Genomic DNA, 243793 nt, shown 5'->3' on the forward strand with positions numbered 1-243793 from the left:
CAATATTCAGGAATGATTGTTCAACTTCGCCCTTGTATTTGTCGATTCCAGTTAATATGTCCTGCTGAACGTTTGCCAGTCGTTCACTGAATTCATTGGACATGCCCGCCATAGACTTGGCAATGTTTTCGTTTACCTCCTTTTTCATAGTAGCGAAATCATTTTTGACTATTACGAGCTCGCTCTGCATTGAGGCTAGCTTGCCGTTAAAAAGTTTAATGTCCGAACATATTTTTCCTAAACCTTCTTCAGTTTGGTTTTTAATGTCCGTCAACTTTTCTTCAATAGCTTCCCCGAGAGATTTTTCGAGGTTTATTTGTGCGTCACTGAGATCACTAAGTCCTTTTTCTAAGTTTTTCTCTAAGTTAGTTTGACTATTATTGAGTTCAAAGAGTCCTTTCTCTAAGTTCACCTGATTTTCACTAAGTTTTTCCTCTAAGCTTTTCTGATTTCCGCTAAGTCTTTCCTCTAAATGAGCCTGATTTTCACTAAGTTTTTGTTCCAAATTAGCTTGACTAATGTTCAAGTTGGCATTAATCCTCTCCTCCATAGCCAACAACATCTGCCTTAAGTCCTCCATAGTTACAATTATTCATTAAATGGCTATTCTGGTATTGGAAGGATTCTAACCGGACTACTGAAATATTGGGAATCGAACTCCATCAAATTTGTGAAGGCACCGATTTGTCGATATCATGAAAGTTCCAAATTTTCACCAATATCGGTCGCAATTATGAGTCTAACTTTAATTAATTATCATCGCAGCAAATTCAAATTTCTAATTACCAGCAAGAATTTGTTTTTAACAATATTCATACAAGTTACATTTAACATGTGCTTATGTTAGCCACAAGAATTTGGGCGAATAAATGTGTCAGAGTCAGCCTAATTTAATTGGTCATCTGATCTTGTCAATGTCATAAACACTGGACAGCACAAGATCATTTTCGAGCTTGGATAAGCCAATCTCGAGCCCCACGCTTGGATTAAGCCATCTTAAATGCCCCCATTTTTCCCGAGCTAAGCCCAGCCATCGAGCGATGAGTCCCAAGGTGGACCGTTCGATCGTTGGCTATCACTTTCTAGAGGCATTTAAGGGTTGTAAGGATTGATGACCAAGCAGGATAAAAAGAAATATTAAAACAACACTCTGACATTTATTCACATAAGCAATTAAACAACAAAATATTCTTGCTAATATTTCCTTTTACATAACAGAGCTTTCATAATATCGGGTTTCTTCCTCGATTTAGAGTGACTCGTGTTCATATCTCCAGCTCTACTGTGCTGTAAATGAAACCAAAGAAGTAATTAGGCCACTTGCCCTTTTAAACCAAACATTTAACTGAAAGAACTAAATAAACATGTGTTCAAAGTTTCACCAATTTAAAGTTGCCTCAACACGTGGTCTTTACAATGTACACAACTGAATTAGTCATTTACAATATTTAATAATGGTTAATGACACTAACATGAACTTCAGTAGCAAAGAAAAACTGTTTCCAAAATTCTTAAATTTAATTAATTATTATCTCGATTATTATTATTATTATTATCATCATTATTTTGTCATACAGTTAACCTGTTTTATTGTAACACGATCGTGTTCTTACTACTTCTCCACCGCATCATTTATCTAATGTTCATCATGAATATTTCAGAGTAATGATTTTTGATTAATTATTAATGACTTATTTTTACAATGTTTTAAAGCAATCATGCGGCTGACAAATTTCTACCTTTGATCTTTGCATTTCATTTCTATTCAAATTAATCTTAAAGTATTTCAGATTTTTAGAAATTTACATTACCAACGTGTGAGCTAGTTAAATAAATTTTGTTACAAATCGAGTGCCTTTACAAAGTAACGAGATGATCTTTCCTTTTAAATCTCGCAAAAAAAAAATTAAATTCCTTCCTAGTCTTCCTTGACTTAATTTAATTAAACTTTCCCTTAAGGGCATGAAATTATTTCTTAAGGCAACACACAACGATGAATGTGATCCGCGTCACGGCGAGTGCGCGACCAGATCAGAATTAAATGAAATAAACATGGCACAAGAGAAATATACACACTTACACACACACATTCATACTAGGGAAACACGTTTTATGTACACTATTTACAGCGAATCCTGACTTGGCAATTTTAGTTATGATTTTTATCGATGGTCGGGACGCATAATGTCTCGCAAAAATAATCCGTGCACAGAAATTCTCTTACAGTAATGGTGGCTAGTGATCGAAGTCATTGGTATCACTTGATAGAAATACATTTCACATATCAGCGCAAGTTCATCTAATTCATGAGATTATAATGGAAGATTCTAGTAAAATCCATAAGCACTACCATCATGTGGGCTACAGGTTGAATTTACCGCAAGCGTGAGCCTTACTCGCATTATTTTTACTTCCTACCTGTGAAATACACTCACAAACACGTGCTCCACTAATTATAATCTATCTTGCGCTCCAAATACACAAGAATAAATCAATATCACCACTAATTCATCATTTACTCAATTATGCAACAAATATCCCTCAGGATAGGCCATATTCCAGACCCTTCATGAACAGAGCACATTCCATCTCACATTTAGGAACTCTACAGTAGTTTTATGGCTCACGAGCGTTTACTTCTGTTTTACCCGATCTTTAATCAATATTATTATTATTTAAGTGATTATTACATCTACTGATTCTCCTGGAATGTCGTAAAATTAGATGACTTCATCATAAAAAACAACAAGTGATTTTAAAAGACACTAGGTTCGACCCTATTCACTCAAAATGTACACGCAAATTTTCCGTCCGGTAACTTTCAATATTACAAATAAAGTGGATTTATCGTGTGGTCAGTGATTATTAAACTTAAGCTCCTTAAGCATGGGAAGTCAGTCAAAGACAACCTACATGTCTACTCTAATAGATTCCAAAATCTCATTCACACGTACCTAGTCTACCATGACACCTTAAGAAGTAGGAAAATGAAATATTTCTAACTACAGCAAACTGATAGATCTACGACTTAAGAAGAAAGATCTCTAGTTGTACAAAAGATAGGACAGATAAATTAAATTAAAAAGGTACTCAAGTTTTTGTAGAGTTCGATTCCCGTCGACAGTCAGTTATTTCAGCATACTCCGGCCAGTCTTCTTCCAATTACCAGAGACGCCTTACATTTTTACAGCTCCATGGAGGCTCTGCGATGGATGTCCCTCGATGAAATGATGTTGGTAGTTGCGGAATTCTTCATCTTGAGATCTTCAATTCCAAGACGTCTTCGTTGATTGCTGGTCACAAGCTGTAACTGAGATGACAAAATTAAGTATTTTGAACAAGCACACGCAGAATATAAACAGCTCGTCTACACTGTCACACTTAACTTGGCTCCTAGGTGTTCTTATTCCACAGAATTCACTAATTATCAGACTAAATTCTGGTAGAACGGGCGTCGACTTGTCTTGAAATTTCTCCTTCCACGTGGTCCGGTGATGTGATGTCTCACGCAGCGAACAAGCATCAAGAAGAGCGTAAAGAGAAGAGCATTAAGCATTAAGAGAGCGATTCACTCGAAGCAAGGCCTTATATATCTAATTAGCCCAGGGAGGCGTGTTCTTCAGCGAGTACGGTAATTGGCTGATGATCACCTTTAATTTGCGCAGACTATTCCAGAAACAGGCTGGGTCGCGCGTGCGAAGGTAGTCACGTGGTTAGCTATAACCTTGACACAGTCCTGCCGGTGACGTATCGCACCCCTCTGAACGACAAAAAAAACTCGTTCTCACCTCGCCACAAGTTCCCAAGTGATGTGTTGCGGCTTCAAGCAGACAATAAAATTTTTGCTTTCCACTTGTTAAAATATTCATAAGATCGCCAATTTTCACGGGGACAGTACCATTTCCACTTCGCACTTTGTACTACAAACTCACATTTTTCGTGACTCCTTGGTTAGGTCTTCGTCCCACGGGAGAGGTTATGTCCAGAAAACATGCTATCAAGTTTTTTGCGACAGATCATCTTTATTTTTCCACAATTATGCATGAAACTTCAGCATTTCAGCTTCAGTCAATTAAAAACACCACAAAAGTTATTCTAATGGTGACAGTCTAGTTTAGGTTTTTCACTAGCTTTCGCCTCAGATTTTTTCTGCTTGCTGATAGAATTCTTTCACGCCTGCTTACGAATCTTCCACTTTCTAGGCCTTTCCGTCTCCTGTGGTTCATCACAAAATTCTTCAGATATATCTGATTCCATTTTTCTAATAGTGTAAATTATTTACAAACTCACTCCTCAAAAACAGTATAAAAATCAAAACAGTGCGACGAATGATGTAAAAGTCGCCAAGCGGTTTATGTTGTCATGTGACATAAAATAGCAGCTCTGATTGGATAACTGGATTCGGTACGTCTTGGCATCAAAAGCATGGGGGATTCGGTATATTTTGCCGTAAAACGGAACATTTGTTCACTGTTTAACGTGGGAGATGGTATCCTTTGGCATAACATTTGTCACGCCACATGCAGAACTAGGTTCAAGGAAGTGCTGCCATCTGTTATCTCAATTTTGATATTTTTGGAGTTGGTACCTTTTGGAAATAAGATCCACATATCACTCGTTAGAGGATAAATTTTAAGCTAAAAATCATTTTCCTGCAACGACCGTTTCAGGAAATATTGAATTTCCAATTCAAGGGCTGTTTTCACCCCAACCTCATTTTTATGTTAAAAGTAATTTAAAGTAGGTATCCTTCGAAGATTTTTTAACTTTCGAAGTCATTTTTACCCTAAAACTCTGAAAAGAAACAGTTTGGGGTGAGATGATATATATCACCGGTTAGAGGATAATTTATGATCAACTTTCAGCTAAAAGTTTTCTGTAACGAAAGGTTGAAGAGATAATGAATTTTTAAATTATGGGTTGTTTTCACTCCCAACGTATTTTTTGCTCTAAACATCACAGGACCTATATATCTTCCGAAACTTTTTTAACGTTCGAAGTGATTTTTACTCCAAAACTTTGAAAAGAAACACTTTGGGGTGAGTTGATATATTATCTCCGATTAGAAGATAATTTTTGATAAATTTTAAGATAAATATCAGTTTCCTGCAACGAACGGTTGAAGAGATTTTTAAGTTAAGGGTTGTTTTCAACCCAACCCAATTTTTATTTTAATTCATGAAAGGTATCCCCCGAAGCTTTTTTAACGTTGAATGTCATCTTTTCCCTAAAACTTTGAAAAGAAACACACAAACATACAAACACACACTCTGTAGGTTTGAACATAAGTTAGGATTTTTTAATAAAGAAGAAGAAGAAGAAGAAGAAATAGCAGCATGCTACCAACTTGAATTAATCTTAGAGCCTTGGCTACCAATAGACTGCTGCTTTCGCACAGTTGTCAGTGATGTTATTTAAGCTGCCTGCACATTAGTTTCAATGTTTTATACTATACACACATGGTAAGTTTGAAACTGTAAACTTGGGAATCTAGAAACCAACACCCTACTGCCGATCCCTAAACGAATAATAATCGTATGGCTTGAACAACTATGTTCAAGCATTTCAATTTGATGCTATTTTGGCTGCCTGCACATCAGTTTCGATGTCCTATTTTATTGCACACCAGAGCCACACTCTCACACACTTTCAGTAGGTTTGAACCTTTCAGGCATTTCAACTTGATGCCACTTAGGTTACCTGCACATCAGTTTCGATGTTTTATGTTACTGCACGCTTGATTTGATCTAGCAAACTTAGGAATCTAGTTGCAAACGTAAGTTGACACAAAGCTATAATTTTGCATTTACTAGATGGTGGATTCTAATCTTACTAATGGCAAACGTGAAGATATTTTCCTATGCTCGGGTTTCTACTATCCTAATTGTTTGACTTCGCATCTTTACGTACCGAGTGATTTGCTGTGCGGTTGAAGCCTCAACGGGAAGCACGCAATTTTCTTCATGTTAAGTCGTTTCGTGATTGTGTACCACACTCTTTGATGACTGAGACCAACTTCTACGGATAATTTACGGACAGTCCATCGATGGTCTACGGAAACGAGACCACTCCCGATGTTAATCTGATCTTGAGGAATGGACGGCCGACCTGTGCGGTGCAAATCCGCTGTCTCATTCCAACCCACATGAAACGCCTTGACCCATCGAGCAACCATCCTACAGGGTAATGCATTCTCGCCACAGGCTTCACGTAATCCTCGATAACATTGTGATGCATTTTTGTCACGGGCAACCTCGATTTTAATCCACGAACGCTGATCACCTTTTGAAAACTTGCTGGAGAGTTGTGAAATCGACACTCTTCACTTCAACGCCACACAACAACAACACTCCCAACTAGATGCACACTACATATCGACAACAGCGCCACCTGAGCGCTCCCATATCTTATTTTCGCGCGCCCAATCTCCTGCGAGTGTCTGGACTACGTTGCCTCTACTTTATTTACATCCCTCGTATTTTTGTCTTACAGAGATAAAGCGAATACATAGCAAATCAAAGCATACAGTGAAATACCCTAACTTACGATCTGCTATGAGGCCAGTACCTCACAGCGCGGATTTACCGATACCAGATCTTCTTTTTTTTAAAGTTGCTTTACGTCGCACCGACACAGATATATCTTATGGCGACGATGGGGCAGGAAAGGGCTAGGAGTGGAAGGAAGCAGTCGTGGTCTTAATTAAGGTATAGTCCCAGCATTTGCCTGGTGTGAAAATGGGAAAACACGGAAAACCATCTTCAGGGCTGCCGACGGTGGGGCTCGAACCCACTATCTCCTGAATACTGGATACTGGCCGCACTTAAGCGACTGCAGCTATCGAGCTCGGTACCAGATCTTCCCATGAATACAATTGAAAATGAATCCGTAAATGAAGAAAACACAGAATTTTAAAAATGAAGAGGCAGTAGACCCTACATTTGATGATAGGCCCAGTGAACCTCATCTTATAACCTAAGGAGAATTAAACGATCTAGGTCTGGATTTAAAACTTTCGAAACTGAACTTCTAGGTTCTAGATTAAAACGTTGGAATCTTCTTCAAAAGGAAACTAATTCTTTCGTTACCGCCTGGAATTATTTCTTAAGTGCCTTTCTGAATTGTATTGTATTGTAATGATGTTAATGCTGTAATGGATAATCTTGGTCATGAACATAAACCACCTGAGTGGGGACTGTTCATTGATTCCTCAAAAACTAGTTTAAAGGCTGTGATTTTCCACGTTGGTAACAATCTTCCTTCTGTGCCATTAGCTTATGCAACTGATATGGAGGAAACATATAAAAATACTAGTCGTTACCCGTGGCTACGCTTGCGATAATTTCGTAATTTGATAAAATTAACCGTTCCTCCGTGCTGCACTAAGACATCGTCTGAAAATCGGTAAGGTACGTATGAAAACTCACCGAAAAATTGCGTCTCATTTGTCCCAGAATCCCTCTCTAAACTACGTTTGTGGTTTTGGCTTTTAGGCCTTTGATGACCAGGCTGCTGGCAGAGTTAACTCTCGAACATACCAGGTGTACGCATGAGTATTTTTCGGTTTTATGGTAAAGAAAACACGTAATTTTCAAGGGAAATTCATGTTTTGTTTATTCGAAATATTGGCCATCGGCTTCTACACACTTCGCTCATCTTTCAGGTAAGTTATGAATGCCAGAAAAACTGTTTGTCCTTTACGGCAAACCATTCGTCGAGCCATTTCCAACTTCCTCAAAATTGCTCAATTGCTGCTCTGCGACCGCGTGCCCCATTGATTAGAAGAGGTGATAATCAGACGGCGCCAGATCGGGGTAGTACGGCGGGGGTGGAAGGATGTCCCATCCAAGCGATTTCAAGGTGTCTTTCACTGGTTTTGCTGTGTGAGATGGCGCATTGTCGTGTAACAAAATCACTCTGCCATGTCTTCTTCTGGCCCATTCCGGTCGTCTTTCGATAAATGCGTGATTTAAATTAATCATTTGATGGCGATAGCGTTGTGCATTAAAGGTTTCGCCGGGCTTCAAGAGTTCATAATACACAATACAGCTCTGGTACCACCAGACACAAAGCATGGTCTTCTTTCCGAAGCGATTTGTTGAAACCATGTCTCACATGTTCTAATCAATGGAGCGTGTTCACCATATGTTTTTACCGTCCGACTCGTTGGCCGAATGGTCAGTGCACTGGCCTTCGATTCAGAGGGTCCCGGGTTCGATTCCCGGCCGGGTCGGAGATTTTAACCTTCATTGGTTGATTCCAATGGCCCTGGGGCTGGGTGTTTGTGCTGTCCCCAACATCCCTGCAACTCACACACCACACATAACACTATCCTCCACCACAATAACACGCAGTTCCCTACACATGGCAGATGCCGCCCACCCTCATCGGAGAGTCTGCCTTACAAGGGCTGCACTCGGCTAGAAATAGCCACACGAAATTAATTAATATGTTTCTTACCAGCAAACGATGACTTTCTACAACATTTTCCTTCTGATTAAATAAGAAAACTGACAAGGGCGCCCATACCCGGGGGCAAGGTAGGGCCGCGGCCCCCCTCTAGCTCTCAGGGAAAGGCAAAAATCTAGTGTAGTCAGGTGTTTTCCTTTCAAGAAAATTATTAAAAGTCAGTATTACCTAAAAGGCCGGCCCCGTGGTGTAGGGGTAGCGTGCCTGCCTCTTATCCGGCGGCCCCGGGGAGGATTCGCCGTGCTGACCACACGTCACCTCGTAATCTGCAGGCCTTCGGGCTGAGCAGCGGTCGGTTGGTAGGCCAAGGGGTGCCATGGGGTTTGGTTTGGTTATTACGTAAAAGCGGTAGTACCGTCCACCATCAACAGACAGCGGATACCGTGTGTTATTCTACCGCAGAATACAAATCGCCATTTATCTTCCAAAATATTAAAATTACTACGTACCCCCAGGTCTGGGCCCCCCTCTAGAAACTGTCATATGGGCGCCCATGAACACAGACGCTAGTGTTTGGCGGACTCAACTTGTGTGTGTTGACGTATATGTCAAATTCATACACTGCGTACTGTTCGCTGGCGTCATCCCTTAGTGAAACCGGAAAATATTTATGCATACACCTGGTAGGCCTACGATATGAAACTCTATAAGTGAAAATCAGTCCCCTCCCAAGTAAAAAAAAAAAAGTTTCGTTATATTCAAAGGAGATTCCAAATGCCAATGTTCACGTCTGTAACTTCTTCAGGTTTTGAGATATAAGTATCCTCATAAAAGTAATTCAACTTCTTCTTCACTTCTTTCCACCCCCACCTCACAAGTGGACTTTCCGGAAAAAAAAAATGTAAAAATTAATTGAATTAATTGTATGAGGATACTTACATCTAATGGAAACTAAAGCTGTTACAGACATAAAAATTGATATTTGGATCTCCTTTAAAAACAACGAAAAAAGCTTTTTTGGGCGAAATCATTTGGGGGGGGGGGGTGAAAAGGAGTTGAATTCTCTTTATGTGGACACACATCTCGAAAACTGAAGATGTTAGAGTCGTGATAATTGGAATTCGGAAGATCCTTTACTATTAAAGAGACAAGTATTTTTAACGGGAAATTCACTTAAGGGCGGGGAGTGTGAAAGGAAGTGTAAAAAAGTGAATTCTTTTTATGTAGATACTTATATCCCAGAACTGAAGGTAACAGACGTGAACATTGGTATTTGGAATCTCCTTAACATAAGGAAACACGCTTTCTTTTTTTTGGGGGGGGGGGTGTAAATCAACTTAAGGGCAGTGGGGTGAAAAAGGAGTTGAGACCAATTGATTTTACTGTTCATAATGTACTTATTCTGATCATAAATTGATCATTTTTAATCTTTCCTGGGTTCGTTTTCAAGAACCATCTTTTCCTTTGGAGTACATAAATTTAGATTACAGTAGATTCTCCTGGCATATAAATACAAATTTAAACACATTTAAATAAATGATATGAATGATATTGACCGTGCAATTGTTCACCTCTATAATAAGGTCAATAATTCACGGAAGTACATCATTCGTGTGGCCAGAAATCTCGCGCAATTGCCTACGCGCGACGATGGTGCTGGTCACATTGTCAGCAATGACAATGGCAGAGGATGTAACTTACGGCCAAGTAGCGGTCTTGCATCTTGCTGTGGGTTCCATATCATCAATAATAATAATAATAATAATAATAATAATAATAATAATAATAATAATAATAATAATAATAATGTTCTGGACCGTCGTCAAAATGTGCGGACCGCGCTGGAAACTGGTCCTGGCCGGGTAATGACTACGATTGCAGTCTGGCCGCGGGTTCAGTACCGCCAAGGCACCCAAGACGACACCACGCCGGATCTCCTCAAGGATTTGATCCATATTAAAATGCTTATAGGAAAAAATGGAAAAGATTTAGGGACCCAACTGGCGGGTGGAACACCTGGACCTAGCCCGGGAAGAAAGATTAAAAAATGGGAGGAACTTTGCCGTAATCTCTCAGAAAACGAGTCAGATCACGAATTTTGGCGGATTCTCTCAGAAAACGAATTAGTTCGCGAATTTCGGCGGATTATATATAAACGTTAAGCATTCAATTATAAATTTAATTGTAATACCGTAGCGAAGCACGGGTATCTTGCTAGTTCCCTCATATAAGTGATGCTACAGTAAAATCAAGGAAGGAATTTTTGGAGATCACCAAATTCGAGCTTTGATTCGCGACGAACTTTTCGAAGAACAGCTAAGCCAAGCTGAAAAAGCCACATGGAAGTCATTTTAAAATATTGTTCAAAATATTTTAGGAAACCACGAAACCACAAGTCCTTTAATTGCCGTGGAATTGTAAGTGAACTGATACAAGCATGTCCCTCAAAGTGCATTTTTAGACTCCGACGTAGATTACTTTCCTGTCAATGTCGATGCGGTCGATGATAAACAAGGGGAGCGTTTTCATCGCGATATATCCGCCATGGAAAAGAGGTACCGGGGCAAATGAAATGGGCGGATGCTTACTGATTACTGCTGGACGCTGAAAACGGGCATTCCCGAAGCCAGGTACAGAATAAAATCAAGAACTTTTAAATTTTAGGTAAGTCGAGGCCCGCCTCTTTGGTGTACTGGTTAGTGTGATTAGCTGCCATCCCCGGAGACCCGGGTTCGATTCCCGGCTCTGCCACGAAATTAGGAAAGTGTTACGAGAGCTGGAACGGGGTCCACTCAGCCTCGGGAGGTCAACTGAGTGGAGGTGGGCTCGGTTCCCACCTCAGCCATCCTAGGAGTGGTTTTCCGTGGTTTCCCAATTCTCCTCCTGTCAAATGCCGAGGTGGTACCTAACTTAAGGCCACTGCCGCTTCCTTCCCCCTTTCTTGTCTATCCCCTCCAATCTTCCCATCCCCCCACAAGGCCCCCGTTCAGCATAGCAGGGGAGGCAGCCTGGGAGAGGTACTGGTTCTCCTCCCCAGTTGGACACTCCGACTCAATGTCTCACGCTCCAGGAAACTGCCCTTGAGGCGGTAGAGGTGGGGTCCCTCGCTGAGTCCGAGGGAAAAACCAACCCTGGAGGGTAAACGGATTAAGAAAGAAAGAAAGGTAAATCAAGTATCATGAAGTATATTTTAAATGAAAGAAAAACTGAACGCCATGGAGAAAAACTGATTACATATTTGAAATCAGGAGAGAAAATACGATTAGTATCAGATACGTTCCTTCATGTTATTAGGTGCCGAGTGATAATTATCTTGTTCATATACACTTAAGAAAATGGAAATTGCAACACCATGAAGGCATTGGTCGTTTGTGTTGATTTTCAAGATATGGAACGATGCCATGTAGATATGTAAACGATCAAAGATTCAGACCCATTGGATTGTTGCTACAGGTCTCCCCACGTGATTGGTAGCGGAGGAATCAACTCCAGTATACGGACTCTGGTGTAGCGTAGTTGACTTGCAGTCTGTGCAGTGAAGTGTTCCCCGTCAAACATGCCTCGACGACAGAGAAGAGCACGCTATCAACAACTGTCGCTGTTTGAGAGGGCTCGGATAACTGGGCTGTGTGAGGCTGGATTATCGCTAAGGACTGTCGCTGCACGTGTTGGCCGACAGGCATCTACGGTACAACGTGTATGGCAGCAGTGGTCAAATGAAGGTACCCACACTCGTAGACCTGGCACAGGCCCAGCGCGACTGACAACTGTGAGAGAGGATCGCCGCATCATTCGGATGGCCCGGATGGAACCCCATGCAACAGCAGCGCTAATTCGAGCAGCTGTGGCATCCCACGGTACACAGCAAACAGTTGGTAATCACCTGCGTGCAACTGGCTTACGAGCCCGTGTCCCTGCAGAAGGTGTTCCATTGACCCCACAACAGCGACATGTAAGGCTAGCCTGGTGTCGAGAAAGATCGACGTGGGTCGACGAATGGCATAGGGTCGTCTTTAGTGATGAATCGCGTTTCTGTGTTGCCCGCAGTGATCGCCGGAATCGTGTGCGCCGATGTACCGGGGAGAGGGGCCGCCCAGATCTTATTTGTCGAGAGGCACATAGGGCCAACACCAAGCATTATGGTCTGGGGAGCTATTGGCTTTAATGTGAAATCACAATTAGTGCTTGTTGAGGGCACTATGACTGCTCGACAGTACGTTGATAGGGTACTCAATCCAGTGGTTATCCCTATGACGGCGAACATTGCTAATGGGATATTTCAGCAGGACAATGCCCGGGTTCACACTGCACGCATCTCCAGAGAAGCTCTCCACGACATCACAACCTTAGAATGGCCCGCCAGATCCCCGGACCTCAGTCCTATTGAGCATGTGTGGGACATGATGGGTCGACAACTGGCTAACCGTCCTTAGCCACCCACAACTCTGGAACAACTGACCCGTGCAGTGCAGCAAGCATGGGCCACAATTCCTCAGGAAGCGATCGGCCTTATTGACTCCATGCCTCGACGAATTCATCTATGTATTGCAGCTCGTGGTGGGCAAATCCTGTATTGATTGTTGTCCAAACTTGCGGTCAGAGGGACCTGAAATTGTAATCATCGAATCACAACCGAACACTCGTCCTGCATGTTCAATTGCAGTAATGTAGCATCACTCCTTCTGGGCGTTGCAATTTCCATTTTCTTCAGTGTATATTGTAACAATTGCACATTCTTCTGAACAAATAAAGATTCTTTAGCTTATCCTAGTTTCTCTTCTGGGGTTACTGAAGCCACCCAGGCTCATGTTGATTTTGGCTGGTAATATAAGCCCGAACGCCCTTCCTGAGGCCATGTGATCTTTAAAATAAAAATCTCAACCCAGAATCGAGCGTATCGAACCTCAGCCTTCCGAATAGGAAGCCAGCAGCTAAACCGTTAAACTAATCACGCTCCCACATTCATTATCAAACAGGCTAATATAAATATGTATTTGAGTAGTAACAAAAATACAAACAAAATCTTATAAGAACTGTCTTAGAAACTGTGTAATTGCCAAATTTAAAGATGTACACTAACACTTTTTCAAACAAATACTAAAGGCTCCGTCTTGCATTCTAACATATGATTTAGGGTGTTCTTCCCAGGGGCCACCATATGCCGTAGTTTCTTATTCAGAAAGAATCCAACAAATATCTACCAGAATATAATCCATAAGTCTCGTAAGTTAATGTGTAGAACCAAAGTCGCTAAGTTTCAAACCGCTAATTAGAAATAGGATTTCTTGTTGTGTTGTTTCCTATTTGGGTACCAGTTCTCAGTTCAGTGTACTTGCTGTACATGTGAGCTCTGTGTGATAAATCGTGAACGCATACTTTTGTTATTTGCACTGGTGGGTGAAATTGTAGTTTGTTAGGGACAGGATTGGGCTGATAATCATGTTGTTTTGCCCCTAAAAACAGCAATCACCACCAACAGTCCTGTTGCTGTGATTTGAAAGGAAAACAGCCCGAACATTGAAAGTGATGCCATGGCAGCATTTTCTTGAAGTTTCTCTTGCAAGTATGGTAACGGTGGGATTCGAATTCACTCATCGTTAAAAAAATAATTTTAAAAATCTGGTGCGCTAACTATTGGCGCGTCAACCCGGACTGTGATGATTATACGGGTCTTGCAGAGTGTGTATATATTGTTTCTGTCCCTGTGGTTGGCCAGTGGGTGCCAAGCCTAGAATTTGTCGTTGCAAAAGTAAAACCAGAAATCTGTGTAAACTGTGATGTCTACCTGTACCTTACCAAGGAACACAACTGTTTTAAAATGTTCCACACACGTGTGTAATGTTCAGAAATGACCTACTAGAAATACATTAAATGGAACATCTGAAAAAATAATTTCCATATAAATTACTCCAGTTATATCAAACATTGTCATTAGTATAATTTGCTGTCATTAATTGGTATTCTGTTCACAAAACATTATTTACGAGCCATTCACAATATTATACCTTTATCTTCTTCTGTGTCAAAAAAGGGAAAACTTGATCAATAAACACCTAATATACAGTGTGAAGAGGCAAGGTGCAAGGCAAAAAAAATCTTGGGGTTCCTATATAGGAATTTAAGAGGTTTCAGTCCACGAGCCTTGAGGCATTTTGAAGGAGAGGGTGAAATCAGTGGTTGAGAGTAAGTTCAATGAAAACCGGTGTGGATTCAGACCAAAGAGGGGCTGTCAAGATCAGATTTTCAGTATGGCCATGTTATAGAAAACGCTACGAGAGGAATAGACAGTTACGTTTATGTTTCATAGATCTAGAGAAGGTATATGACAGAGTACCGAGGATAAGGATGTTCGCCGTACTGGGGGACTATAGGTTTAAGGGTAGATTATCAAAATCAATCAAAGGCATTTATGTGGGCAATTGGGCTGCAGTGGGGATTGATGGCAGAATGCGCTCCTTGGTTCAAATTATTTACAGGTGTTAGACAAGACTGTAATTTTTCACCTCTGTTGTTCACAGTTTACATTGATCATCTACTGAAAGGTATTCTGTTAGGTGGAAATGCGTAATAAGCAGTTTGGCCTATGCTGATGACTTGGTCTTCGTGGCAGATTGTGCCGAAAGCTTGCAGTCTAATATCTTGGAACTTGGAAGTAGGTGCAATGAGTATGGTATGAAAATTAGCCTTTCCAATACTAAATTGACGTCAGTAGGTAAGAAATCCAAGAAAACGGAATGTCAGATTGAGTAAAAAAAAAGCTGGAACAGGTAGATAATTCAAAGTATTTTGGATGTGTGTTCTCCCAGGATGATAGCATAATAAGTGTCCGACTCGTTGGCTGAACGGTCAGCGTACTGGCCTTCGGTTCAGAGGGTCCCGGGTTCGATTCCCGGCCGGGTCGGGGATTTTAACCTTAATTGGTTAATTCCAATGGCACGGGGGCTGGGTGTATGTGTTGTCTTCATCATCATTTCATCGTCATCACGACGCGCAGGTGGCGAGTCGAACCCGTCCTGGGATATCCCGGCACTAAAAGCCATACGCCATTTCATTTCATAGCATAATAAGTGAGATTGAATCAAGGTGCAGTAAAGCTAATGCAGTTGCGATCAACAATATTCTGTAAGAAACAAGTCAGCTCCCCAGCGAAACTATCTCTACATTGGTCTGTTTCTAGACCAACTTTGCTTATTCATAAGTTAGAAGTAACAGACATGAAAGTAGCGAGAATGATTGCTGGTACAAACAGGTGGGAACGATGGCAGGAGGGTACTAGGAATGAGGAGATAAAGGATAATTTATGAGTGAACTCGATTGATGAAGCTGTACGCCTACACCGGCTTTGGTGATGGAGATTGTAAGGCGAATGGAGGAGGATAGGTTACTTAGGAGAACAATGGACTCTGTTATGGAGGTTAAGATAAATAGAGGGAAGCAAAGGCGACGATGATTTGACTCACTTCCTAACGATTTAAAGATAAGAGGTTTAGAACTAAACGAGGCCACAGCACTAGTTAAAATAGAGAATTGTGACGGTAGTTAGTAAACTCATAGAGGCTTGCAGACTGAACGCTGAAAGGCGTAACAGTCTACAATGAAGGTATATGTATGTTCAATGTGTAATCAAGTCAAGATTGTGAATTATTGGTTATTTACTTAGCAAGATATTTCTAATTGGAGGAATTCCTTTTCTAGAGCAGTTGTCCCCTTAGGGGGCTGAGAAGAGTTATGACGGGGGGGTTGGGGGGGCGCGGGGCGGAGGTGTCTAAGGTCGGAATTTAATATGACGATACAAACTTCATCATTGTTTTACAAGTGGCTTTACGTCGCACCGACACAGATAGGTCTTATGGCGACGATGGAATAGAAAATGGTTAGAAGTGAGAAGGAAAATGAAATGGCGTATGGCTTTTAGTGCTGGAAGTGTCCGAGGACAAGTTCGGCTCGCCAGATTCAGGTCTTTTGATTTGACTCCCGTAGGCGACCTGCGCGTCGTGATGAGGATGAAATGATGATGAAGACGACACTTACACCCAGCCCCGTGCCAGCGAAATTAACCAATTATGGTTAAAATTCCCGACTTTACCGGGAATCGAAACCGGGACCTCTCTGACCAAAGGCCAGCATGCTAACCATTTAGCCATGGAGGCGGACAGTGGGAAGGAAGATGCCGTGGACTTAATTAAGGTACAGCCCCAGCATTTGCCTGGTGTGAAAATGGTAAACCACGGAAAACCAGCTTCAGGGCTGCCAACAGTGGGATTCGAACCCGCTATCTCCCGAATTCAAGCACACAGCTGCACGCTCCTAACCGCTCGGCCAACTCGCTCGGTCATCTTATTTGTGAACACTTAGTTCTATCCTCAGATTCTCATACAGTAAGCCAGGCAAGAAGCCCTTTCACTCTTGCACTACTACTCAAAACGAATACATTTTCACGGAAACACACTACCTTATTTAGAATTTCACAGGTCCTGACCAAAAAGGCTGGCAATTAGACCCCGCCAAAACGATTTCGGAGATGACGTACTGTCACACTTCTTTGACCACAGCAATTACCATAGCACCCTTTCAGATCCGAACCTACCACCGTGGAGTCAACATCCACCCATTGTAGCTTAAAAGAAGCCACTTGACAATGTTACCGCCAGTACATCGCTACGCTACGAAAATACGAAAGATAATTCTTTTTCAGCCTGAAACTCGTCGTCAGTCAGTCAGTGCAAAGATTGTGAGTCTGCCTATGTACATTGTGCTGTACAGGTGGATTCCTGCGTGTTCTGAGTAAGGTCATTATAACCTTTGACAGTGGTGAATTTATCGACATAATCATAAACAAGTTGCTGATATACAGTGCAGTGGCGGTTTCTGGTATAGCGCAATGGAGCAATGAACCTCCAGTTTATATGAAATTGTACTCAACTACGTAATTTTCACAACTCCCTTGTCAATCTCGAAGCTCTTGCTAAATCCCTCTATCCGTAATATACTCGTACTGGCTTTCAATTCATGTGAACTGCGCAAGGTCTGTGGCTGGATACTTGTCTGGAATGAACCCCCTTGCAAAGGCGATCTCTCCGTCCGTACATAGGCGAAGGGAGCGGCGAGGTGCGAGGGGACGAAAGCCAGCACTAAGGCAAGACCAGGATATCGCAGAAACGGATCTCTGTTCTTTACGCATGCGCAATAGGCCACTGTCTCAAGATTAGCTAGTCGTGTTGTTGGGGTTGGGATATGTGCCTGCCATCTGTTGGCCTTCTTACGGGAATTTGACTAGGCAACAGAGAATAGTGCACGTAACTAGCCCTAGTGTTGAAAAGCATCGTTACTACCAAAAGTCACATTAAACTGTCAAATCCCAATTAATATCTTGTCCCAAATATATCATTACTTACTAAACACCTATTAATTTGCCTTCTTTGGAATAATTACCTTTTGGAGAGAAACTTAACTCAAAAATCATTGAGGCAAAGAATAGCGGCAAGGCAATACCAATCAAAACTTTTAAATATAGTTGTTACTATTTCCATGACATCGGAAGCAGAAAGGTGTTTCTCTACCCTGAAGAGAATAAAGACTTTCTAGCGCAGCACAATGACCGAGGATAGACTTATTGCTCTTGCTATGTCAATTGAAAGGAACTTTGTTCGAGACTCTGCGGACTTCAGTGAAGCAGTTATTTCTTATTTTGCATGTGGTAAAACTCGGCATGTAGGCCTACCGTATTTTCTGCTCCTCTCGTATTTGATCACATTTCTAGAACGTATGTCATCTTAGTTTAGGAGGTTACGGCCCACGACGGAAGAGAAGCTGGCGGAGATGGGGAGAGGAGAGGTTGGGGGGGGGAGGCAATTTTTTCTTCTTTTGAACCCCCAGTGATGAAAGTCACGCGCCGCCACTGATACAGTGGTAAAAAGCAATCGCGTGAAAGTGTTTCCTCGAGTGCCCTGTTCTCCCAGGAAACTACCTAGCAAAGAATAGGATGCGAATTTATTTGCATATTCACCTTCCATATCTGCTTCAGTACTCATTGTTAAGGTTAATTATTCGACAAAAACAAGTGCGTGCAAATATTAGGACGATTATCTAAAATTAAGTTTCACTAACATTCTTCTCGCCGAGCGAGACGGCCGTGTGGTAGAGGAGCGCAGCTGTGAGTTTGAATCCGGGAAATAGTGGCTTCGAACCCATTGTCTGCAACCCTGAAGATGGTTTTCCGTGGTTTCTCATTTTCATACCAGGAAATACTGGGGCAATACCTTAATTAAGGCCACGGCCACTTCCTTCCCACTCTTAATTCTTTCCTATCCCATGGTCGCCATGAAACCTACCTTTGTCGGTGCGATGTAAAACAAATTGTAACTTTCTTCTAAATGAGCAGGAACGGCCCCAGTGTGTTCATAGCTTGGATATTTTAGCCAACAATAATTTGAAACCTGTGAAACTTACAAGACACTTCCAGACAAAACATCCAGAGCATGTCAAGTACCTATCGATTTGTTTAAGCGTCACTAATAACAACTCGAAGTAAATGTCAAATTGCTACAAAAGTATGCTAGTGTTGTTGAGAAAAGGCAAAGAGCATTCTTAGTGGCTTTAACTAGCGTCGTTTGCTGTCATAGACCATTCATTTTATTATTATTATTATTATTATTATTATTATTATTATTATTATTATTATTATTATTATCATTATTATTATCATTAATATCCGACTCCTCGGCTGAATGGTCAGCGTTGAGGCCTTCAGTTCAGACGCTCCCGGGTTCGGCTCCCGGCCGAGTGGAAGATTTTAATCGCTTCTGAATGATTCAACAGGCTTGGGGACTGGGTGTTTGTGTTTGATGTTTTTGCATTGTAAAGACCTGGAAAGGGTGGTGCAGAGGCTTATTCGAAGTTAAATCAATAAATCAATCAATAATCAGCTATGTGGAAAACAATATGGAAAGGGACGTGATTGTAGCGGGTGATCTCAATTTACCGAATGTCAATTGGGAAGGTAATGAGAACGGCAGGAAGAATGACCAATAAATGGCTAATGAAGTAATCCGGGAAGAACAACTGAATCAGAAAGTGATGAACCAACTAGAGGGAAGAATATTCTGGAAGTGGTGCTGGTAAAACCAAATGAGCTCTATAGAAAAACTGAAGTAATAGATGGTATTCATGATCACGAAGCTATTTTTCTCGTAGTTAAAAATAAATGTGACAGAAAGGATGGTCGTAAAAATAAGACTATTAGACTGTCTGATAAGACAGGTACGAGGAGGTTTAAAAAAAAAAGGAATTACGGTATGACCGGTGAGAAACAATAACTAAAAATTTAAACAGACTGCGGGATGGGTTTGAAACAATTGTTGAGGAATATGAAAACTGGTATGTAACCTTAAAGGTGGTAACGAATGCTAAAGACCCACTATATTATAACAGACGAGTAAAGAGCCTAAGGAGGTGCAGGTTAGAAAGAAATAGAATCAGAAATGGTTGTGGAAGTAAGGATAACTTGAAGGAAATTACTAAGAAATCGAATTTAGCGAACATGTCAGCTAAGGAGAACATGATGGCAAACATAAATGGCAGTCATACAAATTTTAGCGAAAAATTGAAGGGTATGTACCGGTATACGTACTTTCAGATAGAAACCGGTTTCAAGAATGGCATTCCAGGAATCATTAATGAACAAGGGGAGTGTATATGCGAGAATCAACACAAGGCAGAAGTATTCAGTCAACAGTTTGTAAATATTGTTGGTTACAAGGATAATGTCCATAAAGAGGAGGTGACTACTACTAAAAAAGAACTGAAATTCACGTACGATAACGAAGTCAATAAGACGCAAAAGTTAAAAACTAGAAAAGCAGCTGGTATTTATAAGATTTATGGAGATATACTAAAGACAATTGGTTGGGATATAGTACCATATCAGTAGTACTTATTTGATTATTGTTTGAATGAAGGAGCTGTACCAATTGAATGGAGAGTTGTTATAGTACCCCTGTATATGAAGGAAAGGGTGATAGACACACAGCCGAAAATTACAGGCCAGTCAGTTCGACATGTGTTGCATGTATGCTTTGGAAAAGCATTCTTTCTGATTTTATTATTCATTTTCGCGAAAATAATAACTGGTTCGATAGAAGGCAGTTCGGGTTTAGGAAAGATTATTCCACTGAAGATCAGCTTGTAGGATTCCAGCAAGATATAGCAGATATTTTAGATTTAGGAGGTCAAATGGACTGTATCTCGATTTACCTATCTAAGGCATTTGATAGGGTAGATTATGGGAGACTACTGGCAAAAATGAGTGCAATTGGACTTGACAAAAGAGTGACTGAATGCGTGGCTATGTTTCTACAAAACAGAACTCAGAGAATTAGAGTAGGCGAAAGCTTTATCTGATCCTGTAATCATTAAGCGTGAAATTCCTCAAGGCAGTATTATTGGACCTTTATATTTTCTCATATATATGATTAAAGGAGTGGAATAAGAGATAAGGCTTTTTTCGGATGATGTTACTCGGTATAGAGTAATAAGTAAGTTACAAGATTGTGAGTAACTGCAAAATGACCTCGACAATGTTTTAAGATCGACAACACGCAACGGTATGATGTTGTACGAGGTTACAAGGTCAAGTTGTGAATTTCACTAATAGGAAAAGTCTTCTCATTTTTGATTACTGCGTTGATGGGGTAAAACTTTCTCATGTAAGTACCTTGGTGTCAATATAAGGAAAGATCTTCACTGGGGTAATCACATAAATGGGATTGTGAATAAGTGGCACAGGTCTCTGCACATGATAATGAGGGTATTTAGGGGTTGTAGAAAGGGTGTAAAAGAGAGCATATAAGTCTCTGGTAATACCACAATGAGAGTATGGTTCCAGTGTATGGGACCGTCACCAGAATTACTTGATTCGAGAACTAGAAAAAGTCCGAAGAAAAGTGGCTCCATTTTTGTTCTGGGTGATTTCCGACAAAATAGTATCATTACGAAAATGTTGCCAGGTTTGAACTGGGAATACTTAGTAGAAAGGGGACGAGCTACTTGACTAAGCGATATGTTCCCTGCTGTCAGTGGAGAGATGGCGTAGAATGACATTAGTAAACGAATATATTTGAGTGGTGAAAAGTAGGAATGATCAGAATAGGACAAATTATATCAAATAATCGTTTATAGGAAGGGGCGCTAGGGATTGTAATAATTTACCAAGAGAAATGTTCAATAAATTTGCAATTAAAATACTAGTTAAACAACGGACGACGCATTTTTTCTAATGGGACTAGGGGGTGGTGTAAGAACTAACACATATACATTGCTTATATAGGATTATCTCTGGAGGGCAACCTCATGGACACGGAGCTGAGCAGGAATTCTGAACAAGATGGTGCATTTTTATCGGATTAGGGAGGTGGTGTAAGAAGTAATATGTGCACATTACTTACGTAGGACTATTTCCAAAGAGCTACCTCAGGGGGTGGAGCTGAACTACGACTGTCGATTTAATCTACAGGTATGTTCAGCGCAAACGACAAGAGAGCGAGGCTGAGCGTGTGTCATACTAAGCTCAGACAAGCAGTGATTACGTGGGCATGGTTATGCATGTTGAGATTTGTTCGCTGACAGGCTCTCTCTCTCTCTCTCTCTCTCTCTCTCTCTCTCTCTCTCTCTCTCTCTCTCTCTCTCTTCTCTCTTAAACTCTAGTTTTAATATGTGCTATGAGTAGGCGTATTTCACTTAGTCGATAAGATACTGTACTAGAGAGGTGCGTGACTTTTATTTCATCGTGACAAAAACATTGATAATTGATGTGCAAAGTTATAAAGGGAATGGAAACAAATTTGTGTTTAAAGAGCTAGCTGTGTTGGATTGCGCTGTGTAGTGGGCACCAAAAGTCGGGAGTTTAGTATTTAATCCAATTTTTCCTTACCGTTTGCAAACAGATGAAGATAAAAGGCAGACGCAGTGGACTAAAAGTAATTTAGGACTGCAGTGGGAAGACGAATTTACAGTACTCCTTATCGATTTCTAGCTAAGATAATGAACGATTATTTTTCAGGAGAATATCGAGTGTTTGTGAAGGGTTGTAGAACGAAGGAATGGTCGCATGAGTATTTACCATCAACATGTGAAGTTATCGATTTGCGTGACTTGGGATGTCCAGCTCTTCTCCACGAGCATAGTGCGGAAACGATGAAACAATATTTACGCCATGTGTGAGTGCTCCTTGATTGGTTGTGTCGCAATGCATGATGGGAGGTGAGTGACCTATGTATGTTGCCGTCTTCAAACCTCGTCAGTGAGAAAGAAACATTCGTAGAGTTCAGACATCATGTCAGACCTGTCTGATACTAAATGTAACGCTGTTGGAAAGGCAATATTAAGGTTTTGTGTTTGCAATAAGAAATGAAACACTTTTACTGAAGAAGACTTGAGGGCATTACCAAAGGCATTTCTAGTGAATGTTGCAGAGAATGCTGTAAAGAAGATTTGGGAGAATGTGCCTCGTTGCTGGTGCAATGAAAGGAAAACCTTTGCTGGGTAGAGGCATTAGAAGACGAATAAAGCAGAGAAAATCTAAGGACTAATCAGATTTACTTGATGAAAAAGTGTACACATGCTAAAATAAATATGATTGCGACGCATAATGCAGACGTTGCTTGATATTTTCACTTGTAACGTGTAGTCTACATCATCAACTAGTAAGTTTATCTAAAATACCCTCAGTGAGAAAGTGTCGTACGTGCCAAATGATTAAACTGCATCACAGACCTAAAACTAACGAGATGACCTACACTTACCATGGCTGCGAAGAGAGCGGACAATCAGACGCAGAAAAAAGATTAAGAGATGTTCAGGGAGAGAGGTGAGGAAGCATGCTGGGAATGGGCTTATCAATAAAGCAATTAATCTTCTTCCCTTTGAGCTTAATCATCGTATGTACCAATACTGTGATCCTGGCATTCGAATCTATGTTCGCTTTGCGGGTGGTGATCCTGTTATTAATATGTTAGGTGCTGCTTGCAAAGAGCATGATCTGGTTTACCGTGCTGGTAAACATGAAAACAAACCTGAACTGAGACGTGTAGCTGATGAAAATCTGCTTCGTAATACTATGCAGCGTGTAACGTCACCTAATGCTACAGTGGTTGAAAAGATAGCAGCGCTTCTCGTTTCTGGTGCAATGAAAGGAAAACCGTTGCTGGGTGGAGGCATTAGAAGACGAATAAAGCAGAGAAAATCTAAGGACTAATCAGATTTACTTGATGAAAAAGTGTACACATGCTAAAATAAATATGATTGCGACGCATAATGCAGATGTTGCTTGATATTTTCACTTGTAACTTTAATCCCACTCTACTCCAAGTCCTAGTTTAACTAGTAGAAATGATGTTGACTAACAAGTTTAATTGTGTTTTAAGCAAAAGTAGAGAGGGGAGGTACAGGTTCAAGAATAAAATGCATCCAACGTTTGAAAGTACATCACATTTATGAATCCATGAATTGAAGTTGTTATTAAAACCAAGCCAATTTGACATACAGTTTATTATCACGACGACGAATAACACGTTCGATTAAATAGCGATCAGGATATTTTGTTTTCTGCAGCTCTTCGATGCAGATTCTCTTTCGATAGGCTGTCGTGAAAGATCGTAAAACAAATAAGTAATTGGATTAGAAAGGTTAACACTGCTGATTTGAAAATTTTCTGTGCTCTATAGGGTTTTATCCTTTTGCGAAGACAGAATGTTTTGCTGATGCGAACAAAATCACCGTTCTAAGCTTCTTAGAAGTTGCAAGCGTTCTGCGAGTAGGTTGGGAATATTCCAGTACCTTGCGTGTACATAGGGTGTAGATAGGCTTGTAGATAACATTGAGACCACGCGCAGACAGTTTATGGGAAGGAAACAGCTTAGAAATAAATTCTCGATACTTGAGAATTCTATTTGCATTTACATCTTTTGCCCTCTTGTAATTATATATTATATAAGTATATATACTTCTTACGATCATCTGGCGTAATTACAATATTGTCGGGAATCCGAGAGAAGAGGAGTTCTAAGAGACCTTTAGTTGGTTTATAATTGACGCCTATCACGACGAGACTTTCACTGTTAATCTTAACATCAGCATCACCTATACGAAAACAGTAATCTTCTTAACGAATACCATAGGTTGTGACGGTGTGTCCTGTGAAGAGTTTTTCTATGTAAGGAGCAAAGAGTGAACCGTACGTGTTTTGAATAAATGTCTTTAACGGATTACGATGCTCTGGTGTGAGCATAACCACAGACAAGGAAGGTAGATCTTATTTTGATGTAGTAGGATTTTTGGAAATAAGATCTGTAGTTAAAAACTCAACTTGCTTAAAAATCTTCTTCCTCTTCTTCTTACTTCCCCTCATCCTGTTTCTCCTTGTCTTGAGGTGTAACAGAACGTGTAATAGATTCAGACGATGTAGTAGAATTACAAATCTCTGTTAGAGCTGTATCGAGATTCGTTTTCAAAAAGAAATCAGTATCTGCGTGAATACGTTTAAGCTCTTTAAATTTACGTCGAATATTGTATCGAGCACGAATTTTACCTTACGTAGTCACTTTGCTTTTTGCTGACATGATGTCGGCTTCGGATCAAATGCTGTCTGTAACCGCTATGTTGATGCTTACAAAATGAGCAAAGCCGATGCGTTACGGTCCATAATGAGCATCGTTTTCTTTATCAGTAACTAAGAAGCCGTAACGTTGTGATGACCAACATATAGCACACAGATGTTTGAAGCCATTGAATATCATATCAGTGTTAAATGATCGGCATACACGTGTCATATCTTGCTCTCATCTTGTCGAGAAAGCATAATGATATAGGCGTTGTAGCGTATCAACTGCTTGGACACATGATAATAGGTTTGACATGAATAAAACAAATCTACACATTTATGACGTCCCATAATATAGTATGCACGAATAACATCTTGCTATTCTGTAGCAACATCGTCAAAGACCATGAGAGAATTGGGAAACACATCATCCGGGGACATTACATGCACACGCATAAAATTGAAAATATTTCAAATCAGCTTTAGCCTGATCCTGCACGATAAGTTCCAGAATCATAAACAGCAGTTGATAGAGTGACTCTGCGAAAATCGAAACATTCTGGAAGCGTATACCATTGAAAGGAATAATGAGTGTGAACAAAAGTGATTTGTCTTTTCTCATCCCGATGACCCGGTAACGATACATCGAATGGCAGAGGGGAAACAATGTTCCATGACGACTTTGCGTAGTTGTAACGGAACTATGTAGGAGAGTTGATGCATTGTCACAAGAAGGTAGTGTGTCTTGCTGCTTCATAATCTTCATGCTAAGAGAATTAAGAAGTGATACATGACAAGTATATATAGCGAATGAGACAAGAGGAAAATATCAGTTCGAAAATCGCTGTTAACAAGGGAAGTCTAGTACAGAATGGTGAAACAACGGTATCCCAACGTAATGAAGAAGAAGAAGATTGTAGGATGGAATGCGGTTATTAATGGCAGCACGAAAAGCTATTCAAGGAGAATACAGTCCACGAGTAGCTATCACTAAGGTTCTACGCGCAGCAAGAGCGAGAATTTACCTAAGTGCAAAGCAATATTTTGCAAACGTGCTCGAATTATTCCTGTACCGAAACGAGGTGGATTCCTTCCAGCATTGTTTGCTGGACTAGAAGCTTTAGGATCTCTGCTGGGTTGTGCTAGTGCTGTAGCAAGAAGTGTCAAGGCTGTAGAAGAGGCAAAGCTACAGTTGAAAGTACGTATGCGAACGTCATAATAAGATGATGGAGGCAATTGCATTGTGAGGTAAAGATGTACACATGAAGCTAGCGTCGTACAAGAAAGGTCCTGGTATCTGCATGTCGCCAAAAGAAAGTCCACTGATTGCTCTAACCCACGAAAAAGTTGTTACGTTTACTAAACAACTAGGAATTCACTGTTTTCACTGTGTGTATATCCGCGACCGGCTAACAGTGAACGTGAGATTATTGTAATCAATTTAGATGACAGCCGTGGACCTGAAACCCATTACGTTGCCTATGTAAATCTGTAGTAAGGTATTTCGACAGTTATGGAGACTTACCACCTCCTTTGAACTCATACGCTCTTTCGGAAGCAGTGCTGTCATTGCTTACAATAAAAATCTCGCAAAGAATAAAATACATGCATGAGTGTTCGATTATGTCTAATGTTCCTACATGAAACTCAGACTGTAGAAAAAGAACATCAGTCTGCACGTAATCTCCAACGTTGCAAGAAGGTTCACCGTACGCGGTGAAGGGCCTGACACAACTCTCTACTTAATCCACAGATCGCGCTCAATCATCGGTCCTATAGTCCTGGACTAGTATTATTTGAAAGGTACAATAAAATCTACAACGTGCGAGATGGATAAAACAAGTTCTATTAGGATGAGTATGTGCTGATGCTACCTCCAGACACTTATTTAGTAAACGATATTCATGACTACATCCAAACTGCGTTAATTGAAGAGTTTTATTATGAGAGTTTTTGTAAAAATAATTATAAGTTCTCTCTAACTGTGAGGAACTGTGATACTACATATATAACACCCTCGCACTATATTTAGAAGTGAGAAATATTATTGTCATTGTTGCTATTATTATTATTATTATTATTTCATTTGTATATTTATTCGTAATATTGTAAGCTGGAAGGTCTCCATATGTGGTGTGAGTAATTTGTTTTGTACAACGGCTATCTTAACTTGGAAACTTCGCATGAGTCATTTGGAATTAACCAGAGTCCGTTGACGCTGTAGTCGGAAATCTCCGATGAGTCATGTGAAACACTCCAGAGTCTGCTGATGCTGTCATTGTCATGTGATCCGGAAGAGGTTCAGGGCGTGGTCTTGACAAGAGGATCTACTCATGATGGGCTGGCCAGGATAAATCTCGAAGTATCATGTGAGAGCTGAGGTCTATGTATGCATCTGATCAAACGGCGAGAAAGGACACGGGAATGAACTTCGAAACACACTGGACTGGACTGGACTGGACTGGACTGGACTTCAAACGTTTGTGGAACGTAGTATTATTATTGTGGAACGTGACTGACCTACAGACTGCGCACTGGCTATTGTATCACTTGTGGCGGCTTGGTATTATACCCATGTTTGTGAAAGCTATCTCGGACTTTCCACAATTTATGTTCAGGAACGACAAGCATGTGTTACTCAAGGAATGTATCTTTAAAACAAGTATTGGATTCAGTGAACACAGTATTATTATGAGGTACAGTATCTGTGTGATATAATAAGTGCGAATTAAGAGAATGTACAAGTCATGTTGATGCACAGAGACAGTGAGGGGTGCTTATCTACATATATGCGCATTGTTCCAAGGACCAACTGCAAATGGTGGCTTGGTCCTCGCTTTCGTTTTACCACTGTTTTCATTGTTTTTGATGTAAATATGGAGTCTTCCAGGAATATTTTCTATGTGTATTATATGTATATTTTGGTGTGTTGATGAGGTGCTCATGCATGGATATTGTTCAGAATATACTAAATTACTTAAGAATCAGTGAAGGTATTGATGAACTTAGGCGCAGTTCCTACCTTCTTAGTCGTTTTCAGAAGGTTAGGTAAGGCCTGTAGCAGATGTACCAGTACGCAGCTTTTATGTACACGCCCTGGGAGAGAGAGATTTATCAACTCGGTCAAAATTTGAGGGATCCATTCTGACGAACTCTGGCGCCCATACTACGGAGATTTTGATTAATGATTTTATAAATTTGTTTTAATTATTTTATAAATTTATTCAAATAAATTTCAATTTACGCCCAAGCGTGAGACAATTAAGTATTTTATTTTATTCATATTTGATTATTTTAGGCATATTACGATGGTTATGAATTATTATTTTATTAATTGGTATTTATGAGATTACAAATGGCTGCCCAACGTGGAGCTGAATGATTTTTACATCTGTTAGGCTTATAAGCGTATATGCACTTGTCAGGTGTGCTTGGAATTCTACAAACTGGGTCAGTGAAGTGTTGCATATGTATTTAGGAGTATGAAGAAATGTTTTAGCGAGTCGCATATTATAAAATTCAGAAATAAAGAGGTTGTTAAAGTTGTTGGTACTATGAATCAGAATAAGAGAGGCCAAAAGAATTCCACCATATCAAGTCTATGTAATTTAAGTGAGAGTAGCGAAAAGGCTAACGGCAGTGCAGATTAGTCGGCAAAGATAGGTAAGGAATCGAGTAATCCGACTCACACTCAGAATGTAGGGGATCTAGAGGAGGCTTCCATTCGTAGTATGCTTCAGTTGCTTCCTATTCAAAATAAAGAGTTGAAGGGTGAATGGTCCAGTAGGATCGATAGTAAGAGTGAAGAGTTGAAGGGTGAATTAAATGCTGTTAACAGTAAAATCGATAATAATAGTGTTGAATTGTCCAGTAAAATAGATAGTCAAAGTAAACATTTGAAGAGTGAATTGAGTTTTTAAGTAATGAAATATACAGTACTAATAGTGAATTAAATTCAGTTAGTACGGATCTGTCCAGTAAGATCGATAGTCAGAGTAAGGAGTTAAATTCAGTGAGGGTTGAATTGTCTAGTAAAATTGATCATTTAAACAGTCCTGTGAATGGTAGAATAGATGAATTAAACCAGAAATTCGACCATCAAAGCAGGGGAATTCAGGAATTCAGCAATAAGGTAGAAGCTCAATGCTTGGAACTGAGAAAATTGAATACCGATTTAATGTAAATTGGAAAGAATTTGTGGAAAACAGCGAGGAATGTGATCAGAGAATAAAAGTAGTGGAAGATGAGGTTGAGGAACTAGATAGAATTAAAACCAATCAGAATGTTTTAGCGAAGCGAATAGATGAGAAGAATGAGAAATTGGAGAAAGACCTTAAATCGGTGGAAGAAGACCTCAAGTTAGTAGAAGGAAATGCCAGAATGGTACTGGAAGGAGGAATGAAAGCATGTCATGTTAAGTTGAGGCAGAAGATCAGTCAGTTCTAAGTAGGTAGCAGTGTATGTAGTAGGTACGCATCTTATACGAAGGACTCTGAATTACCCAAGTTTAATGGTCGGCAGTTTAATCCGATGGAATTATCGAAAACGGTGGAGAAACGGTTTTCCACGAATCTTGAAAATGATTTGATTGAGTGGAGTATGGTTGATGAAATGTTGGATGTTGCATTTGTTGGAGAAGCGAGATCTTGGTTTGAAGTTTATAGACAGGGTATTTCGAGTTTGGAGGAATTTAGGGAGAAATATAGTTCTAAATTTTGGAGTGAAGCTATTCAGGAAAGGGGAAGAGATCGCGTGCTATTTGGTAAATATAGACCTCAGGAAGGTGTGTCTATGACGGAATATTTCTTGGCGCATGTTCTGATCAGCCAGAATGTACAACCAGAGAGATACAGTTCACCAGATGTTGAGGCATTTTCCTGAGAAGGTCGGATTAGCTGCATGTATGCAGAATATCGTTACGTTTAAGGAATTAGAGCTGCTTTTAGAGAGGTTTGATGCTTTGGAAGGGCAGGGGAGGACTAGGCAAAGTGAATGTAGGAATTACGGGGATAAAGGGAGACAACGTAAATCAGCTAGGGGAAGATAGGAATAATCAGAATTTCACTCATTCGAGGCAAGTGAATCAGGGTGGTAATTCCGGAAGGAGAAACAGACACTCTAATCAGGGAGTTAATCACCAGGAATATTATTTCAGAAGACCGAATTCCGGGGAATCGGAAAGTAGGGGCGTACGGATCAAAGAACTCCAGATCAAGTGCAGAGACATGATAATAGTGAACAGGCCACGTCAAGAAATTTAAAACGGAATCGGACTTCTTAGTTGGGTCAGATAGGCAGTCCGATGCCGAAATTCCGATTCGCGCGATGAAACAATTAATGTACGATTTAGACGTGAAGGAGAAATTATTGAATGATTTAGTGTTTTGTGATCAGGAGGAATCCGAAGCCATTGTGATCACACCTGTGATTGAAGTTGATATTTGAGAGAACAAGGTCAAGGCTTTATTAGATTTAGGTATTGAGAAGTCGTGTATTCATCTTAAGTTTTATGATGATGCTAAGAGGAAAGGACATATCATAGAGGAAATTGCTGTTGGTATCACGTTCATCTTGTATGCGATAGGCATCAAATCACACAGAATTTTTGAGTTAAGTGTTCAGTAGTAAGAAGGGATTGTGCTCAAGGATGTACGACACACTCAGAATTGTTTGTACATAGTCATATTATTGTTTGGAAAATTGTATTTCGCGTGTGTGAATACAATGCAGTAGACGCAATGTATATATCTTTATCACAATAATTTAAGTGTTCAGTTACGTCATTTTAGGATTATTTAAGAAGTTCTGTTTTGTGGTGAATTATAATATGTGATATGATCGATTCACCAAGGGGGAGTTATGTGATAGTACATATATCACACCCTCGTACTATATTTAGAAGTGAGAAGTATTATTGTCTTTAATCCTATTATTATTATTATTTCATTTTTACATTTATTCGTAATATTGTAAGCTGGAAGGTCTCCATATGTGGTATGAGCAATTTGTTTTGTACAACGGCTGGGAAAACATTGCTATCTTAAATTGGAAACTTTGGATGAGTCATTTGGAACTAACCAGACTTCGTTGATGTTGAAGTCGGGAATCTCCGATGAGTCATGTGAAACGCCCCAGAGTCTGTTGATGCTGTTATTGTGATGTGATCCGGAAGAGGTTCAGGGCGTGGGCTTGACAAGAGGATCTACTCATGATTGGCTGGCCAGGATAAATCTCGACGTGTCATGTGAGAGCTGAGGCCTATATATATGCATCTGATCAAACGGCGAGAAAGGACACGGGAATGAACTTCGAAACACACTGGACTGGACTGGACTTCAAACGTTTGTGAAACGTGGCTGACCTACAAACTGTGGAATGCTTAGGCACTGGATATTGTAACACTTGTGGCGGCTTGGTATTATATGTAAGTGAAAGCTATCTCAGACTTTAAATCATTTATGTTCAGGAACGACAAGCGTGTGTTGCTCAAGTGAATGTATCTTTAAAACAAGTGTTAGATTCAGTGAACACAGTATTATGAGGCACATTATCTGTGTAATATAAATGCCAATTATGAGAATCTACAAGTCGTATTGATGCACAGAGACAGTGAAGGGCACTTATCTACATATATGTGCATTGTTCAACGGACCAACTGCAAATGGTGGTATGGTCCTCGCTTTTGTTTTCTCACTGTTTTTATTGTTGTTGATGTAAATATGTAAATATGGAGTCTTCCAACAATATTTTGTGCGTGTATTATATGTATATTTTGGTGTTCTGACGAGGTGCTCATGCATGGATATTGTTCAGAATATAGTTAATTATTTTAGAATCAGTGGAGTTACTGATGGACATACGTACAGTTCCTACCTATTTAGTCGTTTTCAGAAGGTTAGGTAAGACCTGTAGCAGATGTACCAGTACTCAGCTTTTATGTACGCGCCCTATGAGAGAAAGATTTATCAAGTCTATCAAAATTCGAGGGATCCATTCTGGTGAACTCTGGCGCCCATACAACGGAGATTTAGATTAATGATCTTTATTATCTTTATTATTTTATTATTTTTATTTTATTTTAATTATTGTATAAATTTATTCAGATAAATTCCAATTTACGCCCAAGCGTGAGGCAATGGTAATGGTTATGCATTATGAAATGAAATGAAATGTCGTATGGCTTTTAGTGCCGGGATATCCCAAGATGGGTTCGGCTCGCCAGGTGCAGGTCTTTCTATTTGACACCCGTAGGCGACCTGCGTGTCGTGATGAGGATGAAATGATGATGAAGACAACACATACACCCAGCCCCCGTGCCATTGGAATTAACCAATTAAGGTTAAAATCCCCGACCCGGCCGGGAATCGAACCCGGAACCCTCTGAACCGAAGGCCAGTACGCTGACCGTTCAGCCAACGAGTCGGACGTTATGCATTATTATTTCATTAATTGGTATTTATGATACTACATATCATCGCGCATAAATGCATCAATGAGCTTTCTTTCAAGATTGGCTTTAAATCACAACCTGATTCGATTGGACCATCGCTAGTATTTTCATCAAGAGAACTCATATCGAATATTTGTCATTAATCTGGTCAACCTATAATTCTCTTCCATGAGCATCATATACGCCTTACAAATAATATTATTACAGACTTGTATAGTAATTAACAACCTTCTCATATCCTGCTGGACTTTATCTTTACAGAAGAAATTGGTTATAGCATTCGTGAGATACCGCCAGTTACGCTTTATCATCCTGTAACTGTAGCGCACATTAGTGACATCACTCTTAGGATTGTCAATAAACATAATCAGCTCATTTATTTAGATAGTTATACAAATGTTTACAAACTTCATATCAAGCCAGTATGAAACAAATCCTTTACACAGTTTGCATCGAGGAGACAGCCCACATGTTTCCTAAGTGTCATGGTGTTAACAGATGTACATAGGCAAATTCTCCAAGATTTGGGTTGTACTCTACTACAGCAATTTGGAAGAGATGTTGGACATTATGAGCACTATAGAAGCTTTTACGTTTGGACTCAATAACAATGATGAAATTCGCAAAATTATCAATAAGAAAGATGTTTACACACTACCTCATGAAATTTGCCTCTATACCGAAGGACGAAGAGTTACGGCAGATGAGATTGGCCGGAACACATCACAACTAAACAACCATGGTCTAGATTTTTTCAATTTCTGAGGCGCGTTATGACGTAAATTGTGTTGAAATAGATAAATCGAAGAATGTTGGTGTTAAATTTGCAATTAAATTCTAACCTTCCTTTAGTGCTGAAGAAAGTAATATCTTTCGGATGGCAGGATGGTGTCCAAAAGATACTAACAATTGGATGATTAATGACGATACCTTTACAAGTATCCTATTATTAAAACATATTCTCGGCTTCGCTGTAGAATATAGACGTACTATAACCAATACAAACCAAGAGATAATTGTGATCCGTGATCGAAGTGATTACAATGTTCTTAAAGGAACCGAAATACCAGTAGACTCGAAAATTACACTTCAGCATATATTGTGGAGGCTTCCACACGTAACATCATCTGAAAGAAAAACGCCGATTGCTTAAAATTGTATGAAACGTTATATCATTATCTATACGTTTTCGAAGTTGGAAGCTACATGAGTATCCTTTGTTACCGCATACAAACGAGCATAATCAGGCTGTAAAAACATCACGATTTACCGAAAAGCCTCTGTAAATTATTTGCGGATTTCAAACTCACGGAAATTCAACCATGAGAGAGATAGCTCTCAGTTTGATCACTGCAAATTACGAAATATTAGACTATACCTCAATGGACTTACGTATCCCTACGAAAACACTGACATTGATTTTGATAAAAATAAATTTAGCCAGAAAAAAGATCGCCCGATTTTTCTCGTGAAGAATTTAAAAATAGAGCACAGATTGTAGTTATAGACTGCTTTTATTATGAGTAATCTATAGAAGAATCTCCTGTGGATATTCGTTTGGAATTTGAAACATTTGAAAATATTCCTGCTAACACTACAGTCTATTGTCTTATTATCCGCATGACTGATGACTTACAATCCGCTATCAAATATCATTAAAAGACGATAAATAAGGATGTGTCTACATGATTATCATCAGTGTTTGCCGAAGATTATGGAGTGGAAAGAAGAAAGAGACTGCACCATTATCAACAATCGTCTTGATAACAAACAGCAGCGAGACTGATACGCTACATCTTATTTACCTCTCTCAAGTACGTGAGGCTATTAAGATGTTCTACAAATATCGAAACTTACATCGAATGCCAAAGTATCTGATTCAGTGTTTATCACCAGGCTTTTGTCTACGAAATCTGCTCCCTTCGTAAATGCATTTGGGGCATGCTATCCCTCCATACTAAAATGAAAAGCGATGTAGTTGCATGCAGATGCTGTCGGCGATATTACAAGCACCGAGATGAAAATGGTACCAATTGGGATGTACCTTATCCGAAGATTCTGAATTGGGGATAGTGTATGCGTGAACTTGCACCCTTATTTGCTGTAGTTGATGATGACTCTGAATGTTACAAGACACATGGATCTCACCATAAGTAGGACGCAAGATAAGAACAAGAAATGTTTCTTTACAAAGCACAGTGTAAGATATTTTCAAAACTTTATTTCAATAAATTGGTTAAAATTCATAGGTTTCATAATTTTTGGCCATGTTGCCCCTTCGCAGTAAGATGTCAAGCGACGTGAGTGCGTGGCAACAACATTAAAATGACTGTAGTAAAACCGGTGTAATTTTGTAGATAATTAAACGGTAAATATTTCTTTCAATTTAACATGTTTTCTTATTTCATTCCCCTCTCAGTCTATTACATATTTTCCTAGACTTCGGTCTTTTATTTCTAAGATGTAGGCTAAAGAACTTCTAGTCCTCTCCCCATCACTTATCCGTTTTTCGATTCCTTGGCTCAAGTGGCAGTAATTAGTTGCATCATTCACGTTGCATAAGATTCGAATCCCAAACCCAGGAGGCGAATATTTTATTAAACCTTGCAAAGATAGTCCAGAAAGCTGACGGAGAGAGCCTGTGAGCAAACAAGTATACATGTCCTCGTGACTAGTGCATAACTGAAGATAGTATGACACCTGATCTGCCCCGCCATCTTGTCCGACGCGTTAAACATAGCTGTAGACAAAGTTTCGAATGTGATCTCCACCTCCGCACCCACCTCCACCTCAGCATCTTAATAGAATTAGCTAAAGCATACAAGAATCAACCTAGAGCTAGAGTTAGTCCTATAAGAGCATGAACAGTATAACCTATAAACTAAAAATAACTGAAAATGCGGTTATTTTCTAAGCACCCCTCCCCCATGAATTTGCAAATATACAGATAAAGAGTAGAAACGTTATGTGATGATGTAAGATTGAAGATGTTTCGACACGATGATCTCTTAATTCCCATTTGCACAGATAAACGGCATTGAGATTTCATCTGACTTAATTCCAGGCTTTCCTTCACTCGAGCAATGTTTTCTGGTATTCGAACTCTTTTCGAACTACGTTTTACATTCCAGACTTTGCTGGAGGTTTTGCCAAAACACTTCCAGTCTTAAAATTTTGCGCAAACAGTTACGCACAAACTTTCCACGAAACGTGCTTCGCATCTCACTCAGCAATGAACACACGCAGTGTTATCGTAAGCTCCATTTTGTGTTGCATTCAACTGATCACTAAACACGTCTGCTCTTCTCACTTACTCACACGTAATGACACTGCGACGTACTCAGGACAGAGCATGAGGAAGATGCTCAAGCGAAGACATGTGGCAACAACCGACTGACGCATCGAAATTACGGTTTCCAGGTTTTCCTGTGATGGGCAGTTCTCCTGTTCATTAACAAGGGTCAGTTTCACGTCAGTCTTATAAAGATGTTCTAGGCCAGTTTTCGTTTTCCCACCCTGTATATACACACCATCAGTTTCCCTGATGTCATATCTCTGAATCCCTTACAACGAAACGTTTTGCATATTAACATCCCTAAATTACCATTGCAGAAAGCCTTCAGAAATTGACATTACTCCACTTCCGCTAGATGGCAATACCATCAGCCTTCCACTTTTGTTACTGTGTCAGGGCGACTCTGGTACCCTCGAGCACCTATGCGTGCCATTTTGCAATGCTGGGTAGTGCTTCATTTTTTCCAACTGCTATGAGAAATGAATTAATCAATTGCTGTGGTGATTACAGCTCACGTCTGAGTTTCCCGCCTAAGTGTTTGTGTCATTGTTTTACTGCCAATACCATAGAAGTCTGATTGATGAGACATTGAACTCAACAGTGTATTTTTTCGTCACCATGAATCACGGACGGGAGTAAGTACAGTGTTATATAAATGTTACTTTTCTTTATTTATACATGTTGTAGAATATGTTAGTATCTCATAATAGCAGCGATTGGAAATAAGAAGTGCGGGAGCAGAACATATACAGACAGCAGACAGTACCCTGGTTTTGGGCTATAGCGAGGGGGGTTAGTATATACATCAAATCTGAAAAGAGTAAAGCTACAAAAGTGTAAGTTATTTTATGTTCTCTGAGCGAATTTCGACAGCGAGGTAAAGGCTGACAGTTTACAAACTTAAGTGTGGTAATAATGTTTTTGAGATTTTTATTCAATACTATAGAATATAACTTTCACCAAAGGAACAATATTACACATTTATTAAAATTAAAATGAAGTACGGTGCGATTATACAATTAAAATCATTTAGTATTTGACTACATACTAAGAAACTAATAGACACTGAAGAGACTGCCAAACTGATAAATGCGCGTGGCAAGCGGGTGTCCACGACCTAAGCAAAAAAAGAATACCCCCGCTACCCTTCTTCACAGCACATGCAAAGTCTCCACAACTTGTTGTGGTGCTATACAAATTGGTTATCCGGGAGGAACGATATTTTTCGCGTATTTCCGCTAATAATTTTGTTAATAATTTACAAAAATAAAGGAAAGAACTAACTGATAAGAGAGCACGGCTTGTACAAACTGCTTATTTTAAATAATTCCTAGTTTAAGCCAAAATGAAATAAAAATGTAATGTTTTCCCTAGAAAGTGGAGGGGGTTGACTGCCCCCCCCCCCCCTCGCACCCACGAATCGCCGCTACTGGTGTCTCCTAGCGTCAGCCTGTAAAATATACATTACCATTATTTGTACATGTGGTACTTTCAATGAATCTATAACGAAATATTTGTCTGGTGCCATTTGCACCACTAGGCATTTGTCATAGCAACGAGCCATTAGTGTTATTTACTGTACAATTGCCTGTTATCTGATAGGAATAAGAATGATTTTGTTATATACAACATCCTTAATTGTCTTCAAACTGTAGAACAATACCGGTACTCTTATTAATATCCAACAATACGTACACAATAAAACACGTTATTTTGGCCTGTTACAGACATTTCCTTCCTGTTTTCGGAGTGCTTTTAAGGCCGTCATTCACTATCGCTACGAATGGAGCATTTCCATTCTGATGACATCTAAACGGATAATGTCCAACTGTGGGGGCCACTCATTGCCATGCCACAACTTGCCAATCGCTTCCTCAGCAACAAGAGATATAGACCTCATCGTTGCTGTGCGTTTGGCTGTTATATTATCAACTATTATGCTTGGCGTAATGGGATGGATAAAGGACTTACGATAGTTGCTGTCCATTGCCTTTAAATGAAGACGAAGAAAAAGAAGAAAAGGGTGTGGGCAAATCAATGTTTGCTGAGTCGCTTCAATAACTCTTATGTGAAATTGATCCATCAGTTGTCATTGGAGCCAGAGGATTGGTGAAATTATATGAGAATGGAAGAGCTAACACACTTTCACTTGCTTGAGTTAGTAACTCCGTTTATTTAAAAGAAAAATAAGATGCGTCTCATTTCAGACAGGCAATAAACCCCAATGAGAGGCATTAATCGACTCTCGGATGTTTGGCATCCGGATGTACATACGAGGAGGGTCTGTTCAAAAGGTGCTACTTCCACCTTAAGAAAGTTGCAGGAAAAGCACAAGAAACGTAAAATAAAAGGCACATGGAACGTACCCATGCTCGGGTTTCGTACAACTTTTAAGGAATTACATCTTTCTGGTCTGGATTGCTCATTGCAATCGATGATATTAAACTACTGTAATGCATGCAGACGAAATACGAATTTATTTTTCGGAAGTGAAAATAGCACCTTTTGAACAAACACTCCTCATGCAAAGAACTGAAATACCCAACTTCGTCGTCACTCCAAAGGTTGGGAGTAATAATACCCGAGACATGCAGAGCTATTCTGTTCTTCTTATGAAGTTAAGTTGAACTATTAAAATGTTATTTTGATTTAGAACAACTAGTTCATTCTACCACTAACATACTGTACCCGTAAAAAGTGTTCATATCTTTAAGGCGCTTGATACTAAATTAACGAGCATGGATCTTATCCTAGGGAGTGGCTTTATCATTGGAGTTGGTACAGAGAGGGGTATAGTTATCAATCTTAGAGATTCTTTTGATAAATTGAGTTTATTGATCATCAAAAGCAAGTTCATATCACCTTGGTACAGCATCATGGAAGTGTCGTAGCTGGTTGGTACTTCCGAGTCCTGGGATGGCGCTGGACATCGCCTGGGCAGGGACCACGCCTGCCCGGATGAGGAGTTCTGGAATGTCTCGAGGTTCTGGAATGTGTCGACGTTCTGGAATGTCTTGAAGATTTGCACACGTTCCAGGGTTCGATTTGAGACGTAATTCACACTTGAGTTTTCTGCACGGCACTCCACACATTCATGGCACTGTCTGAACAGATATAACCTTTTAATGATTTTTACTGCACTCTGGATATTAGATTAAAAACTTTCTGGAATAATCACTCGAAGGACAAGATGATTTTGACTTTGTACCGGTAGAAATGCAAGTTCGTAACGCAAGCTTACTGTAAATTGGAATGTTCTAGAGGATTATAGTAACCACAGTTCTCAATGCATAGTTTCTGAAGATGTAAAACTCATTGGCAATGAACTGAATAAATAGCACTCGGAAACTGTCTTGTTCCGTCAATAGGCGAAGTGAATAGCCATTAAAGAAAATGATATTTGAAAGAAAAAGTCTGAATTCATAAATTATGGATTCACTCAAACTACTGGAAAGTTCTAGGCTTTCTGGGAACGCGACATGCGTATTCTGAATTGTCACAGTCTTTAATGAGGATAAGAATCAAAACACAAGTCCCAGTGCAGCACTTGGAAAGTATTGCATATTTCACAATTAAACGTAATGTTGAACGTCCCCTAAGTTTCACAGTCTTTACAAGACGTAAATTCAATGAGTCACTTGGGAAAATAAGTCATATCGTTCACACGAAAGTTCATGTTGGTAGGGCACAAGTTCATCCTACACGCTCGGAAAATTTCAATGTTCCAGAAATTGATTCACAAAATACAAGTTCGAATAAGTTCGAAACGTAAGTTCATTGTGGTACACAACACTCGTGAAAATTCAAAGTCCTTTCAATCGTCGTCGAATAACTAAGTCCCTATGTGGCACTTCAAAAAAATAACAAAGGTCCAATGTGTAGATATAACAAAGTTCCGATGTGTCAAAATATGAAAGTCCCAACACGACACTCGAAGAAAATAAAGTTCCGATGACAATGTTCCAGTGTGTCACCTTAAAAAAGTAATAAAGTCTTACCGCGACACTTGGCGAAAATAACTAAGTTCCAATGAGACGCTTCGGAAAAATAACGAAGTTCCTATATGGCACTTTAAGAAAATACTGAAGTCCAATCACGACACACGAAAAATAACAATGTTCCAATGTGTCAATATGACAAAGTTCCAACATGATGCTCGCAGAAAATAACAAAGTCCCAATCAGGCACTTCAAGAATATGATAAAGTCCCGACACAACACTTAGAGAAAATACCGAAGTTCCAATACTTGGATTTCGAAGACTGTCAACTAGAAGTTCGACACACACAATACTCCTCCTGTCACCCGTGTCACAGAGACGGCGGAGTGACAGATACTGAATTCGTAGGTCGGGTGGTCCTCCTTTTATACACGTTCGCATGGAAGTGTCTAGAACTCGGGTATTATCTACCCTTATAACTCCTATAATACTTGGTGGATTTTCTTGAAATCTTGACAGATTAGGTCCATTGTAATGGTTTTTAAGGTGGCAGTGTCGAAATAGCGATAAAGTAGCGCAAAATGTACTTTTGAGGGTAAGCTGGAACATTACCATATATGGCACGTATAGCTGGCTTACAGCGGCCACGTCACTCGCTGGGTACGTCACTGCGTTCGGCGGGCTGCCTACCTTCCACCTCGCGCGAAGTTCAACAAACATACTTCGGACTTCTCTCGTAGCGGCGTTCCCGGTACAATACAAAGAACAAAAATACAGAAACAATAATTAATGTAATGTTTAGTTGTTTGTGGCACCCAAAAGGGCTGTCATGATGGTGTTAGAGACTTCATTGGTGGCGTAGGTTACCACCCTTGAAGTTGCATTCAGGGTGCAAATTGCCGCAAGGGAAAGCACGACACCAATTAATTTCTCCCATATAGCAACCACCATACATTAACTGACTGCAACTTCTCCGCTTCAAGTTCAAGCGTCAAGAGGCAACTTCAACATTTCCAGAGAACCTTTTGTGGGAGCATTCGTCCTTTTGGCTATTTTCTCCAAACCTGGGTTCGTTTTTAACTTCGGACACCCTTGTGGGTGGAGGGTGGAATTAACATCCGCGGTATGCCCTACCCGTTGTAACAGATGACTAACGGTGTCCCCATGGGTTCTTAACTTGGGAGCATGGGTTGGTGACCACGGGGCCATTAGCTGAATCCTAGCATTGCTCCCACTTACCCGTGCCAGGTTCTATCCGAGCGGGGAAAGTCAGAGGGTGTGTCTGCATTGGTGGTTTTAGACAGTTGAGTTACCTATCTGAAAAGATTTTGGAATGACTGTAGGAGGAGAGGGAGTTACACGGGATGAAGGGGGAGGGCGGACGTAAACCGGCCCTTAGTGGCGATCCGTAAGGCCTGTGAGTATCAAATCAGCTGGGATTGTTAAGGTATCTACAGGGACTTTTATGCAGGCATGCATTTCTTATGATAGCCTCATACGCTACTGGATTCCGTAGAGAGGATGGGAGGTGTTTGCCTCTAGATCGGTACCCTGTAAGAGGGGCTCAGCCCCAAGTTTGCCGGTTATCCGCGACCACCTTCATTTTTCGAAGTGTCGGACCACTTCAATTTTTTCTGTATGATTAGTATTAATAGAGGATGGTTGCCTGGTTGTACTTCCTCTTAACCCCTTAACGCTCACATTTCTTCATGCTCTTTTTTCATTTGACCATCTTTCGCTTTCTGAATATGGATGAATAGTAGTTAAATATTTAGCTACCCAATACCTGGAACAACTGTGATAATAAGCAGTCAAAACACTGGTCTGATCAAAATTACACCTCTACAAACTTCACTAACACAATATATTGCACATCAGGGAGAAAAATTAAGTTGAGCATACAGACAAAAAAGCGGTGGCTACATATTTAGCCACTGACCTGTAAGGGATAAAACAATAATCACCACCACTACCTTTTAACTTCAGCCGCTCAACACATTCACTGCTGGTGATGCTTACAAGTACCATAGTATGCTGTAAACCCATGCTATTGACGCTTATAACCATTCTTACATGTGGAAATCTTTACACAATAATGATTTTTTTAACACCGAGTCCTTGTTCCCTTCAAACTTTTTGTCCTAGAAGATGGTAACTAATTTCTATAAAGCGGCTTTTATTTATTTTTGATGTGATTGTCACTACTCGTAACTTGCCATAGGCATGGTAACTGTTTATATTACCAGTCACTTCCAAAATTAGGTCGCGCTCTGACATACTTCGAAGCACGTAGTGTATCCGACGGTATCTTCCAACTGACTGACGCTACTTGAACGACGATATCCCCATTGACTAGCAGATTTGGGCGGTGGCTTGGAGCCGTTCCACGTACGATTTCCTCATTTATTGTGCGACGGCGCGATGGCGTGTTGGAGCGTTCTGTTGCATTTTGAACGTGACATTTATCCGGCAGACTCATCGCACCACGCCAAAGAGACGGCGGTTCTCCCATTCACTACGAGAGTTCAGAGTGACACCACTCCATTCGGACGTATGGAGCAAGAGTGAATGGTGGCCTTTACTGTACGAGAAGCTCGTCAACTGCTCGAAGATTACGATTTTAAGGCGATAACTTGTTTGGGAAGCAATTGCGGGCACATGTTGAAGTTGTGTTGTCTGGGGGTCGGTGAATGGGTGGAGATGAAGCCGGGGATGCCATGGTTGATGAGAGCGAAGGACCTAAGCTAAATCTCGAATAGCGAACCGCCAAGCAGCCTGATGATCTGGACAAAGAGATTTCCATTTTCCCTCAAGCTGATTACTCGATCGATAGTCAGTCAATCTATCAATCAATCAATCAATCAGTCAGTCAATCAATCAATCAATCAATCAATCAATCAATCAATCAATCAATCAATCAATCAATCAATCAATCAATCAATCAATCCGTCATCACTGATCTGGATTTAGGGCTGCCGCCCAGGGGGCAAATCCCTATCAATTGATTACCTAGTACTTTCTAAAATGATTTCATAGAACCTGGTAATATTTCGAATGCCTAGATGACCTCGTGCGTAATTTACAGTCAAGGCAGAAATGTGCATATGAAGAATGCAGTTCCCAGACACGCACTGAGTGTGTGAAGTTTGAATTAGCACTCGGTGTGCAAGTTACATGCTCACACGGAGTAATGCTCACTCACTGTCTAGTTGCAGATATATCAAATTGCTGTAGTGATGGGCAGTCTGAGACAAGGTCTCCAGATTTCTCGAGATTTCTCAATACTAGCGCAGAAAATGCTTCTCGAGAGAAATTTCGAGAGGTCTCAAGAGCGTTATCCCACAGTGTGTGACGAACAGCGTGTTGTAGGCCTACATATAGACAGAGCTAAATGTTGTCTGGTCCTATTATGCGAATAGCCAACCACAGGCCTTCTCAATTCCGTAAATTCCGGTACGTGTCAACAAGCGACTAGGGCGTCCATTTATTTCATTTCTACCGAAGTCTATTTTAATTCAGCAGGTATATCGTAATATCTAATATATAAAATATACCGGTATGCATTCTGGCATTTTATGCAGCAGTAAGTGCAAGAATGAGTAGGCTAAGTGCAGAAATTGACGGCTACTCTAGGTGTATATCGTTATCACTCACAATTAATCAGGCTCACATTTAATATCCATTTAATTAGTGCTTGTGTTTACCGACATTATGATGACTAAGTAAATGATTTCTTGCAATGTTAGAGTATTCTGGACATAATTAGATACTTCGGTACATGACGGCGCAATGTACGAGGGAAGATCAGAAAATAAGTTGCACATCCCAGTTATGGCCATTTATTACACCACCTATACAATAACAACACGACTATAACGACATACACTGTAACGTCACTTTTACACATAGTTTCCAAGAGACTCCAAACATTTCTGCGAACGCACAACCAACTTGTCGAATCCGGATGTATAGAAATTACCTCCAGCGTTCTGCAACCAATCGGAGACAGCGGCCTTCACATCCTCATCGGTCTGGAAACGTCGACCACCGAGCTCCGTTTTGAGCTTACCGAACAGATGAAAGTCCCATGGCGCTAGGTCGGACTGTAGGATGGATGTTGCTAGACCTCCCACTTGAAACGCTGCAGCAGTTCTCTCGTTTGGCGGACCTTGTGAGGTGATGCGTTATTGTGCAACAAAATCACACCGGCACTCAATTTTTCCCGGCGCTTCTCTTTAATCGCTTTACGCAACCGGTGCAGTGTTTGACAATACGACGCCGCGTTGATCGTCGTTTCTTTCGGCATGAATTCCATGTGCAGCAAACCCTCCATGTCAAAGAACACTGTCGCCATAACCTTACCGGCTGAAGGTTGAACCTTGGCCTTCTTTCGTTGTGGTGATGAGGGGTGCACCCATTCCATTGATGTTCGCTTCGTTTCGGGGGTGAAGTGGTGGACCCACGTTTCGTCGCCTGAGACGATTCGCCGCAGAAACCCGTTGCTGTCTGCGACACAGCGTTGCAAAAATGCCAGGGAGGATTGGAAACGTTGTACCATGTGTTCATCGGTGAGAAGACGTGGGACCCATCTTTGACACAGCTTACGATATCCAAGGTCCTCGTGAACAATGGCGAACACACTGCCATACGACATGTTCAGCTGCGTCGCGATTTCTCTCAGTTTAATGCGCCGGTTCTGTCTAATGATCGCTTTCACACTGTTGACCTTTGCACGGGTCGTGGACGTTGCGGGCCTGCCTTCGCGATGGTTTTCCGTGATATCTGTGCGTCCGGCTTCGAATTGCTGACACCACTTTACGATACCTTGCCGGGAAATGGCCCTCTTCCGATACACAGCGCTAATTTCACGATGAATGTTCGTGCAATTCTTCCTTTTGGCCTATAGGAATCGGACTGTCGCACGCACCTCATGTTAGGAATGAACGTCCAGTTGACGCGCCATTGTATTTGGCCGCTATTCACACAATACTAGACGAGACACCACAGCGACCTGATTAACAGACGTGTGGGCAGTGTCTGTCCCTTTCTTCGCTGTGCCCACGTTTGCGACACACAGCGAGCTGCTGCGGCGCGTGAGTGCAACTAACATTTTTATCCACCTACGTATAATTGTGTCTCCTATTTGTACGCAACAACTTTAAGACGATGTCCGAAACGCAACGTAAGTTGTGGATGTGGGATTATTTTTAAGAGATGCCACATAGGACAGCCCGCTGTGTTGTTTATTCAAAAGAAGTAAAATACACCAGCAGAAATACTTCTGGGATGATCCGGCACTTAAAAACACATAATATCGCTGAAGAAGAATCGTCACAGAGAACACCTCAGGCATGGCCTGCATCACAAGAAGCTACCCTGTCGACGACAATTGCGAGGTATCCAGTAGTGCCACGCAAAACACGCTCGCTCTATGCTCGTTTCATATTCGTCAAGCATTAAGTTTGCTTCTAAAAGGTGAGGCGAGCTACGTTCGTTCGACTTTGCCCTCCTCCTCTCTCCGTCCTTGTTTCTACTAATGGTGGAAGGATGTGGTAACACACCAACAATATCTACCGCACTTTGATAAAATTAGCACAGATATTAATCAATTCTTGCCCTAATTATTTGGCACACATGAAAACACACGCGCTAGTTACGGTTTGCTTCTTATTGCCGGGCAAAACTTAGCCGGAAGCGCTTGAATTAAATTTACAAACGTCCTTTTTTCAATGAGTTATACAAGATTTATATTCTAACAGTGCACAAAACGTTTCACAGGAAACGTAACCTGTCTCCTGACAATCTGCAATGACCACAAGTTGGAATATCTTCCAAACATCAGAACTGAGCCCTTCCCTCTTGATTAGTTTATATTCACCGTCTTGAATGTTAGCCATAACGCTGTCCGTCGATTAACGTAGCATGGTGAACTTCATCTCAGAACTAATGGTTACCGGTATCCAGTTCATTGTAACTCTTGATTAGGGTCAGAATTTATAGGCACTAAAATCAGTAGATTTAGGCAGGCATACAGCTACTAAAATAGCCAAATTAGGCACGTAAATAGGCACCACTGAATAAAATAGGCAACAAAATAGGCACAAAAAATTACTTATAATTTAAATAAAATACACAACTAAAAATGTTCAATATTTTCAGAAAACAATCGTGGTCTGTTGTCATGAAGAATGATTCTGTATTGTGAGAAGGGTCTTTCAAAATCACATCACATCACATGAAAGGGAACTTTTAATATCTCTTTCCACCTTGGAATTCGTTGCAGGACCCTATCAAAAGCCTCCCTGACTGTGGCAACCTTCCTAGATGTTTTCTCAACACTTCTCCTAAATTCTTTCACAATTCTATGGACTCCACAAGGGGCATGCCGCTTCTCTCCAACACTGTGACAGCTCCCGGCAGCTTGCTAATTCAGGAACACCAAGTCTGATCGAACCGATGGGCAGGCCGTGGCTTTCTTGGCTAGATAGATAGATTTACTGGCACGTAAAAGAACTCCTGCGGGACAAAATTCCATCACCTCGATGTCTCCGAAAACCGGAAATTAGTCAGTTGGACGTAAAACCAATAACATTATTATTAACTATATGTTATTCATTATTAAGACCTTGTTCACCCGTAGAAATATGTTTTTGAGTTTATGTTTGTACTTAACAATTACTCTAAACAGTGAATTTTTGGTGTTGTATTGCTCGGCATTTATATTCATGAATTCATTAGTGAATACTAGCCAAGTTCTCCCAATTTTTTTTTAATGCTACGGTATTTGTTCGGGGCGTCGACCTACTGTCGGATTTTTTATTATGGACACTCGAGTTTGGGCTTTAATTACAAACGAACCAATAGGCCTATTGCAATGCGAGTTATACCAATATTTTCCTTGTTTAATTCTACATTAGTGTATATGAGACACATTGTTTTCGACATTCATTAAATATTTTTTTATTTGTGGTTATAATAAATATTGTCCGGGTTTTTGGCTTCTTCTCTAGGAAGCGCTCACTTAGGAATATATACAAGGAAAACTACTTGTCTGATGGTAATGCAATTTTTATATGTTATAACCACATGTATTTGTAATGTAATACTCAAGTTGCAATTTTTTTAACCACCCCGAAAATAGTTCTTATCATTTTTCTAAAGCAACTCTTTCTCAGCCCAGGATAAACGTACAACAGCAAACATGGGCTTGTTTTGAAGCACTCGGTCATGGTTATCATACATACATACATACATACATACATACATATCTTTATTGCCCACCCTAGTGTACACCATCGGCTTACAGGCAATAAGGACAGACAGAGCGAAACAAAGGAAAACAAGCAATAATAGCAACTACATCTCTCTTAAAACTACTTAACTACATTTACTACCTCTACATCTACTCAGTATCATCCCACACGTACGCGGATAGCCAGCACACATGCAGGACGATACCTCACTACTAACTACCCAAAGCCCAACCCCTGACTACCACCTAAAAAAATAATAAAAAAAATTAATTAGACTGGTCGCTGCAACAGCCCTGGCATGGAACACACGCCCACCAACCCGTCTACAGCAGCCACCAGCCTTGCCACGTGAGAACTGGTATCGTATCTCACCGACCCTCGCTGACAAACACTGTGTTCCTTTCCTTATCATGTGTTACAAGCCACCCTGGCTGAAACCAGACCCAACAGGTGGCCTGCAACACACTTCCGCTATGTACGTCACACATACTCTTGACCATTGTCAGCACACTACCTTCCCTATCCTTTTCATTTCCGTGCAGACATGCTCAAGTCTAACTTCTTTGGAGTGGGGTCAAGTCCCCCACCCCTCCCTCTTCCCTTGATACGTCACCCTCACCTCTCACGCACTACTTCCGCTATCTACATCTCACCTTATAAAACTTAAGACTTAAACATCAGCTAACAACCATTTAAAATCCCTCATCAACGCACCTAAAACAATTAACACTTTTTTTTTTTACACAGACAAACTTTTTTCATTCGAAGTCCATTAGTTCACTCAGTCTTCTCCACCTACCGCACCACACTTCATATATCAAACCTACTCACCTTATTAAGGTTCAGACTTAAACATCAACTAACAATCATTTTATATCGCACTTAAAACAATTTGACTTTTTTTTAACATTTCACTTACACACAAACAAACAGTTTCCATTCCAAATCCATTAGTTCACTCCGTCTTCTCAGTCTACAACACCTCAATTACATCAAACTGTTAGATCCCATTTCTTCCATCCTATTAAACTTAATACATAAACATCAAGAATCCCTCAATTTTACACTCCTCATCAAGGCATCTACACCATTTTAAATTTTTTAATTTTTTTTATGACCTACTTTCATAATTTCCATACTGCCAACATTTTCTCCTTCACTACATTCCCACTTAATCTATCACAATTCTATCACACATACCTTCTTTATACTCCCTCCTCACACAAATACACTTAAACAATCCATTTTTTTCACTCCTCATTTACACACCAACAGACAGTACTCCATTCCAAGTCCATTAGTTCACTCAGTCAACTCACTTTTTTTTTTACTTCCACCTAAGCTTTACACTACCCTCAAACCTACTCAACCTCCCCTTTTCTCAACGCTTACCTAATTTTCTCAGGCTTTCGCTTTGCCCCAGGCGGATCACCTTTCCACAGGGCAAAGTGTTCTCCCCCTTTCCCCTAACACTACAGCCCCCTCTTCTGATATCATGATTACCATGATACCCTTCCCGCATTTGCTCAGGGCGGATATCCATTCCTCTGAGCAGAATGCCTTCCCCCTTTCTCCCTCAGCACGAACCACATTATCTGCACAACCCCTGTTACTCCCTCAATTTCTTTATAAATATAGCTCTGGCCACATTTAAGAATTTCGCTATATTCGTTCCTTTCTCCCACTCTCTACATAACCAAGATGTTATCTTATAGCTTTCCCCTACCATATGCAGCTCCTTCTTACTTAGTAGTTTGATCTTTATCTCCGCCAAAGGTCGGCATTGATTAAAAAAATGCAGGTCCTCCCACTTCTCTCCACATAACACACATCTATCCCTATTCTCACTACCTACCCACCCCCTATTCCTCGGTACACCCAATATCCACCAATACAAACCTCTCTTATCCCTTCTACCCTCAAACTCCGTTTTCGGGTTTATTACTTCCACCAATTTATTTAATACTGATAAAGAGACTCTCTCTCTACATTCCCCTATTAAGCTCTGTCTTTCAATATCTAGTAGTCTTCCCTTTATCCTTTCCCATACCCATTTATTCCTACCATCCCCCCAGACCTCTCCATATACCCCCAGTCCAATTTTTTGTAACCATTTTTTGCACTTATTCACCCAGTAACCTTCATTCGTCATACCTTTCTGAAAATGAAACGTTTCTTGTACTAACGCCCCACCCTTCCCTTCCTCCAATCTAATCCAGTACTTGAACACCCTCTTAGCTATTTCAACCTCTATCGATTCTTTACAGACTAATCTGGCCCCGGCATTGGCTGTACAATTCGGTAGGTCCATCATGATCTTGCTAAATTTCGCCACCACCTGGTTTAGTTCACTCCTGTCTTCCTCCAATCCCCATACTTCAACCCCAAATAGCATTTTGCCCATTACCAGTGATTTAAACACCGTTTTCTGAATTTTGTATTTAACATCTGGAAATTTCTTTTCTAATACTCCTACTACCGCAAGCGCTCCTCTTCCTTTAAGTTTTGCCTTCTTACACTGATTTTTCCAAGAAGCATTCTTACTAATTATTACACCTAGGTACTCAATTTTTCCCCCTGGTTTAATTTCTTCCTGCTCCAGCCTCCAGACTTCCTTATTCTTTCTCCCACCCCTTTTCCTACACACCATTATCTGAGTCTTTCTTACATTTACTCTGAGAGACCATTTCCTAGTATATTCAACTACCTTGTCCAACCCTTTTTGCAACCCATTTGCCGTCAAAGCCAAAATCAATAGGGCATCCGCGAATAGCAACCCCGGAACCTCCATTTTCCCTACCCAAGGGCATTGCCATGCGTCTCCACCAGGTCATGGTTATCAGAAACTACAACAACTGTAACCGTACAGTTTGGTGCCGAATTTATGAAGGGTAATATTGAAAGGAGGTTTTCTGTACGCCGGACGGTGCGATTAACAGCAGGCCGGGTGGTGAAAACGGGTGCAGTGTTGCCGCGTTCAGTAGTAATCACGCGCGCAACGAACACAGCTTTTCGTTTACTTTCAACCTTTAATTTCCTCTTATAAATTCCACTTCCCATCACCTTTTCTCATAAGGGCTTTGGACCTTCAAAGGCAGGTTTAAAAATGGTTGACTTCCTAATTTAGAAATATCACACTGTACAATTTTACAAGAGTTATTTGCATTATTATTTACATATATTTACAATATTTAATTCTATCTATTTTCTTCGTCTGAAAAATCACTGTGTTCCGATGAATCGGTGCTGCTGTCATTCATGTTTATTATGACTGGCTCGAGATAAGGGACGTTTTTAGACAGTCCATCTTTTTCCCAGTAGTGGTCTTCAATTTTCTTAGCGTGTTTAACACATTGTTTCCAGAATTCAGGGGTGACGGTACGTAAGGCTTCTCGGCATAAAGCGTTAATTGCTTCCGTACCTCTACCATTTTCTAATGTGTTAGCCATACTTGTTTTTGCTATTTTTCCTTTTACATAAGCCCAAATGAGCTCGATTGGATTAAGCTCGCAATGCGCCACTGGTAACCAAACAAGATGTACATCTGGTCGAAGTCGTTTAGCCAGTTGTTCCAGCTTCTTTACCGGTGTTTGAAAATAAGGCCTGGCAAGGACAATCACCTCTGATTTCGTTAATTTGTTATAATCGTCAACTCCAGGTGGTAGTGAAGTATTCTTTGATGTTATCCAGGTTATAATTTCAGATTTCAGCCATGACATGTTCGGGTTTTTAAATGAGGGATCGACCATCGTATGGTATGGAGCTTGATCTATAAAGACAGCCGACCTTTGAGGCAATAAGCTCAGGACTTTCGTGAACCATTCTTCATAATGAGTCGAGTTCATCTCATTGTGGTAATCACCACTGCCTTTCTTGCCAATAAAGCAAAGTTCTGCAACGTCAAGAAATCCTTCACTTCCGATGTGTAATATGATGATGAGTTTCCCAGCTCCAGACAGTGTTTTGAACAATCCACGCCATCCATAAATTTGCTGAATGTACCCTCTGTACAGATTATAGTTGTCAAAGTTGTTTTCTAAAGCTTCAACCACGTTTTCTTGCCACCCATATTTCATAGTATGGTTCTGTCCGCACCACGTCTCGTCTGTAAAGAAGATCTTGTAGCCCTGTGCTCTTAAGTCTCTAATTCGTCTAAGGTAGGTATGTCGGGATGCAGCAACTGTCACAGATTCCATTAGCACTGGTTTCAAGTTTAGTTCTTTTTATCGGAATCCCAAGCTTCGAACTACTTTCAAAAGCGTAGAAATTGACATATCAGGAAAATCCGGCATATTTTCTAACAGATTCATGCGGAGACTTTTAATTGTGGGAAATATCTTATTCATATAAAATCGTGCATATTTCTTCGTATTGTGCCCAAAGTAAAAGCATCAAGGTGGATTTTCGGACGCCCCGGTCTCGCACACTGCTTCTTTCTTGACCTGGATGACGTATTTCCATCATTCTCCTTGAAGCGGCTCCTACTCTCTTCACTGACGACAGAGATAATCCAAGACAGTCTGCCACCTTCTTGTACACAGGGAACCTGTTGTGCCCTACTTTTCCCCCTCGTATTGAAAGAAACAAATAGCATTCAAAGTCATTGCAAGTTCACCCTCTGATAACGGCGGTCTCGGAGGCATCTTGAAGTAACGTGGCCAACATGCAGAACATAGGACAACTGAAAATACCTTGCGGATAAACCACGGTCATGGGCATTCCGTTGCACAACTGCCCGGGGCGAGTGTACTGTGGGGTTCGTTGCGCGCGTGGTTACTACTGAACGCGGCAATACTGCACCCGTTTTCACCACCCGGCCTGCTGTTAATCGCACGGTCCGGCGTATACAAAACCTCCTTTCAATATTACTCTTCATAAATTCGGCACCAAACTGTACGGTTACAGTTGTTGTAGTTTCTGATGACCATGACTGAGTGCTTCAAAACAAGCCCAAGTTTGCTGCTGTACGTTTATCCTGGGCTGAGAAAGAGTTGCTTTAGAAAAATGATAAGAACTTTTTTCGGGGTGGTTGAAAAAAATTGTAACTTAAGTATTACACGACAAATAAATGTGGTTATAACATATAAAAATTGCATTACCATCAGACAAGTAGTTTTCCTTGTATATATTCCTAAGTGAGCGCTTCCTAGAGAAAAAGCCCAAAACCCGGGCAATATTTATTACAACCACAAATAAAAAATATTTAATGAACGTTGAAAACAATGTGTCTTATATACGCTAATGTAGAATTAAACAAGGAAAATATTGGCATAACTCGCATTGCGATAGGCCTATTGATTCGTTTGTAATTAAAGCCTAAACTCGAGTGTCCATAATAAAAAATCCGACAGTAGAAAGATCTTTTGCCCCTACTTGCACCATATGTGAGGGACCTGCGTGTATTTTGTAAATGGCGGAAGTGTAAAGTGTTGACTGTAAGGAAGGGAACGTTATAAGGACGACACAAACACCCAGTCCCTAGGCCAGGGATATCAATCAGTTACAATTAAAAACCCCTGACCCAGCTGGGAATCGAGCCCAGGGCCACCAGGTGACAGGCGGACGCGTTGCCCCCTACACCGCGGGGGCCGGACAAGTTCTCAATACTGCAACCGCTGGAGCATTGTAGCCATTGACTAAAGGAGCGCCTAGCGGTGCCGTATGGCACCCGCCTGTTTCTCGCAAGCAGGGGTGCCGAGCTAAAATTCACTGTTTAGAGTAATTGTTAAGTACAAACATAAAAACGAAAAATGTTTCCACGGGAGTACAAGGTCTTTGGTGACACTTCCAGTATATCTTTGGAATCATCATTCAGCCTACTCGTCACAGCATTATTCAGTTTGTAACGTTAACATACAGTAATGTTATTATAATGACATAAAGCTGGGATTCCACCATTTATTTCAGCACTTTTATTCCAGAGATATTTTTTTCTCGAAGGAATGATCTTTTGTAGGGAAATTACTTTTGTTCGGCAGAACAAATGCAATACTGTCACCACTGAGTATTCTCTCTTGTACACCTACTCTTGTGTTTTCTCTCTGAACAAGCGAGTTGCGGACTACTCGCCAAACTATGCTTGCGGTACCTTGCGGTGTTAGACCTTGCTTTAGTCAGTGAGATGTGATCGACTGGGTATACAAGCATGCCATATGCTGGCCATTGGCATCGCTAATCAAAAAGTGGTGTGATTTTTTTTATTTATATTTATTTATTGCCTTATTTACTGCATGTATATTTGGGCTTCACTGTTCCCTTGCATGAATTCATACTAACCTACCCCAATTTATTTTACATTCGGAAAAGTCATTGATGAAGTTACTTCGTCCAAGTATGTTGAAACGTGGATGTAAACTGGAAAGGATTCCCTCCCTAATATTACAGTTTGTAATTTGAAAACTAGGAATACGCTTCTGCTAGCCCCTCTTTCCGCTCGCATTATGTGCTTGATGATTATGGCATCAGAAATTTGCAGTACTGCATTTCAAAAATTGGAAACGCAACGCTGAATTACAAAATAGCTTCCCCGTTTAATTGTTACCAAACGTATCAGCCTAAACTCGAAATTGGCGCAACTAATTCCTTCAATAAATCCTAACCTCAAAGTCGCCTAAAACATCATATTCTAATGTTTCCTATAACGGTCATAGTTGCCTATGAGGGACGAATCTTTGAGAGAAAGCACACGCGTAGACTTGGTCTATAGATTCCGAGTTACTCCATATAAATTGAGGACAGAGCAATGATCATTGTTACGCGTACATAACCTATAAGAATTGGTTCATTAGGTTGCCCTTGATAAAATAAAAATAAGCTGTAGGCTTTTGAGTGGCTAAGTATTACAGGTTTAAAAATCTCTCCCTCAAGAACTCTTCTAAAACCTGCCTTAATTACTTCAGATAGCTTGGTAGTGGTCAACCAGTATAATACCTTACTTGTAATAGCCTAGAAGCCTTAAGGTGGATATTCGTCAGTTCCCTTTTAAATTATCACCACCCCTCTATTGCTTTACCTATGTATTCCATCAGATGTGATAGTACATTGCATGCTACATTAGAACTCTTATTTACCGGGCGAGTTGGCCCTGCGTTCAGGGGCACGCGGCTGTGAGCTTGCATCCGGGAGATAGTGGGTTCGAATCTCACTGTCGGCAGCCCTGAAGATGGTTTTCCATTTTCACGCCAGGAAAATGCTGGGGCTGTACCTTAATTAAGGCCACGGCCGCTTCCTTCCAACTCCTAGGACCTTCCTATCCCATCGTGGCCATAAGACCTATCTGTGTCAAAGCAACGTAAAGCAACTAGCCAAAAAAAAAAAAAAAAAAAAACGGGCGGTCAGGGGCGCGCGGCTGTGAGCTTGCATCCGGAAGATAGTGGGTTCGAATCCTGTTGTCGGCAGCCCCGAGGATGGTTTTCCGTGGTTTCCGATTTTCACACCAGGCAAATGCTGAGGCCATAAGACCTATCTGTGTCAGTGCGACGTAAAGCCACTAGCAAAAAAAAAAAAAAAAAAAAAGATCTCTTATTTGTCTCATAACTATAATGTATCATTGCTAGGAATGAGATATGTCAAATCATTTTAATTTACCTTGTTATTAATACATATTGTTTGAATGTGTTCCCCAAGTAGGCAAGTGCAGTAGGTCTATGTAGTTATAAGACAAAATTTTCTCTGCATTGAACCCCATTTTTTAAAATGATTTTAACAAAGAAAATATTGAAACATACTCACTATGTGACTATGTATGTGTGTGGTGGGATGACGGTTCCTTTTTTCCATATAATTCACAAATGTTGTTAGATACTAATGATCTTCTGAAAGCTAGCATCTTAAGAATTTTATTTTTTATTTTGGGGTAGGCTTGTTGAAACATTTGTTTTCTTGTTTTTTTTAATAACCCGTGCCCTACAGGATGTGAATTCAGAACTCGCTGCATTCAAGACAGTCATATTTTATTTAAAAAGCGTTCTTCCTCTCAAATGAGGTATGGTGGAATGAGTGATTTATCACCATATTGTTTAGTTGCAAAAGATTGGCTCTTGTTTACAGTTTCAGTACTCGCTTCGGCGGTACATATACTACAGTTTCATGTGGATTCAGCCGTAAGAGTAGGGATGCTTCACTTGTAGTTTGGGTTCTGGTAGCATTATTTTAGTTCATGAAACAAACCGTAATCGAAAAGTCCATTAAGCAATATCGGCTCTGAGTATTTGGAAGTCTGTCCAATCCTTTTGTTATTGTGAGATCTGTCATAGTGTAGCCTATGCAACTGGACAATAATTATCTGGAATTAAGATTCAGGTTTGTGGTATGGTTTGTGAAATAAGGTTCTTTTCCAATATCAAATTCATGTGAAGGTAGAACGATCTGGGTAGAACCTACACTTACACTGGAGTGCAGCTGTTCGATTACAGGGTCTTATACCAATAGAGGACATCTCCAACATATTGTAAGTTGCAGCCTTCTTTGTGTAAGCTTATTTATGGCCAGGATTTCCTAACATTTGTACAATAAAGTATGACATTTTTTTAATCTTCCATCATTATTGTATACAATGTCTGACTCATTTGCTGAATGGTCAGCGTACTGGCCTTCGGTTCAGAGGATCCCGGGTTCGATTCCCGGCCGGGTCGGGGATTTTAACCTTCATTGTTAAATTCCAATGGCCCGGGGTCTGGGTGTTTGTGCTGTCCCCAACATCCCTGCAACTCGCACACCACACATAACACTATCCTCCACCACAATAACACGCAGTTACCTACACATGGCAGATGCCGCCCACCCTCATCGGAGAGTCTGCCTTACAAGGGCTGCACTCGGCTAGAAATAGCCACACAAAATTATTATTATTATTATTATTATTATTATTGTATACAATGATTGTTTGCTGAAAGTCCTACATTAGCTTGTAGGATTCAGTAGTTTGGCTTATATTGATGATATAATTATTAATAGGCTAAGTTTAATGGCAAGCTGTCTCAAAGGCTTTGTCAAGAAATCTGAATCCAAATTCAGGAAATACAGTATTAAAATCAGCTTATCCAAGACTGAAGTCGTGTTGGTTAGGAAGAGACCTTAAAAAATTGGTTATCAAGTACAAAATATCGAGGTGCACCGAGTGAATCACTTTAGGTACTCCAGCTGTGCACTTGTTGGAATTGTAATATAACTGGAGAAATTGAATCAGTTTGTAGGAAGGCTTACACATTCACTTGCAAATTACTGTTGTGTATTTTTGCAAGAAAGAAGGGACAGTTGGTAGGTAAAATGGGTCCTCCTATTCAGTACCACACTAATAAAATATGTAACTGTATTTGGTCAAAAATCAGTTGTTCTTCTTCTTCGTCCATTCCGTTTTCCAGATTCTCTTTGGGTAGGGTAGTGTACCAAAGCCTTCCACCTTACTCGATCTTTCCATCATTCCTCTTCTAGTGCTTTACTGCTATTAACTCCTCTGTTTGCATACAGTCCACAACAGTGCTCCTCCATCTCATTCTAGGACATCCCCTAGGCCTCTTTACAGTCTCTGTATCTGTGAATGTTCTCTTTGGTATTCTCTCTCCTGGCATTTTCATCGTGTGTCCAAACCATTTTAGCCTTGCTATATCAATCTCTTCTTGAAGTTTACATACTCCCACGCTTCTCCTTATTTCCTCATTTCGCATTCTATCTCGCCTTGTCTTTCCCTGTATGCTCCTCAAGAACCTCATTTCAGCTGCTTGTATGTTACTTTGGTTCCGCTTAGTTAACGTCCAGGCTGCTGAAGCATAGGTCAGTATAGGTTTATAATAGGACGAGTATAAAACCTTCTTGCACCTCATTGGCACGTCTTTGTTCCATACAATGTCTCTCACACACTGGTTGAAACTTTCGGACTGCTGTATTCTTAAATCAATTTCTCCATCCAAATTTCCATCTTGTGATATCACGCTGCCCAAATATTAAAACATTTTCACTACTTCAAGAGGTTCATTTCCTATTTTTATCACTCCTCTGGATTTTCTGTTACCTCTTGTCATGATCAAAGTCTTACTTTTTGCAGTACTAATCTTCATTCCAAAATTTCTTATCACCTCATTCCATAAATCAACTTGTGTCTGTACTTCCTCTTCATTATCTCCCCAAACTACAATGTCATCAGCAAAGATCATAGACTTTACTTGCTCGCCCATCATCTTCTCCTTGATATTATGTAGAATTCTATCCATGATGATAATGAAGAGTAAGGGAGACAATACACTTCCCTGTCTTAAGCCTGTCTCAACTCTGAACCATTCAGTTTGACCCACTTTTGTTCTAACGCAGCTTTTGCAATTTTGATACAATGCTATTACCATCTGCATTGTTTCATTCCCAATCTGTGCCTCTGTCAATGTTTTCCATACCATATTCCTTGGGACACTGTCATATGGCTTTTCAGTATCTGGAAACGTTACTACCATGTCCTTTTCATATTCCTAATACCTTTCCATCATTTGACGCAATGTAAATATTGGGTCAAATGTGGACCGGCCTCTCCTGAATCCATGCTGGTGTTCTGCCAATTTTCCCTCTACTCCGTCTCTTATTAGTCTATCCAAGATTCTTTCAAAGATCTTAGCTGTATGAGGCATCAGTGTCACTCCTCTGTAATTTTCACATCGCTTCCTGTCTCCTTTCCTGAAAATTGGTATAATGACTCTTTTTGTCCACTCTTTTCTCTCCATATCGCTCTGAAGAGTCTATAAAACCACTGTAGACCAACTACTCCTGCTGCTATTATCATTTCTATGGTGACCCTGTCAGTTCCAGCTGCCTCGCCTCGTTTCATTCTTTTAGTGGCCCACTCAATCTCTACCATCGGGCGAGAAACAGAACAACTGTCGGCAGCCCTGAAGATGGTTTTCCGTGGTTTCCCCATTTTCACACCAGGCAAATGCTGGGGCTGTACCTTAATGCCATGGCAGCTTCCTTCCCACTCCTAGGCCTTTCCTGTCCCATCATCACCATAAGACCTATTTGTGTCAGTGCGACGTAAAGCAAATGGCAATTTCTGCCATGGACACCTTGTTTTCCTTATCTTCCATCTGCACTAAATCTGGTTCTTCGATTTCTCCTTGTAGCGAGGTATTTTGCATGTTGTAAAGCTGTTCAAAGTATTTTCCCCACCTCTGCAGTATATCCTGCTTCTGTGTCATCACTTCCTCCTTTTCATTTTTAATGAACTTAGCACCTAGGTTTTTCTTCTTTTTAATCCACTGGAATAAGATCCTTTTGTTTCTGGTTGTATCTTCTTGCAGAGATTCAATGAATTTTTGCCAGCATTTCTTTTTCTCTTCTTGAACCACCTTGGAGCACTCCTTGCAGTGCCTGTATTCTGTTTTGCATTCTGTTGTTCTGTTTCTCAGCCATCTTTTCCAAGCTTGTTTCTTCCTTTTAACTGTATCTTTTACCTTGTCATTCCACCAGGGCGTTTCTTGATCTTTCTTCCTGCTTGATACTCTTCCACAGGTCTTTTCTGCAGACTTGTCCATGACTGCATTAAAGTATGCCCATTCTTCTTTGACCCTTCCGATGTCTTCCTTAGGTATACTTGTTTTAATGTGTGTCTGGAACTCTTCATTTATTTCCTTCTCCTGCAATTTCCACACCCTTAGCTTTCTCTGCATAATCTCAGTCATCTTTTGTATCTTTCCCATCTTTAACTTAGCTATCACAACTCTCTGATCTCCTTCGAAAGATTCACATAGGAGGGCTGTTACGTCTACCAACATTTTCCTGATACCTTTCTCGACCAAAATGTACTCTTATCAGAGTTTTGATTTTTTTATCCCAACTATATCTTATCTTCTGACTGTTTTTCTTTTGAAACCATGTGTTACCAGTGATCAGCTCATTTCTTCTACAAAAGTCTACCAAAATATTTCCAGCCTTGTTTCTCTTCCCATATCCATATGGAGCTATAATCTCATCATCTTTTCTTTCCTGACCTACTTGGACATTCATGTCTCCTATGATCACAACTCGTTTGTCCTGTATATGGCCTTCCAGATATTCAAGGTATTCCTGTAGATCCGTATGTGTATTTCCTATTTGTGGAGCATACCCTTGAATTATGTCTGTAACACCAGTTTCAAGTCTCAATCTGACCTTAATCAACCTGCCATTTATTTTTTCCACCAATTCTAGGTATTCCTGTAGGTCTTTTCTAATTGTGAGACCTACACCATTTTTTGGCTTCTCTTCCTCCACTATAGTAGGCCTATAAGGTGTATCCTTTCTTTAATTTCCCCTCATGTTTTCCTTTCCGTTTGGTCTCACTGATTCCCAGCAATGCTATATCTTTGTCAACCATAAAATCTACAATTTCTTCCACTTTCCCTCTTTGTGTCACTACATTGATGGTTGCTGTCTTGATGTATTTGGTTGCTGGTCGCCCATTTCTCACATTTCTCCCAGCATCACTAGAATTGCACGTCGCTTATGGGGAACGCCCTAGCATTTTCCGAGGCTTCAGTACACTTATCATATAGGCTTTTATTACGATGGGTTCGCCACTCCCAAAGGCATTTTAGAGCTACTGCCAGCAGAAACTTGTAGGCCGCTCCTAACATAGAGAACAGACGCTTTTTGTAGCTGCTCCTCTGGAGTACAGACGCTACAGCTGATATGGGGTTTCAGTGGCATTTTCTCCACTGAGAGCCCATTTCCTTTCTATAACGACTCCTCCGCCCTTAGTCGTTGGTCCTTATAGTTGGTCAGGCTATTTAGCGCTGCCCAACACTCGGCGTGGAGACACTGGCTGTATGGTTTACTCCATTACCATAGCAGATTAACCGGCCAGACTGGATCAAAATCAGTTACATTGTCATGTAATTAGTACATATGGGACCGGTTTCGGCCCTTCAGCCGTAAAGATTTTTAAAAATTGGCACAGCTAACAAACAAACAAAGACATCTAAAAAACTTACATATTAATTGACCTTGGCATAATAAATACACATTAAACATGCTAAAATATCAAGATAAGGTATAATTTAATTGAACAATATTTGTGACGCATTGACATAAGTGCCACCAAGTTCTCTATCAGAGATTGATTTTAATGTGTACTTTTTTTTAGATGTTTTTGTTTGTTTCATGGTCTTTTATGTTTTTAGCTGTGCCAGTTTTTTAAATCTTCACGGCTGATGATGGCCCAGGCAGCCAAAACCGGTCGCATGTATTAATTATAGGACAATGTAACTAATTTTTGACCAAATACAGTTAAATATTTTATTAGTGTGGTATTGAATAGGTGGACCCATTTTACCTACCAATTGTAAATACTATCAATACAGATCATAATTACATTTTTATCGTACGAAGAAATACGTGAGTTCACAAACCAAAATAGTTTTCAGACTAACATTATGCTGTGATAAAAGTAGCTGGGTCAGAGCAAGAAATAAGTTTGATCTGGATGAAACTAGTGTTAAAATAATGAGAACAGTCCAAAAGGGTATTAAAAAATGATTAAATAAAAGGACAAATGTCAAGTAAACATGTTGATGGGGCTATATATAGGTACATTCTTTTATCTATGTAGGAGATTGTCACTCGCCCGTTCGCCAGTGCTGCGAGCGTGTCTCCCGCCAAGCATTTTGTCGTAATGCGCTTCTCAGCGCCACAAGTTCCCCTCGTTTGCAGTCTGTTGAGAGCTTTATCAGCATAAGGTTCAGTTTAGTCAAGTGTTGTCATTTTTAGCGCTCAGTGTGTTGTTCTGATGCAAATTTGATTACGTGAGCATGCACAGTGCTCTACCTAAGACCTCTTTAATGGGTGCACCGCCCTGCTATTTCTACAGACCGCCCGGCTAGCATAACCTAGATATAATATTAATGCATATTTGAGTCATTGGGTGCTCCAGATTAAAATGTAATTACTATAAAAGGTTTATTTAAATGACAAATCTTCATTATTGTCAGTGTAATTGCATCAGTTTAGCTTGACTATCACATTGTGTGGTGCACGAACGATGTCTGGAGTAGCTTGGAATCGCATGCGAGCACTCAATTCCACATGACGTTTCAAGCCTGTATGGTATGTACTTCACACCAGCCGAATGGTAAGCCCCAGTATTACATGATTATGAAGGAACTGTTGAACACTAGAATTTCAAAATACTCCGTTATGTCTCGTTCGTGATAACACAAAAATAGTTCGTTCATACAGTTAATGTTTACCTGCCTGATATTATTGTTCACGCCCAGAGAGGAATACATTGAAATGTTATCATATTCATTTTTTACGTTGTATACCCCGCCCGACTACTCATTCCTGCCACCCAGCTGACAAAAATATCTGGGGGGAACACTGCTTTGTATATACATAATACCTTCATAAAGTGCCGGAAATCTTGTGCAAAAACACTCTTGACTCAGTTCCGAGCGAGTGCTGGGCGCATTACGGGGAAGTGCTTGGCGGGAGACTGGGCAAGCGACAATCTCCTGCGTAGATAAAAGAATGTCCCTGTTTGTGAATTGACAGGTATTAAGTGCAAGATTAAACACAAAACGCACTGGCTCTTTTAGAACATTCCCCACAACCCTTGATGACATATGGAGTGTTTAAATCTGGACCTGGTGATGCTTTTCCTTTCAATTTCTTAATTGCGGCTGAGATATTGTCCATAGTTATGTATTTTATAGTTAATACTTCAGGTAACGTGTACTCTGCATAAAGAATATCGTATTTTGCCTATTCTGGGATACATATACAGGCTGAAAGTACCAAGCAAACCCATCAACATTTGCATCACCACTCTTGAACTCTCCCAATTCAAAATACATTTTCACATAGTCCTATATTTTCGTTTTTATTATTTATGAATGTCCAGAATGATTTGCTGTCACTTTTATATTGCTCTCAGCTGATGCAGTATATGACTTACAGGCCCTGTTTATAGCACGTTTTTGTTTTTGATCTGAGAAGTTTGAACTGCTCTTCATTATATGCAGACTTGACTCATCTCTTTCGATGATACTCTTTTAATTTCAGATCTTGTTTTATTTCAGATGTGAACCAAACAGGTTATCTATTATGCTTTCTGGCAATTGATATTGGAACAGTAGTATCTGTCACAATTTATAAAAATGGTCTACAGCTAAATATGTATTATCAAGTGTATAAAGAGAATCCAATTTTAAATTAAGCAGACCTCTATACGAACCGTGTTGGTAATTGGGCTGTCAATGTCATTTTTGCGATAGCGTCCTATTCGGCATGAATTGCCGTAAGCTCATACAGGGCTTGAAAAACTTGTCGATAAACACTACTTCCAAGCTTTTCGTACACATGCCTGATGGTGTTGGGGTCGGGGCTGCTAACTGCTCAGTCGAGAGGGATGCATTCTTATGCATAAAAACAAAGCTTTCTTGTGACATAATGGGCAAAAGTGTGGTGACTTGCAAGAAAAACTCCTCGTACTGATGTGCATTCAGTGGTACATATTCAGTAAACACCAGCTCAGTCCAGTCATGAGAACTAATGCCTCCTCATACCATGACGGAACCTCATCCACAGTCTCCTCTTGTTGAGCAAGTACAGGTGGCATAATGTTTCCCAGGTCTTCTGCACATCGTGTCTCAGTTGGAGATCCGAAACAAAATCTCGATTCATTAGTGAAGAGGACATTGCTCCTGCTCCCAGTTCTAATGTTCTCAAATAAATTGCAAATATGTCAACTCAGAGCCAGTGAAAGATTTTCTTAAAACCAGATCTTCCGTGCTGTCTTCTTACTGTCCACTCACTAATTCTGACGTCACGCACTTCCTCTGGGCAGTTCCCAACCTCCACGGCTGTGAAACCTCTTGGCACGTGTAGAACTAAAAATTGGTCATAGACCTTGGAGGAGCAGATCACAGTTTCCTATGAAAGATGCGGTGTTTCTGATGACACCTTACTCCCAGTATACACTTGCTGATGATGTTCTGAGGACATGTGCAATATATTGGAAGCTACACCCATCATCAATTAGTGTTACAGCTTTTGCATCTTCTGGACTGAGTCATTTTGATTAAACTCCCTTGTGCAACACCTATGAGGACTGCCAAATACCAAGAACTGAACAACTACTAAGAATACGGATAACAAATGACTGTGAAGTTACTCTAAGGAAGTGAACTCAATTGGCACAAAGGGAGGATATTTAATGATTTTCGTTCATTGCAAGTTAAGCATGTCCCGTTTTTGTAAACAATGATGTCTTCCTCTCTGCAAATGTGTAGGCCTATAATACAAATATGTGGATACATATCATGTATAACATCATTCTTGAATACCAAAATCTAAGTGTTACATGTTTTTTGCTCAGCAGTGCAGCAAACATTCTAAGATAAAGTAATTTGGTTGATATGAAAATTTGCTTAAAGGACAAAATCTTTGGCTTTACAGCCCTCTTAGAATCATGACTGATCAGGTGATGAGTGTGTTCCTTGAGACAGTACTGGGTGTTGTATTGTAATCATGCTGGATCCCACTACTGTTAAAAAGGATCAAGGTATCAAACAACTATTCGTATCTTCTCCCAAGGCTGAGTGGACTTCATTCTGAAGTCGCAAGGTGTGGGAGAGGTCCAGGAATCCAGTCCAGGACCACTCAGACAGCAATAGGACAGTAATCTCTTGGCCAACTGAGAAGGGAGATGGGGTCAAAATATCACTTTCACTTGTTAAATTCATGCTTGCAAAACCTAATAACCTGTGGTACCATGGTGCCTGTACTAGTGTATATTTTTGTAATAAATGACACTACCATATATTAGCCTAATTCCACTATATCATATAATTTCTTGATATTTCTAAGGAGAAGAAGAGCTAGTATAACAAAAGTATAGGCCTTTCTCATGTAGAATTCTGTTACCTGGTATCAAATGTATTCTTTTTCAGGTATTTTCTAAATTGTATGTATTCATAAAGTAGTTGTGACAGACTGAAGAACTTAACAGCTACAATTCATTTTTATTTAGTAAAACAATTTGTCATCACTGTATTTTATTATAAGATAACAAATTACTTTCATGAACGCTGTTTTATTGTAGAGTGGTATTAACATTAATTTCATCACAATTTAGTTCTTTATCACTTCCATATATTTGTAGATCTTCTCTCATTTCTCTGCGTTTTTCTCCTAAATTTCTTTTCATAACGTTTTCCAAACACACTCATACGTGAAGAAGATTCTCTCAATGGTTGCATTGCTTGTGAAATAAGAAATGAGACTCTTCACAAAACTTATAAATCCTGTAAGTGTGTTTCACTGCTGCATCAGAATTTTCACAATTTCTTAGGGAGCAAAGTAACTATGTGCTTAAAGTATTCTGATAGTATGAAGGCAGCCAACACATGAATATTTAATAATGTATTTATCAATTTCTCCTTTCCAGTTTTTGTCATGAATTAGTTATTAGAATGTGTTGGTCTTTTGAACCACTTAGTCATAAAATTGAACTTATTTAATTCTCATAGGAGAATAATAATAATAATAATAATAATAATACTTTATTAACGGATATACCATTTTACATAACAGTAGAGAAGTATAGACAAGACACAGTAAAAAGAAAGTTCAATGGAGTATAAGTAGAAAAAATGTGTACAGATATATACACAGGATATATTACAAGTAAGCACAGGAAAGTAATACAAAACACAGTAAAAAGAAAGTTCAATGGAGTATAAGTAGAAAAATATGTACAGATATATACACAGGTTATATTACAAGTAACCACAGGAAAGTAATAGTCAATTCTGGAGATCATGTAAGCGAGTTCTAAATTTTGACAATGAGCAGTTAAATATATCGATATCCACTTTGTTTAGAGATCTTGACATTCGTTCAGTTGGCCCATTGAATGCATAGTTAGTTCTATGCCAATTTGTAGACAATGTATTCTTGAACCTTGTGCATCTGTCTGGTACATGTACGTTAATTTTTGCAAGGAGTTGTGGACAATTCACCAAGGAATGAAGCAATTTAAAAATGAAGAGTGTATCCAATAATTCACGGCGTTGTGACAGGCTATGCAGATTTAAGGACTGTTGTAGGGATGTATAATCAACATTATCATATGAGAATCCTGCTCTAAAAGAATATAGACGAAGAAATTTATATTGTACTGAATCTAATCTATGGATAGAGGTCTGATGAGAAGGGTTCCAAACAGGTGTACAGTATTCTAGTATAGGGCGTACCATAGATACATACAGCAATCGATAGGTAGCTAAGTTTGAAAATTCCCTAGAATATCTAGTAATGCAACCCAATCTTTGAAATGCTTCCTTACAAATATTTTCAATATGTTCATTAAATGATAGGTTATAACTGAATAAAACACCAAGGTCATTAACTTGTGAAACAGGAGTTAGAATGTTGTTATTACTAAATTTGTACGGAAATGATATTTTCTTCCTGTTTTTAAAAAACAATATTTTACATTTCTCATGATTAAGTTTCAACCCATTTTGAATACAGTACTTTTCCAGATGATGTAAATCATCTTGAAGTTTTAAACAATCAAGTGGACAATTAATTTGCATAAAATTTTTTGCATCATCGGCAAACAAAAGCAATTTAGAATTCTTAAGTATATTTTTAATGTCATTTATGTAGAGAGTAAAAAGTAAGGGAGCAAGGTGAGACCCTTGAGGAACTCCACTGGTAACAATAATAGGCGCAGAAAAATGATTCCTTATTTTAACGATCTGCAGGCGATTTTTAAGATATGATTTAAACCATGAGAGGAGAGGCCCATTAATTCCGTATCCCGTTAGTTTTTGCAGCAAGATATCGTGATCATCAGTGTCAAAAGCTTTTGAGAAGTCTGTATAAATGCAGTCCACTTTGGAGTGGTTCTCTATTGCATCCAAGAGGAACTGATAGAATAAAAGATGATTTGCTACAGGTTGACCGTCCTGAAAAGAATCCATGCTGCTCATCAATGATGATGTTTCTAAAGAGAGGTGTGATTTTGTCAAGAATTATTGAGTCAAATATTTTGGAAATATGAGAAGAAATGATAACTGGTCTATATTGTTTATGTCAGTTTTATCACCATTTTTGAAAACTGGACTAACAAATCCTTTCTTCCATTCCACTGGAAAAACACCTTGGTGTAATGATAAGTTGAACAGATAAAAGAGTGCTTCACATAAAATAAATGAGCAGTACTTGAGCAGGTAAGTTGAAACACCATCAGGTCCTACAGTTTTCTTTAATTCCAGAAATATCAGTTTGTTGTAAATTTCTGCCTTATTAATGTTTATAACTGATAGATTGACAGAGAAAGGATAATCATATGACATACTACTACTATTCTGATAAGAAGAATAAACAGATGAAAAGTGGTTAACAAAAAGATTGACAATATTTTCTCCAGTATCTGCTGTAACTTCATTAAGATGCATTGTTGAAGGAATATTATTACATGACCTTTTAGAACTTAGATATTGCCAGAATTTCTGTGGATTGGAAGTAATACTTCGTTCACAGTTAGAAACGTACATTGTATAGCAAGATTTAGATTCACACTTGCATTCATTTCTTAATTTCGAGAAATGCTGATAATCACTATTGAGACCTGATATTTTGTATCGCTTATGTGCTTTCTTCTTTTCAATAATCAGTGACTTCAATTTATGATTAAACCACTTTGGGAATTTGGGAGTCTTAAAATTCCATATAAGGATGTAAAGTTCCATGCCATAATGTAGTAGAATAGAAGGTTTCTACTGCTTTATCAATTGATACATTTTGAAACATCACCTTCCAGCTGAACTGTGACAGATAATAATTTAGTCCATTATAGTCACCATTTAAAAAGTCAAAATAAAAGCTATCAGCAGGCAAGGAATTGTATAGCTCATTTATTGGTAAAGAAATCTCTAAAGCTGGGTGGTGTCTATCGAGGGGGACAATGCTTTCATTACTAGATTTTACTTCAATGGAGCTGGAGTTACTGAAAACCAAATCAAGAAAGTGATTCAGAAAATTTGGGATAGCATTAAACTGATTTAAACAGAGATAAAAAGTGTCTTATAACTAAACTGGACTGCATAGTGTGGTTACCTACTGACATAAGGCCAGGAGATGTTTCTTCATTTACTGTCCAATTAAGATGTGATAGATTGTAGTCACCAACAATGAGCAATAAATGGTTGTCGAGATTTGACATAATTTTTTCAACAGCACTACAATGTTCAAAATATGTTTGGACAGGAGACTTTGGTGGAATGTATACAGCACCAGTGATTAACTTTGTGGTGTTAAAAGTCAGGGACAGAAAGAACTGTTCAACTGTGTTACTGCACGGTATCAGAGTAGGGTTTTTTTTTTTACGTCGCACCGACACAGATAGGTCTTATGGCGACGATGGGACAGGGAAGGGCTAGGAGTGGGAAGGAAGCGGCCGTGGCCTTAATTAAGGTACAGCCCCAGCATTTGCCTTGTGTGAAAATGGGAAACCACGGAAAACCATCTTCAGGGCTGCCGACAGTGGGGTTCGAACCTACAATCTCCCGAATACTGGATACTGGCCGCACTTAAGCGACTGCAGCTATCGAGCTCGGTACAGAGTAGGTTTAACCCTCTTGCTAATGCAGATCATTACCCCCCCATGGGATGCCTTCATTCTCGTTAAAGAAGACCTATCACATCTGAAAAATTGAATACGCTTCGAGTCCGAGTTCCACATCACTAATTTCATCATTTAAGTTTGTTTCGGTTAATACCATGAAGTCATAGTCAGCTAAACATGAAGAAATTTTAAGTTCAGTTAGTTTACTTCGAAGTCCATTTACATTTTGATAGTATCCTGTAAAGTGTTCAACTAACCTTTTCATTGAAGTCTTTGGTGCTTTCTTAGTATTGTGTATCGGACCTCTGTGAAATGATTCCCTATCTATATTTTGCATTAATTTCCTGTTAAAAGTTATACTTTATAAATCATTTTCTGTCTCATTTAAGTTTTTGCCACTAGGATTAGCATTCCCCCTCATTTTTTAATTAGTTTCCCGAGAGCCCATAAATAAATCCTCTGGGTTGGGTGATTTTAAAAATGCCCGGTTTTCACTCAATCAGAATTTCTGACCCACCTTTAAATTTTCACATTATCCCCTACTTTATAGAATAACCTCCTCAAACATTAACTGAACCCCCACTGTAAGTTCATTTAATGAACACAATAGTGCGAGACGACCGCCCCTTTACATGGGCACTCTTCTTGATATCGAAGCACTCAAATTTGGAAATCTTTGAAATATTCTTTAGACCTATCATCCAGTGTCAGTATTTTCTAACCCACTGGAGTCTCTTCTTTTAGTTGATGGGTTTTACCAGTGGTTACCTAACTGTCATATGTTCCTTCAAAACAGGTTCTGAAAATCTCCTTTTACTATCACAACATACACAATCTTTTTGTTCATTTCTACTTGTTCAGCACATCTTTGTGGTAAAATTTCAAGTCTTTTCCTTGTTTTATCCAACTAACATAGGAGTAACTGGAGACAGAAGGGTAGGAAATCTAACTAGTATAATCGGAGACAAGGTATTATTGATATGGTGTATTTTAAAAACAAATGGTGACAATTGTTTCTTTTACCAACAAATAAACAGTTTTTCAAACAGGATACAAGGGATAGGACAATATGTTCTCAGATAACTATGTCAATAATTTGTAAGTTAAACAAATACATCAATCTCGTCTCTGAATGTAAGCCCAGAGACAAAGAATACACTACATGAAAAGCTTAGGATATTGTTAGATGCATCTGTTGGAGTGTGTCATATCAGGCCTGGCAGTTGGATATTTTTTTCAAAGAGGCTTGTTTATATGCAGTGCCTTTTCTTGTGCAGTTTTCAGTTGAGACTTGTGTGAGTTTTCCTCATTTTCCTTGTATAGCACGGTTGCTACTACTTCCAGATTTTCTTTAACTGCTAGCAAATGTATGAACTTCAAGTTAAAGTGAGTTTTAAGATCGTGGGGAAGGGAATGTCCCAATTGATGGATTCTTCCACTCTTTTTAACATACATAACAGTCTATGCAGTTACAAGACCTGTTCATGACTTCAGAACGGCCCTATGCATCAGGGGTCCAGAAGTATAGTGCATGTCTGCCTACTTGCTATGCGAGGTGAAGACGTCTGATATGAGTGCTGACTTGTTCATCTCTAATGCCAAGAGGTTTAAATACAAATCATCCCACATTGTTTACCCTTGCAGGTTAAATATGCTTTAATCTAAGTACCTCTTGTGAAGCTGAGTGATTGACTTCACCAGTTTTGAATACCAGTCAGTACCTGTGGCAGAGTGGCTTAGACGATAGAAGCGTTTGCCTTCTGAACCCAAGTTGGCAGGTTTGATTCTGGCTTAGTCTGGTGGTATTTGAAGGTGCACAAAAATGCTAGCCCCGTATGTGTAGATTTACTAGCACACAAAGGAACTCCTGTGGGATCAAATTCCAACACTTTGGCATCTCGAAAACTGGAAGAGTAGTTAGATGGACGTAAAACTATTAACTATCATTGCCTGTGGGATTTTTAAAAGTGAAAAATTATGTTTGTAGTGTGGGTTGCACTTAAAAATATAGAGATCCAGTGACTGTGATCATGATTTCAACCATGGTAATGGCCTGGTCCATACTATGCAGCAATCTCGCAGAGGCAGCTGGGGATAAAATCAAGACCCAGCTACTTGTATTTCAAAACAATAATGAATGATTATTGACCACTTCACTGTCAACATTGTCTTGTAAGCTTAAACTTATTGTATTTTGTTGACTGACTTCTTAACATTATCATGAAAATTTTTTATTTTTTATTTACCACATTAATTTTTGCTGTATTAGTTTGCCTGATGACCGTATGATCATCCTATCCAGAATTTGCTTTTGCAGTTGTCGAGGAATTATTTCTTAGTAAATGTTTTTAAATACATGGAACACTGTCGTAGAGATCTGAAGCTTTTATGGGACAATTTTCAATTTTGAAAGAGTAAATATTTTCTGAATTTTTTAAATTCTTGAAATATTACATGATTTACCTTATTGTCAGTTACCGAGCTTGATAGCTGCAGTCGCTTAAGTGTGGCCAGTATCCAGTAATCAGGAGATAGTGGGTTCGAACCCCACTGTCGGCAGCCCTGAAGATGGTTTTCCGTGGTTTCCCATTTTCACACCAGGCAAATGCTGGGGCTGTACCTTAATTAAGGCCACGGCCAATTCCTTCCCATTCCTAGGCCTTTCCTATCCCATCGTCGCCATAAGACCTATCTATGTCAGTGCGACGTAAAGCAAATAGCAAAAAAAAAAATTGTCAAAAAGAATTCAACCCCTTTATCAGTCATTCCCACACCCCAACCCCACCTAAGTGAATTTTCCAAAAACAAAAAAATACATGTTTCTTTATTTTTAAAGGATATTCCAAATACCAATGTTGACATCTGTAACATCTTCAATTTTTTAGATATAAGCATCCTCATAAAAAATTATTCAGCTCTTTTTCACTTCTTTTCACCCCCGTTAAGTGCCTCTTCAAAAAACAAATACGTGTTCCTGTATTTTTAAAGGACTTTTCAAATACCAAGTTTCATGTCTCCTAATATGTTAAGTTTTTGACATATACTGTAGATATACTGGTATTCATTTTAAAAATTCACCCGCTTTTTCAGTTCTTCTTAGCCCCTTAAGTGGATTTTCCAAAAAGAACAAAATACGTGTTTATTTTTAAAAGATTCAAAATACCCACTTTTACGTCTGTACATCTTTCGTTTCTGAGATATAACGTATTTTTCTCGTGTATTAGACCCCCTCGCGTATTAGACAACACCCCCCCCCCTGGCTTTTCGAGACGAATAAAATGAAAAAATAAATCTCGCATATAAGACCCCCCAACGTAATTCGTCTGAGAAGAACAACGATTCCGCTCGAAGCGGGTACAAGTCTTATTGCAGCTATGATGACATCGCACAAATTTGTGACTAGTTTCGTCCGTACGACCTACGCAATGAAAACGCGTCGAATCCATGCGGTACATCTGTTTTCGTAGTTAAGTAATGTCCGCCTGCGTAGCGTAGGTCTACTGCAGCTGTGATGACGTCGCACAAATAGGTGTACACGATATAGGTGTCCGACCCGCGCATTGCAAGCATGCATCATTCATGCTAAATGTCTGTGTTTTGTCCGCCAGCGTAATGGTTAGCACAATTAGTTGTTGTTCTCGGGAGTCTGACCTCGATTTCTGGCACCGTACTGCCAGAGATTTACGAATGGCAGGAAGGTTGATATGCGGTAAAAGCGGTAACGTACATGTAACTCCCCTCCGCTGGAGGTGTGTCTGAAAGGAGCTGTACCACCTCGGGATGAGGAAACGAGTTTACTTTAGTTGAGAAATATTCGCGGTTGTTGCTATTTATACAGTAGGCGAGATCATTAACAAAGTGGTCGTTTAATATCTCGTAACTCGGGCCAATATAGCTATCCAATTAAAACTATTGTTTTACTCGCCAACGTACCTAACAAATAATAATTTTTATGTCTCCACGTACTTTAAACGATTTTCGAAGACTCCAAACAAAACATACTAGGATATGCGTTAATAAAAAAAGAAACGAACGTAAGGAATTAAACATTATGATAATAACAACACGCATTACCGCCACACCTGTAGATATCCACAAATGCTGTGTATTTTCCTGTTATTTATTTTTATTCTTTCCGTCGAGGTACGTAAATCCTGATGTGATAAATGTAGAGAACAAGCATGAAATGTAGGCTACTTAAAAATAGGGTCTGTGTTTCAACAGCCGCAGTTATCAAAAGAATGTTTCCGGTTACTATGTATTACTTTCGGAAGTACAACTCTTAACATACGCTAGTTATCAGCTGATGGTTCGGCATGTCGGCATGCCTTGTACAGCACGACTTTATTCGGAAGGAGTGGCTTCTGCTGGGAATATCAGAGACCATCTCCAGAAACCATTTGGGAATAGATTCACACTGTTTAGACTCTATAGTCGGGAACAAAATTATTTTTAAAAGGTTCAAAAAGACGGGACTTCGTATGCTCTCGATTGCAGTGCATGGCTCAAAGCTCAGAGAGAATGAAGCATGGCTGACGAGATGGCAGTGAAGATGACGTCACTTGAATTGCCGACACGCCGGTAGCAGGGCAGGGAAGTCGGCGGCGCATGGCGATAATTCAAATGAAAGCAGTGATCAGGTTTATTGTATGGTAGGCCTACTGCTGAACTGACAGAGACAAATGACTGGCCATTAAGATCTTTTGTATCAATATTTAATTATATGATAACACGATACCCTTATCCCTTTTTTCTACGGGGTCGAGTAGGAAGTGAGACGAATCTTCGTAGCGAGTTTTTACGGCCGTATGATCTTCCTGACGTCAGCCTCACCAGAGGAATTAATGAGATGTAACGAATAACGTGATATGAGTAACTAAAACGGACTTTTATATTTACCGTAGGCCTAAAAGTCGTGTTCACCATTTATTGTCTTTTTACGTTTAGAAATACTGCCTTCCGACGAAAATAGCCAGTATAACTTAAATGCATTCTAAGTTTGTTAAATAATAGTACAGAATGTTTACACGTACATTTTGTAGCTCTTGATAGCCTAGAAGTCATGTCTTTGTTGCACAAAATTTTTAGGTTATCACATATTGGACCCCCCCCCCCCCCTTTAATATTTTTGGTTGTAAAAGTGGGGAAAAAGTGGTCTAATACGCGAGTAAATACGGTAAGTATCCTCTTAAACAAAATTCAACTCCTTTGCCAGAGAACCAATTTGGTTTTGGGAAGGGGTGATCTACCCTAAACACTATTGAACTCCTGCTAAACCAAATCTGGGATGCCTTAGAAGACAACGGAAAATATTACACCATCTTGATAGATTTTACTAAAGCTTTTGACCTGATAAACAGGAAGCTAGTGATAGACAAGCTTAAGGAGATGCTAGGCACGAACAACATATGGACCTATCTCATCACATCAATACTGCAATGGAACGAAGTACGAGTTTCGGATAACCTCACTCTATCAGATCCAATAGCTCAATCAAACGGGGTCCTACAGGGTGACCCACTGAGTCCTTTGCTGTTTATAGTTGCAACCGCAGATATCTTAAGAATTACCCAAAAGTAGGGAGTATTTTCTTGCGCGTATGCCAATGATATTGTAATTGGCTCAAGAGACATAACAAAATTACAGGAAACTGTAAATGATGTCCAAAACTGGTGCTCCGAAAACAAGCTGTTCATAAACATCTCAAAAACAGACACCATGGTGTTCAGGAAAGGAGGGAAAGTACCCGCCTCAGCAGAGACCTTCATTCGGGATAAAAAATTAAAGATAGCATCAGACTTCAAATATTTAGGCATCACCCTGCAATTGAGCGCATATTGTTTCACAAAACATGTCACAGAAAAGGCAACTCAAGCAATGATGGCAATGCATGAAATAAAAGACATTAGATCACTTAGTCTGGAGACAGCAATGTTGCTATTCAGAGTAAAAATTCTTCCAATAATGACTTATGGCATTGAAATTATCTGGACACATTTAACAACGAGGAACTTCTCAACCTTGGAAAAGGTGAAAGCGAACTATATAAAGAAGGTGATAGGTGTATCAAAAACGACACGATCTAGACTCGTATATCTCCTCACAAGGGAATCATTTCTCATAGAAGATCTCAGGACAAGTATGCCACTACCGAACACCGGTGCATCAAAGAAACTGCTAGCAAATCTGACGGAGAAGAGAGAAGTCCAAGCAGACTTCTATGGCACAAGGGCAATGATAGATCGCTCGTGGACAAAAGCTAATTTTGAATTAAGACACGTCATTACAAGATTAGCAGTTCATGGTTTTCATCACCTACTCTGCAAATCAAAACACTTCCATGACCCAAGTATAGACTGTGAGTGCAAACTATGTGGAAAAACGTGTGAACAGTACCACATTGAATTCTGTACAAGAAGAACAATGTCTATAAGTGATTATGCAAATATGTAACCCATCAATGTAACCTATATTCTCTGTTATGGCTATTTGGCTGCATTAAATATACTAAATTAGATTTTCCAAAAACAAAAAAATACGGGTTTCTATATTTTCAAAGCAGATCCCAAATACCAATTTTCAGGTCTGTAACAATCTTCTGTTTCTGAGATATAAGTATCCTCATTTAAGGCATTCAACCCTTTTTCACCCCTCCTATTAGGATTTTCCGAAAACAAAAAATATATGTTTATTTTTAAAGGGATTCTAAATACCAATTTTTACATCTGTACACTTTAACAGTTCTGAGATATATATACACTCATTTTAAAAAGTCACACCCCCCCATTTTCAACCCCCATTAATTGGATTTTCCAAAACCAGAAAATGCGTGTTTCTTTATTTTTAAAGGAGAACTCCAATACCAATTTTCAGGTCCGTAATATCTTCAGTTTCTGAGATATAAGTATCCTCATTAAAGGCATTCAACCCTTTTTTTCACCCTTTTCCGCCCTTCCTATTGGGATTTTCCGAAAACAGAAAAATACGTATTTCTTTATTTTTAAAGGAGATTCTAAATACCAATTTTTACATCTACAAACATTAGAAGTTTTGAGATATACTCATTTTAAAAATTCACCCCCTTTTCACCCCCCATTAATTGGATTTTCCAAAACAAAAAAATACGGGTTTCTTTATTTTTAAAAGAGATGAAAAGTACCAATTTTCACGTCTGTAATATCTTCAGTTTCTGAGATGTTAAGTACCGGTATCCTGATTAAAGGCATTCAAACCATTTTTCACCCCTTTTCACCCCTCCTATTGGGAATTTCTGAAAACAAAAAAATACGGGTTGCCTTATTTTTAAAGAAGATTCTAAATACCATTTTTTTTTACATCTATAAACTTTTAAAGCTTTGAGATATAAATGCACTCATTTTAAAATTTCACCACCCTTATCACCCCCTTAGCAACGGAATATCCAAAAATCCTCTCTTAGCGAGCACCTACGTCTTAATATGAATGTTCCCCAGAATTTCATTTCTTTATGTCCAGTAGTTTTGGCTCGGCGATGATGAATCGGTCAGTCAGGGCAATTTTTTTTTTTAATATGTAGATAAGTGCTTGCAAAATGTTAGGATGTGGAAAACGCATGTGTTTATGTCTGAAGGTATATATATATTTGATTTGACTTCTTAGGATCAGATAAGAGTTTAAAAGCTCGTGATGTATCGTAGATGTACTATCTTCTGAGCTTGGTGGTGGTGGTGGTAATTTTGTCTTATGTTTTCAGTCAAGACCTTGCCTTATTCTCAACATATTGCTTCTGATTCAGTATTTGTTCATAAGATTGATCCACTGTATACATTGGAGTGTGCATCGTTACAAAACCATTGTTTCCTCATAACTTACTGATTTTAGGTAAACAGATTAGCCAGCTCATGCAATATGAACCTCCTCTTAACTTGGCTCTCATTTTATCCATTAATGAGTTGTTTTCTACCATGTATATGATAGGAGTAAACATTAACATTCACCTTATATGCAGCAGTAAGCTATCCTACAGTCTCTGGAAAATAGTATCCTAGCAGTGCACAAAGAATATCCTAGCGTATCGTATTGTGGAGGGTAGGTTTTATATTCCTGTCTTGGTTGATATGTACACTAGGTGCAGCCTGGTGATTAGATACTGTAAACCATATCTGGTTAATAAACGATCACCAGCGGAGGAAACTCTCTCTCCCCCTTTCTTTTTTTTTAAATCGTTCATTTCCAATTTGCATATTGAATGTTGCACGAACATTATTTAAAATTCTTAGATAGAAGATCCTGCATGTAATGTGACACTTATCAATTCTTCCACATACCAACAGTCTGGCTCATCCTGTTGCTACCGAGCTCGATAGCTGCAGTCGCTTAAGTGCGGCCAGTGTCCAGTATTCGGGAGATAGTAGGTTCGAACCCCACTGTCGGCAGCCCTGAAAATGGTTTTCCGTGGTTTCCCATTTTCACACCAGGCAAATGCTGGGGCTGTACCTTAATTCAGGCCACGGCCGCCTCCTTCCCACTCCCAGCCCTTCCCTGTCCCATCGTCGCCATAAGACGTATCTGTGTCGGCGCGACGTAAAGCAGCTAGCAAAAAATAGCATCCTGTTGTTTTACCACTTGAGAGACAGGTATCAAGGCCATCCTCCAAACTGTATACAGCTATAAAATATCACCAAGCAACGGAGTTAATTGTTCAAGAATTAGGAATTATTCTTTATTTCTTCCACAGCGTTGCTTTCATATCTCAATCAGGGGTTAATCAAACTAGTAAAATAGCATTAAAAAAAGAATGAAATTCAAATTTTTTGAATAATTGGTTGCTTTAAAAATAAGAATGAAAACTATTCAAGGCTCCCTACCTCATTTGAATATCATAAGACTTGATAGCCTCTACACTAAATATACATTGTTTTTATAAAAATGTATGTAATTTTGACATGATAGAAACTTTAATGATTGTTGCTTTTGTTGACATTCCATAATGAAAATATTCATTAATTGTTGAATATTCCTGGCTTTTATACAGCATATATTATCCTTTATTTTGCAGGCTAGGCCATGGCAGCGGGGATGTACCCATAACTGCTGATACTAACAGCCGCTGCTCTCACCAGGCCATGGTGACCCTGCCAGATGGTGACAGTGGTGGCGTTCTGCCCGTGGAGAGGGTTGAACTCATGTTTGTGGATGAGTCTGAAAATGGACACGTGCCTGATTTGGTCGAGACGAGGGTGCTGGCTGTTGCTCCAATTTCGAACGACAATGAAAGCCACCTGTCTATTGCAGTACAAGTTTTTATTCCCTTTCTTATTGCAGGATTTGGCATGGTTGGAGCTGGTCTTGTATTGGATATTGTTCAGGTGATCACACTTTATTATTACACAATTATTATAATAGTTTCTTAAATTGTTGATTATTCATTTATATTTTCAACTTAGAGAATTTTAACTATTTGTGATAGTATTCAGTTGGTCGGAAAGTCCCTTTACACTGAATTTGAGATTATGTGGTTATGTACGCTTGCCCACACAGAAAGTGAGCATCACCCGGAAGGTGTGGTTATCCGCAACACAAACAGGTGGGAAGGGGGATATCGTATTTTCAGGGGTATGAAGTTAACAGGAAAGTTCAACTTGACTGGTATAACTTAATTTGCTTTCTCAGTGAAGATATGAATAAAATAATATTTTAACAAAATATTTAAGACATCGGGGAATACTTTATAAACAGCAGCTTTCCTTATTTATTGATATGAATAAAACACTGTTTTATCCATTTATTTTTATTCTAGGATGGCCCAATTAATACACAAATTATCAACCATGAATGACCACATTCCATTACTTGCTGTCTATTTACATGTCTCTCACAGCAGGACTTAAGCTGGGGCAGTCTTTACCTGGAAGGAGTTATGATCCTTATTAACAGGCTTCACCTTTTACTTTTGCACCTTCTCCGCTCAATTGCCTCGCTCAACAGCTGCACACAGATGGGTTTGAGCATTGGCTGTTGACCACCACAACACAAGACTGTTCCTTGCCTTAACTCCAGAGAGTCTGTCACTCACACAGTCAACACAATAAATTCACATGGTCGCTACGCACAGTGAATTACTCAACACTGACAAACCAAATGTTCCGCACACTGACTCCAAGGGAGTACACACACAGTACTCGTTACACCCACCAACACACTCGACACTCCGACATGACTACAGCCAGTATTAATGCTGTTGGACACAAACTATTGACTGTACACATATACCCAGTCTTACCATAAATACTGTCGCAAATTTTGAGGGTGGCTGTACTTCCGTCCGAACGAGGGAGCGGCTACAAAACCGGTATCGTGAGGCGTGAGTCATTGTTGGTTGAGCTGCAGAAGTGTACGGTTGTCAGTTTAAAGTTTTCAAGATGGAATGGGGGGGAGTATGAGAATTGTGTGGCCGTGATAGCGTTACATAAGGTAGGGCAATCATCAGGGGAGATTTTCAAAACCCTCCAGAAGCTGAAAATTAGTAAGAAATTTGTTTACCGCACTATAAATCGATTTGTTGAGGTTGGAACTGTGAGAGATCGCCCGCGGCAAGGAAGACCATGCACAGTACGAACACCAGAGCTCGTCAAAGCAGTGGCGGCTCGTGTGCGATGAAATCTGGTAAGAAGACAGTCAGTGATGGCTCGTGAGTTACAGATATCAAAAATGTCTATGTCTCGCACGTTAAACATTGACCTGGGACTCCATGCTTACATACGACGCAAAGGACATCTCCTGACAAATGAACTGAAGCGCAAGAGGCTCCTAAAATCAAAATGCTTACTTAAGCGTTACGCAGCTAATGGTCATCGTCGAATCCTATTTACGGATAAAAAGATTTTCAGTGTTGAGAAGACTTTCAACGCCCAAAACGACAGGGTGTACGCCCATTCTTCTAGAGAAGCTGGTGACCAAGGATCCAGAGGGGTCATCATCCCTCATTAGTTATGGTGTGGTGGGGTGTGAGCTTCGAGGGCACAACGGAGCTCCTTTTCTGTGAAAAGGGAGTCAATACTTCAGCTAAAGTGTACCAGGAGACAGTGCTTGAGGGACCGGTCAAGAATCTCAACAACACCCTCTTCCATGGACGGAACTGGAGCTTCCAGTAGGACTCAGCCCCAGCGCACAGGGCACGGGCAACCCAGCAGTGGTTGGAGGCAAATGTTCCTGATATCATTTCCACTTCAGATTGGCCATCTGCAAGTCCAGATTGAAACCCTTTGGACTACAAATTGTGGTCCAAGCTTCAGGAGGTGGCTTGGAAGAAAAGACATTCCAATATTGAAAGCTTAAAGCCTCCTCGGAAGGCAGTTGCGGAATTTCCAGTTGATGTGTTGCGTAATGCCAGTGATGAGTGGCCACAAATACTTTCGTGCAAATGGTGGCTATTTTGAATAATTATTTGTGGTTATGGTTCGTAATGCATCTATGTAACACTTGTTATTAGGATATTAACATATCTCTAACCATTTTGTGTCAATTTACTTAAACGTTTGTGACAATATTTATGGTAAGACTATGTAATACTCAGCTCGGTATATGCCAATACTCTGACTCTGGTGGGATGGTGAAGATAGCCGGCATGACTGCTGTCCCACTCCCGTTATTAACAGACTGTTCGTGGCTAGCCTCTGTTGTACTTCAGGGCTTTGCTAGAGATTCTTGTTGTACCTTTGAGAAGATGCATGGGGAAACAAGATTAGGAGAACGGTAGAGGAGAGACTGCTGCATGTCCTCGGGGAGGTTCCCGGCCGGGCTTAGTCGTTCCTTCCAGGAAATATCGAAGGGGCTATGACTGCTGGCGCATCACATTGTTAGTATAGACTGATATTCATCAAGACATTGTCACATTTCAAAGACTAAATACTAGCATTTTAATGTACCAGTAATGGCATTCACACCTTTTGAAATGTGGGTCATTGTCCTACTGAAATATATATATATTGCACCCCCTCACCTCCTGAGTCCCAGACTAGCCTTAATCACAGGGGTGATCAGTTCGTAAAAGACCGAGCTTGATAGCTGCATCGCTTAAGTGTGGCCAGTATCCAGTATTCGGGAGATAGTAGGTTCGAGCCCCACTGTCGACAGCCCTGAAAATGGTTTTCCGTGGTTTCCCATTTTCACACCAGGCAAATACTGGGGCTGTACCTTAATTAAGGCCACGGCTGCTTCCTTCCCACTCCTAGCCCTTTCCTGTCCCTGTCGCCTTAAGACCTATCTGTGTCGGTGCGACGTAGAGTAACTAGCAAAAAAAAAAAAAAAAAAGTTCGTAAAAGATGTTAAAAATTTTCATCAATAACAAAAAAATATATATATAGGCGCACCAAATGAACACAGGGATGAACAGGGCATGCAAATTAAGGTAAAGAGGGACGGCTCATTCATAGATACTAATTATAGACTCCACAATAGGACTGGGAAGTGTCAACTTAGACTAACTGGACTAACTACAATAATAAGATATGGAAACTGTTTCCTATTGAAATTGCAATTTGGAGCAATTTATTGACTTATTTTGCAAACTGCGCACGATGACAATTATTACATTTAGAAATTTGCATCCTGAAAAAGAAAAGACATAATACTTGGATTCACCTCACTACTCTGGTAGTGTGAAATATTTGGTGAATTCGCCCCATGGGTTACTGGGGATCGAATCCACATCCGTATGAGTGGACGTTTCACCGCTGGAGATCTTTTTTCGGAGATGAGGGCATGAGAGTAACTATTTACTGTCATCTCCACGTTCCGTTGGACATGAGTCACTTCCGGTATGTACATTCTGGTAGGCCGGATCCCCACCGTGGAAATGTTATCGTATCTAAAACGGGAATTTATTGTACAGACAAACTCTAGCCTATATTTCCAGATTCACAAACATGCCAGATGTAGCTCGTTAACTCAAAGCTTATCTCAATATTTACATTTGTCAATACGACAAGACGTACAGAAAGGTTCATTACTATGCTCACACAATCAAGACATGTGCCGTCCGTGGGTTATTCCGCACATACCGCCAACAATTTCCTACGTGGAAAACCAAAATCTGGTTCCGACCAATTTGACACATGGCGACTGTCCCTATCATATCTTCCTATGATTATTAAATAATTATCATTATCATTCTTTATCTGATCATTAGCATATTCTGTGATTACCATCAATTATTTTATTATTATCATTAATTTCAATTATCATCCTATATTTATCGTCATTTATCATCCTTTGCCGACGTTTCAAACAAAGGGTCGTTTTTCCTCATAATTAATCCGCACAAATTAATGATTATTATTATTATTATTATTATTATTATTATTATTATTATTATTATTATTATTCGTAACACTGAATCATCGTCCATTAAATATCTTAACTTCCTTTCATCATAATTGTTATTGTTTTCAAAATTAATATTGCAAGTTGTTCTTCTGCTTCTTCAACTTTTGATGCTGATTATTATTATTATTATTATTATTATTATTAGTATTATTATTATTATTATTATTATTATTATTATTATTAGAGATTATCATATTCGTAACACTTATTTATCGTGGATTTACTATTTCACATTGATCTCACCATAATTATTCTCAAATTAATCGAACAAATTCTTCCTATTATTCCTCTTCGAATTATTATAATAATTATTATTGTTATTGTACCGGGCGGTACACCTCCACGCCGCTAATTTAAAATGTGCGCTAGTTGAAACTCCTCTGCTGGAGGAAGTCTGAACTTTATCTACCGTATTAATTTTCTACTTTCTCAGAAGATGTCACCATGTGGAAATTTTGGACTTTTTGAACTGTGTCATTTTTGATGTGTTTTTGTTTTGCTTGAAGTAAGAAGTGTGAACTTTCTCTTCTAGAGGACACTACTGAAGATCAACAATAGTGCACCCTAGTGCGGAGTGAAAGAACTGTTTTTTGGAGAAAATTTAATTTCAAAAGTTTGTTCCTTGCTAAATTTCTTTCAGTCATTGTTTAAGTTGGCAATATTAACCCTTTCTTTCCCCTTGTTTTAAATCTAGCCAATCCCGAATTTCTTAACTTAATTTTCCACCAATAATGTGTTTCCTCTTCATCTTGTGTAGGGGTTTCTCTTTTTTCTCTAATAAAGTGATTGTGGGCGGGTGTTCTCATTCCCCTAACGCCTAGAACCTTCCGCGAGAGTATATAAACTGCTGATTTCTGGGTCTCTGCGCCACTTCTGTTCCATCTTTCTGTGTGTAAAGTACATAGCAGGGGGCGGGAAGCACCTCTTTCTTCGGCGGCGGTCAACAACCAGGTAATGGCCGATTAATTACTTATTTTCTTGCTTGCTCAGCAGTTTAACTCTCGGGGCGGGTCCGAAGTTTTTCCATTATGTAACCTTCCTTAAAATGTAAAGAAACTTGTATCTATTCCATCTTTAAACTGCATATCGGGATAGAGAGTGCTTAACCCTCTCGAGCTCCCAATCATATTGTTTTGAGGTGAACTTATTTTTCTCAACCTATTCTTCGTTAATATAATGTAAATTGTTCTTTTCTGAAGTCACCTCTGTAGTATGGGATTAGCCCTTGCATTAACGGCCTAGTGCCAAGTAGGTTTTAAATAAAGTGTATTAGGAGTGCGGAGAGCCTCCTTTCAAGTTGGTATTTTAGAGGCCATATAATTAACCTTTTCTCACTAATAGGCCTCAGTAGATTGGGTATTTTACCCCTGTGTTTATGTCCGTTGAGGACAGCTTGAAGGTGGAGTTTGGTGTGGCCTGGGAGAGGCTTAAATTTGAGAGCGAGTGGCTCTTTTCCGGAAACTGAGTCTTGTATGCCTCGAGGAGGCTTTACTGTGTAATTTGGAGCAAGTGCTCCAGGGTTTGATTGGGGTCTTCTGCCCCGTTGTTGAAATTTGTATATCGTAAAGTTGGGCTAGTTGCTCAAGAATTGTGTTTTCAGGGCTTGAAGCCCAAATCCTGTAAATACTGTAATTGTACTTTGTTGCCTTGCTACTCCGTACCTGCCATTCTTGTTATTTCTGAATTTTGGAAAGAAAATATAACCTTGTTAAATTTTACATTAACTTTAATTCCGTAGTTGGAGACCTATTCACACCCGCACCTTCTTTCACCTCTACCTACCACGGAAATCTCCGTAACAGTTATTATAGCTCAATTTTACATGATACACTACTGTTAGCGATATTTATGGTTAATGCATAAGCTTTTACAATTTCGGTCTAGTTTGGCACTAAGCAATTGATTTAAGACAAGATTCACTTGGATTATTATTATTATTATTATTATTAAAATGGAAAGTTTTATATTTTTATCTTCACTCTCTAGAATTTATTCACATATGTTGAGTCCCATTGTGAACCACCAAGATCCGATTTACATCGATCGGGACACCACGGTATTCGGAACCGCAACCTTCATTTCCGTACTGCCGTTAATTTTATGGGGGCACCATGTCCTCCCAAGACACATTTCAAATCCCATGGCGCATCGCGGCTGGGCAAATACATCCAATGCCTGCGATTGCTAAATTATTCCTTCCTTTTCATTTGAAGTCCATTTATTCCATTGGAACTCTTCAACATTTAATATACTAATTAATCCTCGGTGCATGGATTCTGCCACTCGTAACACTGGAATCGACATTTTATCGTCTTAGGCATCGAGTTTTATCTTTTTCATCATCAAAAACAGTACGGCTCGATTCTCACCTCATGCCGGATTTTCGTCCCGCAAGGCTTCTAATCTCAAAAATGGGCTCAAACCACTCTGGGCTTTCAACATAACGTGACCATCCTATACACGTGCCTCTATCACTTCTAAACAAATGGTTATGATAAAGTCCAAAAACGTGAAATCAACAGTATACGTAAAAATCAAATTTACTGCCCGAATTAGTCTTTTATGCCACATGTTATCTCTACATTGATTATTACTTTCACCAGCGAACTCTCACAGCATTATCATTATTATATTTTAACTTGCGAACTTATAAAGCATTATTATTATTTCCTTCACTTTAACTTGCCCACTCACAAAGAATTATTATTATTATTATTATTATTATTATTATTATTATTATTATTATTATTATTATAATATTTCATGACCTTCCGTACGCAAACACAAATTTTACACACCCTGGCACTTTCATAATCGGGTTGTCTGGTAACAAATATGCCTAACTGAGGTACAAATAATCACCGTGCTGATGGAAAAATCAAAATAAACTGGGTTAGCATAAAAGAAAAATCTAACACTTGAAATGAATTTAAAGTATTCACAAACAGCATGCATTAATTGAAAGAAATATCCCATATTTACAATATATACAACAAACAAATTCAATTAATTAGTCTAACCCATAATCACGTTAATGTAAATTAGTTCGTCCGTCTATCTTAAATAAATCATGGATTCAGGAAGCGATCAATGTGTTACGTTAAGTAACCTAATTTACCCTGAGTCCCGTTTTGTTGCGATAAAATCCCCAAATATATCAAATATGTGTACTCATGCCTGTGTAGAATTCCATTGTCTCGTGGCGATGGAAAAGCCTCATGGCCCCATATTGGTTTACTCATGCATCATGTCGCACTTAATAATATTAACAAAACACTTCTGGGCGATTACCCATTATTAACACCTTACTAAAGAATTTACAATGATTTATACAAAAGAAAACACTCATAGGTGCGGGGGTATCCGCCGCAATCCTAAGACATTCTTTGGGGCATTCAAAAGATGAATTTGAGGACTGAATTTTCCCTGAATTTTCAACCTGTTTACCAGGGGCTGAGCCTTGGGAAGCAGAATTAGTCGACTCAGCCGAAGCCGCTAGTCACTTATTATTATTGGCATTGGTGGAAGTTGCACCAGAAGTAGAGCAGGAGGGGGTGCTATTCAAATTTGGGCAATTCTTGGCGATATGTGAGAAAGCCTTGTGATGAACCAGCTCCATTCCTTGTCCCACTAGACTTGATTGATGGGCACTTGTTCCGAAGATGGTCAGGCGACCCGTAAGCATAACATTTACGAGGTGTGACTGGTCGGCGAGGTGGAGGCCGAGGATTACCAAAAGAAGGAGGGTTTTCTTTCGCGACACGCAAGGAATCGGCGTATCTAACTCCTTCCGCTGAGACGGCCAATGCTTCGAGTTCAGAGGTTTGCGGGCACGCCGCGAAACACAAATATGACCTATAGGATGGTGAGATACCTTCCACAATAGCTTGTACAATCTGATCCTCAGGGAAGTGAAGAGCAAACACCCTAGTATAGAACTTAATCTGCCAAGTTTTCATCCAACCGCTGTACACGATAATAGTACTTCTGAATAAGTGAAGACCTGGCCCTAGCCGGAATGAAGTTAGCTAGCAAGTAGGCGTGGAAGTCTTCAATAGATGATTGCTCGGCAATGGCTCTTACTATTTTGTCTGAGAGAATACCAATTGCATAGGGATAGATGATTTGCAAAATCTGACATGGGGAAAGAGAAAAAACAAGGGCATGATCCTAAAATTCAACCAAAAACCTTAAGAATGAAATAACTTCACTGGTAGTGTTAACAGAAAACTTAGAGATACCTCTGAGCAACATTGCTAATGGATGAGGCAAGCTGCTGAACCCAGGTGACATAGTAGGTAAAGGTTTAAGTGGTAAAGATGTTAATTCAGAACGTACATTATTCAACGAGATACGGCGTTCAGATTTGTTGTCCAATGGGGCAGAGGTTGTTTGAGCTCCAACGGTTTTCCTATTGACTTCTCCCTTAGGAGGCACTTCCTTGCTACCTACATTTACCGTGGTGGGTTGATCAGTTTTGGGAGGAACTTCCCCAGTTAACAATTGGGTAACCTTACTGGATAATTCAGAAAGATTTTCAAGAACCATACTAGCTTCCTTCCTCTGAACGTCATTCAACTTCAGAGACAACAGATCGTTAACTCTATTAGAAAAATGAAATAACCTGGCTTGCACACGCTTAATTTGATTAGGAGAAGGATCATTTTCTTCAAAAAAACTAACTACAGATGCTAGCTCAGTAGTATTGTCGGTGATCGTGGAAAGAGAGTCGTCAATTTCTTTCTCTCCCAAAGTGGGGATGGAAATGGGCAAATCAAGGGACTCTCTAAGCTTATTTGTATCTACCGCAACCGTGCCTCCAGATTGCACATTTCTGATAGTTAATTCATAGATCAACTCCTCCTTGCGCAAATAGTTAAGATGGAGAACATCGCGAGGGCCGGGCATGATGACAGAACAATTTTGAAAAAATAAAAAATTTCCAGCAACAGAGAAAATAGTTAGAGTTGTAATCAAAGCAATGTTTAGCCGTCAAAAGGGGCTAAATTGAGACCCATTCAACCACGCTCTGCTACCACTTGTTCCGAGGTATCTGTGGAACAGCAGAGGTGAAAGAAGGTGCGGGGGTGAACGGGTCTCAAACTACGAAATTAAAGTTAAGGTAAAATTTAACAAGGTTATATTTTCTTTTCAAAATCAAGAATAAGAAATGACAAATTGAACAGGTACACAGTAGCCGAAACACAATTCGAAAAAGTACAATTACAGTGATTACAGGATTTGGGCTCCGAGAGCCAGACACCCAATTCTTGAGCTATAAGCCCAAGCTTACAATATACAGAAGTCAACAAAGGGGCAGAAAACCCCAATCATGCCTAGGAGCACTTGCTCCTCTTTACACGGTAAAGCCTCCTCGAGGCATACAACAACGCACTTTTCCAGAAAGAGCAACTCGCTCTTAAAATTTAAGCCTATCAAAGGCCACACCAAACTCCACCTTCAAGTTGTCCTCTAAGGACATAAGCACAGGGGTAAAATACCCAACCTACTGAGGCCTATTAAGTAAAGAAACATGAAAATTACATGGCCTCAAAAATACCAACTTGAGAGGAGGCGTTCTTGCACTCCTAATACATTTGTTTAAAACCTAATCTGGCACTAGGCCGCTAATGCAAGGGCTAATCCCATACTAAAGAGGTGACTTATAGAATGAAATAATTTACATTACGTTAAGGAAGAAAAGGTTGTAAAAATAAGTTCACCTCAATGCAATATGAGTGGGAGCTCGAGAGGGTTAAGCACACTCTATCCCGATTTGTAGTTTAAAAAGATAGAATAGATACCAAGTGTTTTTACATTTTAAGGGAAGTTACATGGTAAAAGGCTTCGGACCTGCCCCGAGAGTTAAACTGCTGAGCTAGCAAGAAAAAAAGTTATTAAACGGCCATTACCTTGTGGATGAACTGCTGCCCGAAGAAAGAGGCGCTTCCCGCCCCCTGCTATGTACTTTACACACTGAAAGATGTTACTGAAGTGGCGCAGAGACCCTAAAATCAGCAGTTTATATACTCTCGCGGAAAGTTCGAGGCGTTTCAGGAATGAGAACACCCTCCCACAAGAATTTTATTGGTTAACCAAGAAAACCCCTACACAAGATGAAGAAGAAACACCTTATTGGTGGAAAATTAATTCGAGAAATTCGGGATTGGCTAAATTCAAAACAAGGGGAAAGAAAGGGTTAATATTGCCAACTTAAACCATGACTGCAAGAAATTTAACAAAGAACAAACTTATGAATTCAAATTTTCTCCAAAAACATAGTTCTTTCACTTCGCACCAGGTTGCACAATTGTACTTCTTCAGTAGTGTCCTCTAGAAGAGAATGTTCACACTTCTTACTACAGGCCAAACAAAACTACGTCGAAAACAACCCAGTTCAGAAACTTCAAAATTTCCAAGTAGTGACATCTTCTGAGAAACTTGAAAATTAACACAGTAGATAAAGTTCAGACTTCCTCCAGCAGAGGAGTTTCAACTGGCGCAAAGTTTGAATTAGCGGCGTGGAGGTGTACCGCCCGGTACACATTAATTGAAAGAAATATCCCATATTTACATTATATACAACAAACAAATTCAATTAATTAGTCTAACCCATAATCACGTTAATGTAAATTAGTTCGTCCGTCTATCTTAAATAAATCATGGATTCAGGAAGCGATCAATGTGTTACATTAAGTAACCTAATTTACCCTGAGTCCCGTTTTGTTGCGATAACATCCCCAAATATATCAAATATGTGTACTCATGCCTGTGTAGAATTCCATGGTCTCGTGGCGATGGAGAAGCCTCATGGCCCCATATTGGTTTACTCATGCATCATGTCGCACTTAATAATATTAACAAAACACTTCTGGGCGATTACCCATTATTAACACCTTACTAAAGAATTTACAATGATTTATACAAAAGAAAACACTCATAGGTTTCCTAAAGACCCATTACACTCTCACTATTATATTCTTCACTTGCGCCCGAACCACAAGTCGCGAACTTTACGACGATGTCATTTTATTCGACCTGGCGCGTATCCCGTTAGTCAACCGGCACTTCCTGACGTATTTCTAGGCCGTCTCGTGATAGCTTCGCTCCTACAGTTCCCTGCTTGGATAGGTATTCACCGTCTATCTTGAAATATTTACTTCAGGCTCCGCACACTGCCTTCAAAATGTACTGTCGGCGTTCCGTTGATCATTAAATTTCAATCGCATGAAATTTTATAAATGTATTAATTTCACCATACTGATATACTGATTATTAACACTCGGTACTATGAATAATCTCACCGTTCATCTTCACTTTCATAACACTCGCGTACTTTCAGCTCTGACTTCGAATGCGTCCCGAGGTACTGACTTACAGAGTCAATGTGTCAGAGTCTCAACTACTTCATACGACTGACACGATTGGTGCGACTGGTAACAACTGGTGATGTGAGGTCCAACTGCTGGTTATTTATGGACGATATGGTTTCCCGCCGGGGTCATCCGCGGTCATACCAGAGTGAGGGGTTTTAGTTATCCTAAATCGGCACTTGCAGGTGGATTTGGATCTCTTAATTTATCCCACTTAATAAACTGGCGATACACATTCATGTGTCGTATTCTGATCTCATATCGTTCAGCGATCATTTCCTAGAATTCTTTATTTTAATTCATCAAGATTACAATTAATCGACATGGGGATGATATCACAAAAATCCCATCTGTTCAATTCGATGATTGGAATATTTTAATTATTATTATTACTGGAGATAACTGGAGTTCATTTTGACTTCGGTTATGTTGGCGCATCTGCAAGTCCTTTACTAATTTTGTCTTTGGCTAACACTGCAGCAGTTCATTTAAATATCTCCCTCTGACAACTTAACAACAAAAGGCCTCGAGGCGTGGGAAACTCTATTGCGAAATATTCTCCGTATTTGTGACGTACGAGCTCCGCTCTTGTTCAAGAATAAATGCTCGCTCACTTCCTTGTTGCAATTAGGACTGTTGTTCTGAGTTCTAGTTTTAACCCTTAGCACTCACGCGGCGGGCCATGCCTGACAACGAGAGTATCCCGCATAGATCTTATGTCGGGTAATGCCCGACATGATTTTCTTCCCTATATAACTCCTTTGCCGGGTTACGCGTGCATGAATTACAGATACAGTAAGCTACTGCAGGCCTTCAACGAAAATTTGAAGCAATGTATAGCTATAATCTCTTTGAAATTAGGCTTTGTGCACATTCTCTGCAGACCCTGTGAGTTTGTAAACAAACGTTGCTTGGCAACACGGTGTCGTTCGAGCAGCGTGAGAAAGAAATAGCCAGACTTTTAGGAGAAAGTGACGTTGATTTTAGTGATAGTGGGAGTGATTTTCAATTAAGTGGTGAGGAAGATATTGCGGAATAAGATGGTGTTGGTGAGTTGAGTGATAAAAATCCTGATAATGAGAAAATTATGCTAAATGGCAATGCTCGTACCTCTTCTGATGGATGGAGGAAGTACCATGACACTGACTTGGACTTCAAAAGCTCATTCACAGGTACGTCAGGTTATAAAACACCGCAAGGTTGAATGAACTTGACTTTTTCCATTTATTACTCTTGACTGACAAGTTATTGTCGGAAATTGTGCGCGAGACTAACCGGTATACTAGTGTAAACATTCAAAAGGTAACGCCCCTCACACACGAGTCTATTAGGAGGTTGTGGATAGATGTTACTTTTCCTGAAGTCAAAAATTTTTAAGGTTAGTCCTAAAAATGGCAATGAAGTGTAAGCCTAAATTATGATGCGAGAGTGGATTTTTTCAGCAGTACTTGCAGAAAAAAGCCTGGATTACATCCCGGCGAGTGTTTTGGGAAGTTTCACACAATGCACTATTACAGACAAAAAGTGACTGTCCGAGATAATTTCATGTTTGAAAATGCTAAACATTGCACTTGAATACTGTATTGTACTTATGTTATATTTATTTTGTGTTTGCTTTAGCTAATTTTTATAAATATGCTGTCAGTATGTTTGTGCAAAGGGTTAACTATCACATTCTAAATATACAGGACTAGGGGACCCGTGCGAGAAATTTCGTCTGTTTATAAAGTATGTCGTGGAGTACTAATCGCAAACCTATTTTGTACCTAACATCATAGTGGTAGTACGTGCAAGTATGAGCGAACCATGGTGTTCCCCGCGTGGTGGTACTAATCACAAGTAATTTCACGGTTCTAATACAATCACACCTTGGTCAACCCTTTTAGTCGCCTCTTGCGATAGGCAGGGGATACTGTGGGTGCATTCTTCGTCAGCATCCCCCTTCCCCCACAGGATATTTTTTGGTTTTACTATCACTCTCTTCTTAACTGATAATTACAGCATATTATGACATAAAACAGACGTCCCAGCAGCCAAAATGTGAAGTGGACAGCAATGATGGCGCATATATTCCTACAGTAACAGTCTTTGGAAATTGCACAATTTGTACAATTTTTATAAAATCAATTTTAAAAGAATTGATCGATACTTACGAAATGAGAACACAATTTGTCACTGCTAACGTCTATTCTCCTTCTTCTGAATGCTCATTTGTCACGATCGGTACTTGTGAGCGCCGCAAAAGGGATCTATACTACTGAAATAATATTTATATATAGGCCTACTAGCAATTACCCGCGGCTTCGCTCGGGTGGATTTCGTAATTTGATCAGAGTAATCGTTCCTCAGCATTGTACCAAGACATTATCTGAAAATTCCTAAAGTATAAAAACTCACCCAAAAATTGAGTTTCATTTACCCCAGAAATTCTTTGTAAACCATGTTTGTGGCATTACCTTTTGGGGCTAAGACGACCATGCGACATAGAACTGTACATGCGAGAAACAGTCTTCTTTCAAGTCAAAAAATAAATACATGTTTCTATATTTTTAAAGGAAATTCCAAATAACCATTCCCACATATGTAACATATTCAGTTTTTGAGATATACATAATATCCACATAAAAAGAATTCAACCCCTTGATCAATCCTTCCCCTACCCCATCTAAGTGTATTTTCCGAAAGCAAAAATATGTCTCCTTATTTTTAAAGGAGATTCCAAATATCAATTTTCACGTCTGTAATATTTTCAGTTTTTAAGGTACGAGTATCCCAATAAAAAACAAACTATTTTCACTACTTTTCACCCCCTGTTTAGTGCACAGTCCAATTCTCTGTCATGTTCCAACAGTCTGGTCCAAATTAGTTTTGCACATTTTGACCTAGTCAGATTAAACTCAGAACTTTCATTCGTAACTAATTATATAATTATTATGATTATTATATTCTCTAAATATGAGTGTAGCGAGTATTTACAACCTTACACAAAAGTGTAATGTCTCATTTGCAGTTATGAAAGATTACTAGTTTAAAGAATTTGTTTTTTGTGTGCCTTTCTTCAGTGAATTTTTCACTAGGAAATGTATTTTTACAAATATTTTGGATGCTCCATTTATGAAACACTCATAATCAAGGTATAAAATATGTTGACAGTAAATGTAGGGAATATTTCATGCCTGGGCCAAACTTGTCAGCTGACGAATCTGTTGTTGGTTTCAAGGGAAGAATATCCTTTACAAACTACAACCCCAAGAAACCAACTAAGTGGGGGCTCCGTCTGTATGTTTTGGCGGACTCTCTCTGTGGATACATTGTATCCTTTGTGCCTTACCACGAAAAATTGACAACTTTTCATTCATATTTGCCGCTTTTATACCGCAAATTCAACTGAGACAATTTGCATTCATAGATAAACACGCCTAGTACAACATGTGTGCAGCTCTACTCAGTGTAAACAGCTGACAGGCTGCGGGTAACCATGACGATACACGGCTACATATCTCGTATTATTTCCATGGAGATAACAGAAAAGCTTCCTTTGTGCACAAAAATGTGCTCTGGAAACTCCGGGGATGTCCATCAATCAGGTCAAAGAATTTCAATAATTAACTCGATGTTGGACCAGTTACAATAAACCATGATATCAAGGTTGGACAGGAAAAGTTTAACGTCTTGCTTGTGCATAAGTAATTTAAATTGGACATCTTTATTTGTGTCGTTTCAATGTTTGTATCTTAATTATGATGTCTCAAGTCCGGCCCCGCAGTGTAGGGGGCAATGTGTCCGCCTGTCACCCGGCGGCCCCGGGTCGATTCCCAGCCAGGTCAGGGGTTTTTAATTGTAAATGATTAATACCCCTGGCCTGGGGACTGGGTGTTTGTGTCGTCCTCAATGTTCCTTTCCTCACATTCAACACTTTACACTTCCGCCATTTACATCATACATGCAGGTTCCTCACATATTGTGCAAGTAGGGGCAAAAGATCTTCATAGGTCGACGCCCCAAACAAATAGCATTAAAAGAAAGAAATTGTCTCAACAACATTCCATATTAGTCCATAACTTTTCATTTTGTATGAAATTTCTTTTCCAGCACTGGGTAGTTTTTGAAGATATAACAGAAATTGTTATCTTAGTCCCTGCATTACTTGGATTGAAAGGCAACCTGGAGATGACTCTTGCATCACGACTATCTACACAAGCTAATCTTGGCCACATGGACACCCGTAGTCAGCTTTGGAGTATGATCCTTGGCAACCTCTCCTTAATCCAGGTAATATGCTTTTGCTGCTACAGGTTTATGAAAATTCATTTGAGGTATAAAATTGGAATTGGTTTATTTTGTATCATTTATATTTAATATTTTATAAGATTTGTATTTTGTAAAAATATTAGGGAGCAAAAATTCCTGTAACTAATTATAATGCTCTATAGATGTCTCCATTAACAGCTACAGTAGACGTCTGTTATAGCTAGAAATCTTAACAATGAAAAATTTACTCGCCATAGCGGATTGTTGTTATATCAACTTTTTGTAAAAGCCAGGGGAAATCCCCACACACATTAAAATTGATATGAAACGGCAATCAGTTTCTTCAAAACTTGCGTTTTCACATATTTCCATACTACAGTTTACTTGATAGCTATTTTTCTAATTCTGAGACAATGTGCTCATTTCATTCTGAAAAACTGGGGTAGTATCATTCCAGTGGCTTCTGTGGCAAACGTTTTAGTTCTCTTTTTCAAACAGTGTCACCTAACCTAGCCTATATGCATCATGAAAACATGTTTCAAGCGCCAGCAGAATAATGGTAACCTTTTTTGCTATAAATTACATGGAAATAGCCTTTCCACAATTTAACCAGACACGAGAAAATACATTGAAACCTCTTTAGTGTGTGTTCCTCATTAAGACGATTTCTTGCTTAGCATGTCATAAATTCAAAGTCTCTATTCAAGTCATATTAAATCTATACTAAAATACCTCGCTGATAGCGACACAAATTTTTACTATTACCACTTAGTACGATCACATTTTTCTTAGCCCTGAAAATGTTCTTTGTCATCCTTTGTGAAAGGAACGTGATTTCCAACCTAGATTAGAGCCCTCGCCACAGGGGGCATGTCGGGGAGAGGTGCACGAAAATGGGTAATACCCTTGAATTCGTGAACTTTACAGGGTAAATTACACCTTCGGGATGCACACTGTTTTACTCAGGAGAGTTCAGTTTTGCTCTCCTGTTTTCATTGATATTGCTGAATAATCCAATAAGCCTCTTTGTGCTTATATTTTGCATTCCATTCAGAAGTAAGAAATTTATTCTGTGTTGATTGTTATAATGAAGGGTAGCAAATATTTGTCGCGTGATAGCCTACCTACAAATTAGGAACATAATTGTCTGAAGTTGACTAGCATGGTACACCTACAAGTTGATCAAAGTGGTGTCGCATTTAAGATGATGGCCAAAGCCATCCTCTCACACATGGCCGAGTTAACATTCAGATAATTCCTGGTCAGAGACTGTGACTAGAAAACAGTGTTTAATAACCCACTGGTCCAAAATATAAGGCTTCAGATGGCGTGATCTGCAATAATGCGCTGATACTTTTTTAACAGCAGTGCAACTGTTTTTATATTTTGTTGTCTGGTGTTTTACACACCTTTTAATACACCTTTGAATAAGCCTCAATGGAAAAAGTTTTTGTATTTGTTCTCTTGTCCTTTTTTCATGCATTTTAATACAGTAGAAGTCTGCTATAGCGAGTACCGCATATAACGAGAACCCCGTTATAACGCCAATTTTTTGCTGTCCCTTCAAAATTCCGATATTAAACTGTGTATTATCCTTCGGTTACAGCGAGAGCCCTGTCACTGATGCATCCGTTATTACGAGCGCTTAAGCGCGCACGATTTTTCCAGTTACCAATATTTATGCACCCCAGCGATTATGTTGCTTGCGATCGATTACCTTCAGTAACGTTTCCTTGCTATTTCCACTAGCGAGTTCTCTCGTCGACATTCGAAGGCGATGTCACGGTCGATTAGTAACACCCGTCGACTCCTGTTCTGTAAAGAAAATTTGAAATGAAAGAGGACATTTTTGTGATAAATGCGTAAATAACGTGTTCGATAACTGTTGTTAACTCATTAAAAATAAAGGCTGACTAAACGATCACGTAGTTTTAATGCTAAATACTACAGTTAAGTAAGAATGGGATAATCTTGAGATATGGCAGAGTGCATAATTGATTTCAGAGGTTAGTTTATATTTTCTTGCATCTGGTTATATCTGGTCAATTTATAGCGAGAAGGTTATAATTTCTCTACTGACACTTGAAGCGTGTTTTCATCATACGTATAGTACGGTTAAGTTAGGATAAGTGACGCTGTTTGAATAAGAAAACTGAAGCGTTTGCCACAAAATGCGATCAGTCATCTTTTGTATGGTATAGTTTTCTTACTATATGGATTTGCGAGCTCTCTCGTCGAAATTCGAAGGCGATGTTGTAGTCGATCAGTAACACCCGTCGACTGCTGCATACCTGCCAACTTTCCCGATTTAGGCGGGAGACTCCCGATTTTCGACAGTTTTTCCCGCCTCCCGATTATTGTATTATTTCTCCCGATTTTAGCTTATTTTTTGATGAACTTCAAACATTCGTTTTGAAATTCGGCCATTTCAGCATTGTACGCCAGTGGCTGAATGTCCTTCGTTCATTGGCCGCTTTCAAATGAAATATCGACGTATATTAATATGAGAAATGCGCTTGAATGTGCGATGTTTATTGAAACCTGTATATCGCGATGCGTATACAGATTGTCAATCTCTCGTTCTCGCATGCTATGTTTGTGTTCATCCACATCAGTCTGGTCGATTCTAGAGACTAGTCACTAGATTTGGGGTCTATTTCAGTAATGTAGTGACAGAATTTCAAATATATTGACAAGTGACTTTTCTAGAGATTCATTTGGAGACAGTTCTAGGGAATTTTAATTTATTACTTGATAAAAATAACATTGGGCTTCGCATAATCGCGCGGGCACGTGATGCAATATATTACTCTATGCATTTGCTAAGTAGTGGACTAATGCATGACTAATTCACACCTATGGAGCATGAGTTCATACTATTTTCAGAAGGCTTATCAGAGACCGATCATCTCGCTAACATACTTCCTGTGAGGTAATAGAGATGTGTAATTTTTAGCCTTGTAGCCTCTTATAGCAACAGTCGGGTTTTGAGACAATAACTGTTATTATATATACCATAGTACTCCTGTATTGCGCAAGACATGTATTATAAGCAAGTTTGACCATTTGTATCTCCTGATTTTTCCTGATTTTCATATCAAAATCTCCTGATTTTTGGTTTTGTAAAGTTGGCAGGTATGCTGCTGTAATCTAAAGAAAATTCGAAATGAAAGAGGATAACACTTTTTCATAATTATTTGCATAAATAACGTGGCCGATAGCAGTTTTTAACTAGTTAAAAATAAAGGCTGAAGTTAAGTAAGAATGTAATACACTTCAAGATATGGCAGAGTACATCACTGATTTCAGAGGATAGTTCATATTTTCTCGCGTTTAGTTACATTTCGGAAAGGCTGTTCAATGTAAATTTTTAGCAAGGAGGTTAACGTTTCTCTACATGCATTACTAATATGTTTTCATGATACATATACGGTTAGGTTAGGCGACACCGTTTGAAGAAGAAATCTGAAGTGTTTGCCACAGAAGCCTCCGAGTGATACTTTATTTCTCCGAATCCAAGACAACTTTTTTTTCTCAGAACTTCATGCGAAAAATAAGGATTGTCTTGCATTCTTGGCCTAACAGTAACGAATACCACTGGCAACTACTTTGGTAACCACGCTGCTTCTTTTCACTCCCGCACCCACACGTATACACAAAACTCGTTGACAATATGTGACCACCTCTTTATTATACATTGCTAGCCGTGACAACTGGTTGTACAGTGCTTGTGTGTAACGTCACTGGATCTTGGGAAATAGTGAGGAGAGAATGACGTTCTATTAGCCTCTACAAAAACGTTTCTGAAATCTGCAGAATGGCATCAAAACATTAGTCTTCAGATTCTTAGAAAGGCCATGGCTACTCAGTGACAGAATTATAGCGCGTGTACTGTACCTGACGCTTAGCAAAATTAAGTTTTATAGACAGCAGGAACATTTTCGTGATGGATAGTAGTTTTGTTAATATACGCGGAACAAGTATTGCCGGCAAATTAACAACAGGTTCTCGTCGATATTATGATGCCAATTTTAAGTTGATGGTTATTAAACATTTGGAAATGTAGAATAATTGTGCATAGGCCTAACTAAAGCCAATATTTGACGTTAGCGTGAAGACAAAGATAGCTTAAAAAATTAGTACTGTACAAAAAAATGCGACAAGGGCGCTTTAAAGAAGTCGAAGATGAAATTGTGAAATATGTGCACGAAAAACTCAAGGGCAGAATGGCCATACTGTAGCGCAATAAACTCTTTCCTTGACCTTCAACGTCTGTAGGCCTATACATCGCTAACCGCTGAAGTTGGCCAAACCCGGCAAGCAAGACGTGCGCGTAGTGGTTGCCGGTTATATCTGACGCTGATTAAAAGTAACAGTTTTATAGGCAGCAAGAATATTTTCCTGATGGATCGTCGTATTGTAGAGATGCATGGAATAGGTATTGCTGGCAAATTTTCAACAGGTTCTCTTCGGTATTTCGGTGCCAATTTTAAGTTATGGTCATTAAACCCGCATAAATAAATAATAATTGTGCAGCCGCAAAAATATATGACGTAACGAAAGTCTGTGTTCGGCGTCTAAATTGCGTACTGTTCAACAAAGGCATTCATATGATTTTACAAAGCACTTTTTGAGCCTGATTTACATTTTTGAAGGAAAAAGTGGAGTTCGTCTTGGATTCGGAGAAATACGTTACTATCATTTTTTCAGAATCAAATTAAACTCGCACATTCACGAAAAATAACAAACAAGTAAGCCATAGTGTGGATACCATCCGCGGAAATGTAAGTTTTGAACAAACTTATTGGCTTTTCATGCTGATTTTAATGTGCATGGGGGTTCTTCCGACTTTTTTACAAATATCTGGTATAACGACTATCTGCTATAGCGAGTAAATTTTTCGCTGTTATGAATTCTCGCTATAATGGACTTCTACTGTACTCTCACCTCATCTTTAGAAATGGTAGAGAGCCTAAATCTTTCAGTGTACTCATACATACATGACGTAAAATGCACGCATGTAAAAAAGAAAGAAAAAAAAGAAAAAGTATAACAAACATATACAGTGCTTAGGCGTACATATTCCTGTTGGTTAGATTTTATTTTTGTATTCAGTAGTACGTTTTATCGTTTGATACATTCTCTTTCCTTTTCCTCTGCAGAAACGTCCTAACAATTTTTTTCTGAATAAGCTAACCTCTGAAATCAGTTATCCACTTTGCACCGTATTTTGAGGTGTATCCCATTCTTACTTCATTTCAGTATATAGCATTAAAATTAACCCTTTCCCGCCCTTAACGCCCAACTGTTCATTTTACCTTCCGGTCCTTAGCGCCCGGCTGCATTATCTGCACACATCTGCAATCTATGCGATAGTTTTTTATTTTTTCGGCAGTGAAGTATCCTTGAGATTTTATGCCTAGTGAAGTGTTTGTAAGGCATTTGTGAACACACAGTACAATTTACAAGTCTTAGGTAATAAAAGAAGAGTGATAATCTGTCCTGACGTTGCCTAGGCAACGGTCTTGAACTTCCGCGAGCGTGGGTCAGCTGTTCCATTCATAAACACGGCGGGATTGAATACTGCGGCTATTGAAACTGAGCTGAATATAGGCAAAGAAAGTGACACAGAATCATTGAGTAGGGCTGTTGGTAAGTGAGTGAATAACATATCAACGAAAATAATTTTAATGTTAACAGTGATGTAAATGAAGACGGATATCGAGAAATCAGACCTGATGGCGATGCCGCGGCATTTCAGGTAGAACAAACATTTTGTTTTGTTACTCCGAATGATTATATGGAATAATACCCATGTAGTTGGTCCGTTATTGGACATTATACATTTTCCAGCTAACTCATTCCTGGTTGCCAGCGTTTCGCCCTAGTGTGCTAAGTTGGGCTCATCAGTTGGTAAATAATACACCCACCAATATGCATGGCTAGTGCGTACCTTGGAGGCCACTGCATAAGCTACTTGGAGCCACCGGCAGTGCCAATACACTATGAGAGACTTTGTCTTATTTCCAAAATTGATGCCTGCCTGGCCATCTGATGATATAGATGTTGATTTCCATAGGGAACCTGAAATATTTGTCCCGAATGAGTAAATTTTGTAATACCAATATAGTTGGTCCGTTATTGGACATTATAAATTTTCCAGCTAACTCATTATATGGATTATACGGGTGATGTATATGTAAAAGGTGACGAGAATCTAATTGTGATGGGAGACTGGAATGCAGTTGTAGGCCAGGGAAGAGAAGGAAATAGAATTGGAGAATTCGGATTGGGACAAAGGAACGAAAGAGGAAGTCGGCTGGTTGAATTCTGCACTGATCATAATTTAGTCCTTGCCAATACAGTAGAACCTCGATAATTCGAAATCGGTTAATTCAAAATCCCACGTAATTCGAAGAAGCTTTCGTTCCCGGAAACATGAGATACAGTTTTGCATGTTATTTAAATTGTAATTCTAAATATGGATAATTCGTAATTCGAAGTACATTGTCGGCCCCATTACCGAAATTCAGACTTTTAATTCGAAACTGCCTTAACATTTTAAAACAATAGTATGTTACAGAGTAATTTCAACTCGAAATTTATCCGCGTCATAATAGAACGCGTGTTCCGGAATGTGGAGGGGTAGCTTTCCACACTTACACTCACTTCGGTAGGTCTACAGTGCGCTTCATGATTGCCAAGTTGAATGAAATCGGAATTCTTATGTATTCAACCTTTTAAGGAATGCCGTAATGTCACGCAACAGGCAGTGTGCGGGAAAACAGAATGCGCGAACACTGGCGATGCCGACAGTTGACGAAAAAGCGTGGCTCAAATAATAAATTCGTAGGCACCGAACAATATTGTCATTGCCGGTGAAACTGCATTGCTTTATTTTAATGCGAGCCCAAACGGTCTTATGGTTTTAAAGAAGAAAGTGCCAGCCGGAGAATCATACAAGGGTCGGGGATGATGGTCATTGTAGTGCGTTGCAATTGCAGTGCACATGGAAGCGAGAAACTTTATCCCCTCGTCATAGAAAAGTTCGATAAGCTACAATGTTTTAAGGGCGTCGGGCACTTTCCATCCCAGTACAAAGCATCTAAAAATGCAAACAGTACAGATATCCAAAAAATAATGCATTTGCACAGGGGAACCAGCATAATTTATCCTCGTCTTTGAATTGTATGATTTTTTTTTCTTTCGTTGCGTGAGGTTATGTTCGTCAGTGATTTATCCAAGTGCATTATTTGAAGATTGTAAATGCACCTTGTTGGATACATTTCGGAAATAGTTTTTCCATGGCATTGGAAAGGTTTAAACTGTGAATCGAGGTGATTGCATGTATTAATGGGTCTTAGAATACTTTGTGACGCGGCAAGTGTTTACATTTCTGAAGTACGAGAGAAGTGCCATGGCGGGAAGGTTTGATTTTAAGGGCATCGGGTACTTTCTGTGTAAATACAAGGCATCTAAAATGCATACAGTATAGTACTCCAATGAATAAAGCACTTACACATGGGAGCCAGCATAGATTTCTCCTCGTCTTTGAATCGTGCTTTTTTTTCCTTTCTTTCGTTGCGTGAGGTTATATTTGCCAGTGAGATATGCAAGTGCATTATTTGAATACTGTAAATGTACATTTTTGGATAAATTTTGGAAATATTTCTTTTTTCATGGCATTTGAAAGGTATAAACTGTGAATCAAGGTTAACTGCATGCAGTAACGGGCCTTAGAATATTTCGTAACGCGGCAAGGGTTGGTACTTCTGAATTGCAAATTAGCGGTTAATTCGAAATCACGTAATTCGAAGTCCGATTTTTTAGTCCCAACGACTTCGAATTAACAAGGTTTTACTGTACTTAGTTCAAACACCACAAACTACGGCTGTATACGTGGACGAGACCTGGAGACACTTGAAGGTATCAAATAGACTTCATTATGATTAGACAGAGATTCAGAAACCAGGTGTTGGATTGAAAAACTTTCCCAGGAGCAGGTGTGGACTCTGACCACAACTTGTTGGTCATGAAATGCCATCTGACGTTGAAGAAATTGAAGAAAGGAAAGAATGCAAAAAGATGGGATCTAGACAAGTTGAAAGAAAAGAGTGTGAGGGATTGTTTCAAGGAACATGTTGCACAAGGACTAAATGGAAAGGCTGAAGGAAACACAGTAGGGGAAGAGTGGATAGTCATGAAAAATGAAGTCAATTGGGCTGCTAAAGAAATGTTCGGAAAGAAGAAAAGATCAACTAAGCATTAGTGGATACCTCAGGTGATACTAGACCTGATTGATGAACGACAAAAATACAAGAATGCTAGAAATGAAGAGGGCAGGAAAGATTACAGGCGATTAAAGAATGAAGTGGCTAGTAAGTAGAAGGTAGCTAAGGAAGAATGGCTTCAATCCATCACTACTGATCTGCATTTAGGGCAGTCGCCCAGGTGGCAGATTCCCTATCTGTTGTTTTCCTAGCCTTTTCTTAAATGATTGCAAAGAAATTGGAAATTTATTGAACATCTCCCTTGGTAAGTTATTCCAATCCCCTTCCTATAAACGAATATTTGCCCCAGGTTGTCCTCTTGAATTCCAACTTTATCTTCATATTGTGATCTTTCCTACTTTTAAAGACACCACTCAAACTTATTCGTCTGTTGATGTCCTCCCACACCATCTCACCACTGACAGCTCAGAACATACCACTTAGTCGAGCAGCTCGTCTCCTTTCTCCCAAGTCTTCCCAGCCCAAACTTTGCAACATTTTTGTAACGCTACTCTTTTGTCGGAAATCGACCAGAACAAATCGAGCTGCTTTTCTTTGGATTTTTTTCCAGTTCTTGAATTAAATAATACTGGTGAGGATCCCATACACTGGAACCATACTCTAGTTGGGGTCTTAGCACGGACTTATATGCCCTCTCCTTTACATCCTTACTACAACCCCTAAATACCCTCATAGCCATGTGCAAAGATCTGTACCCTTTATTTACAATCATATTTATGTGATTACCCCAATGAAGATCTTTCCTTATATATTAAGACCGAGGTATTTACAATGATCCCCAAAAGGAACTTTCACCCCATCAACACAGTAATTAAAACTGAGGGGCTGAAGGAGAAGTGCAAGGATGTCGAAGGTTGTGTGGTCCTAGGAAAGATAGATGCTGCATACAGGAAAATCAAGGAAACCTTTTGAGAAAGGACATCTAGGTGTATGAATATTAAGAGCTCAGATGGAAAGCCACTTCTAGGGAAAAAAGACAAAGCAGAAAGATAGCAGGAACATATCCAACAGTTGTATCAAGGTAGAGATGTAGATAATTTGGTCCTGGGACAAGAAGTGGCTGTTGATGCTGATGAAATGGGAGACCCAATTTTGAGGTCTAAAGTTTGACAGAGCTGTGAACGACCTAAATAGGAACATGGCACCTGGAATTGATGACATTCCCTCTGAATTACTGACTGCCTTAGGCAAAACCAGCATGGCAAGGTTATTCCATTTAGTGTGTAAAATATACGAGACAGGAGAAGTCCAATCCGATTTTCGGCAGAATGTTGTTATACCTATTCCCAAGAAAGCCGGTGCTGACAGGTGTGAAAACTACCACACCATTAGTTCAGTAGCTCATGCCTGCAAAAACTAGTAGAAAGAGCCAGCTGTTCTTCAAGCTGGCTCAGTCAACTAGAAAATGTTATGCATTTTAAGAGGCCATGTAAACCAAAACTAGCATCTGTGACAAATCAGATCGGTCACCAAAGCAAACCATTATCGAAGATAGTGTAGTAAGTAGCCAAACTCATGTAGGCCTATGTTATTCTCCTATTCATAAAATACCGGTACATGAAACATCAGGTCAGAAATCTCCATCAATAATGAGTATTACAAAAGGTAGTTGCCGAGAGGTAAATGGCATCCAAAAGAAGGATAGCAAGGGTAAATCTCTCAATTTATTGCAAGTAAATATCCAGTGCGTTAGAAATAAGTTCTTAGAATTAGAATACTTTTGCCAAACCGAGAAAGTTGATGTGATTTGTGTATCGGAGCATTGGCTTTCTGAAAATCAAGTAGAATATTTTGTGCCCCGTGGATGTACTGTTGCAGATATGTTTTGTAGGAGTAAAAAGAAAAATGGGGGAGCTGGGATTTTAGTTAGAGAGTGTTTTAATTTTGTGAAAGTTGATTTAAGTCAATATTGTGTAGAATTAGAGGGAGAATTTAGTTCTGTGAAGCTGGTTGATCAGAATTTGATAATTGTTAGTTTGTATAGATCTCCAAATGCTGATGCTTGTGTATTTCTTAAGAATTTTGAATTGGTAATGGAAAAAATTTTGAAGTTTAAGGCCAAAGTTGCTGTTTGTGGAGATTTTAACCCTGGAACCGGCAAGCAGTTCACCTTCACGCGGCAAGCATTTAGGCGAGTTTTGCAAGCAACTTTTAAAAAATTCATAAAAATGTTGTTTTTCAATTTATTTTTAAGTACAACATGTCATTTTATTCAGAAAAGGACGAAGAATACTATAGTAGGAAATTAAACTTACCAATTTTGTATCCTGAAGCAGTATGGACGAAGTATCCAACACACACTAAGTATTCCAAAATAATCCGAAAGTTATGGGCAACGTGTACGTAAAAAGTAATATTATGTGATAATTTTACTATATACAAAATTTGCACAATTTTATGCTGATTAAAAATATGTGCAAAAGGTTTCACTACATTGAAGTATTGTAAAGTAAAATAGAACTGAAGTAACACAGGCACATCGCACCAAGACGTGAGTCTACTTAGATTCATCCTCGCTACCTTCGAAGTGGCTCATCTTTCTTCCTGCTTTCATAGGCCTCCAAAAATGTTCTAATTTATGGTAGTACTGTTGATGGACATTACAATTACATCCTGGGCACAAGAAGTGGGTGCTTGACTGTTTTTCTGCAGTCGAACAGACAGGGCACAACCGCAGTTTCTTTCCTGGGAGGCGTACCAGCTGATGTCCCTTTTCTCCTGAAGGTCCAGGTGAAAGGTTTTGAAGAGTTTCTTCATCTACAAGACCTTCGACAATACTAACCATAAATTCCTCCTGTTCAAGGGGTTTGTCGGTGTTCGAACTATAGAGTTTATAGGCATCAAAAATTACCATTACCAACAGGTTATAGAATATTTCTTTCCAGTCGAAACGTTTTAGTGACATGACGTTAGAAAAAAATAGAAATAAGTTATTTGCGATTTTGAAGTGTACCACTGTTTTTCAATGTTGTTATTAGGGTTCAGACCCATATTTATAACTAGAGAAATGATTTTTTTTTTCATTTCTTATACTGTAACGTCAATCCATCTTTGCAGACGTGAATACGGACCCTATTTCCGGAATTCGTTTTATTTCGTATAATTTCCTGTGCGTATGCATTTATTAGTTTCAGTCACTAAAAGATTCCGGATAGCATTGGAGAAAACAAATAGAAATATGTTAGAGGAGGACTGCTACTGGGAGGGCAATTTCATATACCTGCGTTTCTAACCTTGAACTTCTCTTCCACTTTTATTTCTGGCTCTGGAGGATAAACTCTTGTCCACTTCGGTTCTGTTTTGTCAACTGCATTACCGTCATTATCATTATTATCATCAGTGGCTGGTTCATTGTGTTCCACATCATCGTCAATAACAGTGTCGAAATCACTTAGCCCAGGCTCATATAACTTGCCACTACCTGACGAATTATTGTCAACATCATCCTCAATTCCTTCTAAAAGTACGTCACTATCACCTTCGCCGTCCAGATCAAACAAACAATTACGAATTTCACTACTTCCCTGAAAATTCATTCATTTTGCGCCACGAAAGCTAATGCACATCGGACAATCACAGCAAGCACAACAGAATGACCGTCTGCAAAGCGTTCTCGTTTTTCCACGTGTATACCGCACACTCTGTCACACTAAACTACTTTAGAGTGTGGTGTATTTATCGAGTAGAGTTTCCTCTTCAATATTATGCAAGATATGTCATAAAGATGTTGAGTTTCAAGGCGCTATCTCAAAATTAGTCAGTGCTGGCGTAATGCATCTCGATAGCGACTCTGCCGGTTGAGTAACAGGGAAATGAGTCGCGATCGCGACGATTGCCGGTTCCAGGGTTAACATACAGATGGCATATTCAGATGGGCAGATTTCTAGAAATTTTCTGAATTTACTAAGAACTCTAAATTTAATTTGCACAAACAAGTACCTACACGTAATAATGCATGCTTGGATAATATTATTGTAAATTTTTTGAGGGATTTGTATAAACTTAGACTTGTTGGTAGGGGTTTTGCAGATCATGACCCCTTGCTTATATCATTATATCTGAACCAGCCTGACATAATTTACAATAATGAACCTGTTCTGATGTGGGTAAAAAGTCAGGGTGATGATTATATTAACATATTTATTGAAAGTCTGGAACAAATTAACTGGGGCTTTGTATTTGAATTTCAAATGGGAGAAAATTATATTGAAACTGTATTTGGAAACTTGTTAGATAAATTGGTTGAATTGTGGCATTTATGTTCACCACTGATAAAAATTAGTCATAATGGTAAACTGAAAAGCAAGAAGTTGAACTGGTATACTGAAGAATTGACTCAGTGTAGAGAAAGAATGCTTTTGCTGTATAGAATTTATAAAAACTCTTTGTCAAGGTGGAACCGAGCAGAATGGCATGTATAAAGCTTATCTTAATTGTGAAACGTTATATAAAAGAAAACTTATCCGTGACAAAACTTTAGCTTGTGAAAAATATATTGAGAATGCACCCAACAAATGCAAGGCGGCATGGGATGTTATAGTACAAGAACACATCCCTACTTGAACTCGAGACATATTTCTCGATCCGGAAGAACTGAATAATTATTTCTTAAACTCTGTAAAAGAAATCGGAGATCAAATTAAGGCAACAGGTACAGCTGCGAGTGACTTTCTTCACAATCAACACCCCTGCCGAAACACTTTCCATTGGGTTGAAATCACATGTGATGAAGTAATTAAAGTTAGCTTAAAATTTTCAAACTCTAAGAGTATGGATTATTATTGGTTATCTAATTACATCATCAAAAGAATAATACATTTGATTTCTGAACCTCTAGCTTTTTTTTTTTAATTAGTGTTTACAGTTTGGAGTTTTCTTGATCTACTTAAATGTAGACGTTTTGCAAGTACGAACATTTGACTAAATAGTATTTAAAAATGGGGACAAAGAATTTCTTCAGAACTATCGTGCCGTCTCATTTGTTCCAATAATTTCTAAAATATTTGAATCACTTTTGTACAATTAACTTAGCAACTATTTTGATACTTACAATCTCCTATACGACTGTCAGTTTGGGTTTCGACAAGGTAAATGTACTTCTGCTGTTCTTGAAATTGTTAATCAGATATTAACAGCGTTTGAAAACAAGCAGGCGATCTCTTTGGTGTTATGTGATCTAAGTAAAGCTTTTGATTGTATTGATGAAATTTTACTTGCAAAGCTTGAGATGTATGGTGTCGAGTATCCCTCACTGAACATAATTAAGTCATACTTAAATAACAGATATCAGTTTGTCTCAATTAAAAATAGGTATTCCACTTTGAAGAAAGTTCCAACTGATGTGCCACAGGGCTCTGTCCTCGGTCCATTTTTATTCATTCTGGCAGTCAATGATTTACCGCAAAATGTCAAATGTCATGATCTTATATCGTATGCGGACGATACGACGTTAATTACAAAACACCAGAGCATCTCAGGTTTGCATCAGATGTCACAGGAAGCTCTTGCAACTGCAATGCATTGGTTTTCATCCAATAGGATGTTGTGCAATGAGGATCAAACTCAATTTGTCACACTAGGATTATCCAAAGATATTGAAAGTTAGTCAGTCAAACTTTTGGGTTTTCATATTGATGCTAAATTGAACTGGGAAACACACATTGATCATGTTTGTAAAAAAAATATTTGATGTGGAAGTTGAGGGATTTAGTTAGCAATGACTACCTAAGGATGGCATATTTTGGTCTCTTCCAGTCACACATTGCTTATGGACTGTTATTATGGGGGCATTCTTCTCATGTATATAATATTCTAATGCAGAAAAAGGTTATCCAAACAATGTGTAGGGCTGGTGCAATTGACGATTGTCGACCTCTCTTCATTAAGCTTAAAACACTGACAATTATAAATTTGTATATTTATATATCTTTGTCATATGTTAAAAACAACATAAATGAATTCAGTACTAGAGAAAACATTCACCTTCATGATACTCGGGACAAAGCAGACATTCACATCCCAATTCACAGGCTGTCAAAATCTGCTCACTCAAATAAAATAATTTAAGATTATTTAATAAATTACCACATTCTGCATGGTCCACTCCTTTAAGTAATTTTAAAAGAAGAATGTATGATTGGTTAATAGAAAATCCATTTTATAATACCTCTGAATTCTTAGAAATGCAAAATGTTAATAAGTTTTAATAAAAGGTGTCATTTAGCTTTAGTAATATTAAGTACTAAATTATTATCAGTTGATGAAGCCTATTTCATTGTATATGGTCAATGCAGTGTTCTCCCCAGAAATTTTTGTCAGCCGGGTGGCAGGAATAAGTAGCTGGGTTGGGGAATACTACTTCAAAAATTAATGATAAAATTTCAATAAATAAATTGTTTATTTCCCTCTGGTTGATATAGGCAGGGCACATACATGGATTAACAATAACATTAGAGAGTTAAACATAAACATCAAAATTGTTTTCACTGTTATCACGAACAAGACAAAATAAGATATATCTTTTTCTACCATTAAAAAATTGAAATTTACTTTTAGCATGATGTTTTATATGTTGATTCTTCTTTTCTTCTTTGAGGTCCAGTTGTCTGCAGCTCTTTCATAATTGAATTTTGTTGAGTCTGGCCCCTCTAGTGAAATCAACATCAAATTGTTGAGTGTGCTCCGCTTCATACGATTCCTCAAACAGGTTTTAACTCTCTTCAAAGACGAAAATCCCCTTTCACATTCAGCTGTGCTCACAGGACAGTCCAATAGCAGCTATAGTTCAGTTATTATGAGTTTCGACTTGACGTTTGAGCGCTGCCTTTTGGCGGAGGGTAAGTGAATTAATCAACAGCCAATCATAGACAGCCGATCGCTCCGATAGAGAGCGTTAGACTCCAGTTGCGGTTAGCAGTGTTGTCGATTTGTTGTTTGCTGTAACCACGTGCTACCAGCTGTGTGTTGTATTGTGCTCAGTTCTTTTCACGGTCTTTGTGCGTCTTCGTGCTAAGTTGTTGTTCGTTTATATTTCGCAGTGTAGAGTTTATAAATGTATTGTTTAGTATTTTTAATAGTATAGTGCGTTATATTGTAGTAAATAGTGTGTAACAGGTGATCTATTTTATACAGTAGCTTAGTTTAACATTTCGTTCGGTAGTTATATAGTAGGTTAATTTTAGGCCCGTGTGTGAATTTGATGTTCTGTCATGTCGACGCCTACGTTTAAGGATGAAGCTCCCAAGAGAAGAAAGCCCTTCGGACGAGGTACTCCACTAAGGAGCCGGGCCCGGGAAATTGTTTGTAATGTTAGTCATTCTTGACAAAGCACCAACAATGGCGGCTAGAAAGAATGAGTTGATTAAGTGGTTGAAGGAGCACAATATTTCGGTTCGCGATAACATGTGGAATGGGAATCTTGTGCATCTCTTGAAACAAAACAAGCCCCAGTACCCAGTTTATGTGGTGGATAGCCAGAAGGAACGGGCATAAAGTAGTTCAGACAATTATGTTGAAGACTTTATTATCTCTTTAGAGTCAAGCGAGATTGAAACCTCAACAGACGATGACAATGCCGATAGTGACTGAGAAATGAGTGGTATATTCGCTTTGTAGGATTATTTCCTTCGTTACGGGAGACTGAATCTAACAGCAACTCGAGATCTTCTACATGGTGAGTAGAAATTTAATTTAATTTTCTCACGGTTTATCTGTTCGAGCATTGACATATTTTTATCTTGAAGCCTTATCGTAAATGTGTTGTGCATTATTGATCTTACGTGAATCATGTATGTTGCTACAAAGAATAACCGATTATGGACTTATATTCCAGTATTTACATTTCTGTTCGTGTTGTGTATCGTAAATCAGCTGTTTGTATTCGTGGCAATTTGGCACCACCGGCTGACTTCCGGCTAACTGTCAAGTCGAAACTCATAAAAACGGAACTATAGTCTTGCTAAATTTGGAATAGATTCCATAAGCTTGCATGTTGTTGCAAACTTCATCATTATTTGTTTAGGTTTTAATCCAATGGAGGACTCTCCTTGGAACATTTTTGATGCAACAGACCATTCCAGTTTAGTGCTGTTGTAATTTGAGGGCTAGAAATCAAGAAGCAACTCAGAAGCTTCATTCTGATCTTGACTTTTTGCATTAAACACTCTTGAAAAGCAGGAACTGTTAGGCATATCTGGAAATCTGTGTTCTAGATGTTGGATAACAGTATCTATGTACTTGTTATAAATTGTTGCCTTGATGGTCACAACATCGACATCTTAATAAGTGATGTGAAAGTCTGACCATTCACCAGCAAGATGGTGATTGAGACTTTGAAAATGATTTCCTGGAGTGTCCTTCAATTGTAAGACGCTGATTTTTGTGGCTTCTAAGATTGGCTCAATTTCTGTCAAGTCAATGTCTTGCATTTGCCAAGCTCTAGACAGTGTGCACAGAAGAGGTAAGATATCTTAAAGCATCATTATTGCAGCTAAGAAATTGTATGTCTTCATGCACTTGCTTAAGCCTTCAGCTGTAATATCATTCCTTTCAGTGGCCTCTCCTTCAAGTGCAGCAACAACACTCACCATAGATCTTCTTAGAGACTGTACAGTGGAGTCATGAGACAACCATCTAGTATCACTGGCCATTTTTAGTTTAATTTGAGGGCTGTCCATGATATTCTAGATTTCAGTTAAACCAGCCATCCTGACTGAGGAATTATGAACAAAGAAAAAGAGCTGTCTTAAAAATCATTAAAGTCACTAAATAAGGCAGTTCAGCTGCTGCCTGGACACTAGCAAGTGCCAATCTGTGGTTAATGCAGTGGCAGTTTACCATGAGTCCATTTGTTTTCATCTTAGCAGTGTTGCTACTCCCTTTTGCTTACCAATCATAACACCTGCCCCATCAGATCCCAGACCTACCAAATTACAAGTTTTTAACCCTAGATTTTCAAGGATTTCAGTTAGTTTATTTGTTATGGTCTCAGCTTTACCATCAATGATGTTGCAGGATGACACAAAACTAACATTAACCTCTTTTTTTCAAGTTGGTTGAGATATTTTCTGTACACAATAAGTTGCTTCAGTACAGAAATATCTGTAGTTTCATCACACAGAACACTGACATAATCTGCTGAATGTAGGTATGTTCTTTAATATTTCACATCTAATTTCCGATGCTACACCGTTACGTCAAGTAACTCCTGCATTATTCTTTCTGAAGTACCGGTACGGTATAATTAGCATTATCACCAATATTAAGATGCTTTAGATATGTACAGCGCATAGCCTCACAGTGTTTGAGCAATTTTCCGTATAATGTAGTGTGTGGTAGCTCATTTTTTGCCAACTAATACATTGATCTTAGGGCTCCATGAAAAGGATCACTCTGTAAATTGTTTAAAATAGAAACGGATTTTTCTATTTGCCCAAATCCAGTTTCTTCGAATGCACAGCTTTCGCTTAAGTTTGAACAAGAATCGGTATGCAGCTTGCTTTGTTCATAGTCAACTAAACTCTCCTTTTGAAGTCTTGTACACAGTATAGTCGCCCAAGTCACTTCCTTCTTTGTCGGTTTCTTCAATGAACATTTTATACATGTGGAACATATCATACCGTACCATTTTCTTTCACAACTAACCACGTAAATTGCTTAAACCAGTCATTGCTGATGCCCGATAAGCGGTGTTTAGAAGAATGTTTCACTTGTGATTTTTCATTTCTTATAGGTATATAAATGATACGTGTAAAGAATTGGAATCAGAAAAGGCTTTTTGCAGATGATGATATCTGCATAGAGTAATAAATAAGTTACAAGATTGTGAGCAACTGCAAAATGACCTCGATAATGTTGTGAGATGGACAGTAAGCAATGGTATGATGAGTTTCACAAATAGGAAAAGTCCTCTCAGTTTTAATTACTGTGTTGATGGGGTGGAAGTTCCCTTTGGGGATCATAGTAAATACCTACGTATTAATATAAGGAAAGATCTTCATTGGGGTAATCACATAAACCAGGATTACTTGATTCAGGAACTGGAAAAAATCCAAAGAAAAGCAGCTCGATTTGTTCTGGTCGATTTCCGACAAAAGAGTAGCGTTACAAAAATGTTGCAAAAGTTTGGGCTGGGAAGACTTGGGAGAAAGGAGATGTGCTGCTCGACTAAGTGTTATGTTACATGTAATAAATATCATTTTTGGTCCGTATTGATGATGTAGATTGAAATAATAACATTAAGTTATTTATTAGACCACCTAATCAATACAAAATCGTCTTGGATGATTTACATAAATTTGTTAGCTAATAGTGGGACATGTTTCGCCTTCTCTGAAGGCATCATCAGCCATAGTCTTAACCTTAAATTAAAAATAAGCGTCTAAATAACATGTAGTGATGAAATGAATTTTAAAATCTTGAAGAGATTTGAAGTAAAATAACATTAAAAATAACAATGATGGTTTGAAAATACAATGTGATGAGATACAATAGTGGAAGTATTAACAAAATTAACCTTAGAAGGCTGCTAAAATAAGTACAATGGAATAAAACAACAGATTGTTATACAACAAGTAGTAAGATTGCATAAAAGTAAAGTTGATAGTAATGGCGGTTATAATTAGACGATGGCGAAAAATCTTATGTAATCAAAGTAAAGAGGAGAGAGTAAAAGTCAAAGTTAGTCGAGAGATCCGAAGTTCATTATGATCTAGAAGATAAAGGATGAAAGTCAGATGCATATGGTGAAGTTGTAGAACACGTTGAGGATATGAAGTTGGTGAATAGAAGTTGAAGAACAGTTTCAAATAGGATCACTATGGACCATCTCAAAATTTGAAGTGATGTTCAAATGTTGTAAATTGTGAGTTTGTAGATATTCTAGTTGAAAAAGCATATACAAGTGGAATCACTTGACGGTGACAAAGATAGCTTGTAATATTATGAGTAAGAAGTATTTGCAACAGTAGACTTCTTGCTACGTGGGACATGTGTAGCAAGAAGTCTACTGTTGCAAATACTTCTTACTCATAATATTACAAGCTATCTTTGTCACCGTCAAGTGATTCCACTTGTATATGCTTTTTCAACTAGAATATCTACAAACTCACAATTTACAACATTTGAACATCACTTCAAATTTTGAGATGGTCCATAGTGATCCTATTTGAAACTGTTCTTCAACTTCTATTCACCAACTTCATATCCTCAACGTGTTCTACAACTTCACCATATGCATCTGACTTTCATCCTTTATCTTCTAGATCATAATGAACTTCGGATCTCTCGACTAACTTTGACTTTTACTCTCTCCTCTTTACTTTGATTACATAAGATTTTTCGCCATCGTCTAATTATAACCGCCATTACTATCAACTTTACTTTTATGCAATCTTACTACTTGTTGTATAACAATCTGTTGTTTTATTCCATTGTACTTATTTTAGCAGCCTTCTAAGGTTAATTTTGTTAATACTTCCACTATTGTATCTCATCACATTGTATTTTCAAACCATCATTGTTATTTTTAATGTTATTTTACTTCAAATCTCTTCAAGATTTTAAAATTCATTTCATCACTACATGTTATTTAGACGCTTATTTTTAATTTAAGGTTAAGACTATGGCTGATGATGCCTTCAGAGAAGGCGAAACATGTCCCACTATTAGCTAACAAATTTATGTAAATCATCCAAGACGATTTTGTATTGATTAGGTGGTCTAATAAATAACTTAATGTTATTATTTTAAGTGTTATGTTCCGAGCTGTCAGTGGAGAGATGGCGTGGGAGGACATCAGTAGACGAATACGTTTGGATGGTGTCTTTAAAAGTAGGAAAGATCACAATATGAAGATAAAGTTGGAATTCAAGAGGACAAATTGGGGCAAATATTAGTTTATAGGAAGGGAAGTTACGGATTGGAATAACTTACCAAGGGAGATGTTCAATAAATTTCCAATTTCTTTGCAATCATTTAAGAAAAGGCTAGGAAAACAACAGATAGGGAATCTGCCACCTGGGCGACTGCCCTAAATGCAGATCAGTAGTGATTGATTGAGTGATTGATTGTTGATAGAGTGCCTTGGCAATTAATCAGTTAATGTTTTAGTGCAATATGAAGGGATTATTCACCCAAGAAGGATTGTAAAATGCACTGATATCACCTGAATTCAGCAACAGGAATGGTTGAAATGCGGCTTCGCAGCTCGGCGGCTGGAACTCCCACTACGATCTGTCTGAGGTCGAACTCAGCACCAACTGAGGCAAACCACGTTTCATGCCTCGATGTTACCACGTATTATCCCTCAATGTCACCATGTATCATACCTCGATGTCACCACGTATCACCAACGATGTAGCCTGACCTATGCTGGATTCGATGTTTAAAGTAGTACGAGGTTTCGACACTTTGCCAAGATTTCCAGTGTTTGTCAGAGAGAAAATGGACACACGGGAAAGTTCAATTGGCACGATAATACAAGACGTAGCACTGTCAGTTAAGAATAATTAGTTGCACTTTACACTTAGATGAGTTTGAAAGCATAGTTCATACTTGTACTTTATAACGCTGCAGATAACATGCGACTCAAAATAAGTCTTTTAACACAGTCTGAAATTTACGATAAAACTGAAATCACTTCTTAAGTTACGAATTTTAAATGCACAGTTCGTATAGCATGGAATTGAACACGCACAGTTCAAAATATTCAAAAATCACGTGAGTTCAGCATGAATGTTAGGTTCACAGTAAATGGGAACTCATGCGTAAATTCAGTTCACACGATGTATGCGACAGTCTCTAGAATTCACTTCTTAAGTAGATTTTCTGTGTAAATTAGCCTAACAAGAGTCCATTTTTCCTATTACTGACATAAAATGTCCTTAAGGTTCAATCTCTTTTCTAATGATACTGTTCAAACATTCACAAAATATGTGAAAATTGACCGCATTTAATCTTACTAATCACTGAGTATTTGACTAGCATAGCACCTTGAACAGTTCAAAGTCATGGTTACAGATGAAACACACATCAAAACGTCTCAAAATTCATGAATCTGTCAACAGTCATAAGTTTAAATTATCATGCACAGTCCTTCCAATGTTCTTATCACAGTAAGTGATACACATTGAAAATAGTTAAGTCTACAATGCGCTGTAAATTGACAAGTCTAGCACTTGTATTAAATTCAACCTTGAATACACCTTCAAAATCACAAGTTCGCAACTTGGTAGAAAAATTCTTAAGTCTTGTAACACGAAGCTCAATTTTGAAGTGTTTTAAAATATTTCACACGTTTATGACGCAGTTGAAATTTCTAAGTATCGCGGTCTCACACGACGAAATTCTAAGTATTACGGTACGATTCACTTTAACTTCACGTAACGCGATGCAGCAGCATAATCTTCTCCCATGGTTGAGTTGCGGATTTCAACTGAGTATACCTGTCAAGTCGTTGACCTTATATACCCCGCTGTGGGCTGACTCGCTGTGAGAAGCGACAGAAAAGTGGTTTCGTACGACAAACTTCTCCCTTTAGTATCTTCAAAGTTACTGGATGGATTAACCCCAAATTTTGGCTATTATCCTTTCAAACTGTGGGCTTCACGTTGATGTAGCTCTCATTTCTGTATCTTAAGCCATTCAAAAGTTACAGAAATATTTCCAGAGTATTCCATAGGGGAAGTCAAGAACATGTGGCGATTACATCACTCGGCCTGTTCCCCTCTCGCGCTGTCTCTCTCACTCCTGCAGCAAGCAGCGGAGTCCAGAACGTTCGCTCGTACAGCTATTTCAGACGCTAAAGCTGAGCAGTTCTTTAATAAATAATGACTTAGAAAAATGATGTGCCAGTACAGTATGTATCGCAAATATCTCATGGAAGGTATTACCACCCACAGTGAAATGCACAGCGGCCGACCACAGATGCCTAATGATTGCAGTGAACGGTGTATGGCTGGAATTGTCCGTGGTAACAGACGAGCCATACTGGCTCAGATCACATCCACATTCAATGCAGGAGGTACCAGGCACATATCCAGTAGGTCAATGCAGCGTTTTTAAATGTCGGTAAGATGTGGGAGCAAAAGGCCTACCAGAGAGTGCTTGTTGAGACCGGGCATAGCATCTTACCTGTGCAGGTGACATTGCTGATTGGACCCTGGAGGACTGGCAACATGAAGCAGGGACATGAAGTCATAGACCCCAGTTGTCAACAAGGAATCATACAGGCTGATGGTAGCTCCATAATGGAGTTGGGTGTGATAACATGGCATGAGCTGGATGCGCTGATCCACTTGAGCAGGTTGTTGACTAGTGACTGCTATGTTGAACTGCTTGCTGACTACTTGCAGCCCTTCATGGACTTCGTGTACCCCTACAATGAGATAGTGTCATTGGGTCCTAGTTATCCCGAATTTGTTCAACAAGCGTTCTTGAGAGATTCAATGACTGCTGTAGCCACCTTGTTCACCTGGTGTGAACCCTGTCAAGCATTTATGGAATGTGGTGGTGAGGTTCATTCACACCCAAGACACTGCAACTACAAATAGCAGGAAGCTGTGGGTAGCTATCCAAACAGCATGGGTCAGAATCTCTCCATAGCTGTTTCTTCCACTTGTGGAATCGATGCTACGAAAAGTTGCTGCATTTGACTGAGCTAGAGGAGGGCCTACATGATACTAGACCCCTATCCCATAACTTTAGTGTTGTCATTATATTACATCAATCCTAGTCTTATAAATATCCATGGTTCAGATTATAGCTTATGTAGCACCTGAGACGTTAGCTCCCCGCTCTAGTTCAGTTAGGCAATTTGCGCTCTGCATGTCGAACTGAATTAGCTCAGACAATCTGTCAATCCACCAGCTTGTCGGCAATGAGCCGCAAGGGTGCAATGCATGTCTCTGTCCAAAACAGGCTCGTTTCTGCTTCTCAGCGTCATCAGGAGGACAGGCTTCAACATTCATTCTGTCTTGATGTGGGAAGTGTAGGAGTAGAAGAAAGCCAGATAAATACAGTGAAAAGGGAACAACAAAAAGATGAATACAGTTGGTAAAAGTTTGAAACACTAGACAAACACAAAAGGAGAAGGAAAAAACCAATGGGTCCAATATAAATAATAGAAAGGAACAAACAAGTGGAAGTCAAGTCATATATAGAAAAGTAGGAACGTCGAAAGGAACATATGGAATGAACACACTGACATGTGGGATGAGAGAGAAATAGAAAGAAAACACAAAAAAAACAAAACAAAGACAGTCTCTACTTCATACATTACCATCTTCAAATAGATTGACTCTCTTCTCATCAAACCCAGTTCTTCTATATCTGTCTTATCTCAGCCCCTACTGATCTGTCATTTTGTTTATCCTATTACTGTACTTTAGTTGCATAATTTTCTGCAGTGTTGGGGGGGATATTATGGAGGAAATATAGTAAGTGTTCCTCATCAATAGGGAAAGGCTTTTCAGGCATGAATAGGTTAGAATGCAAACGTATTTAATCAAGTCTTGAATATTGTCTAGCCCACTCTACAGTTAATGTAAGCTGCATAAATTTTAAGGTTTGCGATAGGCCATATCCCTAATTAATTTATAAGCAAATCTCAAAGCAGAACTATTGTATGAGCTAGATGATCCTTGCAACTTGCTTGAATACATTTGTGTTCTAATTAGTGCCTAAAAATCCTTTCCTTACTCATCATTATGGTGTAAAAAACTTTTACGAAAACAATTCAAGTTCTGTCTTCTCACTTCTGGTTACAGCCTGGTCACAGTTTTGGAGACCTTTCTTCATTTGTTCTTTACAGAATTCTAAAACATAGTGTGTGTTCTCTCTGCTCTGAGAATGGATCACTAAGCATGATTTCTTTTGAGGTGTTTCCTTTCTATAAAGAGCTATAGTTCCATTAAAATACAAACATGAAAAAAACATTCCCTGACAACAATAAACAATGGCCACACTATTGCAGAGACAAGTTTACTAGTATTCTGCGAAGACATAATTGTATCGCTTGCACTGAGGTAACATACTGCATAACTCTGTTTATGACTAATAATTCTCCTCGATGCCACTGGTAATCACTCATGAGATGCCTAATACTTAGTGTAATCTGTGTGGGACCCGTATTTGTGTGATACAGATAACTGTACTTGTTAAGTTTCACGAATTTGTTCACTGTATGTGTTTCCTGCTAATGAGATTTGTATTTATTTCAGTGTCAGGCAATTGTGGTTGGATTTCTTGCTTCAGTGGTGGCCATTGGTATGGGTGCAGTCAGGAATAAGAGAGTTGAGCTTGATCATACCTTTCTCCTGTGTGGGAGTAGCCTTGTAACAGCATCATTGGCAAGTTTTGTACTCGGTGAGAATTTTCCTTTAACACTTTTCAAGGGTTATTTGACATGCCTGCATTGTAGAACCTTTATTTGTGTTTGGAAGATTTAAAAAATGAAAATATACCCTGAGTTAAGGTCCTCTTCTCATTAATGTATTTTTTCATGAATTGTCCACATGCAGATGTTGTCCACACTCAAGATTGTGTATAAATATGTGTATGTTGAGTCCTTATCCCCTAGTCTGCCTTGATACTCAACAAACTCATCAGTTGTTGACGAAAGCCTGGGTATCACTGAAGAGACATACGAGGAAAGAGAGAGCGAGGTAGTTTCTTGCTGCTTTTCTCAAAAAGCCAAAAGGTGGTACCACATATCAGTTTTCCAAGCACCGTGAAATATGAAGGACAGATAATGAATCCTGTGTGCTGCTTGCAGTGGAGTGTACTCTAAAAAGGCCAGGCTGATTGACTTCATTGGCAGAAGTGCTAGACAAAATTTCCAACATCTCTGAAAACCATAAAATGATTTATTATTAGCTTTCAGATGTTTAGGGTGTAAAACTCACCCAAATATGCAGGCAAATATGTGCTTAAAAATGGAAAATATGACTAAACATATGTACTTGCAATGAATAATTTTTGCCACTAGTTGTTTTATATCAAAGATACAATTCATTATACAATCTTATTGAACTAATTCACTTAATTTCCTTTCTAGTTCTTCTAACATAATTCCACTAATCATCATCATTTCCCCTTTTCCAGCTGACACTGGGTGGGGACAAATATGATTCCTCTCCACTTCGTCCTGTCTCTCCACCATTCCTCATCCAAAACTGTGTTCCAGTCCAGGTTCTGTTGTCTTATGCTATTATTCACAGAGTCCATCCATGGTAATCTTTGTCTTCTTTGTCCTCTTTCCTGTCGTCTGTCTTTCCAGTGCTTGTCTGGGCAGTCTTTCTTCTTTCATCCACTTGACACATCCTAAACCATCTCAATCTGTTGTCTTCCAGTTTGTCATTTAGTTCTAGCACATTTAGCTCTTTTCGTATGTCTTCATTTCTCACTTTATCCCTCCTTGTCTTCTATACCACACACCTCAGCATTAAAAAAATTGTACAAAATGATTTGGATTATCCTAGTCAATACTCCAATATTTACATCCAATTAAGACGAAACATTGCATAGACATGTTTCGTCCCAGCATAGGGTCATCCTCAGTAAGACATATGTGATAAATTAAAAACATCAGATGCACAATATAAAGTGTTAGTTAAAAAGTTTTTTCTTAAAAACAAGATGAAAATTTTAAAATGCGAGGTGGTAATCTGTAAAACAGTCTCGAGCTGGAGGCCTTTTTGTTTCAATGTTTTTGTTGTCCCCTGATGTAGTTCAACTTTTGGCTTAGTTATGTTCAGTCATAGGCTGATATACGTAAGTATACTCCGTAGTCAGAACATGGGTAATACAAGCGGGCCACGTAACACTAGAAATCAGACGGTTTACCTTCAATAATAACTTACGTATATCAGCCTATGACTGAATATAACAACTAAGCCAACATTGTACAGATATCAGTTGAACTACATCAGGGGACAACAATGTTTTTAATTTATTATACAGGGTGTCTTAAACCTTTTGGGTCAAATTGAAACATGCAAAGGCGCATGAAGTTCTGCCGCACTCTCTCAAAGATCCCTGGTGTCTATTGTACCATGCGGCAGGAAGCTTGGATCCTAGCAAGCAGGTCTTCCTCCGTTTCTGCGGGGGTTTCATACACTAACGACTTGACGTAACCCCAGAGGAAAAAGTCCAGAGGTGTGAGATCTGGTGATCATGCTGGCCATTGGGCAGAACCTCCCCTGACACATGCTATGAGCTAAGTTGTGTACAGTACATCTCCCTAGCTGGACAAAAATATATTTTCAAGTATACAAACAAACTTCTTCAATTTCCCGGGAAAGTGGCAGTATTCCCATCATTCGTTGTCCCGAAACCAGGCTTTGGTTTATTGATGTCAAGTCCCATCTATCTCTTAAATTCCTTTTGGATTTCATTTTTCCTTTCTTTGACAACAGCTTTTTCTTTTGCCCGTCTAATTTACCATTTTGTTTACGTTTAAACGGTAACTGATATGGAGAAAGCACTTGAATCCAGGCTTGTAAGAAAGATATTCCGAAGGGATACGTTTCCGTATCTACCTTTCTGCTTCGTAAGCTTATGAATTAATTTCTTTGGGACTTTTTCCACACTTGCAGCATTTTTGTGCTGCATTACCTGTTACAGCCCTACATACTTTGCCGTCAATTATTGTACTCAAAAGTGAATGAGTAACTTAAGATTTTGTCAGTGCCTACATTTATTACAGATGGCTGCAAACATGCGATCTAGTTCTCAATCTTTTTATATTTCTTCATTTATTAATGCAATCGGTTCTTTGGCAAATAAAAACTTAATAGGGCGACAAAACCTGGGCGATAATGTTTTAGGATTTTGACATACTATTTTTCTGCCCTCAGAATTAGATATCAATCGTATTGGGACGGAGGATAAAAATAAATATTCATCATTGCAAGCTCTATCTTGGAAGGGCTGCTTACATTGACTGTGTCCTGCACTATTATAACACCCCCATTTAATCACAAGTCTAAATTAAACACCATCCGATGCGGAGAAAAGTGGCAATTAAAACATCTTTCACTTTCACCAAATGACTAATAGTGTGATCCAGTATTGTTTGAAGTTGGATTTTCACGCAAACTTCATTCACTGGCATTGAATCCTGCAGGGGGATAACGTGCTTTCTTGGCTTCTCGCAGGACATAGTGAGGATGGTACAACTTTGAATTCATTTCTCTTGCATTTTGGTATATGTCTATATACTGCTGAACAGTCAGTCCTGTAGAAATAAATAGTGCCAGTTCTTTCTCTGGGGTGTTCTGCACTGGCTGTTTCTGGCACAATTTCCTGAATTTTTAAATTTTTGTTGCACAAGATGGAGATGCTGTTGATACTTCTTTTACTAAACCTGCAGCATCCCTTTTGCCCGTTGATTTTAAAGACATTTCGGCTGCTAACAAAATTTCCCGAGAACTTAGTTCCTCCACAACCTCCTTCACTTTTCGCTTTTTATTTCTCTCACCCGCTTCTTGAAAATCTATCTTTGGCCTACCCCTACCTGAAGTTGGTAGGCTTAAATCCTCAGATTTTCTTCCTTGAAACATACTATGTAGTTTCTGTGGGAACCTTACATTAACATCAAGCCAAATTGTATGTTTTCGTTCAAACAAAGAAAGGCATTTACCACTTCGTATCCACCTTTTGTTAAATTTACAGGAGGTTTTCGACGCGAAATTTTTTATTTCATTGGTAATTTTTTCATCCGAGTACTTCAAATCGTAGAGCTGAAGCACACGACACCTTCATTACAACTTTTATTATAATTTGGATCCACCTTATTCAATACATAAAAACTGTTGTTTAGATGAAATTACAACATATATTTCAATCAGAACTAGTTTCGACGCCCCTCTGCATCATCAGCAGCTGATATAGGTTCTTGGAAAAATTGGCAATCACATAAGTTTATCTACGTCAAATTGAACACAATTTCAAACCATATTAACAACTTAAAACTCTGTTACGATTATACTGTCTCAAAGTCCATATTTTCTACAAGTCCGAGACTTGCAAGTCTTAAACCATAAATTGATGAAAACATATGCAAACCAGTTTGCTCACTTATAAAATAACGAGGATTTAAAAGAACAACAACTTAAAAATAAAATAGTCTTGAAGAAACATTAGCTTGATTGATCACACTTCTTAAAACGTGACGTAGAATCATATTAAAATACAGTAGAAGTCAGTCATAGCGAGTATGGCATATAACGAGAACTCCGTTATAGCGATGACTTTTTTCTGTCCCTTCAAAATTCCTATATTAAACTGTGTATCGTCCTTCAGTTACAGCGAGAACCCTCTCACTGGCGCATCCGTTATTACGAGCAATTAAGCGCGCGCGATTTTTTCAGTTACCGATATTTATGCACCCCAGCGATGATATTGTATGCGATCGATTGCCTTCGGCATCGTTTCCGCGCTATGTGCACTAGCGATTTCTCTCGTCGAAATTCGAAGGCGATGTCGGGGTCGATTAGTAATACCCGTCGACAGCTGTTCCGTAAAGAAAATTCGAAACAAAAGAGAACATATTTTCGTAATAAATGCGTATATAACGTGTCCGATACCGGTTGTTAAGTCGTTAAAAATTCAGGCTGACTAAAGGACCGCTTAATTTTGAGGCTAAATACTGCAATTAAATAAGAATGGGATACACCTCGATATGGCAGAGTGCTTAATTGATTTCAGAGCTTAGTTTATATTTTGTCGCGTCTGATTAAATTACGGAAAGGCTATTATGAAAATTTGTAGCGAGAAAGGTATAATTTCTCTACTGGCGCTTGAAGTGTGTTTTCATCATACATATAGTACGGTTAAGTTAGGATACGTTACGCTGTTTGAATAAGAAAACTGAAACGTTTGCAACAAAATGCGATCGATCATCTTCGGTACGGCATAGTTTTCTCACTTTGTGCATTTGCGAGCTCTCTCGTTGACGTTCAAAGGCGATGTTGGAGTTGATTAATAGGGAATACCCATCGACTGCTGTTCTCTAAAGAAAATTTGAAATGAAAGAGGATAACACGTTTTCATAATAAATGCGTAAATAACGTGGCCGATAGCAGTTGTTAACTCGTTAAAAATAAAGACTGAAGTAAACGATATCTAAATTTTAATGTTATATACGAAAATTAAGTAAGACTGCGGTACACCTCAAGATATGGCAGAGTACATCACTGATTTCAGAGGATATTTCATATCTTCTCGCGTCTACTTACGGCTATTTACATGTAAATTTTTCACGAGGAGGTTATTTCTCTACATGCGTTTCAAATATGTTTTCATGATAGGCTACATATACGGTTAGGTTAGGTGACGCTGTTTGAAGAAGAAAGCTGAGGTGTTTGCCTCAGAAATCTCGGGAGTGATGCCGTATTTCTCCTAATCCAAGACTTTTTTTCTCAGAATCTCATGCAAAAACTCAAGGGTTGTTGCATTCGCGGGCCTCGCGGCCTAACAGTAAGTTAATGGATACCACTGGCAACTACCCCGGTAACCACGCTGCTTCTTTTCACACGCACACAGAACTCGTTGATAATAAACGACCGCCTCTTTACTACACATCGCTAGCCACGACAACCGATTGTACAGTGCCTGTGTGTTTCTCAAATCTGCAGAATGGCATCAAAACATGCGACCCTTCGAATTCTTAGAAGAGCCATGGCTACACAGTGGCAGAGTCATAACACGTCTATTGTACTTGACGCTTAGTAAAATTAAGGTTTATAGACAGCAGGAATATTTTCGTGATGGATAGTTGTATTGTAAAGATACTTCGATAAGGTATTGCCGGCAAATTTTCAACGGGTTCTAGTCGATATTATGCCAATTTTAAGTTAATGTTTATTAAACACTCGAAAATGTAGAATAATTGTACAGCCCCAAGAAAATACGGCATAGGCCTAACTAAAGCCAATATTTGGCGTTAGCGTGAAGACAAAGAGCTAAAAAAAATATGTACTGTACAAAAATGCATTCAGTGGTCCGCAACATGGAAGCTTTAAAGAAGTCGAAGATGAAATTGTGAGGTATGTGCATGAAAAACGCAAGGGCGGAATGGCCATACCGTGGCGCAATAAACTCGTTCGTTGACTACGTTCGTGATTAGGCCTATACATCGCTAGCCGCTGAATTTGGCCGAACCCGACAAGCGAGACGTGCGTGTAGCGGTAGCCGGTTATATCTGACGCTGCGTAAAAGTAATCATTTTATAGACAGCAAGAATAATTTCCTGATGGATCGTTGTAGAGACGCATGGAATAGGTATTGCCGGAAAATTTTCAACGAGTTCTCTTTGGTATTATGATGTCAATGTTACGTTAATGGTACTTAAACCCGCGGAAATAAAGAATAATTGTGCAGCCGCAAAAGGAAAAAAAGGAATACTGCTTGACGAAAGTCAATGTTCGGCGTCTAAAAATAGTCTAAAAATGTGTAGGCCTACTGTACAACAAAGCATTCATATGATTTTACAAACTTCTTTTTGAGCCCGATTTAAATTTTTTGAAGGAAAAAGTGGGGTTCATCTTGGATTCGGAGAAATACGGTACTATATTTTTTTCAGAATGAAATTAAACATACAATTTCACGTAGTATCGGATTACGAAAAATAACAAACAAGTAAGCCGTAGTGTGGATATCATCTGCGGAAACGCAAGTTTTAAACAAACTGATTGCCTTTTCATGTATGTATGTATGTTGGGTATTCAGCCCGAAGGCTGGTTGGATCCTCAACAGGTTCACCATTAGCTGTCATAGATGGCCTAGGTGTCACTGAAGAGGCGTACTAGGGAAATGAGTGAGGTAGTTTCCCGTTGCTTTCCTCACTGAGCCAGAAATTGCTATTGCACATCAGTCTGCCAAGCCCACTGAAATGCATGCACCAACCGACCCTATGAGTGACATTTCCACACCATTCATAGCAGGGACTGGCTGCATAAAGAAAGACATTACTAGTGTCACTTATACCTCAGCCACTTTCATATTGTCAAAGCCAAGTATAAGACTGAGACAGGTCAATGAAAGTAACATTTTTATTCTAGCCCATACCAGAAGACATAGTGCACTGTAAACAATACATCTTGCCAGCAAAGGCCTTGCCTATCGATTTTAAAGTGCATGAAGGGTTTTCCGACTTGTATACAAAATACCAATATAAATGGTCCGTTATTGGACATTATAAATTTTCCAGCCAGCTCATTCCTGGTTGCCAGCGTTTCGCCCTCGTGTGCTAGGGTGGGCTCATCAGTTGGTACCTAGCACACCTACCAATACGCTGGCTAGTGCATACCGTGGAGGCCACTGCGTAGGCTAACTGGAGCCACCGGCAGTGCCAATGCACTAAGAGACTTTGTGTCATCACTAAAAATTGATGCCTGCCTGGCCATCAGATGATATAGATGTTGATTCCCATAGGGAATCTGAAATATTTGTCCTGAATGAGCAAATTTATAATACCAATATAAATGGTCCGTTATTGGACATTATAAATTTTCCAGCCAGCTCATTCCTGGTTGCCAGCGTTTCGCCCTCGTGTGCTAGGGTGGGCTCATCAGTTGGTACCTAGCACACCTACCAATACGCTGGCTAGTGCATACCGTGGAGGCCACTGCGTAGGCTAACTGGAGCCACCGGCAGTGCCAATGCACTAAGAGACTTTGTCTCATCACTAAAAATTGATGCCTGCCTGGCCATCAGATGATATAGATGTTGATTCCCATAGGGAATCTGAAATATTTGTCCTGAATGAGCAAATTTATAATACCAATATAAATGGTCCGTTATTGGACATTCCCTATGGGAATCAACATCTATATCATCTGATGGCCAGGCAGGCATCAATTTTTAGTGGTGAGACAAAGTCTCTTAGTGCATTGGCACTGCCGGTGGCTCCAGTTAGCCTACGCAGTGGCCTCCACGGTATGCACTAGCCAGCGTATTGGTAGGTGTGCTAGGTACCAACTGATGAGCCCACCCTAGCACACGAGGGCGAAACGCTGGCAACCAGGAATGAGCTAGCTGGAAAATTTGTAATGTCCAATAACGGACCATTTATATTGGTATTATAAATTTGCTCATTCAGGACAAATATTTCAGATTCCCTATGGGAATCAACATCTATATCATCTGATGGCCAGGCAGGCATCAATTTTTAGTGATGAGACAAAGTCTCTTAGTGCATTGGCACTGCCGGTGGCTCCAGTTAGCCTACGCAGTGGCCTCCACGGTATGCACTAGCCAGCGTATTGCTAGGTGTGCTAGGTACCAACTGATGAGCCCACCCTAGCACACGAGGGCGAAACGCTGGCAACCAGGAATGAGCTGGCTGGAAAATTTATAATGTCTAATAACGGACCATTTATATTGGTATTATAAATTTGCTCATTCAGGACAAATATTTCAGATTCCCTATGGGAATCAACATCTATATCATCTGATGGCCAGGCAGGCATCAATTTTTAGTGATGAGACAAAGTCTCTTAGTGCATTGGCACTGCCGGTGGCTCCAGTTAGCCTACGAAGTGGCCTCCACGGTATGCACTAGCCAGCGTATTGGTAGGTGTGCTAGGTACCAACTGATGAGCCCACCCTAGCACACGAGGGCGAAACGCTGGCAACCAGGAATGAGCTGGCTGGAAAATTTATAATGTCCAATAACGGACCATTTATATTGGTATTATAAATTTGCTCATTCAGGACAAATATTTCAGATTCCCTATGGGAATCAACATCTATATCATCTGATGGCCAGGCAGGCATCAATTTTTAGTGATGAGACAAAGTCTCTTAGTGCATTGGCACTGCCGGTGGCTCCAGTTACCCTACGAAGTGGCCTCCACGGTATGCACTAGCCAGCGTATTGGTAGGTGTGCTAGGTACCAACTGATGAGCCCACCCTAGCACACGAGGGCGAAACGCTGGCAACCAGGAATGAGCTGGCTGGAAAATTTATAATGTCCAATAACGGACCATTTATATTGGTATTATAAATTTGCTCATTCAGGACAAATATTTCAGATTCCCTATGGGAATCAACATCTATATCATTTGTATACAAAAATCGGATATAACGACAATCCGTTATAGCGAGTAAATTTTTCGCCATTATGAATTCTCGCTATAACGGACTTCTACTCTACTTCAATAAAATCTTCAGAGTCGCTTTAATGGAGCAATCCTAGTGAGGTGGAAACGAGCAATCGGTCCTTTAAGATGTTAACAAGTTCAACGTTCCCAGTTCAATGCGGACCTGTAATAATAGGAATGAAATAAACTATCACTTAACTGAAAAGGCAATATATAAAATTACGTCTTATAACGTAAACGTTTTTATGTGACTCACCTCAAAAGATCGCTGTCCATGCGAAGCACAGTGAAGCCTAGCGAGCAGTGTTGTGATAGTAATCAAGTGTCCAAGGTTGGTCGGGACCGAAAGGGGGAAATAGGGGAAAGTGGGAGGAGCAACTGAGGAACGGCAACTTGTTGGAGCTCCGGAGGGTGTGGTCGTAAAAAGCAACTAGTAAAGCTATTACGCATAATATGAAACACCGTCCTATTGACCGGGATATGTACATATTAAAAAAACTCAATAAGAAAATCAAATAGAATATTTGATTTTTCAGAAATTTTAATTTAAATTAAGGTTTGGATTAAAATACTGTTCCAGGTGTATATAGCAACCCTCCGTAACATCCAGCAAACTTCCTTTTCCTAAGTTCTCCAAGATCTCAGTGTCCTGTTCTATAGATGTGAATTTATGCTTTAGATCATGTACATGCTGGCCTACCGCAGAAAATCTGTTATATTTTATGGCATTAGTATGTTCCATGTATCTGATTTTAAAACTTTGTCCTGTTTGACCCAGATATGTCCACCCACAGTCGTTACACACCCGATTTGGAATATGGGTTCGATCTATTAACTGAGGCTGAATTGTGCAATACAACTCTATTATTATTATCAGTACGAAACGAAATCTTGACATTACGTTTCTTGAAAATATTAGTAAATTTATATATATCCCTATTATAAGTAAATATTGCAAATGCTTTTTGATTAGGTTTGTCTTTGGACAAAGTGGTTTGTAAACGGTACCTGAAATTGATGATGATACGTTCAATAAAGCATTCATTAAAACCATTAACCTTAGCCATTGAACGGATTATATTGAGTTCTTTATTCAAATTAGCTTTTGTCATGGGGATCCTAAAAGCCCGTTCTACTAAACTATTGTATGTAAATTTTTTTTTTTTTACTCTGTGGGTGTTCTGAGTCTTGTCTAATGGTGACTGCCATTTGTGTAGGCATTCTAAAAATACTATAAGCAAAAGATGAATCCGATCTGTTGATTTTTTTAAGTCAAGAAAATTAATTGATTCATTACTTTCTGACTCCAAAGTAAATTTAATCTGTAGGTCAATATTATTAAGTACATCTAAAGTAGCCGTTGTGTCCCTAACACGTTCATCTAAAATTACTAATGTATCGTCCACAGATCTAGACCAAAACAGAATGTTGTCAAATTCTCTGTCGTTCTCCATGTATGTTTCCAAAGAATCCAGATAAATCTCCGCCATCATCGGCTGATGATGACGCAGAGGGGCGTCAAAACTAGTTCTGATTGAAATGTATGTTGTAATTTCATCTAAACAACAGTTTTTATGTATTGAGTAAGGTGGATCCACATTATAATAAAAGTTGTAATCTTGGTTCAATATGGACAAACAATGACATTTATTAATTTAACCTTCTTCATTATGCATTCTGGCTTAGTGAAATTTTTCCATACGACAAAGAGACTTCGTCTTGAAGTTGATGAACCTGGTCTTGAAATTGATGGCCCGGGTACTGAAATTAATGGAATTAAGATATACCACTCACATCAAGTATTCTTTGTACATTCAAGAACTTATGATAATGCTTTTTATAAAGGAAATTGGTTAGTCGAAAATGTATTTTTGTCCAGCCAGATCTCAAAAATTTCACCCTGTGCGCCTGTTTATCACTGGCTGCCTGTTCCAGTGTACAGCAGACACCCATCTTTGCGAGCGTGCAGCAGAACTGCTTGCACTGTTTCAATACATGCATTGAGACTGGCGTTCGTCACTTTGAACAATTACTATGAGCTGCGTTGTTGTTATGCAGTGTACGCTGTGTATGTCCATAACACAGTAAATATGCATTTCCGACCATTGGTTCCCTATCTCAATATAATTGGTTGTGGACCCACTATCACCTGTTTCAATTTGACCCAAAAGGTTTGAGACACCCTGCATGTCTTACTGAGGATGACCCTATGCCAGGTTGAAACCATAGAGTTAGTATATTATACACTAGAGGTAGCATTGGCGCTGCAGTCGCGTGCGAAGTTGAACGAGCGCGCTGTTTGGCAAAAGCTGTATTGTTTGGCACTGTCACTACTGGAGCTTCCCGATAAATTTAAGTATATACTTCTGTGAAGGAAAATGCCAGTCTCCTGTGTGCAACTTATGGCTGCATAGAGAGGTTCATAAAGGGCAGTGGCTTATCATTTCACAGGTATGTTTCCTTGAAATTCATTTCCGTGCGTATACAATAATACTTTGGCCTACTTGGGCTGACTTCGCGATTGATTCCCCTGTCGGCGCGAATGAGTTTCTTTGGATCTTTCCTTGAAGACTGAAAATAAAGTTTTAGGAAATATAAGGGATGACATTTTCCTTTCGCTGAATGGCCATGCTTTTGAAAGCAAATATGCAGAAAAATCATGTGCATGATACCGAGCGGGTGGCTGCAGGCTTTAGGTCACGTAGCTGTCAGCTTGAACCCCACTGTCGGCAGCACTGAAGATGGTTTCCAATTTTTACACCTTAATTAAGGCCACAGTCGTTTCCTTCCCACTCTTAGCCCTTTCCTGTCCCATAATCGCCGTAAGACCTATGTGTGTCGGTGCAACGTAAAGCAAATTGGTACAAAAAAGAAAATAAGAAAAGTTGTGCATGATAGCCTAGAACTGTGCTCCGTTTTTCAGTTTCTGCGTGTATTTATAGTATTAAAAGTTAATGGATATATTTTCTGTGTATACATTTTGTTGCTTTCCCTTCGTATAGTACGTGTAGTACTGTAGCAGTCCCCGTTCATGCCTTACCAGACTAAATGTGCAACACCGTGTGAACATCTGAGTCCTTTACTTTCCTGAATATTATTCCCTTAAATGGCGATAGCGCTACAGGCCTATACAAGCATAATACGTAAATTAATGACCGAGCGAGTTGACAATGCGGTTAGAGCCACGCAGCTGTAAGTTTGCTTTCGAGAAATAGTGGGTTAAAACCCCACTGTCGACAGCACTGAAGATGGTTTTCCGTGGTTTCCCATTTTCACACCAGGCAAATGCTGGGGATGAACCTCATTTAAGCCCATGTGCGCTTCCTTCCCACTCCTAGTCCTTTCCTATCCCATCGTCGCCGTAAGACCCATCTGTGTCCGTGTTATGTAAAGCAAATTGTAAAAATTATTGTATTTTTTCAGTTCTCTTCAATCATATAATTTATCACTTTCCCTTTCCATTTTACATTTTACAAGTTAAAATCTTAAAGCAAATCATACATTTCACGACAAGCTAAGTAAAAACTCCATAATAGGCTAAAACCATAAGCGAGTGACATATTTCCACTTGTAATCGCATTTAGAAAACATCGATGTTAATAATAATAATAATAATAATAATAATAATAATAATAATAATGGATTTACGTCCCACTAACTACTTATGCGGTTTTCAGAGACGCTGAGGTGTCGGAATTTTTTCCTACGGGAGTTTTTTCATGTGCCGGTAAATTTATCTACAAGTTGATATGTTTGAGCATCTTCAAGTATAACCGTACTGAGTTAGGCTCGAACCTGCCAACTTGGGCTCGGAAAGCCAGCGTCTAAAACGGCGATGACAATATTTTGTCTAGTTTACACCAAAATCTCGCCAACGTTTTGAGGCCTAAACACACTCTCATCCGCTTCGTACGACAGAGGACATTTTCGGTCATTGGGCAGAATTATAGCAAAATCCTGGCCATTTACACAAAAGATAGCAAAATATACGTGCCCTCCTTCTAAACGTATGTTGTTAGAAGACTTAATATGAACAGCAAATTGATTTTGTGTTACTTAACTGCACCTGAACACCGTCCTCTTTTATCACTCATTTCTCCTGTATTTTTGCTTTTAGGGCTCTCGTTTTTACTGGAGAGAAGCATCGCAAGTATACTGTAGTATCTGAGAATGTTTACATGTTAGAAATTTAAATCGTATCTACATCCACACAGTTTTAATAGTCCCCAATTTACATTGATGAGTACGGCGGAGTGAGCTTTTTGCCAAACAGCTGCGATTTCAATATGCTCCGCTCGCTACAGTGATTCTCTCGTAGACGGTGGCGCCAATGCTACCTCTAGTGTGTTATTTACTAACTCTATGGTTGAAAAGTTTCATCTTAATTGGATGTAAATATTGTAGTATTGACTAGGAGGATAATCCAAATAATTTTGTACAATTTTTTAAGAAGTTCAACCATCAATACAGATCCAACATGAAGTTTATAGTCTGTAATTAACTTCCAGAGCTTTAATAGTTTTGAGCAAAACTGCCATGTAAAAGGAATAAGTATGCAAAATTTGATCTTCCTTGCTCATCAAGAAGTCGGTTAAAATCTTCGTACAGAGTGGCTCAGATGGTTACAGCACTGCCTTTCTGAGCCCAAGTTGGCAGGTTTGATCCTGGCTCAGTCCAGTGGTATTTGAAGGTGCTCAAATAAATCAGCCCCATGTCAGTAGATTTACCGCCACGTAAAAGAACTCCTGGGGACATTGTTCCGGCACCTAGGCATCTCCGAAAACTGTAAAAGTACCATATATCTCCAAATCCAAGATGACCCTGAATGCAAGACGACTCCTGCTTTTTCCTTCAAAAACATTTAATCAGGCTTAAAAAGTGCTTTGTGAAATCATATGAATGCCTTTCTTGTTCAGTATGCATTTTTAGACTAGCTTTCTTTGTCTTCACGCCAACACCGAACATTGGCTTTAGTTATGCCGTATTTTTTTGCGGCTGCACAATTATTCTTTATTTCCACGGGTTTAATAACATTTAACTTAAAATTGGCATCATAATATCAAAAAGAACTCGTTGAAAATCTGCCAGCAATATCTGTTCCATGCGTCTCTACAATATGATGATCCATCAGGAAAATATTCCTGCTGTCTATAAAACTGTTACTTTTACTCAGCGCCAAGTACAACCGGCTGCCGCTACACGCATGTCTCGCTTGCTGGGTTTGGCCGACTTCAGCGGCTGGTGATGTATAGGCCTAATAACGACACGAACGTTGAAGGTCAACGAATGAGATCATTGTGCTGTGGTATGGCCATTCTCCCCTTGCGTTTTTCGCGCACATACCTCACAATTTCATCTTCGACTTCATTAAAGCGTCCTTGTTGCGGGTCACTCGATGCATTTTTTACACATTTTTAATCTATCTTTGTCCTCACTTTAACGCCAAATATTGGCTTTAGTTAGGCCAATGCCGTATTTTCTTACTGCTGCACAATTATTCTTCATTTCCCTGTGTTTAATAACCATTAACTTAAAATTGGCATCATAACCCATTGAAAATTTGCCAGCAAAACCTGTTCCACATATCTTTGCAATATGACGATCCATCACGAAAATATTCCTGCTGTCTATAAATTTACTTCTACTAAGCGTTAGGTACAGTAGACGGGTTATTACTCTGCCAGTGAGGAGCCGTGGCATTTCTAAGGGTTCGAAGGCTCCCATGTTTTGATGCTATTCTGCGAATTTGCGAAACGTTTCTGTAGAAGCTAATAGAATGTCATCCTCTCTTCACTATTTCCCGAGATCCAGTGACGTTACACAGAGGCACTGTACAACCGGTTGCCGCAGCTAGTGATGTATAATAAAAAGGCAGGCGTTGATTGTCAACCAGTTTAGAGTGCGTGCGCGCGAGGAGTGAAAAGCAGTGTGATTACCTTGGTAGCTGCCAGTGGTGGTGGTCATTACTGTTAGGTCGCGAATGCAAGGCAACCTTTGATTTTTCAAATGAGATTCTGGGGGAAAAAACGTTATCTTGGATTCGGAGAAATATGGTAGTTAGTTGAACATAAAATTAATATTATTATTATTATTATCATTATCATTTAAAATCCTCGGACAGAGAGCGCGATTGACGTTTTATGTATAGATTGGTGTTAGTATTGCTGTTTTACACTGTGTGTATTTTTTCATGATATTTGTGATACTTTATTGACTTTTATTATCATAATATAATCATGTTTCCTGATAAATAAAAGCAGTACATTTTTATGTTTTGTTTTCCAAAATGTTGTTTGTTGCCAAGCAAATCTATCTCTAGGCAGTCAGTTGATAATCAGTCAATCAATCCAAGGCATTACAATCATTTTTAAAGGGGTGCTATTAATTAGATAAGTTATAATGCACTTTTTAGCAGTGGCAAAGGTTTCAACGAGTATTTCATACTTTTCTTACATACATCGCATCAAAAGTAATTTATAACAGTTATCTCAACCATAAGATCAATATTCCTTATATTGTCAGCACTGGATATTCTGAGATCAACATTCCTTCAAAAAAGTGCAGCAGTATATGAATAGATACAGCAGTTCAGAATATCATGTTATAAAAAGTAAAACAATCTGTTTACAGTAAGAGTATTGCTTGGCTTCCCTTTAGCGTATATTATGGTCCCTTAATAATAAACAAATGAATTGCATGTCAGTAACTCATCACAATGTGGATGCGGGTTGGAATGTCTTCTGCAGTCGTTCTATTCCCATGATAGCAGGTTCGATCTGGCAGAGGTCAATGACATTTGATGAAGATATTTAATGCAACAACTCATATGTTGTTGGTTGTGTGGTTAGTATACCATATTATACTTACTACTCAGTAAAAATCGTATCAGTCAATAATTTTGAAACCCATGAGGAACTCCTTATAGGACAAAGATTCAACAGGGAGTATAAATGATTTCTCACTATTTTAACGAGCCATTGATGGCTGCTAACGCAGTGTCCTTAATAAATTGGTTATCCAGATGAAATTTCTTGCAAAAGTTTTGAAATATGTAAGTAACGGTGCCTCTTCCTCTAATCATTAATCCTAATACTTCTATGGAATCCGTATTTCTCAGCATAATATGAAATTGTAGGTTCATATACACTGCCTGACAAAGAAAGTCAAGCACCCAGAAGGAGTGGTTGAAAGTGAATGAAACTACATATGCTGAAAGACCATGTGCCTTCATTGAACTGATTACAGTATGGGATGAAAGAGACAAGGCCGTTGCCAGTTAGAGGTGGAATGTTGGCGCGAGGTGTTGAGGGTGTCGCGTCCCCCCCACCGGGCTGCAATGCATGCCCTTATGCAGGTCGGAATGGTGTCAGACAGCCTTTGGATCCTCTCCTGAGGCAAGTTCATCCACAGTTGTTGCAGCTGTCCCTCCAGATCCCACAGGTTGGTATTGGGACGGAGTCCCCTTCCAGTGTCATCCCACACATGTTCAATGATGGAGAGGTCCGGGAATCTTGCTGGCCACGGGAGGACCTCAACATGCGCTAGGCAGTACATAGACACACATGCTGTGCGTGAACGTGCATTATCTTGCTGGAACACTGTCCCAGGGTGCTGTGCCATAAGGGGGCAGGACGTGGGGACGCAGAATGTCTGTGACGTATCGTTGTGCCATCAGAGTCTGCCGAACCACTATTACACATGACCGGAATGCATATCCTATGGCTCCCCACACCATGATGCCAGGGATTCCGCCTGTGTGTCTTTCCACAATATGGGCAGGATCTGCCCTCCACACTCAACGCCGCCAAACCCACACACGATGGTCATCCGAGGTTATGGATAAGCGGGACTCGCCACTGAACATGATGCGATGCCAGTTGTCCTGTGTCCATGCATCCCGGGCAAGGCACCACTCCAAACACAGGCGTTGGTGTTCTGGTGTCAATGGCAACCGACGCATGGAGCGGTATGACCCCAGTCCAGTCGATGCAAGTCCTCGAGACACTGTGCGGGAACTCTCAGGATATTGTAGAGTCTCCAGTACATGTTCGCGGATGGCGGGTGCCGAAGTTATGGGATTCCGCAATGCTTATCGCACCATACGATAGTCCTCCCTCTGGGTGGCGTTTCCTTGTCAACCCGAACCTGCACGACGTAATTGGGTGCCCTCATGTACTCATTGATTCCAATATTGGGCCACTGACATCTGAATGGCCCACATGCCTGGCATTTGCACGATACAACCAACCATCCTCATGCAGTCCCACAAAGCGGCCTCTGTCAAATGCCGTCAATAGCTGGCCATACACAGAAAGGAATTGTGACAGACGAGGCCTTTTGTGACGCGTTCCGACAGGCTAGGACTGTAATACCAATATAATGGTCCGTTATTGGACATTACAAATTTTCCAGCTAACTCATTCTTGGTTGCCTGCGTTTCGCCCTCGTGTGCTAAGTTAGGCTCGTTAGTGAGCGAGATCAGTTCGAGGCATTATCTGCTACAGGTGAGACCTGTTGTTAGCGCCTCAAAACCTCGCCTCACAGATCAAGCCTCTTGTAAGGAAAGCAGGGAGTGGACAAAGGCACTCCTAGGGAAATTTATTGAAATGTACAAAGAGCGGCTGTCTCTGACAATTAAAACATGAGGGGTCGCAATCAACCGTTCTTCAGTATCCTCCTTTCCTCCTTCAGTTTAGAAGCTACAATATCCACAGTAAATACTCTTTTCAACAAAACTGTTCTCCGGTAATAGCTACGCAAAACAAGTCATTTTTTTACTAGTGGCTTTACGTCGCACCGACACAGATAGGTCTTATGGCAACGATGGCATAGGGAAGGCCTAGGAGTTGGAAGGAAGAGGCCGTGGCCTTAACTAGGGTACAGCCCCAGCATTTGCCTAGTGTGAAAATGGGAAAGCACGGAAAACCATCTTCAGGGCTGCCGACAGTGGGGTTTGAACCCACTATCTCCTGGATGCAAGCTCACAGCTATGCGCCCCTAACCGCATGGCTAACTCACCCGGTAAACAAGTCATTATGTATTTGTTGTGTGTGTTTGGTATTCAACCCGAAGGCTGGTTTGATCCTCCACCGTTATGCCAACAGCTGTCATAGATAGCCTAGGCATCACTGAAGAAGTGTACTAGGGAAATGAGGAGTGAGGTAGCTTCCCGTCGCTTTCCTCACCAAGCCAGAAGTTGCTTACATATCAGTCTGCCAAGCCCACTGAAATGCACGCACCAGCTGACCCTATGAGTGATATTTTCATACCATTAATAACAGGGACTGGCTGCATAAGGAATTGTATTACTAGCATCGCTCGTACCTCAGTCACTTTCATATTGTCAAAGGCAAGGATGGGACCGCACGGCCAACTCGTCCGGAACATGCTTACCTAACAGCAAATCATAATCGTCCGGTTCATTTTCTCTCGGGTGTTGTATCAGACTCATGTGACTAAAGCTGTCTCACTCTCCTATCCATTATTTCATCCACTTCGATTTTTTGGTTTACATGATTTAACATATAGCAAAATGCACGTTCCAACAGCCGCAACAGCAATTTTATTTTTTTTTCTTCTGGACACTGTCTGCTTTGATGTCCATCGCACAGTTCTACGTACAGCAGACCTGACCGGTAAAGATTTCAAACTAGTTTGAAAGGCCAGCGGATGACGCTTCGCCTGCTGAGAACAAAGGGATCATTCCATTAACGGGAGGGTCTGGAATGTTGACAGATAATGTTGCAAAGCACGACAGGCTTGGTGTCACAGTTGATGGCGAGCAGCATGCCAGGTCTCTGAAGGTCACGCCTGGCAGGCAGCCTGTTGGGTCTGGCCCCAAAGGCGAGGCCTGCGAAAAAATCTGTCCGTGTATGGCCAGCTAATCTATAGCCCTGACTGACTGATTCATAATCACCCAGCAGAAACTACTGGACATAAAGAAATGAAATTTTGAGGATACATTTATATTATAATTTAGTTGCTCGCTAAGGGAGGATTTTTGGATATCCCGTCACTAAGGGGGTGAATTTTTAAAATGAGTGTATCTATATCTCAAAACTTTAAAAGTTTACAGATGTAAAAATTGGTACTTAGAATCTCCTTTAAAAATACACACATCTTGCATTGTTTTTGGAAAATCCCAATAGGAGGGGTGAAAAGGGGGTTGAGTGCCTTTAATGAGGATACTTATATCTCAGAAACTGAAGATATTACGGATCTGAAAATTGGTATTTGGGATCTCCTTTAAAAATAAAGGAACACATATTTCCTGTGTTTAGAAAATCCAATAAATTGGGGTTAAACAGGAGTGTCAAACTGGTGTGAATTTTTAGAAAGATTATATCTACAGGGTATCGCAGAAATGTAAAATGTTACAGACGTGAAATTTGGTATTTGGAATCCCCTTTAAAAATAAAGAAATACATATTTTTTGTTTTCGGAAATCCACTTGGCGGGGGGGGATTGAAAAATTAGTTAAATTATTTGTATGAAGATACGATTATCTCAAAAACAAAAGATTTTACAGACGTGAAAATTGGTATTTGAAATCTGCTTTAAAAGTAAAGAAACACATATTCTCGGAAAATCCAATGAAGGTGGGGAGGTGAAAGAATTGAAACACTGATTGAATTGATTGTATGAGAATACTTACATCTAATAAAAACTAAAGTTGTTACTGACGTGAAAATGAGTATTTGGATCTCCTTTAAAAACAAAGAAAAATGTGTTTTGGGGAAAATTATCTTGGGGGCGGGGGTGAAAAGGAGTTGAATTCTTTTTATGAGAACACATATCTCAAAAACTGAAGATGTTAGAGTCGTTATAATTGGTATTTAGAAGGTCCTTTACTATTAAAGAAACAAGTATTTTTTGCCAGATAATTCACTTAATGGGAGTGTGGCGTGTGAAAGGAAGTGAAGAAAGTGAATTCTTTTATGGGGATACTTATATCTCAAAAATGAAGGTAACAGACGTGAACATTGGTATTTGGAATCTCCTTTAAACAAAAAGAAATATGCCTTCTTTTTTTTGGGGGGGGGGGGGTAAATCAACTTAACGGCGGTGGGGTGAAAAAGGAGTTGAGACCAATTGAGTTTACTGTTCATAATGTACTTATTATGATCATAAACCGATCCTTTTTAATCTTTCCCGGGTTCGTTTTCAAGAGCCATCTTTTCTTTTGGAGGACTTAAAAGTTAGAGATTACAGTAGATTCTCCTGGCATATAAATAAACATTTAAACACATTTGAAATAAACGATAGGAATGATATTGACCATGCAATTGTTCACCTCTATAATAAGGTCAGTAATGCATGGAAGTATATTCCTATCATTTGTATAGCCAGAAATCCCGCGCACATGCGTACGCGCGACAATGGTGATGGTCACATTGTCAGCATTGACAATGGTAGCAGATGTAATTTTCCGCCAAGTAGCGGTCTTGCTTCTTGCTGTGGCGTCTGGAACATCGCTGTTGGCTTTACGTCGCACCGACACAGGTAGGTATTATGGCGACGATATGACAGGAAAGAGCTAGGACTGGGAAGGAAGCGGCTGTGGCCTTAATTAAGGTACAGCCCCAGCATTTGCCTGGTGTGAAAATGGGAAACCACGTCTCGAACATCAACATGAACAATAGGAGTAATAATGTTCTGGACCGTCGTTAAAATTTGCAGACCACGCTGGAAATGGATCCTGGTCGGGTAATGACTATGAATGCTGTCCGGCCACAGGTTCAGTACCGCCAAGGCACCCAAGATGACACCACGCCAGATCTCCTCAAGGATTTGATCCATATTTATAATGCTTATAATAAAAGATGGCAAAGATTTAGGGACCCAACTGACCGGATAAAATACCTGGACCTAGCCCGGGAAGTACAAAATCTATTGCTGGAAAGAAAGATCGAAAAATGGGAGGAACTTTGCCCTAATCTCTCAGGAAACGAGTCAGATCGCTAATTTTGGCAGATTATATATAAAACATTAAGTATTCAATTATAAATTTCTGTATAATACCGTAGCGAAGCATGGGTATCTTGCTAGTTGGTAGATAGACTAAAACATCTGTGAGGCTTCGCGGGTGCTTCGTACTGTACATAGTCCTCTTTGCACATCTTGCTTAACTGTCTGACTCACAGCAGTTGACTGGTAACAACTTATCTACACCAGAATGTGCCATCACGAATGCACTCTGGTGGGCGTTCTACACACTACAGATCCTTGTAAAACTAATCATTTAGTCACACATGAATGGTATGCATGCATACCGAAATGGGATAATATTGGATCACTCATTCTGCGTACTTTACTTTTTATGTCAGGCAGTGTATATCACATTTCTCCTTATGTTCATCATGTGGCTGAGTAGATGATGGCTCGGTTCTAACTGTGGGGTCTGCTACGAACCCATTACTTGAGCCCAGTTGTATAGCTATCGTGTCAATCTGGCGGCTTGGTCCAGTCTGACACAATTAAAATTAGTTTTAAACTCAATGTTTTCAAACAACTGTTTAAAACATATGTTTTTAGAAGCTGTGTTTTGGATATTTTTTGGTTTTCATGTTTTTAATTATTTTTCAATACAGTAAGTAGAGTACAAGTGGTCTTGTGATATTTTACAGAGTTTACAGAGTGATATTTTTTAATAGTTTGATGTCCTTGTTTAATCTTTTACAAAAGAACATCCATGAGGAAACCATAGGGATGTTCTTAAAAATGTTATAAATCCAAATGTCACTGCCACTTTGTATTTATCGGATTTCTTGTCGAGTTCACGGAAAACACAAGCTAGTTTGGCAGCCTTCTCAGTTCCTAACCTATTCCTAACTTTGCTATGCACAAACCCAAAAGTGGAGAAAATACGTTCTATCCCAGCTGATGAAACAACTGCACTATATAGATGATGTGCCAGGCCCGAAGTTGTGTGATGAATGTTATTTGCCAGTGCCACCCCCCCCATATGAGGGGGTTTCATTTCCTTTTGTATTGCAGGACCAAACTGGTATTCTTTGAAAGGTGAACATTTTGCTTTGTACTTAATTAGATCAGGCATTGCACCTGGGTGGTAAACTTCAACATACTCCATAGCAGAATGATATTGTTCTTCACTCAGTCTCTTTCCTCAATAGCGTGGATCCATTAGATTGGCTAGGAGATGAGCATCGATTATAGCCGTATTAACTTGTTTCATGAATTTGTTTAGGGGATTGGGATTGTTTTCATTTTTGAAAATAATCGAGCAGGTCAAGCCAAACCTCAACTGCTTCCCCAATGATGTCATCACTCTGCAACTTATCTAATGAGACTGATACAGTTTTAAGTTTTTTGAGACAGTCTTGAACACTGTGTTTCAAATTGATATTGTTTACCTTTGCGCTTATAATTGGTTGAATGGCACTTCAGTTCCCAGTGCAGACTTTGACAATAATATGCCAGTTACCCAAATAGGACTATAGATAGTCAGCTAGAGAATTCCAGCGTACATCTGTAAGAGGAGTAAGAGCTGATCCACCAGCTTTTTTGTACTTGGCTGAAGCAAAGTTAGTGTTCCTGAAGTATTTAATAATATGTTTAACATGTTCTGCAATACCAACTACCTCCAAGTCATCTACTAACAGATTAAGCAGGTGGGCTGAACAACCATAAGTTATCATTGCTTTGATATCTTTTTTTGCCAATTCCACATTTTCCCCATTTTGGCAACATTATCAACATTATCAGTAGCAAAACATCAAACATGGCAGCCATAAATAGTTTCACAGTTTTTCATTGATTTTTCTGCTACCATTTAGAGTTAATCAGATCTATGGCTGTTATCTTCAGTGTAAATGGATTTGGTTAAGCGAGTACATTGGTCCATTGCATAACTAAGCGACACACATAGAACTGAGTTTTTACGCACATTGCTCCAACCATCTAAAGGCATGCGTATAGATTTTCCTACCAGAGTTTTCTTTACTTTAGCAATCTTTTCAGCATAAATTTCGTCAAGAAATTTGCTTTCGGTTTGGTGGTTTATAGCCAGGCTGAAGAAGCTGAATCATTTTTTACAAACGCAGGGTGTTCAACATGCCGAAAAGCAGAGTGTGCCAAAAATAAAGCGAGCTATTTGCAAATCCAATTGTTTTACCTCCTTATCTGATGTGTGTACTGCAAACCTATCCAATCCTCCTTGCAATATTCTTGGGCCAGGGCCATGAATTAAAACTGTAGATGGAGAACTGGACAATGTACTTTTTCCTCTTGATCTTGATGGTGTTGAAATCACAGAATGTGAACTGGAAGCTGCTTCATCATCACTAACAAAACTAATCCAATATTATCGTTATCAGTTTAGCTCAACTTATCTGCACGGATATACACAGTCACTGCCATCCTCATGGCTCGGTTCCTATGAGGGCATTTTGCCCCTAAATGCTGTTTCATTCTAGCAACTAACCCAACCATGTCTTCCTTGCACAACTTACATTTTGCTGTAATTGTTTTATCATTAGAATTTTTGTATTATGTAAAATATTGCCATACTGGATCTTTTATTCTGCCAGTTAAACTCATAACTGCAGTAAACTGATTATACTGCTAAGTTATAACCACTTTTTACACAGCAATTAACAGAACACTTGAGAAATGGAACACACCAACATTCAAACATAACTAACACTAGCAGTGTGTTTCCTTTAGCAGCCAACCATAAATTGGTGAGAATAAACACCCAGCTGGTAACCAAATTTTGGTGCTGGCTGAGTTTCAATTGTAAACATTGGTTTATTACATACCATACAACTTTGGTCAAAATTATCTACCTATAAAAAGTATTTATATTTAAGTGTAAAAAATACAGCATTTTATTGCACAGTTTAAAACAAGTTCAGAATGGAAAAAAATACCGTTTCGAACAAAGACATATTTTAATGATTTTTATTGCACAGTTTAAAACATGTTCAGAATGAAAAAGCTTTTTAAAACAAAAACAGGTTTTAATGATTTTTTGAAAAAATTGTTATTTTGCCAACCCTGTGTATAAACACCCTTAACCCTTTTTTAGCAAGGCACACCAGGCATTTAATTCTTTCTCATGAAGTTTTTGTCATTGGAGCAAGACCTTGACTGATTCGTATTCAGGAGTAGGCCACGTTTTTCAAAGCACTTATCTGATTCTGTATGGAGGTCTCTGGTATGGTGATTTCCATTGTAACTCTCAAGAGTTAGTTGGACACAAACCTCCACACAACCAGCATTGATATTTCCCTTATTTTTCACTTTATCACTAAAAGGTACAGAATAATATTCAAAAAACTTTTATCACGAGCAATTTTCTTGTAAAACCAACTGTAAAAGAAATGCTTCAGTTCTTATGTTTAAGGACCTCCCTGTAGCCTCGTCCCCCCATCTCCTGCTGAATTTTTGAGAAAGAATTGTAGCCAAGATCCTACTCGCCCTTATATTGAACTTATATACTGTGTTTCGTGACAAACCATCAATCCATTCTCCCCTGGTGCGGTATAGATAAATAGACCAAAGTAAAACTGCTGACATGGCTACTATTTGTTCTGTCCAGTATAGAAATCAAGTATCAGGTGTAATAATATTACTTGTTTTAATGTCTCTTCATTTGTGTGTAGATTTTTAAGAGATGCCAGAATGCTGAAATGTTGTTCATTGTCTTTGGTTTTTTGTTAAGAAGGAAGCCGTGCTCTTTCAGTGTCGGACGGAGTTAATACAGCTTTTAGTTTTTCAGGGTGTTGAAAACACAAAATGTAACACTATAACATACCTGTTAAATGAACAGTTATAAGTAGAATGACATGTTTACTTCTACAAGAACTATTCTCAGGTTCTATCAAATCACTTTTAACCATACAACCATGCATATATACTATGTACATACAATATTGTTTACATTGCATAAACTTGAATTGTTAATATTGTAACATATTTTGAAGGAGGGGTTACAATAGGTCCACAAATCAGAGACTCTGACACGGACACGGTTAAGAATGCCACCAGCCACAAGGTACACAGACTATAAGCCTAACCTTTACAGACTAAAATTGAAAGGGGGTATGGCTTATATTATAGCAGGAAGCCCATCAATTTATTTATTTATTTATTCATCCATAACAGGGTTATCCCCAATTACATTGGATGGTACAAGATACATTCAATATGTAAATGGTACCTATATATACAAAAGAATATATAACAATTTCCATGACTAAATGAAGAATAATTTAAACATATTTTCAATAAAACATAGAAACATATAAAATATCAAAATTAAAGTAGAAGAAAAACAAATTAGCAGAGAAAAGAAGAAAAATATTCATAAGAATAGTAAATACACAAACACCATATACATTGGAAAAATAATAGTGGCATTACATATGTCATATTTCAGTGTTGAATTCGTTTCCTCCAATAAATTATTCATTTTGATGTAAATATTAACATTTTTGAAAATAAAGGAAGTGATAAAGCCAAATCTATTTGTCTGATGTCTGAAGATATTCTGTTATATACACCACACATTTTTTACAACTGGTGAATTTTTATGATATGAGGTGGTTGAGAAGGGGCAGTAAAATGTTAGTCTCAAATGTAGAGTTACCCTCTTGGTACTGAGGTAGATTCTTTTAAGAAACTGTTGGTTTATCTAATATTCCATTAACTGCCTTGTAAAGAAATATCTGTTGAGCTAATATTCTGTGTGTACTGAGCTGCATTAAGCCAAAGTCATTTAATAGAGTTCTATAAGAAATTCTATGATGTTATGATGATTGGTTATATTTTTAAAAATATAAATATCGCAAAAATTTGTTTTGAATTTTTTCTGTTTCGTTAATTGTACACATGTACTGAGGAGCCCACACTACACATGCATATTCAAGTTTACTTCTAACAAGTTAACTGAATAAGATTTTTAAAGTATATTCATCTCTAACTTCCAGAGTATTTCTAGTAATAAACCCTAATTGTTTAAATCCATCATTTGTAATGATATGAATGTGACTGTTGAATGAAAGTTTTGAATCAAGCATAACACCCAGATCGTTTACTAAATTACACCTCTGCAAGATCTCACCATTTATACTATAGTTATGCACAAACACATTCTTATTACGAGAAAATGTGATCACAAAACACTTTTTAATATTGAAGAAGGCCTGTTTGCTACACGTCATTTGTCACAGTTGTTCAGATCGGTTTGCAATTCCATAGCATCATCATATCCAGTAATTTGCTTATAAATCTTTAGGTCGTCAGCAAAGAGTAAGCATTTTGAATAGTTTATTACTTTCGGTAAATCATTTATAAATAATAAAAAGGACAATGGACCAAGGTTTGAGTCCTGAGGGACTCCAGAATTAACTTTGAACTGGAATGAAGTTTTTTTTGTGTGCGTAAGATACAAACTGTTTTCTGTCTGACAGATATGATGAAATTAATTTCAAAAACTCAGAAGATAATCAAAGAGCTTCTCTGGAGCACATATTATTGAGATAGCTCTGTAGTTTTCAATTTTTGAACTATCACCAGATTTAAGTATCAGAGTTATTTTACTTGTTTTCCTAATTTCAGGAAATATTTGCATCTTTAAAATTAAATTATATATGGCACATAGTGGAATCATTAGCACCTCTGCAATCTTTTAATAATGTGAGGAGGTACGTGATCAAATCCCGCCGATTTAGTTGCCTTAAGTTTTGTTACTGCGTCTTTGTACTAATCTTCGCGTATAGAATCCATCTGTAAACTGTGAGAGTAATCATTGATACGGACTCAGAGGCTATACAAGATAAAGAAGGCTGGGGTGCATAAACAGTTTGAAAATAACATGCAAACGCATTGGCTATTCCTTGTGCAGTTACCAAATAGTTTCCACCATATGTCATACACTGTTTGAACAAACTATTATTCGTTTACTACTTATGAAACTCCAAAACATTTTTGAATCCTTTTTTTATATTATGCTGTGCCTGTAATATATACAATTTATATGTCCTTGCAATAAGTGTCTTAGACTGTTTTTTTAATTGTTTGTACATGTGAGCACTGTATTCAGAATGCTTCATGTGCTTCCTGTGAGTCTCCTTTAATTTTAACATTTTAATTCTATCTAATGTAAACCAACAAAGGTACATTCTTTTCTTAGTTCCCACCATATGTCATACACTGTTTGAACAAACTATTATTTCGTTGCTACTTATGAAACTCCAAAACATTTTTGGATCCTTTTTTTTATATTATGCTGTGCCTGTAATATATACAATTTATATGCCCTTGCAATAAGTGTCTTAGAATGTTTTTTTAATTGTTTGTACATGTGAGCACTGTATTCAGAATGCTTCATGTGCTTCCTGTGAGTCTCCTTTAATTTTAACATTTTAATTATATCTAATGTAAACCAACAAAGGTACATTCTTTTCTTATTCACTGTTTTTTTAGGAACATATTTTGTGAAAATAGCTTGCTGCATTATTAGGGTTTTCACTCATTAGTAACTGATTCCAGTCATATTTTTGTAACAATGCATACAATTCATAAAAATCAGCCTTCTGGAAATTGGTAGATGCTGAAAGGTAATATTTTGACTCGCTCAATGTTAAGAACCATTTCAAAATATAAAACAGGATGATTAGAATCTTCAGGCACAAGGGGGTAATCTCTTCTGAATACATTAATATTTCCAACATAGTTGGACAGGACTAAATCAAGTGTTTTACCATTGGCTTTTTTACGTTATTAAATTAATACAGATTGAATAAAGCAATAAAATTAGCCAAAGCAAGATATTTTGGACCACAGTTAAGTAAATAAAGTTACTGTACTATCAAAGATCAAAGGTAAGTTAAAATCACCCATTATTATAACATTATAATGTTGTATGAATTTGATATTTTCACGTACTGCAAAAAAATTATAACTTTCTAGATCAGAGTTTGGTGGAAAGTAAACAGTTACCAGTAGATATACCTTTTCACCTAAAATAAATTTAACACAGACACATTCGATGTTCTTTACATCAATTTCTACAAGAACAGATTTTAAAGTATTAGCAACAACTATCAAAATACCACCACCCTTCTTATGAACACGATCCCTCCGAAAAACATATCCTGTATCAAATATTTCCCCATCATATATGCTCGTCAACCATGACTCTGTCACCATGATCATGTCATAATTACTAGCAAGGACACTTCTGTAAATGTCACTTATTTTGGTGTTCAACCCTCTAACATTCTGATAGTAAAATGATAAAAGTTTATCCCTTACAGCCATCTAAATCATACCAAATTCTTAACATCATCAATCGTTCTAAGAGTATATACATAAGTATCACTTGCTTTCTTCCTAAGTTTAATATTTTCTGCATTATCCACCCACAAGTATGCAAAATCTCTCTCCCTTTTTACCTTTCTTGCTTCACTGAAAATAATCCTACTGTTTAAAGTGAGATTTTGGTTGATATAGATAGGCCCCCCAGAGGTAAGTTCAATGTCAGCACAGCTCAAGTTACGTTTAATCGTACGCCTCTGGAGAAACATATCCCTGTCAAATCTTCTAACAAATTTCACAGTAACTCCTGTGTGAGGTTGACTTACTGACTGTCTTAATCTGTGACATGTGTCAATCGTATTTTCAGTCACAGTAACATCTAATGCCCAACCTACATTTTTCACTAAGGAGATCTCGTCTTCATTTGGCGTTTCAGGAATCCCATGTATTTCCAGTGTATTCCACCTTCCATATTGGTCTAGATCATCTATTTGTTGCTGTAAGTTGCTGTACTTGTTCTTTAAGTAACAGTTCTCTGATTTAAGGCTCTCGATAACTTCCTTGCATGATTTCAGTTCTTCTCCATGACTCTTGAGTAGAATAAAGTTTTCCTCCAGTTCCTCATGAGCCGAGTTCAGTGATTTACTAAACTCTACCTCAAGATTCTTACACGATTCCTTAACTTCTTTACTAATTGAAAGTAGAAGTCTATATATCTCGCTTACAGTCGGTACAGTTTCTACAACTTTACTGCCCCTGATCACTCGCATTACCACGGAGAGTTTTCTCACAATTATACATAACCACATCTCATCATTGGATCGCAAGTTTTTCACATCCTCTTCCGTAAGATTTACACATGCACTATGAAACAGATTACTGCATAAATTGCACTGAATTTTTCCTATTACATCCTGATGTGCCACAGCTTTGAACAATTTCCACACGCACCTATTTTACAAGAGAAAATACTTGTGCTCTGTGCAAATAAACTTTTGTAATGTTGGCTGCACTCGTTATAATCGATTCAATACAATACACGTGCTCTGTGCAAATAAACTTTTGTAATGTTGGCTGCACTCGTTATAATCGATTCAATACAATACACTTCTACTCTTTGCAAACATTGAAGTTGGTAGTAGTTTGTCACAATCGAAAGTTCACTTGACCCCACAGAAATGTTAACACTCTATGTTGGCAGCATCTTTGTAAACACTGTTATAGATTGCACTGAATCTCCCTACAGTTTAAAAACTGATTTACATCACTTATTTGAGCTACAATTGAAATGTTTTTATGTCAGTTTAAACAAGAGTACTTAGAGTTTGAAGTAATTGCATCCTTTTCAGCCAAACATCACTATATCCACTATAAAATCTTGAAACCCTAGAGCACAAGTCACTGCCTCCCTACCTCACCATAAAGGGTTCAGCCTGAGGTGAGAACCACATAATACGCAAAATCATCAAGCAAGCACAGTGAAAGTCCAGGCACACAGAAACCTCCCCAGAGGTATAATATAATAATTTCATGTGGCTATTTCTAGCCGAGTGCAGCCCTTGTAAGGCAGACCCTCCGATGAGGGTGGGCGGCATCTGCCATGTGTAGGTAACTGCGTGTTAATGTGGTGGCGGATAGTGTTATGTGTGGTGTGTGAGTTGCAGGGATGTTGGGGACAGCACAAACCCCCAGGCCATTGGAATTAACCAATGAAGGTTAAAATCCCCGACCCGACCGGGAATCGAACCCGGGACCCTCTGAACCGAAGGCCAGCACGCTGACCATTCAGCCAACGAGTCGGACTCTCCAGAGGTGAAAACCATGGAGTGCAATGTAAAGAGGAAGTTGGAAGTAAAAATAGAGAAAAGAACCAGATGTAGATTTAACAAGTATATTTAAATTCAAATGCCTAGATACAGTTACCAAACACAATTTAATCTTTGATAAACGTGATTGCAGGGTGGTTAACATTGACCTGATTTAAACACAATCTACATTTGCAAAACTGCCACTCAGTGACACAGATAATACCGTAACTTTGGCACAGCACCTTTTTACATGATGTTGACAACCAAGGAAGGTATTTAAGACAATTTGAGATCTAAGTACAACATCAAACTTATTCATGGTCCAGTACATGAAAAGGTTAACGTGTTAGGAAGTGTACTGAGAATGCCCGAGGACAGCGACCATGATTAATTCGTAATATATATAAACACAAGAAGTGAGGTTAAGATAGGGTTACTTAAGTCTCGGGCTCAAAAGCTCATACACAAGGTAATGCATCTGAACCTCATACAGAGTAAAGATATTTTTCCCTCAACTTAACACTCAAGCCAAAACTAAAGGGGGTAGCACGGGGAAATTTAGAGATACGGGGGCAAAGGAATTAAAGGGAGAATCATAAGAAAAATGCATAAGAATTGAAAGAAAAAGAATAGGGAGGAAAGGTTAATTCTAACAAGATTTGAGCCAAATAATCTTCAAAACAACCTGGCCTCAACAGAGTCCCTTTTGAATTAAGATAAGAAAGGCTGCCATAAGGGCCAAAGAAATAGATTTCCACAAGAAAATGTTGTATTCCCTTCTCTGTCTCACCTCATGTTGTAGGATAGCGGTGCACGTAGGAAAACCAGTTCACTCTGTACGTAGTACTGTGTCCAAACCAGCAGTAACTAACTCTACATGCTGGGCGTGCTTCTTATATCCGCCCGTAGAGTGTTCGTGAATAACAGCTGGTTGGCTTTATATGAAACTGAAGTCAGAGAAATTAAAGGGGTAGTAGACTATGGGGCATGTAGACAGGAGCTCAGGACGCACATGATTTAATGGTAACATCGTAGTAAATATGATGAAATCTATAAGGTAGGTTAAGGTTATCATGTTTGATGTCACAATGTTATGAACAAGTGAGATGAATTATGAATGTAATAGTCCTTTGTTGGCACGTTAGTAATTTTAAGAAAATTTTCTGTGCTTATCTTAAACCAGCATGACTGGGTTGGCCGTGCACTTAGGGACACGCAGCTGTGAGCTTGCATTTGAGAGATAGTGGGTTTGAACCCCACTGTCACCGGGCGAGTTGGCCGTGTGCGTAGAGGTGCGCGGCTGTGAGCCTGCATCCGAGAGATTGTGGGTTCGAATCCCACTGTCGGCAGCCCTGAAGATGGTTTTCCGTGGTTTCCCATTTTCACACCAGGAAAATGCTGGGGCTGTACCTTAATTAAGGCCACGGCCGCTTCCTTCCAACTCCTAGGCCTTTCCTATCCCATCGTCGCCATAAGACCTATCTGTATTGGTGCGACGTAAAGTCCCGTAGCAAAAAAAAAAACCACTGTCGGCAGTCCTGAAAATGGTTTTCCATGGTTTCCCACTTTCAAAGCAGGCAAGTGCTGGGGGCACCTTAAGGCAATGGCCGCTTCCTTCCCTCTCTTATGCTAACGTGCCGGGCTGAGTGGCTCACTTGGTTCAGGCGCTGGCCTTCTGACCCCAACTTGGTAGGTTCGATCCTGGCTCAGTCCGGTGGTATTTGAAGGTGCTCAAATACGTCAGCCTCGTGTCGGTAGATTTATTGGCATGTAAAAGAACTGCGGGACTAAATTCTGACGCCTTGCAGTCTCCGAAAACTGTAAAAGTTTTTAGTGGGATGTAAAGCCAATAACATTATTATTATTATTATTATTATTATTATTATTATTATTATTATTATTATTATTATTTTTATCCCATTGTAGCCATAAGACCTATCTGTGTCGGGGCGACGTAAAGCAAATTGTAAAAATAAAAATAAAATTAATATGAGAACATGGGTGTGGAATGAATTCACAAAATTATATAGCATGTAGTTAATTACAGACACTGTTGTAACATTGCACTTGACTTGAATACTTGAATACTCTATGAAGCATAATTTCAAGCAACATTGAAATTATTATAAGGTTGATCTTACTGTAATATATGTGGATCCAGTTGGGGGGGTCACAGAATCCTTGCTTTCGAAGAGCTTCCTTCATCCGTGGTTCAGCCTTCGAGCCATTACACTGTTGCATAACGGTATTAAAGGGAGAATATCTAATTTCTTTGATCATCAAACCTATATCGAAAAACTATACTTTCTACGAGTTGTGTAAAATATAATTTCCGAACTTTTATGTTTCATGCGCTTTTAACGTGCAAGGAATAACTGAGATATACATGATTATGAAATTCTTCACTAACTTCCCACTATCTCTGGAAATACTGTTCTATCTAAAAGGTGTGCATAACAATAATTATTGAAAATCTAATTTTAAATCTTCTTTGTCTTATACATTTTTACCATACAAGGTATAAATGAGATTTTCAGGAAATTTTTGTTGCAGAGTCCATCAGCGAAGAGCTTTGCTGACATGATGTGACATTGTCAGTCTTCGGCTGTACTTGGTCCGTGACGGTTGCTATTTGAGGACATTTGTATAGTAGAATGGCCACGTTCGGCTAAGGTCCATTGTATTCAGGAACCTAACATCTCGCAATAACACTAAGTACCACACACTTTTCATATGCTGCCGGAATGAGAGATGAGGAAATAGTCATATCGTAGGGTTTACTCCAGTACCTTTTGTTTTTTAGATCATACTGACTGTTCTTATGGTGACGAGATAGTACAGAACTAGGAAGGAAATGACCATAGCCTTTCAGTGTTGCCAACTCAGCGGATTTTCCGCCAAATTTGGCGGATTTTTAAATAGAACAGCGGATAAATTTTTAATTTAGCGGACGCCTAATTTTTATGACAGATTTTCAAACTGATTTTCAGCAGTAACAATATCACATTTCATCACCAGGAGAAAAAAATAATATAGAACTTACTACGGCATAATAGTCCACTTATTCCCGTTGTATTGAACTTATGCTGCATACTACGACTCGTTTCCTAGACCAGCTCTGGCCCACAGCCTCAGTCAGAATTTGTTACAATCGGTACTGTACTCTTGATAGCCAGGTAGTGTCGTGTTTGATAACGTGTTTCTTTTGACATCGGGTTCTTTTTGGCACGTCAATATGTCAAAAGAATAGGTTGAAAAGTAGTCATATATTTCGTAAAGGGTGGTTAAATAATTAAACTTTTAAAGACTAGTTGGTTGAGCTTCCCACTATCCAAATACCAACGATGCATCTATTGGCAGTGCAATATAAATGCGAAATTGTTTGACATTATTTATTTCTGCACTTATCATAAACAATGAAGACAGTAATGAAAGTGAAAATAACTTTCGAAATAGATTTGAAAATTTCCGTATGTGCTTTGCTGCTGTGAACTGCCAGCATATACTTTGAAAAAGAATGGTACCATGCAGCTTCATATGAAACCACAGGACCTGAACCCAGCATATCTGCTTCAGAGCATATAGTGCAGGGAGGAGATGATGAGCTCCTGTTCTGAAACTGGTGAGTGTTGAGTTAACCTCTTTAATTAAAACAGCTGGTATATGCTATTTTGCTTCAGTTCAAAATTTAGCGGATATTCTACTAAAATTTAGCGGAGAAAGTATTTATGGGTTGGCAACACTAATAAAAAACATGCGGGTGTGAACAGGGGAAACCATCTTCAGATCTGTCAACAGGGAGGTTCGGACCCACCATCTCCAGAATGCAAGCTAACAGCTACGTGATCCTAACCACGTAGCCAACCTGCTTATTAAATCTAGTATAAAAGGCTACAGAAACTTCATCTCCCACCATAGAAAAAGTATGGAAATCTGCAGTAAACAACTGTAGAAGTGCCTTGTCCAGCTGTTGCTGCTTTTCTTTTCTTTCTTTCTTTCTTTCTTTCTTTCTTTCTTTCTTTCTTTCTTTTTCTTCTTCTTCTTCTTCTTCTTCTTCTTCTGTATATCATTCACTTTCTATTGTAGTAGTAAAAACGATAATAGCAACTGTTGCTTCACTGTCCCACAGGTTCCAGTCTGTAACAAAGGTTCAGGAGAGACAGTTATGCAAGATGGCATTTCAATGTCCTTTTAGGACCAGAGATTTGAGTACCATGAACATTATCAGAACTATATGCACTGGTAGAATTTTGAGACTTTTATAAACTACCTTCATTATTATTATTATTATTATTATTATTATTATTATTATTATTATTATTATTATTATTTATTTGCTAATCGGACAACTAGGGACCACGATAAGTTCCATTAAACATTATGGCGTTTATTCAATTTTTGATTGATCAAGGAGGTTTACATTAGCTTGCTGTGTCAAGCACAGTGTTCATCCAATCAGCTGTGCCAACTCTCCCGATTTAAGCAGGAGACTCCTGATTATTCATCGTTCTTCCCGGTCTCCCGGTCGCTCCCCCCCCCCGGCCAGCACGATCGCTGGTCTCCTGGTACAACATACAACAAGGATCTTTGAGAGAGTGCGGCAAAACTGCTTGCGCCATTGCAATACAGGCATTGAGACTGGCGGTCGTCACTTTGAACAATCACTATGAGCTGCATTGTTGTTATGGAGTATACGCTGTGTCTGTCCATAACACAATAACTGTGCATTTCCGACCATTGGTTCCCCATCTCAATATAATCGGTTGTGGACCCACTATCACCTGTTTCAGTTTGACACACCCTGTATGTATTATTAGTATTAGTGTAGCGAATAGAAAGAGGAAGTGAACAGATGGCATTGTTTATACTGGGTTCGCACGTTTTTACTTGTAGCGGGAGTGATTTATTTAGTGTAATAACTATATTCATATTTTGGAATATAGTGAGTGTGAAAATGCCATCGTACTTTGTGCCGGGGTGTCGATTTGCTTACAGGTCAGGTGAAGGTAAACATTTCTTCTCTCCACCTGAAAATGAGAAGCATTTCTGTCATTGGGCTAGAGGGATCCCAAGAAAAGACATGCAGCTTACACGTAAGTCTAGGATTTGTGAGTGTCATTTTGTCAGAAGATCTTATTATTAATGGGGAAAAAGTTGAAATTCTGAGAACAGTGTGGAGCTTAAAGCCAGGAGCTGTCCCTCACATTTTTCCTAATTTACCGTCCTATTTAAGCAAGTCCCTGAAAATTCGAAAACCCCCCCCCCGTTAAGACAAGAGTTACTCAAAAGACAATGTTGGCAATGACAATATTAACAGTAGTAGCTTAGAATGTAATGAACTAAATTTTCCCTCACATTTAAATACTTAATAGTGACGATAATGAAAAAATAAAAGAACCTGGTCTCAGTTTACCCTGTAAAGTAGCTGATAGTGTTGTTGAGGCTTCTAGAATTATTCTAAATTTGAGGGGACAAGTTAAAAACCATGGTAGGAATTGAATTAGAACCAAAAAGAAATTAGTTGCATGCAGAGCTAAATTAAAACAGATTGCAAATAAAGTCAATGTGTCAAGTGAAGCTGAAGACAGTCTTAAGTTCCTTAGCAAGAAACAAACAATAATTGAGGGCTCAATGCTGAAAAAATGTAGCACCAGCCCGAAAGGTATGCACTGTTCTAATGAATTTATATTAAGCTGCGTTTACACTAAGCGCGATTTCCTTGCAAAATAATTTCGCGAGGGAATTGAGCCTAGTGTAGACGCTCCCCCACCCCTGAGTAATTGCGGAGCGAGGGCCCTCGCTGCGAGCCGGAGCTCAGTCGGTTTTTTGTCCATGCATCAAACAGTTTCGCTCAGTGTAAACGTGGTCCCCATAGCTGCACGAGGGATGAATCAAGAACAGTGCTTGCAACTCATCAACCTCTACAAAAATAGAGATTTTATGTGAAATCCGAAAAACAAAAACTATTTCAATCGCAATAAAAGAGAAGATGTGTGGAAGGAAATTCGTTCTCAACTAAACTTTCCTATTTCTACAGTGAAAGGGAAGAGTGCTACTGGGATCATATCGAAGCGAAAGATCGAAAGAAAATAAGAGCAGAGTCACTGGATCAGGCAAGCAATTGGGAACATGCATCATTTTCAAAAATATTTTTTTTGAAAAGTACACCAATGAAATAGTACGTAAACGTATTACATTGTGGTATGTTGCCTTGTTTTCTACCATTAAAAAAATATTTAATAGTGCCTTTCCGCAAGGCGAGTGAAACGGCCTCTGACGTAAGCGGCACGCTGTGACGTCACGATCCAGTACCGCATGGAGCTCTACCAGCCGTTGTGCATCAGCCGTTGCTAAAAGCCGATTGTTTATTATTCACGATCGCGAATAACTTCGAAATGACAGAAGAAGGGTTCGAAACAGCACAGTCAGACAATCTACCATGTGTAGATGTCATCATTCTTGAAAAATGTGACTTTTGTGGCCGCAGAAATTCGCGGATAACAAGCAAGTTTGTACGTGGCGTCTTTTATATACGTGCAATGTATTGTAACCCATAGTATTAGGATAACAACGAACCTGGATAGATATCGCATCACTTTCAACATTTCCTTCTAGACTGATTCCCCTATTAAAGAATAACATTACATTTTCGGGCTTTCAGCATTAGTAAAGTAAGAAATCGGATTTCAGCACTAACATAAACATATAGGTAGCATTATAGTACTAGTCCGCTTCTGTGGTGTAGTGGTTAATGTGTGCCACTCCCGGAGGCCCGGTTTCGATTCCCGGCTCTGCCATGAAAGTTGAAAACAAATAGTACGAGGACTGGAACGGGGTCTACTCAGCCTCGGGAGGTCAACTGAGTAGAAGGGTTTCGAATCCCACCTCAGCCATCCTTGAAGTGGTTTTTCGTATTTTCCTACTCCTCCAGGCACCTAAGGCCACGGCCGTTTCCTTCCCTCTTCCTTGTCTATCCCTTCCGATCCTCCCATCCTCCAACAAGGCCCCTGTTGAGCATAACAGGTGAGGCCGCCTGGGCGAGGTAATGGCCCTCCTCACCAGTTTCATCCCATACTCAAAGTCTCACGTTCCAGGACACTGCCCTTGAAGTGGTAGAGGTGAAATCCCTCGCTGAGTCCGAGAGAAAACCAACCCTGAAGGATACACTGATTAAGAAAGAAAGAAAGAAAGAAAGAAGGAAAGAAAGATCATAGTACTATAGGGCTATAATCTATCATTCCCAAAAAAAATACATATTTATGGTTGGGACAACTGGCCTACCCACTTCCAGGGCCCATGAAAGAGAATTAAATATCTTTGTGGAGGGAAAAAGTTAAACATGATAAAGATAAATATGACTTCATCTAGTTTTCACAAGTCGGGCTGAGTGGTTCAGACTGTTGAGGTGCTGGCCTTCTGACCCCAACTTGGCAGGTTCGATCCTGGTTCAGTCCGGTGGTAGTTGAAGGTGCTCAAATACGTCAGCCTCGTGTCGGTAGATTTACTGGCACGTAAAAGAACTCCTGCAGGACTAAATTCCTGCACATCGGCGTCTCCGAAAATCGTAGAAGTAGTTAGCGGGGCGTGAAGCCAATAACATTAATTACATTTGGCTTTTAACAAGCTGAGCATATCAGGAAAGAAAAGTGTCCCGGTGACATTTTAGTCGCTCAATACAGGAATGTCTTGGGTGCTGTGACTTTTACTTTTTTTTTTTGCTTTACGTCACACCGTCACATATAGGTCTTATGGCGACGATGGGACAGGAAAGGCCTAGGAATGGGAACAAAGCGGCCATGGCCTTAGGTACAGCCTCAGCATTTGCCTGGTGTGAAAATGGGAAACCACGGAAAACCATCTTCAGGGCTGCCGGCAGTGGGGTTCAAAACCCACTATCTCCCGGATGCGAGCTCACAGCTGCGCGCTCCTAACCGCACGGCCAACTCGCGCGGTATTTTTACCCTTCGGTTTATTGACTTGGCTTGTATAACCTAAAACTTAGGCTAAGTTGGATAATATTTTAAACACCTACATCACTATTTTCACCTGTGTGCAATTATGTTATTTATTTCATTAATATTATGACAATTATTATAATTGAGCATTGTTAACTTATAAGACCCCAACAGACAAGCATTGGTTTTGTGTAGAGTTATACATTTGTTAAATTCACGTTGTTTCCTTTCATGATGTACACGCCTATTCTTTGTTACATTATAGAGTATTTAGATATAGCCTAAATTTCTTTACCAATTAAGCTCTTCAATAAAGACATACATAACTGTCCCATGCCAAGATATATTGGTAGAATTAGAGCTGTCATAATGGTTCATAACCCCTTTGATTTATTATCTTGACATGGATCACCCAAAACATAGGTTAGGTTTGGAGAATACTTCAATAATCAGCATTATTTAATGCACTGTTTTTTACTTTCATATTCCAAGATGTAATTGAAGCATTTAAATAAAGCATCATACATTAAAATTTAAAGTTTTACCACTAGAACAGCTAACATGGAAAAGTGATTTGAAAATTAAAACAAATTCATCTTACGTTAAAATCTTTAAAAAAAAAAATAAAGTGTAAACTTTTCCGATATATCACCAGCATTTCTCCGGCTTGCCAAAATCCATTTCTCCCTAGTTTTAGCGTCTTTGGAACATTTATAAACAATTTGTTTGGTATGGTATGCGATGTGCTATTGCACATCGGAACTCTACACCATTTATAAGTTTTCTGCCTCACTGTCTGCGCAGGATTCATTTTAAGTCTAAAATATACCACTCAGATTATTATCCAATGTATAGACCTCGAATTTAACCATACTAGACACTAACGTAAAGTAGAAATACGCGAAGTGTATCCTGCTTCTCACAGCACACTATGTGTTACTTCGTCTGCTAATTCAGTCAACCTGTACGATGACGTCAGACCAATGAGATCGCGTGCTTGCGTGACGTGACATTTTCGTAGATTTTTATCACGTTTGGAGTTATTATTTGTACATTCTGATCACATTTTTGAATTCTGCATGAAATTTTGAATCAGATTAGCATATTTTTAATTAAAACCCCGGATCATGCATGTTCCCTATTACTATTGGTTTATAATGCAAAATTGTGTCATTTCATTAATTTTTTGAACCTACCGGTACCTATTTTGAAGTATTCTTGAGTCATTGTGAAGAACTTACACTGACCAGCATGAAAAACGCAACACTTCAATTTCTTACAAAAACTGACATTTATTTTAAATTTATAACACTTTTATGACACTAATCTACTATATGATGATGAAATGTTGTAGTACGGTCACATGTAGGTGTCTAACAATGAAACAACAATGAAAAAAGATTATTATAAACAAATTAACTCATAAAGGTAATGCACAGCTGCAGCGGCTGGAGGGACAAAACAAGTTTCTATGTTGGCTGCAAAACCAGAACTGAAGCTTTCAGGCTTGTCAAAGGCGGCTCGCCCCACTCGCGCTATTTTTTGCTCTGAATTGCGCTCTGGTTTGGGTAGTGCAAAATTTCACTCGAAGCGAGTAAGTTTCACCGAGCGACTTTCGCGAGGGAGTTTCGCTAGTGTAAACGCAGCTTAAGTTTGCTTGAAAATGAAATCCCCTAAGGGTTACAGACATTGTTTAAAGCATGAGTTACTTCCTCTCCCTACCGAAGCTCATTTGAGAAGACTATGCAAAGGGTTCAAATGTAATTATGGTATTAATGGAAATGCTGTGAATGCAATTAAAGATTTTTATTTAAACGAGCAAGACAAAAATAAGCGACTAGGTGTGGTGATTTTGATGAAGTGAAATTGAGAGAAGATATTAGATTTAATACAACTACACTGACAGTTGATGGATTTGTTGATTTAGGAGATGAAACTCCCTACGACAAAAATGTCCTTGCCAATCACACGCTTGTGTTTATGTTTGTCCCTTTGTTGCACAGCTGGATTCATCCTGTAGCAGTGTATGCTAGCAAGAATGCAACTCCTGGAGAACTATTGTCAAAAATAATAATTCAGGTCATAATTCAATTGGAACAAGCTGGGGTGAAAGTAATTGGTTTTACGTGATGGAAGTCAGTGTAATAAAAAGGGCGTGGATGAATTTGGGAATTTCAGGGAAGAATGATAAAATAAAATGCTCCATTGAAAACCCAGCAGATCATCGAAGGCGAGTGTGGGCATTTTCTGATTCCGTGCATATTTTGAAGTGCATACATAGTTATTTCCACGATAATGTTCTTTTCCTGTATAAAGGCAAAGAGGTGAATTAGAACTTTTATAGACAGTTATATCAAATTGACACTTCTACTGAGTTTGCTGGTCTTCAAAATTGTCCTATGATAATATCCTCTCACATAGACCCAACCTCATTTCAGAGGATGAACGCCAGGTTGCTTTTCAGTTATTCAGTAATAGTGTAGCCGACGCAATTTTTTTAGAGAAATCAACCCCAATGAATTCAGTGATAGTGAGCGCACAGAAATTTTCTCACGACAAATCAATAATCTTGCAGATGCCCTAACTCCACATTGCCCGTAAAAGGGCTTTATAAAGGTTCTCCGTCACACAAAATATTGCTTGAATTTTTAGAAAACATCACATCTCAGAAAAACACATTTGAGTCTTCCAGAGCTTTGGAATCATTAAGAGTAACCTTGAAAAGTACTCTGGAAATGGCGGACTACTTGTGGAGCAGAAGATTTTGGTACAGTGTGTCCTGACGGCAAAATTTAATCAAGATCCTTTGTAGCGCCATTTTGGTATTTTGCGTTCCCGTAGTTGTGACGATCACCCTTCCACTGTGGATTTTTTACATTTACACATGCTGCAGTCTGTGTATATACCTACCAAACTCACCTTAAATTCTACCGCAAATTGCGAGTCAGTGATAGATTACCCCCCCGTCACTTCATTCGTTAGTCATATCCGTGCAATAGCTAAAGAAAGTGAACGTAAGAATGAAGAGGTCAAAATTAAAGAAAAAATAGTACTCGTGGGCTGGGAAAATGAAATAACTCTTCCTTATGAGGGAAACCTCACAGAACAGAATTTAGTGTTTCATTTGGCAGGCTACAATAGTAAGAAAAAGTGACAAATATTTTGACTGCTTAGATTGTGCTCGCACTCTTTGTAGTACCTGAGCTTCCACTGGGGCAACATTTACCCTCATTAAAGATTATGGCACGAACAAAGGCTTACGATACTTGACATATCCCTCACCGTGTGTATTTAGGTTGCTATTGCAAGTAGAAGAGGTCGTCTCAGAAAAATTGCAATCAGAACAAAATTTATGTGGTGATAAATTTTTTGCATGTTTGGACAGCATAAACCCTATAGTTGTCCGACCCACAGACTTTGGATGCAGCAGTGATCACAGATATGACCTTGTGGCAAAATTAGTGTTTCATTACATTATGTGCCAATTCTTCTTCCGTACGAAGGAAATAAGGAAAGAGCTGCCATCGTCCCGGAAGTTCTCCTAGGTTTCGGACAACTAACGCTTTCGAGGGCGAGTTAAAACTTTTTGTATATGTCTTAGATAATGTGAAATGCATAATAGTTTCAACTATATTTCAGTACTTTGTAGGTTATTTCAGAATTACTGATGTTTAAATCTTTTCAGAGGATAACATTAAGCCATTAAATTAGTGTGTTTGCCAGCTTCCTCTGTTCAAATATTCCTGGACTGTACACACACATGGCACATGAAAGGGAATAATTCAAAAGTCATTCTGGCAACTGGAAGTTGTAGAGAATATATTTCGTGAACGTTTTGTATAGCAGCACTGTTCACCCACAGCTACACTAAGACAGTCTGGTGTCACCACCTATTAAATACGAGAGAGCACTCGCTTCCTCTTTCAATACGCTATGGTATTAGTATTAATATTAACTTTATTGGCCACATTGGAACATTTGAGTCTTCTATGAACACTTTTTCTTTGAAGGTTGTACTGTTTGATTCTTCTTATCTGCCCAGTACTTCTTCATTCATTATGATCGCAGTGTTTTTAATTTGTCTGAAATCTCTACAGGCCTTCTGTGCATCATTTCAGTTGAAAATTGGTGATTGTTAAGAAGGGTGGTAATTTTATTGTTGTTCTCTGCATCTGTAATTTTGAGTCCAACTCTTGAATTTCTTTGATCCAATGCCCTCCTGTCTTCTTTCCCAGATTTCTCAACAATATACATACAAATTGGTATTATGGAAATTCATATTTCTGCTGAAGGTAATGGTACAAATTTGATACTGTGCATGACCCCTCACAATCAAAGAATTGATTGTAGGCTGCATCTGTGTTTTTCCATTCATGCATTAATAAACATTAACAATGACCTAAGTATGCAATATTATATTTACTAACCTGTCCTGTGTTTTTATTTTATTTATATAGGGATGATCACTGCTGCGGTGATAGTATTTTCACGCCATTGTAACATCAATCCTGACAATGTAGCTACTCCCATAGCCGCTAGTCTTGGAGACATCACATCTCTTGCACTGCTCTCGTGGATCTCAACTATTTTTTATGAGGCTATTGGTGAGATATTTCAAATTACTTATATTGCTGTCTAGTTTTAGTTATAGTGTAGTACCTATGACATGGGCAGTTTCAAAATATATTGTGAGGTTAACACATTGCGGACCGGTCCCGAGAAAACTCGTGCATGCCTGGCCGAACGTTGCGGACCGGTCCCGAGTTATCTCGTGTTAGCAGCAGACTGAAGTTTAGTGCTATCTTTTGATATATACCGGAACTATTTGTAGGTCAAGGGTGCTAGAACTCTTATGTATGATTCTACACAATCGATAGTCGCATTTCTTTTCGATTATTCTTCATATCATAGCTTTTCTTTGCATTTCCTGACAACATGTTTACAAAGTTTGAAGAGCCATGCAAGATGCCAGCGCTCAGGGATTGCACGTGTTTAGACAGGGATGAAATTATTCACGTATTATGTGCTGATACAGGCTCAGAATATCGAAGTGATGCTGAATATTTAGAGTTCGACGATGAAATACATTCTAACGGAAATGTTTCAAGTGATGACGAATAGATATCCTTATCTTCAAGGTGTGGTAATCACGTGGCGCAGGACGAGGCTCATAATTGTATTACGGTTGTAAATATTCTAAATATTGTAAATAATATAGTGTTTTCTGACAACTAGGTTATGAACAACAGTAAACCTAGGCTAGAGGATTTTGAACGTGCTCCTGATATAAAGGTATGGCCTAATGAACCTGGAAATGTAGGACAAGTATCAGTACTTATGTTTGTGAGGACTTTTTCATTATGTAGCTGAGCAGACAAACTTATACTATGAGCAGAATTCACATTCTCATAACGTATCCCGTAAAACCCAAAGTGGACTATTGTCCCTAAGAAGGAAATTAAAAAAATGTTTTTTGTATATTGATAGGGCAGGTTAAGAAACCGTATCTGAAAGATTACTGGCCAACCGATCCCCTAATAGAAACCATTTATTTCGGAAAACTATGAGCCGAAATAGATTTCAGCAAATACTTACCTAACTGCATTTCAACTACTAATCAGGAATGCCTCCAGAATAAAACACAGTAGTCCTTCAAAGGCTACTGAAGTTCTGGCAGTTTATTTGAATGCATGCACTCCAGTTTGGAGGTAGTTAGAAAGTGGCCGGGAACAGGGCTGTGTATGGGGTGAAGGGCACCTGGTCCGCAATGTGTTAAATGATAGCAAGAGTATTTTCAGCCTGCATATTTCTTACTTCAATCAAAATTGATAGTACGTCCAACCTTTGTTCCATTGATATTTATTAATAATTTTGTACATCTTCTTGTACAGTCTACGAGACGTTCCACATCATGTTGGACAGAAAACTGTAAAAAATGAAAATGGGTCTGTTCAAAATCTTGAAAATCTTAAAGTAGATGTAGAAAAGCATCAAAATCAAGATTATCAAGACATATATACAAGTGTGTGCGTGCGTGCGCGCGCCACCATTGCTGAAATAAAAAAGTACATACACAACGCATGTAATGATTTGGACAATGATACCACACTATGACCTAGAGTATGTAACAGTGTTCCAAAAACACTTGAAAACTTTTCAATACGTATAAAATCAATATTGTGGAAGTAATACAGGGTGGTGCAAAAGTCACTGGACAATTGGTTAAAAGAAAACAAAAGTAACAGCAAGACATGGTACAGTAGGAAGTTTTAATCCATTAAGTTATTACCAAATGGTGATGATTACGCTTTGTCAAGTTGGTGACAGGCGATAAGTATTTGGATATGCTTCAGAATTACATAGTACCAGGACTTATGACGTGCTGAAAACTTTCAAGATATTTACTTTCAACACGATGGGCTCCACCACATTATGCCCCTGCTGCCCGCGATTATTGAAACTGAACTTTCCAAAGAAAATTGATTGGTGGAAGGGTAGATATTGACATGCCTCCACATTCACCAGATATCGCCCATGGATTTTTTCCTATGGGGTGTCGTCAAGGACTCTGTTTATTCTAAATATCCTTGGACCATTGCTGAAATAAGAGACCATACACAACGCATTTCATGATTTAGACAGTGATACCTCACTATGCCATTGAGTATGTAACAGTGTTCTGAAAGATGTATTCATGCAGACGGAAAACAATTTGAACATAAAATATAATTGTAAGCATTGTCTGTATTTTTTTTTTTAATGAAACATAAATTCAGTCTTTTGTTTAAATCAGTGTCCAGTAACTTTTGCGCCACCCTCTATTTTCCTAACTGAATAGCGCTCAGAGAAAAAAACTTTTCCAAGTATGTTGCCATATGTTTCTTTTTTTCAGGTAGTTTATAAATTTATGCTCAGACTAGTTTTGGCAGAAGGAAGACTTGACAGTTATAGAAAAAATTTAAAAACCCAGAAAATCATCAAAATTGTGTATATTATCATTTTTCTTAACTTCTGAGGCCCATATTTCTGTCATAATTCGAGATAAGGAATTGAATGAGGTTCTATTTTTACACATATAAGATTTCTAATGACCATGTGGGTTGTTCACAGTACGATTGAGGTAATCATTAAAATGTTAATTTTGTTTTTATTCCAAAATAGGAATATATCTGAATACATTGGTCCTTTTATTTTCAACAATTGAATAAATCTGTGTTGTCAAATTTATGGGACCCTGAATGATAAAGAGAATTTTATATTAATTTTGTTCACTTATTTGAAAAGGTTTGAATTCTCTCAGAAGCTGCAGTGTTTATTGTATTACAGTAATGCTGTATTTCCTCGCATATTAGACCCTTTTTTCCACTTTTATAGCTGCAAAAATTAAGAGGGGTGGGGGTCCAATACGTGATAACCTCCCATTCCATGCAGTGAAGCTTGTTTTGCAAAGAAAACATAAAATGAACACCCCTAAATGTGTTTTAGTTGCACCTTTTCTCAATGGTAGCACATTTTTGTACCTTTTATTAATGTCAGCACCTTTTTCCACTTGTTTAATACTTTTTGTTTGGCTCCTGTGCCATATTTTATTCCTAAAGAAATTAACAGGAAAAGCTGAGCATTTCTTCTGTAAAGCACTAATCGGGAGCTTAAGTACGAACCTGGTGATTGTTGAACTATTAGCTTGCCACCCTTCATCAGCTGCTTCTGTGCCAGCCTTGTTATTATTACATAGGCGACAGTTCAGAATATGCTTTGACCGTGTGTGGTTTCTGCCATTGTACTATTAACAAACAGCTTAATACTATGCTTGGTTTCGGACCCACCATCTCCCGAATGCAAGCTAACAGCTACGTGATCCTAACCCTGTAGCTAACCTGCTTAGTAAATCTAGTATAAAAGGCTACAGAAACGCCGAGCAATAGTGCTAAATAGTTTAGTGCTGATGGTATTCAGAGCGACGGGTCAGTTCTGAGATGCAATGTTTGTCATATATCAACAATTGAAATTTTAAAAAAAATCACCGTAATCATGTTATGCAGTATGTAGCTAGGGCAAAACGTGAAGAACAAGGAGGCTATATGAAATTTCTTAAATGGGCTGTTGTGATGAATGTGAAGGAAGCACTGAATGCTATTGCAAAGCAGATATTAGAACAGAGCTTGGCCTAAAACCCTGATGTTAAGGATGTTGCAACAAACAGGCATTTCACATCGACTGCAAACAAAATATACAACCGCCGAATAATGCCCGCACCCTAATTTTAAGAAGGTTCGTTTTGAAAAAAAAAATTAAATGAACTCAAATTCCTTCCATCAAAAAAGTAATGTAAGCATAAACAAACATTTCATATCACTCCGCGAAGTCCACGTGGTCTTTACACAAATATGAACGTAAATTTACGCATATAGCTCCTTTGCCTCATTGATAAAAATACATTATCACTGCTATGAAATATATTTGCCACGAAAATTAGCTAGTAGGTCTAATTACGTGACAGATATTTCATTAATCTGAACTTGCAATTGGCACGATTCCCTGTAGATCGGAAGATTTGTCGTCTCTTGCATCACTAGAATCTTCTCCTAAATTACTAACAAATTTGCCACACTCCACGTCTAAAACACTTCTGACATGCGGTCTGTTTTTACTCAGGTAATAACACGACCGGTGTGAATAATTCTTTTTGTGCAATGTAAACGTTCGAAACAGACTGACCAGCAAATTCAGATGTTAGTTTTGCGATGCAGTAAAACCTTGTTAATTCCGAGTCTTTTGGACGCAGAAATCGGGCTTCGAATTACGTGTCACAAAATATTTTAATACCCATTACTGAATACAATTAACATTGATTCACAGTTTAAAACTTTCATATGCCATGAAAACAATTATTTTCAAAATGTATCCAACAAGGTGCATTTACAGTATTCAAATAATGCACTTGGATAATTCACTGGCAAACATAACCTCACGCAGCGGAAGAAAAAAAATTATTCAAAGCGAGGAGAAATCTATGCTGGCTCCCCTGTCTAAGTGCTTTATCCATTGGATTACTTTATGCATTGTAGATGCCTCGTACTTGCACGGAAAGTATCTGATACCCTTAAAACATCGTGGTTTATCAAACTTTCCTGTGACAAGTAGGAGGAAGTAGGGAGTCTCTCGATTCCATCTCCAATGCACCACAGGACAGTGACTCTCCTCGTGCGATTTCCCGCCATGGCACTTCTCGCAATTTAGAAATGCCAACACTTGCCACATAACAAAGTATTCTAAGACCCATTAATGCATGCATTCACCTTGATTCACAGTTCACCTTTCAAATGCCATGGAAAAAAACTACGGTATTTCCGAAATGTATCCAACAAGGTGCATTTACGTTATTCAAATAATGCACTTAGATAAATGAACTCACGCAACAAGAGAAAAAACACGATTCAAAGACGAGGACAAATTATGTTGGCTCCCCTGTGCAAGTGTTATATTTTTGGTTTACTATACTGTTTACATATTTAGATGCCTTGTATATGCACGGAAAGTGCCCAACGCCCTCAAAACATCCTAGCTTATCGAACCTTCCTATGGCAAGGGGATAAAGTCTTTGGCTTCTGTCTGCATTGCAACACAGTACAGTACCACAGGTTTGTTCGGGCTCAGCATTAAAGAAACAAAACAATGCAGTTTCATCGGCATTGACAATATTGTTCGGTGTGTACGAATTGATTATAATTAAGAGCCACGCTTTTTGTCAACTGTCGGTCACAGATTCTTCTCTGCACACTGCTGGCTACATGATATTGTGGCGTTCCTTAAAATGTTGAAAAACAAGGAATTACGATTTCACTCGAGCTTAGCAACTATGAAATACACTATAGACACACCGAAGTGAGTGAAAGCGGAAAGCTATCACTTCACGTTCCGGAAGACTCGTTCTATCATGACGCAGAGAAATTTGGAATTTAAAATACTCTGTAAAATACTATTTTTTAAAAATTAAAGGCAGATTAGAATTAAAATCCTGAATTGTTTTCCGTTTAAATATGACATATGGGGACAATTTTCTTGCATCTGCAATTACACAAAGCCTAACTGTATGCCCAACATCGAAAACTAATTGAGTAGGAGTGTGTTGCCAACCTAGATGCAAATAAAACCTGAACCTCCATTTTTTTTAATATGCAGGGATTATTCGCGTAAATACGGTATTTACTTAGTGACAAGAGATACAACCACACTGAAATAACATTAAAATGTTATCTGTTTGACAGTTTTCTGGGCATGTGATTTTAATAACATTGTGTTCTGGAAGGTGCAACAGGCTTCGGCAGCTGGCACAGTTATGTATGTATTGAATGGGTGGTATTTAACAAAATTATAAGAATTTGTATCACATTTCACTTAGTCGAGCAGCTCCTCTCCTTTCTCCCAAGTCTTACCAGCCCAAACTTTGCAACATTTTTGTAACGCAGCGCTTTTGTCGGAAATCACCTGGAACAAATCGAGCTGCTTTTCTTTGGATTTCTTCAAATTCTTGAGTCTAATCCTGGTGAGGTTCCCGTATACAGGAACCATACTCTAGTTGGGGGGTCTTACCAGAGACATATATGCCCTCTCCTTTACACACGTACTGCAACCCGTAAATACCCTCATAACCATGTCCAGAGAACTGTACCTTGAATTTACGATACCATTTATGTGATTACCCCAATGAAGATCTTTCCTTATATTAACACCTAGGTACTTACAATGATCCCCAAAAGGAACTTTCACCCCATCAACGCAGTAATTAAAACTGAGAGGACTTTTCCTATTTGTGAAACTCATCATACCATTGCTTACTGTCCATCTCACAACATTATCGAGATCATTTTGCAGTTGCTCACAATCTTGTAACTTATTTATTACTCTATGCAGATATCATCATCTACAAAAAGCCTTTTCTGATTCCACTTCTTTACACGTATCATTTATATACCTACATAAGAAAACATAAAGGTCCAGTAATACTGCCTTGAGGAATTCCACTCTTAATTATTACATTGGCAGATAAACCTTTGGCTCTCTAATTCTCTGAGATCACAGGTGAGTTGGCCGTGCGGTTAGGGGCGCACGGCTATGAGCTTGCATGCGGGAGATACTGTGTTCGAACCCCACTGTCAGCAGCCATGAAGATGGTTTTCCGTTGTTTCCCATTTTCACAACAGGCAAATGCTGGGCTGCACCTTAACGGCACGGCCTCTTCCTTCCCACTCCTAGCTCTTTCCTATCCCATCGTTGCCATAAGACCTATCTGTGTCGGTGCGACGTAAAGCAGATTGTAAAGAGAAAAAATCCAGCTGTTTTTCTAGTTTTCAACTTTTGTATCTTATCATAAATTTCATTATCATAGGTAAATTTTAATACTTCTTTAGTATTAGTCACCTCTCCTATCTGGGCATTATCCTTGTAACTTACAATCTTTATATATTGCTGACTGAATACTTCCGCCTTTTGAAGATCCTCGCATACACACTCCCCTTGTTCATCAATGATTCCTGGAATGTCCTTCTTGGAACCTGTTTCTGTCTTAATGTACCAGTACATACCCTTCCATTTTTTCACTAAAATTTGTATGACTGCCAATTATGCTTGCCATCATGTTATCCTTAGCTAACTTCTTTGCTAGATTCAATTTCCTATTAAGTTCCTTCAATTTATCCTTACTTCCACAGCCATTTCTATTTCTTTCCAACCTGAACCTGATTCTTAGTCTCTTTATATCTCTGTTATAACATAGTGGATCTTTACCATTCGTTACCAGCTTTAAAGGTACAAACCTATTTTCACATTCCTCAACAATTGCTTTAAACCCATCCCAGAGTCTGTTTACATTTTTATTTACTTTTTTCCACCAATTATAGTTACTTTTTAAAAACTCCCTGATGCCTGTTTTATCAGCCATATGGTACTGCCTAATAGTCCTACTTATAAGACCTTATTTTCTTCCACATTTATTTTTAACTACAACAAAAGCAGCTTTGTGATCACTAATACCATCTATTACCTCAGTTTCTCTATAGAGCTCATATGATTTTATCAGCACCACCTCCAGAATATACTTCCCTCTAGTTGATTCAGTCAGTCACTTTCTGAATCAGCTGTCCTTCCCATATTGACTTATTTGCCATTTTTTGGTCATGCTTCATGTCGATCGCATTACCTCCCTATTGACATTTGGTAAATTGAGATCACTCGCAACAATCACGTTCCTTTCCATATCGTTTGTAACATAGCTGATTATCTTATCAAATAAGTCTGAATTAGCGTCAGCGCTACCCTTTCCCCATCTGTACACTCCAACGTTATCAAGTTGTCTGTTATCTTCAGAGATGAGCCTTACACCTAGAATTTCATGTTTGTTATCTTTAACTTTTCCGTAGCTTACAAATTCTTTCACCAGAATGAATACTCACACTCCTACCATTCCTATCCTATCTCTACAACACACTGCAGCTCCGTAAGAAAATTTCTGCATCCACTGTATCATTTCTCAGCCATGACTCAACTCCAGTTACAATATCTGGTACCTAAGTATATATCTATTAAATTACTTAATTGCTGGGGCTGTACCTTAATTAAGGCCACGGCCGCTTCCTTCCAACTCCTAGGCCTTTCCTATCCCATCGTCGCCATAAGACCTATCTGTGTCGGTGCGACGTAAAGCCCCTAGCAAAAAAAAAAAAAAAAAAAAAAAAAACCAACTTCCTTTCTTGACAATACTTGTACAGTTCAACAGTAACATTTTTATGTCATCCCTACTTGACTTCCAGATCCCTGTACCCTTATCACCACTCCCTAGACTACCCTGTTTACCTGAATGTACCTCCCTATAACCCTTCTAAACAAATTTCCTAACTTATACATACCACTGTGGTGTAAGTGAAGGCCATCTGAGCGCAGATTCCTATCTCCTACCCACCCATTAGGATCTAGAAATCTCACTCCCAGTTTCCCACATACCCACTCCATAGTCTCATTTAAATCCCCCAATCACCTTCGAGTCAGTATCCCTCCTACACATTATTCAACTGATAACAATCTCCACTTCCTTAAACCTCACCTGTGCTGCGTTTACCAGATCCCACACTTTCCCAACTATGTTGGTACTTATTCCTGCATGCCTTACGTTGTTGGTACTAACGTGAAACACTACCACCTTTTTCCGTTCCCTCCTCCTTCTCTGCTACTTTCCTCAATATCTGCCTTAATCCTATTCCTGGATAACACTCTGCCCTGGTTCCCTTTCCTCCACACACTTTCCCCACGTCTTAACAGTTGAATCCCCCCTGACCAGAGCCTCAATCCTACCCACCTCATTTGATCTCCTCCCCTCCTGGTCACTCCTATCATTCCTGAAAGCTCCAGAAGCTACTTCCTCCTCCCTTTTCTCCCTTTCATGACCCTGTTCCACCTGCCTTTTCCTATCCTCTACTCTACATTTCTCTTTCCTACCTTTTCCTTTCAACTTCCACAATTCTCAGGAACAGTTCCCTGTTGCTCATCTTCCCTCTGTTGTTTAACCTGCAGTGACTCGGTGATTTCTCACAGACACCTGTCCTGAATTCTGATCCTGAATAGAGCCCTTAGCCTGCAATGAAATGAAATGGCGTATGGCTTTTAGTGCCGGGAGTGTCCGAGGACATGTTCGGCTCTCCAGGTGCAGGTCTTTTGATTTGACGCCTGTAGGTGACCTGCGCGTCGTGATGAGGATGAAATGATGATAAAGACGACACATACATCCAGCCCCTATGCCAGCGAAATTAACCAATGATGGTTAAAATTCCCAACCCTGCCGGAAATCGAACCCGGGACTCCTGTGACCAAAGGTCAGCACGCTAACCATTGAGCCATGGAGCCAGACTTAGCCTGCAATGTCCTTCCCCTGCAAACATTAGACCACCTGTCTTCTACAATTCCTCCCAATCCTTCCCATCCCTCTCTTACACCTACTGTATCCTGTACATTGTTTAAGGGGGCCTACTTTCCTTCCTGTCCTCTGACAGAATCCTAATTTTCTCCTCAAACTCTCCAACTCCTCCCTCATACTCCTTAATGCCTGGCTACACCCACAGTTCCTACAGTTGCACTCCTTAGCCATTCTTTACGGATTAATGAAAAGAAAAGAGAAAAGATAAGGTTAGTATACGAAGATCACACGACAATAAGGTAATTAATATCCTACTACACTACAATACTACTTCGTCTTACTATATTTTAATCCTGCAATACCCTAACAGGATATAAACTGCCGTTAATTACAGAAAATAACCACGCTAATTTCTAATAAGATACTACAATAAAATACAATAATTTTTTAAACTACGTTCAGATGTTTATTAATTACAATAGGTTATTACTAAGCACAAACAGAAATGAGTATTGCAATTAAAGTTTGAAATTCGCAAGAACTACTCAAGGATTACCAACAAAGTTAACTGCGTAGATAGATTAATGTTAGTACTATTTTATCGTACTATGCTCTGGTAGAAATGAAAAGTATCAAAAGGATTACCGTACACAAAGATCACACGAATATAACAGGCATGATACTGTCTAATATACCATGTCTACACTACAATTCTCAACTGAAATGTAGTTATGTGATTATTACAACTGGTGGATTACTATTATTTTTCCTACTCTGCAGGTAAGAGAGTAAAATTGTCCTTAAATGCTGAAAAATAAGAGGTTGTCTACAATAATTTCTCAAAAAATGACTTTTGTCAAAACTACGCTGGGGACTTGAATGGCAATTATTATGATCTAGGAATTTGATTATTATTAGCTAACCACTCTAAAATACTGAAAGATGGCGGGTGCGAAGTACAAATTACGGACAGTTGAACTACCTACTCAGAACTTCAATTGATCCGAATACAGGAATCAGGTGGTTTTTATTTATATTTTCTTTACCAAGTTACGGAATTCAAGGCCATTTCCCATTTTCGCGCAACTTTCCCCAACCTGCTTCCTGTGGGAAGGGCACGAATCTGCATTGGAAGTCACGGTCCTTTCACAAGGGATGACAAAGAACATTTTCAGGGCTAGGAAAAGTGCAATCATCCTAAGCGGTAATAGGGACAATTTGTGACGCGATAAGTGACGTATTTTTATATAGATTTAATATGATGTGAATCGGGACTTCAAATATACAAGGTGCTAAGCGAGAAGTCGCCGGAATGAGGAATGCATTAACGAGGTTTCTCTATATTTTCTCGCATCTGGTTAAATTCCGGAAAGGCTATTCCCATGTAAATTTACAGCAAAAAGGTTGTCATTACCCTACTGGTGCTTGAAATAGGGTTTCATGATTCATACAAGGTTAAGTTGGGTTAAATGACGCTGTTTGAATAAGAAAATTTTTTTTTGCTAAGGGCTTTACGTCGCACAGACACAGATAGGTCTTATGGCGACGATGGGATAGGAAAGGCCTAGGAGTTGGAAGGAAGCGGCCGTGGCCTTAATTAAGGTACAGCCCCAGCATTTGCCTGGTGTGAAAATGGGAAACCACGGAAAACCATCTTCAGGGCTGCCGATAGTGGGATTCGAACCTACTATCTCCCGGATGCAAGCTCACAGCCGCACGCCTCTATGCGCACGGCCAACTCGCCCGGTAAATAAGAAAACAAACGTTTGCCGCAGAAGCCGCTGGAGTGATACTACTTCAATATTTTCGGAATGAAATTTAACATACGCTTTCACGTTGTCTCGGAATTTAAAAAATAACTAAAGAGTAAACTGTGGTGTGAAAATATGTGAAAACGAAAATGTTGAACAAACTGATTGCCGTTGCATACCGATTTTAATGTGTGTGAGGTTTTTACCAGACTTACAAAAAATTTGGATATAACGACAATCCGCTACAGTGAGTACATTTTTCACCATTATGAATTCTCGCTATAACGAACCCTACTGTGTATGTCAGTGATATAGTGACATATGAATCATACATAGCACACCATAATAAGCATATTGAAGAAATAAATTTGTTTGTCCATGGTATTTAATTTATAATTTGTCATACGTTCGATGCATGTTTTTGATTACAGGGAAGAAAGATTGGATGGCTCCAACTGTCATTTCGGTGTATATCCTTGCAACTCCACTCTGGGTATGGATATCCAAAAGGAACAAGCACACACGTGAAGTACTTTACCATGGCTGGGTGCCTGTGTTAGTTGCAATGTTAATTAGCAGGTTGGTCAATGTTTTACTCAGGTTATATGCTTTTACTGTTACTTATGTGCTGATTGAATGTTTGAAGGGGGAGATTCCTTGTAATTCTTTGTGATTGAATGATTAAAGCACCTCTTTGAAACCCTTCCTCTTCATCATCACCAAGCGAGTTGGCCGTGCGGTTAGGAGAGCGCAGCTGCGAGCTCGCATTCGGGACATAGTGGGTTTGGAACCCCACTGTCCGCAGCCCTGAAGATGGTTTTCCTTGTTTCCCATTTTCACACCAGGCAAATGCTGGGGCTGTACCTTAATTAAGGTCACGGCCGCTTCCTTCGCATTCCGTTTCTTGTCCCTTCGTCGCCATAAGACCTATCTGTGTCGGTGCGACATAAAACAAATTGTAAATCCAGCCAACCCATGGAAAATAGAACTGTTTCATGCAAACATGTGTGTATACTTTCACTTACAAACAAAATCATCACTGCATGTGATTAACTAATTCAGTTTATATATAAAAATCAATCCTACCCACAACCTTGAAAAGCTTCCTGGTATTGTTACGATCTCCGCTACTGTTACGTATACTTCCTACCTTCGCATGCTGGTTTTCGCCGATCACGCCACCACTGCTTCACTCCCTCTTCTGCTATGCTCACCTGTCGTCTGCCTACTCTGTTCATCATGTGATTATGACGTTTCTGGAATATGCTGGCTTTCAACTTCTCTGTTCTTCTCGACGTTTCTGTACGACTATATAATCTCGCTCCACCGCTCTAAAAATTGAGTCTGGCTTTGTTACGGAGTGGTGGAAGCACCCATACAACTACTACATTCTATATTGTCATTTACCATCTGGACTGTTATTTCTTCAGGTTATCCGGTGAGCAAGTTTTATCATAATGTTATTTTGACATTAAATTCTTCATTGGGCCATCTGCCCCACTTGAACTTTACTTTCGCCAGCTTATTACGGCATCAAAAATATATATGCAGGACATTATTTCGACTAAAACGTTTCAAACACGAACTGTACTACGGACAATGGAATTTTGAAATCACAATATCTGCTTCCTTGGACCAATGCTACCTTTTGATATAATAATTATAACAACACATTCTGCAGAGTAACTTCACCCGGCGAAGAGAATCCTTTTCCCAGTTCCATCCCTACTTCATTTTTCTTTTCCCTTCTTTTCACATCTTCTTTCAGGTTGTTTCCTCTATTTCGACTTTTATTATTCTTCCTTGTACCCTTAATACTTATTCATACGGTTTTGATGTATTTCTAAATATCTATATTGTAAATGTGGCACATTTTCCTTGTCTTTCGAAGTTTCCTCTATATATTTCAGTCTAGCAAACTCTTGTCTGCGATTTACTAAACTTGTTGAGAAATGTTTACTATTTTTATTATTTGTTAAATACATATCTTATTTACTTTGTACCTCAGCACAGTGTTTAGCCAGCCAAACTCATGCTAAGGATCATTGTTCACATGCACAGTTGTTTTCATAGGTGGTATTCCAAGGCCAACTGTCATCGCCATATTTTTTTCCGTCTGCCAAATGTTTATCCATTAACTGGCCTCGTAGTGAAAATGGGTCTAGTGTTGATCTTCCACTACAAAATCTATATTGCTCTTCTTGAAATTGTCCTTTCATCTCATTCTCTTTTCTAGTACATTTTCAGATATTTTTGCTACCTGAATTATGCGTGTGATTCGTCAATAATTATCACATATCTCCTTGTACCCCTTCCTAATTACAGGGTGGTTGGAAACAATGTAAACTGTAATTTTACAAAAATAATTTGATATATCCCAGTTTTTATTTTATCAACTCTGAAGGTAGCCATTCAGATCGCTTTGTAGATGAATTCAAATGGGCTTCGCGAGGTGGTGTTGCTAAATCTGCATGTGGCTTGCGTAGCGTGTGCCATATAGTCGCTTAACAAACATTTCCATAAATGATCGATAGCTTGGCAGCTATGATGCCGAGAAATCAGCATCAAACACACAGAGGGTTTCAGGCAGTGTCACGGCAGTGTACTTTCTCTGAGGCGATCCTGTCGTCTCTGAGGTAGGTGTTGCAAATTCCTCCCTTGGCGAAGATTTTTCTTTGATTAGAGCTCGTAAGCTGGTCTTAAGCCTCGTGCAGATTTAGCAACACTGCCTCGCAAATCCCATTTGAACTTGCCTGCAAAGCTCTCTGATTGGCTAAATTCAGCAGCTGATTAAATGGCGACGATGCGAGAGATTGAATTACTTTTTTCAAATTATTTACCATTATGACCAACCTTCTAATGCTTATGTAACCGGGTCACGTTGGTTCCGACCATCCTGTATAGGTATTATTACTCCTTTACTCCAGTCATTTTTCATCTTCTTCTTTCCAAATATATCTAAATTGCCTATACAGCCATTGTAGACCAACGGGTGTGGATGCTTCCCACATTCCCACACAGTTAATCCAATTCTGCCCCCTTTACCACTTTCATTCATTTGACAGCAATTTCCACCACTTAATTAATTAATTAATTAATACTTTATTAATGGTAATACCATTTTACATAACAGTAGAGAAGAATGAACAAAACAAAACACACTAAAAAGAAAGTTCAATGGAGTATAAGTAGAAAAATATGTACAGATATATACACAGGTTATATTACAAGTAATCACAGGAAAGTAATAGTCAAATTTGGAGATTATGTAAGTGATTTCTCAATTTTGACAATGAGCAGTAAAATATATCAATATCCAGTTTGTTTAGAGATCTTGACTTTCGTTCAATTGGCCCATTGAATGCGTAGTTAGTTCTATGCCAATTTGTAGACAATGTATTCTTGAACCTTGTGCGTCTGTCTGGTACATGTACGTTAATTTTTTGCAAGGAGTTGTGGACAATTCACCAAAGAATGAAGCAATTTAAAAATGAAGAGTGTATCCAATAATTCATGGCATTGTGACAGGCTATGCATATTTAAGGACTGTTGTAAGGATGTATAATCAACATTATCATATGAGAATCCTGCTCTAAATGAATATAAACGAAGGAATTTGTTGTACTGAATCTAATCTATGGATAGAGGTCTGATGAGAAGGGTTCCAAACAGGTGTACAGTATTCTAGTATAGGGCGTACCATAGACACATACAGCAATCGATAGGTAGCTAAGTTTGAAAATTCTCTAGAATATCTAGTAATGCAACCCAGTCTTTGAAATGCTTTCTTACAAATATTTTCAATATGTTCATTAAACGATAGGTTATAACTGAATAAAACACCAAGGTCATTAACTTGTGAAACAGGAATTAGAATGTTATTACTAAATTTGTACTGAAATGAAATTTTCTTCTTGTTTAAAAAAAACTATATTATTTTACATTTCTCATGATTAAGTTTCAACCCATTTTGAATGCAATACTTTTCCAGGTGATGTAAATCATCTTGAAGTTTTAAACAATCAAGCGGACAATTAATTTGCATAAAAATTTTTGCATCGTCAGCAAACAAAAGCAATTCAGAATTCTTAAGTATATTTTTAATGTCATTTATGTAGAGAGTAAAAAGTAAGGGCGCAAGGTGAGACCCTTGAGGAACTCCACTGGTAACAATAATAGGTGCAGAAAAATTATTCCTTATTTTAACAATCTGCAGGCGATTTTTAAGATACGATTCAAACCATGAGAGGAGAGGCCCATTAATTCCGTAGCCTGTTAGTTTTTGCAGCAAGATATCGTGGTCGACAGTGTCAAAAGCTTTTGAGAAGTCTGTATGAATGCAGTCCACTTGGGAGTGGTTCTCTATTGCATCCTAGAGGAACTGATGAATAAGAGAAGATTGCTACAGGTTGACCGTCCTGAAAAGAATCCATGTTGCTCATCAATGATGATGTTTCTAAAGAGAGGTGTGATTTTGTCAAGAATAATTGAGTCAAAAATTTTGGAAATATGAGAAGAAATAATAACTGGTCTATATTGTTTTATGTCAGTTTTGTCACCATTTTTGAAAACTGGACTAACAAATCCTTTCTTCCATTCCACTGGAAAAACGTCTTGGTTTAATGATAAGTTGAACAGATAAAAGAGTGCTTCACATAAAATAAATGAGCAGTACTTGAGCAGGTACGTTGAAACATCATCAGGTCCGACAATTTTCTTTAATTCCAGAGATATCAGTTTGTTGTAAATTTCTGCCTTACTAATGTTTATAACTGATAGATTGCCAAAGAAAGGATAATCATATGACATACTACTACTATTCTGATAAGAAGAATAAACGGATGAAAAGTGGTTAGCAAAAAGACTGACAATATTTTCTCCAGTATCGGCTGTAACTTCATTAAGATGCATTGTTGAAGTAATATTATTACATGACCTTTTAGAACTTGGATATTGCCAGAATTTCTGTGGATTGGAAGTAATACTTCGTTCACAGTTGGAAACATACATTGTATAGCAAGATTTAGATTCAGACTTGCATTCATTTCTTAATTTCAAGAAATGCTGATAATCACTATTGATATTTTGTATCGCTTGTGTGCTTTCTTCTTTTCAATAATTAGGGACTTCAATTTATGATTAAACCACTTTGGGAATTTGGGAGTCTTAAAATTCCGTATAGGGATGTAAAGTTCCATGCCATAATGTAGTACTGAATAGAAGATTTCTACTGCTTTATCAATTGATACATTTTGAAACATCTCCTCCCAGCTGAACTGTGACAGACAATAATTTAGTCCATTATAGTCACCATTTAAAAAGTCAAAATAAAAACTATCAGCAGGCAAGGAATTGTATAGCTCATTTATAGGTAAAGAAATCTCTAATGCTGGGTGGTCTCTATCGAGGGGGACAATGCTTTCATTACTAGATTTTACTTCAATGGAGCTGGAGTTACTGAAAACCAAATCAAGAAAGTGATTTAGAAAATTTGGGATAGCATTAAACTGATTTAAACAGAGATAAGAAAAAGTGTCTATAACTAAACTGGACTGCATAGTGTGGTTACGTACTGACATAAGGCCAGAAGATGTTTCTTCATTTACTATCCATTTAAGATGAGGTAGATTGTAGTCACCAACAATGAGCAATAAATGGTTGTCAAGATTTGACATAATTTTTTCAACAGCAGTGCAGTGTTCGAAATATGTTTGGACAGGAGACTTGGGTGGAATGTATACAGCACCAATGATTAATTTTGTGGTGTTAAAAGTCAGGGACACCAACAACTGTTCAACTGTGTTAATGCACGGTATCAGAGTAGGTTTAAACCTCTTGTTAATGCAGATCATTACCCCCCCATGGGATGCCTTCGTACTCGTTAAAGAAGACTTATCACATCTGAAAATTCAATACGTTTCGAGTCAGAGTTCCACGTCACTAATTTCATCATTTAAGTTTGTTTCGGTTAATACCATGAAGTCATAGTCGGCTAAACATGAAGAAATTTTTTAAGTGCAGTTAGTTTGCTTGGAAGTCCATTTACATTTTGATAGTATCCTCTAAAGTGTTCTATTGTGATTTCACTCTCAGATTCTGTCTTCTGAATCTCTGCCTCTACAGTGAATAAAGAATAACAAACAGCAAAGTAAATCGCAAAGGTCCACCTTTTCAGTACAAATAATTATGTTGTTAGTTTAAATTACAACATTACTTATTCGGTACTAGTTTCGACGTCGTGCGACATTGTCATCAGCCGAACTTGGAACAAGGCAAGTATACATGTGTATACTACTTTCTTCCACCTTTTCATTTCCTGATACTCGTAATTTCTTCCATTTTACCCCTATCCCTATTCCATAATTGCCATGCTTCTTATGTTACTGCTTCCTTTACCCTCTCATTCCACCAGGGGATCACACTATCTTTTACTCTTTCAGCTGAAGGTATGGAAGACTTCGCTTCAGGCGTCTTGGAGAGAAGCTGTGGTGTTATGTCGTCTTCAGATCAGTCGTGGCATAGTAACGCACTCCTGCCTTCTAAAGGACGAACGTCCCCCAGTGTGTATTTGCGGCAGTCATCTAACCGCGGTACACATCCTTACGGATTGCATGGACCTGGCCGATCTGTGCCGTAGTCTAAAACTCCCGAGTGTCATTTCCCTCATTCTACATAATGACGAGCAGTCAGTAGACCCCATCGTCCATTTTATGAGGGATAGTGGCCTTTTTTATCGTGTGTAATAATGTATTTTGTATTAGTGTATTTTCGTTAACTACACTTTTATCCCATAGACTCTATTTTAGTTCTTCTTTGCGTACTTTAATGTGTTATTTTAACTTCTAACTTGAATGATATATATATCTGTACTTTATCATCATCATCATCATCATCATCATCAGTGTCCGACTCCAGTCACCCGGGTGTGGTTAACAAGCTTTCTCCACCCCTGTCTGTCCTTCCAGTGTGGTTAACAAGCTTTCTCCACCCCTGTCTGTCCTTCCACTTTTCCTGCTCCATTACTTCCGCCACATCCAATCCAGCTTCTCTAATGTCCTTCCAAATCTGATCCACGTTGGTCTCTTTCCCTTAACTTCTCTTTCCAATTCCCTTCTTGCTACCCGTTCCTTTCCCATTCTTTTTACATGTCCGAACTATCTCAGTCTTGCTTTCTGTGTCTTCTGTACTAACGGTTATATATTTAGCTCTTCTCAGATTTTAATATTTTGAATTTTATCTCTTCTTGTCTTTTTAACCGATGTTCTTAAAACTTTCATTTCTACTGCCTGTTTTACACGTATTATGATTTCATCCAACAATATAATAAACAATAATGGCGACACCACCACTCCCTTGCTTGAGACCTATTTTTTATATATATATATATATAAAATGCTTCAGAGTCACAACTCCCCACTTGTACACTGAGTTTACTCTCATGATACAATATTTTTATCTTGTTAATTTATGATTTTGGTACATTCCTTTTCGTAGGCATTCCCATATATATTTTCTCTTAACTGTATCATAAGCTTTTTCCAAATCCAAAATTATGAAGATGTTCCTTTCCAGATGTTTTTCCATAATCGTTCGCACTGTAAATATCAAGCCTATTGTTGATCTGTTCGGTCTAAAGCCATATTGTTCTTCCTCTAACGGTGTTTCTGTTATATCCCTCAGTCTTTTGTCTGCCTTATTCCATTGTAATCTATATTTTCTATAATTTTAATAGATAATTAGGCATTGCAAATTAAATCCACTGATTATTCTAATCCCATAATCATTATTCATCATCATTTATTTTAAATTCTAGTCATTGGATATATTTTAAAGTTCTAACTGTATTTTCGTTCCATCTTGTACCATTACGGGCCGATGACCTGGCTGTTAGGCCCCTTTAAACAACAAACATCATCATCAACTTTTTCAGCTATTCTGCCACAAGCTTCACAGCTTACAAATGCCTTCTTGAACATGTCCCATTCCACTTGCACTCTCTCAACTCAGTTCTTGGTATGTGTTGTTTCACTTCATATTGGAAATTTTCCTTTACTTCCTTCCATATCTTTTTATTTCTATACTTTTATTTTCTTTCATTTTATTTTTTCTACCTTCATTTTTGCTACCACTCTGTGGTCTCCAATAAAGGCTACTAATGGCTATGCTGTTACATCTAACATCTGTTTCAATTTTCTCTTTCCACCAAGAAGTAATCGATTACTGTCTTTGTCTTTTCCCCATCCATATCTTGTAATCTTTCTACTATTCTTCTTCCCAAACTTATCCCATTTCGCACACTCTAATCCACCAACTTCTCTCCTTCTTCATTCCCATTTTCATACGGTCCAGTTACGAATTCCATTCCTTTTCGGTTGCATCCCAGCATTGCATTAAAATCTCCTATGAGAGTCACTTCTACATCCTTTATCTCTCTCTCTCTCTCTCCATTTCTCCAGGAATTTGCCTGTATCATCTTTGCATCCATTGTGGGGAATGAATGAAGTCCTTTATTCTGCCCTTAACTGTAGTCCACTTTATCTACATACTAATCTAAGATCTTGTTGGTTATTACTGTACACCCACTCCATTCTTTATCTTATGTCCTCCACTCCAGTAAAGATTATATCCGTTCCTCAACTTCTTTCCTTTTCCTCTGCACTTTACCTCACTCAATCCCATCATAGCCGGATTGAGTGGCTCAGATGGTTGAGGCACAGACCTTCTGACCCCAACTTGGTAGGTTCGATTCTGGCTCAGTCCGGTGGTATTTGAAGGTGCTTGAATACATCAGCCTCGTGTCGGTAGATTTACTGGTATGTAAAAGAACTCCTGCGGGGAAAATTCCGGCTCCTCAGCGTCTCTGAAAAACATCAAAAAGTAGTTAGTGGGATGTAAAAACAATAACATTGTTTATTAAAAATCCCATCATAGGAATATTTTCCTTTTCCATGAAATCAATCACCTCTTCTGACTTTTCAGTCGGTGACATGAGGTTTATATTGCACTCTCATAATGTTCCCTTCTGGTCTCCCATTTCTCACAGTCCCCGCAGCATAAGATCTGCGCATCACTTCTAGGGAACACCCTAGCCTTTTTCAAGGCTGATTTAAAAGTGGCATTTTTATTTTAGGATGTTGTTGTTATGGGGTTGCCACTCCCAAAGGCATTTTAGAGCTACTACCAGCTGGTGATCAGGCCTCTCCTAACATGCACAGTGAAACCTCGTTAGGACATTTCTGCAGGGGACAAGGAAAAAGAACGTGTTAAGTGAGAAAACGTACTAATGAATATACGAATGAAACCTATCTAAGCGGGATGTGGAAATACTAAATACGATTTTTTCAACATGAGTGCATTTTACATCGTGTATCTGCGGGTATAGTGAAAACTAGAAGCCTATCTATGATTTCTAAGGATGAGAGGAACTATTAGAATGTGTGAAAAACACGAGAGAACAAATATGAAAATCTTTTCCGGTATGGATTATAAAATAGGAAATAACAAGAAATAACAGCTTAAGTATTTCCAGGTCTTAACACTTACTACTAGCTTAACATTACAAGTGATAATAAAGTTAAAAACATAGATAATTACCCAACAACAACATGAGTACAACAAACAATTCCCTGGAAAGAGAATACTACTAATTTAACATTCTAAATCAAGCAGAAAATCACAAATTCAGTGTCAGTAATTTACAATTTTCACTTTCCACTTTACACTAGCACTTCTTAAATGACTTGATACCGGAAGGGGCTTTATCAAAGACTGCTGCACGTAATTTATTCCAATCCCTTATGGTCCTGTTTACGCAGGAAAACTTGCCCATATCCTTATGCTGGTTTCTGGCCCTAGTTTTATGATTGTGGTCATTTATCGATAAGTACGAGGGAGGTTCCAACCAATTCCTAATACTACTCCAGGCAGCCCTTTCCGTACAGCTCTTATAAAGACCACACAGGCGAGCTCTTGTTCTTCTAGACTCAAAACTTTTCCAATTAATGGTATTCCCCTTATTTCCAGTTACGAAATGCATCGCTCTTCTTTGAACTTTTTCTAGGAAATTTATTAAACCTACTCTGTATGGCTCCCAGCATGCAGATCCATATTCGAGAATTGGTCTTACCAAGCATTTATAAGCTTTACTTTTGGCACCAGGATTAGCTTTCTTGAGATTCTGCATAATAAAATGTAACTATCTCCGGGATTTCTTAACTACATTTTCCACTTGCTCCGACAGTTTGTCTTTTCTAATAGTAACACCTAAGTACTTAAAACTAACAACTTCAACAACACTTTCCCCTCCAAGTTTGTAGTCCCTCTTTCTTCATTTGTTTTTTTTTTAATTATTTTTTTACTGAAGTACAATTTCTTGCTTTTTCTGCTGTGGATTTTCATTTGGTTTTCATGCGCCCATTTTTCAATCTTATCTAAATCCTTCTGAAGCAATAGTTCGTCCTCCTCTGTCTTTATCTGCTGGTATATGACGCAGTCACATGCAAAGAGGCGCATTTCCGATTTTGAATCAGGCCTATCATTCATGAAAAGTATGAAAAGAATTGGCCCAATAACGCTACCCTGAGCCACACCGGATGTAACGTTTATTCGAGCTGCCATCACTTCTGCTTCTCCTAGAGTAAAAAGTTCTCGATTAATTTCATTACTATCTGCCAAAGGCATTACAATCACTATGACGCCATGACACTGGCTATCAGACTACAACTTGGCCATGACATGCACACATCATTGTGATGCAATGTGTGTTAGTGAGACGGATAATGCCTTATTGCCTTTAGACAGCGGGTGTCTTGTATTTTATTTTGTAATTAATGGAGCAATCCCTGGAGCACTGATACTCTCATTTCATGACATCACATGTGTTCAGTTTTCTCTGCTGGCATTTGGAACCTTGAATCTAGAGGATGGCCTCTGTCTGCTTACCTTCACATCACTTCGTTTTGTTTGGTACTTGTCATTTGCTGACAAATGCTGTTTAAAACCTTGTCCCATTAAATTTTATTGTCATAGTCTTCACTTATAAGCCGGTCAAAATCGACAATAAATTAACAAAACATGATGTATCTCTGATTTTGTATTATGTTGCTTGGACCCATTAGGACTATGTATACCTAAGTTTGCAACTCTCAAAAAGTTGTGGAAAAATGTTTACATGCGCAAAACCGCTAAATTTTTGGACTTGTTTCAGATTGTGCTCTATATCTCCTAATCCATGCATTTTTCATCAGAAGTTACTGTATACATTTTTAAGAGCATTAAATTTGTGACAAATTAACCCCAACTGGAGCTCTGTAGGTCAATTGGTTACCGAATTACGGCGCATTGAATATAGGCCAATTTTTCCAAAAATTGAAAATTTTAGTTTTAGACCTTCTTTGGACCGAAATTGCATCGAAACCATTGATCCTACGAGTAGAACATGTAGAATATAATTTGTAGGCAATTTAATTAGCTTTAAATTAAGCACAGAGCGGGGTCTGTAAGCCTCCTAGTTCACTCAAAATCTAAAAAAAATACCATAAAAGGTAAAATCGCATAGTTCCAGAAATGTTCCATAACCTTTCCTATCTTTTGTTTTTTGGTTTGGTAAAGAAAAAGAAGGCATGTAATCATTTAAAAACGGTGAAATGTATTTTAATATAAACATAAGTAATAAACATAAGTAATCAAAAGTACAGTCAATCAATCAATCAAATTAGTCACATAGTCAAACTCGTCGCCTTGTTTTTGATGGCCTTGGGCCGTCACTTTCGTTGCTCTCTTCAATAGGTAGGTCTTCATCCCCTATAGGTAGGTATTGGTTCATCAGGGTTGTCTTGAGGCTCGTCATCGTCGTCTCTGGCACGTTTCCCCAGAGCAGGTAGCACACATCACAGAACATCTAAGCCCTGCTTTCAGGCAAGTGCAGGAGCTCTGCAGGGGAAGGAGCTTGCCGACTGGTAATGGGGATGAGTCCAGCCTAGGTCAATTCCCAACCCCAGTCGGTGGCCTCTTTCTCCACCCCAACCACTTTTGCACCTGGTGGTATGTGCGGTAGTGGTGATACGACGCAGCCTCTGTGGTTGGGGCCAGATTCGCTTTGACATTGGCTGCTGTCTTCACAAAAGTACGGAACCGTACATCATTGAAGGTGTCCGTCGTATACATTTATTTTAGTGATCCTAGACCACAGAGGAGTACGAGCAAATCCACATCCTCTCCAAAGATAATGACTTGGTCACTGGAGGTACCAGTACTTTTTTCAGAGCAGTCAAGACGATATGACGGTCTGCGTCTTCTTTTGATATATTTGTCTCAATTCCCTCGAGAGCAAAAGCAGAACAGAGATGCTCAATGAGACGAACCTTGTTTTTGTCATTCGAGAGCATGTTCTCTTGGGGGACTGTGATGATGGTCGATCTGTCAAACATAGTTTCCGCTGATGCCGCAGAATACCGTCATGATCGCTCTGCAAATTTGGTGCTCTTTTGGGCGCCATCCTCAGGATACCCGTCAAAGACTACACACACATTTCTCCCAAAGTGGTTAAATATGTTAAATATGCTGTGATAGCCCGTACCGAATCATTCCGATGCCACACGACTTTATGCACTAGATGTCCTCCATCGACGACAGTAAATGTTTTTGCCTGCACACTGGTGTTCTCTGTGGCTTGAGTGAAGGCAGCTTAAAAAGCTGATTTTGTGCCTTTACGCATCCCTTCGTCGGAAAATAAGGCCATTGGATATGGAGCGAGCTCGTATGTGAAGTGGGCCTTCAACTGTAGGTCTGACTGTTTCATGATACACATGCGCTAGAAGATGGTGAGTGGCTCAACATCGACTCTCTTCTTGTGGATCTTGATAGAGGTTGTAAGCGTTGCCAGAGAGAGAACTTTTTCTTTCGTAGAAACTCTAACATTCCCAAAAGTTTTTCCAATAATTCGGTTCACCCCTTGTAAGTCCTTGTTCTCGGGCAGTGAGGCAATTTATGTGGGGGCCACCTACAGTGCAACTGCTAATGGATACGAGTTTACCTATCAACAGAACGGTGGATGATTATTGAACTAGGCTTTCAGTTTTTTCACGTAGGACGCATATCGACACGCTGTTCACTTGTTGTGGAGGAAATACCCCAATACTCTTCACATATATTCACCATATATACCATCCTGCCCGTCCAACAAGAGAGCACACTTGTAGAGATACCTCTGCCATGACTTAGGTCACCCTGGCTCTTCATTGAACGCATCAATACGTGTTTAATTGTCAAGTCAGTCCACAGACCTGACCAAAATTTGTCAGATCTGCGGATGGTGAAGCATCCTTTCGTAAACAATTGATATTCTGTTGGGTCCATTCGGTCTTACAGAGTGCCCATTCATCACTTTTTCGACACTGTTTTGAGCATATATCGTGGCAAGGAGCTGTTTGAGGCCGCTCCCCACTATGAAATTGCCAATTGCTCCCATATATGACATCAATAGGTGGAAGCCACCTAATCGTACTTCCACACCAGTCAATTCAGCACCGGGACAGTTTTGGGCAACGCCTCTTTCTTTCGTGTACAATTATTCAACTTACATACCTCCTATATGATCATAACACGTTTTGCATGTTCAAATCTCACTTCATGCAACAAAAAAGTGGTTATGTACATTTCTGGAAAAATGTGATTTTACCTTATATGGGTTTCTTTGAAAGTTTGATCGAACTACGAGGCTTATAGGCACCGCTCTGCGCTTAATTTAAAGCTAATTAAATTGCCTACAAATTAATTCTGCAAGTTCTACTCATAGGATTAATGATTTCGACGCAATTTCGGTCCAATGAAGGTCTAAAACTAAAATTTATAATTTTTGGAAAACTGGCCTATTTTCAAAGTGCCATAATTCAGTGACTTAATTTGTCACAAATTTTAATGCTCTTAAAGAACGTATAGAGTAACTTTTGACGATAAATGCATGGATTAGGAGAAACAGAGCAGAATCTGAAACAAATCCAAAAATGTTATGGTTTTTTGCGTGTAAACATTTTTCCACAACTTTTCGAGAGTTGCAAACTTGGGTATACATAGCCCTAATGCGTCCTAACAACATAATAAAAAATCAGAGATACATCATGTTTTGCGAATTTAGCGATTTTTTTGTGTCGATTTTGACTGGCCTATTATATCGTCATACAGACTGGTATTCTCATCAAGTTCTGCAAGTTTTAAAACTTTATTTCTATTCCACTCAGACAGTATGAGTCTTCATGTAACTGCAAACAACCGCTGAAACTTTTTAACAACTGATTACTGAACCTTGTGTGAGCACCATTGGTTCATGTCATGTAACTTTAGCTAAGGTTAAATGAATGCTTTAGCTTTGCACGGTAAGGCAGTCAAGAGCTCATTATCAGTTTAGCCGTGTGTGTGGCCTCAATAGTGTCGTCAAAGATTACCGACTTGCATTTATTCAGTGACGGTCATATGGCATTATTGGCGTATTTTAACTTGGCATTATCTACATGTTTGCTATGGTGAGAAAGAAAGTGGGGCAGATAACAAATTGTGAAAAACTTCCTTCTAGAAGTAATTTGTAATCCAAATTTGAAGCGTGTGGACTTACCGCGAAAGTTAAACATTCCTCTGTCATCCTTAAATGCGATTGTTAGTAAACATATACTGATTGAAATAGCTTTTGAAGAAGTGAAAGGTGTGAAAGAAAACTTGATCGCCAGGGTCAGTTTCCAGAATTAGAAGTAGTTCTTTGTACAAGTACGAGCTTCAAACATGCCGGTACGAGTTCTGGCAACACATTTAGCACACAAGATGGGGCTTGATGATCCTAAAGCATCCAGTGACCGGATTGAAAGATTCAAGAATCAACACGACTTAGTTTATAGATGCTGCCCAGAATAATGACACTACACTGCAAGAAACTATTGGAATATGGAAAGCTACAAGGCTTTCATCAATTTTGAAAGACTATAGTCCTGACTATGTTTTTAATGCGGATGAAACGGGGTTGGTTTTTCATCTTCTGCCATATAAAACCATGGGTGTAAGGGACACAGTATCGCGGTGGCCAGCTTACTTCAGCAAGTGCGATCTTTTCCATGCAAGTACACTTACAACGCAAAAGCCTGGAGATCTTCTGGAGTATTTGAAAAGTTCTTACATGCATGGAATGTAAGGACTGGCATAAGAAATGGAACTCTTCATTGATCAGTGCATCACTCATCCCCCAAATGTTTCTAATTTGTGAAACATAAAGATCGTCTCCATGCAAACTGCAGGAGTAAGTTACAGTTGTTAGATCAAGGAATAATACGGTGCGTGTAGAAAAGAATTGTAACTGGCTGGTACAGAGAAGATTGGCTGCACTGGAATAAACTATGACAGTAGATAAAATACTTGACGAACAGAAGGCAGAAGAAGCATCAGTGCAGGATGAAAGTGATGATGAGCCAGATCCTGAGCCAATTCCTACCGTGTGAAAACTGATGAACGCAATTGACGTAGTGAAGCGATATGTGTGTAAATTCGAGGTTGATGACGATGTAATGACTTCACTAAACAAGATGGACAGTACAATCTTAAATTTAAAAGCAACAAAGCAACTAACCATACATATGTATTTCAAACCCGTGTAAATATTCATGCTCGACTGTGAGGTAAGATGTATTAATAAATTGGAAGTTCATATATTGTAAATTTCTTGTTTTCATTATCACGTTTTCCCATCTGATGTCAAGATCGTTAGGTCCCTTCAAAAACGTACTAACATGCCACTGTATTCAGAAATGGTTTTACTGATAATTTAATGCAAAATTGTTCTTTCTAGTTTCAGTGATGTTATACTTGTAAATTTTGAAGTTTCCACGTAAAAGGAAAATACTCACTTGCACAACTTAGTTCTTATTTTCATTTTACTCCTCAATTCGAAAAGGCAATGATACTCCGTAGTTAACATAACGTATGACATGTATACTTAAATTTTGATTGTATTGTAAAAATACACTACATAAAGGTCTTATTGCGTTGAGTGCTCACCACACACTTTTCTGCAGGGTGTCTCAAACCTTTTGAGTCAAATTGAAACAGGCGATAGTGGGTCCACAACCGATTGTATTGAGATAGGGAACCAATGGTCTGAAATGCATATTTACTGTGTTATGGACATACGCAGCGTACACTGCATGACAACGTAGCTCATAGTAATTGTTCAAAGTGACAACTGTCTGTCTCAGTGCATGCATGGCAATGGCGCGTGAAGTTATGCCACACTCTCTCAAAGATCTCTGGTGTCTCTTGTACCAGGAGACAGGCAGCTTGGACCCCAGCAAGCACGTCTTCATCCATTTCTATGGGGGATTTCAAACACTAACGACTTGACGTAACCCCAGAGGAAATAGTCCAGAGGTGTGAGATCCAGCGGTAGCACTGGCCATGGGACAGGACATCACCTTTCATTCCAACAATGAGGGTACATGTTGTTCAGGTGCTGGCGGACATTAACATCGAAGTGGGGCTGGTGCACTGTCGTGTTGAAACCACATCCTTTCGCGGACAACAAGGGGTACAGTCTCCAGGAACTGTGACAACAGATCTCGCAGGAACACCAGGTAACATGGGCCAGTCAAATGGGGAGGCAGCAAAAGAGGTCCTATTAGGTGACCATGGACAAAGCTCGCCCATACATTGCTGGTGGCCACCAATGTAGGTGGCATGAGGATTGTCTTCACTCCAGACATGGCTGTTGTGGCTGTTGAAAACACCATCATGAGTGAATCATGTCTCATCCGTGAACAATACAAACTGTACAAAGTTCGACACTACAGCACTGCGGTGGATAATCTATTGACAGAAGTGAATGCGGGGCTCAAAATCCGTTGGTCCCAGTGCTTGCACATGTTCTTTATGATAGGGGTGTAATACCTGTTCCGCCAGTACTGTCCACACTGTATCCTTCGAAGTGTGCATTTCACGGGCAAGTTGACGGGTGCTTTTCCTGGGTGCTCAGCCACAGTATCCAACACCATCTTCTCAGTCTGGTGTTTTGGACATTTCTTTGGCAGGAACCTAGGCCGGCTCTCTACGGCGTGAACGACCCTGTCTCTCGTAAGTTGGTATCTACAAAGATAAACTTCTTCCAGTTAGGATGACGCCTATTGGGAAAGCGTTCTCTGTACATTCTTGCTGCTTCATGGGCACTACATCCTGCCGCACCATGCATTAAATGCATGTCTGCCGACTCTCGTGACTAGTAACGTTCCATCTTTGACTACACATCATGCATTGTACACAGTAACACATCTCACGATAGACACGTCACAAGCTTTCTGATGCAATGGACAACTGACACCAGGGATAGTGGTGTGTGTGCGGCACAGGTTAATGCGCCGGTGTTATGCATGTGGTCGTCACGTGACGCACGTTATCTGAGCTTAGTTGTGTACAGTACGTCTGTTTGGTGGTCAGGGGTGTATGCTGTTTATCACCCGCCACCTGTTCCGGTGTACAACAGACACCCGAGATCTTTGCGAGAGTGCAGCAGACCTGCTTGCGCCATAGCAGTACATACATTGAGACTGGCGGTCATCACTTTGAACAATTACAATGAGCTATGTTGTTGTTATGCAGTATACGCTGTCTATGTTCATAACACCATAAATATGCATTTCCGACCTTACATCTAATCTGTTTTTGACATGCTCTATTGGTGAAAAATATCTAATTCCCTCCATGGGAACTTAGAATTTTCCATTGGTTCCCTATCGCTATATAATTGGTTGTGGACTCAATGTCACTTGTTTCAATTTGACCCAAAAGGTTTGAGACACCCTGTATAACTATTCACTCAGGTGTCCAGCAGCTGCCTGTCATGAAAACATAACCTGTATGAGACGATGCTTGTTATACAGAGCAATCAAAAAAAATTGTGCACATCAAACCAAACATTGTTATAATTATATCTTCTACCACTAGATAGTACTGGTGGAATATAAACAAGTAAAAACTCCATCTGTCGTGTATTGGTCATACAACGTCTGCAGTAATATTGCTTGACAGACCTGTAGTTTTCTCAAGAGCAGTGAGTTTTCATTGTTGAACCTTATTTTGCCAATCGTTCTTATGCACGTTTTGCAGACTGGTTTAGTCGGAGATATCCTGATCTGCATTTCCTAACAATGCTACAATAACAAGACTAATAGACTGTTTTTCGGTGAGCGTCTCATTTGAAAAGTATTGTGGCCCGCATTTGCCTGATTTCTCACTTCCAAAATTTTTTTCCTTTTGCAGTACCTTAAAGGAAATGTCTTCAAAAACAATCTGCATACACCGAAAGAACTAAATTACAACATTACAATGGTAGTTCCCAGCATCAGTGTACAGGTGCTCCACACAGAGGCCTCATATGGTAAAAGGAGCTCCGCACATACATTAATGAACAAGAGGCTATTTTGAGCATATGTGTAAAGACATGGTCTGGTTTGGATGTCTTGAAATTTATGCTTTAAACTAATATTGTTTATTGTGATGTGCATGACTCTTTGATCACCCTGTATTAGAGTTTGGACTAGATTTTGGTTAAATATGTTATTTATATTACAGCATTGGTGGCCTAATTCTGGATGTCATGGTTTCTCGATTTGAGGGAATAGCTGTGTTCCAACCTGTCATCAATGGTGTTGGGGGTAATTTGGTTGCAGTTCAGGCAAGTCGTATCTCCACAGCACTTCACAGAGTAGCACAACTTGGAACTCTGCCAGATGATGCTGTCATTTGGATCTCTCCTTATGCTGCATTTTTTGGGAAAGGTAATATTATGATTATACAACACGAAGGTAGATCTATCTTAACTTGCTCTGCTCTTTGTCAAGGTTTCTTGTTGATGATGATTCTTGTTGTTTAACCCTTTCAGACCTGAAAGAAAACTGGAGGTGTGAATTTTTGTTTGTACGTCAAGAACTGACTAAAATGCTCCTCAATACACATATTAATAGTTTATTTTACAAAATAAAAACTAACATCCGAAAAACAGGACCCACACAATTGTGCGTATCAAAATTCAAAACCCCGTTGTATCACGTACGATGGTGTAGCTTCAAAATTTACGTTCACTAACCAATGTACACACTTCATTGAATATATTCCGGTATTCAGTAAAGCTTCTAGATTAATATAAACGCAGTAAATAAATACTTACTTTCGGCACTACTGCTTCCTGCCATCTCGCCGATCAACTGTGCTTTTTAAACTCTTCTTTCTTCGCCCTGGCGGTCAAGCGCATACTAAAATCAATTGAAATACACGCCACGTGTCCTGCACAATCACTGCAGTCCGGTGTAGCGCCGAAAAAACATCAAATACGGTCAGGGATAACTAAAATACGAACCCGCACAATTGTGCGTACTCGGTCTGAAAGGGTTAAAGGGGCCTAACATCGAGGTCATCGGCCCTGTCAAGGTTTCATTAATGTCTATATTTTTATTCATAATTTTCCTCAAACATAGCTTTGCTCAAAGGTATACAGCAGATTGAAAAGAAATGGCCCAACCCTCAGTGCTGGTAAGAACAAAACTTATCTGAAAGTTTGCTTCCTAACTAGACCAAACGCCTGCTCATGTTCTTAATAGGGTTGGGCAGACTGGAACAGTCAGTTCTTCCGAACCATTAGGAGCTTGAGGTAGAGTGTTTCAGTATAGTGTGCCGGCACACGAGACTGTAACTGCGCAGTAGAGAGAATTTCATGAGGCAACATGACATGCTCCGCATCAGTGTGAATGTGCCTCTACTGGGCGTGCTGTGTGTAGTTACGGCCTGCATAAAGCTGCACGGAACATGAAGGAACAGTTAGAATACTGAAATTCGTGCCCAATAATCAAGTTTAAAGGCTGCTTTTAGGTAAAGAATTTTTTTTTTTTTTTTTTTTCGGTCATGAAATATACATAACACGGTTAGAGTGGCAGTACAGATGTTTAAAAGTAACTAATCAAAGGATATTTTCACCAGTTGAATGTATCGGCCTGTATTGTGAGTAATTACGCCCAGTGTAAAACTTCACAGCACGTGAAAAAGCAGTTGGAACTCTGAAATACGCTCCCAAAAAATCATGTCTAAATGTTGTTTTTAGGATAAGAATATTTTCATTCATTCTGAAATGCACTTGCCACAATTACACTGGCAGTGGATGTGTTTACAAATGTCACAATGTTATATTCACCAAATAAAAATATACTCGCATAGTTGAAGAAACATTCGTCGGTACTCTTATTTATGTACACAATATACAAGCGGAATACGAAAATAAAAATTAAGCAATATATACAAGCGGAACAGGAGATTAAAAATAAGAATATGCAAGTAGAATATGAAAATAAAAATTATGGGATATTTAAGTTTGAAATATCTCGTCATTGGCCGGTTGAAGTTCAGTTTGCAGACAAATTAGAAGAACATGAATTGCATTTCACTCTGTCCAGTTTTATTGTAGTAAAAAAGTCCTAAACTGGACTCCAGTGCGAAATTATGCAAAGTTTACAGGCTTTCGTACGGCATATGTTACTAGGCTTCAGTGAAAACACTCTTACAAAACGGAACACATTAAGTTATTCGCATGTACCGAAGGCCAGTTGCTGGTGCAACGGAACTCACAGAACAAACAAGCCGTGAATATTTTTGTGTCGCCGGTACCACATAAGTCTTTAGTAAGTTCATCAGCATCTACGTGTTGGCCCCCCCTAGTTCAGCCACCAGGCGATGTGATGGTTCTTCATATTTACTGTCTTGTAAGAAGTTTGTCTGCATGAATGTAGGAAAAGTTATTTTGGAGTTTGTGTTGGATTTTTGGAAAAGCCTGAATGCACTGGAAAATGTACCTACACTGCAAAATGTAGAGAAATTTTTTTTTTTGCCATTTTACTGTTTTTTGTATGAATGGATACATTGCCAAATACTGATTGGCTGTATCTACTCTGTGCATAAACTGATTATAATCAATGATGCTTACAGGTTTCATTTTTATTTTCCGAAACCCATTCAGAACTTCAGCCATTTCTGCATAATGTTCTGTTGAAACCATTGTAATTACTTTTTTGTCCTTCAATGAACATAGCACTACTTTATTGTCCTTGTTGAAAGTCATTTCCCCTGCTTTCAACTTATTGTCCATTTCACTTAATTCCTTAGAAAGTCCCTTATTCTGCCTTATTGTCCCTCATACAGCCGTTTCTCTTTCACACAGTTCCTAGGCTAAGCCTACACTATCGTAAAAATTGTCCATGTACAACTGCCAAGGTAAGGATCTAACAAGTCAAATATAGTGTCTCGGATGTTCATACTGCTTGCTTCATAGATCTTTAACTTACAAATGTACCCTGCAGGGGATTCACATACCATCCTTACCAAATCCCAACTTGGTTATTTTTCCTGGATTGTAAACTCGGAAACGCAAGTGGACTATCCAACTTAACATTCCTTCATCAAGGGTGATTTTCTGATCTGGAGTGTACAAAATTGAACATTTGTCACTGAGCCTTTCCAGAATTAGCCTAATTTTGTATAGCCTACCAGGATTTCCCACATAATGGATTGCTGTCACTAAAATGGAAGAACGATAAAATGTTTTCAAACCGCGTTTGTGCAATGGTTTTCGAAAAATTTGGCGACCTGAAAATGGTATCCTCTGTCCTTTACATTTTCGAATCTGGTTTTTGAATTATTGCCATGACAAACACTTTTTAATCTCATTTACATCCACCGGTCTGCACGTCTAACTAATAACTTGTTCCGCGTAAAGGTTTGTCTGATGGCATTTATGTATTCAAGGAAATCATCATTTACAAATAAATTGACAAAAGCTATAATTTTGTTGCTATTTTCGATTTAGCATTTAGTCCTACCCCACCAGTGAAAGTCACTGCAGGCGGGGAACAAGAGGTATGCGTATCGATTATTTCAATGTGCTGAATTTCACTTTGCCCAGAGTCTGGTATATCATCAGAATTGCTATCGCAATCACTGAAATCAGGGATGAGTTCTTCACTAGAATCATCGTTCAGTAGTACACAAGAACCTTGTTTATCCAGATTAAGTGGGACCGGAACTGATCCGGATTATCGAAAAACTAAAAAACAAATACATTACATGTTATATATTAACGTAAGTTGTACAGTAATACCTTTTTTCAATTGCAAAAAAAATATATATATATATAAGAACACTTTTCTTACATTTACGACTCTGTTTTATGCACTAAAATAATGTGTGAACTTTTTCTGTTTTACATTTGTATAGCGTTTGCGCGCACCATGATCACGAAGACATTTTACTACCATCAGTTCTGCCGGTGTGGTTTCAGTCTGGGATTCTAAATAGGCCATCAGTTTGTCCACCTGCGTTATTGCATCTCCACGAGTCATTGTTTCTTCTGATGGAGCTCTGGTTTCATTTTCGAATTCACCATCACTATTGATTATTTTCACTATGTTGGTCCGTATTGACTTATATTCAAATTTCTGTAAAAAATATTTTCACCGCCTTGTCAATACTTTATACATTTTATTTTATTTAATTACCGTACATGTACATGTTTCGAGAGCCACAGCTCTCTTCTTCAGCGGTGCCAAACATTAATTGATCCTTGGACTATGGTACAATGGTATAATATAACAAGTATATATGAATTTTGAAAATTGTTACAACAATTTCTCTTAGTTTCACCTTTCCTATTTACTATGTCATTCATTGCAGATTTTACTGGAATTTTCCTAAATAATGAAATAATCTCTATATGTTAATTTATGTCCTTATTTACATCTGAAAGAATAAATATTTCTTCTTGTCTAAATTTAACATTTACTTGTCATTTAGTGGAAATCCTTAAATAAATCAATTTGTAAAATAATAGATAACATCTATAAAATAGTTCTTATCCTAAAATCGTAAAATCATAAATAATTTTAAAGGATAACTAATTTTATAGATGTTATTTATTATTTTACGAATTGATATTGTTGAAATTGTTGTAACAATTATCAAAATTCATATATACTTGTTATATTATACCACTGTACCATAGTCCAAGGATCACTTAATGTTTGGCACCGCTGAAGAAGAGAGCGGTGGCTCTCGAAACATGTACGTGTACGGTAATTAAATAAAATAAAATGTATAAAAGTATTGACAAGGCGGTGAAAATATTTTTTACAGAAATTCACCATGACTATCGTCATTACCTGCCAGGGAATAAGAGGCAATAATTTATTCATCTGTCATGTCGTAGCCTGAATTACAGTCATTTACGTTGTTCACATCTACGTCCGAGCACCCGGGAATGCATGAAAATGTGTCGAGGAAAGAGTCCCCATTCTCAATTCCAAGCCAATGCCGTAATGGTACCTTTGATAGACCGCGGTTGACTTACTTCTACTTCCTGTCCTTAACTATCCTTGGCGGAAAAGACATTCTAGAAGAATCGATCCTGTAAAAAAAATACTGTAGAAGTAAAAGTAAATTTTTACTATTTTTGATCCGGATAAACCGGAGATTCGGATTAACGAGGGCCGGATAAACGAGGTTCTTGTGTATGTCTTCCATTTCCTCACTACCGGGCGAGTTGGCCGTGCGGTTAGGGGCGCGCGGTTGAGAGTATGCATCCGAGAGATAGTGCGTTCGAGCCCCACTGTCGGCAGCCCTGAAGATGGTTTTCCGTTGTTTCCCATTTTCACACCAGGTAAATGCTGGGGCTGTACTTTAATTAAGGCCATGGCAGCTTCCTTTCCACTCCTAGCCCTTTCCTATCCCATCGTCGCATAAGACGTATCTGTGTCGGAGCAACGTAAAACAAATCGTTACAAAAAATGTCCTAGCTCATCTTATTGCAAGACAGTAAGTCACTTCACTACACACCCTTACAAGAATATCATGACTGGCTTGGGTCTGTATTATGTTTTGCAATTTGCTTTATGTTGCACCGACACATATAGGTCTTATGGCGGCGATGGGATAGGAACTATGTGGGAAGGAACTGGCCATGGCCTTAATTCAGATACAGCCCCAGTATTTGCCTGGTGTGAAAATGGGGAAACCACGGAAAACCATCTTCAGGGCTGCCGACAGTGGGGTTCGAACTTACTATCTCCCAAATACAAGCTCACAGCTGCGCAACCCAAACCGCACAGCTGCTTGCTTGGTAGGTCTGTGTTTGCTCAGAGAAAGAAATCATCAGAATGTACCCTCTGTTCAGGTAGACAGGGCGAGGGACTGTTCATTTTTATGCCATCTATGGTTTTCACCACGAACTACAACTTTGTACGTTTTTACGAATTTAGTAGTATATTCAAACTACGTTTACATTGCGCGACCTTTAACGTCCCAACTCGGATATGGTCTCCCACATAGGCAGTTTGTAAACGCCTAAAGACATCCACGGGAGTGAATGTGTTAATACTTGTAAACAATTAATGAAAAGCTACGAGAATTAATGTTACATTAATGTGTCGCATGTTTCTCAGCAATCTGCTGAGTAATAAACAATCTACTTCTGTTTATTCTAGAACTAGGATGTTCATAGATATGAATATCTACAATAAACTTGATAAATTTCCTCGGCATTTTGGTTCTGTTTCAATGCACAGGAATTTGTATTTGCAGTGTGCTGATCTGTAGTTATTGCTTTCTAACATCCTTAAATTCCATGGAATTGCACTCAATATCTAAGCTTAGACAAGAAGTCAAAAAACCAACTTAACACACAGGATGCCCAATTAACAATGATTAATTTATTTTTTCTTCTTCTTTCCTGGTCTTTTTACCAGTAATCAAGAGTCGGCACTAAATGTGGATTATGCCCTGTTTTATGGCGAGATGGCCTTCCTGACATCAACCTTATGTGGAGAGATGTATTCACCATTTCATATTTCTTTGGTGGTTAGTTGTGTATTAAGGAGATCACAAACACCTAGCCCGTGAGCAAGAGGAATTAACCAAACTTGGTTAAAATCCTCTGTCTGGCTGGGAATCGAACCCAGTGCTCTATGAACTGGAGGTCAACACTTTGACCATTCAGCCAAGAAGCTGGACAGCTGTGAATTTTTTCTTACTGGATGTTATTAATAAACTATTCATGTAGAATCTTCCATGCATTTGTGTGGTTATGTAATGATATATACTATCTTTTCCAGGTAAACATGCTCGTACTGCGCGTGTGCTCATGCTGATGGTTATACCTGGACATCTTATCTTCATCTACACCATAAACTACATGAAGGGTGGCCAACCTCCTTTAACTCCTCTCTTTATCTTCATTTATCTCGTTGCTGCAACGATTCAGGTGAGACGATCTAATAACTGATAATTCAGTGAGGGAAAATGTTAGCTGTACTTTTCATAGAAGTTTATACAGTGAAACCTCGATTCTCCGTTTTTCGTGGGACCATGAAAATAAAACGTATAACACGGGAAAACGGAAAATCCGGGAATAAATGAAAACCATCAACAATTTAGGTAAACATCACAAAAATGAAATACCAGTATGTATAATTATAAACTTACAAAAACTCCTAAACCAAACCAGACTACAGCCCCAATGGGCCTTTGCCTGCTAAGCGACCGCCGCTCAGCCCTAAGGCCTGCAGATTATGAGGTGACGCATGGTCAGTGCGACGAATCCTCTCGGCCGATTTTCCTGGCTCTCTACATCGGGGTCGCCATCTCACAGTTAGATAGCTCCACAATTAAAGGTAATCACGTAGGCTGAATGGAACCTGGAACATGACTTATATCCAGGTAAAATTTCCTGACCTGGTCGCAATCGAACCCGGGCACTCTGAATGAAAGGCAGGCATGTTAGACCGCAAAACCGCATTAATTACCGGTACGCGAGTTCAAAATCTCGATACTTTATATTCAGTTTTACATGGAAATCTTCGTCAGTTTTCCGTGAAAAATTCTTTCAGTTCAGCAACTTTGATTAGGCTAGCCAAACTCTTCGAAAAATCTAATAATGCCAAGCCAAACGACAATCGACCACAAGTAGTTTTTTAATTTTTTCATCTAATAAAATAAAGCACATTAGATACAAAAGCACCCAACATGATGGCGAAATCCCTTCATTTCTTAATCTTTCATTGTAATTTGGTCTCTGGTATACTGTTCGTAGTCAGTTTCTGGAAATCTCGTACCGCGTAAATTAGGCCTACCCTACATCGACTTTTAAAGGTTATGTTGAATTCGAAAACATGGTGTCAAATGTAAGTATTGATTCTTAAAAGTTCTCGAATGCATTATATTCAATTCTGCCCGTCACAAATCCAATCAAATTGGAAAGATAAAAAGAAATATCATCAAAACTTCAGAAATTACGGTTATTCGTGACCTTGAGGTCATCTGGAAAGCGCGCTCGCTGCATATGTCAGTACGAGTTGGAAATGATACCAACCATTTAAATGTAACGTGCGCAAATAAAACAACTGTGTTTTTTTATATTTTAACACGAAAACGTAAAATTCCCAGTCTTACATTAGGACCTAAACAGTAATAGGCAATCCCAAGACCTCCCATGGCTTTCTTTTTTAATGTAAGGTGCAACATCTGTTCTGGTCTCGCTAACATAATCATGTACGATAATATCAACAATACTGAATTTGTGTTAAGAAGGAGCAGTTTCGATTCCTGCCTGAAAGCCCAGTTACTCTACAGTGCCCTGAGCAAAATGCCGAAAACCTGTTCGGCAGTACGATCGAAAAAATGTTAAAACATAAACATCTAACCCTGGACATAATATGGACGTTTTATAAGTGCGAACATTTGGCAAAACTTGTTCCGTCTTCAAGCAGAGCTGTCGTAATGCGCCGTGTCTCCTTACAATTGTTGTGGCCACTCTCTGCTTTATGATTTTCCGAGATTCTCTAAACAATACCACCCGAATGCGATACTAAGATGGTCCCTTATGCAAGTTCACTGCCGATCGCTTTTCCAGTACCGGTACAGTCACTTGCTCTAATTATCACAATGACGGGGCCTTAACGCCAAGATCCATAAGTGTGCCATAGCCGTCCTTTCGTGAGATGCAGTTTATTAAAAAAGGATTGATCGAGGATTGAGCGTTGATGGAACTGGACTTTCTGGACGTTTCTTCGAGGAACGGATAATGCGGGACTTTTACAACGTGATTTAATTACGATGCCCGCGGGACCACGTAATTTGAACGCATATTCCGGGAAAACGTATTTTCCGGGAACGGATAATCGAGGTTCCACTGTACTGTAGATCACTGTTGGTAAGGCTAAGTAGTAAGTTTTGGCTCATCAGGAATAAAAAGTTTGAAGGTGTTTTGAACTGCGCTCTTTTTCATAATTTCTCTGCTAGTCATCTCCCTTCTGACCCAACATTTTTTTCAGTCTCTGAAATACGGTATTATTAAAGTTGGAGAAATTAATTTTCAGTTTTAACCTCCTCTTGCCTTATTGCATCATCTCCATTGCTGCAGGTCATTTGGTTTTATAAAGGTCTGCAGGCGTAGTAAAGTTGCCTTGGGACTTGTTCCTACATTTCAGAATGATAGATGCCTCAAAATTCTTTGGGCCGATTGCAGAAACGATGACTAGTTTTAAGCCTAGACATCGTCTACCTAACCAACACCTAAATCGTTCACGATCTTCCATTGCATAAACAATGTTCAGTCGATGTTTAACTAGACATCCCTTAAAGTTTCAATTTTGGTTTGAAAATGGATACAGAAGTATCTTTCATGCTACTCTTTGCTTGTCGCAGCCAATGAAATTCGCCGGTGCGCGCGCCGAACGCCAGTCAGCTGTTTGTCTTCCTACACATTACTCAAATATGGCTGAGCATGACTTGCCCACAGATAAGAGTATCGCTTTCGGTGGAAATTAAATCTCATAATATCAACACTAAAGCGACACGGCACCGTACGGGGAAGTGTAGCTTTCATTATAGCGTTGTTACAGTGAGTGTAATCTACTCATAAATACGGTAGCTTCGATGAAGGGAAGATGAAGCAATAGTAACGTGTAACCGAGTGTGTTGTACGGGCCATATAGATGTAAGCTTGCATTCTGGAGATCGTAGGTTCGAAACGCATCATCGGCAGCCGTGAAGATTGTTTTCCGTAGTTTCCCTATTTTTACACCAGGCAAATACTAGGGCTGTTATGGCCACGGCTCTTCTTCCTCAGTCCTCTTTAAACGATAATCACCACCACTTGCCTTTTCCTATCTGATAGTTGCCGACGATATATATAAAAATCCCATACAACCTACTTTTTAGTTTTTGCTATTATGTGTGTTTACTTGGCAGTAAATGTAAGTGAATCCCTCCTGATTGATATATGTGACAGCCCTAAGACGATCGGGACACGTAATTCTGATATGTATGTAGTCGAAGTGGCCTACAATTCCATGGAAATTACCTCATATACATAATAAAATATATCGGTTGCCAAGAATTGTATTCAAGCTGACAGTTACCGGACTGTCACTTTGTCAGTCTCAAGAAACAAGTCTCTCGTAAAGCGAAACCTTATTTTATTGTTATCTCCCCGTGCATGTCAAACGAATTGCTGCGATTTAGCAGCGGGTGACCCACAGAGAGGCCGTCGGACTAACCTTTCTTTCCGGAACCGTTTCAACACGATCCTACAAATTACATATTTTATGGTACATAACCTCTAATTGTGATTCACTCCTCTCATTTGAGGTTAAACAGTGCTCTCGGCAGTGTTTAAACATGACCGGTTGAGCATCGGTTTTAGACAGTGTCTAAGTGATAAATAACGTCTCTGCAATGCGGCAGTCATGCTTAGGCATTGTTTAACCTAGACATCGCCTAAATACCGTTTCTGCAATCGGCCCTTTCTATCTAAATGTGGGTAAAGTGATATCACATACATAATACCTTATACAGTAAAACCTCGTTAATTCGAAGTCATTGGGATGCAAAAATCGGACTTCGAATTACGTAATTTTGCATTAACCGCCAACTCTTAATTCAGAAATGCCAACTCTTGCCACATCAAAAAATATTCTAAGACCTGTACTGCATGCAGTTAACCTTGATTCAAAGTTTAAACCTTTGAAATGTCACGGAAAAGAATGATTTCCAAAATGAACCCAACAAGGTGTATTTACAGTATTCAAATTCACAATACAGTACTCACTTGGATAACTCACTGACAAACATAACCTCACACAACGAAAGAAAGAAACGCACGATTCAAAGACGAGGACAGAATATGCTGGCTCCCTTGTGCAAGTCCGTTATTCATTGGATTACTGTACTGAATGCATTTTAGATGTCCTGTACTTGCACGAAAAGTGCCCGATCCCCTTAAAACATCGTGGCTTATCGAACTTCCCTATGACGAGGGGAAGAAGCCTCTCACTTCCGTGTGCATTGCAACACAGTGCAATGACCTCCCTTGTACGATTTCCCGGCTGGCACTTCCCTCCTATAAAACCGTAAGTCCGTTTGGGCTCGGCTTAAAAAAAAATAATGCAGTTTCATCGGCATTGACAATATTCGGTGCGTACGAATTTATTATATGAGCAACGCGTTTTCGTCAACTGTCGGCATTGCCGGTGTTCGCAAATTCTGCTTCTCCGCACACTGCCTGTTAAGTGATATTATAGTGTTCCTTAAAACGCTGAATACAAAAGAATTATGATTTTACTCAAACTTAGCAAATATGAAACACACTGTAAACACACCGAAGTGGGTGAAAATACTGAAATCTACCACAGCGCATTCTGGAGGACGCGTTCTATCATGACTCGGATAAATTTCGAATTTAAATTACTCTGAAAAAGCTATTTTTTTTTTAATATAAAGCAGTTTTGAATTAAAAGTCTGAATTTCGGTAATGGGATAGATATTTTTCTTCGAATTACGAATTATCCGTATTTTGAATTAAACAATTTAAATAACATGCAAAACCGTACCTCATGTTTCTGGGAATGAGAGCTTCTTCGAATTAGGTGGGACTTTGAATTAAATGATTTTGAATTTTCGAGGTTCTACTGTATTTGAGTTTACAAGAGGTCATTGCTAATTTCTATTTCAGAGCCTGTCTGGTAGTTATGATCATAAATCATGAAGTCTTTATTGACTAGCATGGTGATTAACAGATTCAAGTCCCATTGGTGGAAAAAGAATTCACCATTACAATGTTAACCAGCAGGTGTACAATTCTTGATCTCTAATATTGCATGCCTAAAACCTGGATTCAGTTCCAGATCTCTCCACAGTGTTCATTTGGGGTGAGGGCATACGATGCTTTGCAAGGCAATTTGGCCATCAGCTGGGGAATTTAAGTCTTGAGCAGACCCTTTTGTGTTACTCGACAGGAGTATGGTATTTATACGATTATAAGCAGATGTCGATTGTAAGCCAACCCCTGGGAAATCAGAAATGAACATTCTTAAAAAATTATTAATGAAGCAAACACACAGCTTATGGAATACATTTTCTGCCATTTAATTGTTTAGTCAGACATCACCGTGAGATTCAGATCAGTCACGTATTTCTTTGTCACTGTCTTCGTACACTGTCTGTGCCATCAAGCGTGTATGTAATGTTTGGAGACAGATCTAGAATTTCGAAAGTTGCAGTTGTTAGAATTGTTTGCAGTCTGCAGCAAAAGCATCCATGAGAAGGTTGCCGAGTATTTCCTTCAGTAGAAGAACGTCAACAGATAATCGAGAACTTCTATGAAATATGCTGATTTCCTGGTGTTTTAAGCGCAACAATCCAGTGCTAGAATTTCAATAGCTTCAGTTAGTAGAATTGTTAGCAGTTACTGCAGCGATAGTGTTGACTGATATATGCTGATTTGCTTGTGTTTTAAGTGCAATAGACAGTACATTTGCAAGAATCCAATCGCCTGGAGGTAGTAGAGCTGAAACGTGCTGCAATTAGGAGGGGGGGATAACGTTTTCTATTACTGTTCAAGTTATTAATGATCCTAACCTCCAAATCGGGGAGTAGTTGTGGCCATGTTCTGAAAACTATAGAATAATACTTAATATCTCCCATATCCAAATGCGGTTTGAAGTGGGGACAAGTTAGAGGTCCTGAACAACATATGAAGGGTGATAGAGGTCTGTAAAAGAGTTTTTCCCATTTTTAGCTGGGGATCGCTATTTAAATGTTAAGACAACTTGTTTAGGCTGATTTCTTAGCTGAATTCTGAGTCAAACAAAATTGCATCGGATCATGCTCAAAAACTGCTTGGTTCTGCCACTGCCTTCTAGATTATCACTGTTCGTAACCTTTGCGAGAGTTAACGTGTTATATACCTGTCAACTTTTACGGTTTATCCATAAAATTTACGAAAATTGGAGCTTTTTACGGTTTTAGAGATGGACGGTGTCATTTTACGACTTTGCGGACAAAAATTTGAAACCTTAACGTTCTATAATCGCTCCAATTCATAAAATTGAGTGTTTGCATGGATCAAAGGCAAGTCCACAATAGTCGATAACTCATTCTTTGATATGATTGGTATTTTTAACCGTGCAATATTTGTGTCGTTATTAGAATTGAATTTAAAGCTGGGATAACAGTTCTTCCGTGTGAATCTTTGGTGTCGGCAGGCTCTGCTCCTCAAATTCTTTGTTCCTCTCCATTCGCTTGTTGTGATTTAACCCATATTCTTTGACCATGTGAGTGTTGTTCTTTGTTCACGAAGTTGGCGTTCCTTGAATGTTGTGGCCTTTTAAGGTTAAGGCATATTTTAATGAAGTGTTCAAGTTTTTGTGTTATAACTTCGTGCTTTGCAGTTTCCTATATTCGTTGGTCTAATTACATTCATTCCAGTGACTGGGTATACTGCTATTAGCAAAGCCCAATAAATTATAAAGAAGAAGAAGAAGAAGAAGAAGAATTACATTCATTCCACATGTGTGTGTGTGCGCGCGTGTGCGTGCGCGCGCGTGCTTTTTAACATGTGCATATTCTTTGTTCGTGAGGTTGGCGTCTTGTTCATTTAATCGTTTAAGACTTTGTGTGCTTTGACATGTTTTAATGAAGTGTTTGACTGCCTTGAGTGTTTGTTATAATTTTATGTGACGTTCAGTGATCCAGGTTCATATCGATTTTCAGTACATATCGAGACATTTGTTCTCGGACATTTCATATGCTATATTCCTATTGTCGATTATCATGAATAAATCCAATAAGAAACAGTACTTCCAGACATTTAAAGAATCATATTCTGTTGATTTTCCATGCATACTAAAATCAAGAAAGGGAGAAAAATTTGCCTTTTGCATGGTATGTGGGTGTGATATTAATATTGCACATGGTGGAAGAAATGATTCAAGTGATGATGAGTTTGTTATTGGCATTCAGACTTTGAACATAGTGAATGATCTCCAGGATACAGATAAAGCCCTTTTCTCCTCATCAGTGAGAAACTACTTTTGTACTGCCTGTGACTACATCATCAATAAGTTTCCACTCAAGGATGATATGTTGAAGCATGCTCAAGTTGCTAGGTTAGACAAAATTGAAGATAAACAGTTTTCTCCATTCATTTTTTTTTTTTCTTGAAAAAGTTTCCTATCATGTTATACAAGGAAGAGAATGAAACTACAGATGCGGTGATGAATGACCTTCAGAGGCAGTTCACAGCTCTTCATATAGATGACACTTTGGCTGCAAATCAAGATGCTGCAATTGATTCCAGTTGGGCACAAATATTAAGAATTCGTGGAGCCGATGGACTTCTTAAGTATAACCGAATTTCAAGAGTAATGCTCTCTATTCTCACCATACCCCATAGCAATGCAGAATGTGGACGTGTTTTCAGCCTTGTGAAGAAAAATAGAACAGGGTTGAGATCATCCATCTCCAGTGAATCTCTCTAGTCTATTTCTATTTTGAAGACCAGGAGTTCTGGTCGCTGTTATGACAAAACATTTTCTCAAAACTTTTTGCAGGAAGCTGAAAAGGTCACAACTATTACTTTAGACGAACTAGCGTGTGATTTGCAGTGTGTATTATAATATTTCATGCCTATGTTACATTAAACCAGTTTTAGTATGTAAAGCCTCTTTCATTTATCGCATATCTGCTTAATTTATCAAGGAAGTCCTGTCATGTATGCTCCAAACTTATATTCACCATGCCTGCTGCTGATTAACATGGATTTTTTCTTGATTGTTATGTTCATCTATAAATCATTGGCCTATGATGTGGTAGATATGATTTCATTGAAGTATCCTGTTTAAAGCATGAATTATTGTATTTTGTAGCCCAGAAGTATTATTTTCGTCAAGCCGGGGTATACAAAGACTTATAACAATAAAAATCTTCCACCTTTCTGAAAGTATCAAAAAGGTGGAAGATTTTTATTGTTATAAGTCTTTGTAAATAGGATTTGATACGGAAAATGTAGCTGATTTCTTGCAAGCCAGGGTATGTCGAAAATTGTTAGAATTTTTGCCGCGCGTGAGTTTTACTGATAGCCCTTTTCAAAAGTTGGCAGGTATGGTGTTATCTGACATTTCTCAAGAAAAGTTTGAAGAAACGCAAGAATGTTTACAAGATGTTAACTGACAACTTATTAGTGTGTGTGTGTATGTATATATATATATATATATATATATATATATATATATTTAACAACTGTTGATGGAACCACACCTGAATCTACATGATAGTGAAAACTTACTTATGTTGCTATTGGCTTTACATCGCACCGACACAGATACGTCTTATGGCGATGACGGGATAGGAAAGGACTAGGAGTTGGAAGGAAGCGGCCGTGGCCTTAATTAAGGTACAGCCCCAGCATTTGCCTGGTGTGAAAATGGGAAACCACGGAAAACCATCTTCAAGGCTGCCGACAGTGGGATTCGAACCCACTATCTCCTGGGTGCAAGCTCACAGCCATGCGCCTCTAACCGCATGGCCAACTCGCCTGGTTTACTTATGTTGCTATCTTCATTATTTTTTGGAACTTTTTCTTATTGACTCAATAAGGGGTGTTGTCTACTTTACTGACCATGTTAATGATACTGATTCTAAGCTGAAGGGCGTTTTTTTTTTTGAGCCACAAAAACAGTAAAAAAGGTTGCTTACAACCTGGTCATCTCATTCCTTGGCTGAATGATCAGCATATCATCCTTCTGTTCAGAGTGCCATGGGGTTGATTCCCGGCAAGACTGGAGGCTTTAGCTATGTCTGGTTAATTCCTGTAGTTCGGGGAGTGGGTGTTTATGTTATGTCTTAATACACATCTTCATTTTCATACAACAACATATCACACTACCAACCTTTACAGAAACACACAAAAGTGAATGAATCTTCCACATGGGTTTGGTGTCTGGAAAGGCTTCCAGCCATAAAAACTGGCGTTAATTGAGATTAGAGCTGACACAAGTAATTCGGATAAGGCCAGGAAGGAGAGGATGATTAAATCCCTATCTGTTGGTTGTTAATTGTCACACATGAAATGTCTTATTTCAAGAGTGATTTTCATATTAAACAACATTATCACAAGAATACAATAAAAGTGAGAATCTCCACATTTTTGATACTGTATATTTCCTTCAAACAGTCAGACTCCATGGCTGAATGGTCAGGGTTGAAGCCTTCGGTTCAGAGGGTCCTTGATTCGATTCCCAGCCGGGTCATAAAACAAGCTAACTAGTAGTACATATTTCGTTCCTTACGAACATCCTCAGCTACGTTTTTCATTGCTTAGGTTAAGAAGTGTTTACAAAGAACTGCAGTATTTCTTCTTATCGGGCGAGTTGGCCGTGCGAGTAGGGGCGTGCGGCTGTGAACTTGCACAGAGACTTACAGTAATTGAAAATCTTCCCCCTTTTTGATACTTTTTATTTGCTTTTTAGCAAATTAATTAATTATAAACAGTACATGTTTCGTTCTCACTGGAGAACATCTTCAGCTGTTAAGCTTAGGTGAATCGCTAAGTTTCTGAGTACATTATTTTCAGGTACATTGTTTCTCTTGAAAACTATTTGAATACAAATCAAATTAAAATGCTGTTAAAACAATGTGGGGGTTAATGGGTTGATGAAATGAGACAGGATGAATACATAGATAGCCTACTTAAAAAAACTATATCTATTCATTGGAATAGTTGTTAAAAGTTTCAACTCTGTAGCACTAAAAATGTCTGTTTGTCTTCCAGTTAAAAGGTTTTATTCACTGATCTCTATACATGGATGGCTGGTAGCTTGGGTAGCAGTAAGCCGAATAGAAGATGACTGGCGTAGTAAGATGGCAGCGAGCGCACGATGCAGTAGACCACGAGGAGCGTGCTTGCTTTGTTTATGCTTAGTTCAGTGACGCCAGGTCTCCTGATTGTAGTTTCACGTGTGTTCTGTGCTGTGTTGTTGCAATACCCCACACATTTACAAAGGAGTTAAGATGAAAAACATTTAAAAAATCACTAGTTTAGATATTTCACTCGCTGAATTGAAACCACATGTTACTTCTGCATGTTAGTAAAATATAAACAAACAAGGGAGCCATGCTTGTACTACTATGAATAACACAAATACGAATTCCTAAATGTAAATAATACAAATACATAATATGAGGGGTGTAGAAGCAAAACTCACATTGTCCACTTCATGATTTATGGTAAAGCTTAAAAAACTCTCAAATATGCACACCTGGACGAATCTTGCAATAAACGTTTTTATTTACATCTTGAATGTGATAATAAATGGCGGAGAACACCTTTTCTTGCGGAAAGTAAATGTGAAGACGACAAATTATATTTTAAGTTTGGAGAATGTGAGTTTTACTCCACGTTTTTGGATAATGAGAGTTATGCATCACAAGGCTGTGGATAATGTAAGTTTTGGTACAAACATTCTTATGTTTAGTAGGCTATATGAAGCTAAGAAATAGGATGCAAACAGTGAACAGAAGCAAATAAATAAAAGAAAAACGGACACTTGGAGGAGAATAATGATAAAAATACAGTTTATTAAACAGCAATGTATAATTTGTCCTCATGTAAATAAAATCTCTCATGAAACCTGCGAAGGTCTTGAGCTCCAACTATACGACATAAGAAGGCTCCCTGACTGATTTCATTCCGGAAACTTTGGTAACCTCTTTGAAGAATATCTGGAAGAAAACAAATTCAAAACATGTAAATACAAAAACTTGGAATAGTGAAACCTTCTCTGAATACACCATCTCCAGAGCAATGAAGTCCACATCCAACTCACCTCATTTGTTTAGCCTTGTTTCTTTTCCAGTTAGATTGATCTCTGCTCCTCTTCCGACCTCTTTCCTCCGGACAACATGGTTTCACACTTTCTTCCATTTATAACCCTTATTTTGGGGAACTTTTTATCTTAAATCAACAACTGATGTACTGCTGAAGCCTTCACCTAACAATATGACATAACCTGTAATCTAGTGTAAACATGCGATACCCACAATGCACTCGGAAACAAGTGTACCAACATGATTAGTGTAACCGGAGAGTGTGATTTTTGCTTCGTGCTGGGAAGTGGATAATGTGAGTTTTGCAACTAACCCTTAATTTAAGAATGATTTTTTACAAGTAAAATGTTAGTTTCGCTACAGGTGTTTCATTGGAAATGATGCCCATTAAGGTAGAGAACATGCCTTCACACAGAACTCAATATTCAAAAAAATGGAGAATGTGAGTTTTGCTTCTACACCCCTCATATATTTAAACTATAAAAGTATACATGTGTGGCAGATAAAAATTGAGTACTATTTGCAAGTGGTACAACATTCTTTCCGTCAGTTCAAATTGCAACATTTCCTAACATAATGTAATTGTATTGATTACGTAGTAAACAAGTGACTGTCAGCATGCCTAAGTGTACTTCTACGGCAAATACACCGCGAAATACTCAAATATCCAGCGAAAAACACACAGTAAACTAACATTATGCCGTTACAGGAGAAGAGGGTGTGGTTCTGGGCTTTTAAATGTCCTGTGGGCTCATATTAAATGGCTTCTACAAGCTGTAAACAAGCCAGAATTACTAAAATAAAATCATTTTCTGAAAGAGGAAGAATAGAGCTATTTTTGTATGAATAAAAAGAAAAACCAGAGTTTTTGGCTCAAAATACGAAAAATTCAGTTGTATCTCCCCTTAAGAATGCATAATTTCATGGCATACATGTATAAAATTTACAGCATTGTCTCCAGAAACTGTTTTTCACTCGTATTGTATTGCCGATCGCTAATTGCATGTATTCAGCACCTAAGTTAATATTTGTCATTTTTATTGCTATCCCGGAGATTTACTGCCCTGGTAATGACGTGTCGATGCTCTGAATGTCCTTATGCTTTAGTGAACAAGTCTCTATATTTTTAATTATTCCAATGCGCCATTAATTGCGATTTAAATTTGATTATATTATCATTGCCTCCCCATAAGGGTACACCAACATGGCGGACCACGTGCGCAACTTGGCGTACTTTCTCCTGCAGCGCAGAGCTGCCATCAGCGATCCATGTATAGAGATCAGTGGTTTTATTATACAAGACGTAAAGCAGCTTCAAACATAGCCCCTCCAGGGTCACGGTAGAATTGGAGTTTAACAACAGTAAGAAATTGAGACGAAGCTCCCTTCACAAAAAGTGAACGGCAATCAGCTTCATAGTTCCGCATTAGACTCAATTTAGGGCACATTAAGAGGCGGCCGGAGTCAGTTCTAGATTCATATTTTATTTCAAAATATCGCCACTAGTCTCGTTGATGTCGACAACTAACTCCACTGATAGTTACATGGCGGGTGCATAGATGGCAGTACGAAAGGCCAAGGCCGAACGAGAGATTCCCCTCTCACCCTCCAGCGTCACATAGTCTGTCACCAGTAAGTTGTGATACAGTACTTGCACGGAGCTGATGGTGTTGACATTTGTACGGAATGCGAAACATTCCAGGAAATTATTGAGCATGGGTTAGTGCTGAACAAAACAGTCAAAATAACGTACTGTTTCCGACAAATATAAATGAAATGGCGTATGGCTTTTAGTGCCGGGAGTGTCCGAAGACAAGTTCGGCTCGCCAGATGCAGGTCTTTTGATTTGACACCCGTAGGCGACCTGCGCCTAGTGATGAGGTTTAAATGATGATGGAGACGACACATACACCCAGCCCCCATGCCATTGAAATTAACCAATTATAATTAAAATTACCAACCCTGCCGGGAATCGAACCCGGGACCCCTGTGACCAAAGGCCAGCACGCCGGACACTGTTTCCGATGATGAAATGAAGTAGAGCATCAATCCCGTCCCCGCCTCACGTCTTTCCCTGTACCGGCCAGTCAGTGAAACATCTATCCAATGAAAATACAAACTGATATAACAGAAGTTAATTCATTTACGAATTTTTTAGTCACACAGTGATACTTTGGACATACGATAAATATTGTAACGCGACCAAGAACGGAATTTTCCAACAACCGTGAGTAAAAAAAAAGAGCCTTACAAATTTATAACAGTTTTTTCCTTTTGGATACAAACAGTTCTGAAATATATAAACAATGCATAAAACATCCCATTGCATATTGTGTTAAAATTTGAATTCGATCAAATAACGTGTTTTCGGAGACACAGAGATGCCGGAATGTTGTCCCGCAAGAGTTCTTTAACGTCTCGACCTTCCAATACCACCGCCCTGAGCCAGGATCGAACCTGCCAAGGGGCAGAAGGCCTGCGTTCCCGAGCCGTTGTGAGAGTCTCTTTGTCTTTACAAAGACGGATTTGAAGTCATATGTTTTCGTATAAGTTTTAAATAATAAATGTTACAGCATCTAAATATCCATTAGTTCTGTATTTCATGACTTGAGTGGAGTGTAATTAGAGTAACTACTAAGCTCAAAAATACAGGCCTACCACTTCATTCTCACTCTCGGTGACGTCAGGCGCTTTAGCCAATAGCAACGCTGCTCACCGGAATGACCTATCTGACCTGTGAGTTATTCCAGTTACGTTGGATAACCCAATTTCCAAGAAATACAAGGACTGTAAACGACGGTTTTGTATACCTACCCGTTATGAAAATCGGAAACGGTGCTGGTAAAGAACGCAACAGCTGAGGGGCACTGCAACTTCCCTCTGTAGGTGGGGGTAGTAGAATAACACCCACAGTATCCCCTGCCTGTCGTAAGAGGCGACTAAAGCGGGCCCCATAGGCTCTGAACTTGGGAGTCTGGGTTGGCGACCACGGAGCCCTTAGCTGAGTCCTAGCTTTATTTCCACTTACTTGTGCCGGGCTCTTCACTTTCATATATCCTTCTTCTTCAAGTGACATCTCTTTTTTTTGCTAGTTGCTTTACGTCGCACAGACACAGATAGGTCTTATGACGAAGATGGGGCAGGAAAGGGCTAGGAGTGGGAAGGAAGCGGCCGTGGCCTTAATTGAATCGATTATTTCAGAAAGCAGTCAAGTACCAAAAAAATGGAAAAATGAGTTATACGCACATTTTGGTGCTGAAACCAGTGAAGAAACGTCGTCCTATAATAGTCAGGCATTACGTTGAATTTCGTATTTAGTTCAGAAACCAGTTAAGTGACACCGCTTGGTTGGTTTCTGAGATAAACTGCTGGTACCTTTCCGGTTGGCGCTGCTGTTCTGAATCCAGAATAACCAGCTGTTCATCTGTTTTTGTTGTCATTGTTGTGTTTCTGGAATCGCATGTTCCTAGTTTTGTGAACAACTGATTCAAAAAGTGTTTCTTTTGTTCAGTGCAGTGTTCTTTTATATTCATAGTAATATGTCTCGCCTCTGGTGTAGTGGTTAGTGTGATTAGCTGCCACCCCCAGAGGTCCGGGTTCGATTCCCAGCTCTGCCACAAAATTTGAAAAAAGTGGTACGATGGCTGGAACGGGGTCCACTCAGCCTCGAGAGGTCAACTGAGTAGAGGTGGGTTCGATTCCCACCTCAGTCATCCTAGAAGTGGTTTTCCGTGGTTTCCCACTTCTCCTCCAGGCAAATGCCGGGATGGTACCTAACTTAAGGCCACGGCCGCTTCCTTCCCTCTTCCTTGCCTGACCCATCCAATCTTCCCATCCCTCCACAAGGCCCCTGTTGAGCATAGCAGGTGAGGCCGCCTGGGCGAGGTACTGGTCATTCTCCCAGTTGTATCCCCCGACCCAAAGTCTGAAACTCCAGGACACTGCCCTTGAGGCGGTAGAGGTGGGATCCCTCGCTGAGTCCGAGGGAAAAACCGACCCTGGAGGGTAAACAGATTAAGAAGAAGAAGTGATATGTCCGAAAATTCAGAAGCGGGTTCGAATCCCACTGTCGGCAGCCCTGAAGATGGTTTTCCGTGGTTTCCCATTTTCACACCAAGAAAATGCTGGGGCTGTAACTTAATTAAGGCCACGGACGCTTCCTTCCAACTCCTAGGCCTTTCCTATCCCGTCGTCGCCATAAGACCTATCTGTGTCGGTGCGACGTAAAGCCACTACTGTAGCAAAAATAAATCAGATGACGAACCTGTATCTAAAAAGGAAACGAGGAGTGGTAGACAAACTCACACGCGTAATATTATTCGGAATGCAAGGGTAAAAGGAGAAGGTTATATTTCTTACTCAGACAAGGAAGTACCTGGTCTGAGCCCTACATTATTCTTTGTTATTGTTTGTTTTAGGTGCCCATCAATATCAAGAAGATACGTGAACTAAATGCCTTAAAACCTTACCTGATGGAATATGAATACTTTTATGACAGCATTTTACAATGGCCTACTACAGAATGTGGTGTGGAGTTTGTTTATGCGGATTGATTACCTCCTGTCATGATGAGCAGGCATTGCTGATTTCATCCTTTTGTATCAGCAATACAGTCTAAACCTATTAAAATATGTTTTTTTAACAAACATGGGGTTTATGACAAAATCCCTTCAAAATTCAAGAACCATCCCATAAAAATATGTTTGCAACACTCGTTTATTTCAGAAACAAGTGGAAATTTGTTCTGGTTTTTTTACGGCAAAGTTAATAAGCACAACATATTTTTCCTTAGATAGAAATTATTAAGAGATATAATACTTTCAAGCCAAAATATTAAAACCCCTACCGTCAGTCCCCGATTTCAAGTAGTTAGCGCCCTGGGCAAACAATATTTAGCCGCCCGCCCCTCTGCTCGTTCTAAAAAGTAATTAAATATTACAATTTTCAATATTATGAGTTTTTAAACAGAACATTATGCAAATACAGTTAATTCTCATAATTAAAGTTATCAAGCCAAATAAAGATAACAGCCAGATAAGAATGAGGCTGTTTTTATTGTTATTTAAAAAGCCGTTGGTTCAGTTTGATAATTTGTATGTAAGTAAATAATTTTAGAAATAAGACATGTTTTCTTCATAAAATTTAAATATATAGATTAAATTCAGGTTTTAAAGTTAGAATAGTTTAAAGTGTTTTATGCGCGGCTGTGAGCTTGCATCCGGGAGATAGTAGGTTTGAATCCCACTATCGGCAGCCCTGAAAATGGTTTTCCGTGGTTTCCCATTTTCACACCAGGCAAATGCTGGGGCTGTACCTTAATTAAGGCCACGGCCGCTTCCTTCCAACTCCTATACCTTTCCTATCCCATCGTCGCCATAAGACCTATCTGTGTCGGTGCGACGTAAAGCCCCTAGCAAAAAAAAGTGTTTTATATAGTCTAATAAAATAATTGGAATAATTTGTGGAATGTAAAAGTAATTTGAGTGTAATGAATTTAAGACGTAATTCACGCAGGCCATAATTACTCGATCCGCCAGCCGCCGACCCTCAAAAACTGGCGCCCTGGGCAAATGCCCAGTCCGCCCATTTGTAAATCGGGGCCTGCTTACCGTAACATATTGTCTGATGCTAGACAGTTTCTTTCATTTTCCCAAAAATGACAGAGTTGGCGCTTGACTTGTTTCTGAAATAATCGATTCAATTAAGGTACAGCCCCAGCATTTGCTTGGTGTAAAAATGGGAAACCACGGAAAACCATCTTCAGGGCTGCCGACAGTGGGATTCGAACCTGTTATCTCCCGAATACTGGATACTGGCCGCACTTTAGCGACTGCAATTATCGAGCTCGGGTTTTAAGTATCTAGAACCGCCACTGCCCATATTGTAATAGGCTACAACTGAAAGAGGAACAACATATATTTGCAGCAATTTATTCTTATTCTACTAAACCTTGAAATAGTTTTATAAATGTATACACACAGAGATAATACAGAAACATTAGTAGCAACTACTATTCAGTATGCGGATTCTCAACCATTACTACATCTCTTTCTGTAACGTTACGCCACTTAGCCATTCTTTTAGTGAGATATGTCGTAGCTTATTCGAACTGACGATTCACCTCCGACCTATTCACCTCCGACCTACAATTACCAATAAAAATAAGTTCATTGTCTTAGTTTGAATAGTAAACATCATTGCGTCACTAATATAACAAAGACAATTCAATAAAGTCGGATAACACCTACCTCAGCTAAGGCAGCTGTTCTAAGTTCATTCGCAATTTCATGGTGTTCTTCACCAACATATGTCATATTCTTCGGCGTGTTTTAAAGAATAATGTCCATGAATGTTATTTTTTTTTGCTAGTTTGTTTTACGTCGCACCGACACAGATATGTCTTATGGCGACGACAGGATAGGAAAGGCCTATGAGGTGGAAGGAAGCGGCCGCGGCGTTAAGGTACAGCCCCAGCATTTGCCTGGTGTGAAAATGGGAAACCACGTAAAACCATCTTCAGGGCTGACGACAGTGGGATTCGAACCCACTATCTCCGGGATGCAAGCTCACAGCCGCGCGCCTCTAACCGCACGGCCAGCTCGCCCAGTGTTAACATTTTTAATAAAGTTTAATGTCTTATTACAAATCAAGCATTTTGCCATTCCATTGCACTCGGTAAAAAGATACGGTATAATAAAACACGACAAAATATAACGTGCTATTGAAAGGTCATACCACAACTAGCGAGTAACAAAGCATTGTCAGCGTGTCCACTGCCGCTTGTTTTGAAGCAAGGGTGAGGAAGCGACTGATAGCAGCTGAAGATCTCGCTCACCACATCTCTGCGTGGGTAAGAGCTAATCTGTCATCATCCCTCTTCAAGGACAAGGCGCTGCGGCATCTGACGGAAACTGGCTGAACTACCAGCACTAGAATTCGGCCGACACTCGGAAGTCAATAAGCAGAGCTTTATTAAAATCACGATTAAATATATAAAGAAACCCTAATTTTGAAGTATGTTAAAGTAGCCCCTTAGAGAAAAATATAAACTTCGCTACGGTATAGTTTGCTTCCAATTTGAACACCATCTTGACTTAAAACAAGTTTAGGAAAACCACGGTTCAGAGCTCAATTTCATATGGAGATTCGTTATTTTAATTACCATTTTATAACTATATTTGCATTTCTTTTTGAAATGTTTTTGCACTAATGAAAAGTGTATCACAGACTACCGTGCGCTATAGAAACAAAATAATTTTACCTTGTTCCGTTTCCTTATAAAAACTCTGAGAAACTTTTGACCCATGTTACAACAACTACTGAGCTGGTAGCCGGTCGTTCCAGCTCCGGCCGCCTCTTAAGCAAGCTCAAAATAAATAACAGCCAACCCGGAAGGAGTGAAAGAAATGAACAGTCAACAATAATTAGAACAGTGTCAAGAAGTCAATCATTTTTAAAAAAAACCTTTTAACTGGAAGACAAACAGATTCTTATTATTCTGCTTCTTCTTCTCCTTCTTCCAGACGAGAATCGAGGTATTTCTTGAAGAATCCTATTCTCAAGAAACAGTTTGAGATAGTAGTCTGCTTCACAGCTTTCCAAGACTTTGCATTGAAGTGAAGCCCATCCAGGATTGAAACTTTAAATGATGATGGATCCTTTCCACCATCCATGAGAAATAAAATATGCTGCACCAGGTTCTTCCTATAAAATGGCTTTAAAGGAGTGTATAATACCTAAATCCATAGGTGGTAGCTTGCTTGTGCAGTTAGCAGGCAGAAATTCTAACAGTGCGTTCCTCAAATTAACATGCACGGGATGTGCAGGAGAACGGTTGATAAAAAGATGGATCTTCCTACTTCACGCACCCATTTTTGAATCGAGAGCACCTAACAGCTGTCGAAAAATATCTGAGGTCATCAAACCTTTATGGTTGGCAACATAGGCAGTTGGTAATGATTGCACTTTCTTGAAGCAACGAGGTTTTTTAGATTTCCGGATTGCTTCTCAGAGCCACAGCATTGTCTCCCAACTTCACTGTGTTCCTCATTTTGCTGTGTTCCCCACCATGGCATTTTTCCACTTTGAATGCCAAAGTCCTGCTGGGCAACAAACTGAAGAAAAGCCCAGTTTCATCTAGGTTAAAAACGTTCCTAGGTTCGTACTTCTTGGTCAACTCCTGCAATCTTCCATTGATCCACTCTTCCACAGTTTTATCACAGTTTTTCCCCACAGGTCTATAGATAATGTCATTCCTTTTCCTAAATCAGTCCATCCAGCCATTGGATGCACCGAAATTTTCACTGCCAAGAATATTCGCCACTTTATGCGCCTTATTCCTTAAAAGCACACTGTCAATTCAAATGCCTGCAGCTCTTTAGGTTTCAAACCAACTTCATACTATTTTTTTTCAGTTCCTTGTAATTGGTATATGAGGCATATGTCTGCTTTTTGGTGTTTGATACACATTCCAAAGCACTTGATGTTATGCTTCCTTTATTTTTCACCATTGTGCTGAGTGTGGATATAGAGAGCTGTAACTTGCATGCCAGGGCAGCACGTGTTCCACTGAATGAATCCACTTTTTCCACGATTTGAACCTCCTCCTCCATAGTGAAAGTTTTTCTTTCTTTTTTCCATTGTTAGCCAGGAATGTAAACATCAACAAAAAACTATAACAAAGAAGATTAAAGAATTAACAAATATGTATAACCATAAACAAACGATGTGACAAGATGATCACGGCAAATTACTTTAGCCTCTCAACTTAGATAACAAGAACTAAAGCAGTAACATACATACAGTAGAAGTCCGTTATAGCGAGAATTCTTAACAGCGAAAAATTTACTCGTTATAACGGATTGTCGTTATATCCGATTTTTGTATAAAAGTCGGAAAACCCTTCATGCCCATTAAAATCGGTATGAACCACCAATCAGTTTGTTCAAAACTTGCGTTTCCGCAGATGATATCCACACGACGGCTTACTTGTTTGTTATTTTTTGAAATCCGATACTACGTGAAAGTGTATGTATAATTTCATTCTGAAAAAATATAGTACCGTATTTCTCCGAATCCTTCAAAAAATTTATATCAGGCTCAAAAAGAAGTTTGTAAAATCATATGAATGCCTTGTTGTACAGTAGGCCTACGCATTTTTAGACGCCGAACATTGAATTTCGTCAAGCCGTATTTCTTTCTTTCTTTCTTTTATTTTGCGGCTGCTCAATTATTCTTTATATCCGCAGGTTTGAGGACCATTAACTTAACATTGGCATCATAATACCGAAAAGAACTCGTTGAAAATTTTCCGGTAATACCTATTCCATGCGTCTCTACAATACAACGATCCATCAGAAAATTATTCCTGCTGTCTATAAAACTGTTACTTTTAATACGCAGCTTCAGATATAACCGGCTACCGCTACACGCACGTCTCGCTTGTCGGGTTCGGCCGAATTCAGCGGCTAGCGATGTATATGCCTAATCGCGAACGTTGAAAGTCAACGAACAAGTTTATTGCGCCACGGTATGGCCATTCCGCCCTGCGTTTTTCGTGCACGTACCTCACAACTTCATCTTCTACTTCTTTGAAGCATCCTTGTTGCGGACCACTGAATGCATTTTTTGTACAGTACGCATTTTTTTAGCTCTTTGTCTTCATGCTAACGCCAAATATTGGCTTTAGTTAGGCCTATGCCGTATTTTCTTGCGGCTGCACAATTATTCTACATTTCTGAGTGTTTAATAAACATTAACTAAAAATTGGCACCATAATATCGACTAAAACCCGTTGACAAATTGCCGGCAATACGTTTTCCACGTATCTTTACAGTACGACTATCTGTCACGAAAATATTCCTGCTGTCTGTAAACCTTAGTTTTACTAAGCGTCATGTACAAGAGACGCGTTATGACACTGTCACTGAGTAGCCATGGCTTTTCTAAGAATTCGAAGGGTCGCATGTTTTGATGCCATTCTGCAGATTTGAGAAACACACAGGCACTGTACAACCGGTTATCGTGGCTAGCGATGTGTAGTAAAGAGGCGGTCGTTTGTCAACGAGTTCTGTGCGCGTGTGAAAAGAAGCAGTGTGGTTACCGCGGTAGTTGCCAGTGGTATCCATTAACTTACTGTTAGGCAGCGAATGCAACAACCCTTGAGTTTTCGCATGAGATTCCGAGAAAAGAAAAAAGTCTTGGATTCGGAGAAATGCGGTATGACTCCAGAGATTTCTGTGGCAAACACTTCAGCTTTCTTCTTCACACAGCGTCACCTAACCTAACCGTATATATAGCCTATCATGAAAACATATTTGAAACGCATGTAGAGAAATAACCTCCTCGCGAAAAATTTATATGTAAATAGCCGTAACTAGACGCCAGAAGATACGAAATATCCTCTGAAATCAGTGATGTACTCTGCCATATCTTGAGGTGCATCACATTCTTACTTAATTCCCGTATATAACATTAAAATTAAGATATCGTTTATTTCAGTCTTTAATTTTAGCGAGTTAACAACTGCTATCGGCCACGTTATTTACACATTTATTATGAAAACGTGTTATCCTCTTTCATTTCGAATTTTCTTTAGAGAACAGCAGTCGATGGGTATTACTAATCAACTCGAACATCGCCTTTGAATGTCAACGAGAGAGCTCGCAAATGCACAAAGTGAGAAAACTATACTGTACCGAATATGATTGATCGCATTGTGTTACAAACGTTTCAGGTTTCTTATTCAAACAGAATCACGTATCCTAACTTTACCGTACTATACGTATGATGAAAACACACTTAAAGCGCCAATAGAGAAATTATAACTTTCTCGCTATAAATTTTCATAATAGCCTTTCCGTAATTTAACCAGACGCAACAAAATATAAACTAACCTCTGAAATCAATTAAGCACTCTGCCATATCTCGAGGTGTATCCCATTCTTAATTGCAGTATTTAGCCTCAAAATTAAGCGGTTGTTTAGTCGGCATTAATTTTTAACGAGTTAACAACCGTCATCGGACACGTTATTTACGCATTTATTACGAAAATATGTTCTCCTTCATTTCGGATTTTCTTTACGGAACAGCTGTCGACGGGTATTACTAATCGACTCTGACATCAGCTTCGAATGTCGACGAGAGAAATCACTAGTGCACATAGCGAGAAAACGATGCCGAAGGTAATCGATCGCATGCAATATCATCGCTGGGGTGCATAAATATCGGTAACGGAAAAAATCGCTCGCGCTTAATCGCTCGTAATAACGGATGCGCCAGAGATAGGGTTCTCGCTGTAACCGAAGGACGATACACAGTTTAATATAGGAATTTTGAAGGGACAGAAAAAAGTCGTCGCTATAACGGAGTTCTCGTTATATGCCGTACTCGCTATATCGGACTTCTACTGTACATACATACATACATCATCATTAAAGACTGTTATGCATTTCAGCGTTCAGTCTGCTAGCCTCTGTTAATTTATTAAATGTCGGCACAATCCTCTGTTTGCAACTATTGCTGTGGCCTCATTTAGTTCTATACCTCTTATCTTTAAATTGTTAGAAACTGAGTCTAACCATCATCGTCTTGGTCTCCCTCTACTTCTCTTACCCTCCATAACAGAGTCCATTATTCTCCTAGGTAACCTATCCTCCTCCATTCGCCTCACATGACCCCACCACCGAAGCCACTTTATGCATACAGCTTCATCCATCGAGTTCATTCCTAAATTAGCCTTTATCTCCTTGTTCCGAGTGCCCTCCTGCCATTGTTCCCACCTGTTCATACCAGCAATCATTCTTGCTACTTTCATCTCTGTTACTTCTAACTTATGAATAAGATATCCTGAGTCCACCCAGCTTTCGCTCCCGTCAAGCAAAGTTTGTCTGAAAGCAGACCGATGTAAAGATAGTTTCATCTGGGAGCTGACTTCCTTGTTGAAGTATTCTAGTGATTTAAGACGATGTCCAGTAAATGAAAGCTTTTATGTTGATGTGTAGTTATGATTTCACATGGCAGTGACCAATGTTTATTATAAATTCTTGTTTCCATTTTATACACTGAGTTTGCCCTGTGCATTTGCAATTATTCATATATGTCCAATCACACGCATGGTGGCTTGTTTATCAAATATCAATAATTAGTCACGCCATATCTTACTAAATCGTTGACCCTAGATGCTATCTCTCCGGCCAGTTTGTATGATAAACCTTCAGTGATTTGTAAATACCAACACAACTAAACTGACAAAAATAACATTAAAGAATACATTGTTCCCAATTAAGAACCAAATTTGCCTCAGGAAATGCATGTCAGTTAGTTAACCATATGCTCAAAAGACTGACATTGATGGCAGCTTTACCTCAAAAGTTCAATATCTTGAGATACCTATCAATCAGTTTTCATGCATACATACATAATCTGCACTTAATTCCATATTCCCCCAGTACAGCTAAGATCTTTTCCCTCATTGTCTTCACTAGATATACGAAACGTAAACATAACTGGCTATTCCTCTCATAACATTTTTCAGTTACCTGGCGAATACTGATGATCTGATCCTGACAGCTCCTCTGAGGTCTGAAACCACACTGGTTTTCATCTAACTTCCTCCCAACCACTGATCACACTCTCTTCCAAAATGCCAGTGAACACCTTGCCTGGTATACTGATCAATGAAATACATCGATAGTTGCAGTCCTTGCTGTTCCCTTGCTTATTTCAGCCATTCCTACTGTTTTATGGTAATGAAGTTTATTTACCATTCTTCCGACTTCCTCAAGTGTCAATTCACCAATATCATTGTCTTCCTCCCCATGAGCTCGGTTGTTCGCTATGTCACCAGAAAGATTTCCTTTTACATTAAAATTTTTCAGAATATTCCTTCCACCTGTTCACTGATTCCCTGCAGTCTGTAATGAGTTCACCTGATTTACTCAAAACACCGTTTGTTTCTTTTTTCCCCTCCGTTTTTAATTCTCTATTACTGTCCAGAAAAGTTTGCCCTGTTGCTTGACCTAGCCTTTCCAGGTTATTACTGACATTGTCCCACGACTTCTTCTTGGATTCAACAATTATTTGTTTCACTCTGTTTCTTTCACCTATATACAATTCCCTGTCTGCATCAGTCCTTGTTGGAGCCATGTCAAATCAAATCAAAATCACTTTATTTGCAAATGAGGTGTCTACCTCGGTGGCAAATGGTACACTAAAATACATTATTGTCAAGCACTAAATTTTAAATTAAGAAAAGAAGATATTTTCCAAGAATACAATATTATACAATTTACACTAACATTTTTTTCTATTAAACACACAGCTCACCCTTAATAAATTTACATTGTTTACAAAATTCTACTTATATCTCCTATACTTACAGTCAACTCATATACAGTGTGCGGAATTACTTCAAATAATACAATACAAGTGGTATAAGATTAAAATTTACGTTGCTGTTTATTCTTTTCTTGAATATCTGTACAGATTTTGGAAAAGGATCAAACACTACCCCTGGCAAACTGTTCCACTCCTTCACGCCCTTCCCAACGAATGAAAATTTACCCCAATCGCTTCTGCTAAAATTCCTTCTAATTTTATACTTGTGGTCAATCCTGATGATATAATTATTTTCCAACTGAAGCCTCTGATGGATTTCTCCCCATGCTGCTTCTGCTGTATAGGCTCTATATAATCCTATAAGTCTAGTTTTCTCCCTTCTCTTACTTAAAGTTTCCCACCCAGGTTCCTGTAACATTTCTGATACACTGCTTTTTCTCCTGAATTCCCCTGTTACAAATCTTGCTGCTTTCCTCTGCACACTGTATCTTTTATTAGGTATTCTTGGTGAGGATCCCAAACACTGCTTGCACATTCCAATAATGGACGAACCATATTTAAGTAACTTTTCTCTTTTAATTCTTTGTTGCATCCTTTAAGTAGCCTCATTATGACATGTAACGATCTGTATGCTTTCCCAACAATGTCATCAACATTACCCTTCCAGTGAAAATTACTTTCAAATCTCACACCTAAATATTTGCACTTGCCATCTTTTGGGATAACTACCTCATCCAAAGTATATTTAAATTCAGTTTTAAAGCTCCTGTTTGTAAATGTTGTAACAGTTGATTTGCCTCCATTAACCTTCATATTATTCTCTTCAACCCATTGTTGGATACTGTCAGGGTCTCTTTGTAAATCCTCAATGTTATTTATTTCCCTATAAACAATTATGTCATCTGCTTACAATCTTATTTTTGATGTTATATTGTTCCCTAAATCATTTGTGTATATTAAGAAAAGTAACAGACTGATTATACTACCCTGTGCAATTCCCTTCCAAACTTTCTCTTCTTGTGATACATTATTTCCTACATTGACTTTCTGAACCCTTGAATTTAGAAATGTTCTTATCCAACGTATAACCCTTACGTCCAATCCTATTCCCTCCAATTTCTTTAATAATATTCCATGTTCCACTCTATCAAAGGCTTTGGAAAGATCTATGGCTATGAAATCTAACTGGCCTCCTGGATCCAACTGATCTGATATGTCTTGCTGAAATCCCACCAGCTTTGCCTCACAAGAAAATGTCTTTCTAAATACATACTTGCTCCTCATGAACCAATTTTTATCAACACATATCCCTCTGATGTACTTTGCTATTAAACTCTCCAGTATTTTACAAACTACACTGGTCAGGCTGGTTGGTCTATAGTTCTCAGGTTTCCTTTTATCACCCTTTCCTTTATAAATTGGTATTATTATAGATTCCTTCCATTCCTTTGGTATTATACTATTATTTATGACATAGTCAAAGAGAAATTTTAAATAAGGCACTATGTACCACCCCATTGTCTTTAATACCTCCCCAGTAATTTGATCACTTCCTACTGCTTTTCTGTGCTGAACCAGTTGGATTTCTCTGAAAATATCTTCATTTGTTGTTTTCCTATGTGTGTCTCCCTCTCTATCTTCTGTTTTGGTTTCCAACTCCTGACAATCTTCTACTGAATCTCTGAATTCCCTACTAAATAGATTTGCTTTCTCAGTATCTGTTAAATAGTGTTCACCCCCTTCTCCCACCATTGTGGGAATTTGGATTCCTTTTCCTTTATGATTCCTAATATATGAATACAGCTTTTTCCATTTCCCTTTGTGGTGATTACTGTCTTGAAGTATACCATTCATATAATTCTCTTTTGCTTCCTTTTTCATTCTATTCAGTTCCTTCATTATCTGTTTTCTAATTTCTCTACTGTCCCTACCCTGTTTGATTTTCCTGTTTACTATTCTACATTTTCTTTTTAATTTTCTTATTTCCCTTGCATAATAAACAGGGTCCGAGGTCATTTTACCCTTCTTACCAGATACAAATCTCTTCTCTCCTTCCCAAATGATTCCTTTAAATTTAGCCCAAAGTGTATCCACATTACTTCCTTCACTTATCCAACAACTGAATTGTGATTTAAGGGAACTCCCAAATTCATCAACTTCAGTTTTTCTGTACAATTTCTTGTCTTGTGTGACCCTGTTGTTAAGCCTTTCTGGTATTAGTCCTACATACATTATTACAGCCTTATGGTCACCTATTCCTTCAATTACCTCAGTTTTATCAACAATTTCCCATGGTTTAACCACGAATACATCTAGCAAGTTAGAGATGAGTTGGTTCTTGTACTATTTGTATAAATCCTCCCTCCCAAATTAACTTATTTGCCAGTTTCTGTTCATGGGCTTCACTTGCAGCTCCATTCCATGCAACTTCAGGCAAATTTAGATCTCCCCCAATTATTACCATATCATTATTATTGTTTTTATGAGTATAATCTATTATTTTTTCAAATATTGCCATGTCTCTTTCCTCTTTTCCAGGCCTGTATGTTCCTATAATTCCCACCTCCTTCATATTATCACAAATGAAACTAATTTTATCCCTATTATTTCATCTCTTTCATCAGTAAACCATTCATGTGAACAATAAGTTTCCTTCACCAGAATAAACACCCCCTCCCATTTTATCTCCTCGGTTTCTACGATAGACTGTATACCCTTCTGGAAATACTTCTCTATTACCCACCCCTTCTCTCAACCACGATTCCACTCCTATAACCACATCAGTCTCATAAGATTCCATCAATGTACCGAATTTTAATTGTTTATTTACTACACTCTGACAGTTTACCAAGAGCAATCTCAGACCCTCTTCCTCCCTAAAACTTGACTGTTGCAATTGGGTAACTTGAAATTCCTTACTTTCCTGAGTTTCATTTTCTAGTTGACTGAGCCAGCTTGAAGTACAGCTGGCTCTTTCTACTAGTTTTCCTGGTCAGTATTATAACTCAAGGGAGTTGCCTTTTTTACAGTACATATCTTATGATTAATAAAACCTAGAACAATATTTGCAATCTTTCGTTTACCTGAATTGTTTAGATGAAGGCCATGCTTTGTGTAACAGTGTCTCTTGAAACTGTTGCATTCAATTACCTGAGTATTACGAAAATGTGTACAAATTTTCACCATATCTGTATTAACTTTGTCCACTTAAATCATGCCTGTGGGGCACGTTCACTACAAAGATGTTAATGTGAGTCAGCTTACCTAGTATCCATTTAAGTTGAGAAACGACATTCTTAGCGTCGTTGTGAGCTACGCCGTTTGTCCCGCCGATGATCACTACTGCATCGCGACTTCCGAGGTTTCTTGTTGCCTGCTCAGTGTTTTCCAGTTCCTTCTTGATTGGGGCCCCAGGATAGGTGACGGCCAATGCTGAAATATCTTCACTGTTCATTTCCTTCACAATTCCCCTCGCCTGCCTATCACCAAATATAAGAATGTTCAACACTTTCGCCGGTGTACTGTGTGGGATTTTAGGCCTAACTTTGCCATGTCTCATAACGGAGTTTGTGCTGTACGTTTGACTGCTTCCCATACGGATAAGTCCTTGCGTATCGCTTACTTCCCTCAGGGCTGAAAATCTATTTTTGGTATCAATTACAAAGTTGTCCTTATTTAACTGTACACTTTTCCTCCTAGAATCCGAAGCAACTTGACACCACGCGCTAGAATTCACGGAGCCACCTGTGTTCTGAGTGTTTACCGGTACTTTTGATTCCAGTAAACGTACCTTCTCCTTTAAGATCTCATTCTCTGCTTTTAATGCTTGTATATCCTGTTGCAATAAAGAGAGAATTACAAGACATTTTCATTGCCTCCATTCTCCACGGAATGAGACGCCAGTGATTCGTTGACAGTTGTATGCCTAGGTTTGTTACTGCTACTCAAATTGCACTCACCACAGCTCACACAGGTCCAAGTATCTTCATTTTTAACAAAACCAGCACTACACATACGCTTAAAATGGCACCGAATTAAACACTTTTCACACGGGATACCATTCTTCACTCGCTTCTTGTTTACACCACACTTACTCCCAGATATTTTGCAAGAGAACCGGGAGCTATCTTTACTTACATCCTTAGCTGGCACCATCTTAAACTCAACTTTCCTTTTACGTTTACAATCTGCCCTCACTTCATCATTCCACCAAGATGTTATTATCGGTGGAAAACAGTAAATAAAAGTGTAAACAGACTCTGGGGATGGATTTAAAGCAATTGTTGAGGAATGTGAAAACAGGTTTGTACCATTAGAGGTGGTAAGGAATGGTAAAGACCCTCTGTATTATAACAGAGAAGTGAAGAGACTAAGGAGGTGGTGCAGGTTGGAAAGAAATAGTAAGAAATGACTGTGGAAGTAAGGAGAAATTGAAGGAACTTGCTAGGAAATTGAATCTAACAAAGAAGTCAGCTAAGGATAACATGATGGCAAGCATAATTGGCAGATATACAAATTTTAGTGAAAAATGGAAGGGTATGTATAGGTACTTTAAGGCAAAAACAGGTTCCAAGAAGAACATTCTAGGAATCATTAATGAACAAGGGAGTGTGCAAGGATCTTCAAAAGGCAGAAGTATTCAGTCAATAGTCTGTAAAGATTGTTGGTTACAAGGATAATGTCCAGATAGGAGAAGCAACTAATACTAAATGTATTAAACTTTACCTATGATAACAATGCCATTTACAATGAGATACAAAAGTTGAAAACTAGAAAAGCAGCTGGAATCGATAAGATTTCTAGGGATATACAGTAGAACCTCGATTTTACGTTCCTAAAGGCTATGTTTTTCAAGATTATTCATTCAAATTACGTGGTCCCGCGAGCATCCTAATTAAATCACATTGTAAAAACCCTGCTTTATCTGTTCCTCGAAGAAACTATTTCCCGGATCAACCCTCCAGAAATTTCAGTCCCATTAACGCTAAATCCTCAATCAAGTGTTTTTTAAAAAACTGTATCTCACAAAAGGGCGGCTACAGCATACTTATGGATCTTGGTGTTATCGTCCCGTCATTGTGATAATTAGAGCAAGTACTGTACTGGGAAAGCGTTCGGCGGTGAACTTGCATAAGGGACCATCTTAGCATCGCATTCGGGAGGTATTGTTTATAGAATCCTTGAAAATCATAAAGCAGAGAGTGACCACAATTGGAAGGAAACAGAGTGCATTTCGGCAGCTCTACTTCAAGACAGAACGAGTTTAGTCATGTTCGTACTTGTAAAACGTCTACATTATTCCAGGGTTAGATGTCTATTTATTTAGTTTTTTTTTTTTTTTCGGTTGTATCGCTGACCTGGTTTTCAGCACTTCCCTCAGGGCATTGAATAGTCACTGGGCTTTCAGGCAGGAGTCGAAACTGCTCCTTCTTAACACAAGTTTAGTATTTTAATATATTGTATACCGTACGATTATGTTATCGAGACCAGAACAGATGTTAAAGTCATGGGAGGTTTTGGGATTGCATAATACTCTTTTGGTCCTAATATAAGACTGGAAATTCTATGGGGGTGTTAAAATGTTGTAAAGTCGTTTAATTTGCACACGTTACATTAAAAAAATTTGTATCATTTCCCACCCGTACTGACTTGTACAGTGAGCGTGCTTTCCAACTGAACTCAAGATCACGAATAACTAATTTCTAAAGTTTATATGATACTTTTTGCTCTTTCCAATTTGATTGTGAATAGTGACTGGCAGAACTGAATATAATGCATTCTAGAACTTTTTAGAATCGATACCTACATTCAAAACCATATTCTTGAGTTCAACATAATCTTTAAAAGTCGATGTAGGCCTAATTTACACAGTACGTATACTGGTGACCAAATTACAATGGGAGATCCAAGAAAGGGATTTTGCCATCATGCTGGGCGCTTTTGTATCTAATGTGCTTTATTTTATTAGATTAGAGAATTAAAAACTACTTGTAGTCGATTACCGAGCTCAATAGCTGCAGTCGCTTAAGTGCGGCCAGTATCCAGTATTCGGGAGATAGTGGGTTCGAACCCCACTGTCACCAGCCCTGAAGATGGTTTTCCGTGGTTTCCCATTTTCACACCAGGCAAATGCTTGGGCTGTACCTTAATTAAGGCCACGGCCGCTTCCTTCCCACTCCTAGCCCTTCCCTGTCCCATCATCGCAATAAGACCTATCTGTGTCGGTAGACGTAAAGCAACTAGCAAAAAAAAAAAACTTGTAGTCGATTGTTGTTTGGCTTGATGTTATTAGGTTTTTCGAAGAGTTTGGCTGACCAAAGTTGCTGAACTGAAAGAGGTTTTCACAGGAACTGGCGAAATTTGACCTGTAAAACTGAATGTAAAATTTTCAGATTTTTAACTCGCCTACCGGTAATTAATATTTGAAGCCGGCCCCGTGGTCTAACTTGCTTGCCTCTCGCCCGGAGGGCTTGGGTTCGATTTCCGGCCACATCTTTTTTTTGTGGTCTAGTACCCAAGAGTCCCGTGGCGAACACTAGGCATTTTTTCCTGGATATGAGGGCTGGTTCCAGATCCATTCAGCCTATGATTACCTTTAATTGAGGAGCTATCGAATAGTGAGATGGCGTTCCCGGTATAGAGAGCTAGGAATAACAACCGAGAGGATTAGTCGCACTGGCCATGCGTCACCTCGTAATCTGCAGGCCTTCAGTCTGAGCAGCAATCACTTGGTAGGCGAAGGGCCATTGGAGCTGTAGTTTGCTTTGGTTTAGGAGTGTTTGTAAGATTATAATTATACAAATTTCATTTTTGTGATATTTAGCCAAATTGTTGGTGGTTCGTTCATTCCCGGATTTTCAGTTTTCCTGCGTTAAAAGTTTTTTCCGTGCTCCCTCCAAAAATGGAGAATCAAGGTTCCACTGTACTAAAGAAAATGGGTTGGGGATATAGTACCCTATCTGAATTCCTTATTTGATTATTGTTTACATGAAGGAGCTATACCAAATGAATGGAGAGTTGCTATATTAGCCCCTGTGTTTAAAGGAAAGGGTGATAGACATAAAGCTGAAAATTACAGGCCAGTCAGTTTGACATGCATTGCATATAAGCTGTGGGAAAGCATTCTTTCTGATTTTATTAGACTTCTTTGAAAAATTAATAACTGGTTTGATAGAAGCCAGTTCGGGTTTAGGAAAGGTTATTTTACTAAATCTCAACTTGTAGGATTCCAGCAAGAGATACAGCAGATATCTTGGATTCAGGAGGTCAAATGGACTGTGACATGGTTGACCTGTCTAAGGTATTTGATAGGGTGGATCAAGGGAATCTGCTGGGAAAAATGAGTGCAATTGGACTTGACAAAAGAGTAAATGGATGAGTGGCTATATTTCTAGAAAATAGAACTCAGATAATTAGAGTAGGCAAAGCTTTTATTTGACCCTGTAATAATTAAGAGGGGAATTTCTCAAGGCAGTATTATTGGACCTTTGTTTTCTTATAGACATAAATGATATGAGTAAAGAAGTGGAATCAGATATAAGGCTTTTTACGGATGATGTTATTCTGTATAGAATAATAAATAAGTTACAAGGTTGTGAGCGACTGCAAAATGACCTCAAGAATGTTGTGAGATGGACAGTAGGCAATGGTATGTTGATAAATGGGGTTAAAAGTCAGGTTGTGAGTTTCACTAGGAAAAATCCTCACGGGTTTAAAATACAGCATTGATGGGTCAAAGTTCCTTATGGGAATCATTGTAAGTACCTAGGTGTTACTATAAGGAAAGATCTTCATTGGGGTAATAACATAAATGGTATTGTAAATAAAGGGTACAGATACAGGGATTGTACTAAGGATGTAAAGGAGAGGGCATATAAGTCTCTGGTAAGACCCCAACTTGAGTATGGTTCCAGTGTATGGGACCCTCACCAGGATTACTTGATTCAAGAACTGGAAAAAAATCCGAAGGAAAACAGCTCAATTTGTTCTGGTTGATTTCTGACAAAAGAGGAGTTACAAAAATGTTGCAGAGTTTGGGTTGGGAAGACTTGGGAGAAAGTAGACGAGCTGCTCAAATAAGTCATATGTTCCAAGCTGTCAGTGGAGAGATGGCGTGGAATGATAATTGTAGACAAAATAAGTTTGAGTGGTGTCTTTAAAAGTAGGAAAGATCACAATATGAAGATAAAGTTGGAATTCAAGAGGACAAATTGGGTAAAATATTTGTTTATAGGAAGGGGAGTTAGGGATTGGAATAACTTATGAATGGAGATGTTCATTAAATTTCCTTGCAATCATTTAAGAAAAGGCTAGGAAAACAACAGATTGGGAATCTGCCACCTGGGCGACTGCCCTAAATGCAGATCAGTATTGATTGACTGACCGACCGACTGACTGACTACACCCAGTAGTTCTCTTTGCTGCTTCCACTACAGTATCCCAGTATGCCAACCATCCTGTTTCTATGTAGAACATCTTAAAACTGCAAACTGCCTATTGTTTGGAACTTTTCACATCCATGTACTTTTGTCTAATTTCCTCATCCTGGAAAGTTTCTGCCCTCATTTGTCTGCAGACAGATTACACTTTATCTATCCTAGGCCTAGAGATACTTAGTTCCGTGCAGATCAGATAGTGATCTGTATCATTTAAAAAATCCCCACCGAGCTCGATAGCTGCAGTCGCTTAAGTGCGGCCAGTATCCAGTAATCGGGAGATAGTGGGTTCGAGCCCCACTGTCGGCAGCCCTGAAGATGGTTTTCCGTGGTTTCCCATTTTCACACCAGGCAAATGCCGGAGCTGTACCTTAATTAAGGCCACGGCCGCTTCCTTCCACTTCCTAGACCTTACCTATCCCATCGTCACCATAAGACGAATCTGTGTCGGTGCGACGTTAAGCCAAATAGCAAAAAAAAATCCCCGAAATACCCACGTATTCCTGACAGACTTCTGGTATTCAAAGTCGATTACGATATATAGTCTATTATGGATCTGGTGACCCTACACTCCCATGTGTACCCTTGTGCTTTAAGAATATATTCTTAACTTCTAATCCCATAGAAGCACAGAAGTCCAGTAATCCTTCCCATTCCTATTAGATTCCATATCTTCCGCACATTTACCCATCACCTTTTCGCTTCCTTCGGTTCTATTTCCAACTCCCGCATTGAAATCGCCCGTTAGCACTATCCTATCCTTGCTGTTGACCCTGACTACGATGTCACTCAGTGCTTCATAAAACTTATCATTAGGGCCTGGATTTTTTTGTTAGATCAAAGTGTGAAATATGTAAATAAAAAATTTAGTAAATATTATAGAAATATGTAATATTCATTAAATATGTAGTAGTATTAGTCCATTAATTTCACAAAAATATTCGCTTATTCGCAGCCTCAGGTGGCAACGCGTCAGCCTGTAACCCCTGGGTTCCATAGTTCAAACCTCGGTCACTCCATGTGATATTTTTGCTGGACGAAGCAGAGGCGGGACAGGTTTTTCTCTGGGTACGTGGGTTTTCCCTGTCATCTTTCATTCCAGCAACACACTCCAATATAATTTCATTTCATATGTCTGTCATTAATCATTGCCACAGAGGAATGAGACATGCTTCAGCAGCCAGCACAATTCCTATCCTTACTGTCAGAAGGAGGCTGCATTCATTCCATGCCTGACCCGGTTGAATGACTGGAAACAGGCTGTGGATCTTTTTTATTGTTCGTGTATTCCTTTTATTATACTTATGATATGAGACGATACAATTTTATTAAATAGCTCCATATTTCAGGACAATGGTGTCACCGTTGCTTTAGATAATTTACATAGTCTACTGTTTTCTAATTTTGACAGTAGGTATAGTTACTTCTTAAGTAAACAAATTAGGACATAATCAAAGTACTTCAGATATATAAAATAGAACGTTATGCATTGTAAATTGCAGAGTGTATGTCTAACCCTTGCCCCGTTTCTCCATGGGGTCGGGTATGAAGTGAGATGAATATTCATAGCAAGTTTTTATGACTGGATGCCCTTTCTGACGTCAGCCTCATCAGAGAAGTTAATGAGATGAAACAAATGGTGTGATATTATAGAAAGAGATGGGATGAAACCCGATGCCAGCACATAGCCCACTCATGTCGAATAGCACCATGGAGTCTGCTCAAGGCTTAACGTCATCGTCCGACGGACAAATCATCATCAACAGCATTATATGCCCTGCTCCATATGAACATTGTGGAGTGGTTTGGAATTGAATCCAGACTTTGGCAGGCAATTCTTTTAACTAGGAATTGAATAACACCACATCTCCTACCGGCCAACATTCTGATAGTAAAGTATTTTTCGACCAACAGGACTTGAACTGGCTAATCAAGGTTTCAGACCATACTATCTGTGTCTAATGAGAAGCAGCAGCAGCTTGTAGGTATGGCACGAGTAATATATACTACACTCTTAGCTACAAACATCAGTCTTGGCAGACAATGCAAGCTCTCGGAATCGATGCATATTCATGATTAAACTGTTCGTTGTGCAGCCATACAGCAAGTGTGTAACTAAGGAACAATTGCACTACCGCTTTGAAACTTCACGACAGCACCTCAGTTCGCGAGTTACCGCTGACGGAACTGGTGTTTATTGTCAGGCCTTGAGACATAAGATAGATAGATAGATGTGGTAGCCATGCTTACCCCTCGCATCTCTTACCCCGCATCCACGCGACTTCTCGTCAGACAACCATATAGACTTGACGCCTTCCCGATCGTGACCCCCAGGCCGGCTGCACTGTAAACAGTGGAGTATTTTACACAATTCATTGATGTATACTATTTCCAACAAAATAATAAAGTAGACATAAACAAATATTTTCTATCCCTCCACGAGTTCTACGTGGCTTGCTGCCTGCTCTTTACGTCAATATGAACATAAATGAAAATTAACGGATATAGACATATCAACATGTTTGAGATACGGTAACAGATTTTTACCCAGTGTGGTAACATGGCCAGTAGTAGAACATTCTTTCTGCACACTATACACACTCAAAACAGACATACCGGTTAACTCAGATGTTAATTTCATGATGCTTATGCTTTACAACACCAGTCATTGACGCGCGATTGAAATGAACTGACTCAAGGTCGTGCTATCGCGTGTTTTTCCTCGCAGCTTACAGCTAACAATTCGAGATAAATAGTGATTTTCGCAAGCAGATATTGGATATTTAAGTTATTGACCAGAAGCTTGGAACAATAATATAATTTTCAATTGATAAAACGCTTTCGCATTCAATACTTCATACTTTAAACTTCAAACATTCAGAAACAACTCATATTTTTAAATTTAGAAATGGTGGACGAAGAAGGAAAGAAGGGTGAAGCAGTTGAAGCCACGTGCTTTTGTTTGCGCTTACTTTGTTCTCCAATTGGAAGGAGTTTAGCTAACGTCCTGTTGTTCTCATGACTGAAAACGAAGGAAAAGAAAAAATAAACATTACTAAATAAGGTTAATACTGTTTATATATACAAAAATGTTACATTCATTGCATAATAAGTAAAATATGTTATATTGCTAAGAATATGTACAAATATGTAAAATGAAACCAATATATTACAATATCAGAACAACAATTCTTCGTCATTCAAGAGATAGTGGGTTCAAACCCCACTGTTGGCAGCCCTGAAGATGGTTTTCCATAGTTTCCCATTTTCACACTAGTTAAGACCTTAGTTGAGGCCATGGCTGCTTCCTTCCCACTCCTAGCCCATTCCTATCCCATCAGCGCCATAAAACCTATATGTGTCTGTGCAACATACACCAACTTGAAAGAAAAAATCTTTGATATTTTTCACTTTTAGTTGTCTACAAGTAACGGAGCGGAATATGTAATTAGGTAAGAATGCAGACCCTGCTTATCATCATCCTCCTCCTCATTTGCACCCTCACATGATGAATACACCAAGACAATTCTCGTTCTAATTCCTGCAACAGCTAAATCTACCCACATAATTTGCTCATTTACATGTCTAACAGAAACTGTGTTGCGTGCAAGTATTCCCAATGAACAGTCCTGCCCCAAACTCTGCCCTTCCATCTGTTATGAATACTGTGCTATCTCCTATCTTTCCTTGTTATCTCCCCTTACCCGAATATCATCCATCCCATCCTCTTTGCTAACTCAGCCAGTTCTTTCTTCCTTCCATAAGCCCCATTAGTATTGATAGCTCCCCATCGAATTCCATTTTGTTCGCCAAGTTGTTTCCAAGGAGTCCCCCGCCTGTCAAATCGAAGCAGGGGGGGGGGGTCTCCATTATTCCCATAGGTCCGAGGCTTTCTTAAAAATTTTTGAGGTTGGTAAATTGTATGAAACAGGATCGTACACTACTTGCACATAGTCCCAGTAAGGATCTCTCCTCTAATGGGTTGAGGATCTCCAGTTGAAAGAATAATCCTAGCTGCCTGAGCTAAAGGAGGTCCATGACTCTGAATATGTCAGAGATGCCCACTTCTATTCCATGGCCACTGGTATCCTGACTGTCAGGACCACTTACTAGGTCACTCAGCCATTGCCCACGGTTAGTGAACTAGGACGCGACTACAGTAACCCACACCACGAACTATTGCCGTTTTCAAACTAAAAAAAAGAAAGACACACTTGCCTTAGCTATATTGAAGATTTTTTTCATGTTCTGCTCAGGCTTCCCATTAGTGAACATACTTTAAGTTAGTATCAAAGTCAGAATGTGGGTAGCAAATCAAAGTGACATAAATAAAACTGAATTAATCAGGTGTCAGATTTTCTCCAAAGTATGCCACTCTCTTCTCCATGTCTGAGTAGACCTAAGCGGACATCACAACAGATAGTTGCCCAATGAATGCGGAATTCACTTGTCCAAACAGCAGCTACTTATTCCCTTTTTGGTGTGGGTGTGGGTGTTTGTTTTTAATGCATCATGAATGGTTTGAGTTCTGTTTGCTTTCATAGCTTACTTGTTTACATTTGAGTACGTTTGTTGCATGATGTTTATATTTTTATTTTTTTTTTGCTAGTTGTTTTACGTCGCACCGACACAGATAGGTCTTACGGCGACGATGGGACAGGAAAGGGCTAGGAGTGGGAAGGAAGCGGCCGTGGCCTTAATTAAGGTACAGCCCCAGCATTTGCCTGGTGTGAAAATGTTTATATTTAACCATCTTCAAATTAAATAGATGAAGCCTACATGGCTCAGGCGGCAGCGTGCCGGCCTCTCACTGCTGGGTTCCGCTGTTCAAATCCTGGTCACTCCGTTTGAGATTTGTGCTGGACAAAGCTAAGGCGGGACAGGTTTTTCTCCGGGTACTCCAGTTTTCCCTGTCATCTTTCATTCCAACAACACTCTCCATTATCATTTCATCTGTTAGTCATTTATCATTGCCCAAGAGGAGTGCGACAGGCTTTGGCAGCCAGCACATTTCCTATCCTCGCCGCTAGATGGGGGCTTCTTTCATTCCATTCCTGACCCGGTCGAATGACTGGAAACAGGCTGTGGATTTTCACTTTCAAATTAAATAGATATCACTGTTTTACAAGAGAGGATTTACAGAAATAATGCTGCAGGGGAAGGAGGAGACTTTCTATAAGTGATTGTTGAAAGATAGCTGATACAGAATATTTTTGGAGGCTTTTAAATAACCTTTACAATAGCTGACATGCAGCATTGTTAATTTTTAAGTATACAGTTAAGAAGACTTTTATGACTGCAAAATTATACATTAAATATGTGCAAATTTTTGTTAGCTCTGCAGTTATATTTGTTGAAAGTCTGGTTATGCTAGTACTTTTGATAACCATTGTTTGCAATATCCTCTTTTTTTCCATTGTCATTTCCTCTTTATCTAAATTCCACTAGGTTGGGGCAATTATGGTTTCCCTCTATTTTTCTCTATACTTTTGCCACTCCTTATCCACCTTGTTCCAGACCAGATCCATTGCTTCATGGTACATTCATTGTCATTTGGATTTTCTTTACTCTCTGTTTCTCCATGTTGTCTCTGAACTTTTCAACTTTTAAATCTTCCCACAACTTCTCACTCTCTCTCATATATCCTTGGCCAGGTCTTGGTTGCATATATCAAAATAAGTATGTCATGTGCATCATGACATTAGTTTTTTAGCCTTCATTGGTATATAGTGAAACCTTATTAAGCAGCCAGCGACGCTTCCATTAAAAAATCATCTTCTAAATGTGTGGTCTCTTGGTGCCAAAACATTCACAGGCTTAACCTAGCAAGTGATCACTGAAATGAGGATATATTTATGATATATTAGGTTAACTTATTATCCATAGTCGGTCAAAGTGGTGACACACAACCACATACACACGTACAGTAACATGAACAAATGTTATGAAACGTACGCATACAAGCAGCGCCCTCATGGTCACACGTATGCTGTAGGCCTAGTTAATGTCCCAGCACTTGCCCATACTTACCTTTTATTAGAAGGATCAGGTTTTATATCGTTCTTATAATGAGCTCGCCACACCGGAAGCGTATTCAGATCTGTAAGATGGACAAGAAAGAAAGTTTTGGGTAAATGACAAACAGGATCTCAAACTTTATTCATTTATTCTGAAGAGTAATTGAAATCTATTTCTGCTCATAACACTACGCGCAACTTTGGTATAGAAAACTGTCTTTTCACTCCAGCAACATATAAAAGATGGCAATTGGACAAGTCCCTTCCGCAAGCATAAACCGAGGAGTTTCCTCATTTCATGTAGTGCTGTGTCCACTAATGGTCTGCATTCCTCATTTACGGTTGGTCAAACGAAGGTAGTCTGGTAGTTAAATCCTAGTCTGCTTGTGAGTGTGACTTGTCCGACCGCTTGGCGCTGGGCAGTCTGAGAGAATGCACCACGTTCAGTCTGACTGATTCACATTCACAGTACTACAATATTTGCTGCAAACATGAAGGGGAGTCCAAAGACAGGGTGAAAGCAAAACTTGAGAGTAAAGAATATGGATTACCAATGTAAGAACAGATCTGTACTTGGTTCAAGATCACAGCAACTACATTCTTTTTATCAATATCATCATTGGGAATACTTCTTGCTAGTAACAATTGCGAATGGTCAACTTGTAGGATATGTGCCATGTAAACATTGTGCTTCCTTATTTAAGTTTGCATTTATTACTTCACCTATGAAAGCACACATGTGTAAAGTGCGGCCATCAAATACAGTACAACATGTTATCAAACAAAACATTATGCAGAAGGACGCCAAAATGTGTGCAACTGATCTCCGTCCCTTTGCAGTTGTTTCGGGAACAGAGTTCCATGTCAAAAATGTGTTAATGTTGGTGCATACTTTGGACGAATATATGTTTCCGATATTCGTCGTACAACAATTTATTTATTAAAAGATCATCTCTCTGATGACGATCCCCTTGCATGGTGGAGAAATAACAACACAGAATATCCAAGACTTGCTCTGCTAATGAAGAAAATATTATCTATTCCACCTTTCAATGCGGCAAGTGAAAGAAATTTGAGTTCAGCTGGTAACTGAAATAGTGACAAAAGGAGCTCACCTAACCCAGATAGAGTAAATGATGTTCTTTTGATTAATTCTGTACTAAAACAGCCAACACAATATTGATGAATGTTTTTGATGATGTGCAAGACAGTACAAGTTATTGTTCTGTGTCTAATTACATTACTTCAATGCATATTTTATAGTCGGCTACCCTCCTTTCCTCACTCCTTTTTAGTTTGTTCATTGTAACTTTGTTGATACTGTCTGTAAGCGCATCAGTGGCCTTACCTCGAGAATCCATGCTCCTAGCCAATCCGTTCAAAGGGCCATATGAGGGTCGCATGAGCGTGAGCGAACAAACTGGGTGGTTTGCAGACCTCTAGTGTCCACCGATTCGTTAAATCTACTTGATGTACTTAAACCTTTGAGCGCCGCGTGCTATTACGGTTTTCCTACTGCTGAACGCCAAAGCCAGTTTCCGATTTTTGCAAGCTTTTGTTTGGTCACTCGCAGTTCAGCTGTTACTGTAGGTAGGAACTTGAAATTTTCGTTATTATTTTACTAAACGAATAAAGCCTTACTCAGTTCATTTATGACCATTAGTAAATATTTGGCAGCCAAAACCCAAAAATATTAATTAAAAATAAAATAAAACAAAACAAAAGTTTAGCAATAAAATTTAGGTAGAACAGAACGTTTCTTATACATCACAAACATATTTATTGAATAGTACAACCTATTATGAAGCTATATTGAAAATTTCATCAATTTTGTACCTAAAATAAATCTGTAGTAAAAATAATAAGTTTACATATCCAAATGAGCCAAAAATACAAGTCTAATAACACTCGTTTGGTTTATATGTCAATACTAATGAAATACGGTACGAACTTCTTTTACATAACATACTCCAAATAATAATCATCATCAAATTCACTACAAGTATATTTTCCAAGACCTCTCAAACACACTTATGTTTTGTCAAGGACAGTGGATATATAATCATTTTCACAGCAATAAATGAACAAGTAAAAGATCGAGAGCAACTAGACACAGAGCGGACAAGGTAAACAGCGAGACTGCTAGTGTTGTTGCCGCGCCAAGTAAAGCGCGCCAATACATATGCCTGCTTATTGGGCCGATATACTGAAACAGTGGCCTTGAAAATAAGAGGCTGTTTATTGCAAAAATAGTAAGTCTTTAACTAACTATATTGGGAGATTCTGAAACAAAATGACTCTTACTTTTAATAATAAAAAATAAGTACTGAACATCCTTTTGAAAGGACGTTGGCATTTTTCAGATGGAAACCAAACGGGTTTTCAAAAGGACGTTGGCGCTTAGAGGGTTAAATGCTGTCATAAAAACTTGCTGAGCATTACAGTTCGTTTCCTCTACCATTTACATACCTGCCAACTTTCCCGATTTAGGCGGGAGACTCCCGATTTTCGACAGTTTTCCCCGCCTCCCAATTATTCTATTATTCTCCCGATTTTATCTTATTTTTTGGGGAATTTCAAACATTTGTTTTCAAATTCCGCTATTTCAGCTTTGTACACCAGTGGCTGGAAGTCCTTCACTCATTGGCCCGCTTTCAAATGAAATATCTACGTTTATTAATACGAGTAATGCGCGCAAATGAGCGATGTTGATTGAAACCTGTAGGCTACAGTATATCGCGATGCGTATATCGATTGTAAATCTCTCATTCTCGCGTGCTATGTCCGTGTTAGTTCACATCAGTCTATTGACTAGTCGATGTTCTCGAAATAGGAACAGCACAACTGACAGTGTGACCCTCCCTAAGAAAATGACACTCGAGAACAACTCGGCTCTCCTGCACCAAAATGAACATTACTTTCATGCGCAATGGATTCTTCTTACAAGTTGCTTTATGTCGCATGGTCACAGATAGGTCTTATGGCAACGATGGGATAGGAAAGGACTAGGAATGGGAAGTAAGAGGCCATGGCCTTAATTAAGGTACAGCCCTGGTGTAAAAATGGTAAACCACAGAAAACCATCTTCAGGCCTGACAACAGTGGGGTTCGAACCCACAGCTCACGGCTGTGCGCTCCTAACCGCATGGCTAACTCGCTCGGTGCGATGGATTCTGCCGCATTTTGTGTCAAGGACAGTGGATATATAATCATTTTCACAGCAATAATGCTTTGGTTCTGGTTCATACACTCACGCCCTGGTTTTGTCAGTTGTCATAATTCAATAAAGCATGTCAGTCTCTTTCACTGAAATCACTCCAGGGGGATGTGACAGATCTCATATCGCATCCACTTCTACACCTCTTGTTAACTGATACCCATATGTATGGAAATTTTCTGCAGAGTCAATGTCAGTTTTCTGTTAAGCACTGTTTAATAACAGCCACAGACATGGGATGTCCATTCCGCATCAGGTCCTCAGAAGCTACACATCCATGTTGGAAGACCACCCCCCAGTGTGCAACAGTTCAGTATGGCAGTGCCCTATTGCCCACAGCTTTTTGTAGTTCTGAGTGATCCTAACAGGTATTTCTGTCATAAAGGAGTGCAGTTTCCACATATGACCATTATACCACTTCACTTGCATTCATCTTTGGGCACAGCCGGACATGCACGAACGGTGCCAGGAGCTGATACCTAGGCACTTGTGGTCACAGATATAATTTGTTGGTGGCCCTCAGTAGCATGTGCTGCAGAGTTTTCAATTAATACCAGTACAGCTGGATTAAAATCAATGTGTCCGCAGCTGTACAGCATATCACTGCCAAGAAGCTTGCATCTGAGAGATAGTGGGTTCGAACCCCACTGTTGGCAGAGGCCTGAAGATGGTTTGCCATTGTTTCCCATTTTCATACCAGGCAATTGCTGCGGCTGTACCTTAAGGCCATGGCCGCTTCCTTCCCACTCTTAGGCCTTTCCTGTCCCATCGTCACCATAAGACCTATCTGTGTCGGTGTGATGTAAAAAGCAAACTGTAAAAAAATATATATACATGTTCTGACGATATTATAACACTGTTGCCATTACGTATGAAATGACCTGTGTATATTTGTAATGTATGGATTGTTGTTTTATTTAATGTACTGTGCTAATGAAGATGTGTATTGCATGACTATAAAGAATCAGTTTAATTACTGTATACTTTCTTATACTCTTGACAGGTAGCCACATTGCTGTACACTGCACAGGTTTTGATTCCATGGATGTGGCAACGCAAAATTGATCCTGATAATTCAGCAATTCCATACCTCACTTCATTGGGAGACCTTCTTGGCATAAGTTTATTAGCCATTGCGTTTGAGTTTCTCCATCTTGTGGAGGATCATGGTACGGTGAGCAACTAAGGGAGAGTGACTCTTAACACATAACTGTAGAAGAGTTCACCCTCTCACGGGCATAATTTTGTTGAAAACAATTTTAAATTCAGATTATTGAAGAGATTTCAAGATCATTTTAACACTAGAAGAATGGAACAGAATTAATGCCTAGTAGGGTTGAGTAGAGAGGGATCCTTTCATTTTCAACTTACTTTTTTCAAATGTAAAAATGCAAATATTTTTAGTGTACTTATTCAAAAATCCAGATTTTATATAGTAAGTAATTGCTTGTCAGAAATACTTACACTTGATGCATTGTCCCCAATCTTCCTGCATATTTAACATCCACTTCTGTAGCAGTGCTTGCTAATATACATACTAAGGCTAGAAAGCTAAAGGTGAGGGTTTTTGGTTCTGAGGCACAGTTTTTATCAGCTGCCCTGATTGTGACTTTTGCATGCTCAAACTAGGTAAATCTAAAGATTATAACTTGTTTGAACCTTTGAGAACCTTTCCCAGTCCTAGTACCAGTTAATGGTATAAAATATAGACTTTGTAAGAACACAGTTTTTATCCAATATTACCCTCGCACTCAGTGAATGCGTGGAGCTGCTGACTGTACTCGCGGTTTCTGATGAAACAGGAACAGTGGTATATCTTATAGGGAAAATATTGTTCATACCTGTTTTGTTCTTGACTTATTCTGTATATTTAAGGGTTCTTATCCCGATATTATTTTGGGTAGTGATTTTGGCTACTCTAACCCCTGAACTGTTTGTGGCTTCTCTTCTTTTGCAGCTGTTACTGTCTTAATATAACTTTGATGTGTTGTATAGACTAGCTTCATATAATTCAAAATTATCATAGGCATGAATGATTTACAGTAGAAACCCAGTAATCTGAACTAATTTAAGCTGTGGTGTGGACGGATTTGTAAATGTTAGGATTATCCAAAAAACATGAAATAATGTTATATCTGCAGTATCAGCTGCTACAAAGTAATGTAGCATAGCAGTTAGCAAATTTAGGTCATTACTCCAAAAGATTATTCTCATTTTTTGTAGTTAAGTGAAGGTTACTGTGATTTTATACAATTAATGTGAAACTTACCCAAATTAAAAAGAAAATGCTATATTGTTAAGCCGTGCGTTACAGAATATAGTAATGATGTTCTTGTGCAACAAATGTATTTTGTGAGAACAGTACAGAATACAGTACAAAATTGTTTACAGTGTTTGTCATTTCTTTCATGTTTGGCTTCTTATAGATCTACAGGATACAGTAAAATACCAGTAGAACAAAATTTTGGGGACCTCGGAAATTACTTTGTTATAGTAAAATTATGTTATACTGAAATAACTATTAATAATCTTGACCATAATGGCCGGTATTTGATCCTTATTGACTTGATCACAACAAATATGTAGGTGGATGGTCCTCCTAGTCAATACTAAATATTAATTATTTAAATTTATTTACATAAGTCTAATACATGTTTCGGGAATCTATATACATTCCCTTTATCAGCTAGACAAATTAAAATTCCTGTACACAAAAAGACCTAATAAAAAAGGGGGTCCCCCATTAAGAAATCCAAAACTATTGCCAATACAATTTAACATTTTAAAAATCAAAGTGTGGATGCATGGAATTAAATTCCATCTAGTCGAATACGATAAAACACAATAGAGTCTGTATGCATTTATCGTATTCGACTAGATGGAATTTAATTCCATGCATCCACACTTTGATTTTTAAAATGTTAAATTGTATTGGCAATAGTTTTGGATTTCTTAATGCCCCCCTCCCTTTTTTTTTATTAGGTCTTTTGTGTACAGGAATTTTAATTTTAATTTGACTAGCTGATGAAGGGGATGTATATAGATTCCCAAAACATGTACTAGCCTTATGTAAATAAATATAAATAATTAATATTTAGTATTGGCTAGGTCCACCTACATATTTGTACTGAAATAAGTTGTTGATGCTTGTTGTTTAAAGAGGCCTAACAAGGTCATCAGCCCAGTCAATCCTTTAAGAACTGACCTGTTGTCATACCTATTGCAAGCTTTCGGTTTTCTGCTGTTTCTGCATTGTCCAACTCTGCACTTTCTGTGACATCTTCTGCATAAACCACTCCAGCTTTTCTCAAGCTGTTTACAATGATTTCTTCTTTCAGTAATCTCCATGCAGCACTGAACATCAGCATTGTTTCCAATATGTTGGCATTAATGTCTCTCTCTTAGACAGTATTACCGAGGAAATTGGCTTTAATTTGTGTTTTATTTACAAGTATGTTTTAAGACACGTCATAATCTTCACATGCTAAAAAATTAAATTAATAAAATTAATTTTCAAGTACAGTACCATACTATGATTAAATCTTTTTATTTACATTGCAAATGAGGTTTTAATTATGGGTTTTTTTTTTTTGTTGTTTTTTTTTTTTTTTTTCCTCTGTATTGGATTCTGTTCAGATTATATGAAATTTGGGATTTGCAGGACTTGGATTATTGGGGTTCTATAGAACAAGAAGGGATAGTTTCATATTCTTTTCTGCAGAATCTCTTTGTTACTAGTAAACTGGTGCTTGTTTCTCAGTTTTCCTTTTCCTTACCCTTGTATCCTCCTCTTCAAAGGCTAGGGACTTGGCTTTTGCTCTTTACTTTCCGGGAGTTATTAATGTCTAATATCCTCAAAATTGTAAACAGCATTAGTATCATTCAGAAAGCTTTGTACAATTAAAATAATGGGAATAAATTGAGGGATGTTCCACCATTCAACACAGTATATAATACATAACATTTATTAAGTGATAACCGGTTTTGATTCCCTTGGAATCATCATCAATTCATCAGTTCAATCATAACTTCTGACAATTAAAATAAGCAAAATGTTAATCTAATGGCTCTTTTAATATATTAAATTATTTATGAATTGCAGATCGTGTTATTGCATGTAAGATATAGTTGTTATAAATTGGTTTGTTATATTGCTGGTAAAAGGGGGAAATAATAATCTGTAATTTTCACCTAGTAAATGAAAGAACCAGGGTAATATGACAGTTATCATCCATAGTGTACAACTTTCTTTGGAGTCACTGTGTTCTTTGAGATAGGGCATACAGCATAACAGATCAAAATCTCAACCTACAGAAGCCATTGGAATTCTCTTGATATATTGAACAAAATTCACCGTATTACAAAATATTTTCAAGTAATAGGAGTAGTGTATTAAGAATTCACCTGACAGATTTGGAAGGAATCAATAAAGAGCAGTAAAAATAAGAAAGGATACTGATAAGCATGAACTAAATTTACCATAACTCCCATTGGACTGCTACTATTAGGACCTAAGAACTCCTACATTTTCCTGTGTCCCTTCAAAAAATAAAGCTGAAATTAATTTTGACATTGAAGCTTATAAACTGAGATCATTGAAGAAATTGAAATATTAAGTATAAACATGGAATAAATTATTACAGGTACTTCATGTAGGAGCTACTTTTTTAAATGCAATAACATTAAGTTGAATTTTATTTCTGGTAATACTGCAGCTGTGTTAGAGGGATTCTTCGAAGAAGAACTGAATAAGGGAAATGTTAATACTTGTAAAATACAGTGTGTTTAATTAATGTGAAAGATCATGGTATGAACATTTTCCAAAATATGATTCTTTTTGGCTGGGTTGAACTATGTAGATTAAGAGCCAGAACATTTTGAAAGGAGTGGAGAATTTCAGCTACTGTTAATTACTACTAGATGATAGTCATGCAAACCCTTTGAACTTCAGCTGCAATGTTATAGATTCACAATTGGGTCAGGAATAAACTTTCTGTTCTTCTAGTGTTAATGAAAGTGCTTGTTGGGTTATATTTACAATAACCATGCAGAATTTATACTTAAAGTATTATAAGTATTGTTTTGGCAGACATCAGAATTTTAGTGATGAAAATCAATAGTTAGTTCTTTGGATTCTTCTTTCTTGGATCAACAACTGAGAGATCAACTCTCAGAGTTAGTTTAGAAAGACATTTCAAGCACTGTTTTCATTGATGAAAATAAAAGGTGCCTTTTTTAATATTGTTATTTGTAGTTGAAGAATCTCTCTCCCAGTATAAGGGAGTGTAAGGTAATTTTACTTAATTTATGAGCTCCAAGAGCCTTTAATTATGTATAGTTTTGAAATTGTTATGAGCTCACTTTGAATCACCTAAATTATTGAAGAGAATTGTAATATTATACATGTGTATATGCTTTGTTGGAGTTGCATTCCATATGATGTATATTTCAATGAAATAAATATTTTTTTAATATATTGTCTTCGTTTGTCTTTGTTGGTGTTCAGTGTTAATATTATTTTCAGTGATGTCAGTAGGGAAGGAACTTTAAGAGGATTGAATGCCAGTTGGGGATGCAAAATTGGTTACAGGTGGACCATTTCAAGTACTTAGTATGTGTTTTCTCCCAAGATGGTAGTATACTAAGTGAAATTGAATGAAGGTGCAAGAAAGCAGTAAACTGGCAGTTGTCAGCAGTATTCTGTAAGAAAGAAGCTTTTTCTGGCAAACCTATCTTTACATTGGTCTGCTTTAAGACTGTCTCTGCTGTATGGGAGTGAAAGCTGGATAAATTCAAGGTATATTTTATTCATAGAGGCACCTGCTGTGATGACAAGTTTTGTCTAATTTTGCATCATTTTTTAAAGTTATTTTGGTATATTTTTCTTTATTTTTATTTTATTTTGTTGATTTTGCTAAATTTTATTTCCACTTTTCACCAATAAAA

At 38.9% G+C, this 243793-nt stretch overlaps 1 protein-coding gene across 1 annotated transcript; it reads left to right on the forward strand.

The window, feature by feature from the left end:
- The first annotated feature begins 52993 nt into the window (after positions 1-52993).
- Positions 52994-243323, forward strand: LOC136864296 (solute carrier family 41 member 1). Its single transcript, XM_067141088.2, has 9 exons — positions 52994-53125; positions 76571-76880; positions 92364-92543; positions 117031-117175; positions 159422-159568; positions 171053-171200; positions 189219-189424; positions 195791-195939; positions 238851-243323. Exons 2-9 carry the CDS (start codon positions 76638-76640, stop codon positions 239031-239033), a joined length of 1401 nt encoding a protein of 466 aa, XP_066997189.2. The 5' UTR covers positions 52994-53125; positions 76571-76637; the 3' UTR covers positions 239034-243323.
- Positions 243324-243793: the final 470 nt, after the last annotated feature.

Source organism: Anabrus simplex, chromosome 2 (genome assembly GCF_040414725.1).
Source record: "Anabrus simplex isolate iqAnaSimp1 chromosome 2, ASM4041472v1, whole genome shotgun sequence".
In the NCBI taxonomy this organism is placed as follows: Eukaryota; Metazoa; Arthropoda; class Insecta; order Orthoptera; family Tettigoniidae; genus Anabrus; species Anabrus simplex.

Coding starts and splice junctions, on each gene's coding strand:
- LOC136864296 (XM_067141088.2), top strand. CDS start 76,638: ATGGTGACCCTGCCAGATGGTGACAGTGGTGGCGTTCTGCCCGTGGAG. Junction 159,569..171,052: donor TATTTTTTATGAGGCTATTG/GTGAGATATTTC, acceptor TTTTGATTACAG/GGAAGAAAGATTGGATGGCT. Junction 171,201..189,218: donor GTTGCAATGTTAATTAGCAG/GTTGGTCAATGT, acceptor TTTATATTACAG/CATTGGTGGCCTAATTCTGG.